Here is a 259,873-nt window from a genome sequence, read left to right as displayed (position 1 = left end):
AAGCACACCAGGAAAACCTCTGTAATATGCCTCCAGCTAGGATTTGTCTAAGGATAAAGGGCAATGCACTCCCAGCCCAGGTGCCAGGGCATCCCGTCCGATTGCTGCCTTGTTCTCTGAAAGTTTTCTAAAGGCTTCAGTGATGCTCTTGTAACTGGGGAGACTGGTTCCTAAAGAAATTATAAGGGGTCTCAGTGAACTCATGGCTATCTGGCTTAAAAGATTTGGAGAGCTACTGATGCATGCCTTTTAATGATTAATTAGTTATTAATGCATTACACTCAGCCCTTTACATCACCCAGAAGAAAGATAGTCTCTGCCCCAAAGGAGCTGGTATCTCAGAGTAGCCAGGATACACTGAAGAGCGAATGGCTGGCATGCTATATAAAGCATCCTTAGTATTATTGAATCACTTCTTGTGGGATGTCTAGACTGCAGTGAGTCTGCAGGAGCCACTGGGATAAAAGGCAAGCGGGGTTTGCTGGGCTGAAATAGGGAGGGCGTAGCAAGCACACGGGGCAGTGTGCAAAAAGGCACACGTGGCTGTGGGAGACACGAGGCAAGGAGGGAGAGTGGGGGAAGGGTAGTGGTTGCAAACTGCTTTGAACCAGGAGAGCACTGTGTAAGTTCTGTGCCCGTTACACCTTTGGTAATATCTTATTTAGTTTTAGGGGGGTGAGTGTCATGGTTACTGCAGGGTTCTGGGAGTCTGCGCTTGTCTTCTGGACCTGCTGCTGACTTGCTGTGTGATCTCAGGCAAGTCACGTCAGTGATCTGTGCCTCGGTTTTCCCATCTGGAAAATGGAGAGATTCACACTCACTGGCTACACAAAGGATACTGTGGAACCTAATCACCATGGGTAAAGCACATTGAAATCCTTGGCTCAGAGGATTCATTTAAATAGCATCTGGTGCCAGAATGGGAACCCCAGACTAAAACAGCGGGGGAGATGGCGCAGGCCAGAACCGAGGAATTACCTACAGTTAGTTCCAGCATGTGACAAAGGAACGCCGCCACAATCCTAAAAGTGAGTTCCTGATACCATCTAGTGGACAGTTTTAGTATTGCGCTGGCTAGGAAAGGAGAATTTGTTTTCTAAGTGTACAGTAACTCCTCGCTGAAAGCTGTCCCTGTTAACGTTGTTTCATTGTTTTGTTGCTGATCAATTAGGGAACATGCTCGTTTAAAGTTGCACTGTGCTCCCTTCTAATGTCATTTGGCAGCCACCTGCTTTGTCCACTGCTTGCAGGAAGAGCAGCCCGTTGCAGCTACTAGTGGGGGCTTGGAACCAGGGCGGACTAGCAGCCCCCCCGTCAGCTCCCTGCTCCTTTAAGTTCCCTGTGCAGCAGCTGCTCAGCAGGCTAGCAATTGCAGCTGTCCTCCCCCCACTGCCAGGCGCTGCTCCTGCCCTTTGCCTCCAAGCTGCTCCCCGAGCCTCCTGCTTGCAGTGCAGGGGATGAGGGGGGAGAGGCAGGCTAATGTCAGGCTGTCCCCCTTCCCCCTGCTCCTACACCCCGCTTACCCCTTCTTCTCCATCTAGAGCAGGGTGGGGACACGGACAGGGGCAATGTGCATTTCTCTCTCTCTCCCACACACAAGGTGTGTGTCTGTCTCTGTCTGCCATGCTGTCTCCCCTCCCCTCCATTCCTGCTGCCTTGTAGAGTGAGAAGCTACATTAACAACAACGTGTTAACCCTTGAGGGCTCAGCTGAGGGCTAGTTCCTCATTTAGCCCAGGGGTTCTCAAACTTGGGGTTGGGACCCCTAAGGGGGTTGCGAGGTTATTACATGGGGGGGGTTGCAAGCTGTCAGCCTCCACCCCAAACCCTGCTTTGCCTCTAGCTTTTATAATGGGGTTAAATATATTAACAAGTAATTTTACTTTTACACTCAGAATCTTGCTATGGGCTTGGCTACACTCGAAACTCCAAAGTGTTCCCGCGGCAGCGCTTTGAAGTGCGAGTGTGGTCATGGCACTAGCGCTGGGAGAGAGCTCTCCCTGTGCTGCACGTACTCCACCTCCCCGTGGGGATTAGCTAACAGCACTGGGAGCTGTGCTCCCAGCGCTGGGGCACCGTTTACACTGGCGCTTTACAGCGCTGTAACTTACTGCACTCAGGGGGGTGTTTTTTCACACCCCTGAGCGAGAAAGCTGCAGCGCTGTAAAGCACCAGTGTAGCCAAAGCCTATGTGAAAGAGGTCATCAGTACAAAAGTCTGAGAACCACTGATTTAGCAGCAAGGCATTCCCTGGAAAATATCCCACCCTCGTTCACCCTCTAACTTCATCACCTCAACCACGCTTCACAATCATCATAGCTGTGAACAGTATTAAATTGTTTGTTTAAAACATATATTCTGTGTGTGTGTATATATAGTTCGTCTGGTGAAAAAAAATTTCCCAGAACCTAACCCCCCTATTTACATTAATTCTTATGGGGAAATTGGATTCACTTAACATCGTTTCACTTAAGGTCACATTTTTCAGGAACATAACTACACGGTTAAGTGAGGAGTTACTGTATATCAGTGTTTGACAAACATTTTATATCGGCTTTGAAATTCTAGTCCTTTGTTTACCTGGCTGTCACCAGGCTGGGTAACAAATTCACACTCAATCCCCACTGTCATGGAGTGTGGGGGAGTCCGGCCTTGCACCCCTCTTCCTGGGGCTCTCAGTGACTCTCAGCCAGCCAGTAAAACAGAAGGTTTACTGGACAACAGGAACGCAGGTTACAGCAGAGCTTATAGGCACAGTCAGGACCCCTCAATCGAGTCCTTCTGGGGTTTCAGGGTGCTTGGATCCCAGCTTAGAATACCCTGAATTCCAACCACCCAGCCCCAAACCGAAACTGAAACTAACCCCCTCCAGCTGGCCCCTTCCTTTGTCCAGCTTCCCGGGCAAAAGTGTTGACCTCCCACCCTGCTTGCCTAGCTCAGGTTACAGGCCCAGGTATAGTCCATCCCCTAAAGTCCTCCCCTGCTCTCCCATCCCCCATGCAGACAGCCCCTACTCCATCACACCCCCACATTAAAAAATCCCACTACACACAGCAGAAGGATTTTCACAATATACTACTGAATGGGGCCTCGTCTTGCATTCTGTCCACACTCCTAACACCCACTGAGGCTATGAGAAGTTTGGAGATCATGCCAGAGAGCAGTAACAGTTGTGGTACAGTCACTGCGGGCCAAATGGCTGAAATGTGGAGCCCCTGTATTTCGTGGCCCCCTCATGCCACCATTGACAGATTAGGAGATTCTCCCCTGTTGTATTATTCCAAGTGGTATGATTAAAAAACCATTACAAAAATAAAACTAGGGGGGGAAAACAACAATGAAGTCCAGCAGGTGCATCCTCCCCTGGGTCACAAGAAGGGTTTGAACTTTGGCCCAGATCCAAGGTATTTAGGCACCTATTTCTCATTAATTTCAACAGGCACCTGACTCCCATTGAGGAGCTTGGCCATTGGTCCGCTAGCTCCACAGAACAGAGCTCTACCATGTGAGCTAACAAGTAATTGTTAGCTCTATATTCGGGCCAGCCACTAGAGGATCCTGTGGCACGTTCTTTGCCAGTGGGTTGCATAACTATTTGCAAGACAGCAGTAGAATATTAGGGATCAGGACGTCTGGACTCTACTGCTGTCTCAGAAGGCAGTGTTACCTAGTGGTTACAGCCAGGCTTGCCAACCATATAGATTTGGCACATTCAGCCTGAATGAAACCTCAGTCAGGCATATTAGAAGCCTGGTTTTTATTCCCAGTGAAGGGAATGACCCTTGCAATGACTCAGTGCAATGTTTCAGTTAACTTCTCTGTAAAATGAAGGGGAAATTATACTTGCCTGCTTCCTAAGGGCCGGGTCAGAGGCCTTGCTCCTGAATAAGGGCCGTGAAGGGCTCAGAACTATAAACAGCAGGAAGCAGAAGAGGCGAGCCTCGAACTCGTGGTCCCCTGGTTCCTAGATTCCACCCTCCCCCCATGGACTGGAGACTATTTCATCAGCTAGGGCAGCTCCCTCATCTGTGCAGTGTTGACTGCACTGGAATAGGGAGCCCACAAGTCAAAAATTGGGGTCTGAACTCCTTGCAATATTAATAAGAGTCCTGGTTTGGAAAGAGCGTGCGGGCGGACAGTTCGGTCCCAAAGAATGAATGCATCTCGTTCAGAGATTGCTGTACTGTGAGGTTTCCCCTTAGGTTCTTGAGCAGCCTTGTGTTTCCTGTAAGAAATGGATGCAGCCACAGTAAGTGGGGGGTTAGTTCAGCAAACCCAGAAAGGCGCCGATGCGCGTGGGCACACACAGGTTGTATGTGCAGCTTTAGAGATTCCCCTGGTTCTATTCTCCGTCACACCAGTTTAACTACTGGTTTCACTGGAGTCATGCCTGAGGTGTGAAGCAGCTCAGAGGAGACCCATTCAGGTCAGATGTAACTCAGGGACTGTCACAACCTTCCAGGGGGCCGAGTAAGCAGGACAAATGGGCCTGCGACAAACAGGTGCGGAGTGAAATTTCCTTCCCTACACAGCTCCAGCTGGATGAGGGTGATGAGAAGCTATCAGAATGAGAACAATAGGTAAATCCGGATCAAAGAGGAAACCCTCTTAACTAACTAGCCAGCAGGACAGCAGCTGGCTGCCTTTAATTGCTTCACAGAGAGATCTGCCGGATTGTTTGCTACCTTGGTGTCAGGTTTTTCCTGTTCCATTGAGACTGCCCTGGCCTGGGCTCAGTGACAACAGGGCACAGTTCAGATTCCAACCCACACAGCTGCCTACACTAATGAACTGCTCATGTTTAGATGGGTCATGCCACCCTGTCCTGGGGAAGGAAGAGTGATAGTGCCACACACTGCTCGGGGTGTGGCTCACAAGGCAATTAAGCAACACTGGATTCCAGCTAAGGCCTCATCTACATATATACACATTGGCCCAGACCCAAATTAGCACACAGCCCTGAGCAGAGATACTTAAACTGGTTTCAAACCAGCTTATATCAATACGTTTACACCTTTAGTTCAACTGTGTGTTTAGCTCAAGCCTCTGGGCCCAATGCCGCATCCTGTGGGCCACTGGGCAGAGCCCCCTCGTTCCCCTCATCTCTTTGCAGGATCAGGCCCTTAGGGATTAGGCCAAACACTGCACTACCCCCCTTCTGACAGCAGCTGGAGCAGGGAGCTGCATTCTCTGGCCACAGGCAGCCCTTTGCCAAGTGAGATGGAGGCTACTCACCTCATGTGCTCATGCAGTCAGCTGGACGGGGGCCCAATCCATCTCCTGTGGTTGACTTCAACTGCTTCCCCCCACCCACCCGCTCTTTCCTCTGGGGTTCGCAGCACCTCATTTCTCCTCTCCATGGCTCTCTTCTAGTCTGTAAATTCTGCAGCGCAGGGACTGCCGTGATCGTTGCAGCTCGCCTGGCATTAGCGCGTAAGAAATAAGCCGCAACAATAATTTTTTGAGTGGCTTGTACTTGGTGTGCAATATATATGCTGAGCCTACACACACACTGTAGCAACTTTACACTCAACCCTTAGCAGGCAATGCATTGACGGTGCCTGTTTGCAGGTCTACAAGGTGGGTAGAATCAGTTTGCACTGCAGGGCTAATCTGGTGAGCAACTGAACTCCCATGAAAGGGATTTTTAAAGCATCCTTCAACAGCTCTCAACTAGCCGAGGCCTCTCTGCGCAGAACTGGAAAGATGGGTAGAGAATGAGGCAGCAGAGTCTAGCAGACCGTGCAACCAGAACCTGTTTTGAGAGAAGATAAAAACTAGGGCTGATTTGGCTGCCGTTTCGAAATCCATTCTCCATTCCAGAGGGGAAAAGGTCTAGCTGCTAAGGAAACCAACAGCTGTGTTGTAGCACTGAACCTGGGGAAATGTGATCTCTGTTTTCATTCCAAATTAGAACGACAGGCCAAAATTAATTAGCATAAAAAAACCAAAATTTCCCACAGAATGAAAATTCCAAAAAATTCCCATTCAAGACCATATTTTAATATGTTTTGCCATTATTGAAACAAAATCAGAAAGTCCAGAGCTGGGACTGGATGACGGGGAATGGATCACTCGATAATTGCCCTGTTCTGTTCATTCCCTCTGAAGCATCTGGCACTGGCCACTGGCAGCGAAGAGGTTACTAGACTTGAGGAACCAGTGGTCTGCCCTAGTATGGCCATTCTGACGTTCTTTCACTATTCGCTTTGCCTTTTTTTCCATCAAAATTTTCAGCCAAAGCGACACGTTCCTGCCAAACATTTAGATTTTTGACAAAATTGCAGCTTTTGACAGAAAACAGGGTCAACCAACTTTCCTGAGAAAACACTGTCCTTCTACAAAGAAAAACCTACACACAAGGTTACAGGCACTTGTCTGCAGGGGACCTTTGATTCCTAGACACTTGCATAATTGCAATACTATCCTGGACCAAATTCACCCTTGGCTCAGTGGCCACCTTTTGACTTCAGTCATGTGTATTATAATGTACATCATCATAGGCTTTAGTGGTTTGTGCATTTCCTTTTTATGTGGGTGAGGAGGAAGGCTTAATTTCCATGTTATTAATTGTTTGATTGCAAATTATGTTCCGGTGTTGGGCCAACAAAAGAATTCTGGTCTTGTGAAAGAAGCAATAATGTCTACATACTGTAAGTGATGCTATCCTAAGAAGGATAACACAGTCACTAGATTTGTCAGGCTGTTATGCAATGTATAACATCACTCAATTGATGCCCCATATAAGGGCACAATTAAATATTGATGGCTCCAGTAGGTTCAAAGGGTGAGCACTGGCTGTGTCCTCTTGAAAGCATGGACAAGGAGATACACACAATCTGCATAGTGCACTGATAGACTCAGGCCCTGAGCCTGCAAACACTGAAACATGTGCTTAGCTTCAAACCACCAACTATTTCCCCTGGCTTCAATGGACCAACTCGTCTTAGACTGTAGACTGTTTGGGGCAAGGGCCAGGTCTTTATGTGTGTTTATACAGCACCTACCATGATCAGATTTGAAGCCTCTGCGCTAGCTGCTGCAGCATAAACATTTTACAATAATAATTCCCAGATTCATCTCCTGCGCTCAGGCCTGTCAGGGACCGGCGATGTATTTGTGAAACTCTGCACAGGTACCTGGGAAGAGCTGGGTTCTAGTCCAAGTTTTGTCATGGACTCCCCGTGCGACCTTGGGCAAGGCAGTGTGTAAAATAGGGATAATAAATCTAGTTTTACTAGACTACTAACTTTTTCGGGTGGGGACTGTCTCTCACATAGAGCTAAGACAATGGGGCACCCATCGCAGCTGGACCTGTAAGTGCAGCTGCTCTTATGCTGGTACCACTGGCTGCCATGCTGCCCAATATTCTATTCCATACAGGCCCGTACACCAGGCTGATTGTAATAGCTGGGCCTAGCACCTGTCGTATGTTCTTTGTCCTTTCATCTTTTCCCCGGGAGGACAAATTTGGGCAGTGGACCAGCTTGTTTTGACAGGCATGTTTTGATACACACGTTGCTTGGTATCTGTGTCAGAAGAGGCAGCCAAAGGAGGGCACCTCAGATAGAGTAATTAGCCTTGTTGTAAAGCTTCTCACGGAGCCCAGGAGTGGAGCTGTCACCCCTCGGCTTTATCCAGAGCCCTAGTTATCTTTGGGCCCAGCACCTTGAAATTAAAGCCCAAGAGTGGAACTCGTTGAATATTGTCTTGCTGTTTCCTTGTCCTGGCCAGTCCATAGCCATCTGTTGTCTCTTGTATTATACTTGGATTGGAAGCTCTTTGGGGCAGGGACTCTGTTCCATGGTTGTACAGTGCCCAGCACAGCAGGGTCCATGGCCTGCACTCCAGTAATGTGACTAATAATAACATCCTGCAACAGCAATTTCTCCCAGAAGCATTAATGTTCTGACCTGTACCACACGGCCATCCCGATCACCTCTAATCCCTTAGGGCAGCGGCTCTCAACCTTTCCAGACGACTGTACCCCGTTCAGGAGGCTGATTTGTCTTGTCCACCCCTAAGTTACACCTCACTTACAAACGACTTGCTTACAAAATCAGACATCAAAATACAAGTGACACAGCGCTCTCTTACTGAAAAACTGCTGCCCGTCTCATTTCTACCATATCATCATCAGATCAATCAACTGGACTATATTCTACTTACCTGTCCGTGGGACACTGGAGCCTGCGTTTCACTTGTGAGCCTTATCTAAATCCCAACCACTGAACGTAGCTTAATGAGCCCCTAGGCAATTGCCCAGTTTGCTACCCCTAATGCCGGCCCTGCACTTGCAATCCCCCTAAACCCATTCTGCAACCCCCAGGGAGCTCGCGATTAGCAGGTTGAGATCCACTGATTTAGAGGATTTGAGTGCACCCTGGAAGACCCCAGCTTACCCTGGTGGAGAACCACTGCCTTAGGGTATGTCCGTACTGCATGGTCAACCTGGGCTTAGGGCTGGCCCCAGGCCTCCCCACCTTGCTAAAGGGCCCTTCCCTCGCTGCACAAAGCTTCCGACTGGGCTCTGGTGCTTGAGCTGCGTCCACACTGCACATTACAATGAGGGGGCTTGGCCCCCAGTCTCCGCAGGTCAGGGTCCCGGGGAATTGCGCCTTTGCTCGTGGCCGGTAGCGGGTTGGCTCCCAGCGGTGTGAGTCCAGGTTTCCGTGACCGTGTAGACACACCCATCCGCGCTCTGCACCCCCCGGGCTGGCTCGGAGGCGGCTGGGAGGGCTGGGCTGGCTCTTTAAGAGCGGCCGGTGGCCAGCAGCCACAGCCCGCAGAGGAGGAGTCAGCCCCGGCCGGGCAGGCAGGAGCTGCGCGGAGGGAACAAAGGAGCCGGGCGCAGCGCAGCAGTAAGAGCGGGGGGCGGGATGGAGCCTTGGCCGGGGCCGGGGCGCGGGCAGGGGCCGGCGAGGCGGGAGGCTGCAGGGGACGGGCCGGTCTCTGGGCCGAGCTAGAGCGGGGCTGGAGGCCACGGGGGTCCCGCGCCGAGAAGCTGCCTGGCGCCGCCCTGCTGGGCTGGGCTCGAGCCCCGGAGTTTCCAGCACTGGGTGCCACCAAGGTTGTTCCCCTGCCCCGCATCCCAGCTGGCTGCCTCCCTGCGCTGACCGTGCCAGGGGCCCAGCAGGAGACACGGCCCCCCGGCTGGCCTGGAGCGCAGCCCCTTCCCCACTCGTGTCTGACTCCAGCACCCACTGGCGAGCTAAGCCACTGGGGGGGGGCGGTGCTGCTAACTTGCCCCATGCCTAGCAGGCTGGGGGGGAACAGCCCAATTCCCCCAGGAGTCCACAGAAAGCAGGGACCCGGGCTGACATGCAGGAGACACGCCTGCTGAAAGACACACTGCAAGGTGCATTGGGTGCGAGGGTGCTGCTCTCAACCCGGCTTTCTCAGTGTCACTTTAAAAAAAAAACCTCATACACCTACAAACCCAAGAATGAGCGAATGGTCTGCTGCTGTGTTAAAGACAGGTATTTACTTTTCATCCCTTAGTCATGCTAGGTGGGCTGGCCTCCTGCTACCTGCAGAATAAAACGTTCACTTTTTAATAAGTTAAACAAACAAACAAAAAAGTCACTTCATGAATGAAATGGATGAGGTTGTGAAGCTTGCAACATTCCCTGTTATTTCCTACATGGATTCTACACAGGATGAGGCTCCTATGTGATTATAAAAATAACCTTCTGGTAACAGGGGAAAAGCCCAATAAATCTTTGAAAGCACTTGTCCGTGTCCAAGTGTTTTGTTGTGGTCCTATGTTTTAAAAAATTACTAATTAGGACTAGAGTTAAACAGCAATGGTCTTTCAGGGAGGAGTGTTGTCTAGTGGTCAGAGCAAAGGCCTGGGACTCAGGACTCTTGGATTCTAGTCCCAATTCTGAAACAGCCTCCCTGTGTTTCCTTGGGGCTAGTCACTAAACCCCCGGGTGTTGAGTTTGGATGCCACATTTGACACACTACAATCTGCTGCTTCGGTCTGCTGAGCACCAGTAGCGCTCATTGCTTTTTAACTGTAGCTGCAGTTGCTCAGGCCCTCGGAGAAGCCAACCTCCAGCTGCTCCCACCTGGGCACCCAAAATTCATGGGCCACTTTGGAAAACTTGGACCTTCATCTTTGTGTGCTGGTTTCCCCAGCTGTAAAATGGTTACTGATAGTTATCAGCCTCCCAGGCTTTGAGTGCCTTGCGCTAGAGGTGCTGTCAGTAGTTTTAAGGAAGAAAAGCTAGCAGTGGTGTTATATTTATAGACCCCATAGGCTGTGGCTGCTGTGGCACTGAAAACAGAGGCTGCATTTCAGAAAAATTGTGCGGGGAGGGGGGATAAGTTTTATGTCTGCATGCCCAACATGATACATGATTTTATTTCACCCTGCAAAGGCTGGGTGTGGGGGGAAGTGGAAGAGAGCATGGAGCCTATAGACCTATTAAAAGTCAGGGGGTAAACCAAGATCTGGGGGACAAATGCTGCCCTGGCCTCAGCACAAGTGCCATGCCTGCTGCTGAGGACAAGGACAGCAGCCTAACAGCATGAAAACCTCTCTCACTGGTGGTCTAGTCACCAGCGACAGCTGGTGTTGGTAACAAAGGTTGTAAGACCATTTACTTCCTGGATCAGAATCAAGTCACTAAACAGAAAGGAAACCACCTGGCAAGGGCTGTTCCAGAGGCTAGTGGCAGGTCCATTGTGGGGATGGTGGGGGCTGTTTGGCGTTCTGTGCCAGCCAGCCAGCCATCGGGGTCACTGGAATCGTGGAAGCTCTGGCAACCCTCCGTCTTCGCATTGCTCTGGCTGCAGTGAAGTGCTTAAGTAGACACTAACCGTTAAAGCATGGACATGTTCCCACTGAAATCAGCGGAACCACCCACTTGCTCAGAATGACGCTTCCTGACTCACGGCTGGTAGTTGCAGTGCAGGGTAGGTGACACAATCCTTGTTTTCCAAGTGGGGACATGGGTACAGAACAGCACGAGTCACACATTCAGTTAGTGGTAGATGTGGGAAAAGAACCTGTGTCGTCTGACTCCCAGTTCTTCCCCTACAGAGGAGGAGCAAGGACAGTAAACAAGCAACGTCTGCGGCAACTGTGAATGTGCTCAGGCAGCTGGGTGGCTAGATAAGCTGCTAGGGCCTAACTTCACCCAGCTTGCAAAACAGCAGCATCTAGGATGCTCTGATTAGCAATGATAGGACTTGAAGCAACTGACTATGGCTGACAGGGAGTAACCAATGCTGGCTGTGTTTGCAGCACCCTGAGTACTCCTGGTCCTTGCTGATCAGGGCAGCAATAGACTGGTGCTAGGAACCCAATTAGCAGTGCTGAGCCAGCTGCACACTGCATTGTTCAGGTGCATTTATGGGGGGTGGGGGAGTGTACTGTAGGCATGGCTGAAGAGCCATTCCTAGATAGATAGCATTAGATTGGGCATGATCCCAGAGAGGAGAAAGGGAAAAGGGCATCAGATTCACCCAGAAAATTGTTGGTTTTGTAAAAGTCAGCTTTGAACAAAAAGCGGGGATCAATAGAACTCTCTTTTAAATTGAAAGTATGTTTTAAACCAGGGGTAGGCAACCTACAGCAGGTGCGCCAAAGGCGGCATGCGAGCTGACTTTCAGTGGCACTCACACTGCCTGGGCCCTGGCCACCAGGCCGGGGGGGCTTTGCATTTTAATTTAATTTTTAAATGAAGCTTCTTAAACATTTTAAAAACCTTATTTACTTTACATACAATAGTTTAGTTATATACATTTATACAAAGAGACCTGTTTTTAAACAGTGGTTCTGCCCCCCCCTTTGCTCCCCCAAAGGGCCCAAGAACCAGAAAGGAAACTGACAGTAAGCAAAGTGAAACTGATCCAATGGGCTCTCCCTGGAAAGACAGCCAGGAGCAAAAATAGGGCCGGGTGACCTGCATAGAAAATCGCTTTCCTTTCTGATAAGTTAAGGCCTCCATGACCTCATCTCTTCCCAGAGGCAGTTTGGCCCTGGGCTCCCCAAGCAGCCAATTCAAGCAGGTTGCCCCGGTGCCCCTGTTAGAGGTTTGCTACCTGCTGTCTGTTTCCAGGCAGTACCCACATGGGCACTCTGAGTAGGGACCTAACTCTAGCTCCTGGGATGGGATTGCCTGGGCTCCCTGGCCTTGGCTCGTAGCTCAGAGAACCCGGCAGATCCTCGCCCCCGATCCCACATGAATCTCTCTCCCCCTCTAGGCCTAGGCGCCATGAAGCTGAACGACCGTAGCCTGGCATTCTATGCCACCTGCGACTCCCCCACCGACAATGCCGGCTTCCTCTTCAAGAAGGGCGAGCGGAACACGGCCTACCACCGCCGCTGGTTCGTGCTGAAGGGCAACATGCTCTTCTACTTCGAGGAGCGGGAGAGCCGGGAGCCGGTGGGCGTGATCATCTTGGAGGGCTGCACAGTGGAGCTCTGCGAGGCCACCGAGGAGTTCACCTTCGCCATCAAGTTTGACTGCGCCAAGTCACGAACCTACGTCCTGGCGGCCGAGAGCCAGGCTGCCATGGAGTCCTGGGTCAAGTCCCTGTCGCGTGCCAGCTTCAACTACTTGCGGCTGGTGGTGAAGGAGCTGGAGAAGCAGCTGGAGGAGAGGCAGTCAGGCCTGGCTGACAGCCGCAGCATCCAAAGGAGGTCACCAATTTACCGGAAAACCAAGTCGGCTCTCTGCTTGGACACCATGTCTCCAGCTCTGGAGCTGCCACCTCCCCGGGAGAGACCCATGGTGCCGCCTTGCGCCCCCCTGAAAGAGAACGGCTGTGCCGTGTGGAATAACGTTCAGTGCATGGATACCCTGCCAGCTGGGGATGTCCTCAGGGGCCTTGCTGACTCAAGGAGCGTGAGGACGTCTGCAGGCGGCAGCCACGAGGGGAGCGTGAAGCCACCTCCTTTGCCGCCTCGCAGACGCGCATCATCCGGCAATACCTGTGGCCCCGGGGCCCTGGTGGCAGACAGCCCGGTGTGCCCAGGCACGCTGTGTTTCTCTAAGCTCCACGACTGGTATGGCAGAGAGATCACTGAGCTGAGGAGAGAGTGGCTGGAGAGCCAGGAGAGCCACAAACTGTGACGGAGGTTCTGGTGGGTGCAGGGGTGAGTGCAACGAGATAAGGCCAGGGGGTGGGGGGGCTCATTTGGAAAGACGAAGCCATCTCTGAAGTTGGCCTGGCTGCGAGTGCCACCTGAGAGACTGTCACATGCTGCCGATCTGTCAGCGGGATGGGGAACTCCTGCATGCCGGGAACTTTGCCTGCCCGGTGTTGCATGCCCAGCTCCAGCAGTGATCCCGTCAGTCGCTGAGTCTTGTCTTCCCATTGCCAGCAGCGGCTTTGATGTGGAAGTGGAGACAGTTGGTTTTAAACTCTGCTTCTGGATTTAGGTACCTGACCTGCTGCATCCAAGCCTGACCTGCCCATTGCTGGCAATGGACTTCATGGCACCTTGGGGACAATGAGCTCTTCTGAGACGAAGTGGCTTTGTGTCCAAACCCCTCAGGCCAGTGTTGATCACTGAGTGTCATTTCCTGCACTAACACGGGGCTCAGGCACTTGCTGGTCCAGCACCACAGCTCAGCAGGGACACGCTTGGGGCTCTCAAAGCGTGTGTCGTTGCTTGCAGACTGCCCCTGTAACAGTAGGGTGACCAGATGGCAACTGTGAAAAAACAGGACAGAGGGTGGGAGGTAATAGGCACCTATATAAGAAAAAGTCCCCAAAAAGGGACTGTCCCTTTAAAAATGGTCACTCTATGTAACGGTCTTCCTGAAATTATTCTAGAGTCTGACATCCCGTGAGTTGCTGGAGTCAGAAAAGAATGTGCTAGAGCACCCGGGCAGCTAGAATCGCTGCTTCCGGGGGGATTTCTCGGCCTCTTGGTTTTGGAGACAGCAGCTGCTGAAATCACATCAGTGTGGAAGTAGGAGAAGCAAGAAAGTGACCGAGATACTGTGATTTTTACAGTCTGATACCTTGTGACCTGTTGCCACTTTCCATGATGCCACCGGAAAGCTGGGACCCCATTTAACATTGGCCTAAATAATTCTTTCCAGCCCTCCTGGTTTTGTGGTACGGGACCTTTAAAAATATGGGCCTGCATTAATTCCTTTGGCCTAGCAATGCTAGTTTTGGCACCGATCCAGGCTGGATTATAGATGGGTAATTCTTAGTTCCTGGTTTGTGCCTAGTTCATTCTTGGCCAGTGGTTTTCAGCCTGTGGTCTGCAGAGCCCGGGGAGCTCACAGACTGTGTCTAAGGAGTCCGGGAAAGGTGTCATTACCATAGAATGGTGGTTTTCAACCTGTGGTCCGTGCTGCTGACCCCTTAAGATTTCCAAAAGCGTCTGCATCCCCAGACAACATTGTTTTTTAGGGGTCTTCAAATGAAAAAAGGTTGAAAACCACTTCTCTAGGCCAAAGAGCGGCACAAGCCTTGATGTGAATATTTGTTCTAGGTCTGTGGTGTTCAGGATTTAACATTTTTGGTCTGGGCAGAAAGAAGGTCAAACAATGCCACAGTTTCTTGGTTTTCCAGGTGAAAATCAGCTGAGCAGGATAAAAGCATTTGTTCCTTAAAGAAGGATGGTTTTCCTTCTTGAAACTAGATCAGGCAACACGGCCAGGAGAGAAGGTGCTTTGCTAGAACAGGAGTTTGTTTTTTCCCTTCACCTAGCTGCTCCAGCTCTGGAAGCTGTTGCTGTGGTCCTGGGGGCTGCCCTGGCCTTGACCGCTGCCCCTGTTGCTGCACCCACTGCTCCTGCAGTGCCAGGGGCTCACCCAGGCCTGAAGCTGCTGCTCCAGCCCTGCCGATGTCCCAGAAATTCCCTTGAAGTCATGGAATCCGTGACCGAATCAGATCCTTAGTGATTGCTGAACATCCTATCCCGAGAGTTACATGGGAAGACTTCCATGAAGTGAGTTATTTTCAGGCGTAAATGGCTGCAGCACCGGGGCTTCGGTTTGGAGCACAACCACAGTGCTTGGGCAGAGCATGGCTTGCTCTGTTTTTTACATGTGACTGTGTAAAGCGGAGTTCCTACTAACAGTGGGGTCCTCGTCCAGGACTAGGATTCCTAGGCACTATGGTAATAGAATGAGTATTAATAAGAAGTGTCTGGTTGTGTCTGAAGGGGTTGTAGCAATGAACACTGCAGGGCTACGGCGAGGGAAGCACAACATGAATTTCAATGGAACATTCACCTTTTCCAAGCTGATTTCAAACCAGCTTCTCTAATTTATAGAGGAAATGCACAGCAGCTCAGTGATTCAGTACCCAGAAAGGCACTTGCTCATGGATATAAATTTAGCTTGCAAAGAACTGAAAAATCCGGTGCATTTCAGCACAGTGAGGAACTGAAGGCTTCTGGTGTTTCCTTTTTTTTTTTATTAACATTTTTTATTGCTGAAATATTTTAATTTTTACTCTCTCCTGTCAGTTCCATTGTGGGACAACGTCTCCATTGAAGAGATGCATATATTATTGCAGCTCCTGGTTCGTTGAGTGATGTCCAGTTCTTGGGAATATTTCACACTCCTAGATTGCCTAAATAGAAAATGGTCTCCCTGAGCATAAGGTCTGAGGTCATTTCCATGCACCTCGTTTTGTATTCCTTGTATGTACCGTATAACATGCCACAGATTCACTGCTCTCTCTGTGTGTGTGTGTGTGTGTGTGTGTGTGTGTGTGTGTGTGTGTGTGTGTGTGTGTGTGTGTGTGTGTGTGTGTGTAATACTGAAAAGTTATTTATAAGATCTTTCTTTAAAAAATATTTTTTTCTTCTCCAGCCTGTCATGTGGGTACATTTTAAATCTGTTCTCCCAGGGAAGGATGCTAGCATTTGTATGCTTGCCTTACCTGTGACACATGCCTTTACCGTACTTAACACTAAGTTATCCTGGGAACAGAATCGACCCCCATGAGGAATCCATTAACAATCCCAGCAAGCAACGCTGGCTGAGATCTGCTTTTGACCACACCATCTTTGACTGCAGTTAGGTAGGCGAGTGCAATGGAAAATACCTTATTCATGGGGAGGGAAGCCAGGCTGACCTTGGAATAGGTCAGAAAAATCAACCCTGGTTGTGTCAGTCTCTGTGCTGACAACTTCGACTACTCCAGCACAAACTGCTTTGTGGAAATCTGCCTCTTCCAAATGTTCTCAGTTTCCAGGGACATTAAAAATAGAGAAGAGAGGAGCCAGACTCTTGCACTAGATAAATGGGGTTTCTTAGGACTTGACAATTGCATCTGGACAGCAAATCACAATTAACTTTACACAGCAGGAGTGAAATTCTTTCACGTTACCTAGAGCAACCTGGTAGAACTGCAGAAGAGCTTAACTTGGATCATTTTGCAGTCTACAGTGGTTGGCATCGTGTGTACAGCCTGTGCTCGTTAGGAGCCCTTAAACTCACGGGGGCAACTGCATCCCTGCAGTAACGCCAGGGAAGTCAGTGGAGTTACCTCTAGGATGAATTTGGCTCTGTGGATGCACATATTGGTAGTGTTAAGAGGTGAGCTCGCCTTTAGATGGGGCAAGGGCTTTAAGGAACACATGATCATCCCAGCATTACAGCCCAGCTTGGTTGCCAAAGGCTTCTGCGTACTGGAAAATACTGCATGGACACGAACTCCTATGACACTTGACTGCCTTGGAGTAGCGCTGGCAGGGAATGAAAATTCTGGGATTTTTTTTTTTTTTCACTGCACGTGGAGTAAATACATGGCTAGGCAGAAACAGCTGAGTGCTACAGGCATCCAAACCTCTGAATGTGTTAAGCTGTCAGCATCCCAGTGTCAGTTGTCTTCACGGGGAAGTGTCCCTGAAACACTGGGGGAGAGGAGGGGAATTCTCTTGCGTATTGAACAAGAACACGTCAGACAGAGAATGATACCATCCAGCGAGGCGTTGAATGATTCACGGGCTGTATTAAAGCTCTGTGTGTGTGTGTGCCCGCTTAACTCTATCTTACACACATCTTATAAACACTAAGACAACCCAGCCATGTCTTAGTGGATTATCTCCTCATTCTTCAGCTGGGTTGTGTTGCATTTTATATATATGTACGCCTGGCCTTTCCATTTTGTGTTTCATGTTATTGTACCTTAATTTTAATTTACTGGTATCCTTATTTATGTTAGTGTCTGACTGTCAAAGACTCTGTTTTTATTCCAAAGGGAGAGCTGTTTTGTAACTTGCAAGAGTGTAACATTTTGCAAAGAAATGTCATTAAAAGTTTGGCTGCCTTTAATTTTCTTTCAGAAGGGACATGTACATGTTCCCTCTCTCAGAATGTATTTACTTCCTTACTCAAAGTTATTTTAGAAATGCAGCTTGGTTGAGCTTTCTACATGTGTTCAAGGTTTGACTTGTCAGTCTAAACACCCTGCATGTTTTAATTCCAGATCCTAGTCCCACCCCAGTCAATGGGAGTTTTGACATTGACTTTAGTTATACTAAGATTTAACCCCTAACAATTTTACACAACAGGTCCTGAGAACACTATCATGTGTAACCCACTCTGGAAGAATGTGGGACTGTGTCCCCCCTCCCAGTACAGGACAAGAGTTTACTACTGCTACCGGGTCATGGAATTACTGTTTAGCTCAAATGGTTGAGGCACATGCTTTTAATAGTGAAAGTGTCAGGACCAAAGCTGCTGATAGTATTTACATAAGCAGAACAGCTCCCAAGCTATCACACAGACTTACTCTGAACTAGGTCAAAGGTCTATTTATCATGCTGGGCCTAGGGGGAAGCAAATTCAAGTAGAATGTTATGGGGGGGAGGGAGGGTTTATACCTAATGGAATAATTAAAGAATCCGCCGAGGTTACAGTTTGAAATCCACTCCTTACAGCTTGGAAAATGCTGGGAGATCCAAATACTACAGAACTGCAAGGTACCAAGGGTTTGTTTTCCATTTGATAACTGCTAGTTTAGTACTGGGAAATCCACAAAGATAAACTGATCACAAACTGCTTCTAGCCCTTGCTCTATAAACAACCTGTCATCTCTCAGTAGAAGCTCTCTGGTGTCTATGATGAAGGAAGAATATTTTATTTTTTTTTAAACTAAAATAATGGAAAAGTGCAAGTCAGACCAAAATTCATACTTTTTTGCAAGCTATGAATAACAACGTAGAGCTGAGATCATAAATCTCCAAAGGGGGGATTTTTTCTTTTTTTTGGAAGTGCGGGAAGTGGAACTATTCATAGAGATTTTGCATGTAGTACTTGCACATATAAAATCATTCCAAGAATTGCCAGCTTGGGCAACAGCAGACTTGTCATCCGAGGGAAGATGGATTGTCTGCAAACACGCTGCTGAGTGTATTTTTCTTCAGTCGTCCAAGACTAAATCAGATATTTCCACGAGGCCCTTTCTTCGTTCAGAATTGTGCAAATCACTAGCCCTCAGGTACCATGCCCTATAAGTTTACAGTCTCAGAAGTCAAGTCATTTAAAAAAAAATGCCCACCACAAGCTGGCTTCCAAGCCCCATCCACTGTGGAAAAAATGGATCATCCCTCGCTCTGTAGCATGGAACCCCTAGCTGTGCACCTGCCAAGCCCATAGGGCTGAGCAACAGCCACCCCTTCGCAGAGCCAGTGCCAGAAACCCGGTGCATTACTGATGCCTGCAAAGTGCAGTAGTCAGACAAGATGTGGCTCCCACTGATAGGCCGGACAAGTCGCTCATTGACTTAAGCAGTACTGACCTAGCACCTGATGCTGAGAGCCATCAGCATTTGTATGTCCCCTTGGAGTCCATGGGAATGGAAGGAGCTCAGTGCCCCTCCAAAGCAGCCGCTCTGGCTCAGGCCTGCTGTGAGAAAACATAACTGACCTTGGTACAGTGCCTAGCGCACACGTGTTACAGTAGCTATCTGTGCCAATACACAATGCAAAGGCCTGGCAGGTGTGAGGCATGTAGCTTAACTATGGTGAGGAGGGGGATACAAACAATGCGTGTGAGGAGGAGAACAGCCATCCAAGTGGAAATCCTGCAGTTCAGAGGCTGTTTAGCTCTAGGGTACCCTCCAGGGCCAGCTCCAACTCCTGTTGGTCAGCCCCCTGGCTCAGTAGCAGCTGCCGCTAGCACAGGATGGGGATGAAGGTTACAAAGGCCACGTACCAGGGAACGCTGAATGAGCTTTGAGTGGCTCAGAGGGCTGCATCATGCGGTCGGTTTAAAGGCAGAGGAAATTGATGCCAATGGGCACCTGAGCTTGTGAATGGCCAGATGGTGCTAGCCCTAAAAGGTGGGTTGGGGTTCAGAAGGGAGGGGAAGGCAAATGGGGATTTGATGACGAGCAGGGAGACTGGATGGCAGCAGGGGGCTGGATCTCCTGTTCCCTGGATCAACAGGAGGCTGGCAGCCCAGGACCAGCGTGACTCTTCTCCATCAAGGGCACTTTTTATTCCTGGACATTTCGATCGACTTGAGCACTGGACATAAACTGGGCCCCTTGCCTGCTGCTGTGGGGGAATGCGACTCCAAACCAGCCCAACACCCCCACCCTGAGAGAACCCTTTACTCAAACATTTAAGATTGAGACTCAAAGCTAGTTGCCAGCATCTCTTTAAAACAGCTGTTTTCCACAATCAGAAGTCGCCACTTGCAGTAACAGGGCTCCTGTGAGTCACACCAGGGTCTTCCTTTTCTTCTCAGAGAATGATTTTGCCAGGGCTATAATTAGGGTCTTACCAAGGTCACAGCTATGAAAAACGGACTGTGAAAACTGGTCTCCCCCCTTTAAATCTGGTCTTCTGTGTGTTTTTACCCTGTACTACACCGATTTCATGGGGAGACCAGTGTTTGTCAAACAGGGAGTCCTGACCAAAAAGGGAGTTGCAGGGGGGATCTCAGTATTGCCCTCCCTTACTTCTGCACTGCCTTTAGAGCTGGGTGGCTGGCGAGCAGCAGCTACTGGCTGGGCGCCCAGATCTGAAGGCAGCGCCGCCACCAGCAGCAGTGCAGAAGTAAGAGCAGCAGGACCACAAACCCCCCTCTCCTACAATAACTTGTTACCCACACAACTCCGTATTGGGTCCGGACCCCTACAATTACAACACTGTGAAATTTCAAATTTAAATAGCTGAAATCATGAAATTTATGATTTTTAAAACCCTATGACTGTGAAATTGACCCTGAATTTGGTAGGGCCCTAGGTATAATATACTGGGTTAACCTTTAGCTATAGGATGCGCCATGACATGGGGTTCCTGACCCAAACATATTAGGCCAAAACGTTCTGTTTGGGGCACAGCTGCGACTGGATTTTCAGGAGCACTGAGGTCCTAAAGCACCCACTGGAGTTACTCCAGTTTTACACCTGGAGTGTGTCAAAATTTTTCAAAAACACTTTTTTCCCCCAAAATATTTCAACATATTTCATGAAAAATGGTTTCAGCTTTCCAAGCTGGGGAACCAGAGCATCTTAGATTGTTGCAATTGTGACTATTTTTTGCAAAGCATTTCCAAAAATGTTCATTGCATTTTTTCTCCCCTGCATTTTTCAGCCAGCTTCATTTCATGCCTGCCTCGCTGAGCTCAGAATCAGACCCCTTATGTAACACCACTTTACTGAGTGCAAAATAGGGAAGCAGTTTCAAATCTATTGCTTATAGACAGGACTAATCTAAGCTCCATTGAAGTCAACAACTTCCAGAGACTTTGCTGGTTTTGGATGAGGATCCAGAACTGCGCTCAAACTCTCTTTTGGGGAAATGCATTGTAGTGTTAAAAAAAAAAAACTTAGTCATCACCTCTTTGCCCTAAACCAGGACATTGGGCTAAATTTCTTGTAACTCCATTTTCCTGGCATCTGCCATTCCCAGCACTGAGCAGTGGCCATGCAATCAGAAGGGGATTATGCATCATGGCCGGTTCATTTCCTCTGATTTTTCTAACCTCTATTTCCACCATGTGTATCACTAGCCCATTGGGGCAGGGCCCGCTTTGAAAGCAAGACAGGCTCCTGGCGCTAATCTGATGAGCACCAGAGTATTTTGCCCCATTTGCAGTTTGTTCTGAGCCCTTTTGACATAGCTGTTAGCACCTAACAAAACAAAAACAGCAAGTCTGCAGCTAGCAGAAGCAAACAGCTGCCCTGTGGCTGCCATGTCACTCCCAGAGAGAGAAGATTTGGATGCAGGATTTTTAAAATCACCTGGGAGAGTGAGGTGCCCAACTCCCATTGAGTTTCATTCCCAGCCTTAAAATATACATCAAGCTTTACGATGTGCTTCCCTGCCTGGTTCTCCTTCATCTTACGCCCTGACGCTGCAGTTGCCTTTGGGTCAGTGGGGCACTCGGGAGAGCCAATAGCAGGAGAGGGAGCTTTGGGGCAGAGATCGCGGAGGGTGGTGGATTCAATCGCCAGCCTGGGGAAAGCAACTGGCCACGCTTTGGTCAGTTCATAGCCTTTACTTCCGGGCCCTGTTTAATCTTCAAAGCAAAAGAAAGGAAACAAGGCAAAGGGGATGGATCACTTGATGATTCCCTGCTCTGTTCATTCCCTCTGGGGTCCCTGGCATTGGCCACTGTCAGAAGACAGGACACTGGGCTAGGTGGACCTTTGAGCTGACCCAGTCTGGATGTTCTTATGTTTACAAGATCAAGTAATATCAAGTGCCCCTCCTAGCCCATGGGGCCCTCAGGCTTCCATCAGCTTTCTGGGCAGGTAATTTCCCAGCCTGAGGTGTCCACAAGGCCTGCCTGCTCTCTCCCAGTCCTCATCACAGTCCCCAGAGAGCATTCTCCAGGCCTCCCCTGGGCCCAAGCCGGGGCCCTTGTTTATATCTCCTAGCTAGCTTAGCTCCAATCATCTGATGCTATCCAGCTGGGACAGGCGATTCCCAGCACCTGCCTGCTAGGCTCCTCTTCAGAATGGGGCTGGCTGCTTCCCAGCCCTTCCGGGGGCAGCCCGCCCCGTTACGGAGCATCTCCCATTGTGTAGTTGTGAAGCATCTAGCAGCCAATCAGTGACTGGGCCTCTGGGGGCGACCTGTAACTGACAGGGCAATCGCCTTGAACGCCCTGGTCACATTAAGGTTATGGATGATTGTAGGAGCCGACAGCCTGAAGCCAGGTGCTCTTGGTGGCCCATGAAGGGGGAAATCCAGCGGCAGTGGCCTTGATGCTGTGCCCGAGATGGTGGCAGCGCAGGTGGGATCTATGCCAGCGTGAACCGCAGCATCCGCGGCAGGAGGCCCAGAGGCGAGCGATACAGGAAAATGAGCTGTGAGCCAGAGCAGAAAGGCAGCTCCATGCTGAGGTGCAGACACAGGTGGGGTTGGCTCCTTGCAGGGAGGCGGGAAAGACGCTGACCTAGGCTGTAGCCATGCTCCATGCAGCAGGACTTGCTTTGTCTCTCACACTGCCGTGCTAGAGATGCTGTTGCTTGTTCTCCCTCCGGGGCTGTGCGGCTCCTGCTACCTCACCGCTGCTGTCTCTTGGGCGGCCAGTGTTCGTTTTCGGGTATGCTGGGGGCAGGGGGAGAATGGGGAACGAATGACCAAAGCCCAACACAAGAGAATGGCTACGCCTGCTAATCCAAAGCCTCTGCGCCTCGCTTCATCGCTCTCTTTGGGCTTCCGGAGCTCATAGCATGAGCATGGCTGGGATTTGGCTTTGCCTAACCCTGCCGGCCGGCTAGCAGCTGGAACATCCCTGGGAAAAACAAAGCATGGACGTTAAAGTATAAAGATCCCCTTTGGATTTTGAATGCTGCTTTGGGTTATACGTGGGGCTTATTGCACACCACCTGCGTGGCCCCAAAGCAGTGCGGGCCTCGCTCAGCCTTGGGTGTCCCTGCTAACTCCAAACTCATTGCATTTGACCTCTCCTACAGGAGAACTCTGGTTCCCCGCAACGCCGTGAACTAGCACTGCTCTCAGCTGCTACTCTGAGCATGTGCTTTTGCATGGAAAGGCAACGTCACCGCCCTGGTTTCCTTTCTCCCGTGCTGATCCTCCAGTGAGCTGCCAGCCCACCACTCCCGGCCCCTATGCAATGGCAGATTCGACTTCCTGCAGCCTGTCTGGGGTCCAGGTTCACAAGTCTCTTCCCTAATATTGAATTGTCCAGCTCACAACATGGGGCCTGGCCCTTGTCTCAAAGTCCTTTCTGCATCAACCAGCCTCTCGTGGCCTCTGGTATCCACTGCAGGAGCATTACTGATAATTAGCTGCCTCATAAAACAGGGAGCAGGCTGGCCGCGCCATGGCTGCATTGAAATAAGAAGGGCAGGGAGACAGCCTCGGAAATACTGATCTGCTGGGCTCAGCGCTGGGCGTGAGCCTGCGACTACTTCCCCGCCACGGCAGGATGGTCCCTTGCCAAGGAGAAGGGGGAATGACTTCAACGGAATCGGAGCTGGACCAAACCAAAATCCTGGATCCAAACCACTGAAACTTTATGGCTGTAAAAGCCCAGAGCAAAACTGTGCCTGAATCCGCACACTTCAGAGGTTTGGACCTGGGCTTGGCTGGTTGGAGGAAGCTTAGCCCAAAGTGCAGGAAAGTTTTCCAGTAACAACCACTGCTTATCCATCAATATAGAAGGAGCCGGGGGGACTTGGCCACACCCTGGTGCCATGCCCAGCCCCAGTATCACTCATAGTGGTAACGTCCCTACTGCTTTACCCACGACCACGCTGGAGTAGATAGGAGACAGGCCCCAGCTCGGAATGGGCACTGAGAAGGGGAGGAAGAATTGTGCCAATCCATCCAGCCTGCCCTGGAAGCAAACCTAGCCCTGATTTCAGACATGGATTTAGTGGTGCTTTTCCCGCAGCCCCCTCCCCCGCACTCCCCGAGTGATGCTGTAATGCTGTTCACCGCTACCCCCAAATCTGCTTCGATTGTGTAGCTACACGTTTGTACAGCAAGAAAGAACCATCCTATATTTTGTGGCGAGTGCTGCTTCAGTCTGAGGAGCTCATTTTGCCAACAAGAATTGTTGCAACAACCCAGTGGGATGAGTTATTACTCCTCAGGAAACTGAGGCACATGGGGGTGATGTGACTTTCCCAAAGTCACTCAGGGCGTGCATAGCAAAGCCAGTAACAGAACCTAGGTCTTTTGGCTACCTTACAGGCCTTCCAATATTTACCTTGCTTTGCTAGATAAATGCTGCTGATTTTTTTTTTTTTAAACGAAGTGCTACAGTAGAACCAGCTCAGATCTACTGTCTAACACCGCAGCTGGAGTACAGGGAACCCTCCCTCCCCACCAGCATCCGAAGGGTTAACTTGGTAACATTCAATTGTCCACAAAGACAGAAAAACGGTTGCCATGGCAGCAGGCTGCGCTTTCTTGAGAAGTTGCAGATTTTCATTAAAAATAAATCCTCCCCACCATGTTAGCAGCCGAACGCACTTAAACAGCTCCACAACATATGGATTTATTAATTCATCAAAGGCAACACCCTGTCTCCTGTCAGAAGCTACAAAACAGTCGAGCGATATGAATCTGTGTAAGGTCAGCCAGCTCCTTAAAGAAACAAAGAGCCCGCAATGAACACAGACGCTCCTTAATCCTCCGCTAAGATGCAAAGCGTTAGTCGAAGCTGAAGGCGGACTGCCTTGGTTAGGAGCAGGTTTAACATCCCTGAGACTTACCTGCAGCGGAAGTGCAGCGTGAACTGCTTGCGGAAAGACAGGGCATTGGTAGAGATGGCCCCTGGGCTCTGGATTTGGGGTGGGTTGGCTGTTGGGGGTTAGTTTGTGCCATGGTTAGCTTGGGGCTGGTTGCAGAATTCAAATCCAGCTCCACAGTTGGATTCTGAACGCTGCTCCGGGTCCAGGGCTGTTTGGAGTGAGGGGTTTGGTTCAGCCCATCCCTAGCGCAGCACTGGGGGAGGACTGTACAGGATGTAGCTGGGCCCTAGACATGACACATCATATATCCATGGTGTGTTGTGTCATCAAGAACTAACTCCTTGCAGGTTCAGAAAGCAGGGAGATGAGGGAGGAAAGGGATTGCTTAGGAACCAACTCAGAACAAAACAGACCGAAACACCAAAGTTATTATACAACTTCTGTATTTAGTGGCTCTTTACAGAACTTGTTCCTTTTAAAATTTTTAACAAAGTTCATCAATCTCATAGAAACTTTTTAAGTACAGTACATGAGCCTAACAAAAAGTGATCAACATGTCCCACTAGCTTTTAGTACAACAGGATTCCTGTGTTCAAAAACTAGACTAAGTGCTTAATCAAATCCCGTTCCACTAAAGCTAACAACTAGCACACTAAGAATAGTAGCCAACGTGTATGCCTCGCCCTTCTATGGCATGTTGGGGTTTGAAACCATACAAATTGTTCCGTTAGACAAGCTCTCACTTGTTCAGACAGGGCTATGGTTGCTAAAATATGGCAGATGGATCCTGGCCGTCATGGAGTCAAATGGATTTGCTTTTAAAATTGGTCATTAACTACCACCCGAGTATAAAAATACCTTCTATTCTGATAAAAATGTATACAGTGGAAAAAAGTATTCCATGCATCGCCTCTGTGCCTGGCAGATGTGCACTCACGACACTTCAGTTGCCATTCGGTGCGGAGATTTTTAACTGGCTGCATCTGTGAAGGGAGAGAATGGGTAGGTCTTTGCATGCTGCCTTCTGGTCCTTGCCAAAGGCTGTTAAAAGCCCTCGCCCAGCACTGAACAAACCAACACAATTCATTTAAACCAGTCTTCTTTGAAAGGCATTGCGTTAGCCGGGGCTTGATCACTGGCACGGATTAAGATAGATCTTGGTCTATTCAACAGTCCTTAGCTGCGAGAATGGGAGAAAAATCCATTGCAGGGGCAATTCAACAGCACAGAGATACATGTGCAACTGATGCTGCTAAAATGTCTGATCCGATGGCTGATAACTCAGCATGTGCCTCTCTGTAATGAAAGCCTGATCCAAAGCCCCTGGAAATCAATGGCAAGACTCCTGCACTCTTCAGCGAGCTCTGGATCAGGCCCGAAGGCCGCAGTTCAGCAAAACACTGACGTGTAACCTCACACGCATGCTTAGGCTTTACTGAAGTCAAAGCATGTGCTTAAAAGGGCTTTGCTGAATCAGGGCCCCGGTCGATTACCAAGGACCTCCTACCTAAGCACGGGAAGACACTGTGGGTACCAGAGGGCAATTTGTTGTAACGGCGCCCACTGCAAAGTGGGGGTGGGGTGGAAGCAAGTGCCCCTAGGTGCTGCAGCACTGCCTTTCTACTGTCCAGGATTTATACCCTTCACTCAGTGCAGGGGGAAGGCGGTTGGCCTTAGACTGTAACTTCAACCAAGCGTTGCTGTAGAGAACAGTTGAGGACCTATTTGACATGCAGAAGCCATAACATGTAAATAAAGCCATTTGCTGACGGATTCAAACCTGGAGGATAATCCTCATTCCTTGGCACTCTTTCTAGAGCCCAAAATCTAGCAACATAAAGGTGCTTCTGCCTCAAAGGCTGGAACTACCTAAGGTAAAAACAAACAGATTCCGACTCCGGAGGCGAGCCAGTGGTTTCTATTTTTTGAGTGCTTTTCCCCAAGCACTGGCATTGAAAGCTCAGAGTTAACGTGTCCTGCTGGCCGACGCCCACTCACCAAAGGAGGTGATGCTCATGCATAAAAAAAATATCTTGCGATGTCATGATCATTGTTAATGTACGTTACTATCAAACCAGACACGTCAAAAGACATTTTGCACCCGTGAACCTTTCCCTTCTCCCTCCCAAAATCAGAGATATGGGTTATTTCATTTTTTGTGTTTGTTTTTCAAACGGACAGAAAGCTTTGCCGCCAACCGCTGAAATTGTTTCGTTCTTTTCGGTTTGTCACGGGTTACGCACGAGAGGAAGTAGAAGGAATTGGTTATGGACCATGCTACAGCTTGTTCAGGAAGGCTATTGCAGACATTTTCTACAACATATACAACTGCACGTGACATTCTGTGTTACACAGGGTTCAAAACATACCACCAGAATTAAATACAGACTCGATGGCATCAAGGGTTTCAATTTAGAGTCTTCACGGACTATACCACAGTCTCTGGAAAGGAGAGTAGCAATGCAGTGTCTTACAGACAAATGTGGAAAAACCGCTAGTCAAAAGTTTATTAAATTTGGTCAGTCTTATAGTGCTTCTCGATGGCTTTGATCAATGTCTTTTTTTTTTTTAATCTCTTCCAGTGGCAAACTACAAGACTTCAGTGTACATTTAATGACACAACTGCTACATCATCTTGATTTTATAGCTATCTTTAATATCAAAACAGCGTAAGCTGTTAATAAATTCCAAAGTATCCTTTTATTAAAATATCTAAAAGAGGTCTATAAATATTTTTTTTTTCTAAAAGTGTATCCAGTTTTTCACATTTAAAACAAAGCTCAGGTTTTATTTATTTTTGTTCCCTTTCATCAGGTGTGAAGATTCAGAAGCTACATGCTATTTTTCCTTCCCTTTCTTATTAACCAAATGGGTTTTTCTTTTGTCCTCAGCATGTGATGAAATTAACAAAATATATATATATATACACACGCCAGTAGGGCTCCCTGTTCCATCAACGTGTTCCAGAAAGTTTAAAATTGTCACCAACGAAAGCAACCAATCAGATCCTTGTTCTTCAGCTGCTGCCCAGCTGTTCAGAATTCCCACTCCAGGGTCTCCTCCCGATTGGCTGCCTTTTCTAGCCTGTGGATGATGTTGTTGAGGTTGGCCATTTTCTCGTGTCTCCGCTGGATGGTTGTGTTCAGCTTGACACTCTGCTGTAAAGAGCCCGTATCTGCGGCAGGACTTGAACTCTGCACCTTGGCGGAGGTGGTGTTTGGCAGTGACGGAGAGATGGGAGCAGAGGAGGACGGGACTGGCGAGACGGATATCATGAGGCCCGGAGAGGAGGCAGCTGAGGGCGAGTTCAGAGAGACCTCTAGGCTGCAGCGGGAGGACTCCGAGGCGGATTTAAAGCTAATGGGGTCAGGGTGCAGCCGCTCTCCACCTTCTGATTCCTGGGGTGGATGAAGGGCAGAGCAGTCGGGAGTGCCAGCGGCGTGCGCTGTGCTGTACAAAGCGCTGCTCCTGGTGAGGCTGGCAGTGCTTTGGGGAGTGTCCTGAGTGGCCTCTGCACAGGCGGCATCCACCCGCTCTTCTTTGAGAAGCCGGGGATGCTGGATGGACGCCACCATGTGCTCCGTCTCCCGCTCCAGGCTGCAAGAGTCCCGGTGATTGTAACGGTCGCCCTTCTCCCCCACCTCCATCTGCTCCTGCTTGACCCTGATCAGGGTCTCGCTCGGCCCTCTGTGCTTCGTGTCTCTGAAGACGGGCTTCCTGTCCTCCCCCTCCGAATCAGGGCTCAGCGGGTTGGGGACTCTGTCCGAATTGCTGCCAGGCACGACACTCCCACAGCTGCTCGGCTCCAGGTCTGTGTCGTTGTCTTGGGCCCCTTCCACTAGCATTTCCCGGCGCATCCGGGACCTGCAGGAGAAGCACAACAGGACGGTAACATCAGCACTGTGCACCACCAGCCGAGCACCTCAGAGTGGGGGGTGTCATCATCTCTGAATCCCTTCTCCTCTCCACGAGCCCAGGCTGCCACATTACTGAGGGCTGGTCCACGCTAGAAAGTCAGGTCGCCTTAGCGACATCACTCGGGTGCGAGAGACGTTGTTAAGCTGTCCTAAGCCCCAGCGTAGACAGACCTTCTGTCAACCTAGCTACCGCCTCTCAGGGAGGTGAGTTTACCTCAGTGATGGAAGAATCCCTCCCCTCGCTGGAGGGAGTGTCTACACCACAGTGCTCGAGAGGCACAGCCGTTCCACTGTAGCATTTCTAGTGTACTCTGAGCGAAGGCTCCCAACTCCCCTGGACGGTTGATATTCGAGTGGGCCACAACACAGGGAAATGATCTGTCAACATTTGTTCAAACTCTCCCACTGTGCCCTGCATGCAGACTCCTCACTTGGGTTTGTAAGGTCCATGGCAGTGGGGTTCTGCTTGTTGCTGTGTGATACATGGAAACGCCACCCACCGATACCCCACTGCCCCTACTCTCGAGCCAGGGCCAGGTATATCTTGGGAGAACCTGGTTTGTGTCTATGAGCAGCAACACACAGACCTTCCTCCGGGGTCCCCTCCCACTCCCCCGGCCAATGTCTCGCCGCTGAAAATGGAGCTATGGGTCTGCGAAGCTCAGAGCCTCCCGAGATCCGCACCCCGTCCCGCGCCCTGCTGAGATGAAGATGGCCCCACCCCACCCAAACCTGCCATACCTGTAGTTATGGAACCAGTTGATGACCGTGTTGGTCTTGAGGTTCAGCTGGAAGGAGAGCAGTTCGATGGTCTGCTGGGATGGGTATGGCTCCAGCTGGTAGGCCTTCTTCAGGGCCTCCTTCTCTTCTGGAGCTAGGACCACCCGGGGCTTTTTGACCTGGAGAAGGCTGAGGTCTTGGGGCTGGAGGCTGGGGCTGGTGCACTCGGAGTGGGTGTTGGGAGACTCGCTATCAGAGCTGGCACTGATCAGCCCATAGCGACGCTTCAGATAAGCTAACGGGAGAGAAGAAGACGCAGCCCATCCATGAGATGCCCTGTGCTGCCAGCACCCCTTCGCCCGTCTCTTCACGCGCTGCTACTCCCGGGCTCTCCCAGCGGGCAGCCAATGGGGAACTAGCAACAAAGAGGCCAGGGCCCTTAAACCAGCCAAACCAAACCTCTGAGGCAGCATGGACAGAAACGGCAGGCAGCACAGTCCATTTCAGAGCAGCTGCAAGCAGCTTCCAGAAAGTCTGCTCCCTGTTCCCTGCCTCGCAAGTGAGTGTTGCAGCGGGTCAAAGCATCAGGCTTTCCCCTCTGGAGACCAGGGCCTGAATCTTGGGTTGCACTGGGGGAGATTCACCCTAGGAGCAGGATTATCGCTGGCAAGGATGCAGACATGACTGACCCTGAGCCTGCACACTTGTCATCAATCCTTCTCTACTGGGCCACTCACCTGCCCCAACCCCTCTCTGACCACAGCATTCTTCTCATTCCTTAGCAATGAGGAACTGTATCTCGGCAGCTTGCAATCCTGTCATTTTAAGACAATTACCTGCCCCGATAACATGCCCCGATAAGGCCAGAGCAAGTGCTGGAGACTGGCGAGCTACAGCCAATAGATCCTTCTGACACCTCTCCTTTGTGGGGCACCTGCCAGCCCTGAAGGCTGTTAGAGAACAGCACCATCAAATACATCCTGCCCTGGTGAAATGCAGCCACCTCGAGTCAACCAGCAACAGCATACTGTACTGTGGGGTGGGGTGGGGCGGGAACGTTCTGGTCACACCCCTATTTGAGTGCCTGGATTGGTGCAGTCAGCCCTTTGCCACCATTCAGTAACATTGCCCGGAACACTATTTATCTCCATGTCAAGGTGACTTGTAAGTCACCAGATTGCAATGAGCAAACTCACAAATCTCAGGTTAGTCTCAGCAGTCCGCTAGCTGCGATGCCTGCTTGGTTGAACTGTTGACACTGAGCAGCAGAGGTTGCGAGCCCGATTCCGAAACGCCTTCCTGCAGGTTTACACTGGGGTAACTCCATTTATATGTTCTGTATGTTCCATTCTATGCATCCGATGAAGTGGGCTGGAGCCCATGAAAGAGTTTGCTCAAATAAATTTGTTAGGCTCTAAGGTGCCACAAGTCCTCCTGTTCTTTTTATTGATTTCAGTAGGGTCACTCCTGATTTAAACCAGTACGAGAGCAGAATTGGATCCCAACTCACAGGGGATTGCCATCAATAAAGACCAGCCCACAACTAGCTAGACAGGCAAGCCTGAATTTGGTGCAGAGCAGTGTCAATCCCTTGTGGCGTTCAGAGAGTGATTCCAGATTTACACCCCGGCCCTAGCTCGGTGCCTCCTGGCGCTGCGGTGAGCTCATGGGCTTTGACACTCACCTTTCTTCTCCAGTTTCTTCATGTCGCGGAGCTTGTCAACGTTGTGAGGGTCGTTGAGCCAGAGCTGCATGCGGACGAAGGGCTCCCTGCCCTTCAGGCTCAGCTTGTGCCACGGCTTGGGTCTGGAGAGGAGGTCGGAAACTGAGCCCTGCGTCAGGCCCAGGATGCTCTCCCCGAACAGCCGCTGGCCTGGCAGAGGAGAAGCACAGGGGGGGTTATACCAGATGCCACCATGGTTCAGGCCTGGAAACGGGGGTTTAGAGCTCAGCACAGTCCCTAATCCCAGCTGGACTATTCTGCCAGCACCGCTGCCTGCAATGACGTTGTCCCTGATTATCTGAGCCAGCTGCAAAGCTCCCACAGACTTCAGGGGAGCAGGAGCAGGCCCGTCTCAGGGGGGAATTTGGCCCGTCTGTTGCTGCTACGAAGCTGATGCTCTCATGAAGGAAGCAATGAACAGAATATTGTGCAGTGGAGACGGCTGAACCAGCCAGTCGCCAGCCACGCTCAGCTTCCTTGCTATTGGCAGCTCGGGTGTCCTCCTTGCCATCACTCGGGGCCTGACGGTGAGAGGATGTCTACGCTGGAGATGGAGGTGTCACTTCCAGCTCGAGCAGACAGACCCCGGGCTAGTGCTCCTCGAGCCAGTGTGCTAGTTACGGACGTTGCTGCAGCTGCGCGAGGTCTGGCTCTTCGAGCTGGGAATCGCCCCTCCAGCTGGAGCACAGACCCACCCTTGACCTACTGAGAGGCCCAAACCAATGCACCGCAATGCAGCCCCTCGAATCTGCTTCCATGCCCAAACAGTGTGCCTGACCTTTCTCCCTGTGCTAGGCTGGACTGAAACCCCGGAGCCCTCCCCAGCCTAGCCCGTCTCTGCAGCTAAGCACACGCGCTGCTGTGGAGGCCACGGCTAGCCAAGCGGCATCTGGAAATCAGCACCTAGATTGTTGTCCGTTAACACCTCTTTGACCTTCTTGGTGATGGAGTAAGTGTCTAGTTCGGGCGACATGGCGACAATTTCCTGGATGCCCACAGGTGCTTGGCTGTTGGGACACGTCTTCCCACTCAGTGACGAGGCCGACCTGCTCTCCGGTTGCTGATTTTCTTTGCTGCTCTCCAGAGTTAGAGTGAGTGGCTCTGGGGGGCTTTTGTCTTGCTCCAAAGGGCTGGGCGGTGGGGAGGGGGAAGACTGGGTCTCCCCAGGGCTGGCTGCCAAATATCAGGGAGACAGAAAGCATTATTGTTGCCATTCACACAATCCTGTTTCCTCCTAGCTGTAGGATTCACCCTTGGGGATTTTAAGTGTATCTTGGTCAGCTCGGTTTTTTGCTAGTTAGCCCTGTGTGGGACAGAGGGTTCTGAATGAGCCTTTAAACCTACCCAGTCATTGATAACATCCCAGAGCATCTTTCAACCTCAAGGATGCCAGGCAAACTATACCCAGGGATCATTTCCCGCGTCACTGAAATGCAGCCACCTCTGGGGCAAAACACAGCAACTATTTAACAGCACCCAGCAACACTATGCACCAGAGAAGAGAATATCATCTCCACTTCAAACTGCATGGGAGCATTTAGGAAGGCAGGACGGAAGGACATCGGGTGAAATCTGGCTGGGATAGCAGAGTTAACGCTCTGACTCTTGCAAAAGATGCCGCAGGAATTTTCTTAGCCATAAGCAGTTAGGACTTGAGAAACCCAGTTCTCCTCAGCAGCACACTAGCCCCAAGCACTGGGCTGGAGTCCAGAGCTCAGCCCTGACTCAGTGGCAAGAGGACAGCCCGGTGACTCACCAGCAGCACTTCCTACTGCTGCCTTATTTCTAGCTGCCAGGCCATGGCTTTGACTTTCAACCATGAGCTAGTCGCTTGCGCTTGGCTGCTGTCTCCTCGTCAGCCACATGTGAGACACAAGGGTCAGACTGAGCCTTAATCACCCGAATGTTCTCGGCAAACATGAGGTTTTGATTGTGGCACATGAGATACCTACAGATTTGTGGACAAAAGCCCAGTCCGTGGGCACGGCAGGCCCATCCCCAGGGCCCTGGATCCCACAGTCCTACAACGGCAGCAGAACTGAAGCTTTCTTTCTAATGCCCTTTATGTCTCTAGCCCTCCTGGCTGAGAGGAAAAGCTGGAGAAGGTGGATCCAATGTGACCAGTGCAGCAATGTCTGTCTGAGTCTGCTGACTGCCTTACACACAGGTTGCAGCAACAGCCACTGCAGCCAGCCAGGAAGGCATCTGGCCCCACACTCAGCACCAGAACAGAAGAGCCTGGGGGAGGATGCTGCCCATCTCATCATGGTTAGGGCCACAGCCAGCAGACCTCTGCTTGACCAGGGGCCCCCCATGTGGGCCTAGGATGCTGGATGGTGTTAATCTGGCGCTGGTGGTACCTTTCACGACTAGTGAAAGTTTGCGTGCGAGCATCAAGCCAAAAAATTCATAGACGTAAGAGCTCAGGTGTGTGACAGTGAACGTAATATTCACTCTGCCCTGGCCGCTGACCCTTCTCCCCTCCCCTCCAGATCTCGACTGTCTCTCCGCCATGATATATCACAGGGGAAGACATTTAAGTGCAACTGAAACATTATTTTGAATGGGTTTACTGGCAACAAAATCCTCTGTATAAATCTGTCAGCTGCCTGTGTGCGGCCGCAGACTAATCTCGCGGCACACAGTCTCGCCAGGTCCTTCCCCCTTTCTTAACAACTGTCAACTCCAGTCAAGTCTGAGATCATCCGGGGGCAAAAAAGAGTTGACAGAGAATCCCTTTCTGCAGTAAATCTCCAGCTTGCGTGTTGCATTCACCTTGGTGGGGGTGGAAGGGGGAGGAAAAAGCAAAATCAATGAGAAATAAAATAATGTGAACATTATTTATTGTGGTGATCTGTCGTTTGCGACATGCGCAGACTGGAGAACAGTGGAGGGGGGAGAAATGCCATGTCTCTTCTTTTCGGAAGTGGGGGAGAAATAAGGCAAAACCTTTTATACAGATCCTGTGGTGGTGGAAATAATTGAAGAGAGAACATGAGCATTACTCTCCCCGCAGTTCCTTCTCTGTTCTAGGCACACAGCCAGTGGATTTTTGTTGCTGTTGGGTTTTTTGTTTTTTTTACTAGACAACTTTCAAAACCAATTTCTGACAAAATAACATTTGAAAGCTCTGTATAACCACCTGATCTTGTCTAACAGACTAATTAAGGGGGTTGGAAATGAGTCGGATGTGTCAGAACAACGGCTCTGGAAAAATGTATGAAGGATCCTTTCCGAAAGATGACAGCGCACGCATGTGTGTGTGTGTGTTGGGGGGATATGAGTGTGCCTTGTTTTAACCTGGAGACGTAGCACTCCAGTTAGAACGCAGCATGAGAGGGGTTGGGGGGAGAGGAGGCTGGTTTTATGGAATAAAGAACACAAATTCTTCCTGTGTTTAAGAATTCAAAGGAGGTCAATGCAGAGAGCGCCTGGAACAGTTGTGATGAGCAGTGTCAGCATCTCTAATGGCTCTGAGATGGAACAAAGGATTGACTGGCAATCTCCCAGACTGGTTTGCTAATGCAGGATGCCATGCGCCCCTGTAGTCTCTGGTGCTCACCGGCTATATTTGCTTTCTCCATTTAAACAAGCTTTGACACCTCATCCAGCATGTGAAAGGCCAGTGAAGTCAATAGGAGTCTTTCCACTGACTTTACCAGAAGATGAATGACGCTCATGGCAGCACACCTTGAGAGAGACCCGTGCCTTGCAACTGCACTGAGGGCTACATTTTGCTCTGAGATACATGCATGCAACTCTACAGGAGTTCAGTATGCGTATATATCTGCAACATGCTTGTATACTATGGGTTGCACCCCCTGTATGGCTGTGCCACAGAGAGGATAATAACCTACTACTGGTGCCCCTAATGGAACTTCTCTTTTAGCTCAAGTGCAGGGCTGGCTCCAGGCACCAGCTAAAGAAGCAGGTGCTTGGGGTGGCCAATACCAAGGGGTGGCACATCCAGGTCTTCGGCGGTGGATCAGTCCTTTTCAGAGCGAAGGACCTGCTGCTGAATTGCCGCCAAAGAGTGGAACTGCGCGATCGTGCTGCTGTGGCTTTTTTTTTTTTTCTTTTTGCCGCTTGGAGAGGCAGAAAACCTGGAGCTGGCCCTGCTTAAGGGGCACAGGTCTCAGGTTCAAACTCTGCTGAAGACCTCTGGATGGGTGCTGTTAAATATCCATAGACATAAGCCCCCAAAATGTTCAGACATTTGTTGGATCCTCTTCCTAATGACTCTGCTCTAACTACCTTAGGCTGGAAGTTTCTTAAGCACAGGCTGTTTTATGAAATGTACAGCACTGTTTGTTGCTAGTCAGGAAGTAATATTTTGAGACTAGTCTCTGCAGGGGTTCACAACTGACTTTTCACTTCATTAGCAATTTTAAAAAGTCAAAAAAATTTCTTTTGTTTCAGATCGAAAACTAAAGAATTCCACAAATGGAAGAGTTGAAAATTTTTTTCAAGTTGAATGAAATGATTTCTTTCAATTTTGACTCTTAAAATGTTCTGAATTTTATACTTACAATTCAAAGATATTTTGAAACCAGAAATAATTTCAAATTTAGCAAAATGTTTTGTTTAGAAAATGTTGAAAGGAAATGCTTTGATGTTTTAAGAATCCTTTTTTTCTCCCGCCAAATGAACAATTTGGCAAAATTGACATCAATTCATGAACCATTTCGGTGTCACTGAATCTGCATTTTTTTCGATGAAAAAGGGTTTCCACTGAAAAATGTCACCCACCTCTCGTATTTTGGCACTTCTGCTATAATTTATCATCGTATTATGGTTAGTGCCAAGAGAGGCCAGAGCCCCTTGCACTCGGCCCTCTGTGAACACCTTGCAAAGAGAGACAGCCCCTGCCCTGCTGATCTACCTGCCAGAATGGGAAGGACAGATCTTATTGAGATATTTTATCCTGCTAGGTGTGCTCCTGCTTCTGGGTTTGGTTAAAGAGGAGAGAGCTGGAAAGTAACTGAAGTCTCCAGGTTAACACAGGAAGTTCCATGGCTTATGGTTGATACAAGTATCAGTGATCAGACTGATTGACAAGTCTAACAGGTGGACTGACTCATCTATTGATTTATCTGCTGGGTGAATCCAATGGACCAGATGAATATTGCTGGTTAGTTCAGACTACAGATGGGCCAAACCCTCTGAACATCCCTAAGCTCTGGCCAAGTTGGAACCTGGATCCCAGATATGGCTTAGGCCCATCCCTACATACAATATTCAAGGCAGTGGGTGCAGTCTTCAGACAAAGAGCAGCGTGAACTTACCCTGTGGCGGGTTTGGTTGTTGGCTGATCCCTTGGCCAAGCTGATCAGTAAGCCACAACTGCATCCTGATAAATGGTTCCCGGCCTTTCTGGGTCAGCTTGCTCCATGGTTTGGGCCTGGACAGCATGTCACTCACACTTCCTTGGGACAAGCCCAGCACCTAGAGCAGATGTCACAGGAGGAGAGGTTGGGTTGCATGGTAAGCATCCTCTTCAGGAAGATGCTTTAGTCAAACACAAGTTACTGGGCTCAGGAGAGGGGTAGCTGGCTGAAATAATGGCCTGGGATACACAGGAGGATCTGGTGGTCCCTTCTGCCCTTAAACTCTATGAATCTTTGCTATTTCTTCCCACAGATTCCTCTCATAACAATCTAGTGTTAAGTGGGCGATTCCGTGAAACTGAGCATCCAAAATACTGAGGCTGGAGACTGACCTGGTGTTCACAGCATCTCCTGGTCACGTCCCGCCCCTTGTTCAGAGCCTGTGCTGGGAACTCACAGCCCTGGGGGAACGTGGCATGATGCTGTCTTTGTGCCCTACTGATTGCTTCACACCAGCATAATAGAGTCAACCTCCTGGGCTGCTTTAAATGATGGCATCCTTGCCAGGCGCTGCCGGTGGTGCCACGCACTGTGGGCCAACGCTTCTCATTGCCAGAATGCCCCCTATGCTAGGGCTCTACAGTGTGCGCGGGGGTTTCATAGGAAAGCCCGTGCTTGGGAAGACTTCTCCCAGGTAGCTGTGGGGCTTCTCTGACCCATGTACAGGGGGTTGGTGGTGGAGAAAGGGAGAGAACAACAGGGGGCAGAGTCCAACCCTGCAGTTTACACATTATCTGCGGGCATCAGGCTGTGTGCTTAGCACTCAGAGGAGGATCTGGGCTGTGAACACCTCTAGATCCCCTTGTTCCCGCACACCAAGTGCACCGTGCCGTGAGATCAGCACGGCGTCTGGAACGGAGGTGACGCCGCTCCATTAGCTGATCTCCAAAAAGAGAATCTCCCCCTGGCTGGGCCCAGAAGCACCTGGCACTCCCCAGAAGCCAGCGCCACAAGTCCCCCGAAAAGGGGGGGCACTCCAACCAGAAACAGCCCCGAAGCCCTTCCGGCCACCCAGTGGGGGTGCCGTGCTTCCGGCCTGGGAGGGGGGGCCAGGCTAGGCCTGGGCACAGCTCAGAGTTGTCTGTGGGGGATTTTACGGGGGCCGGGGGAAGGAGAGGGGCAGAGGGGGCAGACAGAGGCCTGTTGTTAGGAGCTGAGGGGAAGCTGTGGCTGGCGGCAGGGAGAGGACCCTGGCACAGCAGACAGCCATTAACAGTATAGCTTGGCCCGGGCCTGGCAGGGTGGGAGACAGATGGGAAATGCACTCAGGGGGAGGGAGCGGCTCGGGGAGCAGGAAACAAGTGGCTGGGGAAGCAAAGGGCACCTGCAGAGAGGGCCCCAGAGACAGGGGCTGGGCTTTTACTTGAGGACTTGACCCACCTCCCAGAGAAACTGGTTTGTAATTCCCTGTCTCTCCACAGGCCCCCAGCCAGCCAGCCTGTCTCCAGGCCCATCAAGTGGGTTTTCTGTGGCAGGTATCAGCAATAGCTGGGGGAGAGTCCAGCCCCCAGCAGCAGCCCCCCACCCATGAGTCTAGGGGAAAGGGGATGTCTGCTGGACTGAGAGGTGTAAATCCTTCCCCATGGTGCTCGAGGGGTGTGGAGATGCTGGGGTCCCTCTGGCACTGCGAGCAGAGTCGCTCAGGAGCTTGGGGATGGCTGGTGGGGGAAGAAGCCCAAAGTGGCTGGGAGAGCCGAGAAGACCAGAGAGGGAAGCCAAGCTTTAAACTGGGGCTTGCTTGGGCTTGGGGCTCCAGCCAGGCCATGGGCCAGCCCCAGCCGGATTGGTACCTTTTCCCCGAAGATCCTCTGGCAGATTCCATTCTTGGCCAGTTTCTCCTTCACCTGCCTGGTCAGCTCCAGGGTGTCCACCTCCCTGTACATATACATTTCGTACTGCTCTGGGGTCAGCGGTGGGACGGTTGGCTTGAGGGTGCGTGGGACATACGCCGGGTAATAGGAGAGGCGGCTGGCACTCTGCGGCTCTGCACTGGCCCCTTCAGACTTCATCTCCACAGCCTTGTGGGGCTCGTCCTCGCCCGCAGCCAGCTCCTCCTCGCTGGGCTCCCCCCGCGGCCAGGCCCGCCCGTTGGCCAGGCTGGAGTAGCTGGAGGAGGAGGAGAGGGAGGGCGACACTGAGGTGTAGGGCCGGCTGAGTAGGCTCCTCTCCGACGCCCAGTGCTGGTCGAAATAGGAGCCAGCGTCGCCTATCTCCGACTTGACCTTGCGGATGATGCTCTGCACGAAGGCGGCGGGGGACAGCACTGTCAGGGGGGTCTGCGTGGAGCTGGAGCTGGTGCCCGTGCCCAGCGTCCCCTCCTCTTGCTTGATGTAGGCCTGGACAATGTTCTGGCTGACGGCAGCCAAGGTGGAGCGCTCTGTGGGCGGCGTGGCCATGGGCCTGCTGCCGGACTCGATCTCCAGCAGGGCCTGCTGCTGGGCCTGCATCTCCCGCCGGGCCTGCTCCAGGATGTTTTTAATGGCCTCTTCTGAGTTGCTGTTGCCGTTGGTGACCACCTGGGGAGCAGCCGAGCTCTTGGTTTCACCTGGGGATGGGGCAGACAACGCAGGAATGAGGGGAATGGAACTTCACTGGGCAGTGGGCATCTCAACGTGGGGGCAGGCCCCACTGAGTCACCGGACGCAGCACCGCTGGCTGCAGGCCGAGGAAGGCCCAGGGAGGTTTTAGGCAGTGTGTTAGAACTACCCCTTCACTTCGGAGAGTATTTTGGAATGAAAGGAGAGGGGGCCTGCAGCCCATTCTGCACAGGAGATGGGACACACCAGGGACTGAACTGGGGACTCCCAGAGCTAAAAGCATGAGCTGCATAGCTTGAACTAAACCGTGCTGGGGCTGTCACAGACTTGCATCCCCTATGTCACACACCCCCGCCAATGGCAGGGGGACAAGCTCAGCACCTGTAGGGAATGCTGATGGGAAGTCTGCGAAATGGGGATACGTTCTTTTGTAAGGAGCTCTAAGATCTACAGCTGGAAAGCCCTATTAAGGCACAGCAGCCCAGAGCCACAATGCTGGCCTCGACACAAGCTAAGCCAATAGGATGAGCTGGTTGTAAATGCACTGAAAAGAGCGTACACATGATCCCTCCGGCAGAAACGAGCCAAGGGCTGCCCTACCCTTCCTGGGAACGAACACTTGGGATATGTGTCAATGCGCTCTTCGTGGAGAGCCAGCCCTTGAAATCCCTTATGGGCGTTCGTGTGAGGAGGAGCTGAGGATGTGGGCCCTGGTTAAAATACACGGCACTGAGTCCCTTTAACACCACCACCAGCATATCTTGATATTAGAGCTATGTTTGTTAAAAATACTATTATTAATAATAAACCTGGTGCTTATACACAAATACGATTATATAGTATAGGGTATTTCAGGAGGAACTCTGGGATGCTGTTTCTATATCTAGGAGAGCCAGGGTGGGTGAGATAATATCTTTTATCAGACCAACTTGTCGGTGAAAGAGACAAGCTTTCGAGCTTACTCAGAGCTCTTCTTGTCTCTTTCCCCATCATAACTTGGCCCAATAAAAGATAAAAGATATGACCTCGCCCATTCTGTCTCTCTAATATCCTGGGGCCAACTTGGCTACATCATCACTCCAAACAACAATGGAAGTTATTTATAGATCTGTGCACCCTACATAGGAAAAATTGCTAAAAAGCATTGTAACCTGACTCACTAAGGTGTCATTCACTGTGTCACCCTGTGCAGTGTCTTCTGCAGAGATCAAAAGTTGAATGTTCATGAGTGGAGAGGGAACAAAACCAAGCTATTTTTGCAGGTAGCATAAAATCTTTGAAACTGCTGGGTTATGTAACTGTGATAAATGCAATCTAACGACAGCCTGCTAATATGCTGGCGAAGGACAGGGAAAGCTTTTCCATTGTACTCCCCTATTTTCATTTGCTTCAGCTTTATGAACCATGTTCCCTTTGGGGCTGAAACTTTACACAATTACTCCGTAATATGTCATGAACTGGACACCCCAAAATCACTAGCCACTTTGGAAAATCCTGGCCCTAAAGTCCAGAGGGGGATTTAGAATGCCATGCAAATATTTACATAAAGAATTCAATTAATCTCTATTAATGGGATACATGGCTAAAACCAAAAGAGTCAGGAAAGGCAAATGTTTCCAGGAGCAATAGGTTCTTAGCCCCATTATACATTGTGTACACACATAGGGAACAGATTGTTGCTTGTTTAGTGAGAGGTAGCAGATGTCTGGGGCCCTCCAGTGGAGGAGAAATCAGCAATGTGGTATCTAGGGATACTCTGATTGTAACTTGTTTTATTTACACACATACACCAGCCTTGAAACAGAGGGGGTCAAACAGCACACAGAGAAATCCCTTCTTTCTGGGTTCTCAGCCCATCTCAATGCCTGGTTCCCAGGGAGCAAGTCTGCCTCAGGAATTGACTCCACTCAGGCTTTGTCTACACTAGCACTTCTGTTGGTAAAACTTTTGTCAGTCAGGGAGTGAAAAAAAACACCTCCCTGACCGACATAAGTTTCACCAACAAAAGTGCTGGTGTGGACAGCACTATGTCGGCAGGAGAGTTTCTCCTGCTGACACAGCTAACGTCGCTTGTTGGGGGTGATTTAATTACGCTGGCCAGAGAGCACTCCTGCCAGCAAAGAGTGGCTAAACAGGAGACCGTACAGTGGCACAGCTGTAGTGGTAGAGCTGTCCTGCTGTAAGGTCTGTAGCGTAGACATAGCCTCACAGATCAAGGCAGAGAGGAAAATCCCTGGTGCTCCCACACCAGTCTCTCCTCTGAGCCCTGCATAATAAAACTAACATCCTGACACAGAGCATATCTTTCCAAGACTGAACATTTGCTCACATGCCAAGGAAAAGAACTTGGAAGATTATGTGTAACAGCGCCACCTGGGGACATGCACCATAATAATGTTTTTCAGCAAAACCAGCAATATATTACACCGCATGTTAACTACAAAAAGATAGGAACAGAATACAATGCATAGGTGCAGCAGGGCCAAGATATAGGTGCAGCTCCAACTTAAAGTCTAGTCAGTCACTGAAGCTGTTAAACATGGTTTCGGGTGTCACATCTGCCCCTAAAAGGCCCCCTTGCCAATATCTGTGGGTTTATAATCTCATTTTCTCATAAACTAGGTTTCCTTTCCCTTGTTGGCATGTGAAAGACCCACACAAACAACGGAGGAAACTGACCAGTCCCCGCACACATTTATGTATGTTGTCAGCCCCAGAACTGAGGGACATACCAGTTTGCAGGGAAATGGTGAAACTGACTAGACACAAAGTGCACCAAGTAACCAAACTGAAAATAGAAAAATAACTCCCTTCTCTCGGCTCTCTCAGCCATTTTAGGGTTCCTTGAAACAAGAGGAGCTGAACAGTTTCCAGATGGAGGGGTGATAACCTGGCTGACATCCAGTAGCTCAAGCACTAGACTGCGAGTCAGGAGAACTGGGCTCTAATCCCGAGTCTGTCACTATGACCTGTTCTGTTCTCTTGGGCAAGTCACTTTGCCTCACTTTCTTCTCCCACCTTTTCTATTGTCTATCTAGACTGTAAACTCGCTGGGGCAAGGACTCTCTCGCACCACGTGGCTGTACGCAGCCTAGCACAACGGGGCCCTGATTTCAGCTGCAACCTGCAGGCACTACCATAATACAACTAATCATCTAATTCTGAACGTTGCCTTTGACCCCTTAAATTCTACAATTCCCATTTTAGGATTTGATCTCTGCAGCCCAGTTTTTTGCATTTCATTTCCTTGCCTTTTTAAAAAACTACCTCTGCTTCATATCATTAGCACGTAAATCGTCCCAGTCTGGATGTGATGTTCGCATCTTGTTGAAGTTAAGGGGGTAGGAGAGTTTCCACACTGGCTGCTATTGTGTGACTGGAGTCAGTTTCCTGAATTCCTGGATGAATATGGCAGCAACCTAGCTGTCTACATGATGCATCTTGTATCTTCACCACAGAAAATGACTTCAATTGTTTTTAAATTCTCCCATAACTCAAACCCAGGTGAAGAGCTTTTCCTTGAATCTTCTTAATAAAATTCACCTTTGGGCACACATCTATCTTAAAAAATGTCAGCTCTATTGGGACTGATTTTTAAAGTCACAAGCAGACAAAATCAGAGAGTTTGTCTGGACGTAAGTGCCCAGAAAAGCGTATGTTTTGCCACACATATATACAGCCAGCGTTCAATTTCTACCACTGCAAACTAAATCCCATAAAAGATAATGCCAATATGCAAACATGTTTGTTTTCCCTGTCTGTTTTTCCATCATTCTCATCTAATTTAATTCTTGGGGATTCTGCTTTCTCAGCAGACTACCTGTTTTAAAGTATTTTACTTCTTGTAATTGACTCTGAACACAGCTGGTTTAATGATTCCTTGTGCCATATGGATCGTGCATTCTCATTTAATCATCTGTTTCAGGGAAAAAAGGTTAGATTCGAAGTTTTTAAAAGATCACATACCACAGCAACTCCATTTACATTTGCCCTTGTGCAGGCAGGGAGGTGAAGCAGCTCTCAGAACCGGGGAAAACTGTTTCCTCTCTCACAACATTTAAATGGTTTGTTTTCATTGCTCTCCTCTACTGTCACAAACTTAAACTGAAGGTTTAATTTTTTATTACAACTGTGCATGTGGATTCAGCAAAATGACATCGTCTCGGTTCTACTAAGAATCAGATCCAACCCAGTAGCAAGATAATGCTGCTCCATACCAGATTATTCATCAAAGACATGAAACTACAAGGAAAGCTCAATTATGGAATTACTTCCAGAATCACTTCTATGCCTGTGTCCGGCAGAGGGCAGCGTATGCAGCATACCTTTCAACAGACCTATTGGAAATGAAGCTTTGCATTTTATACATACCATGCTCAGGGCTAAGTAGTTCAAAGACTACCAGGGAATTCAGTTTAAAGGGATGCTTCCAGATTAAAAACTCTATGGCCAACACTTTCCAACCTAGATGCTTAAAGGTAGGCTCCTAAATCCATATGTATGGTCGGCACCTCCACTTTAGTACCCAAGTTGGACAATTTTGGCCTAGAAGGTTTTCAAAAAGAACGAGTGATTCTGGGCTTCCAACCTGAGACATCATAAACGGGGCCTGGTCTTCAGAAAGTGTGGAGCAGTCACCTTCTGGCAGTCAGACCCCACTAGGCACTCAAAATGGTGGGGTTGAAAAAACCTTTCGCCCCTACCTGTGCACAAACTAATCCAGGTGATGAAATGGAGAGTGTGTGTTGGGTTTTCAGCCGCTCTGGAGTTACTTTATTGGTGGCATTTTCCCCCTTTCAGGGTTTTCTCCAGCTTACCAATGCTGAGGGGCGGGTTAGTTTCCCTTCCCGGCTCTCTGTGTGCGAACACCAAGCTGCAACGTGAGACGCAAGGAAAGCAGGGGACTGTTCCCCACTTTGCTTGGCTTGGAAGGAGCAATAACCCTCATGGTGGGGGACACACCATGAAACTGTCACAAAGCTGCCTCACCCCGGTGACCACACACTAGAAAGGTACTGGGGATACTATTACTGTTCTCATTATTCATTATTCGTGTGGCTGTCAGATTCACACAGCTGAGCCCTCTGTTCATTTCCTCCTCCGGCACCTGCAATAGTTTTGCTCATTTAACAAGTCCTGGATTCCGTTTTCCAGGTGAGGTATCTCAAGAGGAAAAGAACAATGAGAGAGAAGTGGGATCCCAGGCGCTGCCTCAGCTCACAGACATCGCTTTGTCTGCTTGGTGGTGTAAATCCCAGGTACACACTGAGGAGCACACACATCTGTGTGAGGGAGCTTCGCCTGGCTCCATGATTTCTCCACCTACCTCCCTTCTGAGACTCAATCTCTTTCTTTGCTTGTTCCAGGATACTTTTGATGGCATCGTCAGAGCCGGTTTCTGGAGTTCTAATCCTCGGCGTAATGCTACCTGATCAAAGAGGCATGATAACAGATTTGTCACTTGCGCTGTTTTTACAAGCTCAACTAGTATGTCAGGAAGTATTTACGGATGCTCATGTTCAGTTATTTTTAGGAACGCCGGTTTTAAGGAAATGTCGCTCCCCATTAGTCACTAGCAAGACTGAAGAGAGGCCAGGTAACTGGCTGTCAGTTTTTGCCTTGTTCACTTCCTACACCAAGCAGCATGGCCTCGTCCCCCCCTCCCACCGCCCTCTCGTTTGAAGGGCATTGAAATCCCATTCGCAACAAAGGCAGGACCATACAAATGGAGCAGGGATGCTGGAGTCGGGGAGGGGGATGTCATACATTGTGAATTAACTTCGCTTCTGAGGGAATAAACTCGAGGGGGATTTCACAGGGCTGTGTTCTCAGCTGAGCTTACCCCGCCAGCACCGCTTGGCCAGGTGGTAGGGGCACAAGTGCACGAGGGATTAATCCCGGCTTAGCTCCCTTCCCCTGTGCAGGTGCTGAGGAGAAGGGCTGGGGAGGTACAGGAGGCAAAGTGCCTTTGGAAGCCTCAGGCTTCACGGCCAGGGGGGGTCATAGGGCTGGGCTGGCCCCCACTTGGTGAGTCTTCTGCTTTTGCGTTATAACCGTTCTCCTCACTGGCTGTGACTGCGCCCTCCTGCTGATCTTCCCCGGCCTTCCTCCCCTGTCACTGGCAGACAGGCCAAGGGCACTGAACTACCAGGCCTGCTGTCATCAGGAAGTCAGTGATCAGTGTTTGCATGGAACCCATCAGGTGCTCCGATGCCTAGATACCACAGTGATGGGCCCAGGAGAGGCGCTAAAGACCTGCTGTTTGCTAACACGCCCATTCTGGGCCTCAGCTCAGGCACATGTTGCCTTGTCTACACTAGATTCACAAGCGGTGCTTTAGCATGCGCTGAACTGGCCAAGCTAAAAACCTCGTAAAGAGCCGGAGCTTTACCTCAGCCTGCTTAGCGTGTGTCCAAGGCAGGGCCCTGTCTGCACTAGGCTTGTCACACCCGTCAGGATACACCAGCTAACGCATGTGAAAATCCCTCCTCAGGCCAGGTCTAACCAAGGCCCTGGCAATAAACAGCGGCGTCCAGTCTCCACAGTATGAATCCGGTGCCTGCCACCGGCTCTAGATTGAAAACGTGGTGAAATGCCTCCACAGAACTGACATTCCTACGGTGCCTTTCAAAAGAGCTGCCTGAGGCCTGGCTTCAGTCCCGGATAAGGCCTCTTCGCCTTTCGCCATGCCAGTGAAATACATCCGCGTGCTACAGGCTCTCCCAGGAATGGCCAGCCCCTGGATCTTACACTAACAACACGGCAGCAGGATACTTTCGTTTGTTAGGGTGGCTGCCCGGGTCTGTCTAAACCCTCCAGCCACACTGACAAACAAATGGCTCTCAACTGCATGCAGTTTTCAATTAGCCTGACCATAACTGGGCTTGGATTCCAATCTGCTCAGAAGCCACGTGGGTTTTTATCTTCTGTGATTTCACAGTACGTAGATCAGGGCTCATGTACCTGGGGGAAACTGACCAGCATTGGTAGTGAGGAATAGCTATTGCAGAAGACCTGTGCCGGTATGATTGAGCTGTTCTGGAATAACTCCCCGGCGGGACTGCTCTATTCCAGAATAAAGGTGATTTTATTCTGGGACAATTACTCCGAGAACAGATCAGACAAACATCTGTCAGGGAAGGTCTTGGTATACCAGGTCCTGCCTCCGTTTGGGGTGATGGACTCCTGAGGTCCCTTCCTGCCCTACGTTTCTCTGGTTCCAGAGCAGCTCTGCTGGTCAATTTCCCCAGACAGACCAGCCCTTGGAGACAAAAAACCAACCACTTTCCATCTCTCATGGCTCCTGAAGCAGAATGAGCCAAGTGGGTCTTACCTTGATTGCAGCCATTACCATTTGCAATGCTAACAGACGCAGTGGGGTAGCCCCATCTCCCCTACCCCTCGTAATGTGCCACCTCCGGTACACTAAAGACCGGGGAGCTCATGTGACTTCTGCGATACCAGGCACCATCTGGGTATTTGGTGGAAAGTACCGTACTAGAGGCCATGGGAAGTGTAGAAGCAGCTGGCTGGAGAAGTGTTTCCTGAGAAGTAGAACAGAAATTATTGCTGCACTAGGTGACTGCATGAGCTGCGCACTCTCCAGTCCTCCCCTGGACCCTCTATGGACTCTGAATGCTGCAGGTTTGGGGCGGGTACCCTCAGTTCTCTGCTTTTCAGGCATCTCCATCTGCACTGCCTGGGCCCAGCTTTGGCCCAGCAGGCTGAGATTTCTAATGTGCCTGGTAAATGCTAACGCAGGTCATTTCCAGAGAGATGAAGCCAAAACAACGGTACCGCACTGATCTGACACACCCCTGGATTGTGCCCAACCAGGGTTAGTGCAGGGGGAGCTGTGGGAGGATCAGGGACCAAGGGGTTAAAAACGAGACATCTGGAAAATGCTGCTAGTCCCAAGCCCCCAGAGGACCTGAATCTGCTCCCAGTTGCAGCAGCAGCAGGTCAGTGAGTCACTCCAGTGTCTCACACAGAGAAATCCACAGCCTGCCTGTCAGCGGGAGGAGAGAGGCTGCAGCAGGGCAAAGTCTGCAAGGGACCAGGGCCTCATGGACAAAGGAGCAGCAGCATCTTGAGTCTCACTTTATATTGTCTGGTCAGGGTCCTGCCCCTTGTCACACAGGAGCCAGAAGATCCTCTCACCACTGGGATGTACACAGCAGATGACGCTAGGTGATCTGTACCCTGCAACGTTCTGGTTTATGACTGGCAGAGGGCACTGATTCTATCAACGGCTTTAGCCTATGGCGTAATGTCATCTGGTGCGTTTTTAGGGAGCCGAGTCTGTATTTGTTCAACTCTGAATGGCCTGGAGCTGCAGGCAGCCAGGCACTAGAGAAATACAGGCCAAGTTCAGCTCCTTAATAAAAGTGGCTCCATTTTGTCCAGAGATGCCGAGCACCTGCCTAATTCTCATGTTGCTAATCTGAAAAGGCAGGAACATCCCATCCTGCCTCACAGGAAAGCTGCTTGGTCTTGTGGTTAAAGTACAGGATTGAAGAGCCAAGCTACCTAGGTTCTAGTCCCAGCTCTGACATATACTGTGTGTGACCTGAGACAAGTCATTTCCCCTCTTGGTGCCTCAGTTTCCCCTGCTATAAGCCAGGGGTAAGATTTCCCTGGCTGAGAGTGTTTGCGACACTCCCTTGCATGGATGTGCTAGAGAATTGCTCAGACTGTTTATTAAATAGCTGAGGTCTCACGTCAAGACTTTGTTATTTTGACAAAACATTCTCCTGAACATTGACTGGGACTCCCTGAAACATTACCATGAATAATTAAATGCCACTCATCAGAAGAAATGAATAAAGCGCATTCAGTGATGCAGCCCCTCCAGGTTTGTTTTCAATCATTATTATTCACCAGGCCCCAAGCCTCCCTCCATGCTCACAGAAGTCAACAGTGGCAGGTGCTCAGCACCCTGCAGAATCAGACCCAAGGCTGCTGTTCACGGGCGTTGGGAATTGGGGTTGTGGTTCCTTCCAGCTGCTAGTGCAAAGCAGGGAGTTTTCCCTGGGTCGTAGCCCAGCAAGGCAACGTGAAAATCCTACAACTGCCCTCCCTCAGCTCACACAGCGTGAGAGCCGACCCCCTCCGGGCCACTCACCTCGCTGGCGCACCTGAATGGTCCTCAGCGCCAGCACGTTCTGCTCATCGGAGAGGAACTGCTTCATCTTGATGAATGGCTCCTTCCCCTTCACTGTCAGCTTGCGCCAGGGCTTGGGCCTGGCCAGGATCTCGCTGACGGAGCCCTGCGAGAGCCCCAGGACGTAATGGCCAAAGACGCGCTGCCCGATGTTGTGTTTCAGCAGCTGCTCCTTGACTTGGAAGGCGATCTCGGTCGTGTCCAGCTGCTCCTCGTCGGCCGAGCTGGCGCTGCTGCCTTCCGACTGGTCGCTGGGTGGGCTCGAGTCGCTGGTGGGGGCAGTGTGGCTGGGGTTGGCGGGCAGCAGGGGGCCTTTGGCCGTGTAGAAGGGGGAGGGGAAGGCCAGCATGCTGCCGTTCTCGCTCTTGTACGCTGGTGGAACCATTTGCTTGGGGAGCAAGGCGTCCGTCGGCAGCCGCTCGCCCGCAGCCATGCTGGGGAAAGGGGACAACGAGAAAGTCCTCTGGGCTTCCTGGGCCACGGTGGGGACCAGCAGAGGCTGGAGGGGGCTGAGGGAGGCAGGGTCTTCCCCGGGGGGCTGAGAGAGCTGCTGGGGAGAGGGGTAGGACTGCTCCGGGCCCACGGAATCCTTCACCAACTCGTCCTCAGAATGATCCTCCTCTAGAGACGAGAGAGAGAGACACACACACACACACTATAGCGCAGGGCACTTGGGTTACGGCCGGTGCTCCCAGCCAGGCAGCAGGGACTGCGATACAACCTTTGTCGCCGGCATGGCCGCACCATCCAGATCTTCGCTGTGGCTGGGCATCGTGCCTGATTCTGAGCTCAGGGCCCTCAGCGCCCGGCCAGCTACAGGGGACAGGGTGGCCGAGTGACTCCAAGCTGGGTGGAGCTGAGCCCTATTTCGTTGAATCCAGGCCATATTTGGCCCCGTAGGGGCTGCCTACACTGCGATTAAAAGTCCACGGCTGGCCCATGCCAGCTGACTGTGCTGTAGATGTTTGGGCTCAGCCTGGGCGAGTCCCAGACCTCGGGCTCTGTCCCAGAACATTTACACAGCAATTAAACCGCTGCTTGGCACAGGCCAGCCACGGACGTCTAATGGCAGTGTCGACGTACCAGCGGGACAAGCCCTGGCAGCACATGCAAAGGGAGAGGCCAGCCCTCCCCCAGAGACAGGGGATGCCAGCTGAGGAGCTCCTGCCATCAGCCCTAAGGCAGGCACAGCTGGGGGAGGGGCAGGGCCGAGCCTGGGCCAGCAGGCCCGCAGGTTCTCGCAGACCTTTGCCCGACAGAGAGCTGTGCCCCCGAGGTGAACCTCAGGACAATGGCTGTGCTGGACCGTCTGTCCAAAGAAGCCAACACACCTTACAAAGCCGGGGGAACGGCTAACGAGGAGGAAACAGCAGCCCAGGTGGGGAAGGATGGTCTTGGGGCTAAAGCAGCGGCTTAGGCCTCTGACAATTTGGGTTCTCTCCACAGCTCTGCTACAGACACCTTGTGTGAGCTGGGACGAGTCGTAGCCCTGCTCTGTGCCTCAGTTTCCCCAACTGTATAATACCTCTCCCCTGCCTCAGGGGGTTGAGAGGCTGTTCTGGTGTTTACTCAGCAGTCTCTGATAGAGGGAGCTGTCCTTAAGGCGTAGCAGTTTCAAGGAACCAAAGGGAACTAGGTATCCCATTCCCCAGGACTGTCAGTGACTGCCCACGGATGAGTCGATGGGAGAGTTTGCAGTGGGACCCAGGAGTCCTGCACACACTCAAGGACGGTTCCAACCATTAACAATAAATACATTGGTGGGGAAGGATTATAAATATAAAATCAACAATGAAAATTGCACGGTTACAATAAAAAAATAAACTTGGTGGCCCTACCAGTGTTGGCTAAGAGATTTGGCTTTTCCAAAATGTATTTCTGGGATGAATAGAAAGATTCTTTGTCTAGAAGCAGCGCTTCGTCAGATTTCGATATGCTCTGAAAGAGAGAGAGCAGCGGTTGGGAATGTTTATCGATTGCCTGGAGAGGAAGGATTTCGCTACCGATTCTTAGCAGGTCCCGAGCAGATTCTGGCACTTGCCTGGGGAAGGCTGCAGTTCGCAGACGCCAGCTTCATGGCCTTCAGGATGCTGGGAGAGAAACAAGACAAGGTGAGTCCTGCTGCTAATTCTCCCCCTTGATTGCCAGTCAGATCAAAGCCTGACATACAGGGAGATGGCTCGTGAGGTCTGGACAGGAGGTCCGCTCCGTCCCCTCCAAGCACGGCCTTTGAAACTGGGGGAAGGTTTTTTAATTAACGGCTGACGTTTCCCATCAGAGCTACCGGCACAGCTTTTTCCTGCCGTGCTGCCATCGAGCTACCGAGCTCCATGCTATGTGACATCCTCACTACGTATCTGCGGGTGACCTCCATGGGCCCAGGGTCAGGAGGCATCAGCTGGGGGGTTAGGCTGCTCTCTGCCTTTGGCGACAGGCTGGCAAGTGTGCTACAGAGCTGCGGTGCCTCCCAGCTGGCAGCTCCAGGGAGACATCTGGGGGAGCCTGGCTCCACGCAGCTCAGAGCAGCCTGCGAGGCTCTCAGCGCTCCCGGGTCCACATACACCAGCCAGGCACGTGGGCAGGGAAGGGATCGCGCGCAGCTGCGGCCCTTACCTCAGCTCAGTTTTAATCTCCTCGTAGTCAGACTGGGCCTGCAATTTCTCTTCCAGCTTCTAAACAAGGAATGAGAGTGAAACAAGAGTCAGACTTGCTTGGTCTTTCCCCCAGCTCCCAGCTAGCCCAGGAGCCTTCGCTATTAGAGCGCCTCCACATTGTCTGTCTGCAGTCAGCCAGCCGCCGCCGAGTGACGGACCAGCACTTCCTCCCCGGTGCGGACCTCGGCTGGTGAGTCAAGCCACCGGGATGCCGCGCCAGGGAGACAAACCGATTAACTCGACAGACCCACAGCCTCACAACCGCCGGACCCCGGTTTGGGCCAAGCGTCCGTCCGGGGCCCTGTGACATGCAGTACGTGGTGCCCATGCTGTGTGGTGAGCAAGGATAATTTTCACAGCACCCAGCAGCTCCCGTTAATGTCAGGGGTCAGAATGTCTGAGAATCCAGAGCCACCAAACCCATTAGCCTGAGTCTATGAGCTGGTTTAATAACCCATTTCCCCTCCCCTTGGCCAGCCCCTTACAGCTGTGGTCAGTTCCTACTTGAGGGGGCCACTTAGGGATCTGGGGCAAAATCAGTACTTGGTCCTGCTAGTGAAGACAGGGGGCTGGACTCTATGACCCTTCGGGGTCTCTTCTAGTTCTAGGAAATGGATTTTATATGGTGCACTGAAGATGCACAACATGAAATGGTCCTGATCCCTTTGAACTGACGTGAATGAGAGGCTCTGTCCCCTTCTTGCTGCTGCGTGCATGTGCAAAGAGGAGAACATGCAGCACTAATGCACAGCAGCAGCCTTATCATTGCCAGGGAAGGACACCCGGCCCACATGCAAAATAAACTCATCCAAGGGGGGGCGGGGACATCTAATGACGGTGATTAGTATATTGGGCTGGGGGGGGGGTGTTGTGCCCAGCATTGTGCCGGCAGGATAGCTAATCCCCTCAGGCGAGTGTGAGCTCATGGGCTGCTCAGCTGCCCCACAAAGACAGGGGCTCAGGCCCACAGCTTCATTGGCTTTCCTGGAAGGAGGCTGAGTTATGTCAGCTCACGCTCTGGCCCATGCCCTGGAGCATTACTCGCCTTGACGGAGATTCTCTTTCAGCTCCAGCAGCAAGGGCCTGTTTCTGATCTCACCAAACCCAGTGGGACTCTCTTGACTTCAGAGACGTCTCTCCTGATTTACACCACGTCACTGAGATCAGAATCAGGCCCATACAGCAGTTGTCCTCGCCCCTCGGATTGCCTCTGTTTACAGAGGCGCAGGGATGGATTTCCCCAGGGGAATCCCCTGCGCCCTGCTCAGCACTTCACTGTGTATTCTGGAGGCACTGGAGGGAATGAGGCAGGCAGCCACCCCCTGCTGGAAGGCCGGAGCCTTGGTTCCTACTTGGAGGGACAGAAAGGGGCACGTACTTCGATTGCTTCATTCTTGGCCGTGAGCTGCCGCTCCAGGTCCGCGATCTGGTTGGCCGAGGACTCTTCCAGCTCTTGCAGGGAGTTCTGGAGGTGCTGAATGTCCTTGAGGAGTCGGAGAATCTCCCGGTCCTTTGCCGCCAGCGCAGCCTCGAGCCTAGGCCCTGAGCACAGCGAATAGTTCACTTTATCCTGCAAGGAGATCGGGGCAGCGTTAGCCGTCCACCCGCGCTGCCCTGGGACTCTGATCAGAGCCGAGCCGGGCTGGCAGCCCGAAAGCTCCCGATTCCAGCCCACGGGTTATTGCGAAATAGCCACCGCGTGGTGCTACCTGCTGCTCCCCAGAGGTCGCTGTAGCTCTGCCTGCTGCGTTGTGGCCGGTTACACTCCATCATTCGAGGGAACAGAAGCCGGCGTGACCCAGTGCCCTACGTCAGCTCAGCTGCTCCATTTCAGCAGCTGTCTTGAACGGCAATGGAGCTCCTGGGCTCTGTCTCGCAGAGCACAAGCACCGGCTTTGGCTTCACTTTGGTTAGCTGCCAGCTTCACAGCCCATGGGCTAGGGTATCATCCAGCCAGCTCCGAGAAGCTGGGGTCAAGGAACCAGATTTTCAGATCACTTCTGTTCCCAATGTTCCGCCTGGCCTAGCGATTTTGGACACGCATTTACGGTATTACAGGGGATCGGGGAGCTGCACTATTCCTTGGGCGGTTTTATGTCACCGTAGCACCCTTCCAGGATTGGGCTAGTCCAGGGGTTGGAGAAGCCCCTGGCATACCTGAGACAAGCCTGGAAGTCAGTCTAAGTTCCAGCAGCCTCCCTGGCATGCCCTGCACTGCAGCCCAGCCACTGCGACACCAACCCTCTGTCCCAAGGCTTGCAAGGGGCTCCTCGAGAAACAGCCTTATGCTGCCTTCCATAGTGTCTGCACTGGGGGAATCCTCCCCCCGCCAGATCCTTCACACCTCACCAGCCTTTTGCCATGGCATCAAGGGGCCAAAGCAAGGGTGAGATCGGAGATAAAAAGGCAAAGTCCCGCAGCTGGCAAGCCATGACACTGAGCAGGGAGGGGCATTGCCTGAATTCCGGGGGCTGAAGGGGGCGGGGGAGGGAAACACGAGGCCAGACACAGACACAAGTCTTAACTCGGTGTCTCCACACTAGGGGATGATTTATTGCTGAAGGACTAAGCCAGGGCAGCCTCTGCTGGGCAAGGCCTTCTATTGACAGAGGATATAGACGGAAAAATAAACAGATATTTAAATGAGCTTCCTAGAGACAACAAAGCAGCTGGAACCAGGAAGCCAGAAGCTGGGAAGGAAAGCACCAGGAGCGTGCACACACACAGATTTTTATATGCTGGTTTTCATTAATGATGCGTTAGCCTGTCTTTACAAACCGCAAAGATCCGGGGCTCGGGCTGATTAACACTCCTCGTGCAGTGCGTGGGACCCAGAATTAATGCATATTTCTATCGCTCGAAAGGCCTGATGCTGTGAAGTGCTGAGCCCCGGGAACACCCATTGCTAGAGCAGGGAGTGCTCAGCGCGATGCAGGATTGGGTCCTGGGGCTTTTACCTGCATCTCTGAACTCAGGAGACATGGGGCTTGATGCAAAGCCCAAGTGATCCAGTGGAAAGGCTCCCACTGACTGCAGCGGGCTCTGGATCAGGTTTGCCAGCAGCACATGCATTATCTACTGCAACAGGAACCCCCTTCGTCCCCAGCCATGTGCAACTGAGGCCTAGGCCAGGCTAGGCAGGGTTTGCTGGGATTCCCATGCTAGTACAAGCTATATCGGCAAATGTATTCGCTGGTGCAGCTGCATCTCCATTGGGAGGGTCTGCGGGTACAACTATCCTGGTACAGTACAGCTCTGCCTGTACAGTTATACCGGCAAACCACACACTAGGCCTAGGAGAAATCCAGGGTTCAGCCTAAAGCACTGTGACGCAGGACTTTCACTAGCACTAAATCCATCCCAACAGAGTGAAAGGTTGGGAAGGGAAAGGGGGGACGGACATGGGAGGGAAAAACTGCTAAAAGCACCAAAGACGTTTCGAGCTCCTCTGGGAGCTTCTCTGGAGTTTCCAGCAGGAGGTTCTGCTTGGGCTGGCGTCTAGTCAGCAAGAATCTGACATTTCCCACCCGGATTCTGTGCAAAGGGCCCACCCACAGCGGGGTAACGCCGCTGATTCGGGAGCAACAGAGTCTTCTACACGACCTGCATAACATTAGAACGGAGCCAGAGAGGGAGGGTTTACAAACCCCCCTTGGGACAAAGGCAGCCGTGTGCTTCACAGGGATGATTTTGTTTCATTGGCAGTGGCATTTTCCTGTCTGATGATGGACTTATGATGTCTAATTGGACACACACACACACACACCCCTTACACAGTTCCTGCTAGTCGAGGCCCAGGTCCCCAAAGGTATTTAGGTCCCTGTTAGGTGCCCCTGAGGATTGGGGACTGAACACTTACACACACACTCTATGGCCTGCTTGCTGCACGGGCTTCCAGCAGCAAAGGTGCTTCATTTATCGCCCTCTGGAAAACCAAGTCCTTCCGAAAGCAACGACGGGCCCAGTTTTTGGTTCCTATGTCACTTCTCAGCTATTTGCAGGTGCACACATGAAACCCACTCCATGTGCACAGGCCATATGGGCCCTGGCACAAGGGAGTTTTAAAGAGCACTGGAAAACCGTGGCCCTCAAAGTTTCCTATGCCCCTGACTGCAGACTCTGGGTCAGCTCCCCAGCTGGCGTAGGTTGGCCTGGCTGCAGTGTGGTCTGTGGAGTCAGGGCCGGCTTTAGGACATGTAGGGCCCGATTTGAAAGAGCTGCTGCCGAAATGCCACCGAAGACAGCAGCAGCCATTGGGCTGCCACCGAAGACAGCGGTGGCAATTCGGCATCAATTCAATTGGTTGCCACTGTTTCAGGCCGCACTTCAGCGGAGGGTCCTTCCCTTGGCAGCAGTTGTGTTCCGGGGCCACACATTGTGGGGCCCCCTCTTCCAGACACTGCGGGGCCTTCTGAGGCGTGGGGCCCAACTCACGGGAATCGGCCTAAAGCCGGCCCTGCATGGAGTGAAGCCAGTTTCCCGCAGCCGAGGCTCTGACCTGCTGAGTGCCATTCTTCCTGAACGTCACACTTCTGTCCCTTACCCCGCTGGGTCCTTGTGGAGAGCAACAGGCCAGGCGAATGGAACTATTTACAGATGCGAGCTGCTCCCGCAGGCTCTCCACCTCCCTCTGGGCTGCCTCCGCTCGCTACAAGGGAAGAAAATGACGTGCGTCAGCAGGGCTCTCTATTCCGCTGAGCTGGCCAACCAGGGACACGCCGGAGGCTCTTCCTGTGCTGAGCTTTTCGCCCAGGCCTAAAGCTGCATAGCCAGGGGAGCTGGGGGTGCCCTGGGTGCTTAATTTGTAATGAAAGAGGTGCCAGGGCTTAAGCAATTGTTTTTACTTTCATAACTGGTGCAGCAATCCCAGCGGCGCCGGGACCCTGACCTGCCAGGCTCTGGCACAAATTAAGCACTGGCCACCCTGGGGTCAGAACAACACTACAGCAACGACCCAGGCTCTGGGTACGCGGAGCCCAAACCGCCTTTGTTAAGAGTCTAGCTGCTGCCTGCCGCAGTCAGGAAGCAGATGGTGAAAGCCAGACGAGGTGGTTAGCAGGGTGCCCTAGCAGGCACCCCTAGCAAGTGCCCACTGCTTCCATTGGTGTCGAGGGGATGTTAGCCTCTGTGCGGGTGAGAGAACAGACTGCCTGTATGGGCTCCCTGTCCACATGGATTTCAGCTAGCCAAGGGCAACAGCCAGGAAGTGCACAAGGTTCTCGGTGTTTGGTGTATTCAGACCCAGGGTTCAGTGTTGGGCTGTTACAGAAACAGGGCTGCCCACGAGGTCCTGGTCTGGATACAAACTTCCCCAAGTTTAGATTTGGTTTGGACCCTGATATCACTTCAACGTGCTACTTAATGCCATGCAGCAGCACAGGTGCCACTGTGCCTGAACCCACGTCCTAATCACCTGTACTCGTTCACAATGCCGGCCGGGCACAACACTGGGGGTGTCCATCCCTCTGTCCCAACCAAATCCCAAGGTGGGTAATTACTTCCTGCTCATCTAAAACACTTCCTCGTTCCAGTTAGACATTGTTTTCTTCTCTTCTTGCCGAAACTCTTGTTTAGTGTCGCTGTGCACTGTTAAACAGCTGCTACGTTCCACCCCAGAGGTGGCTGCCTTTCAGTGGTGGGCAAAGTGGTCCCACACATAGTTTGTATGTCATTGAAAAGACAGTATCAGAGGGGTAGCCGTGTTAGTCTGGATCTGTAAAAGCAGCAAAGAGTCCTGTGGCACTTTATAGACTAACAGATGTATTGGAGCATGAGCTTTCGTGGGTGAATACCCACTTCGTCGGATGCACCAATGAAAGACACTGACTTCTTCTGCATGGAAGGCCATATCTACATGTAAATTGCTACTGACAAATATCATGCCTAATTTGTATATACATTTTTGTGACTTAAAAAAACCCAAACCCTCATGGAAATGTATTAAATGAGTGGTAAATACTCCAGAAACGTACACAGCTCTGAATTCACTGTTTTGCTGTAGGCCCCAGGCAATTATGGTGACCAGACAGCAAGTGTGAAAAATCAGGACAAGGGGGCTGGGGTAATAGGAACTGATATAAGAAAAAGATCCAAAAATTGGGACTGTACCTATAAACTCAGGACATCTGGTCACCCTACAGGCAATGTCTCTGCCTTAACCCCCCTGGATACTGGGGCTGATGGTTTATAATACTGATGACATTTGGACTATGGTGGCATGTCCCCAACAGCAATGTGATAACTAAAGCACAAACCAAAGAGATCGGGTCAAACTTTGCTGTCAGGGACACCAGGCCTGTCTCCGATGCCCAAGTGACCAAACCCAGGTAGTTTTAAAGAGCATCGATGGATAAAAGTTGCACTGTTCACAAGGAGTCTCCTTCTGCATGTCTCCTGGCTAACGCAGGAGTGTTCCTGGTAGAGATTAACATGTGACCATGTCACTCTGAGCCGTGGCCACCAGATTTGGGTTTAGTTCCCTTCACCAGCCCTGGGATTCAGCTGCCAGAGCTGTAAGGAGATCGCATGTTCACTGAGTCAGTTCCCCCATCCCGAGAAGCCCCAGGGTGGCAGATCCAGCAGGACAGATACAAAGGCTCCGGTGATGCAACTGACATGGACAGAGCCAGGGAAAATGAGGGAGCGTTTAGCATGGCCACTGCCATCAATGGCTGAGGGACTCTGCGCCCACCTGGCTCTGCCTCCACTGCCCCTGCTGCAGAATGAATCACCTCAGTCCCTGGATAATCACAGGGAGCAAAGGGAAGGAAATCAGTTATTTGGGCCGCGCCAGCTCAATACTCAACGGAAAGAATTTCTCCTCACCTGATTGGCTTTTTCAAGGTTTGTCATGATCATTGCTACTTCATCTGCCCTGAGACAGCAAGGCAAAAAAAAAAATTAGTTGGAAGGCAGCAGAGTGTCCCTACAAACATCCCATTGTGTTAATCATCCAGGTGGCTTTTTAACACTTAATTGAAATATGGTATTTTAGCCATCTGTGTGCAATATACGTAACACAGCCTTGCAAAACTGTCATGGAAACATACCGACCTAGGCACAAAATCTTCTCACCTGCCCCTACAACAATGTGGCTGATGCAGGGATCGATTGATGAAGAAAACACTAAAGATATTTCACTCACCCATCAAAAATAACATTCCCACCCGACAAGTGGAATTTTGTTGGGCTGGCTTAATGCTCATCCAAGGTGCCAGACTGACAGCCCTGGTGACCAGTCTGCTGGTTACCCACAGGTCAGGTACTACCTGGGTAGCAGTCATGCTAACCTCCCTGCCCCACCAAATCAGCTCTGGAGCGACCACCTCGCAGGGTTAACAGGAGTTCAGTCTCCGCGGCCCAGTCAAGCCTTGGCGTCTCTGCTAGACTGTCAGCAAGGAGGCAGTTCGTGCCAGCTATGATGCGAGTGTTATGCAGTGGGCATCTGTCCATTAGGAACTGGCCGCAGGCCATCCCAGCTCGTTTCATGCCGGACAACAAACAGCCATGAGACGGGAACAATTTCAGGTCATTAACAAGCCATGCCTATACGTGAGGGGGGGATCTCGACATGAAAGGCTTCTTCTCCCACTGCCAGTTCTCTGAGCCACCCACGGCCTCCAAATTATTTCCAAAAGGCCGCTTGATCTCGGGCTGTTTGTCAATGAGGAACATTTGCATCTGTTTAATTACCTCCCACCCACTATTTCATCAGTTGCTGAGAGCTGGCACAACTGCTCTGTACATGGTGGCGGATTTGTTTAACGTAGGAGGGTAAATACTCAAAGTTTCCCATTTGTGATCTCCAGTCCCAGCCACACAACACCCACTAGCTGGTGAATTAACAATAGAGAAACAAGCCAAATGAACCCGAAGGGGGAGTCCAAAACGTGACACCGGAAGATGCAAAGATACCAAGGGATGGGACAAGACCTTTTTTCATCCCCATCATTCCGTGCATGGCGGCTGCAATCCTGATCAAAGGCAAAATCAGTTACAGCACCGCGTGTACAAATGGCATATCAAATTATCAAAGAACATCTGCTATGGTATGATATGATTAAGTGTTCTGACTCTGTTGCATAATGGAAATGAGTGAGTGTGTGTGTGCGCGCGCGAGAGAGAGAGAGTGAGAGAGTGTGTGCGAGCGCGCTCTTAGCAAGACCAGAACGTTTGAACAGCTGTAAATGCTTGGCAATCTCCACGGCTAGCGAGAGCCAAAGGGAGGGAAAAGATGTTCCTGACTCATAAAAGTAAATGGCACCCGACCAACAAAAAGAATAAGCAAAGGTACATGTAATGAAGTGGAGGAGCCCGTTAAACACAATCCAGTGACTGTGCTCTCCCCTGCCATTGGAAGACGGCTCAAGGTGTATTTGCATGTCTGGAAGGACTTGGGAAAGTCCAGCGATTTTTAGGAAGAACTGATTTTACCTTATTATAATACCTGAAGTCCAGATCTACAACAAGACTGTGCAGAAGTCAGAGGGTCTTTGGATCTGGGATCTTATTCGAGCTCCCTCTCTAGCAGAAAACCTAGGAACCTCGACGCCCCACCTGGGACTGGCTGACTTCCCAAGTCACTTTCTCAGACAGTTGAAACTGCTCCTGAAATTCTAGTCTTTTCTTTGCTGAGTCTGCCCCTATCCTCAGTGCCCTCTTGCCATGGTGAGCATCTATGCCATGCCACCCAAGTCTGCCCTTGGATACGTGGATGCAGCCAATGGGTAGAGCTGGGATTAGAACTTGGTGCTTCCTCATTCCATCCTTCAAGCTCAAACCATTAGAGCACCGCTCTGAGGCCTGGCTGACGCGGACTGAGAAACCACCTGGCCATGGCATCTTTACAATAGCTCACTTGCTCATGAAAATGACCCAGATCCCTGTAGGGACCCCAAATTCAGAGAGAATGGAGTAGTCTGCTGATAGCTGATCTAGGGTTTGTTGCATCAGTCTCAGAAATATGCCCCATGAAGGTGATTCTTCTGGGACCTGAAGAGATGGCTGGCTAGCTCTGTGATGCTGCTTGGTGACCTTCAGCTGTATTGTTTCCTTTCTTCTGCTCTGGTGGTGAAAGACTGGATTAAATGCAAGGGGACTCTTCCAATTGCACAAAATTAATACAGACATCCCTGTCACCCCCACTCCCACTTCCTGGCAGGCAGTATGTACAGAATACGGCTGGAACTGCCTCTCGGGAGATCACAGGCTGCTGGATGAAATGAAATGCTGACCAGGTACAATTTAGGGTAGCCCTGAGGCTGCACCCAGTTGCAGTGGGGGCCGGTTTGGGGGAGGAGTAAAGGTGGTGTGATGTCACAGTTGCCCGGCCGCCTGGTGTGGTGCACTGAGTGGAGCTTGGTTAGAGGTGAGGATTGAGCCTCCAGAAAGGTGGTGACAGTGACATGCGTGAAGATATACACAACCCATCTCTATACCCAGTGGCAAACAGCTGGCCAGAGATATTTGGCAGTTGGTTTAAGTGATTAGTATTAGCCCCACCATAGAGTGCAATGCCCTGGCATCAGGAATGTGGGGATGACGGGTCTTGTTCCAGCTCGGTCTCTCGACACATCTCCCATGCAACCCAAAGGCCAGACCTTCCTCCAAGGCTGTGACCAGACACAATGTCTCTGCTTGGACTGTGCACAGCTTTGGTCAACAGACAAAACCGAGTGACTTACTTTGAAGCCGCCTCTGCATCATATTTACACCGCAGGTCGAGCAGCTCCGTCTGGGTCGCCTTCAGCGCTGACCAGATGGAAAATCAAACAACACGCAGTAAGTACAAGGAGATTTATTGGTGGCTGGTAAAGCACCGGCTGGTTGGAAGGTGGATCGAGCAGCCTTTGGCAGGCTCCCACTCAGCCCTCTGTTCTGCTGCCGTTCAAATGAATATTGTTTTTAATTTTTATTTCAACTGATGCAAAACCAAGATGCAAACAAAGACAATAAAACCAACAGGCTTTAAAAAATAGTCACCATGTTCCTAGACTTTAGGACCAGTTAATAGATTTTCGACCCAAACCTTTTTGGAGCTCCTGAAACGTTCAATTAGCCTCTGTGTTGTTAGCGAAGGGATGAACATTTTTCATGCACCAGCGACTTTCTGGGTTCCCACCAGCAGCAGAAATAGAGCGTGAGAACCAGAGAAATTAAACCTGGAGAGATCTAATAGGCCCATTCCTCGCCCTACAGTACAGACCAGATCTTCAGCTGCAGTGAACCAAAGTCGCTCTGTTGAAGTTAATGGAGCTGCATTGATTTATCCCAGCTGAGGATCTGGCCCTCTCTCCCCTAGTTCATTATCCACAGTAGTTTCCACTCCCACTGGGAGACCAGAGTCTGATACTGTCACAAAGTTATTCCTGGTAATGGGGCCAAAGCCTGGCCCTACAGAAGCCAATGGGAGTGCTGTCACTGGCTGCAGTGGGGGTCAAGATGGGGCCCAATTTTCCTTCACTTCATTTCACCTCCAAGCCTTGCTGTGCTGCCTTGTACCAGCCTGCACAGCTCGTCCCCTTCCATAGCACCCCGATCTCCTCCTCTCTTCTCCCTTGGGTGATCATAACCCAGCCAGTGGCTGTTTGTTCAAGACCTTTAGCAGCTGCTTTTCCTGCCCAGTTTGCCCTTCCTCCTGTACCATGGCCCTGGGTGTTCCAAACACAGGACGTGAGTGTGGCAGAGCCCTGAGTGTGTCCACACCTTTGGGATAGCCCCACAGAGATGGGGTGGGCAACGTGGCAGGGCAAAGGGGCATGACAGTGTCTGTGCACACGCCTCTAGGCAGCTATTGACAAAAGGCTACATGGCAGCTCTGCGCACCAGGAACACAAGAGAGTGTCCAAGGCCACGAACACGCACCCTCAGCAACTCCCTGCTTGCAGCCCCCTCCAGCCGCAGAACCAGAGTGGGTGCAATTCCCCGCTCTGGCTGGGGGACTCAAGGGGGAGGCACTCAACCCTTGGGGCCACTATGTCCTTAGGCACAACTAAGTCAATGGCGTCACACTGGCCTAGTGGCTAGAGCACTGACCTGGAGCCCAGAAAAGCTGGGTTCTATCTCTGGCTATGCTGCTGCCCTGATGGGTGATCGTGGGCAAGTCATGGCCCTCCCTGCCTCAGTTTCCCCATATGTAAAATGAGGATAATGACACTGACCTCCTTTGTAAAGCCCTTTGAAATCCAGTTCCCACTGAAGTCAGTGAGACTCTCCCTGTTGACTTTACTGAGGGTACCATCAGGCGCTTACTTTGGTAGGGCTGGGCTGGGCAAACAAATCCAACGTGAACGTGGTCCCATGGTGATAAAGGCCAGAGAGGTGTGATGTGCCCCTATAACATATTCTCCTCTTGGCGTGCACACGTGACCCCCGGCTGCTCTGCCAGGAGGGCAGCGATGTCTGCGCACCCAGGGGAGAAGAGCCAATGCACCACTGACCCTCCCCCATATCTGGATCAAGGGCTCAGGGACCCACACTGGGCGGGACTTTTGGACGTCACATCTGTCAATACCTGCATGTAGCACTTTGATCTTTTCTTCTGCTTCCCCCAGCCTAGCCGCCAAAGTGATCTGGGCTTCCTGCAGTCCCCTGTGAAGAGAAGGGTCGGTATAAGTGATCACCTTCTGTGCTCATACACAGCTCACCCTTGGCCAGCATGGGGCCTCCAGCAGCCATGGGGGCTGGCTCTCAGAGACAGCCAGAGTCACTCCCGTTCTGCTCTTCCAAGGGTAGGGAATGCACGAACAGCTCTGTTTCATCCACAAGCTGTTCATTTCGCTTTTTTAACATGTACTTAAACCCCATCATTCAGAAGTTTCCCTAGAAAATTTATACGCCTATTGCAGCCGAGACATTTTCATGCCACTAGAATTGTCCGCATTCCATTAAAAACCTCTATTTCCAGGGGTTTATAGCCCCAGCCGTAAAAATTCACTTCAGGCTGAAAAACTTGGCATGTTGGATCTCAGCCTTGAAATAAATTTCTGGCTAAAAATTGGTGAAAAGAATTAAAGATCTAACTATAGATAAATAAGAGAGAGAGAGAGCAAGAGAAGGGAAGAAAATCCATTTGGCTATTATGGAGTTCCTCTAAGAGTGGAAAGGAACCAGAAGCGAGTACATGCCGTTAATGCACTCCTTCACTCTGCTAAGCCTCCAGGGCTGCTGTGTTCTGTAGCACAACTCACACACGCTCCAGATCCCAAACGCTACCACTGCAGACGCAGGCACTGTCTAAACAGTCCATGAGGAATTTGCACTAGCCAGACTTTGCAGATGCACAGGGTGCCAGCCTCGCTGCTGACCCGGGGGAAGGCAAAGCTCCGTGCCGTGTGTAACCGTCGCTCGAGCCAATGATCAATGCAACGAGTTGACATAATAGACCTTCCTGGCTCTGAAGGATTGGTCACCACCTCCTGGGTCACTTACTTGCAAGCTAACAGCTAGGCAGTGCTTTGAGAATCTAGATTTTCAGGACCCTCTAATCGCACACGTTAACTAATCCAGCTAGTATTGTGCACATCTGAAATACTCTTCCTTAGCTAGAAATCTGTGTGATCCAGAGAGAGACAGCAGCTGTGGAAGGGTTTCTGCACTGGAGCAGGGGTTACATATCAGCACACACTCAGCCTCGACACTGGGGGCGCCCAAGAGTGGCTGGTGAAGGTAACAGGGTTGCGGAGTGTGAGCACCCCTTCCCACCAGCCGAACCCACTGGTGTTGGAAGGGGACAGAGCAGTGCTCTGGGACAGTTTCCCGGTGTGCCATTGTCCCCTGGCAAATCTCCAGGAATGAACGCAGACTTAGTCAGCCTCAGCACCTGGGAGATTTTGCTCTGTACCCTGTAAGCGCCTCCTGACGAGGTCGAGGGAATAGAGCCCGTGCATAGGCATAGGTCGGGAGGCCACGGCAGCTCAGCTCCAGCAGGGCTGGCCTTCCAGACATAGTCTTGATGCCTCGTTTGGGGCACCCACATGATTGGAAGCCATGACTCACGGTCCTCTGCAGTCCTGCAAACCCTGCCTGGAGCAAATGATTCATCGGGGACTGGGCAAGCTTTAGCATGGCGTCGCCCCTCCCTTGGGCTACCCCATGTGATCCAGCCCATTATCGGGGTGGCCTTCCCCACCTCCTGTTTCACTGGAGGTGTTGGCTCGACCAGACAGACCTGCACCATGCAATGAACAGCTGCAGGGCAAAGATCCAATGAGCAGCAGCATCATTAGCAGGGAGTCCGTAATGCTGGATTCAATAGCCACAGCGCCAAAGCACAGGCCATCCAGCCCCCCAGATCCACTGAGTCTGTGGCAGCTCCCCAGCAACCAGGACATTCAGATCTAGGAGTCAAAACTGAGGTCAGCACTTCCCTCTCAAGCACTGGCACTGCCCCTGGGTTCCCCAGGCACATGCCAACACCCCACTAGCCTGGGCAGTTCGGACTCCAGTTGTACTCAGCCCAGCCATGGGCCAGCAGAGACTGCACTGACGGGTCCCTACTGAGCATATCTGCTTCCTCAGCCCCCCTCCAAGCCCTCTTGCTAGCTACTGTCATAGCATACTCCAACAAGACACGTCCTCGAACAGCTTGACTATGGTGTCACGGCGCAGTCTGCACCGTGGCTCTCCCTGGGGACCTGTGATAGAGTTTATTCCACTTAGACTCTCTGTCGGTCCAGTGACCAGAAAGCAAGGCCTCCACATGGAATCTGACTCATCTTGAGAGTTACCTCCCAGAGGCCCCAAACGGCCTTCCCCTGCCTTGCAGGAGTCCCTTAACAGCAGAACAGGCTGAGTTCCACTGTGCAGGTGGAACACACTAGAGAGAGAACCTGCTAAGGAAGGAAAGGCCTTGCCCTGTGTGTGCTGTGCTGGATGGGACCCCATCTCTGGTAGCGTACGTAGCAGTGGCAGGCCCAGAGATGGATGTGAGAGGGGCTCCTGGGTCGGGCCCATATTTTCAGAAGAAGCCAGTAATCCTGTGTGCCCACCTTGAGCCCCTCCAAGGCCTAGATCCTCACAGGGTTTAGGCGTCTAGCTTCTGCAGCCTCAATCCCTTGGAGGATCTGGGCCAAAAGGTCTAATTTTCAGAGGCGCTGAGCACTCTCCACTCCCAGTGAAGTCCCTGTGAACCAGGCCCACACACAGTTAGACAGATGAGGCAATGTGTCTTGCAAATCATCCTCGTCTCCTGGAGAAGCATGGGACGGGGCTGGATTGATTTGAGAAGACAGTAAGGAATCACAAAGTGGATGCATCTTTCAGGTGATAAGGGAGCCACATTTTTAATCATTTTCTGACAGGCAGAGGAGAAAATAAAACCCCCCTGTAATTAATCTGAGGTGGGAAAAAAAGCAATCAGGGAAAAGTCATTTTGCATTATTTATAACCTGTGTCTGGCAGGATCTTCCTCCAAAAGAACTGCAATGGAGGGTTTAAAGCTCCTTCATTTGTTTATCAGCTCAACATGCTAAGGTGTAACAACGAAGTTCTATTAAAGGAGCCTTTGGTAAACTTTAGACTGTCGAAACTGAAAGGCCAGTTAAGAATGAGGTTCATCTATTGGGTTGCATTTATCTGAATCCTCCAAGCAAAACAACACAAGGGAGAAAGACACAAGTCAGTAATTACCATGTTTACCAGATGGGGATAGGAAATAAACTCCCAGTTGTAAGGATGATGGTATAACCACCACGACAGAGTGCATGCAAAATACATGTGCAAACACACTCACACGCACCCACACACAATCTTGTATGCACTAGTGTACAACGTGTCTCTCACTCAAGCAGATGTTTGCCAATGGGCATCTCTTCCAAGGCCAGCATAAGCCCCTATTTCAGACTGGTTTGCACTGGCCAGATGGCGACTCCCTTTTCCCCTAATGAAGTTGCATCCATGGAGGGTTTGAAAACTCCCTTTGGATCCTGGTAACCACTGTGAGCACCGGCCGGAGGGGGGCGCCCTAGAGTGCTGTTGGAGCTCCTGCACCTGGACACAAGACCGATGGACCAAATCCAGCCCTAATGTAACTTCACCGGGGCCAAAAGTCACTTACATCAGGACTGATTTTGGGCCCATTTCTTTCACACCTGCTGGCCTGAGACTCAAACTCCGATCCCCTGCCGGAGCAGGCTGCGTGCTGACAGGCCAGCCTGTGAGGTGAGGAAACTTAGATATCAGAAATAACTGGGGAAAGAACCATTCATTTGAATGACAAACGGTAATCACATCCCTTACGCAGCTTTGAAACTCCTAAGTCATGGGGATGGGCCCAGTAGCAAACCTCTACAGTAGAGACAGCTGAGATGGGTGGGGCAGGCAGAGGATGGTGCCTGGTGTGACAGCTCAGAGTCTGGGCCCATGTTGCCAGGGCAGGACATGTGAACCTCGGCCTAGCTCGCCAGGGGGAGAAGCGCAGAATAAATGCTAGGCAGGCGAGAGGAAAGGTGAGGATGGATAGACAGAGCTGTATGGGGACCTATAGAGAGGACAGACAGACAGAGGAATATGGATGTGGACAGACAGACAGACTCACATTCCCACCCCAGGTAGATCTAGATCGTATTTACTTTTCGGTTTTAAGGTCCATCCTCTGCTACTCACGTACTTCTGTTTTTCGGCTTCATTTCTCTGCAGCAAGGTGTCTGTGAAAAGTGCTTTGCTGCTGATGCTAGTGAGCCTGGCTCCCTCTGACACTGTGAGCCCAGCTGGAGACGTTCCCCCTCTTTGCTCTGCGGGGGAAGGGGAGAGAAAAATTCACATAAGCAGCATGACTGAAGTGAAAAAGCAACCGCTTCTTCCAGGGCCAAGAGATCAATCTCAGGGGGTAAAGAATTGATTTCCAGAACTTCAGCCACGGAGTTAATACGTTCTGCAGGTTCCGTTGGTCAATTGTGTTAGACGATCACAGCGGGGCATGAAATCCTGAGTGCAGCCCAAAGCCTGCCAAAGTGGCAGCTTCCTGGCTAGGTTACATCTGCTAATAGTCTCATTCGAACCACTTCAGCTCCTAGTGGTGGGAAAGTCTGTAAATGACCAGCAAAGCTGTCTACGCTACACTACACTACGTCTCCAACCTGGAGCACAGTATGCCTGCATGAAACCAATCTTCTCCATAAAAAGCTCTCAGAGCTCAAGGCCTGTCATTATTTACACCCTGCGTGGCTGCAATTTTCATGCGATTTGCACAAGAGGGTCTGTGTGTGTGTGTGGGGGGGAAGAGTGTAGCTTTCTGGGCTGGAACACTGGAAGCTGGTAGTCTTCAGGCTACTCTATACAGGTGCTGTGCACTAGAATTGGCTGGGAATTTTTTTTAGACAAAAAGGGCTTTTTGTCAGGAAATGCCAGTTGGTCAATGTGACGAAGTGGGACTGTTCTTAATGTTTCCTCTGAATATTGTGTGGGTGCCTCAGTTTCCCCTATGCATTTCCTAAGTTTCTAGGGAGTGAGAGTGTTGCAGAGCAAAGGGCCAGTGCACATAAATGGCCGACACTCTATCTCCTGGTAACTAATGGCCAGAGCCCTTCCCCCCTGCAAGGAGATAGCTAAAGGTGTTGGAGAACAAAGAGATCAGGTGACCTCCTGGCCTGGGAAAGGGACAAAGCCCAGAGGAGAGGGGCTGGAGGGTGAGTCAGTTGGGAGCTGGCTGGGGAGGAGGAGTGAGGGCAGACGTGGGTGTCTGGCTCACTGCCCCCCAGGATGGACCTGGCTGAGGGGTCCTGTTCTCTGTACCTACAAGCTCTGTTGTAGACCATGTTCCTGTCATCAAATAAACCTCTGTTTTACTGGCTGGCTAAGAGTCACGTCTCACTGTTAAGTGGGGGTGCAGGACCCTGTGGCTTCCCCAGGACCCTGCCAGGGCAGACTCACTGTGGGAAGCGCATGGAGGGGCAGAGGATGCTGAATGCTCCAAGGTCAGACCCAGGAAGGTGGGAGCCGTGGGAGCTTCTTGCCCTGGAGACAGTCTGCTCACAGAGAGGAGACTTCACCAGTGTCCCGATTGGCTTTGTAGGAGCAGTTCCAGAGCATCGCCTGGGAACTCCATGACAGTCAAAACCAAAAAGTTTTTGTGGAAACTTACCAGGTTCAAAGAAACTTTAATGGGGGAGGTTTCTGAGAACCAGGATAGAATTTCTGGTCAAAATCAGAGATACACACATCCCCAGCAGGCTGCTGGTTACAGCATGCACCGTGGGCGACCCAGCCCATAGAATGAGTCTCTCCCTCTCTGGCTCAACGAATATTTCATTATTTATACAAAGTTGAGCAGCTCCAACTCTATTACCTGGTGAATGAGGAAGGGCAGGGGCTCAGACCTGCCTTGCCCACACCCCAGGTAAGCGCCACACCCATTGGGCTGCTGGCACTTGATCTCTCTCTTGCTTTTTAACCATTTCTTTGGAATGCTCTAGATTTTGTTCCAATGCAAAAGGAAAAAACAGATGTTGAAACTGTGACATTTTTCACAAAGTTCTTGTTTTCCGGACAGTCCTGCTGAGCACCCTCCCAGTCCCAGTGCACCTCATAGGATCTAGCTGCATCATCTCGGGCCCTGCAATGACTGTCTTGGCCCAAAGTGGTTCGCACCCAAACGCTGCTGTACTGAGAACCTGACAGGGAAACTGACCACAGCCAGTTGTGAAAGTGACCTCCTGCATTTCCAACAGGCAAAAAACCAGACAAGCTGCATGAAGAGCAAAATAAGCTACTTGGGCCAGTTCAGGCTCCTTTTCAGCTTTAAGGATCTGAGGAGTCATTAGTGACACATGGTAAGAAACAAAGGTTTGTTGAAAGTACAAGGCCAGATCCTTAGCTGGCATAAATCAGTGTCACCAGAGCCGGGCCTAGTGAGGAGAGCACTGGACAGGGACTCAGTAAACCTGGATTCTGTTCCTGGCTCTGCCACTGGCCTGCTGGGTGACCTTGGGCAAGCCACCATCCCTTTCTGTACCTCAGTTTCCCCACCTGTAAAATGGGGCTAGAGACCCTGACCTTCTTTGTAAAGCCATTTGAGAACTACTGCGGAAAAACTCTGTATAAATGACACTAGCTGAAGAACTGGTCTGTGACTTTTATTCTGACACTGCCCTTTTAAAACTAAGCCCCAATGTTAACTGTGCTGTTGCTAATGAATATTCATTAGAATTCATTTCTCTCTTCTTCTTTTTCTCCACCCTGGGTGACATTTCACTGGGGTTTGCAGAGGGGCCCTCAGAGAAGTGCCACCCTCATGGAGAAAGAAATGAGCACATGGTATTATTGCACAGAACCTGGAACAGCAGGGGGCTGCCCTAGATAAAGACTCTGTCCTGTCCCTTGGCTGCCAGAGACCGGGAGAAAATGCAGATCAAGACCGTTAAAGCCCATTGGATTGACAAGCCTGCATGAGGGCAGCAGGGTGTGGCGTTTGCTGCTGATTCTGCTCCCTGGCTGCCCAGTCCCTTTCAGGGTAATCAGCTGGTACAAATCAGCACAGCTCCATCAACTTTGAGAATCAGGCCCCTTGACTTTAATGGGAGTAGACAACTCCCTGGGAGCACACAGGATCGGGCCCCTCCCTGAAAAGCATCAAACAGAGCAGATTCCACATACCACAGAGGGCATCGGGTGGGGGCGGGAGGGATGGTTCAGTGACAGGCACTCTCCAGCACAGCCCTCACCCATCAAACCAGCCCCAGGCGGCCCCTCGTCGGGCAGAGAGGAGCACTGATTACTCTACAGTGGATCCCAGCAGGGACCCCCGGCCGAGGGAGAGTGCGAGGCTGCAGGGAGCTGGCCCATCCGTCTGCAGGGGGATCAGCCTGGCCTTCCATTCTCACCTTGGACTCCGAGTCGGGATTGGAAGAAAAGCTCCATGGAAGAGACTGAGCTGGTTTGGAGCAAAAGCCCCATGAAGCTGCTCCCACCCTGGAAATGCTGGACCAGCCTGGCCCCGACCCACGGCTGTGGAGGTGACCGCAGCCCTGAAGCAGAGTGCAGAGAAGTGTCCATCGCTCCCCCAGTCACCGTGGTGTCCCGTGCCCCAAGCGGAGCACAGAACGGCGGATGATTTGCCTCATACAAGCGCTAAGGGTTATTATTATTACCCAGCTGGAAACTCAACTGGAGGCCTGCAAGGGCCTCTGCCTGCCCCAGCACCGGGTGACAGGACAGGAACATGCCCCTGGCTCCCCCTTGTCCTGGTACCAGAAATGAACCAGGGCAAGGGAGGAGCAGCTGGTACCTTTGGTGCCAAGGAGCTCTGGATGCTTCTTCCGCTGCCTGTTGAGCTCCTTCAGGGGTGGGCTCTCGGGGTTGAGGCACTGGACCTGCTGCAGCCTCTCTTCTGAGCTCTGCGCCACCTCCAGGACAGGAACGGGGTCTAAAGGGGAGCAAGGTGAGGAGGTGAGGGGCAGCAGCTGGCAGTGAGCTGCCCCCGCGCCGTCTGGGAACAATGCAGACACTTGCAACCTGGATCAGAGCCTGCATGCCCGGGCGGGGACGGTGACCAATGCTACGGTGAGTGTAACTGATCCTTTGCACTGGATCAAGGCCATCTGTGTCATGGGGAACAGGGGCCTTCCTTAGCGGGTGGTTGATCCAGACTGTAATGGCCATGGCAGCTAGGCGTGAGCCCCAGGCTGCATTCCCTGCACACCCACATTTCCCGCATGGCAGGGAAGCCAGGATGGGTTTCCTCTTACAAATCCCCGTATCAATTCTACACGGTGTGCATGCCGCAGCCAGCTTCCTCAATTAAAGAGGCCGGACTTTGCTCTCAGTTACACCAGCATCAATCCGGAGCCACTGCAGCTGGGTCAATGGATTAGCTCTGGCTTTAGACTCCCATTTCTGACCGCCCCAGTCACCCATGTGTCCGTACAGCGCAGTGGTCCTGGAAAAGCGGTGTGCATGCAAACCACCAGGTAGGCTGCGCGGCCTCAATGACACGGGCACTCGGGGCGTATGGGAGCTTTTTAAAACCTAGGCCTTAGAGCGGGGCAGGGAGATCAGAATCCAAACGTGGCGTCTTTGAGATTGTCCTTAACACAAGCCAACGAGCCCTGTTGAAGTCTGAGCAGACTCTTAAGCGCTGCGAGGATAAAGGCTTTCATCCCAGGCCTTCAGCACTCCTTCGAGTCATGTGGAACCTCCATTCCCACCCCGAACCCTGCTCGAATGCCAGCCAGCACCACACACTCCTGTTTATTTAGGCAAAGGCAGGCACAGACAATAGCAGTTCGTGCAGAGGTAAGCAGGTGCATTCAGAACAGTATGTCTTCCCTCTGTCAGCATTACACCATCATTAGCTAGTGTCTGCTCAGCAGGGTGTGCCATTATGTCTCCCAGGGCTGATGTAATTATACATTGACATAATTAACCCAGCAAGCACATTAAGCAGGCCAGCTAAAAATTCATCTATAATTATTTGTTGTGTGCATGCTAATGAGTCCATCTGCACTGCCATTGTACAACATGAACAAATTAATTTACAAGTCTGGATTTTTAATAAACTCAAGAAAATGCCTCCTATTGCGCCAGGTTAATTTCTTTTTTTTAAGAGGAAAAGAGGGAAAAAAAATAGAATCAAATTCTCCAGGGTCAAAAAGTTAAATAAACAGGGAGGTGGAAGAGAGCTAAGCTCTCTGCCTTCTACCCACACCTATGGCACAAATCCAACTGCAAAACAACAACTGGCAATAAAATCCAGCTCTGTTGCTAAGAACAACTCCCTCAGCCTACGATGGTATCAAATGCAGAATAGTTACAGGCGGTAGTAACGAACGGTGCCAGCTCGCCACAGCCATGTGGACGGCACGACTGACCTTTCATTCTCCTTGCTGCGTATAATTGTACAGGGGCCGCTTGGAGACATTTGGCGGTGGGAAGTCGACAAGGCGCAATGTCAGTTTGAAATAATAGGCAGGTCAATTAACTAGGATACAGGGCCCATGCTGATTGCCTTACTCCTGTGAGGAGCCCAGTGGGCCAGGTCCTCACCTCATTTACACAGAGGTAGACCTGGAGTAAGTCCTCTGAGTGAACATGCTTCCTCTGGATTTCCACCAGCGTCTTGGCCAATAATGGTCTTACTGATTCCAGTGGCCTTGCTGATATAAAGGGGGAAATTCACCCCGTGTAGAAGGTTGACCAATCAAGGTCAACACCCCTCTCAAGTCCCACTTAAGCCCTATGGCCCAGACTCCCCAAAGGTATTTAGCTGATTTCATTGGGAGTTGGTCCCCTAATACTTTTGACAATCTGGGCCTATGGGCTTTGTGTTTGTCTTTTGTCTGGGGGAGAATTTCAACCACGGGAAGCAGGATTTGAGCCCTTTACGTTTGCCAGGATTCTTGTAGCCATGTATATTTATATACTTAGGCCCCTGTCTTCCGGACACTTACACCTCGACTTAACTTTGCACCCATGATTAGTCAACCTGATTGCAGTTAATGGGACTATGCATGTGTAGAAAGTTGGGCACATGTGAAATTAAATGCCAGCTATCTGAATCCCCTTTCCCTGAAAATCCTAGTTATCCGAGGTCACATGTGTATGCCTGGTTATTTGAAGCTTTCGGAGGTCCCCCAGGCCTTTTGGATAAATGGGCCTGTACTGCATTTCTGGGGCACCCATTGCTGGAGAAACACCCTAGTGGGTGAATTGTTCGAACAATTGCCATATCGTCTGCACCCAGGGCAGATGCTGTAATGGAGGTAAGCAGCCGAGCTGAGGCCTGATCTGGCTTCCATTGAATTCAATGGGCGTTTTGTCAACGACTAACAGGAGCAAGACCTCAGTGGACATGCTCTTCAGATTGGTCTTGGGAGATGCTCTTTGACTACCCAGGACCATTTCCTTGGGCTACTCACCCAGCTAATCCTTTACCTTCTCAGCCTGCCTCTTGGGAATCTAGAGAACAGACTGAGATAGAAGAGCAGGGCATAAGGGAGGGAAAGGAAGCCGCCTACAGTCACACAAAAGCCTGAAGCGCTGGTAGTGGTGCACAGAGCAGTGGTTAGGAACCAGCGGTTAGGAACAAGCAGCAACCCTTGTGTTCTCCAGCTGCAGCTGCTGCAGGACCTGGCTTGCACCATGGTATGCCGTGATTCAGGTACATATTGGGTTTGCCTACGAAAACCAGTTAGGCTGCTGGTGTGCTGAGCCCAATCCTGTCTCATTCTGCCTCGTTCCCCTGTTCTCTCCCGTCAGGCTGTCTGCAGCCCTCTGTGGTCTTGTATTGTAGTTAGAGCGGAAGCAATTTGGGGCAGGGACCAGTTTTTTGTTCTGTGTTTGTACAGCGCCGAGCACGCTGGGGTCCTGGCCCATGACTAGGGCCTCTAGGCGCTACTCTCAGACAAATAAACAACAGGAACAAAATTCCAGCGATAGCCCTACCAGATGCAGTGCCAAGGAAATGAACAAGCTGAAATGGCTGGAAATAATAATTCTCTAAATCATCAACAATGACGCTAACCATTCTGGAGCAGCTGGAAACACTCACCGACATTACAGTCTGAACTCTCTTCTCAGAGACCATCTTGGAATCCTAGTAACAGATGGCAGATTTCAGGGGTTTACTGGAGCAAAATTAATCTAATTTCACGTCAACCTTACCCAAAGCTCAGCGAAGTCAGTGAGAAGACTTAGGTGTGGCCCTTGACCAAGAACCTCAACCACACTAGCCAGTTAAGCATATTTTCCAAGGCTTTACTTGGGTATGGAAGGCCAGTTCCTCAGCTGGCGTAAATCAGCATAGCCTGGCTGACTTCAGTAGAGATAAACTGATTTATACCAGAGATAAAGTGATTTATATCAGTGATGTCTGGTGCTAAATGTTGCTTTCTACTGAGTATAAATGGTTACAAAAGTCTCCTCGTAAGACCAGTTTGAACTCTCCAGTTTCCAATGAAGAAATCCTCTGGAAGAACAGAGAATTGGCACCATACGTTTTCCAGGACAGAAGATCAAAATGAAGCAAATATTAGTCAAAGACTTAAATGCTCCTTTGACACCTTTCAATTTCTACCTTGACATTATGTATAAAAGACCTGATCCAATTCCTACTAAAGTTAATGGGAGTCTTTCCCTAGGCTTCGGATATAGCCCATTGGGTCAAATTTTAAATGCACCTTTATCCAAGTCTACAGTTTTGAAGGTGCAAAACTGCACCAGTGAACACCCGCTATTTAATTCATGTCAACATCAAGGTCTCTGACGATCCCCACCAATCAAAGACTTACCCTGCTAACTGAGCAGAATTAGCGAGCCTGCCAAAATGGAGGCCATTGACTGAAACTCTGGCCTTTTTCGTTCTAGCAAGACGGGCCAAATACATTCCTGATAGAACACCGTTAACTTCACTGAGTTACCGCAACGATGAATCTTGCCCAAGGAATCTACCGCCTGGTTTTCAGAACAGGTCATCATTCCCAAATGAAGGCAGCGGGACTGCAAGCATTCGGCACCTTTGAACAACAGGCCCTGAGCAAATTACTATATCCCTGCACTGGCATCACACTCTGATGGACACACTGGTTCTTTTCCATCTCTTGCTGCAGTTAGTCTATGAAAACCATTCTCCATTAATTTCTTCATGCAACCACCATTTCTGCTGAAATCCAGAGAACAACAATCCACTGTTAATTTTGAAACACAGCTGGGTGGTTTTCTTTATAGAAATAAAAGACCAGACAACAAGAAGACTCTGTCAAAATACACATACTTAAAATGCCTGTAACTGAAGAATTGCTGTATCAAAGGAAATCCCATTTACTTTGTCTTGAAGAATTATTTGAGGCATCAGCTAAATGTCAGGCAGAGTGACTAAGGTACACAAGTTGTGAGGGGGTGGGGAGAGGAGCCTTCTGTTTGCTTTCAAATATGTCGAGCTAGTTTCTCACTACAGTAAAAACAGCTGTATAAAGAACCACTCCAAATCCCCCTCTCTCAGCAAGAACCGAGAGGAGGAAAGGCTCATTCTGATAATTACAGCAGGGAAAAAAGAAAACATGCTCAAGTGAGGAGCAAAGCTCGTGCGCTCACCTTTCACCTCTGCAGCCGCGAGTCACTGCCCAGCACTGATGGAAGATCAGTCTCTAAGCCTGTTAAGGCTCTTTTGTGCTACCCTAGGGCAGCTGGGCAAAGCAAAGAACAGAAGCGACTGCCCAAAGATGATGGTGAGTTGGTGCCGGAGCAAAGAACACGACCCAGGAGCTCTGGACTACCCGCTAATCCCTAAAGGTAGTTCCACTGGGATTCAAGAGGTGGTGGCTGGGGGGGGGTAGAAGCTCACCAGCTGCTGCTCATTCTCTGTTTGGTCTGTGGATAAAGAGATGATGTCCATTTCCCTGGCTCTCCAATTGTCCGATTCCCCGCTCACTTGCAGCAGTATTACCGCAACAGAACACTACGATTCCAGTGGAGTTACTCCTGATTTACCCAGGCGTGAGAGGAGGTCCACCGGAGCCGCGGAACCAGAGGACTCGTCACAGGCATGCCTGTGGGAGGTCCACCGGAGCGAAATGGCGAAATGTCTAGAGCTGCCCCTGGTCAGACCCAATGTACCTAACAGTGACCAAGAATCCCCCACACTGAGGTTTGGTCTGGTCTGAGCTCTGCTCATTGGAAACCCTGGCAAAAATGATTGAGTTAGAAGAACCGATGAAAGCCAGGGCTTACAATGGAAATCCCAGTGTCCCTGAGCTAGGGAAGGAAGGATGGTCTTGGGCTTCTGGCTCAGGAGATCCAGGATATCTGATCCATTGGACAAGTCATTTGGGCCCAAATTTTCAAAAGCAGCTTCTCACCGGAACAATTTACCAAGGGTCCTGGGGGATCCTCCAACACTGGCGATTTTGAAATCAAAACTAGCAGCTTTTCTACAACAGCTGCTCTAGGAATTACTGTGGGGCAGATCTCTGGCCTGTGTTACCCAAGAGCTCAGACAAGCTGATCACAGTGGGCCCTTCTGGCCTTGCAATCTATGAATCGATGAATTTTGGATGCCAAGATTCATCCAAAATCTTGGGGGGAGGGATAGCTCAGTGGTTTGAGCACTGGCCTGCTAAACCCAGGGTTGTGAGTTCAGGGATCTGGGGCAAAAATTGGTCCTGATAGTGAAGGCAGGGGGCTGGACTTGATGATCTTTCAAGGTCCCTTCCAGTTCTAGGAAATTGGCATATCTCCAATAATTATTATTATTTATTAAGATTTAGAAACCTTGGCCCCACTTTTCAGAGCTTCTGAACACTCACAACTCCACCTGAAGTCAGTGGGAGCTGCAGATGCTCAGTGCCATTGAAAAGCCAGGCCCAAGCATCTCACATTGGATGCCCCAAAGCTAAAGCACCCAAAAGTCCTGAAAATAAATGTGTTGCCATCTCTGTGCCTCAGTTTCCCCATGTTAAGTGAGAATAATAATACTAGCCAATAATATGATTACATCATGGTGCTGGGAGGCTAAATTCTTTGATCAATAGCTTGGATTTGCTGACTTTCCAGGCATGCTGCAAGATTGTGGGAATGCCCCTAATGATGATAGGATGGAAAGGAGTTTCTGCAGGTGGCTGCCTGACTGAGTCCCTGTCCTGATGAGGACTGTAATGCTGCTCGGATTTTATTGTATTATTAACAATGTCTTGGATGTCCACAGCCTTGGATAGGTGTCTTAAATTTTTTAAAATCGAAATAAATAAATACAAATAATGTTTACAAAGCACTTTGAGATCCTTGAATTGAAGGGAACTACAGAAGGGCATCAGATTACCGTATATGAGCACTGAATAAACCTGGTTCCTTGGTATAACTGATGGATTATCCCTGGACATAGAAGCTACAATAAAGAAACAAGTTAGTGGAGAGTTGACTAACCCTCGCATCCTACCTGGCACACATTAGCAGAAAGTGACACTCAGTGAAATTACAGGGCCATAAATTTAGAACAGTAAAAGGAAACCATCCCTTCCCAGAGCATAGCAGCCACCTGTAGAATTCCCAGCTGCAGAGGGTCATCAGCTGAAGACCTACAGCGTGGCTGATTTTAAAAAGGATAATTTTACAGCCATTAATAACATTTGTAGCTATGTAAGCTAAGATAACAATATAGGTAATTAAACCTCATGCTCCAGGGCCTCAGATGATAGACTGCCGGGTTGTGAAGGATTCCCCATCTCATTCCCACTGCACACACCGGGTAGATCGGGGTAGGCAACCTATGGCACGGGTGCCGAAGGCAGCACTTGAGCTGATTTTCAGTGGCACTCACACTGCCTGGGTCCTGGCCACCGGTCCGGGGGGCTCTGCATTTTAATTTAATTTTAAATGAAGCTCTTAAACATTAAAAAAAAACCTTATTTACTTTATATATAACTAAACTGTTGTTGTATGTTATAAACTTACAGAAAAAGACCTTCTAAAAATGTTAATGTATTACTGGCACGCGAAACCTTAAATTAAGTGAATAAATGAAGACTCGGCACACCACTTCTGAAAGGTTGCCGATCCCTGGGGTAGATGTATCACCAAGAGGGTCTTTTCTTGCTAGCCCCAGAAGCACCAGGGAACAGACAATGCAGAATAAAAAGCCAGACAGACCAATGATCCAATCTGTTAAGGCAAATTCCTCTGTTTCTTTGTAACAAGGAATAATGTAATAGCAAAAATGTATGCCACTACCCTGTGTAATAAAGCTGCAATGGAGTTTTGCCTGTATCAGCATTTCCATCTAGCTTCTTTCACCAATCAGGCCTTTGCTGAAATAAAAATGACACATTTTCTAAACATTTCCTCTTCAGATGTGAGCTGTTTGCATTTTGATTACATATTTTTGGACCTGAGAGCGCTAAAGAAAACATTTGAGCTTAAAGCAGCACACCACCATTCCCTCCTGGCTAGTCCACGTGAGAGGGGAGATTTTATGTGATCTGTGGGCTGAACAGCCCGTCCACATATAGGTAACAGAGACAATAAAATCAACTTGCCTAAGATTTAAGTTTTAAAAATAGGGTTTGAAATTTAATATAGCCCTTAATTTGGCCAACACATCTTAAAGGTTCAGCCAATCACATGTGATCACCAACCATACCTCTCAGATGTCCTTCATTTCAAGGGACGTAACTTACTGTAGCCCCAGAGAGCTGTTTGGTCCACACATGCGGCACCCGTCACCTCAACTCTGATCTACTGCCCAGCGATGGTAATGGCAAAGTTCCCATTGACTTTGATGAGGCAGGATCAGACCCTTTTATTGTTAGATACAATTCACATCAGAAATGAAAAATTATGAGGCTGGGCTCCCAGGAAGAACCACTGGCACTAAAGGGAGTGGTGCCTATGACATTGGAAGAATCATTCTGAGTATCCCTCCTCTTAGGTTTGTATTACACACGTCACCCCCTGCCTCCTGTCTGCAGCAAGCAGAGAGGTCTGCTACTGACTATGGGCCCAATCCTGCTAACGCCCACACAGGTGTGTAATTCTGCTCACAAGGGAGACAACCCATACTGGTGGAATTAGTCAAAGGCATCAGTGTTTGCAGGACCAGTCCTATGAAAACAGTGTGGATTAAAATGATATTGGCTTTGTGTGGCAATTTCTAATGTATTTGTGCACATGATGCTTAATTAAATGACTAACTTACTTTGATTTCGTTAGAGCCTAACCTCACAAGAGACCAAACTAGCTGATTTTTTTTTTAAATATTTGAATACAAAACATAGTCTTTTTAAAAATTAAAAATTGGCCTTGTATTTTTCTTAAATTACCGATGCCAAATACAACCACTAGCTGGTGCTATTGCACACTATTTTAGCACTCAACTTCACAGGGAAGGGGAATGTCCCTTTCACTGATGCGTCCAAAAGAGTTGGGTTTTTGGCTTCGTTAGGAAATCTTCCAGGAAAACCCAATTCCCTGGTAAAGAAAAGACAAAATATCTTTCCACACTCTGCCGCAGAGAGACCGAGGCTCCCGCTGGCGACGTGAGTGTGTTTGGGGAAGCGGAGTGCCGACGAGGGATGGCGTCCGTCTAGCTGCATGGCTCTGAGCTGAGAGTCTGGGGATGTCTGCAATGGAGAGGGAAGGGCAGCTGACCTCGTACATCTCCTAGGGAAGGGACTGCTGCAGATTTCCCATTCTGATCCTGTCGGGGGTATCTGCATCAGGGGCTTTACGATCTGATCCTGGAAGCGGTCATGCACAGGAGCAGGGTCTTGGTTTGGTTCCATCTCTGAGCTCCAGCTGGGATCATGATGGGCCGAACCCAAAATGTCCTTCCTTTACTGAGTCCTTGTGAAAGCAAAGCCCTTCCTGCAGTCAGGGGGAGCAGTGAGCACTCAGGATACCCCAGGATTTGGCCCCTGGGCAGCAATGGGAATTGTGTCTGAAGACGTGTGGAGTCCAAACTGAGCAAGGACCTCTGGGGTGGGCCGTATAACGTAGATCTTTTGATCTAAACGTTGTCAGTAACTGAAGGTTGTGCCCTCGGGAACTGACCTTCACTGCGCTTCAGCTCTGCAACCCTAGTGACGGGGGAACCCCTGAAGGGTCAGTTTGGGTTCCAGGCTGAACCTCTCTTGCTAGTAACTCAAGCTGAAACTCCTAGCTCACCTCATGTCCCGTCTCGAGATACAAGCGTTGGTCAAACTTTCGAGAACTCTGAACAAGGGTTCGCTTGGGGTTGGTGGGCTGGGTGAACATTCTGGATGGTTCTTATTGCCTCAGAACCAGCCTTCCCCTCGCTTTGATTAATACAGGGCCCAGGAGAGGCCAGTGCTAATGCTCAGCGGATGTTCTGAGGCTGCCCATCCAGCCTAAAGTCAGTGCAGAGGCATGTGGAATAGAACTGAATTTGGCCTGACGTCTTGCTGTCCTGGATTTTTGGGTTGTATTTTCCCACTCAGCTTGTCTGTTCTTACCTGAGTTATTTACTGAATAATTCATTCGCCTTTCTGGGTCCTGAAATGTTTCAGCTCCATGTGATACTCATGGAACATTACTCTAGTTAACGTCTAATTACACATTACATCAAAGCTACTGTGGAACCGCATGGAGTGGCTGCAGAACAATGATGTGTCTCCAGCAAACCACATTGTGCCTGGCACGTTTGAGGGACTCCAGACAGCTGGATTACTCAGGACCAGCAGGAAGGGAGAGCCTCACTCATCGTTACCCATCCACTTCCAGACCCCAGCCGTCCCCCGGCTTTTAACTCTCTCATGGTTTCTGCACACCCCTACATGCTCCCCATACTGAACGCTGCACATGCTCCTGCTCCCATTGGCACATCCTCCGTTCCCTCCTTCCCAGAGCCAGCTCCTCCACCTGGGACTCCTTCCCCTCCGGGCCTAGGCCTGCAGCCCTTGCTTGGGCAAAAATTCCCATTGATACTCAAGTCAAGAGGCCAAATGCTGCTGCTGTTGGAATCAGCAGGAAGCTGGACTCTCATTCCTTCCTTCTCCATGCAACTGACCATGAAACCTCCCCCACCTCTACTGGCTGACTGGCAGGGCATTTCCCACTCTCCCATTTGCAGGGCTCTTTCTGGGCTGGTCCCACAAGCAGCTCACTAGCAGAGCCGGCCAAGCCCACTAGCTCGCTTTCAGCCCCCCCCCCGCACGCACAGGCCTGTCACGTGGCGTTGCTGTTGAAAGTGAACAGCATGTCTTCCCATGTCATCTGGCATTAGTGTGAGTGACACAGCACCGCTCCCTGTGCGAATCGGGTCAGGTGAGGTGAACGGAACCCCTCCGAGACCCTGGACGTGGCCCTGCTGAGTGCACAGCCCCACGCTGGGGGAGAGGGGAGGGTTAGTTACTTTCCTGAGCCCTTTGGGAAAGTGGCAGTATCCTCCCAGGGGGAAATGCTCCTCCTAGTGTCCAGCCCCAGTCACTCAGTGGCCACGTGGCGAGGGAAGGAATTTCTCTGGCTCACAAGGTCACCGTAAAGTGATAGCAGCTGCTACTCCTGCCTTGGGGGCTGCGTAGTACCCGCCCGCCCCCATGTCCAGGCAGGAGCAGGGGCTGAGCCCGCTTCAGATTCAGGGGTGTGGGAGCCTCCAGACACCTGTATCAGAGGAGTAGCCGTGTTAGTCTGGATCTGTAAAAAGCAACAGAGAGTCCTGTGGCACCTTATAGACTAACAGACGTATTGGAGCATGAGCTTTCGTGGGTGAATACCCACTTTGCATGCGTCTGACTAAGTGGGTATTCACCCACAAAAGCTTATGCTCCAATACATCTGTTAGTCTATAAGGTGCCACAGGACTCTCTGTTGCTTTTTCCAAACACCTGGTACTGCCTGGGGGCATTGTGCAGGAGCCAATGGCTGGTGGGGCCACCCGGAGCAGGGGTGGTGGATCTGCCACTATCCTGCACATGCCCCCAGGCAGCCCCTGCAGAGCTAGAAGGTACCTCCCCGTGCACAGCGAAGCCTCTCTGGACAAGAGGAAGGGGCTGGATTTGGGACTAAGATCTGAGCCGCACTAAGGCTGACCCAGTTACAGCGCTCAGGGGTGTGAAAAATTCACAACTCAAGTGCCGTAGTCCCGCTGACCAAAGAATTCTTCCATCAGCCTTGCTCCCATTGTTGGGGAGGTGGATACCTACAGCAACGAAAAAAGCCCTTCCATCGCTGTAGGTTGCGTCTACGCTCGGGGATTACAGCGGAGAAGCTACAGCTAGAGTTAGCTAGACAGACAGAGGATATAGCTTCAGGCCTTGTTAGAGTGACCAGACAGCAAGTGTGAAAAATCGGGATGAGGGTGGGGGGTAATAGGAGCCTATATAAGACAAAGCCCTGGATATCAGGACTGCCCCTATAAAATCGGGACATCTAGTCATCCTAGGCCTTGTCTACACCAGGGATTTGCTCCAATTTCAGCCATCAGCGTAGACAGGCACAGCTGCTGTTTGCACCGACAAAGTATGCCCCTGCTGGACATTGGCATCAGCTTGGTCAGTGCAAACAGTGGCCGTTCCTGTCTACACCATGGGCCGCACCAGTGCAGCTACACCACTGGCTGAAATGGAGGCAAATCCTCAATGGAGACAACCCGCCCTGTTCCCTCTGCATCTCCCTCTTCTTCAGCCCATGTGCTCACCTGCTTCTTCCCAGTCGCTCCGCTAACAAGCCCCTTCCCTCCACCCGGGTCTGCGTCTCCTGAGTTTGCCCAACGCGAGACAGAAATCAGCTGCCTCTGCTACACAAGTCAAAGGAGGCTTAAATCAAATCTCCCTCGGCAACAATGACATTAATTATGCTTTTAACACATTTTACTGCTTCCCCCCCCTCACTTCACGCCACATCTGTGTGAACAATATTGAAAAGATTTACGATCTTCTTTCGTAATTGCAGCCACACAGCCCCGCTCACTTCTCAAAATACTCGCTGAGCAATCAGCCTCCACCGGGGAGCCGTGTTGACAGCAGCCATTCAAAACAAAAACGTTGAATCAGGACTTGTGTGTCACTTCGAAAGTAGTCTACAAAGAATCTGCCTGTCAAGGAAAGCACGAAATGGCTAAAATTACAGGAGTGAGCGCCCGCGCTGAGGTGGGGTCTGCGCGGGGAGGACGAACGAATAGATCCGGGCTCTGACATTTGGTTCTCGTGTCGCAGGATAAAATTTAATGAGGACAGGAATGTGTCTCTCGAATTCCCCAAAGAAATCATTAACGCATTTTGTTATTCCTAAATGTCTGCCCGATGAGTTAGTGCCCCTGCCGGAGCCCTCCTGCACCTCACGACTCTTCATCTTCCGACTGGTTCTTCGCTACCAGGAGACGTCGTCCTGCCAGGTGCTGCACGGGCGAGGTTAGCGCAAAGCAAGAGCCCCTGGTATGACACGTGGGGCTCTGTTAGCAGTTACTGCTCAATCCCTCTATGCAGGGCCAGGCACCAAATCCATCGCTGGGGAGTCTGAGCCTGGCGAAGGTGTGGAAAGGCCTCACTCCGCAGGGCTTCTAGTCCTTCCCTGAGGGAGCTCCGAGAGCAGCAGCATGGGTCCACTACCGGGGAAGATGCTTACCCATGCCAAGGACTAGAGGTGGGAGCTGGTTTTGGCCTCAGGGTCCTGGGCAGGAGCCAGCACCGTTTCTAGAGACACAGAGACTTGACAAGCTCACGCAGCCAACGAGGCAGAAGCAGGGTTAGAACTCAGAAACCCTGAATGCTAGTCCAGCACCCAAACCACTGCACCACACTACTTTGCTTCACACACAAATCTGACAGGAGGCAGAGTTGACTGCTGGTTGGCCAAGAACCAGGGTGCCAGGCCCAGCTCTGCTGCTGGACATCACCAAGTCGCTTAACTTTTCCATGCCTCAGTTTCCCCATCTATGAGATGGAGACAACACAGTCTTGCTAAACCACTTGTGAACATTTACCAGCTCAGGCAGCAAATCTGCTCACCCGCCCTTACCATTGTGATGAGAATAAAAAAACCAACATTATTTTACTTGCCCATCAAAACCTCACTAGTTATCCAAGGTGAGCCAACAAGCAGGATTTTGCAAGGCTGCAGGAAGAGCATTTGCACAGGGCTGTGAGACCCTGTGCTAGAAAGCATTATTATTACTGGGTACGGAGGGGCTGACAGTTCATTCTAGGCTCAGGATGTCTAGTTACTGTACGTGGGGGTCATCCTTGACTGGCTCTCCTTTCAAAAGGGCTCAGACAAACACACGGCTGGGCCTGAACAGCGCTAGGTGTAGGGTTCTGTGGATGTCCCTGTGCGTGTTTAAACCCCCTACATGTCCCTGTCGGGAGCTGGGCTGTAAAAGGAGCTCAGTCATTGTACTTAACTTACTGTCGAAAACACAGCTGGGGATAGGAGCAGTGTTATTACAAGGCTTGAGCAAACGTATTCCTTTGCTAACGTCAAGATGCATTTGGCTCACACGCCGAAATACAAGGATGGCAAAAGATGTTTCCATTTGTCTGTTCCGCTCGCTCGGATCTCAGAAATAACACGGAAAAATTAGTGGCCACCATCCCGGCTGCGACGCAGGGAGAGCAACACTGAGGATGCAGTGCTGCGCCCCGAAGGACACTGGAACGAGACCCGATTCTGGGCAACTGGAGGGATGGATAATGGGAGAGATGGAGCTGCAGAAAGCCTCGGGCACCAAGACAGGGCATGCAGCGTACATAGCAATCCTGGCTTGTAATGGCCACTTGGCGGTCTGTTCTCAACATTAATTATTCAGCTAAGTAGCCAAAGCATTCCTTACCTGGTGCTCCAATTAATTGCTTGTAAACACTGAGGAAAGCCGTCTCAGCCTCCTTGCTTCTTTTACTAAGCGCAATCACCTGAGGGAAAATAAAAGTACGAGGTGAGGAAATGCGAAACCAGGACTTCAAAGAAGAGAAGAAACCCGTGAAGGCCAGGCTCTGGGCTTAGCTAGGCCGGCATGAATCTGGAGTCACTCCTATCTAAGCCACAGGCAGATCTCCCTGCCACATGCCTGGATTGCAGCAGGGATGCTCCAGATTGGCACGAGCGTAACCGAGATCAGAATCCATGCCCCACTACAAAGAATTAATAATTACCACCTACATTCGCCTCACCCCGCGGGGGCTGTGCAACTTCATTCACTGCAAAGTTGCTGGGTCTGTTCTCAAACCAGTAAACAAAACCATAACACTTAACTGCCTTTGACCCTTTGTTTTATTGCTTGGTGCCGCTTCTGATCATAAGTTATGATTGCTGGGGTTTCTCTGCCTCACGCTAGGAATTATTTTTAGCAGAGGTCACCGCTGACTTTAAGATCATAACAGAGCAACGCAGAGTCGGAGTGCCTCTAGGGCACGCTGCAGGACCCTCTTTGATCAAGTTGTTTCCACCATAACTACGGGGATCTAACAGGAAACTGGGGTGGGGGAAGGAACGGAACTCCAAACCGAGGTCCTTATGACAGAGAAGTGCCAAGAGAAAAAGATTCCACGAAGCTTACAACAGCTCTTGCGTTGCTGACCTGTGCAGTGTTTAGATTCCACAGAGACAGGGAGAACCTGGTATGTATTTCCCCGGTCCTGTAGGTCAATTTACAGGACACAAACCTGTTCCACCAGCTTGTTTGCTTTTCACCTTTATACGTTTGGCCAACTCCCACAATCTTCTAACTTTCTTATCTAATGGAAACCCTGAAGATGCAGCCATGTCCACACGAGCTGCCCCTCTGCTGAGCGTTTCACAAGGTCTAGTTCTACTACGTGGTTTGTCCAGTTGACCAGAGTTGGAAATGGGACTGGCATATTCATACAGGAACACTGGAAGTGATATTTCCAGGGACGGACCTTATGGGCACTTTATAAAAAGCCTGGGGATACGGGCTCATCAGAATGAGTAATAATGCTACTTGATGTGCGTCTAGCCCCTTTCATTAAATGTGGGAGAACATTTAACTGAACTGTTATTGTCCCTGTAGGACAGACAGGGAAGTGGGGAACAGGATCTGCCACAGACTTCCCCTGAGACCACAAGCAAGTCACTTAGCCTCTCTGGCCCAGATCCTGGGAGGAATTAAGGCTCCATTGAAATCAAAGGAAGTCAGGAGCCTAACTACCTCTGAATATCTGTGCCTTGGCTCCTCAACTGCATAATGGGGAGAACAGCCCTGTCTGGCCCCCTGGGGTGCTGTGAGGTTAAAGGCATTGATATTTGGGAGGTGTTGGAGCTGTCTAGGTAGATACACAGAGAGGGCACACACTTTGCATGAGGTCACACTGGGAGCTGGCACATTTGGGAACAGACCCAATGTCTCCCCTGCTTTCAGATCCCTCTTCCATCCATCAGAGCAACTGCCTGCCTCGGAAGATGGCCTCGCCATGTGTCAGTGCACTGCACATCCCTCCAATTGGAGTTGGTCTTTGCTCTCTGATAGCTGGAGGTAACGGGACTTTCAAGTAATCAGAGGCTAGGGACACTCAAAGCACAGGATTGCATCCCTGACCATCTTGGCTAATAGCCACTGATGTACCTATCCTCCATGAACTTATCTCATTCTTTTGAAAACCAAATTATAGTTTTGGTCTTCACAACATCCCTTGGCAAGGAGTTCCACAGGTTAACAGGGCGCTGTGTGATGAAGTACTTCCTTTTGTTTGTTTTATACCTGCTGCCTATTCATTTCATTGGCTGACCCCGGGTTCTTGTGTTATGAAAGACGCAGACTCTCGCTGGTACCTACCAGGCTCCCCACGCAGGCACCCTCACTGCAGAGGTAACGGCACAAAGAATCCCACTTAGAAGAACCTAGTGGGACATCAGCACCAGGCACCTCCAAGCAAACCAGCCTGTCATTTCTCCCTGTAATGCCTCATCCTAGGGAAAGCTGTCAGTGAAATTTCACTGGGGACAGGTAGCACATTTCAGCTCACCTTCCCAGCTGCCTCTCTGGTAGGAATCACAGCAGTGATCTGGTGCGAGCAACCCTAAGCGCTGTGTTTATGCGCCATGTCAGCCGTAACACTAAGCACTGTGTCAGTGAAGACCATTCCAGCCCTAGGAGAAAGGCAGACTCATAGTCAGCTGCTATACAGCACTGTTCAGCTGCAAGTCTCACAGTGCTCGACAAGAGAAGATCAGTAGCATTACTCCCTTCTTACAGATAGGGGAATCTGAGGCAGAGAGCGCTCAGGAGAGTTGCCCAAGGACACACAATGAGTCAGTGGCAGAACCAAGAAGAGAAGCCAGGTTTCCTGACTCCTGGTCCAGTGCCGTATCCACTGGACCAGCAAATTATGCAGCTCAGCTGGTTTTATTTGCTTCTACCTGAAGGTGGCTTAGTGCTAACCCTGACTTTGGAGCATATTCCTTACCCCCACAACGTTAGACACGTGGGGCCCCCATAGCATGGTCTACAGAAACGACTCCACCAGCCCCCAGGCTAGCCAACCCTGCCGACGTGGGCTGGCAGAGAGGCCAGCCAGCGCGCTCACCTCGCTTCACTACATGCTTTGCAGTCAGCGTTAAGAAGCAGCACACTGCCTGTGTGCATGAATCCGTCCCTCTCCTTCGGGAGGAGAAACACCCGGCTGTTAAGGAAGAGAAAGATACGGCTGGCCAGTCACAAGGTGTTTACCTCACCCTTCTCCGTGGCCCTGAAATCCTGCTAGATGCAAGCAGCTGTGCTTCCATTCCCAAGAGTTGTCTGTTACGTTATGTCCCATCGTGAGACCTGGACTTTCCACGCACTGGGCAGTTATTTTAATTTGGAACCCAGGAACCCAAGAGACGGCTCAGGGGGAGCCCCACAGAGAGCAGACATGAGCAAGACAGGAAACGCAGCTTTGCAGTTAAGGCATAACACCGCACAGGGATTCGAGAGACCTCGAGTCAACTCATGGCTCTGCTACAGACTCAGTGCGTGACCTTGGTCAAGTCACTTCTTCTTTCTGTGCCTGTTTACCCAACTGCAAGACAGGAACGATGACAATACAGCCATTGCTTGTCCATCTATTTAGACTGTAGACAGGGGCAGGACCATCTGACTATTAGTCTGTCCAGTGCCAAGGGCAATAAAGCCTCATCACAGATGGCGACTGAGCGCTACTGTAATATAAATATAACAACGACCACAACAGCGTTAGCAGGCAGAGAAATGTCAGGAGATCAGAACAAGTTTATCTGGCTGTGGTTCTGTAGCCTCTGTCCCATTGACTCCCCACACATGTCTGCTGCTCCTGGAGGGCAGGAGTTCCCAGGTGCCCACATGGCAGTGAGGAGGGAGGAGGTTGTCAAAAGGATCCATGGAATTAAACAAAGTAACTAGTTTACGCTGGGTGCAGGATCCACACCCCGCGTCCTTTGCCTTTGGCTAAATTCCTAACACTACAGTAATGTCACGCCAAGATAAATCATTGATGCGCTTTGAGTAAATGAAAATTATAATTTAATGCTGGAGCTTAAATAAGAAATAAGAATTTCACCTTTTATTTTAATGGCAGGCTGCTGAGCTGGGTCCAACAACACACACCCCGAAAAGCCTCGGCCACACTGACATCGTCAGGTCAGGGTGGGACGGCTGAGACCCCTCCCCCTTTTCTTTTTGTCCTCGCAAACCCGGGGGCCTTCCCATCAGGGTGTGCAACCTCCCAGAGGGGCTGCAGCCAGACTACCACTGCGCAATTCAGAAGTAACTAAGCTCCACTGCGTTGCATGGCTAATACCAGACCAATACATTATTCCTGCCACAATATCCCCATTCAACATTGATGAGCATGAATCTTTTACTCCAGTTAATTTTTCAGCATTTGCCTACACAATCCTGGGGTTTTTTCCCACCCGCTCCCACCTGACTGCAGAGCTCTTTGTTCACTAAGATCCTGACTGTCTAAAGGTTTTTAGGTGCCCAACTTTCATCAACATCAGTGGGAGTTATGTGCCTAAATAACCTGGAGAATCTGGATCAAAGTGACTTTGTTTAGAACTTTCACGTTTATCCTCGATGGATTTGCTGATGCCGGAGAGCATGATCCGTCGCCTTCCAGCGCTTGGATAGACGGGGGAAAAAAAAAGAGGTTAAAATTAGGGAACCCGGGACCCACAAATATCCCCTTCCAAAGAGCATCTCTGTGCTACAGCATGGATTTCGCTCCAAGCACGAGATTGAATTGAGGAGTCTCAGCACAGAGTCTAAAGACTGAGCCGGTCTCTGAAGGCTGTGGGGAGGAAGTTTGCATCAGCCCTGCTTGGAATTGGATAATCAACAATCACCTGACACTTTCACTAGCGCTAAGTCTCTGCTCCTGCCAGGAGCAGCATCCAGCTGAGCCTCCAGGCAAACCCCCCCACCCTCCCCGACCTCGCTGGGGCACTGAGTAGCCATGGCAATCAGCCTACGTGCTGTCACTTGTGGGAGCAGGCCCTGAATTCGTAACAAAAGTTAGAGGAAAAGGCTGAAACCACTGCGGCGAGTGAGACCAGGATGGCATTTGTCTAGCCACATACTCCAGCGGAGGGTGTTGAAGTGCCAAGTCATTGCAGGCTGCGTGGTGTAGCTAGCTGAGAAACAGGCTGGGAGCCTGGAATCACAGGGTTCTAATTCTTTTTCCTCCACTGACTGGCTGGCAAGGTCCGGGGCCAGTTTCTGGGCCGCGAATGTTAGATTTAAGAGGCAAGTAGGCAAGTAAAAGGAAGTGGCCCAGGGTACTTAGCCCTTCTGATAACACCAGAAAGCATGGATTGAGCTATAGCATACAGGGCTTTCTCGGGTGCTCACTGCAGGATACCCGAGAGCCTCACTGACATTAAAGCATTTATCTTCGAGTAGGAAAGTATTATTACTCCTGTTTCACTTACGGGGAAGGCACAGAGAGGTTAGACGCTTAGGGCCAGATTCACGACGGGATTTACAATCCTAGCTTCCTGGAAGATAGGAGCCTAGACTCCTTTCTGGGGTCTGGGCCTTAAGCCCATTCTGAAGGGCTTTGCTGAACTGAGGCCGTGGTGATTTGCCAAGGCCCCCAGGAAGTCTGCGCCAAAGCTTGGAACAGGCTCATGATCTCCCATTTCCCAGCTCAGCACCTAACCGTGGATTTCGTTGTCTGACTTTAGACATCCACATTCAAAAACTTCGGCTTCGACCTCCTAGTGCCTCCTTTTCCCCATCCTCATGGGGGCACTGGGCAGATTCACTATTGGATGTTCATTCCGTGCTCTGAAAGTGCAGAGCACTGATTGCGTAAGTGCTCAGGGTTGTGACAAAGCCCCTGGAGCAACCGCACTATTGTAACGGAATTCGGTTTATTCCAGAAAAGGTCAAGGATCAAAAAACATTGCTCTGTGTTAATTTATCCTCGGAAAGAGGTACCCTGAAATGTCACCAGGAAGCCAGGCTGATCTCAGGGTAAAACCCATCAGATACATTGGACTCTAACATTTGCAATAACTTCAGAGCTAATAATAAGGCAATGAGCAGCTTGTCTGTATTAATAATCACTTTCCACTCAAGGAAGAGCAGGGGTCTTGTGCGCCTCTAGAAAGAGAACCAGGTCCTGTTTGAAACTACAACTGAACTGGTCCCAACTGGCAGAAGTGGTATGAGCAATGGCGTAATCATTAGTTACACTGATTACGGATTTGATAATTATCGAACGAAGTCCTAACTTCCAGCCACAGCACAGTGACAGCTCCGCAATCTCACCAATCTAACAGGGTGAGAGGTTTTTTGTTTGTTTTTTGTTTTGTTTTTTTGGGGGGGAGGGGGGAAGTCTTCCCATTGCTAGAAAAGCTTCCAAGCCCCACACAAGAGTGATTTTAAATTGCTTGTCATTCAAAACAAAAGCAAACCACTCATTTGTAATTCATCAGCCACGCTCACAGTCACTAGAGCACAAAGATCATTTTTCTATGTTAAAATTGCATAAGCCATGGCTTTTTTTAGCATCTAATACACAGACTCACTTTCTCATTCTAGTGCTTCCAGCATCTTCGAAATTTGGGGGCTTTCTTTAGCATTCCACAAACAAATTCCGCTTCAGGGGGTTTGAAAGAACACCACAAACACAGCGGCAATAGGCCAGTAACGCAAGCGGAAAACTATCTGAGCTCTGTGTGCATTTTAACTGGACAAAGTTCCGTTCTCTGCATTACCCAACTGCACATCATCTCTAGGTGGTTTTAGAAGCCGATTTAAGGCTCCTCCTTTTTACAGCAGGAGAGGCTACTGCAATGCTTCTGCACTGGAATACAATATCCCTACGGAGCCCTATTCCATCTCTAGCCTGTACGTTACAATGAACGCAGACTTTGCCTTCACAGAGGCTCACCATTCTAGTGCAGTTGTTTTATCAGCCAAGAACCAGAGAACTAGGTTACTAATATTCATTAGCAATCGCTAGCACAACAAAAGGGCACGATGGCTCAAGGTCAATTTTCAAACTTGGATGCATACAATTAGCCACCTAAATATACACTAAGGGCCTGAAGGCATCTACTGAAGTCAGTGGAAAGATTCCATTAATTTCAGTGGGCACAGGTTGGGTCCCAGCCACTCACTAGAAGTGGCCTGCTTAGCAAAGGGGCTGAGCACATGCAGCTGAAGTGGAAAACTGGCCACTTATCCTGATGCCTCAATGAACATAGGTGCCTAAGCTTGGAGCACCCACATTTCAACCTTATGACCCATGTCAGTGACACGTAACTTTCCATTTCAAATAGGTAGAGGGATCTCACTGGAGAGGAAACAATCATCAGCGTTGACTTTTATTGGAAGCGTTATAGCAGCCCAATTTTTACTGTATAAAAGCATCATAAACTCATCCCATATAGCAATGAATTAGGAAAGAGCAGATATTGTACAGAATCCTGTATTCTCCTTGGGTTTTAGGTTTGCCAAGCGGGCCCAGTGTGGCTGGACTGGGATTCAGGAGATCTGTGTTCTGGTCCCAGCTCTACCATTGACTCACTGAGCAAATCATTTCATTCCTCTGTGCCTTAGTTTCTCCCTCTGCAACGTGTGGCTAACACTGCCTTCGTGCTTATGAAAATCACTTTGAGATCTATATCCGTCAAGAGCTCAAGGGGCTTTAACTTTTTTTTCCATTTTTAAATGGTTTGGGGGTTTCGTAAAATCTGTAATATTCAAATGGAAAAGAGACAAATGTTCATTCTAGTCACAACCCAAAAGTATGTAATTCTGTGTAAAAGACATGTTAAAATTCACATACAATAGAGGGTCATACATCCAGTACAGAACTTTTCTTTTTTCTATGAAAGAACAAAATCATTAAGTACATACACGTGCACCTCTGCGTGCACACAGACAAACACATCCAGTTAAAGAGTAAAAGGGTAATAGAAGTTTTGGGGGGTTTTTAAGAGGAACTTTATATAGCCCTCTTCACTATGATATTTGAGCAACCTCAGAGTCACTAGGGGATTTTATCCCCACAGCCTCCCTGTGAAGGAGGGCAGAATCCCTCCCCATTACAGAAACTGGAACCAAGGCCCAGAGTAGATTATACAGCCTGGCAAAGGTCACACAGGAAGTTGGTAGCTCAGCTAAGTATTAAAGCCACAGATCCCGAGTCCCAGGTCAAGCCTTATGCACTACACAATCTGCCTGCCTGGGACAGGAAGGTAAAAGCAAGGGGTAGGGTGACAAGCAGAATTAAGAGAGTAAATGGACATGCTCAGGCAAAGATCTCAAATGCTAAATATTACCACAGCGGGCGTTCTGAAGCACTGTACTGCCTTTCTTAAAACACAGTAATAAATAATATTAACATTAGTGTTTCTACAACGCTTTTCATCTTCAAAGCACTTTAAACTTTCAGATCAATTTATCAATGTATTATCTGAGATTAATCACCTTAGAAATATACAAAAGACTTAAACCTTAACCCTTATGAAAAAGGCCAACAGTAAGAAAGGAGAGCCTTTCTATAGGGCTAGAAAGCTTCCCACCGAAATTAACCGAGAATTCTTTCCTTGTTACAGAATTCCACACGGCTGGTTCCAACCATCCACAGAAAGGACATCATTGGCTTAAATTTGATGGGTGAAATGCTGCATGGGAGTTTTGCTGTTGACTTCAGTGGGTCGGGATTTCATCTCATAGGCTTAGCGATCGTTTCTATGGAAGCTTGTTACATTTTATAGAACCCTCTTGATTCCAACCCTATTGCAATCTTTTCCTGGAGAGCACTGGGAGGTCAAGTTTGCCACAAAGCAACGGAAACCCAAGAGTAACTCTTTTCAAAGGTGAACAGTTTAATCAGCAGCAGGATGATCATCACACCAGTTTGACTTTTATGCCTGAGCCTCTCCCCACCACTGAAGCAGGGTTGTGGCCAGCCAAGCCCAGCTCCCACCACAGGGAAGCCCCGAGCTGAACGGGACTCACAAGACACAGCCCGCTGTGGAGATAATGTGATCAGTGAGGTGCCCATTCCACCGATGTTAATGAAGCTGCTGAGGGACAGCAGTCTGCATATAGCTCCTTTGCAGTCCTCAGACTAAAACATGGGATACAGGAAATAATGCATCACAGCAGACATCACATGCATGGCTAAAGAGCCATGTGGAGAAGACACCAATTCAGTCCCATTTTACAAGAAAGGTGCTTTTATAGAGGATTAAAGCAGGAGCTGAGAGCGCCGTGGTGAAAGACACCGGAATGATGCGACAGGTGTGCTCAGACACACTACTCCCATTTTAGTATTTTCAGCCAGTAGTTGGCTCTGCTCTTTCAGGAAATGTCAGCTAAAAAAAATTTAAATGACCTTTTCCGGATAGAGATAATCCACCTAAATATCAGCCAATCGCTTGAGTTTTTAGGGAGAGAATAAAATCATTCTGGGGACACTCCAAGTGTATTTTTCCCTCCTGCAGATGGGCCACCTTAAACTACTCTAGAAAATACATTGCTAGGAACTGTTAGTTTTGAGGATCAGCAAATGAAATACACTGAAAAAGCCTTCAACGAAAGGTGCTGAGTTTTTTGGCCTAGTGCTTTTTTTGGTTTTGATTTTTTTTTTAACAAAACCGCTTTTACAAACCCAGAACTGAATTGTTTTTATGATTGAAAAAAAATTCTCAGTGAAAAAGTTTTAGAGTTGAATATTTCCCTGTGGTACCATAAACCCCAGCAGAAGATGACATGGCTTATACATCACAACCAGAAAGCGAAACCTACCTCCACAGCACCCATCAAACTTCACTGCACATTGGATCAGGCCCATGGCTGAGTGTGGACAATTCTTCTAGTTTCTCAATGCCACAAAACATGAAACACTAACTTCCTGGTTACTTACGAACATTTAGCTCCACTGCTCTGGGATGGGGTGGAAGTTTGGTCAACTGGGGTTTGTTCCTGCTCCCAGTTAAGTCAACAGAAGTTTTGCCATTAATTTAAATGGGAGCAAGATCAGGCCCTCTGTTAGGATTTGATTTTCAAACACTCATCATTGGCCTTACTCTGCTCTCAATGGAGTCAGTGGTAAATTCCCACTGGGTGCAAAGCTAGGCCAATACGGAACACTTATGAAAACCCCACTCGCGGCGATGCACCCAACAGGGAAGAAATTCTCTCTCTGATTTTATCTGCACAGCCCTGATTCCATTTGAGAACCCTACCGCCCACCTTGGCAAGAGCGTAAGGTGCACGTGTGGGCAAGACACACGTCATCGAGTGAGGACCCACAGAGGCTGTTTAATTGCCTGACACAGCTCTGCCAGGCCAGTCCCAGGGATTAAATATTACATTTGCTGGGAAATGTTGTGACAGGCTGGAGGTTGGTATTTTACCTGAGTTCTAAAAAAAAAAGTTAAATGTCATACTGTAATCGAAACAGAGCAGTTTGTGACTAATCAACCAACCCTGATTAATCAGATCACTCTTCCTTTTTCAAGGCTGCCCCTCGGGCTGAGTTTTACATAAAGGGTACTATCCTGTCCAAGACTCCCTTCCCACATGGGTCAATAGCATGGGCTGAACCACACCGAAGTCTCAGTTTCCACAAGGAACTCTTCCACCCACACGAGTGGTACTGACCTATAGAATACAGCTGGCTTTTAAATAAGATTCCCCTTTGAAACCAGCGGGGAGTTCTGCATAAAACCCAACGGCACAATGTGGCCGGCTGTCCTTCACCAGGTGAAAAAACAGCAAGAATGCTTGTGTGGATGGGGAGAGAAGTACAGTCTAATTCAGCCCTGATATATGCCTGTGCCACTCCATTTAGTTAATCAGTTATGCCCTTCTTACAGCAGGGTGGAAAGTGGCCCATCGGATCTAATTTCAAATCACTTTATTATGTGAAAAATATATCACAGTATAGAGATATTTTATATTATGTGAGTAGCTGGGTTCGATTTCCTTCCCCAGCCCATTTAAAATATTTTGGGTTTTGATACCTAGTCAAGTGATAATTTAGATCCAAGATGTAGGGTTTGTCCTAAAGCAAGCACGAAAGGCTTTTAAAAATTGTGAAAGCAATACAAATATTCACATGCATTTAAAAACAAGAAAGGTGAGTAAAAATAGAAAGGTTTGGGCTTGGATTTATACCAACATTTGCAGTACACGGTATCCACCACCCAGACACTGCTTCAGGGTACTTGGAGCAGGAGAAGGAGGAGAAACTGACTAGAAACAAAAAGTGAAACTGACCAGTGGATTTTCATAGCTCCAGCGGAATGAAGGGCAAAGAGTGAACTGCACAAAAAGGGGAAAGCTACTTAGATTAACTTTGCGTTAATCACTCAAGGCAGGAAATGTGCTTTTCAAAAGGAGATCATTTTTAATTCAACACCACCACTTTAAGAAAAGGAAAAAAGGAGGAAGCAACAAGGAAGCACACACAAGCACATCCCAGATCAGATGTGGAATTATTTACAAAGGTCTCTCTGTTTGCTGGATGGAATTTTCCCCTGGGCAGAGGGCCCAGCACCAGGCTTTGGTACCACTTATGCCTTATTTTGAAGTAGCACCTAGACCTGGTGCTGGGCCCTCTGCCCAGAGGTGAAATCCACCCAAACAGCAAATGCACCAAAACAAAGGTCCAAATCCACCCAGAAACTTGCAACGCTGTTTTCTTCAGAGATATCTTTCCCCCACCCGAGTCTCAGTGCCTGCAAGAGGCACTGCTCACATGGGTATAATCCTATCAGAACATCGCTGCCAGTTGGATATGTTTCACTCAGATGCAAACTCCCAGCTCCTTTGTGTGGTGTTTCACCAGTAACCTGTCAGAGTGGCTGGTCTTCGCACCCTCCTGATTGCAACCAGTAATGGGAGAGGAGCTGAAATGCCTGCTGCCAGCCACAAGATCACAGAGATGGCCATTTGACATCCTAAACCTTCATTTAACTGCTGTTTTCCCTCGCCCTGCAAAATCCTCCAATGATCTGAGGTATGGCAAGCACGCAGCTATTATATATCGGTGTAACATTAATTTATTTTTTGTTTTCTTCCACAGTGTACCCTGACTCCAGGTGAGAAAACGCAACTGTGCAGGAACAACTCGGATTGATGAATTACATTTATGTGCCGGGTCTTTTTCATGGCTGGTGACTTTCCAGCAAAGCAATTATCACTGTAGAATGCATAATAGCCTAATTAATTACTACTGTCAGACTGGCCTCTGTGCCATGATTATACCTTATGAAGCCAACTTTTTAAACATTTGGAAGCAGAAATATTATTATAATTGACTGGCTAAATGGTTAAACTCTCCTATCTCTGTTGATCCTTCCCAGTATCAAAACTTTGTTAACCACCAATTGTGTGATCACCTCAGCGTCTCATCTCGAAAGGAGCAGAATCTGAATTGCATTGGGGTGGTTTTATTATTTTGAACATGTGAACAAATCTAGGCTGAGTTCAGTTATTTCAATCTAAATCCTCAGAGTAAAACAAAGGAGTGTATGTTTTTTAAGACTAGGAACATGGCAATGGAGGTCTCCAAATGTTCAGTGCAAATAGTGAAGAAGAGAAAATCAGAGTTTTGCACTCTTCTTTTGCTGCCTCTTCTTTTTTTGGGATGTATTAAGAAGGCTTGCAGAAGAAGAAAGAAAGAAAGACTAGAGGTGGGCAGGGAAGAGAAGAGGACTTGTTGTCTTCTTTTCCCCCCTATATTTATGAGGAAGGTCAAATCAGGTGTCCCTTGTTAGGAGAGTTCTACGCAAAAACAGCTTGTTGTGTGTGTAGACAGTCAATCTGAACAGCACCATCTACTGACGCACAAGACTATGTAACATTCATAAGACTGTTGGTTCAATAAAGTTTTGTTACGTACTGCAAAAGCACCCCAAATTGCAGCTCCTAATGTTCCCTGGTTCTGGTTGGCGACTCCGTGCGATTGCTTCAAACCTTTTTGCTTTTTTAGTCAGCACATGGATCTTTTCTTCCATCTTTTTATTGCTCCGTTTAAAACGCTTGTTTTGGTTAAACTCCCATCTAATTCAAATACACGATCACTTCAATTAATCAGATTTCCATTTTAAATATGGGATGTCCTAACCTTACAAAGCTTTCTGAGTGTCTTGTGTCCTTCCTTGCAGACCCTGGGAACAAAGGCCTGAATTTCTAACCTAGAAAACAAGCAAATACATGAATAAAATTATCTCCTTAGAAAAAAGAAAGCCAAAACTTCTCGGGAGTTCTTTATGCATCATAAAAATGGCTCCCCAAAAGTGCTGCTACATTTCTTGAAGGAAATGGAGATGGGAGAGGTGCCCCTCCAATTTCAAATGCTGCTTCCTTTCAGGGACAGGTAGCCCTTACAAAGTACAAGCAGCAAAAACCAGAGTGGAGTGACCACTGTGGAGGAGTTACTGGCAGCAGGGCAGCGTGATCAGAGGCTAGAGGAAGGATTGTAATGAGGCTGACTGTTGGATGGTAATTGGTTTTCAGCCACAATTAAACTGGTAATGAAATCAGCAGGAAAAAAACCCTGCAAAGGTCCATGGCTGGCTGAAATAAAACAACCTCCAGTGGAAATCTATCTGAATGACAGAGCAACAGCCCCAGATGCTAAAATGGGTGGCGTTTGCCATCCAGGTGAGCAAATAATAATTTGGCCTTGTCTAGGACCTTTCATCCAAGGATCTCAGAGTGCTCTACAAAGCTGGAGCAGTGTCATCATCCTCCATTACACAGACAGGGAAACTGAGGCACAGAGCACTTAAGTGATGTGTCCAAAGTCACGCAATGAGGTGAGGAGCAGGGATAGAACCCAGGTCTTCTGATGACACGGCACCCGCACTGAAACTAAGGTGCCTCGGAGCTGTTCATCATTAAAGCAACTAGGCTGCTTCCCAGGAAACACTCCCCAGCCAGGTGCCTTGAAGAGAGAAAAGCCTGCCCGCTGCTGGGCAATACTGTGCTATACTGGCCTCAAGTGGTTAAGGTGGCATTAAATACGAATACAGGCCGCAAAGGGGTGTAAATACATACACACAAGAGTTCACAGGAGCACACCGCACAACGTAGCCACCTATCTTGCTGCACCGATCCAATACAGCACCTGGGCAAAACCCCTCCGAGCTGTAAAACTGGGGTAGAGCCCAGGTCTGGGACACAGGTGGCTTGGGGCCAATTGCTGGCTCACCCGCAGACCACCTCTGTGACATCGAACCAGCCACTTGATCCCTCCCGTGCCTCAGGTCCCCGAGTGTACAGTGGGGATCGCGTTTCCATCCCTCGTGGGGGCTGTGGAGTTACAATCCAGGAGTGACTTAGAGATGCTCAGATCCAATGGAGACAAGAGTCACACAGGTAACTTGACACATCTGGCTGAGACGGACACATTGCTAAGTGGGGCAGGTTTCAGCTCAGCTTTGCTTAACTTCCTCAGCAGGGGCTTGTCCTGCCACCCCCCAGATCCAGGTTGATTCAGCGCTGGGGCCCATTTGATCCCACGTTCCATGGTAATGTCAATAGCTGAGGGATTCTAAGGAAGAGTAGCCAGTGTAGCAATAGGTGCCGTGCAAAGGAAGGCAGCACTCTTGGCTGGGGCCGTCAAAGCCATCGGGGACAAGAGTGACCGAGGGCGACAGGATGGGGGTTTTATAATGGCTGGGCTGGGGGGACCTGGGCGTAATCATCCTAGTCTCTAATGGAGAGGAAGAAAATAAAGAAATACAGGGGAGCAAGGGGAGAGATGACAAAGGGAGACAGGATCAGCTGGGACTCGGAACAGGAGATCTACTCAGTACTGACCCCCAAAGTCACCAGCTACTCTGGAAGGAGGAGGGCAGGTGCACCCTGCGAGCGGGGAAGGCCCCTGCCCAGCCAGGGAAGCTGCAGCATTGCACGACCCCGGGGCGGAGAGCTGCAGACAGGAACTGCTGAAAGCAAGAATAGGTTTCCTAACCAAGGAAATATTGCTGGAAAACAGAGTGGGGAAGGGGACTGGGTGAGTGTGCAGCACACAGCAGAGCAGAAGGGATCCCCCAGGGATCTCCCAGGAGGGAGAGGAACGTGTTGCCGCCTAGGGCTGTGGACAATCCCAGCTAGGAGACACTAGAGAGGAGCAGTCAGGCTGGTGGAGGACAGACAGGATCGTGTCTAAAGAGGGGCAGGAGAAAGAAGCAGGAGAGTTACGCACTGGCTGTGGAAAGGGAGAGGAAGGAGGGAGAGTGTCTGGTCAGAACTGGGAGTTCACATCAAGCCCAGGGTGCTTTGGAGCAGCAGCGCCGGGCTGAAGAGCTGCGGCAAGTTTCCAGGAGGGAGTAGGGGGAGATGCTTTCCCATGGCCAACCCGCAGTGCTGGGCGAAGGCCAGAGGGCCTTAGTAGGCAGCGTACCAAGCCGCACGTGCCCCACCTCTGACCACAGCGCAAGAACATTGTATCTGACCCAAAGCCCTCCAAAGTCAGTGGCAGTCTTCCCATCGCCTTCAATGGCCTTTGGATCAGGCCCACAGGCAGGTCTTGGACAGGGATCAGAGACAATTTTGGCCAAGAGCTGACAACTGGCCATATCTTCCCTGTTAGTGACTAATGGCCACACATTTCCCCAGTCATCACACAGGCATCAGACGATCCCATGGGAACTCAGGCACAGCACAGCTCCTTACCCAACAGCTAGCCCCAGTGGAGCGAAATGAAACGAAATGTTGGGATGAAAGCTAAATCAGTAACACGCCTGTTGTCTGAGAGTCCCTGTCTTTTCCCCTAGCGTGCTGTAGCCCTGCGAGCCAGCAGCTGGGAAGAGGGGTTAAATATTTCTAAATATTTTCCACATATCACTCAGGCTTTGTAACCCAGTCCATTAAAATGCTTGTAAATGCTGAGACTCCGAAGACACTCTAAGGAGCTGCCGCATTTAACTGTCATTAAATATGTTGGATATTACCCTGGGACATGGGAGTTCTCATTCTTTCCAGCGCTGCTCACGCTGGAGTCCATTTCTCTGAAGTTAGAAAGCTTACAACATTTTCACGAGGCCAAAAAGCAATTCATGTCAAAAAGATCAATAATATAAAAATACAGCAGGAGAATTCTAGTTAAAGGGAATGTCATATGTTGTTCACGTTCGTGAATCTAAGATGAAAAAAAATTAATCAATATAGTTCTTTAGATGATGTTATTTCTAATGAGAAATATACCAAGACGCTGCAAATAACTGCTTTAACGGAGGAGAATAAAGCATTAATAATTTACTTTATAAAGCATATGATACTGAATGAAAGAAAACTGCTGCTGGTTCTTAATTTTGTTGTAATACTTCCTGACAAGCTCAATGATGCTTTGGCCAAGTTCCTGATATTAAAGTCTAAGGATGTTAATCTCATTAGAATTTTTTCCAAGGATTCCACCTCCCATCACACTAATGTCTTGCTGGCTTTGGTTACTTGATAGGAATCCTGGTTATTTTCAGACACCATAAATCTCATCAGGTGAATCTTATTTATTAGAGTGCCGAAACCAAGAAGCTGGCACACGAGTAATCTAAGGAGAGACACTGTATGAGAGAGCAGAAAAACCGAACGTTCTCTCTGAAATATTTGGGGCAGTCAATGGTCAGGCCCAACAGCTCAAGGGATACCCCCAAACTACAGGTAAATCCCAGTTATGCAAAGGTCTCAGGGGAGATCCCAAGCTATCACATAATCAGGGTCTTGGATAGCTGACTAAGTATTTAAGGTATATATGGCCCCCATTTACTGAATTATCTATGGAACTCTTTGCCAGAGGATGATGTGAAGGCCAAGACTATAACAGGGTTCAAAAAAGAACTAGATAAGTTCATGGAGGGTAGGTCCATCAATGGCTATTAGCCAGGATGAGCAGGGATGGTGTCCCTAGCCTGTTTGCTAGAAGCTGGGAACAGGTGACAGGGGATGGATCACTTGTTCTGTTCATTGCCTCTGGGGCACCTGGCATTGGCCACTGTTGGAAGACAGGATAGGGGGCTAGATGGACCTTTGGTCTGACCCAGTGTGGCTGTTCTACTGACCCTCATAATCTGATGTATGTATCTTTGCAGCACCCCTGTGAGGAAGGCCAGTGCCTGTGATCCCCATTGTAGTTGAGGCACAGAGATACCCAAGGACACATGGGGAGTCTCTGGTAGAGCCACGAATTTAACCTGGGTCTCCCAAGTTCTAGACTAGCACCCTAACCACTGGTCCACCCTTGATCTCTACCTTGCAATCTTCAGCCAGGCAGGGCTTGTGAGCTCAAGATCAATCCCAAATATCAGACAACGAATAGGCAACCCCCTTGGTCTCGAATCCTACGAGTCCTTTGTGTGTGCGGCTCACTCCCACTGGATTCTGTGGGAGACCACACAGAGGAGCAGGCCTCAGAATTTCAGCCGAGCGCGTGACTCTAAACACCTAGGCAGATTATGTCTTTTCTTTAAAACACCCATTTGTATCAGATGGAAAAATATCGCCATGGGTGGTGTGATCTGATAGATGGAGCGCCCTGTGATGGGTACCCCATGCCATGCTAATGGGACCTTTCCAAGGGTCACACACACCTGCTGCTGACTTTTAAGCAAGACCCGAGTCCTGCACAAGCGCAGCAGGCCCCGGGAATGCTCTTTGAAACTGTTCTAGCCCTGGCTCAAAAGGATGGTGATGAGATTTCGCAGCACCCAGTGACCACTGGTTGGGATTCCACCTGTTCCCGGCCGCAAAGAAAACTAGAGTGCAACTGTTCCCCCGCTGCCATCAGCGGGTGTCTCGGCAGGCACTACCAGAAGGTCAGGAAGGAAGAGCGCAAAGACGTTGATACCCAGGCCCCATTGGCCACGTCTGACTTGCAGTTCACTGCTGAAAAGAATTTTTCTGGTGACTTGCACTCCCCTGTTTTGCTATTTGCTGGGAAAGTTGCTACTGCCTCATGCCACAGGAGAGGAAATGGGGAGGGATCATGGCTGGTGCCACTGGGAGCCATTCAGAAATCAGTTCACTAGGGTGCTGGGAGAGATGATTTTTCATCCAATGCCTTGGGAAAACTTATCGGGCCAGATTCTCAGCTGGCGTAACTCCACATAGCTCCATGGACCTCGCTGGACGAGCCTCATGCTCAAAGATAAACAGGTGCTTAAGGGCTTTGGCAGGTTGGAACTCGAAAGCTCAGCACCTTGCAGGACTGCATCCCTACGTGGTACGGTGGCCAGAGTTAAGGGGGAATTATAGAGAAGCTCACCAGAGTCAGCTGTGAGACTCTGGGCTTATTGCAACAGCCAAATCTGGGGTGTCCATTTTGGGCCTAAATCTATAAAATATTGGGAGTGGGGGGGAGGTAACATTACTCCTGTGAGTAATCCCGTTGACTTTAATGAGGTTACTCCTGTGAGTAAAGTTACTCATGTGGGCTTACATTTCTGCAGAATCAGACCCACAGAGTGTAAACTCTCCAGGGCAAGGAACTTCTTGTTCAGTGTCTACAAAATGACCAGCAAAGCCAGGCACTATATAAATACTGTAAGAAAAAATTAATACGAAAAATTATAACCTGCAAGCATTATTCCACAGCTCTAATGCTGGAGCACTGCCACAGCCAGGAATGCCAACTGGCAAGTAATCCATTTACTGAGAATATTCACGCTTTGTCCTGACACTCAGAAATGATGACACCTTTTCAAAGGTCAGGAAATGCAGCCTGCAGCACACACGAGCCCTGATCCTGCCGTGGATCCATACAGGCACATCCCTACAGAGCCGGGGCTTAACTGATTTCAGAGCTGGGGCCATAAAGTCTAGAGTAGAGAATGATTATTTGGAGGCAATTTTGGATTATAACTTATCTACCTAAGGCTCTTATCTGGCCCCCAGCAATGAGATATCTGAGCACCTCACAATCTTTCCTGTATTTATCCTCACAGCATCACGTGATGTATTCTGCCGCAGAGGGGCTAAGTGACTTGGACAAGGTCATGCAGGAAGGCTGTGGCAGAACTGGGAATTAAACCTGGCTTTCCCAAATCCCAGAGTGGTACCCACCCTAGCCACGATAGCACTGTTCTCATAGTACATTAAAGGCTCTTTTTATAGCAGGGTAACAGGAGGAAATATTTCAAGATTATTTAGCACTTTTCACCAATGTAAACGTTTTTGTTTTGTTTTTAACTGATTTAATTTAATTTTTTTAAAGTGCATTTACTGACAGTTGGCAACTGTAAACCATCTTGTACTGATACCTAATCTGCAATGAAAGGCTTCAGAATGAAATGAACGAGGCTGTGAGAGGCAGATTGATTTTAGATGGTCAGTGAAACAGGGTCACTGCAGAAGCTTTATTCCTTTCCAACTTTCTAAAAGCCTGTAAGGGCCGGGGTGAGGATGGGGGAAGCAGGTTCTGACTGGTGGAACAGAAGAAATGGGTGGAAGGCGGGGAAAGAGAAGGGTGTATGGACGATGCTGCAGGTAAAGATGCTTTTGAGAGCTGATGGGAGGGAACTGTTCCCTCAGCGCAGGGGAAGAAATGGCTGGAGACGGGCCCATGCCGCAGAATTTGGACCTGGATTTCGAACGCTGAAAAGCCTGGGGAGGATCCATGTGGGGGATGTCTAGGCCCTGAGCCAGGTGAGGCCATGACAGTAGGAATTGGTGGCTACCCTACAGGGCCCATCTTAGTCTAAGCCTAACACTTTCAGCAGCACCAGGCTCCAATGGACAGGATGGTGAGCCCTGCCCCGGGGGGTCCAAGTCAAGCTGTGTAAGCAGAACTCCCAGCAAAGAGGGATGTTGACTGTGTGGGAGGTAGAAGGCTGGGTACATAACCTGGGGGTTAGCCCTCTCCTCCTAGACACGCTGCCTCCAGGTCGCCTGCGTCACTCCCAAAGGAGAGCGTGACCGGCCAGTCACTGCTTCACGGGCCCACCAATGATGCCCTTTCCTGCTCTCGGGGCACCAGCACCCAGGGGAAAATCTCAGGCCCCCCATCTCAAACCCACACTCAATCACCTCCCCATGGAGAAAACACATGGAGCTCCCAAACCACCACTGCTTGGTGGCTAGGAATGGGGCATTGTCCCTGCCATGGATGGATAAGCAGCAGGAAATTACAGCCCCCAAATGCAGATGGCCCCCAAGGAATGAACTCCTGCTAACTCTCTTGTGCTGGAGCCTTTCCCTGTTAGATTCATGAACTAGAATAATTCCAGACCAGGGCAGGTGAGCACAGGCAGAAGCCAGAACCAGCTCCTCCAAGAAGAATTGTCCCTCATGGACCATTATTGGAAGAAGCGGCCGACAGAGAACCTTTGTCTCTAATCCCCAGAGGTTGGCTTGTACCCTCATGTGGGAGAGTTTAAATCCCTTCCACATTGCACAGGATAAAAAAAAAATGCTAGAGATTCTCATTACCCAGGGAAACGTCTAGCATTTTTTTTGGATCCCACTAAGCTCTTGGCCTCAGTGCTGTCTTGTGGCAGAGAGTTCCACAGGTCAATTCTGTAGTATGTAAAACAGTATTTTCTTTTGTCAGTTTTAAAAGTGGTTCCTAGAATGGCCCCTTATCCTAATATATAGGAGTGCCAGCCATACCTTCTCATGATCATGTGTGAGTCTGTATCTCTCTAGCATAGCCCTTTGCTCTAACTCCTCTCCGAACTAGACAATCTCAATCTTCCGTTTGTCTCTCCATATACAGAAGCCTTTCCAGGCCTTTAATCATTTAATGAGCCATCCCCCGTGTCGCCTTCCACCTCTGCCACATCTCTTCTGAGATAAGGTGAGAGAGAAGGAGCTTCTGGATTTTCTAACTTCAAAAAGCCAGCACATCACCAGAAAAGCTTTGGACTGTAAAAGGTCCTTTATATACAAGCAAATTACTTTTCAGTAAGTGACTTGAATCTCACTAGCACCACTATAGAAAAACTGCTGTGCTTTAAAGACAACATTACGGGTCAGGAGAGAAAAAGATAAAGCCAAGGAAATTCTGAGCGAAGGTCTTACACCTAAAATTGTAACTGGCCTGTTATTATATCCATTGGTAAGACTGACAACTGGGACTGGGACACAAAGCCGTTTGGAGAGCCATCACACTAACTCTAAAGTGGAAAGCCAGCATGCAGGGGTAATGCACAACTGGGCTCGTTCGGGTACGGGGGAAGCATTATTTGGGGTTGGGGATAAGCTTTTAAGAACAGAATGGGGGCTCCCAAAAAAATGGGAGATGTCTCGGGATTGATCCCAATTGGTGCTGAGCATCTTCAGCTCCCATTCAAGCCACTGGAAGTGGTGGGTGCTCAGCAACTCTCAGGATCAGGCCCCTGGCTTGTGTGTTCATCTCAGATGGCACCAGAAAGCAAATGGAGCCACTGGGCGAGGTCAGGAGAGCGCACAGAATGCTGCAGGCCAAGTCCCCCCTGAAGCCACAGGAAGTGGTAACAGTCAGGATTGGGTCCAGTGGGATATTATTAAACTAGTTTCTCAAACACCACCACACATTTAATTTCCTCCTCTAGTGGACCTGTGCAGAGCAACTGTAACTCGCCCCTTAGCATTCAATTCACACCCCCCTCACCCGGACTCATCCTGCTGTCCTTACTCAGGCAAGCCTACCACTGACTAGTACACGTGCAGCCACAGCATTAGATCCACAGAGCACAAATACAGGCTCTGTCTCTCCCTTTTGTGTGGCTTGTCATTCTATACAGGATTTATGTCTCTGACATCGGTTAATTACTTGCCATGTTTCCATCAATTTCATTCAAAGTCTGCGCCCTTCCCACCCTTAACGAAATTAAACAGCATGTGCATACGTTCCCCAGTTACTGTTGTGCCCGGGACTCAGAAACAGCACCCAAATATGCACATAAAACATGTTGGCATTAAACAGGCCCATCTGATACCTCAGGGCACATTCCACACTTTACACTTGGTTCTTTGCAGGAACATTTCTTGGAAAATGAATGAAGTTGTTTTTCCAGCTGTTCTCATTTCCGCATTAGTCGGCTCTGTCGGGCACAGATTCATGGCTGGGAGTTTGCCACAAACAGCTCACCAAGATTCAAAAGTGGCTCTGTTGCAAACGTCCTTCCTTAGCTGCCTTTTGCACTTTTCTCTAGCAGTCAGACTTTGCACATGAGAAAAGTGCAGGTGTTACCTTACTGCTGAACATTTAGACCCTACTCTGCTGTCCTTCCTCAGCACAGTCAAGGGGAGTTTTATCCGAGAAAGATTCGCCGGATACACTGCTTCTTTCCACCTCCCCATCAGGAAACAAGTGGTCAGTCAGTCCTAGCATCATTTCACTGGCTCGGTGGCATCCATGTGCTAGGTACTTCCTTTCCCCAAGGGTATGAGAGCTGAATTCAGCTCCCAGTTACTCCACTGACTTCAGTGGGGTTGTCTGGGATTCACAAAGGAGAAGCCGGTCTTGTGTATTTGACATTCCGGCCATAGCTGCTCCATTTCCACAGCCGTAGAAGTGTCCATTTCACATCAACCAAAGCAAAACCTATTTATATTGGCCCTAATATGCAACAGCCACTTTTCAGATACAGAGCTAGACCGGAGGACTGGCTCTGGTGAGCTATCTCAGCAAACAACATACAAACAAGTGACTTGCGAAAAAGGATGCGACATGTTTTCTTTAACCTTCACCCTTTTGATCCTTAGCCCTTAACTTTGCTTTCCATGTTTAACCTGATGTATTATACAGTTTTAATTATTCCTAAATTGCCTTTTTATTTGAAATAAAATATCCGCTCAATCAGATGCCTAGCAGATGAATCAGCCCTTTCCACAGCACAGGGACGCTCCAGTGTACGACGGATTGGAAAGGTTCACCTCTGCTTTAGCATAACAAAACTTTTAATTTAGATGTTTTCATCTATCTATTGGAGAAAAAAAATAAGTTTAAAATAATGACTGTAATAAATGAAGGTAATTAATTGTAGTTTGTTCCTTTACTGTCTAGTCAGCTTAATTTTACCTTTTCATCTAATAATGAGAAAATAATTTTTGTGCTCTGAGGGTTAATGATATGTAACTGCAAGAGCTGCTAATTGCATGTTGCAAACTATTCATCAAAATCCCCATCTGCGCTACTTGATTATGTTTGCTAAATTATTGCTTTGAATTATCTTTCATAAAGCAACTTTTGTAATTAGCAGGGCTTTCGGTTTGCTCTTTTCTCTCCAAGCAAGGAGATTCAAACTTTGTCCATTTCAAGCTGTTGCCATTAAGCTACTGTCATGGGCAGCTTTTTGTAATTCCGTGCCAGGGAAATAAACCGGCCTTTATCTAATCAGGATGGAAAACAAAAGCTGTTTTTATTCTCAGTGGGTACGATTTAGTCCCTTCTCCACCCCACAACTCCCCCTTCCAAGAAACTGCATATAAAGGATTACTGGTGCCTAAATGTACACGAAATGCTTATGGTGACTGCAGAAACACAGGTTGTTACTTCAAAATGATCTTTTTCTTTCCATTTAAAAGAAAAAATAGGAGGCCGAGCCCCGACATTCATCGGGGGGCTTTTTGGCTACTCCCAAGGACACATGATGTAGCACTGTGTCCTCCCTTGTAAATATTCATGTTCAGTGAAATCTAAACCATAGTAAAAACACCCCAGCACCAGCCATCCTGGCTATGAGTGGTATCACTGGAATGGCCTAGAGGCGGGACTCTGACACCTCCTGCCTACTGGAGGGAGGTTCTGAATATGCAGAAGAAGGAGTCATGATCTGTGGGGATGGAACCAGGGCCACTGATCCATGATTACATAGATCCAGTGGTCAGAACCTGGAGCCTGGGAGGGGAGGATTTCTTGCAAAAAGAACAGCTGCGTAAAGCCCGAGTTCTCTGGATTTCAAGATTTCACCCCAGCTAATAAGCAAGCCGAGGCAGATCGCCAGCTGTTATAAATCAGCACAGCTGTGTGGAAGTCCGTGGGGCTACTCTGATTTACAGTGAAGAAGGATGCTGATCTCCACTTAAAACCCCTTTTGCCTTATATGGGCTGAGGATGGGCCAAATTCTGTAGCCTTTACTCAGTCAAAGCTCCCAGTGACCTCAGCAAGGATTTTGATGCACGAAGGATTTGCTCCTACGATTGCAAAGATCAGAGTCAACCAAACTGAAATGGGATGGAAAATTAGTAAATGTCACCTGTGCAGTCACTTTGACTCTGATCCTGATTTGCACGGGGTGAGTGAGGGCAGAATACAGCCCCGCAAAGAGATGGAAATCGGCTCCTCCCTCAATTACTTGCCAAAAGCAGAGTTAAAGGTCTAGAGTTTCTCCAACAGCAGCTGATAAAAGGCCCAGTCTTGCATCCATTGTATTCAGTGACAAAACCTGAATTGATTTCAGTGGGACAAGGACTGGTCCCAACATCCCTAATGCCAGACAGGCATCTTCCTATTCATCATTCAGAGGCAACTCCTCAAAATCCCCTGCAAAAACCTTCCTGGAAGAAACCGAATCAGTAAGGGGGTTTCTAAAGAAAATGTGGAGTCAGGCGGCCAGATTCTGATCTGAGTTACACTGCCGTAAATCCAGAGCCACTCCTCTTTAAGGGCAGGCTGGGTCTCCCAAAGCCCATAGCTCATCTTCTCCGAGCGGATCTAATGAAAGCTATTGGGAAAAACGCAGTATTTAAAAGACTGAAAATGTATTCCTATTGTTATCGCTCTCTTTTGTGTATTTATGCATAGTGCATTGGAATGAATCAATACCGGATTGCCCTATAAATAAATGAGCATATCAGTAAACTGAGTAATAAAATGAAGTGATGAGAAATATGGAAATCAGCTGCATTTGTGTAAATCCAGTTATTGTTTACTTTCATATTTTCTTATGCAGTTCCGGTGTTCCAAAGAGACAGATTTCAAGTAATGTAATGCTCAGCAGATGACAGATTCTAATGTGTTGCTAGTGGTGAGCGCTGAGTGCCTTCATCTCTCTAGGGGTTTCAATCTACGCACATTAGAAGAACATAGAAAACAGCCCCCAGAAGAGCAATCATTTAAAAAACCTGTTCTGAAGTGCGATATTTCTCCCACACTGCCCTCCCCTTTGGAAGGATTTAAATCTCTCCACATCAGACTGGTACCTGAGCTGGGAAAGTTCATTTGCACATGTAAAATCTTGAGAGAGATGATTAGGTGGGGGGACACAGTACAAACTAGGAGCAATCAGTACCAGCAGGGGGGCAACAAAGGGATGAATTTGGCCTTAGTGAGCTCAGAGGAAGCGTGAGAGAGCTGGAAGTGAGGGACATGCTGTGCAGTGATTGTGCAATTTGGTTTTGGTATCTATCTGCTTTTTTTTTTTTAATCCCCAAGGTCCATCTCAGCCTAATCTGGCTAGTTGCAAACACCATCACGACAGAGTACCTCTTGCGAGTGACGGCTTCTTACCTCTGCTTGGAAGCTCTGTAAGACAGGAGCCACCATCTCTCTGATTTCCTGAAAGAGAGATCAGAGAGTTCACCAGAAGCAGATATCGTACGAGTTCTGCAGTGGTATTTGTATATATCTACAGAGCCACACACACTGAACTACGGGCATGAGCAACTACCTGTCTCTTCTCTGAAGCTTTAGAGCTGGTGCCCTGGCTGGACTTAATCTTCTCTACGGCTACTCTTAACCTATCGGAATCTAAAATCTGACAAAGGGCGAAGTGGTTTTTAACCTGTAGCATGTCTGCATTGACTGAATCTTTGCAAGAGGCCAGTCAAACAGCACCGATCTTTCTCCCGTCCCCCACTCTCTCTTTACAGGGGGTAGTCAAACCCCTCCCTCCCATCCTCTGCCTACCAAGACATATTAGTCCTTTGCAGCATCCGTTTCCAATAAGTCTTTCAAAGTGTGGTGCGCCCCAGAGCTGCTGCGAATGGGTCCCCTGCTCCGCAAGAACAACATTCTTAGGGCCAAGTTCAGCAGGGGCCACACATGATCCCAGAGTAGAAGGCAATAGGAGATGCCCAGGAGTATCTGAGAGGAGTGTGTGTAATTCAGGAAGACATTGAACTATGTTAGTCCTCTTCAGGTGTTGATACTGGTCTACAACAGCTGTTCTTCTGCATACGATTGCTCACAGGGACACATCACTGTCTCAGGTCTCTGGATCCCTGTCTCTGCTGAGGCAGGGCCAAGCAATGGAAGAGGAGGGCTGGAAGGGCTACTTTGGCCCTGAGGCTGCGGTAATGGCCAGATAGCCATGCCACAGAGGGTCCTTCCCGCACACAGCTACCCAGGAGGGTATGTGGTTTGACCCTTTCTACATCGTGAGGAATACAATTCATGGGAGCCCAGCAGATTGTAAGCACACAACTCAGCTTAAACCAAAACACTGCTGCCAGACTAATGACAGCGTTTGGCGAGTAACCATTAACAACAAGGTGAGCACGATCACCCTGTGCAGCGACCCACCCAACAGGAGCCGGTGGGTCTCAGGCCAGTTCCGACGGATCTGAATTTCAGAGGGGCTGAGCACTAAAGTCAGTGGGAGCAGTGCCTCTGAGAAGCCGGTCACAGATCATCACAGCAGGTACCTTACCGAGGGTGTCAGATGGGGAGCCAAGGTCTGAATAGGATGTCTACAACCCGAGGTAACTTTACTCTAGCTAACTCAGTACCGGAGCAGCGAAGACACGTCATTACAGGCTTCACGACGGGCTGGACAAGTCACCTGGAACCCTGGGTAATTACTGATGTCTGTGCTGCCGCGGCTTCACAGCTTCAGTACCAAGCTAGCTGGAGAACACTAGCTCATGTATGTCGACATGAGCAGCTATTACTCCTTGTGATCGCAGGGCAGATATAGCCTAGGCTGCCCCCTTTTGCCCCTCATGTTGATTCCTTCACCTAAGGTGGAAGGCATGATGGGAAATGCTGCTACCTGAGGTTTTGCAGGCGAGGGGACACCCTTATCCAGCCCCTTCCATCAGATCTATGCTAACTTTATCCATTTCCTTTGAACAGCAGAAGCATCGGTGGCTATTTCTCAAGTGCAGCCGATGTGGGGAGATGGTCCGGGGGCTCGGCAGAAATGGGCATACATCTGTCACCTCTGGGGGCCTGGGTTCAAATCCTGGCAAGCACCCCAAATGGAAATGAATTTGGTGACCTCCACTGAGGCTCACTGCGAAGCACTGCAGGAAGGGCAGACCTTGCCGAGGGAAGGCCCAAACTGGATAATAGCGGCATGGAGCCAAGACCAAGGAAGGGAAGAGCTGGGAAGTTTGGGGTTTATACAGCTGATTCAAAGAGCATGTGGGCATCTTACAGCCAGGATTCAATCCATGAAGGTAGACTCCCCTCTGAGGTGCCCATTTCTATCCAAGCTCAGAGAGGGCCTTGAAAGCTCACTCCAGCGGTCTCTTCCGAAGGACAATCCACAGCTGCAGAGCCCAGCCGCGTCCCCGGATATTGGCCCACACCCTGCTTTCACACCCATGTAAATCCAGAGTCACTGCATTGACTTTAATGGAGTTACTCCCATTCACATGGACAGGAAAGCAGAACCTGCATTATTCCCCAGAGCGAGGGTATACACCTGTGGTGGGCTTTCAGTGCAGGGAGATGCGGTTAACTCTCCCTGGGCCAGCTATCAACTAGAGCGAGTGCACACAGAATGGAGACGCATCGGCATTTCTAAGCAGTGGAAGTTTGCACAGTGCGTTCTCGTATCAGGCATGGCTCGTGGGCAGAGTCGTGAGAGCTAGATCTAGCTTTCATTGAATTCGACAGAAAGTTTTCAATTGACTTTGCTGGGATTTAGATCAGGCCCAAGGTTTCTCTCTTTCACTGGCACCCAATTCACCCACTGTTTTTAAACAAATTAACCCCCAAAGTATGCGACTCGTGTTATGGCCCACCAGAGCCCTTGCTGAAACAGAAACCTGACAGGACTGAACAGAGTAGAGAGCACCAATCTCCCACTGGAATTAACAGGAAGGAAACGTTAAAGCTGCTTCTCCCATCTACGCTGGCCACCCTTCACTTTTGCCCTGCTGTCCCTTTAAATTGGAATCGGTACTGAACCAATGGCGGCTGGAGCTGCTGACTTGCACACCGGATAGAACATGGAGGTTCTACCCCTTTGTGCTGGTTCACAATCCCCTTGCACTTTTTCACCAGATTAGAAATGTTAAGCATGGTGATGGGCCAAGGTACATACAATCATTACATCCTGATCACCTTCACTTCCTTTTTCGTTTTCAGTTAAGCTACTCTTCAATTCCAGTCCTAACTTGCTCTGTACTGTTAGTGAGGGCTGTCAAACAGCCACCACCCCAGGAGGGGTGCATTTCAGAGGCTGGTGAAGCGTGTTCCCTGTGTCAAATTTCTATACATGGTTTAAGATCTTTAAATGCTATGCTGTAGCGAGAGAAAATGCTGGTTAGCATTTAAGTGCATGCGAAATCTATTTAATAGAAATCACAAACATACGAACAGTGGGAAGATCAAGGAGGGAGCAGGGTTTCTAGAGAAGAAGATGCGATTCATAGGAGGAGATTTTAGGTTCGATATCAGGAAAATTTACTATGCATCATCCCCATTAGCAGGAGGAAAGCCCCTTCCTGGGGCAGTTAGACTGAGATTGTCAAACGTGTCTGAGGGAGTGAGTTAGGCATCCAAAGGCCATGGAAATTCACTGGGGCTGGAGTGCCTAACACCCTTTGGCCCAGCCTTAAATCTTATTGGACAGAACACCAGAAAACTGACAGGAGAAAACTGAGAATGGATCAGACAAGACCATAAGGGCCCTTGCCCCCCTCTCTAATTTCTTTGAGCCCCTTTCCGTCAGCCTTACCCCCACAAAGGAAAACATCACATCTCATGCCATGGTCCCACTGGAAGCCATAGGGCTACTCCTGGAGAAGGTGTTATGCTAGCCTCAGGCCCCCTGAATCTCATGAACAAAGGAGTAGATTTTCAGAGGGGCATGGCCCCCCTTGCAGTGACTCTCAGTGGGTGCTGGGTACCTACCTGCCTGGGGGGGCTTTGAATATCTCCCCTTATGATTTTGTTTTTACAGGCAGAAAAGAAAATAGCATCTGAAACTGGAGGGGGAAAAAAAATCTTAAACAGTCAAACGGACTAAAATAAAATGTATTTTAGAAAAAAATAAAAATGTGCATACCCCATCTGGGCTGAGAGCTGGATGCCAGGATCTCAGCTCCAAACGCTTAACATTTGCTTTTTATAAACCATAAGTTCTGTTAACGGAAATGCTTTTGGGACCGATTCTGAGTGGTGCTGCAAAGCACTGAGCTCCCCTCAACACTGATGGAGGGGGAGCAGAACCTGTTCAGCATCTCCCAGGATCAGCCCCTTTAAATACAATGGAGCCATCAGAGGGAGCAAGTATAAGCAATAAAGAAAACCCAAAGGTTAGAGACTATAGTTTGTCTTTGTGGCTAATTAGCTTCCTTTCTTGTTAGTCACTTATGTCTACGGTTTTCAAAATCTAGTTTGAACAGAGGAAAATATGCCGTCCTACTGAGTTAATTCTATAACAGCAAATATACTGTACCTCAGGTACATTTTTCTTAAATTCCCGGCTGAGTTCAATTAAATGTTTATGAGAATGTTCACTCTCTTCCTGCCGAGCAGCCAGTTCTGAAGCAACAGAATTAAGCTCCTTCTGGAACAAAACAAAACAAAAACAAAAAAGAAAGAAAGAAAGAAAGAAAAAAAGATGTTTTTGATGCATTTTTTTAAACTGTACACATCATTCTCCCAAGCATTTCATTTTCCTCCCTTACAAAGCCAAGACCTGCAATATTGACAAGGAGGCTGCATGAATAATTGAAGAAACTATGTATTCAACGCAAAATAAAATAAAATAAAAGCGAGATAATCAAGAAACAGCTCATCAATATTCTCCCCCCTTCCACCCTTTCACTCCCAAAAGGAACAGTGACATAAGCTCCACAGTAACTGCAAAAAACATATCACCGTGGTAGTGTCAAAATAGTAAAGTGCAGCATATTGTATTGCCAGATTTTATTCTAAGCTTGCTTTGTTGCCAGATTCCATATATCAGCAGAGAGGGAAGAAGTCCAACTATGACTTACTTACACTTAAGTGTTCATAAATATGCCTTTTAAGATATATATGGCTTTTTAATTTCAGCAGAATTTGGGAAAATGGAGGTGACGATATTAAATAAACTGACCTTTTGGGTATCCCGCAGTAAATCATGCACAGTTCACTTCAAGTGCAGGGAAATGTTTCATTAAAGAATTATGGATTCAGATCAAGCTGGTTTTGAAGAGCACTAACCTGCGTGTGTGAAACCGCAATCAGATGCAGGATTTAAAATGGCATTTAAAATAAAAATCACCCTCCAAGCCAACAGATATAGGCTAGGGGAGAAGGGGATAATACACTATGCGTAGCCGCATTTGTTAGGCCTGTATTTTTCATCGTACCCTCCTTCTCTTCTTGACTTTAGTGTTTGCAAATTTCACAAGGGGAGCGCGTGGCCCCATTAGCAGTCATGGAATTCATTTGCATAATTCAGGCCCTAGTCTGCCGGTGTGCTCTGCTGTCTGTTTGCATCACAGGGGGGTGGTCCCCTGGCTGGCAAGTCAGGCTGTGGTATAGCATACCCTGGGACTCCAGGAGCACCGATCAAATTCTACTTTGTCAAGACCCAGCACCGTAACTGTCATACGCGTTCACACTTTTTACAAACATGCAAGTACATGCTGGAAATACTTCTGGAGGAAAGTGCTATGTATTGGCACTAAAGGAATTAGTGGGAGTAGCCGTTACATTGATAGTCACTTATACCCGTATAGTCGGCATGCACAGCTCAATGCTTCCAACTGGAAAAGCCAGCCTCCAGATAATGAAACATGGTGACGATTAGGTAGAAATAACACGGTGCACTTACCACCCAAATCCCAAAGCGCTTTACAGAACTGGGGAACTAGCATTATCCCAGTTCGACAGTTAAGTGTCTTGTCCCAGAGCAATTCAGTGGCAGATCCAGGCAGAGAACCCAGATTTTCCATCATTCTGTCCCAAGCTCTAACTACTACATCTCACTTCTTCTCTTCCAGTATTTCTCCCTTCACCCCCAAATCATGAAATACACAGTAATTATCTGACTTCTATCAGGTGAGACCAGTAAAAATTTATACCAGTGCCATAAAACTCGGCAAAACGTAGAGGCCTTTGCCTGATACAGGACTACAGTAAGAGTATATATTCTGGCCATCAAAGCCTCATTAGAATTTATCTGTTAACACAGATTCTAATTACCACCCTTCAGTCTAAGGGAAGAGACACAAACCGTAAAATGTAAGAGGGGAAAGATTCTATTAATTGCTTTTTGATAAATCGGAGGCTGAAACACTGATGTCACAGGGTCAGAACGTATCCGCGTTAGTCTCAGATTGTTCCTCCATCTCCCAGTGTCCTAATGGGATGAACTGTACATGCAGCCTGCTCTGCCCAGCACGTGGGACTGAAGCTACAGTTCACTGCTTGGAAAAGAAAATGCTACAGCAGGACCTCATTAACCTGCAGGTGTTAAAAGCACACCGAGAGTGGCCAGGAGCCCTAGGTGCAGTCAGGAGCCCAAGCCCATGCACACTGGCAGCACAGAGGAACCATGGTTGCTGCTCCAGATCACAGGTGGAACAAAGGCCTCGGAGGGGCTGCCAGGCCACATGGTGCAGTACACAGGGAACCTGCCTGGGAATCAGGAGACCAGGTTTCTTCTCCCAGCTTTGCTGCTGACTCACTGTGAGGCCTTGAACACTTCCTGTAACGCATCCTAGCTCAGCTTCCCCATCTATAAAGCGTGGATCATGCCGAGATCCTCAGCTGCAACGTGGTGTCTAGGTTTTACTATTCTAGCCTCTCGATCAGGTTCTGCAGAGCTCCCCACCCACGGCCCTGCTGGAGAAATACACCTACACTCACAACCTCCAGTACCTGGCAATGGGCCTCCCTGGTGCTCAGACCCCACGGGGATAGGTGCGGCCGAGGAGCCTGAGCAGCAGTCACCCATGAGCATTTCCGGGGCTCCACTGTCCGGAGCAGAAATAACCTCAGTGAGCACAGCTGAATTTACTCTGGGGGCTGCTCAGCTGTTCCCCAGTACTCTGCCCTGCCCTCTGACAGGGGATGACATCAATTGAGGCCTTCTTCGAGCCCCACCAGGGCCCTCCTGGGCAGCCGCATCCCCCTGCGGCCCTCACGTGGGCGATGGGCTCAGGAGACAAAACTGTTTAAAGTAAACTCGTTCTGCAGAAAGCGATAACCTACCCACGCGAAAGCCACTGGCTGCGAGGCGGCTGCGGGGCAAGGGGCTGGCTAGTTTCCTATCTCATGGTCAACCGGTTACTGAACGTCTCGGTGTGTAACTAGGAGGCAGGAGTTGAGGTAAGAGCCATTAACAGCCATTATCAGCATTCGGCCCCATACATGTATCGAATTCTGGCCAAGGCTGGGCTTCCCTGGATAAGGCCAGAATTCAGACAAGAGACCACTCAGTAAGCAGAGGAGAACCCCTCTGCCAGCCTGAATATGCAGCACTGTCACCTCCCCCACAGCCCCATTTGATCTTCTGGGGGACGCGCTTGCACAAACCGTGTCATTTGTGCCAACCTTTCCATTTCGATAGGCTCCTCTGATTAATGGCACATCAGACACAGACATGCGGGAGCCTCCGAGCAGCCCGTTCTGAATAATAAATATCCCACTTTCCACTAACACAGCAGCGTCCACAGGGTCAGACGGGCTACATCCTCAAGCCACACGCCAACAAGCAGACAGCTTGGGAAGGGATTTGAGTCACCGAGAACGGACACCCACAATGACCGTGACACCTGCTAGGGCGCCCAGCAAGCAGAGCTGAAACTACAAGCTCTGTCCTGCTCTTCTTCACCTCAACAGGAGCTTTTGCTGCTGACTTCTGACAGGGGCAGGGGCCGCAGAGACTTCAGTTCCAAAAAGCACTGATCCAACAGAGAAACTTGACTCCAAGCCCCACCTGAACTCAACCCTTTGAGGGGTTAGAAAAAATTCCCATGAACTTTTTATTCATTCCCTAGTTTATTTATACATCCCTTGCGCGCACACACACATAACATACAGCGCAGCCCCACACCGCCTGTCCAGGTTGGTGACAGAAGCAACGAGATAACAATCGGCTGGTATATCCTCCCACAATGGGACCAGGGGAAATCCCATGAGGAAACCTGCTGCCACAGCATTTCCCTCCTGACATAGGGATGAAAACACCCCAGGTAAGTACTGATATGGAGCACCAGAGGCCGGACTGCTGCACTCCTAGAATCCCGAGACGGGAGGCCATTTTAACCTAACATTTTAAGGAGGGTGTCTGGTCTGGCAGCTAGAGCTATGGACAAGGAGTCAGGCCTCCTGTTTGTATCCCCACCTCTGCCAGTGAGACGCTGGGGTCTTTTGGGCAGGAGACTAACCTCTGGGCCTCAGCTACTCAGTCTGTGAAATGGGGTGAATAACAGAACCATACAAATGTAGGGCTGGAAGGGATACTGAGTGGTCAACGAGTCCAGCTCCTTGCGCTGAGGCAGGACCAAGGAAATAGAGACCAACCCTGACAAGCGTTTGCCGAATCTGTTCTTTAAAACGTCCAGTGACGGAGATTCCATGCCTGTTCCAGAGCTTAACTCTCCTTATAGTTAGAACGTTTCCCCTAAGAGCTAACCTAAATCTCCCTTGCTGTAGATTAAGCTCATCACTTCTTGTTCGGCCTTCAGTGGACATGGAGAGCAACTGATCACCATGGTCCTCTTCACAGCAGCCCTGCACAGATGTGAGAACTTCTCAATAGTTACCTGCCCTGTAGGGGACGTGACAGGCAGTTGCCTCACTAGGCATTCACCCATTCAAAGAGAAGCAGGGCAGGGCAGTGTTCTCGCAATGACTGCACCGATATGCTTCTCTGACTCTTAACTGGCTCTTCGGGCTTAGGCGGTGCAGGACGTTCCTGAGCACAGCAGGTCTCCAACGTTAAACAGTAATGAGTCAGGCCACCAAAAATCACGTGTCTGATGTTGCCCTGGGAACATCACCAACACAATTCTGCGCCAGGCACAGCATACAGCCGTCACGTCAACTGCCCCTGGAGACAAATCTGCCAGAGCAACTGGGAAGGGGCCACCGCGCCAGGAGGAATTGTGCTGTGTGATATCTCATGCTCTGGGCCCAAGCTGAGAACAGAACCTAGGACGCAAACTCTGCTCACTTACCCCAGTGGAAATGCAAAGTCGCTCCCCCAATGTCAGTGGAGTCGTTCCCAATACCAATGTCACTGAGAGCAGCGTGTGGCCCTGAATCACCCTCAATGTCCTATGCCTCTTTACAAGCCTCTCCTTGTTCCTGCATGTGGCACAGGGAAGGGATCCGTCCACGTGAGAGAGAGGGAAATGGCTGACTCTGCTTGCGTGGCTGCAGCGGGAAGGTGACGCAGAGGAAGAGGGCCTGCCAGGTTTGTGAAGCAGGGCAGAACAAGACAGATTGCCGTGCACAAGACAGATTGCGGTGCACACGGGCGCACGGTAGACGGGATGTTAGACAGGCCGGGTTACAGAAGCTATCAATCATTTCCTACATATTATGTAAATTTCTGATGCTAAAGATGTATGGAGTCAATTATCAGGGGTCACTGCTGGGTGTGAAATTCATACAATGAAGCTCTCTTGGTCTCAAATGAATTTGAGCGAGATTGCAAACTTACTGCCTTTTATTGGACAATATAAAATATTTCACTGTTACATAAAAAATATTGGAGAGAAAGCAGATAAAACTAAATCCTGTGTGTATACAGAGAAACAGGGAGTGAAAAATGGCAGTCAGCATCTTTTTAATGTCCTTTTGGTGCGGTACAGGAATACTGGTTGTGAAGCAGGTTTTATTGTAGGTTTCATGATGGCACAGTGGCAGCCTGTGTTTCTAACACACGGAAAGATTTGGGTTTGGAAAGCAACCTGAGAGATCCAAGCTCTCCGGAAACACAAGCCTGTTCTCAGCTACACCAGAGTAAATCGAGAGCAACGGGCATCGGCGTAAAAGCTGTGCCAATGCATGGAAGCAAAGCCAGAGAGCGACAAGCTCCTGTGTTTAATTTTGAGCCGCTTTGTTGTGTGTCTTGTTCTAACTGTCACTTTCTGGCCATGACAGAGATCAAAGAGTGAAATGATGAAATGTACATGGAAACCCATTTCTCGTAGACTTGTCCAGGGCTTTCCGTGACACACAGTACTTAGTCAAAGGCTTCGGTGTAATCATTAGCCAATAAATCACAGCCATGGTTGTTTCTTGTACTCTCTTGTTTAATAACTTAATAAAAGCGAAAGAACAGTAAATACAGTACTAGCCTCCTAACACAAGCACTGCCTCGTGAGTTTGGTTTTGTGCACAGTAACATTTCCAAACAGTTTAGGAAGATTATAAATAAGAACAGAACAGAACAGCCAAACAGGCCCTGAGATAAAAAACCTGGGACAGTACAGAGCCAAACCTAAACGCTCCAGCCAGAATCCTTCTGTTTGCTGGCTGTCAAAGTGACCTCTCAGATCGGGGTACCAGCATACGTGGCGCTGGCACCATATGCCGAGCTCCCACTGTGTCAGTGGGGGCTGCGTGTGCAGTGCGGATGATAGGTCCTGGGGATGAGTCTGTAGCGGGGATGAATGGGCAGCAGAACTGCTGTTCCTCAAGCTGAGACTCATTGTAACACCAATGATCTCACACGTGTGGCATGCAGCGCCTGGCATCCCCAGGTGTTTTACAAGCTTTCCTATCAGACTGTACAAACCGTGAGAGGGGAATCGCTTCCTCCAGCGCTGAAACGCAGCCACCTCCATGGTACAACTTGTCAGGAATCCAGAGGCCCTTTGCCACAGTTAAATACATCCCTTTATTTCTGCTAAGGACCAATCCTCTGCCTGATTAGCCCCACCTCCAAACTGGAGCCTTCCCTACATTTTGCTGTAGGACTGGCCTGTGCTTTCTGGCCATGCCAACAGAAAAGGGAGGTCTCTGGATGGGGAAAGGAAGCCAATCACACTTCTATTGAACTGAGCTGAGCACATATAAATTGACATCAGAATCACGGAGCTTTCACTTGCCCTCGACTGCCCATTCCGAGTCAGCCCTTCAGAGAAGTGGGAGCGAGGTTCTATGAATCCCAGGAGACAGGCTCCAATGTCACACGATGAACCTCTTCCTCCTCGGCTTCACACCTCGGGGAGTCATCTGACCCCAGGCACCTCTGCCCTGGGAGCACGCTACACCCTCTGTATTCAGACAAGAGGCTCGTACTCAGCACGCCCAGAACTTTAAGGACGTGCTTCCATTCCATTGACTTCAATGCAAGTTAAGTACACACTTAAATTGAAGTGTGTTCTTAAGAGCTTTGCTGAAAGGGGACCTTTCTGACCACGAGGTGGAAGGTAGTGGCCCTTGGTACCTGCTAGCTATTTGATTTGCATATATGTTAGTCTCAAGGCAACACTATGCTGGGAAAGGGGAGCCACGCAGCAGGTCTGAATTAACACAAGGTCAGGCTGGGGGTTATCTGCGGGTCCCACGATTACTGGGGGTCCCCCATCCCCTAAGGGAAATGATGCTATTAAGCAGTATAGGATAGTGCTGTCAGCGCTCCGCAACCCAGCAATGAAGGGAGTACACTGGCACCATACACTGGTTAGAGAGGGCTGCAAAATATACCTCTGAGTTTCCAATGCCTCCAGCACGTCTGATCCATCTCTTGGCCACCTTCTCTTGCTGACAGATGAGCCGCCAAGCACACCTGGCTGCAGAGCCACTCTCTGGCCCGGGAACACAAACTCATTCCAGGTGTAACTCCTACATTTGGCCCAATGTGACATGTCCACAGTATAGGTCCCATTGTTTAGAGTCCCACCTGCAAACAAAACCCCGTTAGCATAACCAGGGTTTGACAGGCTCCAGAGAGAACAGCTACAAGCCACCACTTTTTCAACCTGTCCAGATGGCAGCATTCCACCCAGAAGCACAAACTTGTGTCTGGCACGTTGAGCTGTCCACACCCACTGCATACTTGCAGCGGTGCATTCTGGGAAAACCTGGGCCCCTGTCTCACATTGTACTGGCTGCTGAGGCCACAGAGAATTGTGGGGGTTTAGGAGGGGGCAGAGCACTTTGGGATGGCCATCTCCACAGATGTCTGGGAAACAGGTTTGGCTCGTGCTGTGCATTGAGCATGGGAGGGGCTCTATAAGGGCCCAATCCCACACAGGGCTGCACAGCCAGTTACTAGCAGCCCAAAACTTTGGGCAGCCCAAGTGCTCAGTGTGAAGCCCAAGGACATGGCAATGGAAGGTCCCGTATGCAATGGAAGCAGGCTGGAGTTGTAGCGTATCTAGGAATCAAACCTTGCCCTTATAACTAGACTGGATTGAACATTACTTTGTGGGCTACTCAGCTCATTTCACAGGAGGTAGGTAGCATGGACAACTGAGGTTCTTCCATTCAAAAATTCCACTTTAAAAACAGATGAGAAATACTACTAGTTTTTGTCCTCCAAGCCCAGCTCACAACATCCCTTAGCTATGATCCAAATTTAGCTCTGTCCCACAGAAACCTGCTGTTCCCAAGTTTGTGACAGTCAGGTACTAGAGTCCAGAAAGGTGGAGTCACTAACTGAATCAAAAAATACCCTTTAAACTGAAGAAATTAATATGCCATGATCTGAAACCTTCTGTGCTACATTCCTTGTCTGGGATCTTACCAGTTCTTAGCCTGGGTCCACTGCCCTTTTGCATATGAGCATCACCCGACTCTAGCAAGCTGCAAATGATCAATTCCAGATACATTTTCCTGATAGTTTTCCTGACTTATTCCTCTGTTAGCATATCTGTCCTCATTTGCAGTCTCATGTACTAGCATAGGACATTCTTATTTCATGTTCACCAATACATCAACCCTTCTCTGCTACGATAAAAAGAAAAAAAACCTTTAAGAATCAATACCCCTCTCTCTACCTATATTTTATTAAAAACTTTACCATCAATACTAATGTTTAAATCCCCACCAAGCTGAGTTGAATTACCTATAAACTGTATCCACCACCACGAGGACTTCCTTTCTACCGGCAGGAAATAAAAGTGATAAGCAGAGGTACTTAAATAACAATGCTAACCAACTGAACCAACTGAATTCAAGAACAGACAACTGAATGCCACAACCAGATGGGGGGTTCATTTCAGTTTGGTGGCACAGGTTTACTTTATGTTATTTTTACAGACAAAACTTTTTTCTTTCTCCAATGTTTTAAGAGTGAAAGCACCAACTAGAAACGAATCCCCGTGCAATCAAAAGTACTTAGATCGTCAGGGTTCTGTTCTCCCCTATATCTTTGCTCAGCATGGGTGGGCAGGAACATTAGTTAGAACAGCCATGGGACTGCTCTAAATTTAAAGTAGCAGAGAATCAACATAACAGCTCCACTCCACCATGCCCCCTTGCTCCTCCAGCACTCCACCTACAGTGGCTGGCACATGAGCCTTCTCTGCCAGTTCTGTGCCAGCTGAGAGATCCTCTTTGCAAGGGGAATTTGCCACTGGCCATTTCTGGATGCAATGGAACCCTCCCACTTTTCAATATCTGAGCAGCACAATTTGCACTGGAAAACCTGGACTAGAGAAGAACAACTGGGTGCAGTCAAACAGATGCCATAATTTGCACCCCTAATTCTGCAGTCCTGATCAGTTAAACCTGCACAGTTAGATATACTTGGTAGATACTATTTAAAAATGTGATCCATAAGGTTCTCTAGGTCCTCTCTTTTCCTCCCAGGGGAACAATGTGTTTTCCAGTGTTCTGTCCAGTCTATGCTCAAATGTCTTGGCAGATGCAGCCACCATTATTTTCCTTGGGAGGCTATTCCATGATCTAATCTAAAATAGACGGTCCCTTTCCAAAGAGCTTACAGTCAACATATATAACAAGAGACAACAGCTGGATACAGACAGATGGAGGAGTGCAAGAAAACAATGAGACTACATTGGGCAGCATCACAGGGGGTAGTCTCAGCACTCCAGCTGCCTAACCCTCACCATGTTCATGAGCTTCCGGTATTAAAACAAGCAGAAAAAAGCAGCCTCCCCTTCCCCCCACCAACGTGACAATCAATAGCCCCCCATCCAGCATGAGCACAAGTTGGGACTTTTCAAAACGCTTAGCTCGGTTTCATTGACTCCAATGGGAACAGAGCTAGGATAATGCTAAGCACTTTGGAAAATCCCACCCTGCACTGTTACTAGACAGAGCTGGATGGGAAATGAAAAAAAAATTCACTTTTTCATCAAAGAACCCCAAACCCAAACATTGTAGGTCACCAACCTCCCTGCCCCCAAATGAAATTTTTTGTTGGTGAAAGTTTCGATCTAACTGAAAAGCTATTTTCCAGTGTCAATTTGTTTGGATGGGAAATTTTCGAACGGTTCTATAAGCCAAGCAGCAGTGAAGTTGAAAATTCAAAGCGGATCCCAGCCAGCCAGCAAATGAAGGGGGAGAAAGGAAACACTGGAGCTGAGAAGTCTCCCAGGAACTGGAATCTCCAAGGCCACTTGAAATTCCTTCTACTCTAGGCTCATTCCCTTCCCCCATCTCTCAGGCGGTTGGTTTGTGGATTATATATTAGAGCTGGACCAACAAATACAGACAAAACCATTTTTTTCCATCAGAATACGCCAATTTGTCAAAACTGGAACATTCCATGGAGATGATTCGATCTCAGCTAATTTCTGATGTAATCCAGGCTGCGGTGTGATGGAACCTTGCCTGCCAGAAACCTACCTGGCTCCCGGGCAGGCCCAGGTCTTCCATGGTGTTTGGCTGCAGGACAGCCTGCTGGGCAAACTGAACCAGAGACCCCAGGGCCTCCAAAGTCTAGGGCAGCCCGGCAGGCTTGAAGTGGGGCACCCAGCCCTTTTAAGGTCTGACTCTCAAAATATTGGGTTTTCACTAGAAAAAGGAACGCAACCAAATCCTGAACTATCAAAATCCTCCACAAAATGCAATGATCTACCTCTGCACAGCTCCAGCTAAACTCTGTTTATTGCACCTTAGCAGCAGAAAGAAATCAAAGCCATCAAGCATGAGGGACAGCTTCTGGGGCACGAACAGCTGTGACTTCTTCCGGCCTTTGCGTAGGTAGAACTCCAACTCATTTCATAGGTGGCGAGATCGGTGCTCCAGTTACCTCAGGAGGGCCAGGTGCAGCCTCATTCAGGTCAATGCAAAGGCTTCAGTGGGAGCTGGATCAGAAGGCTCTAATCTGGGATCAAACCACCAAACTGTGTCTTAAGGTTTCAGATAAAACTAAACCCAGTGGTTTTCAGTGCCCACCCTGCTACTGCAGAAGCCTATGGGATCCTGTCACTGACAGAATTGGTGCCCTTTGCTAGTCCATACAAGCCATTTCCTCTCCTTCAAAAACAAAAAAGTCATATTACAGGCATTACGAAAAGGCTTCTGGCTCACCCCCCGCATACTCCTATTTTGATACACCTCCATAATTAACTTTGCTTGTGTTCTGGGGTAGATGCCCATCATCGAGGTAAAAATGGAGACCTCAAGCCCCTTCTCCACCAGTCCACAAACACTCAAGACCAACATCATACCCAATCCCCTGGGGAAGAGGGAAATCAAGCGTACGCCATACCCCATTAAGGTACCACTTCCTGGTTGAGGAGGAAGCAGTACTGGCCAGTGGCCCAATCCAGTCAAAGGAAAGACATTGGGTACATCAGAAGGTGGTAGCAGGGAGCAGGTACATGAGCGCAAGAGAAGAGAGGAGGGAAATTACGATGGTGAGAAAACCAGGATTCGTACGTATAAGCGGCTCTGGGACTCTCGCTTTCAAATGTTCTCGGTTTTCAGACATGGCATGAATCCTAATATTCTGGGGAACACAGAGAATTATTGGAATGTGAATCTATTAGTATTTCAGGACCCGAATAAATATCAGGCAGCAGAAGTCACTCTATAGCTGATGAATTCACTTATGGTTGGAACAAAGGACCAGGAACCAAGCACATTGGGAAAAAAGAGTAACAGCAGCAGTTGAAACAGACTTCATTTTATCTGACAGACATGAACCATTCCCTACTCTCCCTGTGAAATGAAGAGTTTGTTGGGCCCAATTTTGCTATCAGTCGTACTCATGAAATCCAGTTGGCTCCAGTGGGCATAACTGAGAATAGATTTCATTTCCCCTTATTCACCTGATGTTGCTTTCCAGGTTGTGCTTTATAAAGTGCATTAAGAGTCTGTGGTCCAAACTCTGATCGCTTTCCCATCCAATGATTTCAGTGGAGTTAGTCCAGATTTACACCCGTTAACCAGGAATTAAAACCTGGCCTTTCTTGCTGAAAATTTGCCAAGTTCATTTTGTATCTCACCTCCCACATTTAAGCAAAACAGAAATGCAAGAAGAATCAGAGTCCTCGAAAAAAGTATAGCAGCTGCTTAATTCCTGCGGTGCATCTGCTATCGATAATTTTCGCCAGGCCCTGCCACCGATCAGCTCAGGCCAATCTCCAAATTTGTCTCATCTGGTGAGAAGCATCAGCAGGCCACGATGCGCCTGTTCATTCAGAACCTTGTGAAACAAATAATCTTAACTCAAACTGTGCTGAAACATAAGTGATATGATCTTACAATCTAAAATGGAATCTAGGTTTGCAGTGCTTTATCAAAACAGCTGTAATGGGATCTCTAAGAGGGCTGAGATTTGAGACGCGTGTTAGATTTCCGTTCCAGAGGAGATACGAAAAGGCAGTGTTTCAAAAATATCAAGCAATGCTATCTAACGTATTATACAGATAGCCGCCCCCCGGGGACTCCGGTGTTATGGCGCCCCACAGAAATGGACGAACGTACAGTTGGCAGCCAGGGCTCGCACACTATAGACCAGTCACTCAGTATTTTACAGGCCCTCGTGTTTTGCTGCCCTGCAAAATACTGAGTGACTGGTCTCTTTATACGGCAGGCACATTGGGAGGTCAAAACACCAGGCAGAATACACATGGCTTCAGCAGCTGGCTACTTTGCGTAGCAATTACACCTGTGTAGAGTCAGGCCGAGGCACTCCCATTCCAATCGGGCAGCGTTCTACATCCACACTGCACCAATGTCAGGGACGACACAGGACGCAACCCAGCGTGGAATCAGGCTCCTTGGATTATGCCGTCCAAGAGGAGAGCACCTCAAGCCGAAAGGCTAAAATGAGGCCCAACCCAGGGCCCACTGGAGTCAGAGGGAGTCTTTCCATTAGAACAGAGGTACCTCCAGTCCTTAGCGGAGATGGGCATCTTAGGTTAGGTTTGGGCAATGGGATAACATGTCGGTTTCATTTCCACCCAGGAACCCTATACAAAATCATCAATTCCACTGACAGCATCACATCTGAAGGACCCAGTGGCCTCAGCCCAACATCCCTGCAAACAGATCAGACCCAACAATCTCATTTCCACGGACGCAGCTGGCTACTCCCATGAATTATGGCCATGTTTCCCATTCCTTCAGATGACATGTTATTCTGCTTCCTAAGCTATCGGCTGCTCTTTCTGCCTGGAATGCCGCACCTTGGGTCCACCCATCACAGATTCCTCACATCATTTAGCCCTCTTTATTATTAGATCTATTACAGCAGCTCCCGACAACAGAACTGTAATGATGATGGGAGTGTTCAAGGGCTGCATTTACAGAATAATATTCATTACCATATTCATTCAGTGTTTATCTCGCAGATGTACGGATCCGTTACAATGGAGAAAAAAGAGAATTTGGAATTTGTGCTCAAAAGATATTCAAATTAGTTAATCAAGAGTCCTATTATTACGTGTCTCATGTACCAGCAGCAACTATCCATGGAGATAATTTATCAGCTGCTAATAACTGATTACGCTGCAGCAAGTGTTTTCTTATCCCTTTTCCTGCCATGTTTAAAGATATTTTATAAATTTCTAATTATTGTAAATTGTTTCTCCTTTTGAAAACATCTTACCATAGTCGCAGTCCATCAGTTTTCCAAAAAAATCTCTCTCTCTCTCTCCCCAAAATGAGTTAATGGAAAGGTGTTCGGAAAGGGTATGGTGCTTTCACTTTACTGGACAGAGCAGCAGAGAGGGACGCGAGTGGGAATCAGGAGAGCTGGGTTCTATCCCCAGCACTGTTACTGATGTGCTGTGCAAGCTTAGACACCACCGTGCAGTGCCTCAGTTTCCCCATTTGTAAAATGGGGATAATGCAACTTTCCCACATTTGTAAGTGCTTGGAGATAAGGCTGGAGGGCCTGATTGTCATTTACACAAAGACTCCTTCCTACTGCTCTGGCAGCATGAAGGAGATTGTATGCCCACTTTAAGGCATCTTTGCCTTGTCAGAGAGTTATCAAGTAGCCTCAGAGTAAAGGAGAATCAGGCTTCAACACTGCTATACCTTTTAAATACAATTGCTGCATATCTGATACAGCCCAAATCTGGCTGGATTTTCATGGGAGACAGCAAAAGGCACCCCCCTGACTCCAGGACCCTCCAAGCCCCTGTCAAATTTCAAGTTCAGGCTTCAAGCCATAGCGCTCTCCAAAAAATGAATGTCTAGAACGGAAAGTGTTAGGTGACTCTAGGGGACCACTGCTGCTCCCCCAATAATACAGGGCACTTCTGTATATTGAACAATAGCCACTCGCACTCCTAAAACAACGCAGGCGGCAGCCCCAGCTCAGGTTCCCAAGCCCTTCCATTGGTGCTTTGTTCCAGCTGCCCCCAGATTTCAATTTCTCCTTCCTCCCAGAGAAATCATCATCCCAGGTAAAACTGGAAAGAAAAAAAAGTGGTAGTGGAGGAGAACAGAGAGTTGCCTGGAGAGACCGAGGGCAACTTTTATAGAGCGTTGCCTGGGGCTTTAGCAATGCAGCTCCCATTGTTTTTCAAGGGAGCTCATACTTCCGACCCCATGCAGAGCTCTGACCATTTATCCTGATGGGACCTGTGGGGACAGAACTCTTTAGGAGGTGGCAGCGCGTGTTAAAGAGCTGTCACTCCTTGGCTTGAGCTGGAGGAAGCCGCTCCCAGAGTTCATCTCCTGGCAGCATTTTGTGCTACTCTCCTTGGTTACTAGCATGCTGGTATTTGCAACATTTCCCCGCTACCCGCCGCTGCAGCCACGGGCATTCCAAGGGACACAGGGCAGCACGTCTCAGCTCTGTTTGCCTCCTGGGGCACGTGCCAGCTCCCTCAAGGACATCAGGAATGGTGAGCTACCACGATAACAGCGGCCATATGCATTCCTTGGAGAGAGAGAGAATGTCCACCAGGTTTCCACTCATTCTATTAGGCATGGGGTTTGCTCCATCCCCCCGCTACAGGAAGCAGCCAGAGGGTTCACCTCCCCCACCCCCACTAAACCTGAGGCCCTGGAGACAGCAAAGGAGGCCCACCTTCCCCGATAACTCCCTCCCACGCAGCCCTCTTCAGAAGGGGAATCTGCCCTCCTGGAGGAGGCTGACACACCAAGAAATATTTTGTCTGGCAATGGGTCAACTTTGTTTCACACCAGGGTTACCTGGTGTGCGAGGGGTAAAATGCCATGCAGGGTCCTCTCCCAAAGCACAGTATACCTGTGGAGAAACTCTGGTGGGATTGGGTAGCTGGGAAGGGCATGACACAGAGTCATCATGCTCCTGATTCGGCACCTCCCTTGACCCCAGATGTTCTGCCAGGTTTCCCCAGCCCGCCTTGCTCCTGTTAGCAAACGATACAATCGAGCCTGGAGTTTTCCCAGGGCTCATACCCAAAGAGGCAGGTACACAAATGTTCTGGGGGACACTTCCATTCTCATCAAGTAACAATGAAAGGCCCCAATTCTACAAGCACTTGCTACCAGGCAAAGTTCTTCCTCTTGTGAATAGATCACTCTCCATGGCAGAGCATGCAATGCCTGGATCGGCCACAAAGGTAAGGTAAAATCTGGGGCCTACATTACCTTTGATTACCTTTGATCCTGTCGTAAAGAAATGAAGGAATCTATCTTTATGCATCATTTCACCACGGCCTGGGGAGAGAAAATCTGGCAAACGTTTGTCAAAATGCACGGAGTAAACCCCATTTTTACAGGTGCCTGAGAAAACTGCAGCAGCTAAGGCTCAGAATGGATCCCAAACGATATTTTTAAAAGTGATGTGGCGTTCAAAAGGGAAGTAGTAAGATTGCTCAAGCTTAGATCGCTCTGTCTTACCCAGCCATGCCTCTTGACAAGGCGCAGCCTGGTGGTGGGGGTCATTTTCTTAGAACGGCGTCTCTGGCCACTGAACCAGGAAGAAAAAAAATAAAACAGCAGTATATAATAGGGCTCTTGACAACTGTAAGACATTCATTCCTAAAGACACTGGCATCTAAGGTCAGATCTATGCTTAAGACAGTGCTAAATAAGATTCAGCTTTGCTTCTGCATATTTTACAGATGAACGCTGTTGCAGTTTGACAGAAGTAGTTATGAGGCTCAAAGCCAACCAGGCCTTTAAATTCAGCTACCAGCAGCCAAGCAGCCATTCAGAACTATTTCTGGGATGCAATTCATTATTGCAATCTATCAGCTAGTCCCCTTTGCCCCCACAATCTTAGAGCTATGGTCATGGATCGTTTTAATGGGAAATTTACCTGCGATGTGGCTAATGGGTTCAGTCCGTGATACCAGACCCATCACCGCACTCCAGATGACACTTTGCTGCATGCATGTGGCTCTTGGGTCCATTCATACACACATCACGCTCCCTCTCCGGCAGTCTAGGCAGAATGATGGCAGGGACTTTGCTGGTGTGTGCGCCCCAGACAGAGGAGGGAGGGATGAGTCTATGGACTCAGTAGTGGCAGATTCATTTTACAGCTCCCTCTTGCCCAAGTCACATGTGTCCATGCACACACAAGCAGAGCCCATCAGCCAAGAAGGGGAAATGCTCCAGCCCCCCTCAGTAGCCAGGAGGGGATAAAGAGGGGAATCGGGCCGATACGCAAGCATTATGTTGCATCAACATCTTGTGCCATGGTGATGTGATGCCAGCACTTACTGCCCCAATGTTGTGTTGACAGGTAGGCCGGGGGTGTTCTGCTGCTCTGAGAGACTCCACCTTCCACTTGGTAATGATGGCGTCCTGCTGGGTTGTAGAGTGAGATGGGGAGGAAATCCTATTCCTGGCCTTCCACTGACTCACTCACCTAAATGGCATCTGATTCATTTAGCAGCTGGGAGTTCTGCCTTCCCCACTGAGGGACTCCTGTCTTATCAGCCGCATTAAACCCAGCAAGGAAGACACATTAATCACAAGCCTCTCGTTAATATGCATGGGATTTGCCCAGAAGGGTTAGTTAGCGTGCAGCTGCTCGTGCCACCCCGCCCCAGCACAAGATACCTAATTCACCAAGCACAACCCACACCATCTCGCAAGTCTCCTTTGTACTCCTCCAGGAGTTGGAGTCTTGCCAGTGCAAAAAGGGGAGAGAGAGAGAGAGAGAGAGAAGTGTGTCCCCAAAATGGCCCATCCAGGAGAAAGGATGAAAGCACGTGTCTGGACCAAACGTTAAGGTGACGGACTCCAGCAGAAAGTGACAGACAGACAACTAAGCAATTTACTTCCCTCTAAAATGCTGCTGTCAGGCAGTCACCCACATTCGCGGAACCCTTTGGGAAGTGGGATGTTCCTCTAGTTCTGGTGGTGGTGATGAAGGGATCTGAGCAAGAGCAGGACAAGGAGAAGGAAAAGGAAAAAGATCCCTCTCAAAACAACGTATGGCGGAAGCAACCTCTTCTCAACCTCCCTATGGAATGGCTCTTCCAACAAGTGTTTGTTTAATGAGCAGAACCTTCAATAGCTCTGCTAGGAACGACAAGGGGAAACAGAATCTCAGACCAGGTGGAGCCATGTGTGGGCTGCAGCAGTCAACGTAGCTGATGTAGGCTTCCTGGCTTCAGGGGGTTTTCAGACTGATGGGGGAGACGCCATAGGCACCAGCCATGCCATTATACAGTCTATTGATGCTGTTCTGAGGAAAGCTAATCAATAGATTAGATTTCCCAAAGAAAGAAAAACACCAGCTGCCAGCTATGCATAATTCCTATGCTATGGCGCATTCGCCATCAGCTGCACAGCATGCAGACATGTACAGGAAGAAGATGGCCTTCTGTTCCCTGAATCTGCAAGTTGTGTCCAGTGGCAAGTGTCAGACCTTGGACAACTTAGTCAAGGTCTCAGGAACGTGGCACAAGGCGTCTATTTTGGGCAATCTGCTCTCTGACCCGGCGCTCATGGATGGAACTTGGTTAATGGGAAAGTAACCATTCCCAGGACTACCCAGGACCTCCGAGCTAAAGCATGAATTGCTACAATTTGAGCTAAAGCTGTAACGGTCTTAGAACACGGAGGGCAACGTGTAACATACACAGGACCAGTGGAATTAGGGTGACCAGATGTCCCGATTTTATAGAGACAGTCCTGATATTCGGGGCTTTGTCTTATATAGGTGCCTGTTACCTCCTGCCCCAGCCTAAATTTTCATGCTTGCTATCTGGTCACCCTACTTGGAGCACCGGCTATATGGGGGAGGGGCCTTCTTTTCATTATGCACGTATAATATCTAGCACAACGGAGCCCTGGTTCTGATTAGTGGCCAGGGGTGTCATCTAGTATGGGGCAAGGACAGCAGCTGATTTCCTGCCCCCCCCGACACTTTTCATAGGTCTATATGCTCCATGATGTTTTCCATTCTTTTCTTCTCCAACACTTTGCAGGATGTAATAGAATCACACAATGTTCTACATGTTGATGCAACTTTGCCCCCACCCCTCAATAAATATAACCATCACGATAGCACCATCTGAGAACACATCACCCGGTTTTTGTGTGTGTACACGGAGGTGGCTGCTTTCTGACATCTTTGCTCCTGGCATCTATTTTTAATTGCTATGCTTCTGTAGAGTTCTATGCGATGAAGTGCCTCACAGCATTAGACCAAATCTGTGTAGGGTGTAGCAGGATCTAACGGGACTCCCTAAAGGGACCTAAAGGAGTCCAGACGGCCTTCAACTCCTGCACAGCTTGGCCTACATGAAGTAGTGGCTGCTGTTCAGAGACAGAGAGAAAGGGTTGGGAAGTCCAGCAGGTGAAGTATAAGTGGAACATCTCAAAAGACAACTGTGGATGTAGTTTGGGGGGCAGGGGGCATTGCCCCTCTCCCCCAAATTGCAAGCCTAGGGCAGGCACAGAATTTACCCCCGTCTCATGCAATCCTGTTGGCCTGACTGGAGCTGCCCCCTGCCCCTGGATATAGAAGTCAAACTACGCCTACGAAGACAACTATGAAATCCAGCGAGAAAAGGGGAGGCAGCAGAAAGAGAAGAGAATGCGGCAGGAATGACAAGGAGGAGAAGAAAGCTGATCTTCAGAATAAATAAGTCCAGCCCATCCCTGTGTCAATATATTCCAAGGGACATTTGTCCAGTGGGTTTGTTCTGATGTTAGTTACAGCCAACAGTAGCTAAGTAACCTGGAAATCTCAGCAAGCAATGGAAACAAGGCACTACACTGCTGGAGCCTAGTCGTAGAGGAGGACACTGGTTCTTGGGAAGGAATGGGAGCATGGTTCTGCGCTAACCTCAGGAGGCCTATGCCCATTGTTGAAGGCAAGTTATGAGGTGCTGGGGCTGAATATGAGGTACCCAAGCAGCCCCTAGAGGCTTCATGGTCTGAGCTGCTCTGAGTTCTTACATCCTCTTCCACCTTCTCCAGTCTCTTGGGCTGCAGGGCCTTTCCATGGACTCTCTTGGAATCTCTTTGTGCCCAGTCTGTTTTGTTCCAAGGCAGGCAAGTCTGGACTCTGAACTCCAAAGGGAAGTTTCTCCTTGAGAAGGAACAAAGGAATATACAATTCTCTCAGTCCAGTGGTCATTTTTCTACCACGTCTGATAGTTAACGAGCACCAGCTTGTATGTTCCACTTGGACATGCAGCTTATGTGTGTGCTGGACAGACAGTCAGTTACATTGGCTTGGCCTTCCCTGGTGCATCTGAGTAGTTTCGAGAATGGTTTCCAAAACCCCATTTTAATTGCCATTGTGCCTGTCCATGAAGGGAGCAAAGCTATGCCATGAAAGGCATTTTAAAAATGGTTATTTTAACGCCACATTTCCTTCACATAGTCATTCTGATAGTGTAGACAAGTCCTACATGTTCTCGTTCAGCTATGAATTGTCAATCACAGACACTCCCTAGACAGTCGCAAGTTTACAGCTGTTGTGCAATACAGGATACTCGGCTAATGGCTCTGAAACTAGAGATAAACTGGAAATCATCAAGATGATGAATGAACTTTGACAATGAAAGAATCCCAGTACACAGCACCACGGAACACTAAACTGCAGAGCTCTGGATAATTTGTTCATATCCACAGTTACCTGGAGCCTGCTTCTCAGGTGTGATTTACTGCTGAATGCTTCCAAAATGTGGGCTCCATTCGAAAAAACTAATTCTTTAAACTATTCAGTGTTATGCTATTGCAACTCCAAACAAAAAGAACAGATCCTCATTGGACCTAACATTCACTGCTGAAGGGAACGTGGAATGATGGGAGTAAACCAGTATTTTAAATAGAATTAAACCATTTGGAGGTTTGGAGATCTGTTTTGAAAACCAAAAGCATTCCAGACCAAAACTGGGACCATTTTAAACAAGCCAGAGTAAATGTCCCACATTTCCCCAGGATCATTTGAACCGTATCAGATATAATCCAATGATCTGTAAAGTGATTACACCCAACTGAATATAGGAGATCTCTACTGGTAACACAATATTTCATCCAGCTGTAGACATTATGAGAAGGCAAACAAAGGAGGGGATTTAATAAATGGAAATAAAACTATGGACAGAGATAGTTTTAATTTTTTTTTTGTATTGCAGCTAATTGCAATCAACAACAGACATCTGACACAGTGACAGCATCAGCAAAATTGCTGCTGAGACCACAGAATCTTTGTCTAAAAATAATCAGACATTCTGCGCGCCACTGTTTGTTATAATGGTAATCGATGCTGGAGGCTTTGAATTCCATCAATGTATAGATCTGTTCTGTTCTGCCTGGTGATTGTGTTCTGCACACAGACTCTCTCTCGGCTAAGGCAGACTGAGGCACTGTGTGATTAAGATAAGTTCAGATTCCTTTCATACATTCCTTATCAGTTCTAATTCTCCACCAGGCAGAGATGTTCACAGCAGTTAAAGATTAGTTCAGCTTCTCAGACGCCAAATTTGAGGGTATTGATCAATAAATCAAATCAGAGCAATCAATTGCCCAATCAGAAGAGTCTAGCCAATGCATTATTACTGGCGCCTTCGAACCAGAGCTTTCATGGGTTTCATCAAAACAGTGCTTTCCTGGCTTCCTGCCAGCTGCTGGTCTGGCTAATAGACTCCACAGCAGAGGAGCTCCAGCCCAGCAGAAGAGCAATAAATTTCTCATCAAACAGCCGATAGAGAAACAAGATGAACATCTGTTTTGCGGCAATGAAACTCCTGTGTTCTTCAGAATCGGCAAACCAGGTCTGACAGACCACCCCACAGGCAGCTTTCCCTTCAACAAAGCAGCAAAGCAGAATATTTTGCCAGTTATTTCAATCAGGTAATTTAAGAAGACTTTGCATTCTCCTTTCTGCAGCTACTGGAGCTTTACAGAGAGGATTCCAACTCAGTCAATAATAAAAGCCATCCTGGGACCCTGTACTATGAAGGCAATTTTATGACACCCATTATGTGGCAATGTAACTTCATTAAAAGCTGTTTATTCCCTCTAAGCTTTTTAAGCACTTTCCCTCACCCATAAAGAAGAGCCTTTCTGTGCACTGGAAAAGTTATTTTTATAAAGAGCTGCTTTGTGATATTTCTTCCTCAGTAACATGAAAGGAACGTTGTTACCCTTCTTTATCTAAAGACTATGCGGGGGAGGGCAATTTATAACTGCTTCATGATGAATAAACCTCCCTTTTCTTCTACCTCGTCATTGTGCTCTCAGAGGCACCCAGGCACCATTTTGTGTGCCGCAGCCAGCTCGCCACGTGGCAGAGGTAAGCTCTTCAGAGCAGGAGCTATTTCTTTGTTTTATGGTTGTACAGCACCTAACACAATGCAGCCCTGGCCTCTAGATGCTACCATTATTACCTATAACAACAACAGGGTGAGAGGCCAGCACTGATGCCCTCTCTACTTCATTCGCAAGGGATTGGCTGAATAGGCACGCACCCTGTAGCGTTAGAGGGGGCACACAGCCCTCCAGGCTGCGAGTGATGCAGAGAAGGGAAAAGGAACTGAAAAATACCGCAGCCATTGCTCTAGCAGGATTACAAAGCTATCCAGAAAATAGGAAGGCAAAGGTGACCGAACTGGACAGCATGAACGCTCCAGAAACGCCCACCACACTCATGCCATCCACTGAGGCTCAGGACACAGAGGCCATCTTAAAAACAAAACAAACTCATGTTACTTTTTAAACTCTCCGCCTCCCCTTTTAAAGGCCTACTGTGCCTTTAAACCCCTTCCCCTGGGGAGGGATGGGGGGACAACTGAGCCCCACTGTTTTTACATTGTTTCTTGCAAAGAAAGTAAAAGGAATAAAAAGGAGGTTGAGAAATTAGTGTACATTTGAGCCAGCAAAAGCTATGGATGAATGACAAGCACAGGCAGAGCTCTGATGCAGTAAAAGCCGGCAGCGTATTCTACCCCCCAGCACTGGAGAGGGCAATGTTATGGCTACCTCTGCACTTCCAGGGAGCGAGAAGCAACGGTATGTTATTTTTATTATACACTCAAGATGTGGTATGTTTAGCAGAGTTCTAGTCAGATGACATTTATTATGCCAGCTTGTTTTATAAACTAAAGAGAAATGAGAGCACTGCTGTAACAGAGAAAGTGCCCCTAAAATCTCAGCATCCTCACTCCAGGGGAACTGTGCTGCCTTAGAGAAGGGGCAGTGCAGGGAGAAGCTCACAGGGAGTTTTTAAAAGAGCCACTTGTATTGCAATATCCTTGGCTAAGGGCTAGACAGAGATTTTCAAAGGATGCAGACACTTGCTTGCTACTCAATTTTAGGCAGCTTTGAAAATTACAGCTTTAGGGACTTGATTTTTGAAGATGGGCCCTCTAATAGCAGGTAGCAAAGCTAGGTCCCTGGATGCCCATTGTTTGCACCTGGGTGCCGACAGGAGCAAGCTGGCGGAGGATCTGGGCATCTCTTACATTGTCCATTAGAAAAGTGGACCTCCATGATCAGCATAAGACTCTGTTTGTTCTGTTAGTTACACCAGAGATTCTGAGAACTGAGATCACGGCTATAATGTAAGGTATGTGGGGCCTGAGACAATGCCCAGACAGGTCAATGACACACCTCCCACAGACTGCAGTGGGGGAAGGGCAGGATGTTTGCCACCAATCCCATGATTCGTTTCATGTTTTAATTTCAATAAGTTTGGCCAATGGAACCACACGAGTCAGTTTCACTTTCTAGTCCTCATGAGCTAGCACCAGGCCATTTGGGATCACAACGCTGCAGGGGAAAAGCTCAATGCAGGGGAATGGCTTCATCCAAAACTACTACGTGCTTCCAGATCAACAGATTGGGACCTAAAACCAGTTGGCATTAAATGGCTAGTCATAAAATGCTGACGTTCAATAGTCTGTAAATTTCTCCACAAGACAAAATGTCCTGACTTTGACCACTCACAGCAGAGCTCGAAGTAACCAGAGGGTAAATTTCCAATCTAACAATCCTTCTTTAGTTATTTACTACAGGTGGAACAATTATTCAGAATACATGACAACCTGACAAAAGTCTGCATTTTCCACTTACGCTAGGTTAATTAAATAAAGAGAAGAGGGGAGCTGGAAAGGGAATTGAATGAAAGATACATAAGCAAAGGACCTGGTTTCCTAGTCTTTACTGAGGCAGGTCACCCATTCAAACCACTGGAACTTTTTTCTGTATGCAAAAAGACCTGCTGTTTGCTCCAGAGCAGTGGGTCTAAACACTACATCTTACAATCAGGTCAATGCTTTGGGTAATTATTGTAGTATTCTTTTGAATTACTGTTGCTTGAGTAATGACGGCAGGATCAGACTCAAAGGTGGTGATCTTCATTATTTGCCATGAACAATGGCAATCTTTTGCTCATCACCAGGATAACCATTTGTATTTATCCTTATGTTTTCAGGATAAGAGGAATCACTCACCATTACAAAGAGAAAAAAATCCCATGTCCCTCATTCTAACAGTAAACCAGATACAGAGGTACCTGGCTTAATGGCAGAAAATGGGGACAAATCGGGGTCCATGCACTCAACTGTTCACTGCGGGAAGGGTACATGGAGTTCAATCTTTTCCCACCTTAACAAAATTGTTAAAGATATACAGAGCTGTTAAACGAAAACCCACAACAACGCAGGAAAAACAGAGTGACTAGAATACATTTTAATTGATTAACAGCAGCATTTAGTAACGGTGATAAAAGAAAAACTTGTTTTATTGGACCTCATGCTAATTAGTTCAATTTATTGTTGGGAGACTACTGTGCCTTTTGCAATATTATACAACCCAGATCTTCATGCAACAAACTGAAGCTTTTATAAAAACCTCAGAATAATCACGAGAGAGACTAAGGCTACCAACTGTTTACCAAAGACAAAGATAACAGAAGTAAAACAAGGTCACTCCAAGGATTAATGTTACCACCTACATTCAAGCAGTACCGTAGCAATCTCCAAACAAATGGGAAAACCTGTCTCGCCAGGAAATTTAAACATCTCTCTTTTCTGTGCATAAATAGGCCTTTATTGCAACTTTGATATATCTTTCCCCTAACGACTTTTAAGGGCAGCAGATAAAGTTGGAAGAAGTACGGAATAAACCAACAAATGTTTAATATTCAATAAATGTGTCAATTTTACATACTGAGGCAAATGGGTCTTTATTGAAGAATTGGTAAATTTCCTCTGAGAAAAGTAAGTGCATTTTAGCCTTCAAGGGGTCCCTGATGAATAGAAATGGAATGTGATTTGTGATAAAACTCAGCTGCTCTATAAAAGACGTTAAATAAATGTTGCTGTTTCACTGGGGATATACAGAATTGATTGCATTATAGACTGATTCTAAGATGCACAATCCCCGCAAGGTATCCATGAGGTTCCATGCATGTGGAAAGCTGGAGAGCAGAGACATTTAGATTACATCGTAACTTTCATCCTAAGGTTTGCTTCAAATTTTTTGGAAATGCTTTGCAAAAATGTTCCAACTTTATTATGTATAGTTCAGTGGCATTTTGTTGGGAGGACTTGTGCTGTTTGGCAGGGGAGTCATGTCGTGGTCTAACCCACTTGGGGGGAAGCAGGAATCCCTCTCTTCAAGCAAGGACGTCCTCAGTGCAATGAACTGGAAAAGAAAAGGATCAACTGCATACGAGGCTGGGAGTGACTGGAAGCTGCTAGCCTTTAATGGCAGTTTAGTGGCCCACATAAAACTAATTTGGTGGTCACAGTCCAGTAAGTCAGTGGTCAGAACCTACCTGCCAGAACTAGCCCTAATTACTGTTGATAGTCTTGGTAAGGCAATAATTGATTGAATGGACCATGAAACCTGAACTGGCCCTAGGCCTAGATTTGGGTCCTCCAAGGAGAGGTCAAGGCATGCTGGCAAAGCTCACTCTGCTGCCACCTGGGCCTGCCTGTTCTATGGATAAACGAGGCCTTTGCACTCCAGGGCTGTCAGCGGGCTTCTGCCACCAGCACTGAACGCACACCCGACATTTCAACTGAACAATACACTGGGCAGAAAGGCACTCCTGGGCTGGTGCGTGCGTGTACCTCTGCTGCTCCTAAGGATGCGTGGAAACAACCTCCCTCCTGCCTGTCTCCAGCATATGCCACACAAGCCCTCCTAGTGCACTAACAAACTCTGCTTCGTCCAGACCTTGGCTGCCTCCCCAGCAGAGTTTCTCCCTCTCTGGACCCCACAGAGGAGTGTCTCTGCCAGTCTCACAATCCCAGTGGGGAGCGGGAGGGGAAATATGTGTTGTCCTCATTCCAATTCTGCAGAACCACAAGTGGAAACCCAAAGGCCATGTCACTAATCCATGACCCCTATCCGTTGTCCACCTAAGAATGTCAGCAAGCAGCTTTTCAGGGCATCACAGACCCCAGGCTAAGCGGCTAATGAGAGCCTCTTAATGCTGAAGTTTACTTACTTCTTTGTGAATGTGACGCTTCAAGACAAGAAATTTATTTCCCTATAACCCAACGTAATTATATTCTTTTAAGCCAGGCTGTAGGATTGCTGCTCCATTTGTATATTTCAACGCAATATCAGGTCCAGGCAGATCAATTACTATGGAAAAGTACAGTAACATTCGCCCATTATTTGCATTGATTTGGCTCATAAAAGCACTGACTTCTCTTGAATTATCAGTATGCACAGAAAGTACTGGGTAAAAAACACAAATTAAAATAATATTACAGTCAAGGCAGACGGCAACTAGCACTGGAGATCAGAGACCAAAAAGAAAATCAAGTTTGTGCAACGCAGTGCGTTTAATTCCTAAGACAACCACAACCAGTAATAACGCAGGGAAAATAGCAAATGAAATCCAGCGCAGCAAGGTAAACAAAGCAATCTTCATCCAGACAAATGAGAGGCCAGCGCTGCTACCACAGTGAGCACAAACTGCAACATAATTGCACTGTTGATGCATCATCTTTAAATCAATAATATCCAGGGTTGGCACCACTTATATAGCCCAAATCCCAGACTCAGCCAAGAAGCAGCATGTTGTTAAGAAGTCCAGCAGCTCTTTCTAGCTAACAGGTGGCTTGTTCCCTCAACCCTGCTGATTTTTAAAATAAACCTAAATTCCAATAATTGTTTAATGTTTATTTTTATTTAGTTCTGGTTCGCCTACTCTGTCTCTTGATGACAGAAATTGATATTTTGCTCAGATCCCTTGAAGAAAATTAGGAAACTACTTATTATGTCAGAACATGCTCATCGCAACGCAGAGGAATCTTCGTCAAACGCACCACATCCACTAGCGCCAAAGACAAAGCATGAAATCCTGGCTCCTTAAGAAGCTGATTTCTCTGTCATCTCTTTCAGAGTGGGCTAGAACTGAACATTGCCCATAAATTCATGTCCATTCTGCTTACCAAGGGATCTATTCTCCTCTTGGCGAGTTCACACTGATGGAGGAAGTGACCCCTAAACATGCTAAATGTGAGAGCAAGGACTCTCCATCAGTTTTACGTTGCCTCTTCGCTAAGATACATACTGAAAAGTGGACCTAGCAATGAACTGCCTACTTGCTCGTTATTTGGTGCGTGTGTTAAACCTGTGACACAGGGTTTCTACAACTTCTGCAAGATGTCTGAGAGATGAATAGAGTCAGATAAGAGACAAGAGCAGACCACACTGAGACTGGTTTACACGCTGAAGTTTTACTGTATAAATGTCAGTTACGGGGTGATTTTTTTTTTTTAAATCAACATAGTTCTACCAGTAAAACCCTAGAATGGATGCAATTACACCGGTATAAGAGTCCTTTTACTGGCATAGCTTATTTTGGTTCCTGAATCAGAACAAGTTATACAGGTTGAACCTCTAGTCCTGCACTCTCTGGTGCAGCAACATCTGTGGTCCAGCATGATTTTAGTTAGCCAGATGGCCGATTACTGTGGGTGGGGCCAAGTTTCCTGTGGTCTGGCAAAGTCCCACCAGTCCTGGCTCTCGGTGTTCTGTGCTATTTAGCTCTAATTTACCTCATAATAGGTCTAAGAGACCAGCAAGCCGTAGAGGTGTCGGTAATGCTGCTAAGCAGAAGCACGTGTCAATATTGATACAGCAAAAGGTGGCGTAGTTGCAGAAATTGGAAAAGGCACATCGGGACGTTGTTCTGTTTATCTGCCTCAGTGAAATAAAAATAAAAAGAGACCCGCTCACTACAGTACTGTATTGACCTGTTCGGCAAATTCTCTGGGTCAGCACCGGTCAGATCCAGAGGGTGCCAGAGTAGAGAGGTTCACCCTGTACCAGCACAAGAACTTTTATACTCATATAACTGCAACCACATTACGGATTTTTTTTGCCACTGTAACTATACCAGCAGAATAAAAGCAGCAACATTTTTAACGGTAGCCAAGCTCTGAAGTTCAGCTCCACAGTGTAAAAATATTGGCCCACATTAGATCTGGGTGAACTATGGTTGTAAACTGCTTTGGGACATTAGCATGAGCAATAAACTCAAAGCAGGTGATCAGAAAGAATGAGATCATGAGACAGAAGAGTTGTGTTCATCTCGCAGGGACCCTTCCAAACGCCACTGGTATCTTATTTAAGGTTTGGGCTGAAGCAACAGAAAGAAATCATGGTTACCTGGGTACCTGGTGCAGTAAATAATTGGCTGTACAAGTTTAAGATATTATAAAAAAACTGCTTCATCTCACCTTAGCTAAGGTCTGCTCATTGGCAATGACATCATTTGTTTGTTAAAAGGTGTAAAAAAGTAAACCCTTAAAGGGGGTCATTGCTAATACTTGCCTGACCATGCTGGAGCTGACCAACATGTGTCTAAGCACCCCTGGGTTTGGCCCATTTGTGACTATTTCAATCAAATGCTTTAAATACCTGTTACTGTTTGGATGTAGTAAATTGCTTAGAATTTAGGCTTATTAGACATGTTCAGAGCAACAGTAGAAATAGTATTAGATTTAATAAAGGAATTTGTGGTCAAACTGGAGTCACGGTAGTCTCTTATATTAATAATAACTCCAACACTGAGCATAGCAGGGGCATTGATGGGGATGCTGCTAGCCACGTTAAATGGAATTTTGCCACAGAAGGAAATGCATGACCAGTAAATGCTAAGGTTAATGGGCCAAACTGGGCTCTCTGTTACACTGGAATTCCACAGGGGTAACAGAACCCAATTAAGCCCATGGGATGCTGTACCATATATCAATGCAAGATGCTCACTTGTCCCCACATGGCTGGCATCCAACCATATTTTGAATGTGAAGTGATGGAGTTTGCCTTGTTATCTAAAAGGCACTCAGCCTGTTTCTCCTCTCATGTGCACTGGGGTAAGTCAGGAGTCACTCCATTGAAAGAAATAGTTGCTGGTGCAAGTGAGAGGAGAATCACACCCACTGGTTCAGGTTCTGATCTGTTACTCCTGAATTACAGCAAATTAAGTGCGATGAGTATCAGATTGCGTCTCTGTAACATTATAGTGCAGACCACTAGAAAAAGTGTTTTTTAAAAGAGGGGGAAAAATAAAGCGTGGCATTTTCCACACAAAAAAGGAATTAATGGGCTTTTCTAGGAGATGATTCAACCAGACTTAGTGGACAGTGCCATGTTCGCAGTAATACAACCAAAGTTATAGCAATGCTATTTGCTCTACTCTAGTTAACAGTAGGTCAGCAATTCTTTTATTAAATTCTATCATCAGAGAATTGTAATTGACCATAAATGAGTCACTCCCGTTTGGAACCAGGCACATGATGCAGGCTCTCTCCAATTTTTTTCTTATTTAAACAAGTTTAATGTCCATTTCCAGGACCTCATTCTGCTGTCCTTGAAGTTAATAGGAAAACTTCCATTGGGTTGAATTCTGAATTCACTCACACCAGTGTAAATCAGAGTCAAGCCCACAGATTTCAAATGTTGTTTGATTTGTTTTGATAGATTAGATAAGAACATAAGAATGGCCATACTGTCTCAGACCAATGACCTATCGATCCCACTATCCTGTCTCCCGACAGTGGCCAGTGCCAGAAACTTCAGAGGGAATGAACAGAACAGGGCAATTACTGAATGATTCATGTCCTATCATCCAGTCCCAGCTTCTGGCAGTCAGAGGTTTAGGGACACCCGCAGCATGGGGTGGCATCCAAGACTACTTTGGCTAACAGCCACCAATGGACCTTTCCGCCATGAAATTATCTAGTTCTTTTTTAAACCCAGTTATACTTTTGGCCTTCACAACATCCCTGGCAGGGAGACAGATAAGATAGATTCCTCAGCTGATGTAAATCAAAGTAGCTCCATTGACAGAGCTATGTCAATTTACACCAACTAAGGATCTAACCCATTGTAGTTTGTGACAACGGACCAGTTTCTGATGATTTTACTCACACTAAGTAGCATCTTACTCCACAAGTAATCCTGTTTAAGTCAGTGCTACTACTTATGGAGTAAGATGCTACTCCACATGAGTAAGGATATCAGAGACTTACCTGTAGTTTAAGTCCTTTAAACAAATATTACAATGAATGATTTATTAACAGAGTTGAGTTACTGGCTCTATGCAGCCGTGGAGTAAAGCCGGCGCAGCTCCCTCTCGGAAGGGCAAACTTCAAATGGGACCACTAAGACGAGGACCTGCTCACCAACGGGTCCGTAATCTGGCCTAGATGATCACAGTATCAGCCACTGTTCATGCCAAGCAACACCTCAGCATCATTTCAGAAGGGGATTTTATTCCAATATTTGCATGCTAGACCTACGACCTGTGATAGTATTACTTAAAAAACCCAAACGTTTACATAACCAGACCTAGCACCTGCAACCGCTGAGCTCTCTACCCAGGGTGTAATATGCATCTCTGAAATGGTCTAAGTACAGACCGTGCAGTGTTTCTTCAGCAACTATTATGGATTAAGGAGTAAATAAAATCCTACTCGAAGTCCAAAAGAGCCATTATGTACCAGAGAGGAAGTAAGTGGAGTTTTAAGAATCCTCTAATCACATATTACCAGGAGGCCAGGCTATTGCAGCTTCAGTGCGTCAATCCTCACACTCGCATAATGGATGTTTTCTCTTTAAAAACCACCAAGCCTTTTGCAGGGAACAACGTGGGCCAAACGGTGGCTCTAAACCACTGACCACACCGCAGAGAGCAGCCAAAGGTTAGTGCACTGGACTAATAACTGCGCTGTTTAACTGTACAAAAGGAGGAAGCTGTTTCCACTGCTGCAAATCCAATTCACTCCAGCCCTCCCCATGAAACCAACGGGACTGCTCCCTTCAGCAAGGTAAATAGCATCAGGGTAAGGCAAGCAGGTTCTGGCCCACTGTCTCTAAGCAGGCATTGAGGGGCCTAGAATTGCTGTTAATGATTATTATCCTCTACCAGCCCCCTCCCCACCACTGACTGTTGGTGGGCATTCAGGCTAGAATGTCATCTTGGCTATTTAGATCCAACTCTGCCTAAGGTTTGCATGAGGCCCCAGTGGAGACGTTCTTCACCATTTCCCCTCTGAGCACGGCTGAAGGTGGTTCTGGAAAAGTACAGGAAAGCTACAACCCATTTCTCCAGGAGATCCATCATGTTGGATTAGCAACTTAGTTTCTTATTAGCAATTTTCCATCCTATCGTATTAATATTTGTTTTCACTAATACAATGCAGAAGTCTTATCATATTAGCAACTTTCGCATCACATTAGTGAAAACAAATACAAATACAATCCAATACTAATATGACATGATCTGATGGGAAATTGCTAATACAGTAAGACTCTGCTACCATCTTAGCACCGAAACGCTGAGACTCCCAGTTGCAGCTCACTTTGAACTAGGCAAGCGATCTTACATTTTTAAATAGATCTATGTGCTCTGTGTACATAGGTGTGCGGACTGGGCTGTTTAAAGTACTGGGAGGATCCCTGTCCATGGGCCGAATGCTGATCTCAGTTACAGGAACACAACTCGTGCTAAATGACTGGAATTTGCCCCATCAGTGTGAGCCGGTGCAGCTCCATTGAGTTCGGTGCGTGCAGTTTCCTTTGAGACACAGGATGGTTCAATGCTCTAGGCCTACTTTCAGCTCTGGGAAACAGGAGACGAACGCAGACAGGAAGACGTGACTGCAGCTCCCACAGCAATCTCAGGACCAAATTCGCCTGCCATGTTCATGGTGCTGCATGTTACGCACGAGGGATAAGTGGGCCTAATTCTGCTCTCCATTAACAGTGTAAATCTGGAGTTAAGTGCTACTGGAGTGCGACTTGCACCAAGCTGGCACGCGCTGGGTGTGCAAAACAAGTGTACAGTCGGCACAGGGCAGCCATGGCAGTTAGCAGGCCAGTGTAAGGTACAGTAGAGGGGTTGTTCACTTTCCTAGCTACAGTCCAATGGCTGTTCAGTGATGGGGTACATGTACGGAGCTCATTGTCTGAGTCCAGGTCCTAGAGGCCAGATGGGAGTGCAAATGGCACAAACAAGCGTCCTTACTGGCGGTCCCAGGATTGAATGGGAAACTCTGGTCTCTGCCTTTCATTCCTCATCTGGTGAGAGCTGGGACTTGTCAACCGAATGTAGACCGAATTCAGAGTTAAGGGATGCTTGCACCGCTGACTGGCACCGCTGCACCTGATCTGTGGATGGAAGCTGGCTCCCTCCGGCACATTTCACAAGTAGCACGGGCAGTAAGGCTGGGGACTGAGGTGGGAGGAAAGGTTATTTCCTCCCCTCAGAATCAGTATACTCGGAATTGGTTTGCCCACATACTCAGAACCCTGGAGCTGACATGATTTTTCCCCACACAAGGGGTGGCTGGGGTGATATGTACCCCAAAATAGCACGGAATTCACCATGTTGAGCCTTGGTTTGCTGACTAGCTCTGGGAGAGAAAGTCTACGGGCTCCGCTCCCCTACCAAGGCTGATGCCAGTGGCAGTAACCCTGGCTAGCATTTCAGATGGCCCAGATGAGGCTCTGTGGCATTGTAACAACAAAAAAACCCACTGAGCAGTCACCAGGGTGGAGCTGCCAGGTGCCATGTTAACAAACTGACTTTGGTTCAGAAGAACTGGCTTTATACTGGAGTGCCATAGAGATCAGATTGTTATTCGGGGACTGGCCACTCACTCTTTCCTGTTGGCCAGGAGATGGCAAACATCCCGCCACAGACAGTACCATTAGCAGAAACCACATTGCTCCGTGTATCAGGCTGAGAAGGGGCCAGCAGGTATGTCAAGACCTTCCACCTACAAACGAGGCTTCTGAATGCACCAGCCTAGAACACCTGGGAGAGGCGTGCTCCTCCCAGGTGTGTCAGGCAGGAGCCCACCAATCAATCAATGTTCCCCTCAATTTCAAAGTGCTACAGAAGTTTCGCCAGGGAAAGAAATCTGGAAGGGATTATTAGTCCTGGGCATCAATACTATTAATGCAATTTGATCACGGGTTCTGACTGACCTACAGCAGCACAGTGGAGATTGTAGAGCACAAAGGGCTCCTAATCTTCAAAACAGCATCTCGACACAAAAGCCAACACCTCCAGTCCTCTGTTCTCTGCTTCTGTATTGATACTGGCCAGCAAATCTCTCCCCCTTGCTCTTTCTGTCACTCCGGGATGAGCAGGACACACACTTCTCTGGTGTTACCAACTCTTGTGATTTTCATAAAGCCCCAGCTCCTGGAGTCAGGTGATTATGTCAAAATCTCAGGGTTGTTGTTGGGTTTTTTTTAAGTAAGTTTCTGCCCCTAAGGTTGTGGAGAAAAACCTCCCCAAAGGCTCAGAAATGAGAAGGCAAAGAAAAGGAACTCGACACTGATTATTGGCTTTTAAAAGCTCATAAATTTTAAGCCGATCTCATGATTTGCTAGAGCCTGGCTCATGATATGTGAATGATTCTGATTTCACAGGCACCAGTTTTACACTCGTGTAACTTCACTGATCTCACTGAAAAGAATCAGACTATACTGGGGGGGGGGGTGCGCCGGCCTAGATTAGCCAACGGGCACTCGGTGCACTTGCACAGGGCCATCATCTCAGGGGTCCCCCGACCATTGCAGGAAAATCCTCGAGTGGTGCTGCACCCGTGTGTCATATCGCAGTGCCACTCACTCAAAGATGGCTCAGTTGCCCTCTGTTTTAACAGCGGGGCAACCGAGCCAAACCTTAGCGAGTGGCACTGTGGCCTGGCACTTGACTCCCTCACTTCTACCATAACCCCCATCAGAAGGCTCGATGAACCATGCCCCAGGGAAAGGCCGATGCACCACCCCGGTTGAGAACCAGTTCCTGGAGGTCGGAGGGGGTGGGACACTGCAGTTCAGCCTAGGATGGTGATTATCTTGCATCTCACATGTTCTGTCCCTCTAATTTCCATAGTGCAGAGGGCCCCAAACTTCTTTAAATCCAGGTCTGTGTGTGCAAGAGACACACATCTACATCTCTCTCTCATACACACAATGTATAATGACCAACAGATTACAGCCCTTTCTAGCACTCCCATAAACGGTCCCGTCTAGGCCCCACAGTGCTGTTTGCACAGAATCAGAATAAAATCAAACTATTCCAGCCGCATAAAAACACACGTCGAAAAGGAAAACGAGCCTTTTCAGTCAGGTCCCTAAATCCAAAGGCTAATTTTTCGACTATTTGTGAAAGACAAATATTTCTCCTTCCCCAGGCAAGTAGTTGAATTGCATACACACAGCCTCGCCGGGCACAGGCTGTTCACTTGCTGCCCAGACAGTGCTGTGAGTGACAGAACCATCCAGATGTTTGACAAAGCTACATTGCCGAGCCTGTGTGAACCAAACCCAAGACAAGTGCCATAGGCACATAGCACCACCCCGGGTGCAGTACAGAGCTCAACCTGCACGCCACCTTGGGGGCTAATAAAGTCACACACTGCAAAAAAAAAAACAAAAACCAACCTGTGTTATTCAGGGCTCAGCTGTGATCCCTCCAGAGCACCTGCAAAGGGGAGGTGTGAAGAGACCCCTTAAATCCCATTACAGTCTGTGTGGGGAGAGAGCAGCTACTTCCCACTCCATGCTGGTGGGCGAGGAGTGAAAGGGAACCTGGGCTCCACACCCCCATGTGCTCACGTGGAGTAATCTGAGACCCTATGAGGGCTGGTGCAAACTACTTTCAGGAACCAGACTGCAACTCCCAGAGTCACTATCTGCCCTGCTCCCGGGGATGGTGCTGGGGTTAGACTGCAAGGGTTCACACATCACACCTGTGTTTACTATGGCTCACATTCCCTCTCTCTCACACTACTTTCCCCTTTAAATCCTGGAGCCTTAGGATTCCTCCCCTCCTGGAGAGTCTGTTACAGGATCGCCGTGTTCTTCAATGGATTCCCCCTGCAAGGCAGGCTCCAAGGGGCTCATTTCACTTTTCCGAATCCCAGCTATCTTCAGGACTGTTCAAAGTGACCAGAGACCAGATGATTCAGTCAGACAATGTAAACAGACCTTTCATTCCACCCTTTCCTAATAACAGATGTAACTTTCATCCAAAAGATTTACAATGTGATGTAAATGGTAATGGAAAAGGAGGACTTTCTGGATCAGGGGATCAGTAACAGGCAATAGCTTTTTTCGCCCTGGCTAAGGCTGCAGGTTCAAATCCAGTGCGGGTTGGTAGTGACTGACCGTGACTGACGTTCAATAAGTGGACACCTGTGCAAAGTGAGCTAGGTGGGTCTGAGTCCATTTCATCATGGGAGAGGGTCCACATCACCACACATCAGCTCCTTTGGTGACAGTCTCAGCAGAGAATTCAAGGAGCCATAGAAATTTATTTCCCTTACTTGCCGAGAAGCATGGCCCATTCAGGACGGCAGGAAAACAGGCGCAAGAACCCTCAAAGATTGTTAGCAGATTTCCAATTTGGACTCTTCAGCACCACAGCGCAGACCTCGTCCACTTGAGCTAAAGGAGCAACTCTGTTACTTGCAGCAGCAGAAGGCTGTTATCCTCTATATGGACAAGCCAGCAGAGGGAGATGCGGCACACATTCTATAGGCACATCAGCCTTGCACTGCCACTGAGTGTGCTGTACCTTCTCCCTGGACAGCCTCTAGGGCTCTCAATCTGGCCCTAAAATTCACATGAGCAATAATTAAAGCTAATATAAAAAAGAGGAATAAATCAAGTATTCTGTTCTGTAAATTTTGCATTAGCAGCAATCTTTATCAAACTTGTAGACTTTATGAAAGTCTACAACACTTATTAAATCCTGGTAGATTTGTCCTGCAAACCTGCAGCAGCACAGCTTACGTGGTCATAGAAAGGAACAGATAATTCCATGGAATGCATGACTTTGTAATCTATGATGGGGTATTGCTACCATACATGCAGAAAGTATTCCGGCAACACTGAAAAATGGGTCCGATCAGCCAGCGGTTTGGGGGCTTCTCTGATTGGAATCACTAAGGAGTTCCAGGGTGGCATGTTGCTAGGGGAGACGAAGGCACCAAATAATCCTGACTTCCTAGTGGTCACGTATGCCTGTCAATCCTACAGCAAGAAAGCAGCCCATCAGTTTGTGAGATTGCTAGAGCCTGAGGGTACGTAAAGACTCAGTCAATGGCACCTTCCAATTTCACCCAAACTTCGCAAGAAAAGCACTGTGTGTCTACAATAGGAACAAGCAATGGGATGCCTTTCTCCATGAGCTGTGAATGTACTCTAGAGTGAGAGTCCACCCACGCACATTCCTGGATCAGACCCGGTGAGGCTTGCTTTATGGAGCACTCGTCCTAAACACACTGAGTAACAGCCTTCAGCTGCCAGGCCCAGATCCTGGTCCTACGGAGGTCAATGGAGAAACTCCCATGGCCTTCACGAGCTAAATCAAGAACTGGTCTAGGATGCAAATCTGTACGGTCGAATCTGTCCTCATGACTTCTGTATTTGCTTTAGACTGGTGAGAGTTTAGGATGTGTTTCTACTTGGTTGAAGCTCTCAATCCTCCACCCAAAATGAATGAATTATATTAACTAATATGCAGTGGTCTGATGATTAATGATGGACAAGCTAGATAAAGCCTTTGAAAATATATTTTAACTGATAAAACACCTTTCACTCGAAAGCTAATGCCACAGCTTAGCAGAGGCTTAGATGCTGGTCATAACCTTTGTTCTTCACACACCTGCAGCATGAGGAACAACTGCCCTGCTCTGCTGATGAGTTTTCTTTCTGATACATTTAAAAATTCCCAATTTTCCAGAGAGAGTTAGGACCCGATCTTGTTGAAACCAAGGGGAATTGCCCTGATGCCTTCAAGGTACATACATTACCATAGCAATCCTGTACTTAACACAGTAACAGACTGAACTCACTGGGTTAGTCTGGGGGACTGGACTGGAAATCAGGACATGGGGGTTCTCATCCTACTGCAAGCCTTTGGGAGTAAGGCCTGTGTGTTTGCACTATGTGGCTGGACAGCACCTCAAACAATTTAGACACTACTGCAACTAAATAATATTTAAATGCACAGTTTTAAGCATTGCTGCAATTCCGAGGCTACACCTGTATCAAAAGAAGAATCCATTTAGAGTCCGATTCCACAGCCCCCACTTCGGTTGAGGAACGTTCACTGGTGCATGTGGGCCCACGAACTCCAGTCTCACTACAGTATGAGTGAGCAGCACGCCCCACGGTAAGAGGTGCACAATCTGACCCTGAGGACAATATTCTAAGTCACCGTCATGGTTACCCTATCATCATCATCATGGGTTAAATTCATCTCTGGCTTCATTGCACTGGCTTCCACAAAGTTTCACCAAGGGACATTTGACTCCATATATCTTAAGTTAACTATGCCACAAAGCAACTGAAAGCAGAAAATAACTCGAGGTGGCAGGGGGGAACACATTGTATTTACTTGGAGCTGGAATGTGAGGTTCAGCACATTAAGTCGTTTTCTATTCTCTCAGCAATTTTCTGTTCTACCGAATTAGTATTTTGTATTGAATTAGCATTCACTTCCTCTAATATGATATAAAAGCATAATCATGTTAGTGACCTTGATATCACATTAGACTATACAATTGGACTGCATTCCTGCCTGGAACCGTGGTTCTCCAGAGCCACGCACTGAAAGAGATTCCTCTGGCAGGAATATTCCAAACACCAGGCCAAACTGTGCTGCTCCCCCGACACACCTGTGACCCCACTGATTTCGGGGCGGGGTTAGGTGGGTATCTGAGAGCCAATGCGGGCCCAGTCCCTTCAGCAACTTCCCTGTGGTAGTTCCCAGCAAGGTCATACCCCTGCCTGGTGGTGCATCCTACAAGTCCAACATCTTATTTGGGGACTGACAGGCCTATGCTGGAAAATCTGGATCTGGCTTTCAGATCCCTCAGAGACTGAGTGTGTGAATCTGCCATATTAGCTGAGCTCCAGAATAAAGATCAGTCACATATGCAGAAATTTGCCTCCAGATCCTCCCCCTGAATCTGAGTCCAATGAGCTTCAGCTTAGCCATGTATTCAGTCCAGTCAGCGATGGACTAACACCACTGTGCCATGCAGCTTCTTTATTAACTGCACCTGTTATATGCACAGGCAATATCTGCATGTATATTCTCCTATGCACTCCTGTGGATGTGTTCTACTCATGGGAGGCATCCAGGTGCCACGGCGATAGGCAGCATCCATAAAACACTGAAATAAATGAAAAATCAACAGGGAGCTCTACCACTGCGAGAAGAGGGGGGAAGATGTTTTAAGGAACGGTTCGAGCCATAAACCCAGAGAGGCAAATTCTGAGCTCTGTGCTCAGCCCAATGGGGCAGGCTGGGCAGGGCAGGTGAGGATGAATTCCTGAGACCTCGGGACAGTTCCAGGGGCACTCAGGTTAGGTCAGGGGCATTCCAAGCCTTGCTCCCTGGAGGCTACTCCAAGCAATGGCTGAAACAGCCTTCAAGCCTATAACCTGGGCGGACTGAGGGATCATCCAGATCTAGTCCTGGCACCATCCTTCCCCTTTACACTGCCACACAGACTTCCCTGCAGGGTCCTCCCAAGTCCCGTGCCCCCCTGTGTAGCAGGCCATGGAGCAGCAGCTGAGGTCCACACGACTGTGGTTGCCTCTCTGACCCCCTCTGCTTGCAGAACAGGGGGGGCTGCCCAAGCGGACTCAGCCTGGAAGCTTTGGGGGTTGGGGTGAAGAGCAGCAGCTCTCTCACTGGAAGAAAACCAGAGACTCTGCCGCAACCTCAAAGCCAGGAACGTTCCAACGCGATGGGACCCCAGCGTGAGAACCTACAGCCGTACTCCCGCTCCAGAGGTCACATGCCAGGTCACTCAGAGAAGGGTATTAACAGCAATGAAACAACACCAGTGGAGAGTATTTCCCTGAAAGAGCTGGAAGGGAAGCTGGCAAATAAAGTGATCAATACAAGCCCTGCACACAAACAGCAACGTGTCAGATTCCAGGGCCTTCGCAGGGCTCAAAGAAGTTACTAGCCAAAGAGGCAACTGGAAAGGACACGTCTGTCACTGCTAATGGCATCAGAGACAATTCACCCCGTGCAGAGGCCAGGGCACTGCTGCAGTCCCTATTGCTGGCTCTCCACCATGGGGAGAACTGACCCCCAATGAAACATACGCCTTGGGAATCAAGACTCCAGAGTTCTCTTGCCAGCACTACTGCTGTGCGCCTCTGGGGTGAGTTACTTCTCCTCTCCAGGTCACAGGTTTCAGGGGCCCAACCAGAGGGGCTGCCAGGAGCGAGTGGGTTGGGGGCCCTTCAGATGTGGTGGCCCCAGGCCCTAGGGATGAGTGATCGGCAAGGATGCATGGAGAAGGAGGGATCTCAGCGCTGGAGGATGCGCGGGAGTGGCCCAGAGATGGGATACGTTGGCCACCCACAAAAAATAGAGCACAAAGTGAAAGCATCAGCCATTTTGAACGGCGGGGGACTGGTGAGGGTTGGGGAGATTGAGGGGCTAGATAGGAACTGTTGAGGGTAGGGGACGAGGGTCGGAATCAGAGCTGGGGGGATGAAGGAAGGGGGTGGCTGGAGTGGAGCTGGAGGGGTCCAAGGTGGGGAGCTGGAGGAGGGCTTGTGGAAGCCTGTAATGGAGTTGAGGGTGGATCCGGGAAGTGGGGGGCAGGAGGGGAGCTAAGGGGATGTGGCGGGGTGATTGGTTCAGGGCTGGGGGAGCTGAGAACTGGACTGAACCAAGCTGCAGGGAGGTGGAGGAAGAGTGGCGGGGACTGGACCTGAACTGGAAGGGAGCGAGGGAGGGAGCTGGTAGAAGCTGGAGGATGGGAAGGCTGGACTGGAGCTATGGGGGAGGTAGGCAGGAGCTGGGGGTTTGCAGGAGCTGGATTGGGGCTGTCAGGGAGCCCAGCACAAACGAGGGGATGGGGTCTGGTTTGGGGCTGTGGGGAAACTCGAGGGAGGCAGATTTCAGAATTGGGATTGTTGCTGAGAGGGTTCCTGCCATCTCTGTGGGGCACAGGGGTCTCAGGGCTGGGCAGAAGGGGTCCTGCAGAGAAGAAAGCTTAGGATGACACACATTTTGTTATTTGAGTTACAAATTAAGCCAAGCTCAGCAAGCGGGTACGTCAACCGCTGTCTATCATGCTGACCCATATCTCATTGGTCCTTTGCACTCCGCCGTCTGTCCGTCTGCCTGTCTGTCTCCGGCTGTTGTACAATCTAAGGGGAAGACTAGAGACATTCTTTGGGACCGGGACTGTCTTTCTGTTCTGTGTTTGTGCAGCACCCAGTCCATGGGCCTCCCAGGCACTACCATAACCCAAACAACAAATATATCGAGCACACGTATACCGCAGAGTGCATATGAATGGAAACTTAGCACTGTAGCAAAGATTCCTAAGTCCCATATGCTTATTACCATTGTGACCAAGTTATTCACTTCTCCATAAATGGGCAAGAAAATAAAGATGGGCTTATACAAAAAAAAGATGAGCAGCAGCTGATATTCCAGTAAACATTTCAGTGTTTTGTCTTCCTCCTACATCAAACCGACTTCCACTTCCAAGACCAACTGCTTAACAATTAATTATTTACAAGGTTGCTCTGCTTAGCTGAGGATACAGTGAAAAAACATCTGAGCCTGTGTGAAAATGTGGGATTGCAAGGGTGGGTTGGGGGGTGGGGGAGAGGTGTCTCTTGAAGCAATGCTTAGCTAGCCTAAGCTCTGAGGGAAAAGTAGTTTAACTTGACTAGGTGAAAAGTGCTCTTTGACTTCAGGAGAGATGGTTAACTATTTAGGCAGCTTGTGATTGGTGTGTGTTTATGGATCAGCTGTACCATTGCTGTATTGCCAACTCTTGATATTTTAATGAAAGCTTCACAACACAGTATTGGGGATTTTTACTAAAAGCCCCAGCTCCTGGAGTCAAGACATCAAATGAGAATCTCAGCTTTCATTTAAAAAAAAAAAAGTTTCTAGCCCTCCTGGTTGTTATTATTTGTACTGCAACACCACCTGCAAGCTCTAGTTATGGACCAACACCCCAGTCTGCTAGGTGCTGTACAGATACAGAAGGAACAAACAGTCCCTGACCCAAAGAACTTACAGTCTCAGTTGCAGAGCAAAGCTTGAAACTATGACCCAAGGGCGTGCTACAGGCTCAGGAATCAGAAAGCAAAGCAGCCCAACGTTTAATAATTTTGCAAAATCTCATGATTTTTCCGAGGCTTGACTGGTCCGAACTATCTGTGCATACCCAATGGCCACGGACATTTTGAGAGCACTAGTGGCAAGACATGGGAAAGCACTTCACAGGGACTTAACTCCCTCTGAAGCCAATGGAACGTGAGGCATGTGATTCAAGTTAAACACACGCGTTAGTGCTTTCCTGAATCCAGGCCATGGCTAGCAGGCTTAAGCCCGCAGGGCCCAATCCTGAATGGTGCGGAGAGTCTCCGTAGGAGGCAGTCCTCAGGCTGGGTCTCTAGACCCACTCAGGATCACACTGTTAGCTGGACAAGGTGCCGACTGCTGAATGCAGGAGACTTATCTGTAGATGGTAAATTCACCAGCTTTCCTCCCCACTTCTGTCTGACTCATGATTTGCCCTTGCTGAGGCTCCCCCTAGTGTTCTCAAGTACACACTGCATCCCCTCAGTTGGGCTCTATTTGATCAGCCACAGATAAGGCATCTTAGCAGAGTCGTCTTACGGGGAGCAAGACACACCGCTTAATGCGATGCAATCTAAACCAGGGCACGTTACTGCACCTGGGAGAGGGGAAAGGCAAAGGGGGAGGGGGGGGGAAATGGTTTGCTGTGGAAATGCTGAAGGTAACTTAAGAGACTAACGGGTGGGACTTGTACATTTCAATTCAGAAGTGCAATCCTATTTAATTTTTCAAAATCCCCCAAGGCCTGTGCCCGGGGGAGCCTGTTTTACATACCATGCAGCCTGTTATCATTTCCATGGCAGGGAATTGATGGAGACTGTGGAGAAAGGAAGGAGATTTTTTTCTTGAGTTGGGAAGATGTGAAATAAAAAGGAAGGGCTCTGCATCCTGAATGACTAACTTACTACTTCATTCAAAATGAAAGACTCCTAAAGCCAAAAATTGCAGCCTCACAGCAGAAATCTAATGATTTCCACCAACCTGCGGAATCTCTCGCAGTAAATACATGTGCAGCTCCCACCCTGGCCCCGAATCTCTATTAGCACAAAGCTCTATAATGCCTGCATTGCTGCCTAATGCCCTTCAAATCTCATTAGCTAAAAAAGCCACCGCAATTTACGTTTTCAGGAATTAAAACATATCATTACAGGATCAACATGTGCTAACAGGGAGGGGGAATGGCCTGGTGGCTCAGGCACTGAAGCAGGACTCAGGAGATCTGAAGTCATTTCTTGGCAGGTGGGTCTGGGCAAATCACTTTGGCTGGGAGCCCAACTCTCACTGACTCCCCTACGTCTCTTTGTAAAGTAACAGCCTTAACCTTTCCATGCCTGAGTGTCCCACCCATAAGAGCAGGGTAATGGTGCTTTCCATCACAGAGGGTTGGGAGAATAAATTCAAAAATACTTGGGAGACTCTCAGCAGAGCTGGTCGGAAAACAGAATTTCCACTTCCAAGCAAATTTCTGACGTGTTGACATCTGGGTTTGGTCTGAACCAGCCCAAAGGACCGACATTTCAAACTTCCCAGCGGAATGAATGGAAATTTTGGGAAATGCCAGTTAAGCCCATCAAGAGGGATGGAGGTGGCCAGGAGATGCTTGGGTTTCAATAATGTCAAAAATGTTAGAATATAATGTGAAATATATAACATACAAAATATATTAAAAATACTTCAGTTATATGAAAGATGAAACGAGAACATGGAACCATGGAACTGATCCATTTAGACTTTTTCCCATTGAAAATGTCATTGAAATTGACACATTCCCATGAAAAGTTTCCATTTTGATGAAACTGCATTTTCCAGTGAAAATCTGTTCTATTGCATTTTTTCAACCATCTCCAGTTCTCAGAGACAAAAGCATGATCAGGGAGGGAGGGAGGGATGGCTAGATCAGGGCTGTTGTGAGCAGCTGTTGTATTTTGGGAATGCCTTCTCCCCTCCCCTTTAGAACACACCCTTAGGCCCTGATCTCATTCTGAAAACGGCATGGGCAGAATCCTGCACCAGTGCAGCGCCCACTGAAATCAATGGGGTTCTGGCCAGGTAGACATCTGCTCTCAGGGCAGGATCAGGGCCTTAGAGTCCAGCTGTCTAGGAGGCTCCTTCCAGAGCTCGTCAAGGATGCACATAGTGGAAGAACAAGGCCAAGTGTCCCTTGTCTTCTGGGGGAGGATGTTCTGCCTCCACAGAAGGGAAATATTTCTCCTGTAACAACTTGTGTTAATTACTATTCTTCACAGGGAGTAGGGGCCTCTCCTCTTTCCTCTGCCTTTTTGAGCGCACATCCCACATCTCCTTTATGACAGCAAGAAAATCCTTTTGCCTTAGATTACGGGAACCCGCTTTCAGAGATAGTATGGTGCCATTTTCCTCCATGGGGCCCAGGATAAATGATTCCTTTGTACCAAGGAGGGCCGATGATCAAAACGGTGAGGCTGTCAGCCTTCCTTGGAAGGGTGGAGGATGACCTGTGATTACTCACATCGGAGCTGGGCTGGAGAGGCTTTACCTTAAAGCCCTGAGTGTTGCATATACACTTTGTTAGCCCACGGTTGGACCTTGAGCTATTTGGTATAACCCTCTGATTTTGGGCCCTTTGGTGTGTGGGGGGGAAGTGGGAAGGGTGTTACACTACGGAAGAGTCTAGCTTGTATGTAATTTAAACAGAGAAGTGGGCAGAAAGTCTCTTGTTGAACTTGTGTGAACCCTGCATAGTCACCCACTCTGAATCTCTCATTATCCAATTCAGCTGCAATGAGCGAATTATAAAGAGACAGCAAGAGGGAGGAAAGGGAGGATCCAGCCCCAAATGGGAACTACTCACACCAATTCATGAATGGAAAGCAGGGAATCTGGTGGGAGGAGAGGAAAGCATGCCCACGTTGCTCCTGGGCAGAGATCTACATGGCAGATAACACAGCCTTAGTCCATTTGGCCGCTTTACAGGAATAGTCTTTATATAAGGATGATCGGTTCTTGAGCTGTATCTCCACTGTATTAAATGCTAACTCCCTTCAGCATCTTTCTGTCCAATCCCCTCTCTCTGGAAGCAGCATATTTATTCTGACCAGGCAGCTGAACTCCACAGTCTATCTGTATTTCAGCTCTCTCGCCACTTGTTCCATCCGAGAATCCAGAAGATAGATACCGTATAAGCAAGGAATGTTATCTTGCAGAATTGCTTTGAAGAAGCCACTGTTTTAGAGCTACTGGGGAAACGTGATCTTCTGCATCAGTAATTAGTTCTTTTATGGACTCATATAAATTGTCTTCATGTTAACATGAAACCATGTTCCTTTTCATCTGCTGCCCACGATCAGGCCAATAGCAACAGAATTGTGTCTCCTCACCTCACTCACATGGCGTGGAGAAGCAGCAATGAGGCTGTATACCACAATATTATGCTGAAGCCTGTTGGGCATAAGAATTAGCAGCACCAGAGATACCGGGATAGAGGTAGATCTGCCACCTGCAGGGATGAGACTAACCAGTGTCTGAGTACTGCAGATGATATTCAGCCTGTGCAGAGAGCTATGCCCTGTTTTGAGAGCTTTTGTGAAATTTATGCTAGCCTTCTGCAGAGACATGAATTTCATACCATATGGCTATGGCTCCTAAAGGTCAGATTCTGAGCTTGGTTGCACTGATGTAAATCTAAAGTAACTTCTCTGATGCTCCAGATTTACACCAGTATAAGCCAGAAAATTTGAGTCTAAAGCCTCAGGTGCGGAGCATTATGTTGATTATTTAGCATCTGGGAAAATGTGAGTAGCCCCTTCTATGAGCAAGGGGGAAAAAAAAGAAATGAAAAAAAATGAAATCCCTGCGCCCATATTTAAAATCCACGGTCAATTACACAATCAGCTAAACGCCGCTCACTCGCAGGTGTTCACACATACATCTCTGGAGATTTGTTAGCTAGCCCGGCACATAGTACTCACATTCCACCGGGTATACAGACAGTTACACACACGAGATCGGAACTGAACCCTGAGCATGTTCAGAATGTGCGTAAACAAACACATTCACACATCTATATTTTAAAATCCTATGAAAATTCTGAATTCTCCCTGTCAGTGCTGTATATCACTTTGAGATATATACCATATTAGCAAAAAGAACTGAATTATATTGCATTCATGATGCAATTAAACACTTCACTAGGAATCAATGTAAAACTGATGAGGCCTGAAAGTAGTGCATATGGCTTAGAACATTATAAAACATTACCTTCACTCAAATCCTTTTCAGTAGCAATTTAAATCTTCTTACAGTTACTGCTGCCAATGGTAAACCATCTACTGATTCATAACAGTGCATGGGAACGAATGAATTTTTTTAAAAATTTATTCAACTACTAAATTACCCATGAAACCGGAATAGCTGACAGGAGTAATCTGAATTATTATTAGCTCTGCAAGTATTCTGCATTAGCCAATTTAAAACCACGGCTCACAGGCAGAAACCAGTTAGTACAGGCAGGGTGTTAAATGACTGCCATAGTTCTTCATTTTACTGCTGCTTACGTTTAAAGGTCAAGAGATAAAAATTACATATGACTGCAAACACAGAAAGGGTGTTTATCTTTTTCTATGAATCAGGTCAACCATAAACTTTAAAAACATTTGGAGATACAATCACATAAATGAAGATGCCTTTGGAATATTCAAGACTTCACATAGGCTTTTATACAGGCGCACTGCATTGAAAGGGGCAACTTTCTCTTCTTTTTTCCCCCCTTTCTTTTCTCTTCTTTTTTGCAGTAGTAGTTTCCCTTTCCTTTGCTTCTCAGAGAACTTTAATACCCACAAGACAAGATCCGAGAGGGAGCCAAGGCCCATATTGTTGTCAGCAAAGATGAAAAATTTGGAGAGAGGGCTAGACAAACAACAGGCAAAGCTGGGGCCCAGTCATGCAATCAGAACTGCTGGCCTGGATTTCTTCTTCCGCCTGGCCACAGGGATCAGAACACAACACAAGCTCAACCTAACCTTCTTCCCAGTGCTGAGTTATTCCAAGGGTTTCTCCACAGCACCGCCTCTGTCCCAGCCCCTTGTTCCCCCTTCCCAAAGAGAGACTTCCACTCCTTTGTACCCTAGTGCAACTGAATTGGACCCACTTACTAGCATCACTTCGCAGCAACTACAGTAAGCCTAGTTCGCACCAATTCAACAGACGAGCCCTGCCTTTCTATACAGGATCTTCAGCCCTGATTCAGCAAAATACTTACACACGTGCTTCAAGTATTTGTGTAAGTACTTCAAGTGAAGTACTTACACAAAATAAGTGCTTCAAGTGAAGCACGTGCAGAAGTGTTTTGCTGAATCAGAGCCTTAGAGACTGCCACCGGTACAGTGCCAGATTAGCACGTTCCCTGTGGTGAGTGGAATGCAGGAGAGGAGATGGTGCCACGGGTCTGATGCCTCTAGCTCCCAGGGTGCTAACAGAGCTAGCCAGCAGAAAGTTACCTGCCCATGCTACAGCACCCTCTACCATATTCTATGGTACCTCACTTGAAAGTCAGGAGATAAAATGCACACACAGGATCAGGCTCTGTAAACATCAAGTGAAACTGACGCGTCTGTCTGTCATTGTCCAACCTCAGTGAAAAGCAGAAAAGCAGAATAAACTTGCAGAAATGGTGAAAAATTAAACTACATTCCAAAAAGCTCTCTCTGTGCTAATTACCTCTGAGCTTATTAGCCAGATAGTCAACTACATTGGGGTCGGCATTTTCTTTTTAACATGACTGTGCCTCTTTAAAGAGTGGAAGTAGCCTGGATAATGGAAAAAGAGGAACAATTGTATTACCATAAATAATGGTATAGAGAAGCAGCAGGGAGTCTCATCACACTAATTTAATGAAGAATGAACAATACATAGTCAGCCAATCAAGTCCGCATAAATCCACTGGTTTTATGAAGCTGTCCAGGGTACCTGGCATTTTTCCCATGTTAAAGAGACACTGGCGCTCAATTTATGTAGGCCTAAAATGTGGCCTGACCCAGAATCACCCACTTCTATAGTTGGTTTCTTTTGGTCAGTACTAGTCAGTCACTGAGAAATTCAAACGAAACCCTTGCTATTCACTCGGTGAGACCACACCAGATTGCACTGTCATAGATTTGCTGCCTGTTTCAGCTCCCTATATTGGTTCTGCTTTTAACTACCACCACCGGCAGCTACAGTAACTAACAAACACTGCTTTTGTGCCAAGTAGAAACAACAGGGGCTGCCCACAGATGCACATCTGCAGCTCCTATTGACTTCCCTGGAAGCCATGTGCACAGATCAGAGGATGGAATTTGGCTGGGGCTAGACTGAGCTCCAGGATCCCCTGAGCTGTGGATAGCCTTGATGCCAGGGTGTCAGAAAACATACAAGCCAAACAGACGGCGGCCAGCTTTTGCATCCTTCAATGAATAACCCAGCAACGGGCCTCCTCCTCTTCTCCTACTGGATTTAGGTTAGAACATCTCCATTGACCTCAAGGAAGCTGCTCCAGATTTACATTGGGGGAGAGAGGGGAATCCATCCATTCCAGAATGTCTCTGAAAAGGGAGTGCACAGACTGAAAAGGCAAGAAATTTCATATACGACATTCTGAAGCTCGCTCATATTCTAAACAAGAAGGTAGAGACCTTTCTGATTAAAAAACCGGGATTGGGCCAAAATTCTGTTCCAAACATGCTAAAGTTCAGGGGCAGCAGGACCTGAGGTCTGCATTCAAATCCACTGATACAGTGACGCTGCTAGCCGGGCTTCACTAGCAGTCAGCTTTACTCAAGCATTTCTCTGAGCAACCTAGAGGAATATGGACATGAGTGTGACTGAGACCTGCTTTGACCTGCTTCCCAATATACCCACAGAGTCTCTTATTTTTCAATTATTACTCAATTTATACCAATAATATTTTATAATTTATATGCCAAATTTTATCCTGAAGGTTCCCAAAGCACTTTCCAAATGACCCTATATACATTAAATCACCACCAAAATGCAGCTACATCTGGAGTGAAATGCAGCAGCTGTTTAACAACACACAGTACCAGACTTAGGGGATGGGACTGTTTCAAAAGGGTCATAGTACCCTTAACAGATGCACAGATCTAGCAGGACCTTGGTGTTTGAAGATTTTGTCATTAAGAGCCATCCACATCCAAACTGCACGGTACTCAATTCACCTATCAAACAAGGGTTGGGGCTGAGTCGTCCTCTCCTGAATTTGAATCTTTGGTTTCCATAAGTCTAGTTATTACCTAGAAGAGTCTAAATTCAGCCCTGATGACATCGATGGAATTACACCAGGAATGAATTTGACCTCTAGTGTTTAGGTCACCGAAATATCCCTCACCATAAAGGGCTAGATTCAGGAACCTAGAGAGCACGTACAAGAAAGACTATTAAATTACTGGCTGGTCTGAGAGGACAAAGCAACAATTCCCTGCCTCATAATAATCTCCCGTGCATGCTAAAATCAACCAACCAACAAAAATGGAACATGCCAAAATCCCTCTTGAGCGTGGCAAATACTGGACAACACAAACCAAACAGTTGCCTCCAACAACTGCTTCTAGTGCATGTGAAATTAAAGCCCGCACAACTCAGTGAATTACAATTTCAACCCCCCCTAGCACTGTGGCTCTCGACTCTTTTTTTTTTTTCTTTTTTTTTTTTACTGGTGACCCCTTTCACATAGCAAGCCTCTGAGTGTGACCCTCCTCCTTATAAATTAAAAACACTTTTTATATTTTTAACATCATTATAAATGCTGGAGCTAAAGGAGGGCTTGGGGTGGAGGTTGACAGCTCACAACCCCCTATGTAGCAACCTCACGACCCCCTGAGGAGTCCCGACCCCCAGTGAGAACCCCTGCCGTAGCAGAATGATGGGCAAGAACCCAGAATGGAACAAGGCCCAGGCATGAGCGGGAATCCTGCTGGACAGATCTTCCATTGAATGTAGTGACCAGGAAGCCAATGCTAACGTGCTTTGAATTCTCTCTCGGTTGCCTGAACCCACCCACACCACCCCCTGAAATATCTGAACCCTGATTTTCAGGCAGCAGGCACTAATAAAGAGAAGCTTTGCAATAACTATACTACAATGAACCTGAATGGTTTCTTAGCACGTTTTCGCTCATCAATAAAGAGTGCAGAATGAGCTGGGTTTTCAGAAAGAAGAACTATGCTCAGGTCCAGAAAAGCAGCATTGTCTCTTTATCTGAACGTAACACTGTATCATCCTTTCTCTTCCTATTTTCAGTTTTATTAGCAAAGCAGCACAATGTTTATACTAGTGGGTATTACATTTGCCAGAACAATTACAGTATGACAAATGGCACATCAATGTAATCCATCAACTCAGCCAAGACAGGAATCCTTTATGCAGGACTGCCATTAATTCCCAGCTCCAATCTCTGGGGTCCCATGCTTTAGTATCCATGACAACATAGAAGACGCCGAGCAGGAATGGCATCTCTCTGCGTAAGATGGTGCACTGGAATTTAACCTCTGACACCTGCATAATAGTCTACTAGGAGCAAAAAATTATAGGGTTTGTACTGTAAATAAGCAAGGTGCTTTGCACTACAAGTTTGCCCCATTCCATGAAGCCTGAACACCTTTTAAAATACACTGGGATAAGCAATTCAGATCTTGGCAAGGGTCTTTATCAGGTACCAGCTCTGAAACCTGCAAATCATTCCCCCCTTCCTTCCCAGTAGGAGCACTGCAAGTGATAATTATAGCAGCTGCAGAATCTATGAAGAATTCACAATGCGCTTTGTAGGAATTAAAGTAGGTAAAAAAAAAAAAAATCTTGGCTCCACAGTCTACACACACACACACACACACGTAGTTGAAGTCCTGCACCGTTAGGGATTCATTGCAAAAAGAATGACATGTCTATTATTACTGGGTCAAACCTTGAGACCCTTATGCAGGGAAATCTCCTGCCGACAGCAGTGGGCATTTGCCGGAGTAAAAGCCACAGAATTTAGTCTGTGGTAACGATTTATCAAGTCCAATAGGTCTGGATGGCACTTTACTGATAACCAAGGCCCCAGGTCAGCAGTCCATCCCTAGTCAGCAAAGTATTTAAATCCCACTGGTGCTTACATGCTTTGCTGAATTGGAGCTTACGACATGCGTCCTGATTTTCAAAGGTGCTGAGCACCTGCCTCTCCCATTGATTTCAATGGAATTTGTGGGTGCCCAGCACTTCTGAAAAACACAGAACAACCAAAAGGTCCTGGTTCAGAGAAGCTTCAGTCAATGCTGATTCTAGAATGGAGGCCACAGCTCAGCAAATTACTTAAGCACGTGGCTTCAATGGGATTATACTCATAGGCTTAAAGTTAAGCAAATGTGTAAATGACATGCTGGATCAGGGCCCAAATGAACAGCTACTAGCAAACCATTTATCCAAGGAATTTCAACTCTATTTTCTGTCGACAGAGTATCCATGAGCAGATCACAACCTTCACTACGAGCTTCCACACCCACAAACATCCATGTGGGAGGAGCTCATTCACTGCAATGTTCGCATAGGGCAAAATCTGACTATGCAGAGAGTCAACATGAGGCCTGGGGACCAGTGAAGTCTCATTTCAGCCCTCAGAAAGAAGTGGGGGCTTGAGCTTGCACTGGGGTGAATTTCACTCCGAAAGCAGATCCCAAGGGGGTATAAGCACAACAGAGAGAATTTGTTACAAAAATCCAAGCAAGCGATGGTTGCCATCTCGGCTGAAACACCAGGGATTGAACGTCCTGAACTATAACCATGAGCTGCTGTAGGTTGAGACACAGTCAGGACCCTAGCTGGGGGCTGTTACAGCTTGCATTCTCTCTGCATCGACACAGAGGGGGATCAGTAACACATGCTTGCTGGTTGGTTCCAGAAACATTTTGCTGCATTCACCCAACTTGAAGGCAATTTCATGCTGCAAATAGCCGCCTTTTTGTGACCAAATTTCCAGTGCTTTTAAATACCAACAATTGCACCTGTTATTAAGAGGAGGGAGATTAATTGTTTGGACATTCACCCGGCAGTCTTAGGATGCAGTTTCCTTCAAACCAGTAAGTGGATGTGTCAGTCATTTCTTTTTATACATATATAAAACCACACAATGCATGTTTTTTCACAGGGTCCTGCATATTCCACCATTAACAAAAGGAGCCAACGACTACCGCTCAGAAGTAAAAACAAGACTAAAATCAAAGCTGTCTAATGGATACACTCTCCAAAGTGTAACAACACAAGCACAGAGGGGGTTTTTTCCTTGACAAATCAATCTGGCCCCAATCCAAGGATCTAAGCAGACAGACTGAGCTACCTCACCTGTTTTATTAAGCCATTACCAGAATCATTTTATTCTCATTTATAATGTTCAATACATGGTCTAAAGGCTTTTCTAATATAGTAATTAGATGGAACAGTAGATAGATTAAATTGGGGCGGTATTTTATGCAACTGAACTTTACGATATTGTGCCTTGATTTTAGACACACAAGTGTTCGGCTTTGTGTGCAGTGTGTATAGGGGCTCCCCTCACCGTACTCCTTCCCTTTTGGAAATCAGATAGGTTGGTTTGTATGTTAACTAACCCAAGAGAAAATTCCAACATTCCATTATGACATTTTTTAGGGCACGCTTTGATTTACGGAAACAAACCCATCACCGAGAAGAGGAGAAAATCAGCAGCTAAGCCTTGAATCTACAGAGCTGATTCTGCGCCCCTTACTGGAGCTTTAACGCTGACTTCAATGGGGGCAGCACGAGGACCTGCACCTTCAGGGATAGAAGAGGGTTGTCCAGTCACATTTAAAGGTAGACAAGAGTCAAGCAAAAGAGGTAGCTAACTTCAACTTGGTTCCAGTTAGCTTTCTAAGCAACAAACCACACTGTAAAATTACCATCAGTACCATAGGTTAGAGCATTGCAGGAAGAGACCCGAACTAAGCAATCGCGTAAGTCCCAGAGCAGCAAGGCACTTAAGTACATGCTTAAAGTTATGTCCCTGCTTAAGTATCTTGCTGAGCCTAGGCCTTACTCTGCTCTACAGCTGCTGTCCTTTGGGACTTTTCTTGCTAAGTCTCTGCCCAGCGCAGTCAGCATTGTGAAGTTTGTATCTGGGGGATTTACCCCACCCTGGCCTACGTGGAAGTGGAAACACATTTATTTAAATTAAAAAAAAACAAAAAAAAAAAAAAAAACACAAGCTCCCTAAACTGCAGACAGTCTAGCCAAGCGGAACGACCCTCAAAACAGCCACATTCCTCCCCAGGGATCTAGAGCGACTGAAGTAAACAGAGGAGCAGCCGTATTGGCACAGTCAGGTGGGGATTTCAGTTTGGCAGGTTGCAGAGCATTTTAGAGAATCAACCTCTCTCTATAGTAGCCATTCCTGACAGGCTTCTTGCCTTGCAGCCTGACTTCCTTCACGGCCGACCCTACCTGTTGCATGGACAAAGGGTACATCTACACAGCAGCTGGGCAGCATGATTCCCAGCGCAGGCAGACTTACACTAGCTGGCTAGCAGCGTGGCCACCCCTGCACCGGCGTGCCACCCGAATACATACCTCGGGTCTCAGATGGGGATGTACTCAAGTGGCTAGCCCATAGCACCTGTGCCAGCACACTCACACTACTGTTTTTAGCACAGTTGCTCAAGCAGAGCTAGCGTGCGTCCATCTACCCGAGCTGGGAATCACGTTTCCTAGCTGTAGAGCAGATGTACCCCAAAAAGGGGAGAATTGTCACCTGGCCAAACATCCCCTATCCAAGCATCCATCCCTCCTAGAAGTCCTGTGTTCCACATTTAGTCTGGAAATTGGGTCTCCACGTTAAGTTTCAGCTTTTATATAGAAGTGGAGATGCGGTTTTACTTCATTATGCACATTGCCCCTCCAGTGCCCTCCCAAGTGTACGACCTCTCTCGGCTATCCAAATGCAGCCAACACAATCGCCCCCTGCTCAGTAAGTGGGTGCCATCCAGGGATCAGAACAAAGTGACTGCCATTTGAGCTGTGCAATCTATGGCGGTCTCTGCCCCAGAGACAAAGAATTCCTTAACTTTGGCAGTAGCAAAGAAACACTCCAGGACTGTGCTCTGAACAATCCTCTAACCATTCCACCAGCACCAGAAGGGAAGGGAGATCAGGGGTTTCCTGTCTTCCTCTAGGTGAGAGTAAGAGGCATCTGCACTGGGGATGGGGGGAAGAGATCATGATGCCAGAACTACATCCCTTTTCCCCCCTCATTATGGGACCAAGAAGACAGCTTTATCCACTTGCCAGACCAGTATGAATTCTGCAAATCATTTCCAAGCAGTCCTAACAATTTATAGGTAGGACATTAAACATTATAGCCACTGACTGCATCAAATTATACTTGAAAAATTGACTTCTGTCTGAAAAATACATTTAAAAACTAAATTAAAATGTAACCAAATTAAAATTAGGTTTCTAAACTAGAATGACTTTTTAATATTTTCATGAGGAAAGAAAAAAGCCCTCTCTCTCCACTAATAAAATTTCCCCAGTATCTTTATAGCTGACAAGTGCTGTCTGACAAATAACTGCATAGTCAAAATTGTTATCATGCAGCAATAGAAAGAAAGGTGGAGGAGAAGGGGAGCTAAATGTAGAGGGAGGGGGGAAGACAGGAATGCCCCCAAGCAATTAAAAATAAATTAATTGGATCTTCTCAAAACAGCGAGCGGCCCGACAGGGCAGATTCAGCAGCCAATGATTGTTAGAAGTGATCGTCTCACTAAGCTGTAATGATGCAAACACTTACAATCAAGATTTGCTAGTAGGTCATTTGGGGACGGTCAAAGCTTGCAGAGCCAATATTTCATCCCTGTCCTGCCCCCTCCCTGCTAAAAGTTTACCACACCACACCTGGGGGTGGGGGAAAATTCAGCACAATGGAGGGCAGCCAGGATTTGCATCATCACATCCCTCCTGGGCTTTCACTGAAGAAAGGCAGCTTTAGTTTGCAGCAAGAGTGCCGCAGCTCACCTGGACAGGTGGCTGTGGAGATTAACTGAATCAGCACATCTCCCAGGTATCTCTTCTGGCCAAGAGAGCTCATTGGGTGCTATCAACACACAGGTCTCCTGATGCAGCCCTCTGGCATTTCGAACCTCCAAAATATCCCTCTGGGTCTTGAGTTACATCAGCAGAAACCATCATAACTGAGGTTGAGTCAAGCCCCACATGTCCCCCTGCCACAGCAAAGAACCCAGCAGCCCTCCAGCATAAGTGGTGTCACCATTGTGCAATAAATTGCCCAGGGAGGTTGTGGAATCTCCATCACTGGACATTTTTAAGAGCAGGTTAGACAAACACCTGTCAAGGATGATCTTTCTAGAAATGATTGGTCCTGCCACAAGTGCAGGGGACTGGACTAGATGACCTCACAAGGTTCCTTCCAGTTGAATAATTCTATGAATCCCAGTGCATTTGGGCCTCTTCTCCTAGAGGGGTCCAGAGCAGGGCACAGGGACCCAATAGCTGTCTCTGGAAAGCCGTGAATCTGATTCACACTTTTTTGGCTGGATAATGAAGTTATCCAGAGATCCTGACAACGCTACGCTCTACAGCGGGAAACCCTCACCTGAAGATGGGCCATACTGCCCAGAAGGGATAGCCTGGGGACACCAGATTCAGCTGTGACATTTATCTCCAGCAGCCTGAACTCGCTCTGCAGGCTCCCTCCCTGTGCAGCACGGGCCCAGCAATCCTTGTTAAATAGGCTCTTGATGAATGCAACTCTCCCTTTATCTGAGCTGCACTATTGATCAGCTTAGCAACCCCAGATCACTTCCACCCGTCACAAGCAGACAGAGATGTGTGGATGTGCATGAAGCAGAATTGGCACTAAATGGTCCCACAACAAGACCCTGCTGTCTAGTCAACATAGACTGGTGTAAGATTAGCTGGGTGGAAGCAGCCTTGCTGTGCACCAAGATGGTCCTAGTTGGTTACCTGTCCTCATTTGTAAATTGTGGTGTAGATCTACAGGACTTGGATGAGGGGACAGCAAACAGGGACAAGCGTGTGGCAAGTGGCCCTAAATGCCCTGATTAGGTAACTCTGACCGCCCTGAATGGTTCACAAATACTCTGCCCTTTTTTAAAACTCACAAATGGAAAGTCCTGCTTGGGATCCCAAACCAGTGCTTCCCTGCCAAGCTGCTGCTGCTTTTTCAAAAGCGTTTGAGCAAACCCTTTAAATTCACCACACTGTCTTTTCACCAGCGCCTCTTTGTTTAACCACATCTGTACATTAGGCACAGCAGCATGATGAATGTGTTGCTGCGGGGCAAGGCAACATGCCCTCTACCTGGGCATCAATCAGCTTAAACGCCTTCAGTCCAAGCTAACTTTAAATTATCACCCAGGCATGTTTTTACATGTCCAAGCAGCCCTCCCACTTCATCCACTTCCCTTCGCCAACATGTTCCAGTAACACTTTACGTGCCTAATATACTGTGTAAACTGAAGGCATTCCACGTACTCTGACCTTCAGGCAGCCATCGTGAACAGAGGGGTCTAAAGTGTTTCCAGCAGTGAAAACAAACCAACTTGATAGAGTTTTGGGAAGGAATCCCAATGAGTGAATCCTTGTGAAAACCAAGAGACCTGAACATCCAGGAACTGACCATAATGGTTACATTAAAGATGTGAAGAAGATCAATGGAGCGTTCTCAAGAGAAGGTCCAATGCCAGGCTAATGTTGCTCACTCCAAAGCTATGCGACATCAGGTGAAATCACTTCCAATAAGGCTGAGGGAGCAGGGATTACTAGATCTGGAGCCATTACTAATGACAAAAAGGGGGATATGAGCAACGTGCTAGTTCACGTGCATGTGGATAACACTCTTAGATGCTGCAACAATGCACATGTCCCAACCATTGTGCTTTCAGGTTCACATGTGCACAGAGGGGGTGGGTAGCCAGGACCTGGGTCACACGTTGACATTCGTCTCATGCCTCCTCGAGGACTTGATGGCACTGAACCTCTGACAGGCTGAGGAATCTGAAGTAGACTCTTCCTCACCAAATCGCTCCTTGGAGGTGGATTCCGACCTAGCCATAGATCTTAAGTATCCACTCCCGTGTAGTTAACTCAGATAAATGGAGGAAGAGCTGGGATCCTGAGTCTGATCTTTAAGGGGCTGAACACAGACTCCTGGAGACGGGAGGAAAAGTCAACATGTCAGCTTATGAAGACCACAGCTGACAGCCCAAGTCCTAGAGAGAGCCAAGTACCAAGCATTAAGAAAACTTGTTGACCACTTGACCAACATATGCAGAGAGCATGCAGAGCACGGCCGACAGACCTTCAGTTATTGGTATAAACTGGCTGGAGCTCATACCTGAGAGGTGTCCAGGGACAGGAAGACATGGAGGGAAACCTCCGGGAATAAGGGCTTCTGCCCCAAGTGCTGACCACCACCCTACTGGCCCAACTCCCCTGCATGTGGGAAGTGAGAGCAAAGGCCCTTTGACATCACTCCTGAGGTGGCTGGCCTGGGCTAGGAGAGCAGAGGATCAAGCTGGGAAGATGGAGAAAACTGTCAGAAGCTAAAAATAATAAAAGGGAAAACTTGTTTGCTGAGAAAAGGATCCTCTGCAAAAGGTTCTGCTGGAGGGGAGAGAAGAGGGGAGCCTTTCCTTCAAGGAGACAGAGACTGGGAGCACAGCAAGCTCAGCCACTGTGCCAGCAAGGGAAGCCTTCAGCTCCAATACACCAAACCAGACCGGATCTCTGCCTCCCAGCTGGTGGGCTGTACAGAACCAGCCAAGTATCCTGGCTGCCAGCCAGCACCGTGGAGCCATCACGGAGACAGCAATTTGCCCAAGGCAACCGGGAAGCCAACAGCAGAGTCAGGAACCAAACCCTGATCTCCAGAGTCTCAGTTCCGTGCCTCAACTACCCTCTCTCCCTGCTGTTTTCGTCTAGCCATCTGCACTTAAACTATAGACGCCCAGATGAGTCCCAGCATCTCAGACCATCCCAGGATGAGAGGAAAGTTGGTACCTAGAGACACAAATACTCAGATTTATACCTGTGCCTGAAGACAGAGAGCCCCTGGGCCCCAGAGAGCTCCCTAAAACCCTTCAGCCTTTTCTTCTATACTCCCCTCTGCCTGGCTGATCGGCTCCTTAGGAAGGATGCCCACACAAGCACTGCCTCCAGCCCAGACATAGGCTTTTAAAGCCTCTGACCAACTTGGTAGTAAGATGAGGGAGCCCAGGGTGGTAGAAACCCCCAAATAGCCCCAAAGAGAGGACGAAGCAAAAGGCAGCGGGAAGCAACATGAGACCGGCCTCTGAATCCTCTGCAGATGTGTTACTATCAACAGCACTACTGCCATACACAGCACTCTAGAGACAAGACAGACGAGAAGGGCCTTGCCCCAGGGAGTGTGACATGTAAATGGGGCACACCAGGAGAACATTGTACAGCGGTGCTATTTCAGATCTCGCTGATGCTTGCAGGACAACTTTCATTCAGCCAGGCAGGCTTGATGGCAGGAAAGCTCTGCACTCAAACATGGGTTTTTCTGGTGCTCCTATTCCAGTCAAGAGCTCCAGCAAACAAAACCACGCAAAAGTCCACCGCTTCCTATGAGTAGCATACGAAGCAATGAACTTCTTAGCCGCGCGAAGCATTTCCTGCTCATTAAATTAAAGACTGAACTGTGTTAGAGGGGAGAGAAAGTAATGAAAACTGTAAATATCAGGGCGGCTGCTTAACATTTGTCTGCTCTGTTGCAACCTCTTTTTAAAAAGATTTGCATGCAAATGTCCCCCGCTCCAAACACACACACACTTTTTTTTTTTTTTGCTGCATATCAAATAGCAGCAGCAGCCACAGCACCACATAACTTTTTAAATGCTCTTTTTATCTCTAGATATTATTTATTGCTCAGTTAAATTGGCAGTTCCTCAGTGGATAACTTTTTCCTGACTTGCTTCTTTTTCAGAGGATCCCAGACTAGGGGGCTAGCCAGCTCGACGCCAACAGAATAGTCTTCTTTCAACAACATTAATTATCTTTAGCTTTCCATAACAAAAAATCTTGACCCCACTGTCTGCCAACAGTTAAGACGCTCGCAGAGGAAAAGTCTCTTATCTTTGTATCTCATAGAAGAGCTTGTGTTTGGTCAGGTTTTTTTTTTCCTTTTTACATTTTGAACTTTATAGACTAATTAATTCCTCCTATCTTGGTAAACTGCTGTGTATACTCTTGAATGTTGACTTGATTTTCTTTCTATTAAAAAAAAAAAACCCTCTTCATACGAAATTAAAAGAGCTTAAGCACATCTCTGCTCCATAAGCAAGTTGTAAAGATCCCTATTCCTGTCGAATGAGGCAGGGGATAAAAGGAATACAAGTTGAAAAGATTTCTTTATTTTAAATTAAAGTTAAGGATTAAAGGCATCAGGCTGTCAAGAGTTATTGTGAAAGGCTTTTTAAAAGTCCCAAGTGGATAGCCCATAATCTTCTTTTAAATGGATAAATTTGGAACACTGAACACATTAGACCTCTGAACTATAGACCTCCAAGTAGCCACGCGTGACAGGAACCAGGGTATTTTTATGTTCACTGTTTCAAGCACAAGATTTAAACTTTTATCAAAGGTCTTTGATGTACAAAGCTTGACCCTCTCGTGTTTCAAATATCAACAGGAAAACAAATCATTTGCTGCTACAGCTCCCTATCAGGGCTTAACAATTTGAGAGTCAAGAGGAAAATATTGTACCCACTCTATTCAAAAGTTTGTTTCTAACTCTCTGCAGAAGCGCGCGCGCGCACACACACACACACACACACACACACACACCCCAGCACTCATATTCACAAGTCAGATCAAAGCATCCATTTATTATAATGTATGTAGTACTTTTTTTCATTTTGCCAGATTTGAACCCTTACATCTCTTTCAACAGATCAATTAGTTCATTGGATTCAATTCGGTGCTGTTCATAGGAAAATGGTTTACATTTTATTCTCAACCTTACAGTGTAAGTTCCATAATCATGTCTAATAAATTTAAAAAAGTTGACTGAATTCATAGCTACTTCAGATGATAAATGCTTGCAGATTTATAGTAGTTATTCATGCAAGTACTACATTACATGTAAATCAATATCATAAACAATTTGCTAAAAAAACAAAATATCATGTTTGTGTTTTAAAAATATTAACAAGATTTTGTTCTTAGTTCTGTTACTAAAATAACTGCATCTGTTCAAGTGACTACAATAAGATCAAAGTAACATTTGCTGCTAATTGAACTCGAAATAGGAATGCTGAAAGAGACATTTTACGGTGATAGCAGTTTCCCTTCCAAAACAGTAGGACCACAGCTATATGGGGCCTGAGGAAATTTTCTGTTGATGTAAATGAGTGTTCAAGTATAAACATTACAAATAACCATCCCCAAAAACTGAAAGTGACCACCAACTTACTTGCAAAGAAAATAACGCTTTAGTAGGGACCTAAACATACATCTTATGCACTTATCCCAAATTGCAAATCAAAGCTGAAACTAGCACAGTTACACAGAGCTACTCTTTAAATAGGTTTAAAATCAAACCAGACTTTCATGGTCACTCTCTTCATTCGGCTGATTACTGGCAATCTGTGGCCAAGGTATTAAGAGAGAGAATATTCTACTTAAGAGTTAATGAAAGCTTTGGCTGTAAAACATAAAATTAATAAATAAATAAAAAGAAGAGTCATTGGATTATAGCAGTTCTTTATCTATATTACACTGGGGAGAACTATGTTGGTCAGGAAAATTAAATACCCCAGAAAGATAGTGGGCATCCTCTCTCATACAGCTCAACCAATGCACCACCGTGGTACTTTGCAATAGCACACTTCCATTAGCAATTGTCAGTTCATTCAGACCAGCGAATGATCATCATTACGTTGTATTTGAGATGCTAACTAATAGGCACTAAGTTCTATGGCCCCATTTAAGTGCCCGTTGAAGACAATGGGTGTCTTTCCATTGATTTTAGTGGGTGCTGTATAAGGCTGTCAGTCATCTGTGACACACGTCAATTTCAGGGTCATCAGAAGATGACATACCATTTCCTCCCCCACCTCATGACAGGTCTGTCTCCCTTCTAGGGAGTTCAGATCTTGCAGTACTAAGAATAGTCTACAAGTCTAGATAGAGTCGTTTAGACTGAAGCTTCAAATGAGACATTGTTCACCTAGGATATAATGGCACACGGTCCTGGGAACGCACAGCTAGACCCAACAGTTGCATTATGTTATTCCTGTATACTGGCTCCACTTACACACACTCCAGGATAGAATTAGAGCAAATTCATTTCATTTGTAAATCGAACACACTGAGGTCCAGCTCACTCAGAAATAAAAAGCTAGCATCTCAGGTCCTGATTAAGAACGTGCTTAAAGTCTAATTGACTTTAACGCAACTTAAGCACAGGCTTAAAGTTAAACAAGTGCTTATGTGCTTTGCTAGATCTGTCCTATTATCTGCCGGATGTGCAGCGTCAGAGCAGTTCTTTTTAAACTATGTTTTCCATGGACTTTCCTGGAATGTACTAAACATGGAACCAAGTCTTGACGTCCTTACTCCAGCGTTACTCAATGCTTCCTCCAGCACAAATTTCCATTGAATCCATGGAAGTTCTGCTGGAGAGAGAACTCAAGGATCTGAGCCACTGGAGTGCCCATGGAACATGAGAACAAACCTCTGCACTACATATAATCTTAACAATGGTAATTAAAAAAAATATATCTATATCTAACGACACCAAATACCTCAGCTCACTACTGTAAAACACCTCTTACATTTCATTGCTTTGGGAACACCTCGTTCTCCTCACTTAAAATAAAATCTCAGTATTTTTCAGTTCATGGAATTTCCTAATTATTAGCTAAGATTAATTCAATCAAGACTATCCTCCAGGTTTTCAACTGCTCTACCCAGAGCTGTGAAAGTGACACTTCCTCAGTACATTAAACTTTCACATTATAATCATTACCTGTAAATTCTCTGCAGACGTGCAATTTCAATCTGTCATAATTACATGTAGCAATCCTGCCAATGAAGGTACAGAGCTCACATGAGCTAGTAAAAGCTTCCCACTACCTGAAAATCCTATTGGAAAAGTATCTTTTGTCTTTCTAGAAGATATTGATTAAATTTATATCATATTTACAGCTGATGACAATGCAAAACACACACACACGGTATTATTAATACAAACTCTTGGACACAAAGATCAAAAATCTGGAAAGCTTAGTTTTTTGTTTTTTTTTAAAACAGTGAACTATGATTAACCCAGATCATAGAGTATAAACTCATACTAAATACTGATTTAACTGGGGACTGTGGAAGACCGAGGTCCAAATTTTTTCTACAGAGGCCCACTTTGGCCAGGTCCACACTACAGCGTTAAATCGATTTAAACAGCGTTAAATCGATTTAACGCTGTACCCATCCACACTACAAGGCACTTAAAATCGATTTTAAGGGGTCTTAAAATCGATTTCTGTACTCCAGCTAAACGAAAGGAGTAACCCTAAAATCGATATTACTAAATCGATTTAGGGTTAGTGTGGACGGATATCGAAGTTATTGGTCCTATTCTTTTACTGAGCTACCCAGAGTGCACCGCTCCGGAAATCGATGGTACCCTGGGACCATGGACGCACACCACCGAAGTAAAGTGTCCTAGTGTGGACGCGTAAAATCGATTTTATAAAACCTGTTTTATAAAATCGATTTTACTAATATCGATTTAAAGCGGTAGTGTGGACGTAGGCTTTGGGGCACCCAACTCTGAATGCAAGCACTCGATTACAAATAAACTTCTTGCATCTCAGGGCCAATTTGAGTACATAAATGTGGAATACGAAGATGAATTTAGACTAGTTAGTTTGAAAACTGGGCCTGATAACGCCATACAAAGAGTAATAATGAGAATAAAGGAAAAGATCTATGTCCATTGGGCACCAATGTAAAACAAAGAGAAATGGATTTAAGTTAAAAAGGATACTTCTAGGTTGGCTACTAGGAGGCAAATTTTGATGGTGGAGACAAGCTCCAATGGTAGTTCTGGCATACTCAGGGGAGACATTCAAGCCAAAACGAGTGCCATTAAAAACACCACACTTACCACTCCACACTGATGCTCTGATTCAGCAAAGCACTTAAGCACACTCTTAGTTCCTGTTGATTTCAATAAGCCTTCAGAACATGCTTCAGTTCTTCACTGGATAAAGAAGGACTTAAGCACATGATTAGAGTTAAACCCGGAGAGCGTTTTGCTGAATCAAGGCTGACTGCAGGGCTGTGATCTCGCCCAGGCTAAGTACCACCAGTATCCTGGGTGGCGAATGCTGAGTTCTTAACAGCACCCACTATATAGAAAGTACAGTGACGTCTTTCCAGCTGGATGCTACAGATTGTACTTGATGTCTCAGCAGGTCCTGGCCATCTAGGGTAGTGAATGCCATAGCATAGTTCTCTAGCCTCTACTTTAGTCAAGACGAGAGGCAAGTGTTTCAAGGAAGCAATAGCCACACTGCTGTATTAATATTCATGACTGGCAAATGCAGACACTGTCGAGGTTCAGGGCAGATAAGCATCCAGAAGTTTGGATACTTGTCTGAACATTAACCTACCTTTCAAACAACTTCCCCGTGACCCTGCTTCCTGACTCCAGATCTAATCCCTTTCCCCCAAAACTTCTCCAACCTGGAATTTCTTGTTCCTTTTAGGTGTATTTGGAGAGTCCTGTCCTGATGTTTTTACTGAGTCCTGTTCCTGAAAAACCTCCCACAGAGATCTACAAGAGTTCTCCTCCAGGACTTCCAGCTTAAGCCTCTCGCATTCATGAAAGGTGCCAGATCCAACTGATAGCCTTGCAAACAGAAATCAGCTCTCGGCAGAACACGTACATAGTATCAATGTGAGCTTGGCACACACCTGCAGGGCTAGCTGAACCTCTCTGCCATTCCTGGCCTGTCTGAGCGCACCCCCTCAGTCGGGTGCCAGGCCTTGTGTCTTTACCTATCCTGGGGCGGAACGCCGCAATCCTCCTACACATAGACGAGGCCCTAGGCTACCGCACTCTGTGTACCAACCATGCTTACCCCGCAGTTCTGGTGCCTCCGGTTCTTCCCTTAGGGCTCTGGTATTCAGTGACCAAACAGCTTTCTTAAAACCAAAGTATGGTTTATTGTAGAAGTAGTGACAAAGCATGCAGAGAACAGGATTTTAAAGCCACAACCTCCATGCATATTTCTCTTACCTATAGGCTCATCATCCCCTGACAGGAACAGGCAAGCCTAGCTTCTTCAGGCACACCAGTGGGTGCCTGCACCTAAGTCCAGTTTCCCTGAACAACTCCCCTGCTCTCTTGAGAAAGACCCTTTTAAAACTGCTATAGTCCTTTTGTTCATCTGCATTCGCAGGCTTCGGTTCTCCTGGACAGCACTAATATTGCAGGCTGACAGGGGAGGTCGTCAAATATTCAAAGCCAACAATTTGGGCATTGTCCCTTATCACCCCTCAAGTGTTTTTTTCTGAGGGGTGGCTTCTCTCAAGCCATTCTTCCTGCTTGTTTTTCCTGATAGGCCCCTATTCAGCTAACTCAATATATTCGCACTGTAAACATCCCCAGAGGCAGGGCAACAGACAGGATCCACACATTTCAGAACAACTTCAGCTCCATCACAGCCACCATTCTGGGAGCAGAAAGCAGCTCTGTCTCTGCACTAACGGACATTGAACTGAGCCCATCAGCTCACTTCAGACAGACTACCACTTAGGAGTCATTGCCAGTCCCTAAAACCAGGACCACATTCAGAACCAGTTACTCGAAAACGAATTGTATCCCTTACCCACTGCCAAGCCTCCCTGTCCCAGAGCCACTCAGGTAGGGCATATCAAATAGGCCCCAAACAGTGGTGCTTGTGAGAGAGGTGCCACACGCTATGCCAACAAAGTCCTAGGAGCACGCTTGGCGCCAGGAGAAAGGCCCTTTTCCCAGGAGATGGAGGACTACTGTTTGAGAGAGACATCTCCCGTTGTAACTACATAACTCAAAATAAAAGGATAAAGCTCAAACATAGTGCAATTAATGCAGGAAACATTGATTTCTGCACTGTACCAAACTGGCTCATTAATTCCAGATGCTCCCACAAGCCAATTCCAGCACAGACTTCTTTGCAATATGAGACAAACATGAGAATATTGAATTTTGAGATCCCGACATGCAACCTTTTATTACCACACAGCCTCAAAAACATACACTTCAAACTGCTTCATTCCTCCCACATAAATAGCAGCACCTGTCCACCCACTGGTTATTTGTGTCTTTGCCGACATATGCATTTCAATGATCACCATTACAAATCATTATCTCCACACCACATCCGTGGTCCCCAGGCTCCTGAGAAACCTCAGTAACATCAAGCAGTGTGGCCTAGTAGATAAACCCCACATTGGTACTCAGGAGACCTCGGTTCTGGTCCTGACACTGCCCCCGCTGGGTGATGTTGGGCAAGTCACTTTCATCACTCCGTGCCTCAGTTTCCCCATCTGTAAAATGAGGAGAAAGACTGGCCACCTCTGTGATCTGCTATGAAAAACATGGTATTCTCATTACTATACACTTACAAGGTGCCTTTCATCCAAAGCATCACACAAGCAAGAATTAAGCCTCACAGCTCCCTTGCAAGACAGGAACACTATTGTCAGGAAGAAAATGAGTCCCTGGGAGGGGGAAAGACTCCCTTGTGGTCACACAACAAGCCCAAGAGTGGAAGTCAGCTCCACCAGCCTTTGCGTTAGCCATGAGACCCAGGCTTCCCCTCCACAGTTCGTTTGATAAGACAGTGACGCCGTGCAGCTCTCGGACCGCAGGAAACTCCTGACTGGCTGCTGAGTGGTGCAATGGTCCCATATGGCCGAAGTGTTCTTTCCTTAAAGTGATAGGTTTGTGCAGGTAACTCAAATGACGATAGGGACCTTGTCTTATTAAATGGGTACCAGGGTTACTTGTGATTCAGTTCTTCTTTGGAGGCTTCCTCAACTAAACTATTCATAAGGCCTCATGCCTCAAGATGTAACTATGCCAAAGGGCCTGATCCAAACCTCAATGTGAGTCTTTCCATTGGTTTCAATTGGCTTCAGCCCAGGTCCTGGATTGAGGGTACAGACACATTTCAACTATTATCAGTTATGAACATCTACCTACATCTGCAAAACATAATCCCAACTAACAGCTGCGGGTTAGTGGCTGGGGTTCGGGGAACCTGGATCCCATGTCCTGCATTCAACCTTAAGGAATTCTCTTAACTTCTCTGTGCCTCAGTTACTCCATCTATAAAATGACCCTATTCACAAGGCAATATGACACCTACACTGAAAAGCTGAATGTAGTATAGGCCCATGCCGGAAATAGGCCAAATTCTGCAGTCCTTCCTCAGGCAAAACTACCAAGATGTTAATGGAAATTTTGCCTGAGAAAGGGATACGGGGTGATACTAAGCCAAGAAATTGGGATCCAAACCTTCCTAAAGTTTTGGGGGTACAGAACTGGGGCATTTGGGCTGCACTATGAGTCTGATCAAGCTGAAGACCTCAGTGTCTGAATTCACCCCTTTTTCTGTACCACCTGATACCAAAAGGCCATTCTGCTGCTTCAAATAAAGGACTTCCTTTGTCTGGATACTGTATACGGCTGGAGTCCCCTCATTTACTGGGCAGCTTTGTTATACAGTGGTTAGATACATTCAATGGCAAATAAACTTAAGTCTTTTGAACTAGCAGTTTGGGTTACTCGATCCCTGCTCAGTTTTCACAGCTATCACAGTGAATAGAACAAAGATTTCATGCACCAAACACCATGTAGTTTCAATTGTCATTACAGAATTCTCACAGTTTTAATGAATGCCAAATCTGTTTTTTCACTTGATAGAGCCTGACAAGAGCAACAATCACAGATAAGTAGGAAAACTTCTTGCTTTTCAACAAAGGTTAATAAATAGTGACAGCATTAAGTCTATTCTGATTAACTATGCTGAAAGATATTATTGCAGTTTGTAACATGAAATCATTATTGGATTAAGCACAGCATATAAAAATGAAACGTGAGGTTTAATCTCAAACACAGGCTCTCAGTGCTCTGATGAAGACCGTGCAACTCTCAAAAGCTTGCTTGCATTAATTTTTTTAACAGAGTCTGTTAAGAGATAGCATCAGAAATGTGCCTGCCTTTCTTTTTTTGACTTGCCTAACAAAGCTACCATGATTTGGCTTGAGCAGCATCTATAAATGTGCCATATTTAGTGGCTAAAATTAAGCACAAAAGCCCCGTCATTTTGGAATATAAAATGATGTCGCTCAAACACTAGCACGGTATAAATACTAACCACTGATCAAGCCACCAACGCTGTGCAGCTGGATGCTAACAGTTTAGGGTAAGCTTTACCCTCTGAAATTTAAGGGCCTCCAGAGCATACTGTATTCTCCGTGGTCAGTGGTTCTCCCTTGGTATCACGGGTGTTGCCTTACCAATCAGACAAGTAGCCCATCTCATCCAGTGTCCTGTCTCTGAGAGCAGCCAGTGCCCAATACTTCCAAGCAAGTGGTTCCACAGGACTGTGGACTATGCTATGTGGAAAAGTGCTCCACAGGGCAGATTGGAGAGGAGCTGGTGGCCTTTAAAGCTGCAGGATGGCAGAACTGAATGCAATGCCCAGCAGGTGTGTTGCAGTAGCACTCTGCTATGCTGGAAGGTGGGCTACAGAGTTTGCCCAGGTTGGAGAACGGCTAGACTGGGGACTCTCACTACACAAGCTGTTGGGGGAAAGAACTACAGAGAGATTGACTCTGCAGAGGAGGTAGCTAAACATGCGCCCGTCTGGTAGCACACAGCTGTCCAATCAGTTTCACAAGGCCATCCATCAGGATGTTTGGAACTCACACTGGGGGGAGGGGCTGGGACAAGGAGCAGAAGATCCCTGACTGCTGGTGTGAAGGAGCAGGGCACTAAATAAAGAACTTTTGCTTGACCGTAATACCCTGAACTTATTAGTTCCTTATTTCTGCGGTGCCTAGTGATGCGACAGCTCAGTGATTAAGAACAGTAGAGGACAACCAGCACATCCCCTGGAGGTCGTCAACAACAACTGTACTTCAGGAAAAACCACCAGCAATATTTAGATACTACATCAATGGGCTCGTTATAAATACTATCTGCAGATTCAGCTCCTAGACTGGATTCAGTTCATGGCGTATTTGATACGTATATCTGATAGGTTCAAAGAGACAACAGGAGGCAGTATCCACTGGATAAAGATTTGGGTGAGGGTTGAGGACATAAGATGTGCAACCCACTGGTTAGGGTATGCTGTGGATCAGGCATGTAACATATGTCCTAGATGGAAGAGGAAGCTTGTCCTGAGCCTCTGAGGCCCATGACAGTTCTCGCTATGTGGCAGCTACCATTTTGGTCAACATTACAGATTGAACTGGAGACCTTTAAAGCTAAAAGCTTGGGCTAAAGAGGCAGGTTCTGTAGAGAAGAGTTGTAACAGAAACTCACACTCTGTGGATCATGCACAGAAGGAGCACATGTAACTTATCACCATTGGGTTATGTATGTAGGTGCACCCATGCGCAATTTAGGACCATGGGTATCTGCTGAGACCATCAAAGAGAAAGAAATTCAACAGCTGGTGAAGTTACAAACAGCTCCACTTCAGTTCGTATTGAGCCCAAAGCCAAATCAGCACTGATTCCATAACTGAGCACAGGAAGTGAAGTAACTGCAGCACTGCATGTGAATCTCACTTCCCTCCCAAACACTAGCACGAGAGCCCATCCCCAGCAGCCTGATCCCAAATGGATCTTGTCCTGGAAGCATGCAAGTCCTGGAAGCTTGGAGCTGAGTTTTCATCATGCCGGTGGGTCGCGTTTCATTTTCACGTGATGATGCTGACGGTTCTTAAAATACTTAGCCCTTCCAAAATTCACCGTTTCCAAACAAAGCTTTCAGCTTTATCAGCTCAAGCCCAATGCTTTCTGATAAGGAGGAGTGGAATGTGACTATGAGATCAATCCACAAACAGGCTTTAGAACTAATCCATCAGAATTAAAATGAATAATATCTCCTCTAGGATCAGATATCAAATTTGCTGTTTCATGGGACAGGAATAGTACCTGCCAGGCATGCAGCCTTAGAGGGATGAAATGGTCATTTCCCTACCTCTCTGTTTGAGCTGGGACTTTCCGAAAGAGCCTAAGGGAATTCGGCACCCAACCCCTATTGAACTAGGCTCCTTTGAAAATCCCAGCCCTGGTTTCCCTAGCACAGATGCATTAACCCAGGTCAGTAAACTGCGGGTTTTAGCTCACAAAAGCTCATGCCCAAATAAATTTGTTAGTCTCTAAGGTGCCACACGAACTTCTGGTTGTTTTTGCTGATATAGACTAATACAGTTACCACTCTGAAACCTGTAACCAGGCAGCGAGTTCTAAAAGGTGAAGATTTCTCAGCCAAGGCTTCCAAAGACAAGAAAATTATTCTGCAGCTGCAGATCTTCCCCCTTCTCCTCCCATAGCATCTACCTTTTCATGGTATGAAACACGGCAACAGGGATCAGATGGAAGAGCAGTCCCAGCATTTAGCAGCTGGTGAAAGCAACACACACATAGGGAAGGATCATCCAGTGTCTCACTCTGAACCCCAAGCCAGATTCTCTGCTGCTGTAGCTCAGTGTAGTTTCACTGACTACAGTGGGGCTATGCCCATTTACACCAAGGAGAGATCTGGTCCCCTCTTTGGGACTGCCAGCTTCTGCAAAAGGAGGCCAGCAGGAGAGATGCAAATGTAACTGACAGAGAGCAGTGCACGGAGGAAGAGGGGGCTATTCTGAACCACATGCTCGCCAGCATCTGTGTCCATTTACATGATGTGCAGAATGCTGGAACAGGTGTGGTCACCCCACACTTATGATCATCGCTGTGCTGCACACAACAGCCACTCACAACCTCAGCACTGATACCCTCCTGCTCCAACAGCACAGGGCTCTGCTATTCAAGATGAAGGAGAATTGTTACTACCTGTCAGCAGCCCGGGGTCTCTGACACACAGTTGGGCAGTTCCAATTCCATCCATTAGAGGGCAGTGCAGCGCAAACACACACAAGCCAGGCCATTAAACAGAGACGCCTCTTTTGAGCACCCCTCCGTTTTCTTATTGAATGAATCCTGCAGCGACATTGCCCCAAGAAAAGGGATTGGTGAACCAGCAGGCGGAAAGAGCAGATTTGAGCAGCCAATAGAGTTTGGGAAGGAGAAGCAATGGTTATGCCTTAGCACCTGCCTATTAAGAGAATACAACTGCGATCAGGTTCTCTCCACTTTGGGGCACACGAACAATGATTCATTCCATTTTCTTCTACATTCCCTGAAACTATCATGTGTCAATAAAATCCAGGCTTATGTCGGCATTTCCATTTCGTTGAGCTTCGTTTACCTGAAGCCTATTCCCCAGCACGTTCAAAAAATACCAGCGAGACAAACTTCTGTCTCTCAGGAACTCCTGAATGGGAAACATTCTTCATAAATATTGTAGGGCCTAACTGAACTGAGCCCGTTTCTGACGTCAAGGGTTTGTATCTGGCTCACATTCTAGCTGCCTGAGTCATGGTGTTGATAACGTATTGAACAGAAGTGTAATGAAACAGAAATTGATACCTGGTCGGGGTGAAGGGGTTCCTCCCACAACAGGAGATACTGGCAGTTTCTTTAGCTAATGAGCCTTCCAGCACTTTTGGTATCCACGACTTGGTAGCTCTATTATACAGAAGGGTCATGGCTTCATCTCCACATTATACCCACGCACTCACAGTGCAATATCTCATGTAGCATTTCTGGCTACGACTAAGCAGTAGCTTGTGGTGACTAAGGGCACCTCCCACGGGAAAATCTCTTTGAAGCTGTAAGATGTGGGAGCAGTTAGACATCGGGACCGGAGTTGTTACAGGTGTCGGGGCTGCTGCCAACACGACTTGCACCACGATCACCATCAGGCACTAGGGCAGCACATCGCTAACCAAGGGCCTGCTTGTGCAGCTCTCACGCGGAGCACTGTCAAGTGGGGCAGGGCCATGCTAACAGGAGAGTGCACGGCCAGGCCTGCAGGCTGATGCTCATTTGCACTGAGACCCCTTTATGCCATTCTGACATGAAAAGGCACCTTGCACCAGGGGGTGCTGCAATTTTACACCCATTTCTAGGCCCCTCTGCACTGCCAGAGTAGCTTAAAGAGCCCTTACTGTGAATGAGAATCAGGCCCCAAGAGTTCAATATGTGCCCAGATCTGACACCATTAAAGGCAATGGAAGTTTTGCCATTAACTTTAATGGGGCCAGAATCGGATCCTCTAGGAACATGGAGAAGTTAGTCGTTGTTTGTCTAATATCACCACTATACAACACTCCGGTGAGTTAGAACACCAGGAACACAATGCACCATTTCCTTTTGGGAGAGGATATAGACAGTGAGATGTGCCACCTATTGTACTCTCTGACCCTGGAGTAACTTTCATGCTTCCTAAAACAGATGTACAGATATGTTAGCTTGATACTTGAAATTCTGATTTAAAAATAAATTCCTGTTAAGTCATTAACCACGTACAATCTATGCCTTACCGGCAAGCAGAGCACAGGAAAAGATTTAAAAAATGGAACAAAGTAAACTTACCAAAACAATACCAACTCTGAACTGAAAAAAGTCTCTGCTAGAGACACAGGCCCAACATAGAAAGAGAGGGGTGAAAAAAAGCCCTCACGTAAACCTAATTACTAGCTGTAACCTAATGATTTCAATATGTCATGTAAATTCTCTGCAGCTGCTCATATGGAATTTGTACATGAACCCAACACTCAAAATAGAAAAAAAAGGTGCTGTTGTTTTTAATTAGACACACTTGGGCCAAATTCAGGTCTGCTTTAACTTAGCTGAAGTCAGCACAGTTGCACCAGGAATGAATTTTACCTGCTTCTGTTTCAGATTAGTTATTGCAAAATAAATCACTTTATTAAACAGAACATTGTCAGTTTAAAGTGTTACACTTTTAAAGACTTTTTTTAAAAAACCATGTCAGTTTTTAACCATCTTGTCTCCTGCAATAGTGTATACAGAATTCCAGCCTGAGACGATTAATATGAACATAAGAACAGCCACACTGGGTAAGACGATGATCCATCCTCCCCACTACCTTGTCTCCAACAGTGGCCCTCACCAGAGCTTCAGGGAAAATATACAGAATAGTGCAATTATGCAGTAATCCACCCTGTCTTCCTTCCCAGCACCTGATAGTCAGAGGTTTAGGGTCGCCCTAAGCATGGGGTTGCGAACCTATGTTGGCTAATATCATTGATGGAGCTATCCTCCATGAACCTATCCAGTTCTTTTTGGAATTAATTTATTCTTTTGGCCATCACAACATCCCATGGCAATGAGTTCCGCAGGTTCGTTGTGCATTGTATAAAAAAGTACTTCCTCGTTTGTATTAAGTTCGTCAGGTAACTCCTGGTTATGGTATTGGAGGTATTATAAATAACAATTCTTTCGTCACTTTATTCATGGTTTTATAGACCTCTATCATATCCCCCCGGCTCCCCTTGGTCATCTCTTTTCTAAGATGAACAGCCCTAATCTTTTTAGTCTCTCCTCATACTGAAGCCATTCCATATCCCTGATCATCTTGTTGCGCTTCTCTGTACCCTTTCCAGTTTCACTATGTTCTTTTTGAGAGGGAGTGACCAGAACTTGCCACAGTATTCAAGGTGTGGACGTACCATGGATTTATATAGTGGCATTATGACATTTTCTTTCTTATTTTCTAACCCTTTCCTCATAGTTCCTAATATACTGTTAGTCTTTTTGACCACTGCTGTGCATTGAGCAGAAGTTTTCAGACAACCATCTACGGTAACTATAAGCTCTCTTTCTTGTGTGGTAACAGCTAATTAAATAATATTTAGTATTTGCATAGCTCTTTTCACGTTCAAAGGGCTTTAAAAAACAATAATTATGGTTCTTCCCACTCTCATGAAACCTGGAGATTTTCTTCAAGTCTCAGCTCCTGGAATCACATGATTCCGTGAGACTCACCATATGAGCTCTTATGGTTTTGGACAAAGCTTAAAAATGTGACCCCTTAAGGTTCAAAGAATAGAAGGAAAACAAACAGAATCCAATTTTAAAAAAAAAAAATTCTCATTTTCAAGCCAATCATTATTTTCGAGGCCCTGACTCAGTTTTGAATGCCTAGTGTTGGCAATACCATAATTGATCCTCAACACTCTGGTCAGCAGTTAGGCCAGAATTATTATCCTCACTTTACAGAAATACAAAATGGTTTGTCCAAAGCCAAAGAGGAAATCAGTTTCAGAGGCAGGCTCAGAACTCGGCAATGCCTCTGTCTCTGAGGCTGAGGGCCCAAGAGTAGCTCGGTGTAGCTAACCAGGCTCATACATTCAAGTTCAGCAAGAGAAAGGGCACTCAAGCACTGTTCAAGATCCCCACCCTTTGCAGATAACACAAAGTTATTTAGGTTACTCAGGACTACAGCAGCTTGTGAGGAACTTTGGAGTCCTAAACAAGCTAGGTGAATGGGCAACACAAAGGCAAATGAAATTCAGCACTGATAAAATGCAAAGTAAAGCACATTGCAGGGCAAAATTTATACTGCTCAGACACTTCAGAAGCTTCTAAATTAAGCATATCCACTCAAGAAAGGGACCTGGGCATCACTGCTGAGCTCAACGAAAACCTCTGTGCAATGGGCAGCTGCGGTCAGAAAAGCAAGCAAAATGTTAGGATGCATAAAGAGTAGGATGGAGAATATTATAATGCTATTATAAAAATCAGTGGTGGATACTGTGACCCATACTGCAAACCCCATCTCAAAAAGGAGACTGCAGAACTAGAGAGGGTTCAGAGAGGGGTGACAAAGATCAAGAGCCTAGAAAAAATGCTCACATGAAGAGACGTTGAACAGAATTATAGAATCATAGACTTTAAGGTCAGAAGGGACCATTATGATCATCTAGTCTGACCTCCTGCACAATGCAGGCCACAGAATCTCACCCTGTATCAAACCCCTAACCTATGTCTGAGCTACTGAAGTCCTCAACTCGTGGTTTAAAGACTTCAAAGTGTAGAGAATCCTCCAGCAAGTGACCTGTGCCCCATGCTGCAGAGGAAGGCAAAAACCCCCAGGGCCTCTGCCAATCTGCCCTGGAGGAAAATTCCTTCCCAACCACAAATATGGCCATCAGCTAAACCCTGAGCAAGTGGGCAAGACTCACCAGCCAGACACCCAGGAAAGAGTTCTCTGTAGTAACTAAGATCCCACCCCATCTAACATCCCATCACAGGTCATTGGGCATATTTACTGCTAATAGTCAAAGACCAATTAATTGCCAAAATTAGGCTATCCCATCATACCATCCCCTCCATAAACTGGGACTGTTTGCCCAAGAAAGAATCATAGAAGATTAGGGTTGGAAGAGGAGACCTCAGGAGGTCATCTAGTCCAACCCCCTGCTCAAAGCAGGACCAGCACCAACTAAATCATCCCAGCCAGGGCTTTGTCAAGCCGGGCCTTAAAAAACTCTAAAAATGGAGATTCCACCACCTCCCTAGGTAACCCATTCCAGTGCTTCACCACCCTCCTAGTGAAATAGTGTTTCCTAATATCCAACCGAGACCTCCCCCACTGCAACTTGAGACCATTACTCCTTGTTCTGTCATCTGCAACCACTGAGAACATCTGAGCGCCATCCTCTTTAGAATTCCCCTTCAGGTCATTGAAGGCTATTATCAAATCCCCCGTCACTCTTCTCTTCTGCAGACTAAATAAGCCCAGTTCCCTCAGCCTCTCCTCATAAGCCATGTGTCTCAGCCCCCAAATCATTTTCGTTGCCCTCCGCTGGGACTCTCTCCAATTTGTCCAAATACTTTCTGTAATAGGGGGACCAAAACTGGATGCAATACTCCAGATGAGGCCTCACCAATGCCTAATAGAGGGGAATAATCACTTCCCTCGATCTGCTGGCAATGCTCCTACTAATGCAGCTCAATATGCCACTAGCCATCTTGGCAACAAGGGCACACTGTTGACTCTTCTCGTCCACTGTAATCCCCAGGTCCTTTTGTGCAGAACTGCCACTTAGCCAGATGGTCCCCAGCCTGTAGCAGTGCATGGGATTCTTCCGTCCTAAGTGCAGGACTCCGCATTTGACCTTGTTGAACGTCATCAGATTTCTTTTGGTCCAATCCTCCAATTTGTCTAGGTGCCTCTGGGCCTTATCCCTACCCTCCAGTATATCTACCTCTCCCCACAGCTTAGTGTCATCCGTGAACTTGCTGAGGGTGCAGATCCAGATCCAGATCATTAATGAAGATGTTGAACAAAACCGGCCCCAGGACCGACCCTTGGGGCACTCCACTTGATACCGGCTGCCGACTAGACATTGAGCCATTGATCACTACCTGTTGAGCCCGACAATCTAGCCAGCTTTCTACTCACCTTATAGTCCAGTCATCCAATCCATACTTTAACTTGCTGGCATTATAATTATGAATTATGAATAAAACGGTAAATAAAAGGCAATGAAATATTGAAGGGTCTAGAGAAGGGAGATCAGGCGATGCTATTCTCCCTGTCCCATAAAACAAGAAGTCAATGAAATTAAAAGGTGGCAAATTCAAAACCAAAATGGAAATATTTTTTCACCCAGCACATAATGAAACGGTGGAACTCACTGCTCCAGAATGTCCCTGGGGCCAAGAATTTAGTAAGATTCAGGAAAGGCACTGGACATTGAGATGGAAATCAAGGGTATCCAGAGTTGCTACAGTTAATGCTCACGAATTATGGAAGGAATATTAAACCTCAGACTTCAGGAATTAAACTCTATTGGGGAGTAAGAGGAGAGTAGATTATCCTACAATCTGCCTACTGTGAGGTTCCTTGCACCTTGCTCCAAAACATCTGGTGCTGGGCAGAGGCAGGATACTAGACAAGCCAGACCCTGGGTCAGATCCTGCCTGGCAGTTCCAATGTTCCCACAACACCACAGAATTGCTAAGGATTGTGCTGTGGTCTGGATTCGACAGACGGGCCTGAATTCCAACCTCTGCAGAGTGTGGAACAGTTTGAGTGTAGTTCTGGTTCTGAATTTCGCAGCTCAGGCCCATCTCTGCTAGACATTCAACTTTTCAGAGCTATTTATTCCTTCAGCAGAGCCAGGGGTGCAGGAAAGATGATCAGGTAAGTGGGACTGTTTGGGCTGAGGGCCTCTCAACCCTTATTGCCCTTCCTCCCACGTCTGCTTCTCCACCAGCCTATCTCATAGAACTGGAAGGGACCTCGAAAGGTCATTGAGTCCAGACCCCTGCCTTCACTAGCAGGACCAAGTACTGATTTTGCCCCAGATCCCTAAGTGGTCCCCTCAAGGACTGAACTCACAACCCTGGGTTTAGCAGGCCAATGCTCAAACCACTGAGCTGTCCCTCCCCCCAAAGACATGGAGACAATCAGCCACTGGTATATGTTTAAAAAAATAAAAAATAAAAATCTGTTGGGAAAGCAATCCCGATGCTAACGTCACTGCTTAGGCCCTTTGTATGTCCTGGCATCCTCTCCCTCACGCTTCACTGGGATGCTGAGATCTCACAAGGTCCTTGTGCTCTTATGGACCAGTCACTAATCTCAGTCACACCAGTGCAAAACCAGAGTAACCCGCCTGACCTCAGCAGAATTACTGCAGACTGATGCTGATAAACTAAAAGCAGGGTCAGGCTCCATCTCTTTAAAGCCCCCTTCAGACCCTGCTGAGACTACACAGAATAATCCACAGCAGGTCAGATTCCCAGCAGTGTAAATCAGCGTGTTCTGCTGACAGCTCCAAACAGCAGCAGCCCATAGTGTGACCAGCTGACGTGCTGCTCCAAGTTCTTGGCCTGCTGCCTTTACTTTCTAGCCCTGACGCCTCCCTGAATTTGGAAGTATTTCTTCTGTGCTGAGTCACTGGCTTTCAGGACAAGCTGCCTCACGGCAGAAACCGGAGAAATCAATAGGCATCGCCTATCACCTCCACTTATCAAAAGCGCTGAAAGCAGCCCATACAGGAGCCAGGGGAAATCACTGTCACTCTCATCCACAATGGAATTCACTTTCCTAGATCCCTCAAGCCCGTTAAGGGCAGCGCCCTTCTCCACAAGCATCATACACAACAGCAGGTTGACGTCATGCGTTTCCTTTTACTGGCTAACATCCTAACATTCTGATTGATACGACTGCAGTATCTAGGAGCCCCAGTCGTCAACCAGGACTCCGTGTGCTTGGCGCTGGCAAACACAGAACAAAAAGACATCATGATCCAACTCTGAGGCCTAGTCTACCCCCAACAGTTGTACCACTTTAATTCGGCACTACAGCCTAGTGTGGAGGCAGCTAAACGTGGTTCGGCTAATACAGTTGATTCCCTTCCAGGAAGGAAGATAAGCTATACTGGTAGGGGGTATCTTTATACCATATAAAGGCGTCTGTGCTAGGGGCTGTACGGGTCTAACTATGCGGTAACAAAAATAGTAACCCTAACTGAAACAGTGTGTAGAGCAGGCCTGCATCTGAGCTTGCGAGGTGCTAAGCACCTTCCACTGAGCTGAATTAATGACTCACTAGATGCATTCATCATTTTACAGCACTGGGGCCGACTGTCAGATTACCTAAAGTGCCCACCACCTAACAGCTCCCATCACCCTCAATGGTGCAGGGACATTCACCGTTTTTCTCTCTGGGCGCAGTTGGCTGCTGAGCACTTCAGAAAAATCTGATCCCTTCAGTTCAGGGTGCTCTGAAGGCAGGGCAAGGCACTGTATGGGGGCGGGGGTTGATTTCTAATGCGCACAAACGTGTTGCACACTAACTGGTCCGTCTAGACCCTGATGGTGCTCATTAAAAGTTCCCTAGTGCATGTTCACATAGTGCCGTTTGAAACAGTACTATGTTAAAGCACACTAGGGAAATTTTAGTGAGCACCAGCAAGGCCTACATGGACCAGTTTGTGTGCAATACATTGTGTGCTTTAGAAATCACACCCCCAGAGTGCACGTTACTCCATGGCATAGACATACTCTTGGATGCTTAAATGAGGGCTCAATTGAAAATCTGACCCTGAATCTCTCTCATGAGGTGTTGATCTTAATATTTTATCAAATCCAACTGACACAATTAAATTCAACTGCAAAGCGCTGGTTTGGAACAACTTGGGGAAAAAAACAGGGCTGTGTATAAGGTAGAAGGTGACTTTGCATTGTGCATTGAGGCTATTCAGCTGAGAGTGCAACATGCAAAATGTCGTCTCCAGCCTCTAGTGAGTTGTTCTCTCAGGAGGAAAAGAAATAAAACAACACATTTCCCCTTCTCCGCTGAAGACGTGCAGCGGGAGGAAGGCGAGCAGGGTCAAAGGAGTCAAGATGGAACAGAGAACTCTTGAGAAAAAAGGAATTCTTTTAGGATCAACTCCCAGCAGAAAGTCTGGAAAATCTAATCCAAAAAATCTGACATTATGCCAAAGAACACATGGAAGAATCAATACCAGCAAACCCACGCGATATCTCTGGGCTGCAAATGCTGATTTCTGGAAATTTGAGCTTGCTAGTTACTGTAGAGATTTTGAAAGCAGTAAGATGTTCAGCCAAGGGGTGGGGGAAGGGTACATTCAAGTGCCTTGGATGGAAAAGAGAGGCCTGCACTGCGGGCCAAGGGCCACGGCCTTGGGTCATACCAGTGTACCTCCAGCCATTTCAATGGAGTTCATACTGATTTTCACCAATGCAGGAGAGAGAGGAACCAAGACCATGTGTGTAGTGGCTGGAGCAGAACACCGGGAGGGAGGATTTCTGGGTCCTCTTCTCAGCTGTGTTGAGGACTCCTTCTGTAATCTCATGCAGGTGACAACTTCCCTGCCCCTTATTATGAGCAAGCCAGATCCTCGGCTGCTGTTGCTTGGAGCAGCTCCAGGGACTATACCGATTTATACCCACAGCAGATCTAGCTCTCCATTTGTAAAACAGGGACAATGCCACCTACTTAACTGTCTGCCATAGGAGTGGAGCGGCTCAATCATGCTAAAACATTGGTGCACATGCATGCAGTGTCACAATATTTGGTGTTTTTCTTAAAACTTCAGCTCATGGAATCATGTGATTATCTCAACTTTTCTTTTTAGAAAGTCAGTTTTTAGCACTGCTGGCTGCAGAGAAAAACTGAAAAATGTGGTCCCTAAAGGCTCAAAAAACAGAAGGCAAATTTTAAAAAACAAATTATTTTAAATCTCATTGGTTTTATACCAATCTCGTGACTTTGGGAGGGAGGACCCTCGACTCCTGATTTTTGAACATTTGACATTGGCAATACTGTAATACATTCGGAGATTCTTGGGTAAGGGGCACTATACAAGTGTTATCATTATTCACTTTTCAGCTTGCATAACATTAAAAAAAAATTAGTGTGAGTTTTTTGTTTTGTTTCTTCTGTATCATACAACCTGTCCCATCCTGAAACTCCCATTGGTTTGACTGGGAATTCAGTCTAGCTGCCGAATGAAACCCTTAAATGAACCAGGAAAGAAGTAAAAACATAGTTCAGAAATTCAAACAGCAGATCAAATTATAGCTGCCACAAGCATCTACACTCATCCAGGTCTTAAAAGACCTTAACACAATACCATGTTTTTCTATTACAAACGTAAGTCAGCCGTGAATACTATCACCCCCTTTTAATTATAACGAAAGATCTGAAAAACAGGCAGCTGCCTGTCTTCTTCTGACAAGTACACAAGACAGCTGTAGGTATGGACTTATTCACAACTAAGCTCAAAACTGACACTGCCTCCGGGGAAGACTGCCGAGATGCTACTTTAAAGGGGTTATTCCACTCCCTTTCCGTCTGCTTCTCAAAACACCTTCACTGCACACAAGACCTCTGGGTGGGTAATTAGCACTGACCCCCTTTGTCCTGGGACGGAGGTTTTTCCCCAGTGCATGCTGGGTACCAACGCTCATATTGCATACCCCTTCAGAAAGGCATGGGAATAATTCATTCATTTCAATAGCACTTCTCCTTTCAACCATCCCCGCCCTCAAAGGGGATCCAGGCATTTTACAGATATTTATTATGGGCTCGAACATGGAAGTACCACAAGTCCTGAGTAAAGGGTAGAGCCTAATTGTTTTAGTGCAGAAATCTGCTGCATCAGCCCTATACCTGGAGTGGGCTGTATCTCCCTTCACTGGCTCCGCTGTGCTGGCATGGACCCAAGGCTCTGTCGACCCACCTGAGCAGAAGAGAAAGTAGCAGCGGCTCCTCCGCCACACACACACGCCAATCAGTGGTGCCGGTAACCCCTGCAGGAACCATACACCCCTTTACTCCCAACTGCGGGTGAAGCACGACTGAGCCCTAAACGTGAAGCATTCGTCACACAAGAGTCCCAGTGAAGGAAGTGAAGCAGAATTTCCTCCCAAGATGTTAGAATTAAACACAAAGATAGGTGACAGGGCATCGCTGCAAACCTGCTCCCACTTCAGGGACAGATCAGCACTTGCCAGGATGCAGAAAGTTTATTTCAGTGCTTAAAAGGGATCTAGGGAGAAAAAATCACTATGTGCACTGACACAAAGCCATCTATGGTATTACACTAGGATCAATTTGGCCCTACCAGTTCCTCTTGGGCTCCGGTGCCCACTGGGGAACCCAAACCACCAGGCACGTGAATCATCTGAGATCCTGCTGGCATGCCATCGACTCAGGGAGACGGATGGGAGCTCAGAACAAACAGAAAATAGGATTTTTCTTTGCAGGCGCACAACAAATTTGTTTGCTCAAGTGGGGAAAAAATAGTTGGACCCATAAGTAATTCACGGAACAGATTAAAGTAAAGCCGGCTTGTGCCTTACTCTGTTGGAGAAATTGTACAAGAACACTTCATCCTTATGTAAATACTGCCATCGTAATGCTGGCAGAGCCACCGGGTCCAAGGCCAGCTACAAGTTATCACTGAGTACATGCTGCTTGTTTAACTTCCTAATGCCTTTAGGCAGCTTCACATTTACCTCCGACTTCCCAAATCATTCCCTTTGGGCAACGTATTCATTGCACCCCGGCTGGTAACCGTACCCGGTGGGATCTTCGGAAGGATCAAAAGTGACTTAAGCCCACAGGACTCGTGCTCCTAAATCACACAGACACCTGAAAATCACCCATCACCCTGTGCTGGGATCCTGCCAGGCCTCATGAGCCCAGTCAGGGCAGCTGTCCGGACGGGAGATCTCCAAGGAATGCCAAAGGGCTGCAGGAAGGGGAGCGAAGGACTCAAGGGTGGGGCTCTTTCCGCTGAGTAAACATGGAGATAATGCCATAGTCAAAAGAGGGCACCACCCTGCTTGCCAAGGTTTAAAACCAAGGCCCTGATCGTCTGAGATCACTAGTGCCCCCATGGCCCTTTGTGTGGCAGTGAGCATTGCAGAGCAGTTCTAACAGGGGTGTATCACCCTGTGCCCATTGAAATTCCTCCAGCAACGTGAACCGGAGACGTTATTCCCACCCTGGCCTAGGCGGCTGTGTAACCTCAGCGTGCACTGCTGAACGCACGCTGCCTCTCACCCCAAAGGTGGCTGCACTCCGGCAATGGAAAAAAGAAATGCTAGTGAAGCTGGTGGAAAAAACTCTATTTGAACCACTTGAACCCAGAGTGGTATATTGTAAGGGAGGGTCCTCACCTTGAGAGCGCACCCGCGTGTCCGGGCGTAATGTGGCCTCCTCTCTGGCACCCCACAGCGGCCACTTACTTGGCCCTGCAATGCCCCTGCCCAGCCTGCCTTAGCCCAACTCTACCGGGGTGTTCCGTGGCCTGGCCCTCCAACCAACTCACATAAAAGCTCAGGCCCCTCTCAGGGGAGGGAAAGGTCCAACTGAAAGGCCAAAAAGATACCCAAGAATACTTCTGCCTGCCTTGGGCTACACTGGAGTTCTGCTGCCAGGCCCCAACTGTGCTCTGAACAGCTTCACTTACGCTGCTTCCTCCCAGCAGCTTCTCCCCAGCCTCCCCGTCCCAGGGACTCTGCGGCTTCCCACAGGGGTCCCCCTGCTCCTTGTAGATCAGCGGTCCCCAAATTGTGGAGCAGAGGAACATTCAGGGGGGCACATGGCAGGGCCCAGGTCAGCCCCTACAGGGGGGTGGGGAGGGAGCACCACTCAGCCCCACTCTGCCCCCAGCCCCAGCTCTACACCCTACACCCACCCCCAGCTCCAACTTCACTCTATCCCCTGCTCCACCCCTCACCCAGCTCCAGGCCAGCTCTGCCTGGGACATACGCATATATAATACACAATCATTTGCTAAGACTTGCAATCTAGGGGGACGTTTGTTCTGCCCACCAGGCATTCCTTTGACTTCCGCTCGGCTTCCCTGTCTTCCAAGTGTCTCCGGGGCTTGCACTGCATTCTGGCTGGAGAGTGCCATTCTCTCTAAAAACTCTACCCCATTAGCACCCAAATTATCTGCAGCAAGAGGGAGTTACATTCGAGGTACAGAACAGAATGACAGTCATCCTTACTGCACCGAGCAAGAGACCTTTTATCATCCTAGGGGGTCTCCTAGTAACCACAGAGCTATTGCGGCTCCTGGAAATCTCACTATTCAACTCCAGGAGGGCTGCCAATGGTGCCCACACCTTTCCCAATGGCTCACTCATTAAAAGCCAAGGCCAAGGACAGAAACCCCGTCTAGTTCAGTGGAACAGTAAGATCCTTTGTCCCATGCGACAATAACTCGCCTTCCCCCATGGCCAGGTCGGCTCATTAGTGGGCAAGGTTCAGATCCAACTCAAACCCTGGGGTCCTTCACCATGGCTGGCCAGGTGCCCTTTCAGTGACTCCGTATACAGTTCCCACTGCCACAGGCAGGTTTCTGTTACTGTCTGCTCATGAGATTGTCCCTCTGCACATAAAGAACTTACCCTGCCATGATCCAGAGACCTGGGGGAACGTTCTCAGCCCTTGGAAAGTGAGACAGATCATTCATCTTCAGCTAGAACCTCCTCATTGGGAGAGGAAAATCTGGTGTGGGAGCAGGATATGGGCTCCAAAACTGGGGAGGACATCTGGACAAACACCTGTCAAGAATAGTCTAGATAATACTTTGTCCAGCCGTGAGGGCAGGGGACTGAACTAGGTGACCTCTCGAGGTCCCTTCCAGCTCTGTGATTCTATGGAAGGAGGCCTCAAGAGGCGGGATGGGGAATCAGAAAAGGTGGCTCATTCCACCAAAGTCAGTCCATCCCAACTTCTTACAGGGTCTTCTACCTCCTCTGCCCCACAGGAAAGTCCACCTATCCCGTGTGCAAGACAGTCCCAGGAACACACACATTCCTCTGCTGAGAGCAGAGCAGCTATTCCAGAACACTGGGGCAATATAGACCCTCACAAAGGACCTCCTGCTATAGAAATCAGACCCACCATTCCCTCTTGGAATAAGCAGAAAAGGCTCTATAGACATAGCCCAGAGATCCTGCTGAACTCTTCCTCCAAGCAAACAAGCTGTTGATTATATCAGAGAGGAAAGCCTGACAAATGAAAGGTGGTTATCCCAGGATTATAATGAACCTCTCAACGGAGCCTTTGGAGAGGATGACCAGAAAACAGTGTGGCCTGATTCTAGCCTACATGAGCGCTCCTCCCTGGTCCATTTCAAGCTCTGATATTCACAACCTCATAATCATCCCCTACATCAAGATAAACCTACACAACAATCTGTTCATTTGAAGCATGAACAATGTGTGGGGGGGCGTTTACAGGAGAGGAGAGGTAAGTCCATCCACCAGAGTGTATGGCTGGCTCTTCGCGTGACAGTTAAGTTCTGTTTAAAGTCCTCCAAGGAGCTCAAAGCCTTTGATAAATGTCTCTTACGCCTCAGAGAATCCCCATACATTAGGTAAGTATCAGCTTCATTTTACAGCCAAAGACCAGACTTCTCCATGCGCACAACTGCGATCTGAAATCTGGTTGAGGTGATTTGCCTGAAGTCGCACAATGGATCGGTGTCAGCGCTGAACCTGGAACCCAGGAATCCTGTTTCCTAAACCCAGCTCTAAACACGAGGACAAAGCCTGAAGCTTGGATTTCACATAATCTTTACTCAGGCATTGAAGCCACTGGGGGATCTGCCTCAGAAAGAAGTGACTGTGAACTAAACAAGGACTTCAAGGTTTGGACCACGGATCGGTTCAGGGGACCAGACTCTGTCCTGAGTTACAGTGGCATAACTGGAATGACTCCTTTGGTGTTACACCATCACTCCACATTTACACCATTTTACAGTAACAGAGCAGCGTCTGGCCCAAGCCTGTTAGAATTTTATTTTAAGAGGAGGAGGGGGAGGGCGCGGAGAATGTGGGTCTTCACAATTGACAAAAGACCTATTAATAATGGTTAATATGACACACAAGAAAGCCTGTGGGGATATTCCTTAAACACACTCAAGTCAATGGGAGGGGAGGGGGAGACAGAGAGAGAAAGCTTCTCTGTAAAGTGGCTAGTGTACTAGCCTGGAACTTGGGAGACCAAAGGTTCAATTCCCTGCTATACTCCCTAGTCTCTCTGCCCACAGACAATATCACCACTCTACTTATTTGGCTGTTGTGAGGATGAATACATTGAAGATTGTGGGGCACTCGGATAAACTCAGTCCTACAGCTCATTTTGATGCTGCCATCAAAACCGGTGACTAACGAGTTAACAAATTAAACTAAAAAGGTAGGGAGAGCAGCTCGTCTCCTGTGGGACTCCCGCTCCGACTGATACTCCGTGCAAGGCAATAAACACTTCCATCCTCCTTTTCAAACAGATTAACGCACTGCTTTTGGGAAGTGAAATGAACAAATCCACTGGGATGCCTTAACGTTAAAATAAACTCCACAGTTCTCCTATTCCCAACCTGAAGCAGGCCCAGCAAACAGCTCTTAATAGCTAACTACCTCGCTTGCTCAGTTTTCGTGGCTGTCTCTGCTGATTTCATGAACTCTGCGGCACGGTGTGCTGCCGTTATCTGTTCTGACACCAAACACCAACACAAAATTGCCAGGCAATGGGGAAAACCAACAAAAGTTCAGTTCTAGCAAAATTTATCTTTGCCATTATCTGGAGCTTCAATGCAGCTAGTTACGGTTACTTCTCCGGCCTCTGCATGCATTGAAAACGTACAAAAGAATGAAAGGCAAGGCAGAGGAGCTACTGACACAGCACATGGGGAAAGGGGAAGGCTTCATCTGTCTTTGACAGCCCCTAACTAATGGTCTAAATGTCAGGCCAGCCCCACAAGGAACCAAGCACAGAACTGGAAATGCTGAATCCTAGCCCCCAGCTCGGACGTGAACTTGCTGAGTGGCCTCGGAAAAGTCACTTTAACCTCTCTTTGCCTCCGTTTGCCCGGCGGTCAGAGGAGGCTACCAAAGCTTGTGCCCCGGGGATGTTCTGTGCTTGCAGAGTGGTTTAGAGATGCAGAGTGTTCCAGCCCCTATTGTGCTATGCAGACTGTGGCTTGAACGCAGGGTGGGGCTACGGAGCCGCTCCACTGATACTGCTGCAAAATTGGTTTTTGCAAAGCCACTTATCTCAACCATCTATCGATCCCCTGACTTCTGGGCAGAGCTCCTGGTATACAAGGAGACAATACAGCACGAGCAAACGAGGACCTCAGAGAGGGTCGTGGAAATCATCATGCCCATGATTTTCCACAATGGAAACAGGAGGCAAGACCCCATAGCCCGGAGCTGGGCACCTGGCTCAGAGTGCTGAGCAGCCAGCAGTTCCTATCAGTGGAAATCGTGGCCTTTTTTTGTTTTGCTCTGGCCTGGCCAGGCACAGCCATTAATCAGAGAACCTCCATCTGAGGCCAAGGCACACGCCTGGCATGCACCCCCGTCGTGATCATTGCACCCAAATAGTGAGGGGCCTGGGCTCTCCCACGGCCTGGCGGAGACCTGACTCGTAGGTGGTGTGTGGGGTATCAGGCTCCTGGAAGAGTGATGCCCTGTACTGAACAGGCCACATGGCCCACTGCTACCACTGCCTCTATGATCTGTAAATAGGATACTTCGCCCTGGAGTCCGCTAATTGTCGAGAAACCTCAGCCCACACTGAAGTCAATGGTGGGTGATCAGGCCCTTAGCTCGGAAGGAAATTTATTAATGATCATTTGCAGGCACCAGCTGGGGGAAGCCACAGGTGACCTAGACTTGTCTCCCTGCTTCACCTGGTTCTGCTGTACTGCGGCCAGACCTCTCCTCTGATGTGCAGGCAGGCAGCTCCCGCTTAGGTCAATAAATCTATGGAAGCCCCAGGCAGGCAATCCAAAGATCACATTCAGCCCCTCAGTCTGATCCAGCTCCCATTAACGTCAATGGAAAGCCTCCCATTCACTCCAGCAGCCGTTGGGTTGGGCCCCTAGCGATCAAAGGCCAGGATAGCCAGTGTGCTCTTTGAATACTATTTGTGATTAACCGCAGTCCATTCTGGAGCTAGTTCCCACTTCTCTTTGAAACAGCCGCCTCAGTCAGAGCCAGGATTCCATTTGGAGATTGGATTTTAGTTCGACTACAGACTTATTTAAAAAAAAACAACCCAGCACCGAAGGAGATCGCTTAACAAATATTTGTCATGGAAATAAAAACACAAGAGGAGGAGAAAAGTGAGATGATCTGATGTCAAATGCAAGAGCAAAAACAACTGCACCAGACTTGCTAGAGTAATTTAGACATTACGCTAAGTCCCAAGATAACATTTATCTGCACTTTGAGATTATATCTCGCTGTCATGCAGCGCATCCGTCCGCACATTACTGTGTGCACCTTGGAATATGCAGCGCACAACACCAGCCCAGGATCACTGCAGGTGATGCAAGTGCTTTCTAAAGACGCAGGATTTACAGTCGTGGCACTAAAATAAATTGGATGGGAAAATAGAGGACAGAACTGCTCTGGGTAATAAGGATCCTCTATGGAACGCAAGAGCCTGATTCTGAAAGGTGCTGAGCACCTATAGTCTCAGCTACGAGTCCTCTGGGCAAAAATTCTTAACTACATTCACTATTGTTAACGTCGGTGTTAAACATTCATGAATCTGGCCCCTCAAAGATCGGGAGCTTAGCTTAAAAATCAAGACGTTTCTAAAAAGAGTTAATTTGCAATTCTTCTAGTTTGCTTTCTGGGTATTTCTGGCCCTTTAGGGTCACAATTTCAAACTTTTTTCTACTGCCATGAGGCCTAGAAACCTACATTAACAAATACGAAAAGTTAAGAAATCACTTGACTCCAGGAGCTGGGGCATGAAAATAAAAACAACCCACCAAATACCTCAAGACTCACAATAAAGCCAGGCGAGTTGGCAATGCTGCACATTCTGAGGGAAGTTGCCTTTACGTGACCCCTTCACTGGGAAATCATATGAGAAAGGGTTTGTGGGGGTTGGAAAACTCCCCCACTTTGGGGGGACTTTACTCCTCTCTTAGCGCAGCCCTGCACCTGCTGAAATGTAGTGGATTTAGGGGGCGATTATCTCTACACCACCGTCACACAGTACCATTAGGATACAAAGTCCGACTCTGATTACCCAAATGGAAGGGGGTCCCTCCTTCACATCCAGCAGAGGTCAGGCCATTCTCAGGGTCAGTAACCCACCTCAGGGATGAAGAGGAAGAACATGATTTCATGTTGGACCAGTGAGGTTTTTGGGTGATGTGGGTCAGGTGAACCCCGGTTCGCCTGACCACACGGAGAGTCAGGAGGGTCCGAAAATCCCCACACGCCACAAGAGGGCTGGGCTGGAGGGAGTAGAGAGATGCAAGCAGCCCGGGACGTTGCCGGCTTGTCCAACAATAGATTTCATGATTGTCTCACAGACCTTCTGTGACTAAGGCTGAAGGTCGCCTGGGGACACTGGTGCCTCTTCAGAGCGGCAGCTGGAACAATGGAAGTACGGTACACGTGCAGTCTGTCTAATGTGCCTTTTCCCAGGTACCTGTGCTCTATGGTTTGCTGACGGCTTTGCCCGCCTGCCATGAAGATTAGATGGAGAGAAGAATGAAATAAAGGTGGTGCTGAGACCCAGATGCACCCAATTACAGCTTTCAAACAACCCCTCATCCACACATGTGACTGCAAGAGGAGCACTGGTGGTCATAAGGGGGGTCTGGGTTTCCATCACCATCAGCTTCACGGAAAGCACAGGGCTACGCACACACTGGGAAGAAAGTAAGTATCCCATTGTTTCCTGCTCTTGGCCCCCATGCAAGCTAGACACTGATCTGCCCAACCTCAGGAAAGCAGTGGAGCCACTAATGTCAAAATCCACACTGCAGAAAGGTAGTTCGGTGCCTTGCGCGTTTCCCAGTATTATCGATCTCACGGCAGTAACAGCCGGTATAATTCTGCTTAGCTTCAAATACCTGGCGATCATGGATTCTTTGGCCATAAGGTTATAAAACATTCTCCAAAACATGAGAAAAAGATTAGCCTGCTTATAGATAATAAAGTACTGTATACTGTCTATCAAGCTGGCTGTGCGCTATTGAGAGCCTACTATTTGACACTTATTTAAAAGCCTCTTCAAGGCTTCCAAAGAAAGTGCAGTTATGCATTTTTTTTCCTGGCAAGAATGACTATAGATAAACATCAATTCACTCCTGCAGATCACAGTCGCAGTAAATAATTTTTTCAGGAAGCTAAGTTCCATACAAAGGCTTCTCAAAGCCCCCATTTCACACAACATCAATGTTTGGTCTCTGAGAAATAAAAGCTCTAAGGTTGCTTTATCCACAGCTAAATTATCAATTTCAATGAGAAATCGGCAAAGATGAAGGGAAGCAAACAACCCAACTCTGAGGTGGCATTGCCCACTAAAGGCACAACTTGGAGGACCGGTGATTTCACTAGCAAATTGTCTGGGCACTTTGTAAAAGATTCAGCAGCCAAAACTTTTCCACGCTGTGCATCAGGCAACATTAACAAGGGCAACTGAGACCAGCCAGCTCCAGGCAAACTCAGCAACCAATGCTCCTGCTTTTTTATCACTTTTAGAAGCAGCAGCCTGGGATTATCCACAATCTAGTCTTTGTCACTAAAAAGCCCCTCTTCAGTTATATCAGTAAAAAATCTCAGCCCGATTGCCTATTAGTTCTCTGCACTGCCTTGATCCAAGGAGAGAGCTGCTGAGCACCCGTGTGCCCCAGTGAAGTAAATGAGAGTGGAGGGGGAAGTGCTCAGAATCCCTCAGGATCAGGCCCCAAGGAGTTACAGCCAGCCTTGGCCGGAAGATGCTTTTCAAAGTGGCAAACAGGGAATTATCCACATGACTGCAGCTGACATGAGCAGAAGAGGGGTGTGACATCTTACATTTCCTGGGATTGCCCTGAAAGTCTGAAATCCAGATCTGATACTACTAACAAGATATTACCCAGAGAGGATATTACATAGCCATGTATGAAGCCCCAACACCCTGATTCTTGCACTGTTCCACTGCCTGGAGTAATACACACTGTGGGGGAGTGCAGGATTTGCACAGTTGCTTGGAAATTTCAGGTACAAACCTGCCTAACACAGATAAAAAGCTACAACTAACTGCCCAGAGAGCCAGGAGTCCCCCATCAGGGTGTGATTTTTAGTCAGATTTTTGTTTAAAAGGGACACGAGCAACTGGAATTGTTTTTTAAATTGACAAACTTTAAAAAAATTACAGAGACCCCTTTAAATAATATGGCTGGCTCTTAAAATAACGAACTTTCTACAAATGGAAGGGTTTTTCTACTTGCCTGTTGAGGTTCACAAGAGCCTTTTCAACAAGCAAGTGGCTGATTGTAAATGGGAAACCATGAAATTGACTATACACAACATGCTTTGCTTTTGTCTCTCTCACGAAGTTGAGGGCCTTTCTGAAACATCTTTTCGAGTGCAGCTATTCCACGCAAATACTGTAGGACACTGCAAATCAAAATGGGCTTCTACTCTGAAAAACAACCCCCCTCCATGCTTATTGTGTCTCAATAACTCTAGATTGAATTTAACTAACTTTACACGTAAAACGACCTGTTTGTTAGCTGCCAATTTTGAGATCTCAACATGAGCTCTCCAGGTCAAGCTGTAAGAATTTACAGGCCAGAAATAACCCTACGCTACAACCGAGACACCCCCTGCGCTTTAACAGGTTGCAAATGTACAACTGACAGTGAAATCCAGCCCCACCACTGGAATTTAGTTAATAACTCTGTGATGATGCATGATCCAGAACAGAACCTGACTCACTGTGTTGGATCTGCAGGATCAACAGAAGTAGTAAAAACTTGCTTTTGTCATTAGTCAGCACCGCTAACTCAGGCAGGAAGCAGAGCAGGGAATGAGGAAGTGCTATTTTTCACAAAAGCAATTTTGAGAGCTGTTAAGTTTCATAATGCCACAGCTGGTATGGAGAAATGAAATGAATGAAACAAATCAAATAAATTAATTAGAAAATAAAACTGTGAATATACCTAAACAGGAATCCTTTAATAGCAATCAGAATTAACTGGAGGGTACAAAGCTTCAAGTTCTCATACGCAGCTATTCTGTGAGTTAAATGTCTATTGCCTCAAGTCAACTAACTCCAAACCTGATAAGCGTATTGTTCTCAAACCTTCAAGGAGCTTTGGAGAAAGTTAAGAGCAACTGAAAGCTGAGGTTTCTAATGGAAGTTAGCTGCCCATAGATTTGCTTGCTTTCACTAGAGCTTCTGGTCCTGCAAAACGCAGCTTAGAAAAGATACATGACTATGAACACTGACCAGCTACAGCTTCAAACTCCTGGGTAATCAAAGCCAATTTTTACTCCCAGACCTTCTACAAACGCACTCACAGTGACGACCAATACTAGAGCAGATCCCTATGCAACGGAGCCCTGGGGCAAGGCTGTAGCACTCAGCTAGTCAGAAGAAGAGACAAGCACAAAAGGTCCACGTAAAGGTTGCATTGCTGTATCCACGTCACAGTAGTTTGTGCTTTAAGGTGAGTGGAACTAGACCCTGGAGAGGCGTGCAGGGGTTCCGAGTATTCCAGGGGAAATCAGTGGGCTGACACGTGAAGAAGAAGATTGCCCCTTCTCAAATGACTGCTTTTCGGTAACAAGCAGCGCTTCAAAAAGGCTCTGCCTAAGTGAGAGCCTTTCATATCGCATCTGATGACATGTTGTGTCAAACCCCCAGTCAGATCATTAACGTTTCCTTTTCCTGGGCACGGAGCGGGAGAAAGCATTAGACAAGGTTTGTTGGTACAACATGCCTAAAAGCAGAACTAGTCTGGAAACACAGCAACTTTGGCCTGTTTACACCAGCAGACCAAACTGTCTGGTTGCTTTTTTAAGCCTGCCTGCCTAGAAAGGGCTTGGGGACCTGCAGTGGAGTTACACCCGGAATGAATTTGGCTATTAAAAGCCCAATCAAGCACCAGGCGCTCAGATACCATGGGGACGGCCGCAGTATAAGAACCTGAGAACAAGAGAATCCAGCAAGGTGTGGGGATGCCCAAGAATCCCTTTGGCTGCGACTGGAATTGCAAGTGTTTAACACCCTACAATAAAACCAGGCACTAGTGGGACAAGCTGGGCATGCAAAAGCTAAGGCACCAAAAATCAGTGGCTGCTTCTGAGAAGTTAGGCCTAAGCAGCAGTGAGTGATCGAGACGGCTGCCCTGGATGCCAACACGCAGGGGTGCCAATCTCCAGTTTGGGGGAGGGGAGTGGTTTGCATGTGCCTTTGGGGGGGGGGGGGGATTTCTTCAGCCTAGGCAACAAAACACCGGCCAACCCCAGGTCTACGCGTACACGTAGGGCCAAATTCAATTCTAGCATAAGCAGAAGTGAGTCTGCTGCAGTCCAGGGCACCATGCCTGCTTTGGCAGAGCTAGGCGGGAGCCCCCCACCACTGAGACCCAGCGTTGCTAGAGTCACCATCAAATCATGAGAACTGGCAATATTCAGTGTTACATCTTCAAGCCCCAATCCCTGGAGTCAGGTGATTGTGAACATTTCAGATTTCGGTACAAATAAAATAAGTGTTTAGCCCTCATTGCTGCGCAGAAAAGCTTCAAAATGGAACCCGTGTGTGACATCAAGGCTCAGAAATCAGAGCCTTGATGTCACATTTGAGTATTTTTTTAAATCTCATGATTTTTAATCTAGCCTTGTGATTTTGGGGGGCCTGACTCATGAATTTTGAATGCTTGGAGTTCACAAAACAGGATAACACACTGCTGGGAACATGCCTGAACTTTGAGAAGGAAGGATAAGATGAATAAGGGCTTATCTATACTTGAAATACTACAAACAGCTGCTGCTGTAGTGCTTCAGTGTAGATATTGCATATGCTGGTGTGGGGATGGAAGGGTTCTCCCGTCAGCATAGCTAATCCACGGCCCTGAGAGGTGGTAGCTATGTCGACAGAAGAATTCCTCCATCAACCTAGCGCTAGCTACACTGGGGGTTAGGTCAGCTTAAACATCTCTCTTGGGATGTGGATTTTTTTACACTTCAAGTGACGTAGCTGGGTCAACCTAACTTTTTAGTATAGATCAGGCCTAAGCAGCTGACAGCATTTGCCCGGAATTCATTGTTAACAGATGTTATCTTGCTAAAAGAGGTCTAAAAAATTGCTGCTAACTCTGAGGCAGGTAACTCATTACCCACCTGGCAATAAAAGAAGTGAGAGATTTCCTGGGGGAAAGAGGATCAAGGGTGTGAGCTGAGCAGTCCTGAGGGAGGAATCATATGATCAGAGAAAGTCTGAGCTGATCTTCACTTTGTCTCATTGTTTCCTTAGTGAATAAAGCAGGACCCCAAGGCTGCCTGAGCTTGGACTCTCCACCACATGGGATTATGTCTGTATGGCAGGCCGAGGAAGGCACCTGATTGGTACTTCCCCATTGAAACACCTACAATTGGATTCTTCATTTTGAAAGCTCTCCCATTCACCAGGACCTGCAAAGTTCCTTACAGCCACAGAGCCACCAATTGCCTTTATGAAGCATAAACTGGACAGTTCCTCATTAAATTACAAAAGACACAAAATGCTGATTATCTCAATCCATACTTCCTAAGCACTCATTACCAAAAATCAGGGCAGCCAGCCAGCCCTCTCCTCTGTACAAAAATGTTTTTCCTTTTAACTAATCTCAGAAAACAACTTGGAGACGTCGAGGAGGAAAGCAGATTTTCCATCACTGAAATAAACTTAATTTTAAAGTCATGAACTTATGCCATCCATTGCTCTCACGAAAATAAAACCGCCAGGGATGATATAATATGCATATTTAACCTTTTGATGCTGCTAATGTTTTTAACAGAACCTGATATATTGTCCATTCCTGCTGACAGGAGCAAGAGTCTATAAGCTATTACTGTGGCTATTAGCAAACTGCCTATTTCCTGCAGTGTTACTTCCAGGTTATATAAGAGAGCCCTTGGGCTTATGTTACTGTAATAACACTGGGCACTATATTGCTCTATACAGAAGCTTTCCACTTAGCCTACTGCAAATCTTTCCCAAACCACTGCTTTGGTCTAACACTCCACTAGACACATCAGAACGTATCGGTCAGCATTATCTGCCTTCAGCGTGCAGGGGCAACAGCTTCACCCTGGGGACTAACATACAATGGCTAACCATTTATAAACAAAGCACTGTAAGAATTCGCTCTTACGCTGAATCTCTTATCCAAGGATCTCAAAGCACTTTAAAAAGATTAATTAGCCCTCATGACACTCAGGTCAGGTAAGCAACTCTTGTATTGTCCCTACTTGACAGCCAGGGAAACCGAGCAGTGATGTGATCAGCAGGCCCTTATTAGGTGACCCATGGCAAATCATTTACCTGCCTCATGTCTCAGTTTCCCCAAGTACAATGGGGGATAATAATACTCCCTTCTTCATAGGGTTGTGGCAGTAATGCTTAATTCACCTGTTCATTAAGTGCTTCGGACCTGCAGACAGAAGGTGCTCTGCAAGCATAAAGCACTATTGCCATGTCGATTTCTTTTTAAATGCAAAGATAAGCCTTGAGCAGCCCGTTCCACCAAGAAGAATGGCTACTATTTACCCCAATCCCATCTGGAATTGTATCTTCTTTATAGAACCCTAGCACACTGGGGGAGGCACTCATGTTCCTCAAGACAGCTCCAGGAAGACGTTCTCCTTCTCCTGTTCTGGTAACAATTTATTTATTTTTGGAGTGAGTCTGCTGAAGACACAGCCATCGTAACGCAGATACAATCAGCAGCGGTTATACCCCTGCATGACACAGAGACCAAGGAACTTGCTGGCTGAAGTCAGCGGGGAAAAGCTCAGCAGTTCTGCCTGGAACAGCAGGTACCGTTCTGGAGAACGTACGTCTTAGAAATCACTGGAGCATGGATCACTGGAGCCAAAAAACATAAAAACAGACTCTATAGTGTGCAGAAAGGCCAAGACCAATTACGATTTCTCTTTAAAAATAAGTGTAGGGGGATGGGGGTGGTGTTTTCCTTCTGTGCTGCTGAGATTATTTACCTGGCCCTGCAGTCTTCACTAAAAATATTTGTTAAAGTTCTCCCTGATGCCCAGGAAGGATCCCGAGCTGTACACCTGTGCCCCCGCAGGAGGACGCTATGCCCCAGCTGCAATGCAGCCTTAACCTTGGCTTTCTGGCTATAAAGCACAAGTGGGAAAGCTCAGCAGAGGTGGAGGAAATACGCTGGGGCATGATGAGCTCCTGTGTGTATTCATGCCCAGGGAATGCCGTGCTGTGGAAGGTGCCAGGGGGGCAGTGCTGGGTGGTGAGGCCCCCTGTCTATCTGCAGCTTAGGCAGCAGCAGTGCCAGGTCAGGCCCCTATGCAGCTTGCTCCACGTCATTGGGAAGCAGCCGAGATCAAGAGGTAGCATTGGAGTGCTGGGACCCTGCAATGGTACAGTGATGAGTGCCACAGAAATGCCAAGTAAATAAATTAAACAACAATGAGGCTTAGCTCTTCGCTGATGGCTCTCAACGCAGGTTCCAGAGGAAGGTTAGTATTGTTGTCCCCTTTTCACAGATGGGGAAACTGAGTCACAGAGCTATGAGGTGACCAGTGTCACACAGCGAGTCAGTGGCACAGCTAGGAATAGAAGTCAAGTCTTCTGAATCCCAGCCCAGTGCCATCACCAAGGTAGCACAGTGACTTCTGTTCTCAAGTCTGTTACAGACATGTAGCTAGATCATGCAAAGGCCCTGCTAGTGAGTTCTTGAGTCCTTGCAGATCACACCCATATTGTGTGACCCACTGCAAGTCATTTACCACCTCTGTTTCCATGTCACAAGGCTTTCCTACCTTCATTACATAAGGTGACTGAAGCATAGGAGATTTCACAGGAATGTTCATCTTCATGCTGGTGGCAGAATTTTTCAGGACACTGAAAACAACCCATTGCACGGGGAGGTTTAAAAACATTCACAGGTGTTTAAAACGCCATGTAATCAAGTTACCAAAAATATAAATCGTAAGCATTAAAACACATTAAAGCAGTAATTAAATTAGGCCATTCATTCCCTGAGAGCGCTTGTTGCTTCCTATTCCCATAATAGCCAGACGCCCGTTCCGTTTGGCTGTTGTCGTTTTAAAGCACTCGCTAAGAAAAGTGTCAGGCTGAAATCCTGTCTGGAAGAAGTGGTCGAACAGGTGGCATGATGGCTGTGCTGCTGTATATTCCACACATCTGGAGCCAGTTCTGAGACCCACTTCTGCATATTCTCCCATATTCTGAGGAAGTGAATACTTGCGACCATTCTTAAATAAGATGCAAATGTTAAAAACATCACAGCGGAAGATATGGCCAACAGCAAGCCCCTCGGGAACTGTGATCTTAATTGATCCACGTGAGAGGGAAAATATTTATTTAGGGTAAGGAGACTGTCAGAAGGCAATGAGTTTTAAAAGTAAAATTACAATGCACGGAGGGCAAAACTATGCAAATTACCATTCAGACTGGCTTCTTATCATTATCAATATCTGCCAGCAAAAGGCCTTCCCAACCAGTCCGTTAGCACTCAATGAGCAACCACAAAGTAATCTTTAATACAGCAGCACCATATTTATGAGACTCTTACCTTTCCCATTATTTAAAAAAAAGAAAGAAAGAAAGAAAAAAGAAAGCGGGGGGGGGTAATTTTCAAGGAGTTCTATTAACTCAGCCATTCGAGCTAGCTTCAGGCCAAACTTTGACCCCCAAAACTCCATGTAGGAGGAGATGTACTTTATACATGTCTTTACAAAAGGAGTATCTATGGTTGTTAGGATGCAAGGCTGAAATGATGGTTTCAGTTGCCTTTTTGCTCTTAAACAGTAAAACAGCACAATCCCTCTCCCACCCTCCAAACAGATATTTTTAATGTATTAAAAAAACTTGGCTCCTTTAATATTAAAAATAACAACGGAACTGGGCAAGCTATTTCCTTCTGAAATTCTGCCTTTGCTCATGCACAGAACTGGTCTAAAGACCCATCCCTGTTACGTTATGGACTTGTGGTCAATGGAAAAGTTCCCCTTGACCACAGAGCCACCATTACCATTATGGCTGGAAGAATTAGTTGACAGTCTTCAATTGAATTTAAAAATGAAGGCCAGATCCTCAGCTGATGTTAATCAACACGGTGCTTCTGTCATTTATACATCGGGTGAGGATCTGACTGTAAACTGCTTTCGGTAGGGTTGGTGCCCCTTGTGTGATCACTTTCCACAAATAGGGCACATGTGTTTAGTGGGAACATTTGTGGAATCAGCTGATAGTCAGCGAGTGCGAATTCTGAACTGTATAAAAGCGAACACATGATCTAGGCGTTGTGCTCATCCCACGGGGAACAGAAACAATCGCCATGTAACCTGTGCAGCCAATCAAAACTAACCAGTACTGCATATGTTTTTAATATCAACACCTCTCACAAATGATCTATAGCCCAACAATTACCCATGGAAAATAGTCAGCAAATTATTGCCAACAACAAATAAATATGGGAAAATCAAACTGCTCATAAAAAAAAAAAAAGCTTCCTCATGAAGAGAGGAGCAAAGACACTCAAGAGTGACCCTGTCCACCTGTGCAAGGGAGGTCAGCAATATCTTGTGCTCAGCAATACTGAAGACAGCCAACAGAACTGAGAGAATCCTGGGTGTCTGGGGCTAGACGCTCAGAGGGTGTGAATGGGCAGAGAGCTCCTGGCCCCAACAGTTTACCAGCAGATCCAACAGTCATGAAGTCATTAGTGGGGTGGCTTCCTTCTCCAGACAATACAACACAAAGAAGGGGCTTGGAGAGTCTTGTCCCATTCGGGTTCTTATACAGAGTCTTGCATCGAAGCCTGTGACCAGCGTCGACAACGTGACTAGCATCTGCCATGTGCAGTGCTTTCTGTTCTCTCCCAGGGGGTAAGGAGAACGTGGAATCCCCAGCACCACCACCCCCCAAGGAATCCACTGATCCCATCTGTGCAGCTCCCTCCACGTGAAATTGCACGCAAGCCTCAGATTCGCCCGAGAGAAATCCCATGATCTTCTATCACCAGAAATTCCCACCCCTTTTCCATTTGATTTATATTTCCCAGAGATGCTGTCCCACACCATATGAAGACAGGAGTGGGGCAGGGCAGGGGGGGTGGGGGGTTTACATTCATGAACATTGGGGGGGGGTCACCTAGTGGCAGAAAAACCCATCAGATGTTATTGGAAGAGACCCTGAAGCTGGTGAAGTCGTGTGTCGTCCTCATGTCAAATACAATCAGTGAGCAATAAACACAAGACAGACGTGTAGATCCACGGGATGCTTTTCTGGCACTGCCGTTTGGTAGGGTGCTGACACAGCAGCGATAGTCCTTTCTAAGTAGATGGGACCACGCCATCACACGGACGGCCCTGGGGACCGAGGTGTAGATGGGCTTGAACAACATTTAAAATCGTAGCCGCTCCGTGCGATGAAACAAGCGTCCCCGAGGCCGTAGCGTGATTTGGGGACACAAGCCCATCTGCCGTGGAAGACTCAGCAGTGATTTTACCATGTACATACAGTGTCATCGTTCTGCAACACCTCCATGCGGCTGGTTTAGTTGCGTGAATGGGAGCAAAGGCACAGCAGTTTCTGTGCCAGGGTTAGCACACCAGCTGGATAAAGACCAGGCCTAGATCCTGGCTTCTCAACACATGGCAGACTTTGAAATGCAGATACCGTCTGATGCTCTGCCCACCTGATGGTTGTAACCCGACTAACAGCATCCCTGTTGTTGCACCAAGGTTTCTAGTGGAGTTTTCCAATCTGAGTGGAGGGGGCTTTTTCAGAACCCCATTACCAGCCTGCCAATGCCCCCCTAAACACCATTCTACTGGCATTTTTTCATTATTCCATTAAGCAAAATTTCCTCGTTAGTAAGTAAATGTTTTTTCCATCAATAACAATGGATAACTAAATCAAACCGTTAGCACGTACTCTTATCTCTTAAACAGACCCATGGATTTACTAACTAATCAGTCGATGAATCAAATACATGATTCGAGGCTGACGATAAATCCAGCCAGTCTATTTTGGGGAGGAGGAAGGGCCAAGGCTATGCCGAGTATTTGCGTATTACTAAAAACAAACAATCCTGTAAATAAAGAGAACCTCCATCCTGTCTCCACAATGCTACTCTTATTGAGTGAGTCAGATGTTCTGCTGATTAAAAATTGATCCATTTCAAAATCTAATCAACAGAATAGGATTCTTTCATATGTTATCAAGGCAGCTGCTGACAACAAAAACCAAACCTGTTATTAACCCATGAACCCCAATGACCTGAACCTGGCTGGGCCCTGAAACTGTAAATTATTCAGTAGTCCAAGAGCAATATTGGAAGCCTGATGAATTTATGCTCTGACTGGAGTCTTTGTGGGTTAAAGCCAATATCCCAGACCCATTGGTCCCCGGAGAATATAGTTCATGACATGCTGCCACTCTGTGTCATGACTGCGAATACATTACCAGTGTCTGCACAGCTTCAGATTTCAGATGTCTAGGCCTTATCTTAAAATGACTTTCTGGATTCAGTGCTGCACAGTGGGAGCAGCAGACAGCTAAAAGGTGCTGTTATTTAAAGGAGAGAAAGTGAGAAATGGGGTTTGTCTCCCCCCTACAACTAACATGATCAAAGACATTGAATTAAATCAGTAAGGCTTAGGGCTTTAATGGCAAATATTTCATTTCCCTGTTTCAAAAATCGCTAGACTGACATGGCTCAGTGTAAAGTATATTTTTAAAAAGACATATGCTACCCACCTACGTTTTGCATTGCTTCGAGTCTGGCTTCTCAGGAAACTCTGAGCACCTTGACCTTGAATTAGGCTGAATTTGCCAATTATTTCTTGTTAAAACAAAAACAAAGCAAATAACGAAGGAGCCAATTCTGCTCGCACAGTTACACACCCGAAATGGCACTCAGCAAGCCCGATTCTGCTCCTGCACTGCTCCAACCGCAGCAAACCCAGCGTGGAGTGCCAGTAGTGTGAAATCTGGGGGAGAATCAGCATGGTTGCACCAGTGTAACTAGAGTCAGAATTTGGCCCTCACTAATGAACTGAGGCTACTACAGCACCGGACAGAAGCAGTTCTTAAAATATATATTAAAATATATATATAAATAATGAAAGTCACAGACACATTCCCATTTCAGTGCTTATATCGCATTTCTGACAACACTGGGGCTGCATTTGAAGTTACTCTTTTACTGAAATCAGCACTTTCCTCCCTTACACAGCAAACAGAATTTCCTTCTACTCTTCCACACATCACGGCGGGGGCCTCCTGGGTGGTTCTGAGTCCCATTAACTTCAGTGGAAACGGAAAGCTCTCAGCACCTTCTAGGATTCACATTTTCTAAAGCGAAAATACTGTTTGTACTATTCTGGGCCACAAATCTACAGAAACATGGACTTCACTTCAAATCTCATGTCAGCAATGCATGCGGCCCAGACCCCGCTGCTGGGGTAAATCAACACAGTTGGGGGCGAGGGATAGCTCAGTGGTTTGAGCATTGGCCTGCTAAACCCAGCATTGTGAGTTCAATCCTTGTGGGGGCCACGTAGGGAACTGGGGCAAAAACCTGTCTGGGGATTGGTCCTGCTTTGAGCAGGGGGTTGGACAAGATGACCTCCTGAGGTCCCTTCCAACCCCGATAGTCTATGATAGTCTAGTTCCCCAGACTCCAAAGAAGGTAGGCTCTTTTACACCGGCTGGGGATCTGGCCATAAACTGTAAGGCTGAAAAGTTAGTGTATCCGCTAGCCTACAAACTTAAACAAAAGAACTGACTACCTGCTATCCAGTCAAATACAGCTATATTAGCCCAAATCAGCATGGAATTGCTTTGCAAATCAACATGTATCTTTGTGTTTTTTCCTAAAAGGAAAAAGATAAAAATCATATTAAAAACAAAGGCCTTCTGATAAAACCCTCTCAAGATGCTACAACAGGGGCTTTTTAAAAACTTGCTTTGCACACACACCGAGGTTCGTTTATATTCCACCTCGAATGCAAACATTTTCTGTTGATTCATAGAATTTAAGGCTAGGAGGGACCATTACACCATCTAATCTGACCTCTGGGACAACATAAGCCACGCAATTACACCCCGTTACCCCAGTGGTGAAACGAATAACCTGTACTTGACTAAAGCATATCTTGCAGAAAGGCATCCAGTCTTGATGTGAAGACAACAAAAGCATCCATCACTCCCCTTGGCTAGTTATTCCAATGAGTAATCACGCTCACTGGTAAAAGTTTGTGCCTTATTTCTCATTTGAATTTGTCTGGCTTTAACTTTCAGTCATCGGATCTTGTTGTGTCTTTCTTCACTAGATTGAAAGGTTAATGGTAACCAGATACTCACAGTATTAACAACAAGGGAGAAGGAGCACAAGCCAAAATAGGGAAAGAATAAGAAAGAATATTTAGATAAGTTAAATGTATTCAAGTCAGCAGCGTCTTATGAAATTCGTCCTAGAGTACTTAAGGAACTAGCTGAAGCAATCTCGGAACCATTAGCAATTATCTTTGACTGAGAACTCATGGAGGACATGTGAGGTCCCAGAGGACTGCAGAAGGGAAAACAGAATATCAATATTTTAAAAGTGGGAACAAAGAGGACCCGGAGAATAACAGACCAGTTAACCTAACTTCAATACCTGGACAGTTACTGGAACAAATTATTAAACAACCAATTTGTAACCACCTAGAGGATAATAGGATTATAAGGAATAGCCAGCATGGATTTGTCAAGAATAAATCACATCAAACCAGCCTCATTTCCTTCTTGGACAGGGTAACTGTCCTAGTGGATAGGGAGGAAGCAGCATCTTGATTTTAGCAAGGCTTCTGACACTGTCCTACATAATTTAGGGAAATACAATCTGGATGAAATTGCTGTAAGTGGATACACAACTGGCTGAAAGTCTGTACTGAGAGTAGTTATCAGTGATTCACTGTCAAACAAGGAGGGTGTACGTAGTGGGGTCCCACGGGGGTCAGTTCTGGGCCCATGACTAGTCAATATTTTCATTAACAACTTGGAGAATGGAGTGGAGAGTACGCTTATAAAATTTGTAGATGACCAAGCTGGGAGAGGTTGCAAACACTCTGGAGGATAGGACTGGAGTTCAAGCCAACCTTGACAAATTGGAGAATTGGTCTGAATTCAACAAGATGAAATTCAATAGAGACAAGTGTAAAGTACTTCACTCAGGAAGGAAAAAAATCAACTGCACAACTACAAAATGGGGAAGAACTGGCTAAGCTAAAAGGACATGGAGGTTTAGTGGATCACAAATTGAATATGAGTCAATGTGATGCAGCTGTGAAAAAGGCTAATGTGATTCTGGTATGTATTAACGCGAGTGTCATATGTCAGACATGGGAGGTCATTCTCTGGCTCTACTCAGCACTGGTGAGGCCTCAGCTGGCGCTCTGTGTGCTGTTCTGGGCACTACACTTTAGGAAAGATGCGGATAAACTGGAGGAAGTCCAGAGGGGAGCAACAAAGATTATAAGAGGTTTAGACACCCTGCCCTATGAGGAAAGGTTAAAAAAAAGACAATGTTTGCAAAAAGGAGACAGAAGGGGGGACCTGATCGTCTTCAAATATGTGAAGAGCTGTTATAATGAGGACAGGTCAACTGTTCTCCATGTCCACTGAAGGTAGGACAAGTAGCAATGGGCTTAATCTGCAGCAAGGAAGATTTGGGTTAGCTATTAAGAAAAATGTTCAACTGTAAGTTAAGCTCTGAAATAGGCTTCCAAGGGAGGTGGTGGAATGGCCATCACTGGAGGTTTGGAAGAACAAACTCCACAAACCCCTGTCAGGAATAGTCTCGGTTTACTTGCTTCTGCCTCCGCGCAGGGGGCTGGACATGACGACTTGTCAAGGTCCATTCCAGCCCCACATTTCTACGATTCTAGATTAAGGAAACCTTTAGTCCCTGTCTAGCAGTTTCATTTTCTGAATCTCACAAGCTAACACACAAGTGTTGTGTTTGGGTGTCCAATAAATTATAAGATGAGTCACACATTTGTGTGTAAATTTTATAGGAAAAAATGTCTATACACCTTAGTTTTTGTAAACCCCAGACACGTTAAAAAAATACTTTTTTTTTTTAAAAACTAAAACTACTTGATTGTGGCCCTATAGTAAACTTTCTATTTAACAAAAACTAACTGGATGCAGACAGCATTGTACAGTCGTTCAATTTAATTCACCTAGAGCGATAACCATAAAATATGACAGAGCAAAACAGTGGCGCCATATAAACTAAACTCAAAGACTCCAATGAATCTTCGCTTAAATAATAATATATTTATAAGTTTAATGCCTCTCCAACCTCTCCTTAAAATCAGAATAATCCTCCAAGGGCACCCTTAGACCTGCAAATATCGATCCTGTCTGGTCTGTGATTTCTCTGTGAGCATCATCTCCAAGGAGCACGTGATGCTGCATGCGCTTGGTGCATTTGGTGGGAGCTGAACATACTTCCTGGCATCTTCATAAAACATGGCTCACCCCAGGTTGTAGAAATGATGCAAAAGCCCTACAGAGCCCAGATGTGGCGCTGATTCCCCAGTGCGACTACTGAAGTCAACGGGAATGTAAAGTGCACACAGATCACCTGCTGCTATATACCTGATACCGCAGAATTGGCATTGCCTAGAGGCTTTTTGCCTGGTCCAATCGGTATTACTTTCCTGCACTCACTGAGAGCTGTAACGCCTCCCATGTTTCGTTAATGTGCTATTTGCTCCCTCTTCTAATCATTTGTGGAGATCAAGCCTAGTGAGACCTATGGTGGAACCAAGCCTCAATCAGGTCCTTGCAGCCTCGCGGCCCCCTGCTCTGTTCTGTCCCAGTCCCACACATCTCTTCCACGTTCCAGATGCTGGATCTCCACAGAGGGCAGATGACCAAAAATGGCAAAAGGGGGGGTGTTTGAGGACCAGAGCTCAAGTTACTCATGGGTTGACAATTAAAGGCTATTGAATTTAAGTCTATTTCAAGAGCATATAATAAAGCTGTCTTTGGGTGGAGTAAATGATTCTCTACAAGCTCCCCTGGGATGGTATCCAACACATATCTGGCGTGTCTTTATATGCGCATTTGCTAATACAAAATCCCTACAACAAAGATCTGTAATCTGGGAGCCAGATTCTCAGTTATGCCAGTGTCAATCCAGAGCAGCTCTGATGACTTTAGATTAAATTTGCTGAAGTTATGCTGCTACAAGTGAGATCCTGCCCCCGGGACATTTAGTGAGCGGTCTTTGTACAAGAGTCTCTTCCAACATCAAGGGAACTTCTGCATGCAGAACATGGTCCAGAGTAACAGCCTATTCTGCAATCATATTAGCATAAAAAAAGCCAAAGTGTGCTTTTAGTGTAACTCGAGTCACTGAGGGAGTGGGAGAAAGATCGGTCTGGACTAGCTATTACTAGTAAGCTCGTGGGGAAACCGGTTTCAGTACAGAATGAAGTGACAGTTAATCGCAGCCCTTCTGAAAATGGCAGCTCTTTGATGTGCAAGAGAAGAGAACTTTAAATGGATGATCAGAAAAGATCTGCCGATAGTGCTGCAGAAATAACTTACTGTCTCCAAATGGGTTTAAACTGGCATTACGTGCTGTTTGCACCTTCCCCACTCTTGATGTGGCTTCTGTGAAGACATAAACAAAGCCAGTGGCTCTCGCAAAAGATTTTGAAATCCCAAGGAATATCCTGTATGGTCTGTTTCTCGGATCTCCCATATGGGGAAGTAAAATATATATCAAATTAAATCCAGGCATAATTCAGGGCTAGGCACAGAACTTCCCCAAGAACACTGACCTGGGAAGGGGGAAGTGAGCCCACCCCATGGAGGTCGCTTATCTGCATGGAGGGAAACAGTGAGGAGAGTAGGATTCTAGACCCCAGGTAGTGACGCATGGGAGAGGTCCCTGTGCGCATGGTGGGGTCATGTGGGTTGTAGTGATATGAGCTGCCTGTTTCATGTTTGTTTCATCCAGACAAGGGAGACTCTGGACAGAACTCCATTGACTTCAATATGAGCTCTGCACATCAATCCAGGAGCTAGACAGCCAGCAAGATATACAGGGTGAGTCTATATCTCCAACTCCTAGGCAGAGACGCGGCAGGCAGCTCTGCGCACTCCTCCACCCACAGGTGCTGCCCCAGCAGCTCCCATTGGCTGTGGTTCCTGGCCAATGCGAGCTGCGGAGCCAGCACTCTGGGCAGGGGCAGCGTGCAGCCCTGCCTGCCACGCCTTCACCTAGAAGCAGCCAAGACAGGTCGCCACTTGTGGGGAGCCGCCCAAGTTGAGTGTCCCCCAGGTCCAGCACCCCAAGGCCCCTCCCATGCCCCAACTCTTTGCCCCAAGCCTGCATATCACACACCCCCGTTCCCAACTCCCTCCCAGAGCCCGCGTCCTGCACCCCCTACATCACAACCCCCAGCCCCCTCCTGCACCCAAACTCCCTCCCTCTTAGTCAACAGCATTTTTCACTTACCGGCACCCCTCTATTCCCCCAACATGCTGGATAAACCAGCTTTTACTGTAACACTGTTGTCTATGGACAGCACCCAAATCTCAGATGGATAACTGAGGGCCACGCCATACCATCCCAGGGCGAAGCCGGCAGGAAGGGGACAATGTACTGAGAAAAGGCCTTGAGGTAGCCCTCATGGAGCTCCATCCTGATGTGGCCAAAGCCACAAGTCTCCAAAGCTACAGAACCACAGATCCACAGAGATGTCTATCCCCAACCCGGTGTGATCTCAGGAGCTACATGCAGAAGGCCTGTCCCTCCCACTACATCATGGGTCCTACTCCCATGACCCCATTTGCCAGGATTGGTCTCTCAGGACCCACTCTGCCAGTGAATCCCCAGTAGGTGTCAGAAGTAAGGCCCTCAGCTGCGCCTGCTCATTACTGCTGAGGCCCTAATGAGCCAGTGAGGCTGCCTGACAGACTGCCCAGCCTGACTGGCTGAGGAAGCCAGCAGCTCGTTCTTAGACCTAGCAGCAGCAGCTCGCTGGCTGCTCAATGCACATGTCCTCGGCCTCCCTGTGCTCATCTCTACAGGCCCTGCTCCTGCTCTGCTCCTCCACCACGTCAACCCAGATCCTGCCCTGCACTCCACCTTGTTCCCATCCCGTCCCAGCCTTGCTCCTGCCTCAGAGCCAGCCTTGCTCCTGCCTTCCCTGACCCCTGGTAATCCTGTTCCGATCCTTGGCTCTGATTCCGGACTCTGACTCTGCCTTGACCCTTGATTTTGGCATTCACATGCCGACCACTAAGCCAGACTGACTCTGCCTTGACACTAGGTCAGACTCCCACTTCGACCACTAGGCCTGACTGCCTACGACCTGATTCACTGAGAGTAGGTCGCTTTTAGCGGTGTTAGCTTCCATTCAGAGATCCCGGGGGAACTGGTAGCAGAGCGTGGCTCCTCCTCCTCCCCTTGGCATAGCCCTGAAATCCCTAAGCCCCAACTCTGCTGAACTGAGGAACACGGGAATGCGCCCTGTTGGGTCACTCTCAGAGAAGGGCAGTCCAGGAACATGTTGAGAAGGGCTAGTCTGCAGGATGGACAACCTGCCAACAAAGAGCAGAGCCACTGTACCTGAGTCCCCTGCCACCACCTTGCTGTCCCAATAAATCACAACCCATTTTTATTTTAATGCACCTTCCACAAAGTGATCCTTTTGTACGAAGCATCTCCCGCCCCCAGGTTCTACACCCAGCTCTGTCTCCACTGATAGCAAAGTCCTAGAAACTGCGGCTAGTGAAGAGTTGACAATGGACTCAAGTCATCCAAAAATAATAATTTTTCCTTTAGGCTGCAGCTATATGTTCTCAAGGTTTTAGCCACTGGTGAAATATGGGATTATACAGACAAGAGAAAAGCCCTGGAAAAAACAGATTCATAATAGGGATGAGAAAAGACTTAACAGAGGTAGCACTGGTCAGTTCGAGAGAGAGAGAGAGAGAGAATGTGTACACACATACGCGCAAGCATGCCCACACACATGAAATTCGAAGGCCCAGTACTGCATTACTTTCAACCCCCAAAGTCCCGCTGCCTTCAGTGGATACACAGGAATGGAGGATCGATGCTGGAGAGGAGTGAAAAGCAAGAATTGTTTCACGCAAGTGTTTCTAGTCCATTCTGTTTTGCTGAACATCAACACCAGGGGCTGTGAGTTTTCCCAGTTAATTATACTGCAGGATTTGCTGAGCTCCTGTTACAATTCCAATTATAAAGCAATGGAAATCCTAGAACCTCGACCGCCTGATCAGAGTTCTGAGCCATGTGGGTGTGAGGAGCTAATATCACCTTGGGATTGGAACTTCTGAAGCCCTCACAATGCAATTGAATATCCAGCTGTCCATTCTTTTCATGCCCTGCTCTCTCAGAGGGACTATGAAAGTCCCAATCCACCAAGGTGGCAACTTCAAAGAGGGTGCATCACCATTTCGCAGGAGGCACTGGGCACCTCACAGGATCAGGCCCCCAGAGCTTCATGTCGCAAGAGTCACCCCATTTTTGGAGCTCGCAGGAGCCATGCCCAGGATGTCTGAGGGAGAGAGGCTGCAGCAGATGCTGTGTCTTAAAAAGCCATAAAACTCTTTTACAACCAAAGATAAAATTTGATATTTTTCAAAGATTTTTTTTTCCATCGGAAGTTGCCAATCTTGTCAATTAAGCAGTTTGCAGGAGGTTGTTGGGGGAGGGATAGGAGGGGGATCAACTTTTATCACAGGGTAGCTAAGCTCTGAAAGCTTCAGAGGCATCGGAGCTGACCAAGTCGAGCTCTCACCCGCCTTTCTTCACTTGACACAGAAATGGCACAATCAGTCCCAAGTGGCACAGACATGAAATGTTATTTCTGTTACATAAACTCTTGGATCCCGGCACTTCAACCTCTTGCACAATTAAAGAGCTGAGAAGAAGAATCTCTTAAATACTGAATTCAGGTATTTTGAAAGCTGCATCGATGCATTACCAACAGAAGACAACTACTAAATATTGACTTTTTTTCTCAAATACAATGGCATTTTGAAAATCCAACCAACCAAGCATCCATTTTACAAGGGAAACATATCACACGGTTGCTTAACCATCACTCCAGCCCCCTAAATATTTCCACAGAGCCAAATTCTGTCCCCCGTTATGACCGTGTAAACTGAAATCGAAGAGGATAATCCAGATTTAGGGCTTGATTCAAAGCCCATTGAAGTGAATGGAAAGACTCTTTTCAATTTCAAACAACTTCAGGTCAGTTTTTTATACGAGTAAGATCAGAGCCTGCCCCATTCATTCAATGGGTTTTAAAGAAGTTGAGAGTCAAGACAGGATTTAGTCCTCCTGAATGTGCCTATTGAGTGGGCTAATCCCAAAAAATGTTAGGAGTTGGAGCTGGAGGACACATACTAAGTAATCTACTTAATATCATCAACCTCATAAATTCAGAAATCATGAGATTTATTATTTTCAAGCCAGACTTCTTTTAAAATAGTAAGTTTAGGTTATTTTTATTTGCCTACTAGTTTTTGAGCCCAAAGAGTTTGACACTTCAAGCTTTAGAGCAAACGTACATCTTTTAAAATTAAAGCTGGGATTCTCATGTGGATTTCCACAGCTGAGGCTCTACGGAAAAAATGCAAAAATTGTGAGACTTGTAATAAAACTGTCAGAGTTGGCAAAATTCACCAGGATTGCTCTCTACAATATATTGGGTCCAACCTAGTTTGTCTCAAGTAACCAGACTTCCGCCACCTCCCAACAGAAGGTCATCCCAGCATGGCCACACCCTGTTGTGTTCATCTCCTTGCTTAGCTGTTTTGTGCAGCTATAAAGCACATACTGCTGACGACTTTCCAGTGTGCCATTATGCCAGTTTAATATTGTTACCAGTAAATGTCAATGCCCCATTTCCTCTGTCACTGTCTAATGAAATCATCATACAGATTTGGATACAGAGCAGTAGAGAATGCTGTAGATTTGCCCCTTGATAAATCAGACATATTGTATAATCTCATTATGTTACACTGCAGATATTGGTAAACAGGCCTTGAAAGAGAAATTCAGCTCAAAAAGCATTTGGAAGGACTGGATACCAGGAAAAAAATCACCCATCAAGATTTCTTTTTATACTAGTCACTCAGTAGTAACCTCTTTTCCTCTGCCTCAGCATGCTCTGGTGGGGCTAGATTCTGCCAGGAGAAAAACTGGTGCAATTCAGCTGCAGTTAATGATGCATTATTGAAGCTAATGGAGTTATTCAGGATTCACGAAGGAGTAAGTGAGAGCGGGGAACTGGTCTCACAACAGGAATGGCTCTTTTGCAGCGTAATGTATAACCTATTTGCTTTAACCACCAGCACTCCAGCAATGGGCATTATCTGTGATGATGTATGTAAACAGCTACTGATTTGTCTCCTCATCCGACCCGTTATGTAGGAAGCAATCGCTCCCTTTGCACTGCCAGGGGAAAAGAAAAATCTCCCATGATCACCAATTTAAAGAGAAGTAAGATCTTCCCCTTCACTTCCTCCTCAGTACCTAATAATCACACTTGTGTGAAGCTGTTGCCGTACATAACGAAAAGGGAAAGCATCCTTGAAGAGCCCAACAATCAGACAATTTTTAAGATCATGGAGCATTAAACCATTCCCAACAGGGTTTACTAATCAAACAGCCAAATCCTTCATAACCAGCCAATCCCTACAGAGCAATTAAATCCTTCCCCTTTAAAATACTTGGCATACTGTCTGGGGACAAAAAGAAAAATTTGCAAAATTCATTTGATAAATTAACCAGGGAAAAGGAAGAAGTGAATCAAGCTTTGTTCTTTTCATTTTTTTTAAATTATGGAATTCACAATGCCTGAATAATGTTTAATAAGAACTATGAAAATTCCTAACAGTATTACAACACAACACAAAAGAATTAACCTGGTTACCGTGAAAAATTGCATATTTAATTAAGAACAGAGAGTTCAAAACTATCCAGAGATTTCAAAAGTACTGTTGCCTAAGGGCCTAAATTACATGCTTGCAGTGCTGCTAACAGTGCTAGTACGCACAATCTTTACCCAAGTGCCCCCATTAAGTGACAATGGGCAGATGACATCAAATTCATTTCAAAAGCAACAGGAATTGAAGCATTCACTTGGGTAGTTTGGGGGAAAGCAACTAACCTGCTGGTACAAATCAGACCCCTTGTTGACAAAAGCAATAATTAAAGAATAATGTTAATTAGCTGCTTTTATTTGGAAGAAAGTACAGTAGCAGGAGACTCTTAAGTACTGGAGTCAGGGCTGCAAAGCTCTGTGCAGCCTTCTCCTTGTGGAAAATTAAAAAGAGCAGCAGCCTTCCTCTGGATTTCCACAGGACGATTTGCTAATCAGGTATTTGCCTGAGCAATATTCGTAGGCTAGATTACAATATCCGCACTCAGGAAAAAACGGTGGGAGAGAGAGCAGCAGCAATTTTTGCAACATACTAAGCTTTATACCAGAAAAAAACAAATCCCCTCCTAGTCTAAGCTACGCGAGGGTCACGAAACTCGCAACGTGGGCCAACTGATGGGGTACAATCTAACGTCTGCCCATCCTTCGGCTTCTGCAGCATGAAAGCTGGGCTCTTGCAGAAACTAAGAGTCAACGAGGATTACTGCAGCGTAGCCCATCACCAGCCTGCTGCATGGCACATCTGGTAGCATTTCCATTCGGCTCAAGGGCAGGGAACCAGGGTACTGAGAACTCACGAACGTGGGGCTCAGCCTAACCATGGCGGTCTACTTACACTTGTCGTTTTTAATAGTTTATGCTGTACCAATACAGGCACTGAAGCGCTCACATCAGGCTGATGCCATCAGCCCAGGACGCATTCCACAGAACAATACAGCAAACAGCACTCCCCATCTCTAAAACCCATCCCAAAACACTAACCGAGTGCCAGGTCAGCCCTGGGAGGGCGGTGGTGGTATTAGTGGTCTCCCCTTTTTACAGGCAGGGAAGCCAAAAGCCTTCAGTGGGAATTACACCAGCAACAGGCAGACAAGCCCAAGGCTACACAGCAGGGATCGGTAAAACAGCGCAGGCCTTCCCCTCTGGCAGCAATCAGGAAACTTTGCAGGGGGGAAATCAGCGAGAAAGCCCCTTCGAGCAGATCTAGGGGTGGAGCGTCAAGTGTGACAGGCACCTACCAGAGACATGGACTCCAAGCAGGGACTGGGGACAGCACTTAGTAGGGTGTCCCGAATCTTCCCCTACCCAGCAGCTAGGGGCTGGCCCACCCAAGTGTTGCCTCTGGAGCCTGCTGGGGCTTGACACGGAGCTTTCACATCTACGCCCCAGTTAGTCGGCCAGCCAGTGAGTGCCTGGCAAACGTAGTCCAAGGCTGGAAACATCAGACTCAGGCTGGGAGAGATTAATGTCATTTCAAGCTCGGCAGCTCATTGCCTAGTGTGCAGCTTGCACGGACACAAACGACGTTCTGCCACTGGCCTGAACCCTGCGTGACAACACGAGGCATGGCACAGGGTGGGGAAGGGAGTTTGGACACTGAATATGGAGAGCGGAGAGCAGGCTTTTCCTAGCCATCTCCCAGGTGGGAGGGAGCTGCATATCCAGCTCCACCCATTTGTGGGCTCAGGTGGGGGGGGGGGGGGGAAGAGGGACGCGGCCCACAGCACATTGCAGTACGTTGTGTCATCCCCCACAAGTACCAGCCAAGATGCTCCCTGCACCAGCAAGGACCTGGAAAGGGCAACACAAAGCCTGGATTTAGTCCAGAGGATCACACCACCACAAAGGACCCGCCACGCAACCCACCCTCACACGTCATTTCCATTCATGTCCGAGATCATTGGACAATAACGTTCCTCTGTTTATGCCTTTTATAGCTCGCCGGGATTGTAAAGCCATGTTCACAATCCTTCCCCTGAGTGGACATATTAATCCTCTCAACAGCACTCCCTTTGGCTTACCTGGCCCATCACGCTGCCCCATCCGTCCTCTGATCTGTTATCAGCATACCCAGAACAACAGCTGATCCGCAGGGCCACCAAGACCTCATGCCATTCCCCCTTTTCCTCCAAATGTCTCAGTTTTGCAAAAGCATCCAGACTTCTCCTTATCCTCCACCAAGTTAATAGCACCATGGAGGCAGCAAGATTTTTCCATGTATCCTTCTGAACAATACACTTACTCAGTCAGCCAAATAATGTGCTAGGTTTGATATTTCCTCCAGTCACTCAGAGCACTTAGGTTCGAGAGTGCAGCATGTGTTCAGAGCAGAGGAGGGAATTTTCCAGCCACTTCTGTCTTCCCAATCTTCTGTTAAAGCATCAGACAACGCAAAGGACACTGCCTGCGAGAGTGGCTCTCTCTCTGTAGTCTCCAATTCTTTCCTCAGCAGTTCTTTGGGAGCCAAGGCTCAGGGAGTGACCTCAGCTCCCTCCTTGCCAATCCACAAGCGGACCCTTCCGATAGACCAGCTTGTGGTATTCTCTGTCTTAAGTGTGTTTGAAACAAACCTTCGCTGGAAACAAAAACCAGGTCGGACCTCTGGGCCTAGACATCTCTCAAACGAAGGGAGTGGGGGAGGAACACTATCATGTTTTTATTTGTTAAAAGGTCTCAGCACTTTATTCTACTCTTTGCTCCACAGCAATCCAAACCTAAAGGTGAGGTCCTCAGAATGAATACAGAGGATCGAGGGAAGGCATTGTTCTGACCATAAAGACACAGGATCGGCCAGACAAGGAACTGAGGCTGCTTCAAAAGCATCTCAGAAAGGAGGAAGACCCCATCTGCTCTACATATGGAGCACAGGACTCTACTAGACTCAGTGGTGCCATCATGCCAACCTCTCAGTTCCAGACTAGATGGTCTATCTAAGGAGGAATCAAAAAAAATTCTCTGCCCTCCACATTCTGTAGCTGCCACCACGCAAAAGGGCAAGCACCAGACAATGGAATCCCAGTACTTAACAGGGACGTGGGATACTCAGGACAGCACAGTCGGTGTGGCAGAGGTTTAGAGAGGGTCTATCTAAACAAAGATGACCCCAGAAACTAGGGAAGTGGTATTAGTGGCTGGGAATTCAACACTTTAGTGTCATACTCTGAAGAGGATTGTTCCCTGGAGGGGAGAAGAGCCACCATCATGGTAGGTGCAGTCTAAAGACTCATGAGATCAGTAGAACCACAGTAGCTACCATGACTGTGTAGCCAGCACCCCTGGAGCTTGACCAGCTCTTCATGAACTACCTGCTCATCCCAGCTCTCTGATGAGGGCACCTCCTCTAAGCTAAAAGGACACGAAGTAGACAAAGCCACCATGGTCTCTATAAGGAGACGCCCAAGGAGTTCCCGAATCTGCAGAGAGTTTAAAGCAGAAGTTCCAGTGGATATGGCGCTCCCTGCTTTGCCAAGGGAATGGGGATAAACTTAGAAATCAAAAAGGGATTGGATATTAATGTGGTTAACCAAATTAGCCATCGTTATCATAATTAACAACAAACATTTTGGGAGGGATATTAAACCTCAGGCCTTAGACAGTTTCCAACTATTAGGTGATCAGGATGAAACCTAATATAGGAGGTAGATTACCCCACATTTGACACCTTCTTCAGAGACAAGACACTGGACTAGAGGGGCTGCCATCTGATCTGGGCCAGTAACTCCTGTGTCGGTAACTTTCAGCTAACACTAGTAACCCCACAGCACCAGCAGCCTAGAGTGCACTGACACTATTCCACATCTGTACAAGGGTCCGGGGTCTCAGAAAGGGGCAGGAGGGTTTAGATATCAGGTAGAATGTTCACTAGAGCCTTGGTGAGTTAGGAGCCGTAGAGCCATTGCCTTTTGCAGATAGTTTTCTCCAACTCCACCTGGCAAGGGAGAACCTGAACTCAGAAATCCAAGCTGACTGATGCAGAAGCTACAGTAGCAGAAGTGCACAGGTAGGAATGCTAAAAATTATGTGCAGCACAACTGGATCCATTAGCGCTATTCAAATGAGAACCAAACAAATGACATCTTTCTACCACCCAACCTATTCCCACCAGCCGTCATAAACGAAAACTGTACAACCCCAATAAACTTTCCAGGAATCAAAGCACGGCTCATTATCAAATCACTCTGCCGATGTGCTAGACCAGGGGTATAGGCAGATCCTGGGCCAAATCCAGACCACCAGATGCTTTTGAACGGACCCCAAAATCTTTTTATTTACTTATCACTTTTTTTATTATTTTTTTTCCCCCCTTCTGGACCTTGACAAAAAAAATTGACTACTCCATACTAGACTGATTCTAAAACAACTAACACACACCAATCAAACACAGCAAATGAGGAAACCTAACCTTCTGCAACACAAATGGGACTTCTCCCAGAGGCACTGAGCGCACGTATCTCTGACAAACTTTATTCAGAGCTGCTGGTGCTCAGCACCACTCCTGAGCAGACCCTTGGTTGTCTCACTGGTTAGAGAGGAGAAGACTAGAAGTCGGGGGTCCTGGGCTCTATGCTAGCAAGACCCTGGACTCAAAGCCCAGCCCACTGGGTTCTTGGGTAGAGCCTGGTGTGGATACAAAATTTGTATCTAATTCCTGTCCACAATCCTCAAAAATGGTCCATGGATCTCCATAGCTATAAAGCGGACTTGCAAGGCTCTACCCTTGGGGAGCAGCCTTGGCTGTTGCACCACACAGACTCATCCAATTACCTGGGAATTCACAAGCTTAGGAGAGCCAGCTTCAAGGGCTCCTTGACCTGCTTCCTGATTGCGCACCTGGTCTTGACTCTGGCTGATGACCATACATAAACTTCCTGTTTCCTTTCTGACCATGGCTGAGCAACAAGCCATTGTCCACTAGCTGCTACTGGGACCCTGCCTTGCCTGACCCTATCTTGCTGCCTCACAGTACCTTCCCCTTGGATTGGATCTCCTGGGTACTGAAACTCTTGCAACAACTCTGACCACTGATCTGGGCTGTCCTTCAATCTGCCTGTCCCCTGGGCAGCAAGTATACCCAGTTCCGCTACCATCCTGCTGTGTGGCAACGGGCAAGACACGTAACATAACTCACTAAAATCCTTTATGCTTCCGTCACGCCGCCTGTAAAATGAGGGCGGTAATAATTACCGAAAGACCCAAAGAAGAGCTCTGTGTGGCTTGAAAATTCTCCCTTTCACCAGCAGAAGTTGGTCCAATAAAAGATATTACCTCCTCCACCTTCTCTCTCTACCTCTCTGGAATTAAGTCACGTGTGTGAAGTGCTTAGAGATCCTCAGCTGAAAGCAGCCATGTCAGCATGCTGTATGATTATCAATAAAGAATAAACACACTGTGCAGCCAGGCTAGGCAGCAAGATGTTACTTAGCCAGCACTGCTGCTCTCTCCAAATCTCCCAAATGAATGGCTCTGCCTATGCTACATGTTATAAGACTCAGTGCCAGGAATCAGGTAATACTTTATTATGTTATCCTGATGGACGAAAACAAAGAAAGCCTGAGGTCCTAACTTCAGCAAGAGCATTACCCACAGGCAAGCAGGCCCCACTCAGAGCAGCTGACGCACGACACAGCTCCCACTAGAGTAATATTTACACCAGGTTCAAATTGGCTATTTACTTTTTTAGAAATCTGTGTTGCAGAACCAGCTCGCACGCACACACAGACCAATTAATATTCAAACAGCCCCACGTTAGCTGAGAGTCACTTAAACTGCAGCGAAATAAATACTCAAGGGCCCTGGTTCAGCTTCCAAGAAAACGTTACACCAAATCAGTCAAAAAAATAATGACATGGTGAGGCGACATTCAAAAGCACTGAGACCATTTTGGAATAAAATTATATATATATATATATATATATATATATATATATATACACACGTGTGTGTGTGTGTGTGTGCGCGCACATACAATCTAGCATCTAAACTTAGAACAAATGACCTCTTCTTGTTGTGCAACATACACAGCCAGCAGAAAAGCGCCAGCCGATGGAATTCTGCAAAAAGGCTCTTTGTTGCCTCTGCCAAAATAAATAATATTAATGCTCAGCTAAAGCAACAGCAATCCATTACACACAGTCCTTTCAACTGGCTTCTTTTCTCTTATATTATCATATGATGCTGCTATGAAATGTACCTGGATGAGTACAAAACTGATTTAATCATTAGCCCCTCTCTCTAACCAAACAGCCAGAGCAATTCCTGAACTGCCATAGGAATCTGCCATTTAGTCTTCCTGGGATAACAGAGGTGAAATTCACACAGGATAGAAAATCCCAAGAGGGGTGTGAAGGTGTGTATGCGCACAAATAGAGTCTACATGCATGTCCCACTGTCCTCTCCTGGATGGAATCAGAAATACTCATCCATGTGTCATAGATCCTATACTGCTAACAGTTTACAGAGAGACTCATTTAGTTTAAGAAGCAGGGGCCTGCTCTTTTGTACCAGGAGACTCCAAGTTCTGGTCCTGTGGATGCACAAAGTCCCATTAGACATGGATTGTAGCCTAAGGACAACTGTGTATTCCCCCCAGTGGGCATTGGTTTGTTACAATACTTGGCGCTTCCATCCTTGAAGTGCTGTACAAACACTGGGCCCAATCTTGCATCCTTACTCACTCAGAATAGCCACTGGATGCAGAGTGTTTTGGGTGGGCGAGGGACATGGGACTGAGCCCAGTAACTCTGAATGCAATGGGCCCCAAATACAGTACAGCTTTATAACAGAAGGCAACTTGCAAAGCTGGGCAGTGGGACACGGTATCATGAATACCAGAAAATACCAGGAAGTGGAACAAGTAGTAGCAAGTTCTAAGCAGATGTCAGACTGTTCGCTCTCTTTCGCCACAGAAATACCCACAGGAATTATGGGTTGTTACTGCAGATTATTCCCTGAACACAGGCCAGGGGCTGCAGACACAAGGATCACTTCCAGCACTTGTATACAACCAGTCAGGATAAAAGGGCTGCACTCTCTGTAAGTCCCCGTTAATTAACGGGCACTGCAGTACATAACGAACACTTCGGCTTTCTAGTCTAGCTAAACCTTTGGTTAGATTCCTCTGATAACCCCCAGCCCTCTGATGGCTGACATCTTTCTGGTTTCAGGGGCCAAATTTTCACAGTACAGTATACTAGCGCTCTGTGCAAAGGTGCCTGCACAACCCATTTACACACGCGATTACTGAAAATGCACGTGTAAGTCAGGCATCTGTGTGCACCAGTAGCCGTTTACTATGGAACCTCAGAAGGCAGGTACATGCAAACACCTGACCTGAGCACACAATCACTGCAATTGCATGTGCAAATTATGTGCTAAATTGCACATGTATTTTGGTGTTCTGAATCCGCCCTTAGGGGGCCATTTTCTACGTGGGACATGGAAATCAGAACAGGCTGCACTGAACACACTCCCTGCTGTGGGAGACAACGTCCCTCATTTTTCCTGCACTCTGAGTGTACTTGTTTAGTGTGCAATGGCACCCTCTCTATGTGCACAATCTCCATCAAAACTAGAAGGCCACTGCACTGGCCATTCCTGAGAACACAAGAGTGAAGAATCATCAAAGCCAGCGTCCAAGTGAGACGGTGAACAAGCTTTACCCCCACTCTGAATCCTGCAAACACGATTTCTACTCTGACTGCCGTTCCTCCAAATCATCCCGACAACTGACTCACGGGTAACAGCTCTGCCACCAACTCCTCTGGGCAGAAGGCTTTGTGCTGAGCGGTGTCAATCAGGTAAATACACACAACGCTGACAGAGGTGTTCACTAGGGGCGAATCCCTTGCACAAACACCCACCCCATGCCCAGTCCAGAGGAGCCTGTGCAAGGACCTGGCCCCCACTAATACCCCACTTAAACCCTGCTCTGGGGATTTACATGTGGCTCAGCTGGTGCCCGTCTGTCTGCCCAGGGGAGAAATGTCACCCCATGTGACTCAAGATGAACTCAGTGAGCCAGATTCTGCCCTCGGTTACCCCCATTCAACCCCAATGACTGTCACGAAGAGCAGGATGTGTCCCAATGGCAGCTTACCTCTCTGGGGAAACTTGTATAACGAGCATCAGCTCCTTTGAAGCCTGGCCTTTCTACTGCTGCCCAGAAACAGATGAACCTCCCCAGGCTTGGGATTTTAAAGGGTCTGATTCTCCTCCTGCTGAAATCAGTGGGAGTTTTATCACTGCAAGGCATCTTGCTCTCTCAAACCTCAGCAAAACGTTGAGCTTGGAAACAGAAAGAAATAAGGGCCAAACATGTGAGCACAGGACTGGGTGCCAGGAGTCCTGGGTTCTAATGCCGGAACAAACATCAACCATCTCTGTGGCCTTTGGAAAGTCATCTCAGCTTCCACATCTGCAAAACAGATATAATGCTATAGGGCTGATGGGAAGTTTCATTAATTAGCTAAGGCTTGTAATATGCTTTGAAGATGAAAAGAGCTACATATTGTTTGTCTTAGGAATCTTCCCCCACCTAAAAAATAGCATATCAGAACAGAACAACACTCCCACATGAAACCTACTAATAAAACAAGATTTTTCCTGCTTTTCCCTCACTCTGTAACAAACAAAAATGCATCTAAAGCAGCATAAAAAAGTGTAATCACCAAAAAATGTGGTAATAAAAATCAGAAAGAGATGCTCATGTAATATACATAGGAAAGTGTTACAAAAAGGGGAAAACTTTTTAATAAGGTCTACAAGTATGTATTCTTCCTCCATCAGCCTCAAGATTTATTGACCCAAGAAGCCATATTGACTGAATAAATCTTGATAATGACCTCAGCAGAAGTCAATACCTGCTTATTATCTCCCAAGTTGGGGAATGACATCTTTCTATAATAGGTGCCAGAAGGTACCAAATGTTCTGAGAATATTCATAGAGCCTTTTTGGATGGAATGAATGTCCTCGAGGTTCATTTTCCAATTTGAGAGGGACTCTTCCTATGCTCTATATAAAGAAACCATGCTGCAGATCCATTTTCTATCTCAAGATACAAGAAAAAAAATCTGTATTTGCACATACTGTAGCTTTCAAACCCTAAATTAATTTAAACCAGATCTCTGCTCTAGGAGCAGGATTCTTCAGGTCCTGAACCCCTCAGTCCCTGCAAAGGTGCCTGCATTTTCATTCTTAACATTGTATCAGTTATTCTTGTGAACATTCACTGAGATCCAGGCAGGGGACTAGCACAACGTGAGACACATGGAAAGCTAGTCACTTTTATTTCTGAGGGACAGAAATAGGAGGGGGCTGCTACTGATCTAATAATTCGATCTCACCACTCATTCTCTCTTCCTGTCTGCTGAACAACACGCTCAGTATATCTACACTGAAATTAAAGACTCACGGCTAGCCCGTGTCCGATGACTGAGGCTTGAGTTGTGGGGCTGCAAAACTGTGGTGTAGATGTTCAGGCTCCAGTCAGCTGACATGGGCCAGCCATGGGGGTTTAATGGCAGTGTAGACATACCCGAAATGCAGAGTAACTGACTTGCTGAACCAAAGCCAGCCCCAGAAAAGGACACAGAGCACTACACTTCTGTGAAAATCCCTCCAGCCCTCCATAGATAGCACCAAGTGAAGCCTCTGGTGGAAGAAACTGATGAAGTGGGTTTTAGCCCATGAAAGCTTATGCTCAGATAAATGTGTTAGTCTCTAAGGTGCCACAAGGACGCCTCGTTGTTTTGGCTGGTACAGATGTGTGTCACTACCTGTTTGTTAAAGACAGTCAACACCATATCAAATCTAGTTTTATCTCTGCAGTCTTGTCTATGGAAGAGACACTGAGCAAAGCAATCTGAATCTTAGGTTTTGTTTAAAACCCCAATATTTACAATAACCAAACCTAATGAAAATGTTGTCAAGGATGTTTTTTTATTTAATTCCAGTGAAAACTTTCTTTCAATTTCTTGTCATTGTTTGTAGTGCAACTAGCATAGTATGATGCGAGGCATAAGCACCTGAAAGACTAAAAACTTATGTGCCAAACTGACTAGTGTATTTTCACTAGCCATGCGGAGAAAAATGCAAAAAACCTATTTGATTTTTAAAATCCACAGAGACAAGCTAGGAATTTTGATTTCTTACATTACGATTTTGAGCCTGACAGTTAACTACGTTCAGTGGAGAAAACATTAGATCAGGGATCAGAATACAAAACAATTCTTCCTGCATTTTTAGTTGAAGCCTCTGCAGACTATAAGAAAAAAAACAAATGAAGAGAGTAGCTACTGTGCCAACATATGGAGGGAGACTAATAGCTAGCTGTGAAAGCTCCATAGAGGTTATCTGGTTAAGCACGTACCTCCTGAAGGGAACTCAGTTTGGAGTGTACTGTCTGTTAAATCTGTTCATAACTACTCATTTAGATCACCAAACAATTAACATTCCACTCCATATGCGACTGAAGAACTCCAGAGCCCTCTTCCAAATTCACCTTCTCCAGGTGCAAACGGATGATTGACTTTCTGCCTCGTTCAACACAACTTTCCTACCATTCTGGCAGTTACAAGGAGTTTGACGCAAACACAGCAACACTATTGTCAGCATGGCTCTATTGCGGGCTTCTTTTCTTGCTTAGAGATCCCAACTCCACCGGCAGGTGCAGTGCTATGTGCACGAGCCCCTTCCATCGCTCACCGTTTGCTGGCTGACATTAAGATCAGGGAAATCCAGCCTCCATGTGTGATTGGCTGTCTCACGCCACGGAAATCCTGACGTGCTGCACCTATGCTGGGCCTGGTGGTGGCGAGATGACCTGCTTGGTCTCATGCGAAGGGCCCCTTCAGTGATTTACCCAACAGCAAGAACGCGAGAGAGGCCAGATGCTGGTCTCAGTTACAGTGGCGTTACCCCAGATTGACAGGGCTGGCGCACAGCAATCTCTCCATGGTTACACCAGTGCTGCTGAGATCAGGGAACAGCCCAGGGACATCTAACAAAAACAGCCGACTCCAGGCAAATTCTCCTCTTGCTCCTCTGAGCCACGTGCCGCGAGTGGAGCAGCAGTAGCTGAGAGGAGTGTTCCCGAGTCATTCTGCCTATGCCAGGCCAGGTTAATCCTGGGGGCCTGGTGCTCCACAGCTCTCCTGATTGCTGCTCCACAAACGAGCAGCACGCACCGTCCTCCACCTCCAAACAGCAGCTGGGCAGGGCAGAGCGTCAGCTGACCATGCTCCTCAGGACTGGACTGCGGGGTTCCACCAGACATGAGAGCTGGGCCTGAGTGCTCAGCAGAATGCTAGGGCTTCCCTCCCTCCCCATCTAGCAGAATGCTAAAGCACATGCTTAGTGTTAAGCACGTGAGTAGCCCCACTCAAGTCAATGGGAGCAGGATGCGTGTTTTAAAGTTACGCTGGTATTTCACCATTATGGTAGATCAGAGCAGATGTGGTGAGTGCTCTCGAAGGGGAGGGTCTCCTGGCACTATCACCCCCACACTAATGCCTTATATTAGCCTCTCCGCACATCCCCCACTCTTTTCATTGCAGCTGCCACTGAGGGGTGCCATTTATGGACAATCTGAAATGCGCCTCTGCAAACACCGACTCACTAGATAATAGGCCAGGAAATACCTAAGAGTCACAGCGTCAATAACATCCATCGTCGGCCCATGGGAATCTGATTATATTTTCGTTTATGTCCCCTATTTGCCTCTTGGTCACATTTTTCGCAAGGCCGTAGAGAGAATCCACTAAACTGGATCGGGAGGCCATCCAATTCATCTCTAATGGGCTGCAGCATGCACACAATTAATTAATGGATTTATTAATTAGGTAAGAAGTCACTCTTCAGGCTGGAATTGGGGTCACCAGTTTCTAAAGTGAGAGCTGCTGAGCTAAAGATAAACTCTAATTTTCTGCAGCTCTGCCAGCCTTGTCTGCCAGAGTCTCAATTATTCAACCACAAAAGACATTACACTTTGGTAACTTTCAGGGCCTGACTGTCTCCAGCAATGCAAAGAAATTCAGAATTAAGAGGAAGAAATTGGGACCATCAGCTCATCCAATTCCTACCACCACCACCACCACCACTGTTTTTTCTTAATTGAAAATAAGGATCCCTAGACCTGCTGCCACAATGGCAAAACTCCCATGGACTTCAATGGCAGGAGGATCAAGCCAATAATTACAGGTACCAGAATTGTTATTCTTAACCATTTGCATTTAGGGCCATAGGTATGCATGGTTCTGCACACAGCGATAATGAGCAGACCTTGCCCTGAGGAACTTACAAATCCTGGACCAGACCCTTCACTCAGATCTCCCCAGATGGGCCCCGACACACCCAGAGACATAGCTGCTGAATCAGAGCCTAAATAAGAAACAACAAGGCAATGCCGGGGGAAAGGATGCTGGGCATGAGCTGAGTGAGGTAAGTTATAAAGAAGAAGGTATCAGGTTGTGTCTCCCATTTGTTAAAACTCAGTTTCAATCAGACTTCCTCAGCCTGGCGGGACAGGGCCAGCCCTTTCTGACAGGGTGACTTTTTCTTTTCTCTTCTTTAAGTAAACCATCAGCTTCAAATCGCATGTTCTGTCTGCTCAGATGCAAGAGGAGATGCAGGAGCCACCAGCAAGCATGCCGCACGTTACCTACAGAATTAGCTCTGGCTCCTGCAAACACTGATGCGGGTGAGCAGCTTTACCCAGAAGAGTAACCCATGGATCTCAACTTGGCTGCTCCTGGATGGGAAGTTCCTTGCAGGTGTAAGTGTTTGCACAATCAAGGCCCAGAAGACGAACTATAGTACGGTCAAGGAAGAACAAAGTGCCTCCCTGTTACCCCATACTGCCCTGACCTGAGTGTTGTATCTAGCTCCTGTCTCATCTTACCCTTAGCCTGTGAGCTCTCTGGAGCAGGGTGTGTGTGTGTGTGTGTGTGTGTGTGTGTGTGTGTGTGTGTGTGTGTGTGTGTGTGTGTGTGTGTGTGTGTGTGTGTGTGTGTGTGTGTGTGTGTGTGTGTGTGTGTGTGTGTGTGAGAGAGAGAGAGAGAGAGAGACTGGGGTACGACAGCCATCACCCTGCCATGCATTTCACTAAACAATACACTGTACTTTAATAGGAGTTTAATGACTTCAAGTCAGCAAGAGAAGGCTACTAAAACTCATAACAACTCTTCATAGCGCTCCATAATCTACCCTCTTCTACATGACAGCAGCCAAGGAAGTCACACAGCGGGGGAAATGAACTTTTCCAATGTTATAAAAGATTCATTTTTTTGGAAACTAAAATATTTTCACCCATTTTATTTCCCCTTCCCCTTTTAAACACACACACACATACACACACACACAGATTCTTTAAACTGTTATTTACAAACCTGGCACTCACTGCTGGCCTCTCAGTGCTGCACAGCAATGAAAATCATACGGGACAGATGCACATTGCCCTCAATATGCAATCAGAGTAGAAGAGCCCACTATGAAACCACCCGATGCCCTGGACTCCCCTGGCTACAGCAGCAATAATGTGTAAACACTCAACTAGAAAGATGGCCTGACACCATGTCCTGGAGGTCACCAAACCCAGGCTCCAAGAAAGGGAGAGTGTTCCCCAGTTATATCCAATACCAGACCAAGCAGGGCCTGCTTGACATACCCATTACCACTGCACCTTGGTATCACAACAGGGTCCCAGATCAGAATACAGCATTATAGAGAGTATGTGAGTGTGTGTGTCCTGGCTACAGCTAGACACAAGGAGGCAAAGTAAGGATGGATGCCCAGCCCCAGCCTTAGCTGAACATCCCAGCTTCTGTGGTTTGAAGCCAGCTTGAACATTCAAGTAATGGTTTATTTAGAGAAAACAGTGGTTCAAATTCATCCCTGGTGTTATTCCATCAAAGCCATGGAACCACACCCAGGATGAATCTAGCCCGTTAACGTTAACTGCTCCCTTAATTGGTGCTGTTGCAGTTAATTGTGTAAATGGCAGCCAGATCGGCCCAGCTCCAGAGGTGCAAGTAAGGAAAGTTGGGTCATAATGCACAGAGATTCACACTGCACAGAGCCAGGCCTCATGGAGGCTATGCTGAAACCCTGATGGAAACAGCTGATGGAAGCAGTTACTGGGCACATGCAGAAACAGAAATGCACTTGGCAAATGACTCTCCTGTGGGGGAAGAGGGGGAGAAATGTAGCAACTTTACAAGCTAACAAGATTGTTTTCAATTTTCCATTAGGAGACCCTGCCTCCCCTTCACCCACCAAAAAGATGAATGAATGATGCTGGCTTAACAATCCTGAAGACTCACGATCCCTTTCTGTCGGACTTCAATGGGTCAGGATAGAACCCTTCATTCCCCAGGACACTGGCAGCATGCATAGCAGTAGTGCCAGCTTCCCTTATACTGTCTATCCTGACCCAGAAGAATCAGAATCACCTCCAGGGATATGATGATAATTCAGACTCCGGAACCCATTGAATCCTTGGCCTCACTGAGGTGGCCAATCAGTAGGCTTGGAAGGATTATTTTTATCAGTGAAAGTCAATAAATGTTGATTTCACCATACACACACAAACTGGTGAAAAAAATATTTCCACAGATGTTAATCAAAATGCACAGACAGGCAAAGTAAGAAAAATCCTGCTTGAGAACTTGCCGGAGTTTGATCTAAGACTCAGATTTTGACATGTGATGCTGACAGCTTGTGTTTTAATGGTTATAAAGCTTTAACTTTTGAATCTCAACATCCACTGTCACTAAATAATTATGGCCTGACTCCCTTACAATTTCCCATAACTGTGAACATTTAAATCGATAATAGAAAAAAATGCTTACAAAGAAATTTCAATATTACCTGTTGAAATTGTTAAAAAAACATTAAAATCTAATTCTGCCAAGCCTCCCGATAAGGGTGCTGGCTGTGGTCACATTAGAAACTAACCACTTGCAATCCCCTTGTTTACAAAAACATGAAGCTTTTTTTGGGTTACGGAAGCTTCAACACATCTCAAACAATATACATTAGATTCACAACCCCATCTCAAAAGGAGTCAAAGAGTTCCAAGGCTGCACTCATGAACACTGTGGGCCAGATCCTCAGCTGGTGTTAAATCAGCATAGCTCTAACGTCAGTGGAACTCTATGAATTTACACCCGCTGAGGATCCAACCTCGCGTGTCACCTATAACCAGCCCTTCGTTAGTCCAGAGCTCAGAAACTCTGGAAACTAAGTGAAATGAATAATGGAAACAGGGAGACAAAAGTAGTGGTGTTAACAGTCCTCTGACAATACTCTGCTTCTGTTTCCTAATGCATTTGTCCACCACAAAGCTGAGTGCCTCAGAGACTGTTTTGAGTGGATAGGAAGTTTAACCTGAACTGTACTTTCAATATAAAAGAACCGGTTGGCAGATCTCAGTCTGGTTCCTAGTGAATGAGTGACCACATTTACCAAAACCACCATTCCACAGGCAGCATTGCAAGTGCAAATCACAGACTGACTGAAGACCAAACACCTTTCTGGCCCCAACAGCTGGTCCATTGATAACAGGGTTAAGACACATGGGCAGGGCAGCATGCCTTATGTTGTATCTCTTCCACAGAGAACTCAAGAACCTGAATTTCCAGGGCTGTTGAACTGGTGCCTTCTACCTTGTCCAAGGTCATGAAAAAACCTGGACACATTTTTTTTTCCCTTCCAAGTGACAGTTTGATCAAGATCCTAAATACAAGACGACAACAGTGCTACAAACCCACACATCAAAGGAGACGTTTTTATGCTGCTCCAATGGAATTTTATTTTGAATCTTTTAAAGGAAGCAAGTCCTGCACAGCTCTATTCTGTGCATCATACCTCAGAGGTAGTAATATAATAATGGCCTGACTATATAAACAACCAGCACTGTTTGGGCCAACAGCTTCCCCAAACAAATCCTTAAGGAATCAGATATGGTCCCAAAAACACCTGCAAACACAAACAGCTAGTGTTAAGCTCCATCATTCAGACAGCATCTACAGATGTCAATGGAGTAAGGGATAAATCCATCCCTGATTTAACTCCATTGAAGTCAATATAGACATAGCTGGGATGAATTTGGCCCTGTCTGTCTATTGCATTTAATATGCATGTACCTGTGAGTCTGATACACAGCAGGAATTGATTCATAATATGGCTTAGGGCTCTTGGCAAAGCAATTAGTTATGCTGCACTTTCTAAGAAGCTGATCATGAAATAGTAAGTTGGATGATCCAATAACTTCTCGGTCTTACTGTAAATTTGGAAAGTCCTAATGATATGCAGAGCCCAGAGCATTTGGCGAGATTAAATCCTCCCAAGAAGAGCTCCGGAGGTGGCTCCTGCAAGGCCCTGGGCGTACCCACCGAGGTAATAACTAGGTTATTCCACCTATGACTGCTCCACAGCACTGCAAGGAAGTTTATTAGGCCAAGTTTCAGAAGTTAAGCTTCAGCCCACGGGACTGATAGCTTATTTACCACTGTCATCTATATAAAGAAGAATTTTGACACATTGTTAAATGATAGCACATTTAGATAAGTCAAGCTGTCATATCATTTAATGGATGTCTAAACTCCCTCTGTAGCTGATATGTAAAATTTATGCACTTCAGAATATCATAAGGTTATAATATTTTAATCACATCCACATTTTTTCTAAACTTTGAACAGTGAAAACATTCCATCAAGCACAACGCATTCAGAAGATTCTTGGCACTCGGTGAATGGCAAAACAGCCTGAACTAACTAGATGCCGCACATTATCTTACCACTTAAGTTTCTGCGGAACGCTCCACGATGCCAACAGCCTCAAGCCCTGGTTCGCACAGACATGCAAAAATGCCTGCCCTACTGAAACTAAATGCACAATATCTGGTTTGATTAACTGACTCACACTGTGTAACCAGGGCAGTAGTAGGTATATATCCCCCAGTTTGGAGCCATCTTTAATATACAAAATCAGTAGCTCACAATGCTTCCCACGTCTGCCTTTTTAAATGTAGAATGGGCTGCGTATAGGATGCAGACAGCATATAATCCATACACTGGTATACCGAACATAATAAAACAGAGCAAATTAAAACCAGACAAATCATAAAGGTATGAATCCTGTTATGACTATTATACACAAGAAAGCTGTAAAAAAATACAGCATTAGTAATGTACACTATAAAACAATCTCATAACCAAATGAAATATGCCTGGCATTATCTTTGATAGAATTTTATCTTTTCTCATTTCCGAGCCTACTTGCTGTCAAAAGGCTCAGTGCCATTTTGATCAACGTGCTATAGAGTATCCCATTTTCTGCATGTTTTACATACGTCCACTGTTTGTCAAGGTTGTCCAAACTTTGCTATTGCATGGGCGTTCCAGGCAAACAGGCCTGTGTATACAAATTTTTAAAAATGCATTTAAGGGAAATAATAAATGGATTGTTTCAATTTTATTTAATACAGGGTATTAGCCCAAGCTGGCACAAGGTCACCTTTCCCACCACCATCTGAGGGGAGGTCCCAGAAGTGCTGCTTGGACAGAAGACAGCAAGAACTCTCTCTACAGTCCAGCACCCAGACCCAGCTACCCATTCATTCAGAACATCTGAGAATTAAAGCTATACACCTCTTTCCAAGGAAGCACGATCAAACTGAAGAGTCAAACTAGATCTTCCAAAATCCGCCCCCTCTCAAGCTCAAAAAAGTTTATTTTTTTCTTTCACACCAAAAAACTAGTTGTAAATATTTCTTTAAAATACAGGTTTGTGCAAAAGTTATCAGCAAAATGTATTAAGGAATCCTTTGTATCTCATGTGCTTAGCATGCTAATCCCCTTCAAACCAAAATGCCATAAATGAACAGTCATGGAAAGCTGACTGGTTGTAGTACCTGTATTACTTTGAGGGTTGGGTATCACAGATGTACTAAGTAATCTGCTTAAAAGCCAAAATGTATTAAATGTTGGAACTGTTGATACATTATTGAAGTGCCATAAATCGTATTTAAATTTGTTTACTCCCCTACAAAACATGCCGCATTTTAAAGTCTGTAATATCCTACAGGGATAAACCTATTTAATATCCATGTAAATGAGCATCTCTCCTTTTGTAGGAGTTCCAGTTTAGACTTCATCTCATTATGTGCCACATACAGAAAGCTATATAATGACAAAATGTAAACATTATTTTTTTCAGGTCAACTGTCCTCTTGTAAATGTTAAAGGGCTTATCGTTAATTTCACAGACCAGTGGCACTACAGCTGTATACAGTATTCTGTGACCTAAACAGAACCACAAAGGATCTCTTTCCTAATGCAAGATAGGTGTATCCATCAAAAGTCTAAAACACTGACAATCAGATCTATATGCCCCTTGAGTAAGGTTAGAAGATTGAATATTAGTTGGCTAATGAAAATTTTGTTAACTGACATTCAGGGATGAATGAACCCAAATACCACTGCTGTAAATCTGCACACTAAATTCTCAAGACCTGAATAACAATAGGACCACAGAAGGGCTTCAGCCAGCCCTGAGCAGATTTGATTCTGCTTCTGCTTTCTCCCATATCTGTTTGCCATGCTCTTGTCATTCCTTATGTTACAGAACATCAATCATAAATAAAGAGTCTATGCCCTTAGAGTGTCCAGGTCTGATTCACAAACATTAGCAGGGAATACAATTACAATTGCCTTAACACCAAATACAATACAACCAACCTAGACCAGGGGGAGGGGAAGCAGCTTTTGATTTGTAAGACATTTCCTTTTTTTTTGTTGCTGCAGCGTTTTGAAAGGAGAAAATACAGGTGACAGTTTGGTTTGTTTCTTTGCTACATGCTCATGGCCAGAAAACCTCTGAAAAAATGCAAGTCACTTGCAGCTTATGATTTAAAAGCACCTTGCCTTGCTTTTGAATTTATTTGATGTGAACGGCCGTTGTTGGGGCTCAGGGATGGTAACACTTGCCTGAATGTAAGAAACTTACCAAGATTTGCATATAGGGGAAAAGCAGCCCTTTTATCTTCAGCCTGATTATCTTTTATCTTAAGCTAATGTCATGGCAAACAAGTCAAGATACTATAATAGGTCTGTTATCTGCATCATTTCCCCTCAACTTCTGCCGGCTGTGATTGCTACTTCAAAGATTTAAACCTTTATCGAGTATTCAGTGCAGCAGCAAAGACAAAACAGCTGCTTCCTAAGCAATGTATGAAGTTAATACCTAAAATGTACCCCCCAAAACAGTACAGATAATACATACGACACCCTGCACAGACCTGATCAAGGGCCACCCCCGGGCAGCCAAGCCGAGCTCCCCCTTCCCCCCAGCGCCGAGGGAGAGGAGAAAATGGAAATCACCCCCCTGAAAAGTTGAACATCCGCATTTGCTGAATTCACCTGCCTGGCAATGAGCTCGGATCCGAGGCAATTCAAGTCCTAAGGCGGCAGGGGAAAACTTCCAGCCCGGCACGGGGAGGCGAAGCCGGCTCCGGCGGGGCTGGGGGGAGAAAGTCTGGGCAGGCAGGTGCCCCCTTTGCACACCCCCCGGCCCGGCAGCCGGGCCCGGCCCGGTCTCCTCCCCTCGGCCCGGCCCGGGCCATGCGCCGGGCAGCCCGGAGAAGTTGCGAGGCGGGCGGCAAGTGGCCGGGCCGGCGCAGCGCGCCCCGAACAAAGGGCAGCGGCGGGGGCTCAATTCCCGATACCGATCGATGCGGGCAGCCCCCGCGGCGGCGCCCCGAAACGCCCGGGCCCCCCGGGGCAGGAGGGAGGGCCGGGGGGGCTCCCCCGGGCGCGTCCCGCGGCTCCCCCGCGCCGCCCCGCCCGGCGCTCCGGCCACTCACCTGCAGCCGGCGCAGCTCCGATTGCTTCCAATATTGAAACATCGATCCCACCTCGGCGGCCATCTTGGGGGATATCGGAGAGCGGCGGGGAGAGTTTGGGGGGTGGCTGCTCCCGCCGCGGCTGGACCCAATATCCGGGCTGGACTCTCCCCCCTCCCCGGCCGCACTGCTGCCTCCGCGGCCGGCGCTGCCCTGCAGACACCCCGCTCCCTCCGCCGCCGCCTCTGCCCGCGAACAAGCGACGGGAGCGCGGCGGGGACGGGGACTGGGACGGGGGGAGCCGGCGTGCGAGGGGCCGGCGGGCGAGGCGGCTTCCCACGGAGCGAGCGCTGCCCGCCTTCGCCCCCCGCCCCCTTCCCCCCAAGTCCGGGCGCCAGGCGCAGCGGGGCTGCACTTGACTTTGGCTTCGCCCCCGCCCCCCAAACTTATCGATACTGACGTCACGTGCGGATCGATGCAGGAGGAAGGAAGCGCTTTGGGGAAGGCGCGGGGGCGGTTGTGTAATTTATTCGGGGGGGCACCCCCCGATCCCCCCTCCCCGCATAACAAAGTTAGCAGTGGTCGGAGTTTGCTTTTTGTTGGGATCAGCCGGGGCATCAGGGACCCCGGTGCGGTCCTTGCTCCCGCAGCGCGTGTCTCTGGACGAGCCCCGTGCCTAGGAGAGACACGCTGCCTTCCCCCGGGCTGCTGCTTGCTGGCTGCAGGGAGCGTGCAGGGCACTCGGCTGGAGGTACTGCTGCCTCTCACCCCTGTACTGCCCTGCTGGGGGCGGGAGGCGGCTAACGCACCCAAGCGGCAGCATCTCTCCGTGCAGCGGGGGTGCTTGCACAGAGCGGATCAGGCTGGAGCTCCAGGCTAGAGGTGGCGCCTGGTCTCGAACTGGTTTGCCTTTTGCATGGGAAGACGGGCAGTCTCGATGCCAAGGCTCGTGGTGCACTGTGCCTGTTGCCAATAATCCATATGTATCCCTCAGGCGAAGGTTGGCATATCAGGCAGGCGCAGCACAGGGGAGAGAGCATTAGAGCTGCATCAGTTTTGTTGTGTTCTGGGAAGATCCATCATTAAAAGAAAAAAGTAGATTATTTGATGGGGAATTATATTTTAGGATCAGCCAACGGCAGTTACATCATTCGTGCATGGGGACACCGGCAATGCTTACTAAAAGGATAAAGTTCATAAGAGTTATAAAGCTAACAAATTACTGATGTTTTCTATGCCCTCCTCCCTAAGCTTTATGCCAGGTGGAAGGAGGTCTAAGTTATCACCTGCTTTTAAGCTATTTACAAAGTTTGTTAATGTCATGCAAATAAATGGTTGATCATCCCTTTGATGCTGGATTGTCTGAAGGTTTAATTCTGAATCATTCAGTCTGTATATTGATTTAATAGACAATACAAATTTTCCCCTACTAACTTTACATGCCTTTTCCATGGGCAGGGCTAAAATGTCATTTATCAAGACACAGCCAGCCCCTCTTTTCAGTCGGGTTCCCTAGAATTTGCAGACAGTAATGATTTTAAACTTAGTAAGAAAATTCAAATTGCACTGGTTTTTCTAATAAAGACTATGATGAGTTGGTGCTTTTAAAAAAATTCTTAGCTCCAGCCAAGTTCACAGTTACATTTCCATCTCCCCTGGACAAAATTAATTTATGTAGGTTTCATAGATGTGTGGCATTACAATGTGTCTACTTACAAGCCTTCCTATAAGCACTTGAAATAACTGTGGCTTTTTTATAGCCCTATAAGAGACAGTTGTAAAATCTGATATGTGTATATGATCTTGCAGGGTAATTTAATTTATTTTTAAACAAATCAATGTAAAAAGGTGACTTGCTTTCGGTTAGCTGCGAAAGAGTAGACTGCTTCCAGACAAAGCTTTTTCAGACAGCCAGTAAACTTTTTCAGATTTTCAAACTGACATGTCCTGCACCTTTGACCCTAATGGGAATTGCCACAGCAAACATGCTTACAGCACAGCAGCAAGAAAAATCCAATAATTCAGATTCTTTTAAGGCTGATATTTTTAAAACACTTTAATGCAGCTATTCTCTGAAGAATTCACAGAACTTTAATGCCAGAAAGTGGCAGTGCAGCTAAAGCTGATACATTAAAAAAAAAAAATCAGTGTGATAGTCTGTTTTTGCTGAAACATATTAGCTTTGTTCATTGCCTTTTTTTGTTGGTGCTGCTCCAGATATTTTAGTACAAACACAATTGTAGAGCAGCTTGTTGTACTGAACGATATTGCATGTGAAGAGTCTTTGAACATTACATTTCTGTTTCACTATGTGTAAATAATAAATTAAAGTTCTAGGAAAACACCCATCTTTATACTGAAAAGATATTATTGATGTTGGTTGTGTCAGGAAGATTGTTTGCATGTGTAAAGAAAAGTGCTAAATTGTTATTTTATCAGAATATTTTTTCCCTTGACATTAACAAAAGTGAACAAGTTTTTAGTATCCAAGGGCACTAGTTTGCGCATGAGAAATAGGATCTGTATCTATTTTTAAGAGAACTAACAGTGTCCACACCCACAGGTAACAATGTATGTGTAAAAGAAAAAAATCATTAAATTTAATTTAAGTTACAAAGAAAATTCGGGGCAAAAATGAAGCGTATACAGGCCAGGGAGGAGTGCTAAGGATAGAGTTAACACACATGTAGGCTTAAGTAAACATGCCTTTAGAAAATTCACAGGCTTGCACAAAGATGTTCTGAGATAATGGCAGGTCTTAACCACAAACAGATAATGATATGCGAATTCCCCTGCATCAAAGGCGAAACAAAAGAAAAATGTCACCCAGGAACACTATGCAGCCCCAGACAGGCCACCAGAAGCCTGGCTACATGATACACAACTCCAAAGCCTCCAACTGAATTCATTGTGAAGTCACAAGACCAGAATGGAAGTGTATTTTCCATACGATAGCACACAGGTATGCCTCAGACAGCTGCTATCTAAAGAGGAGGTGGTGACAATTATGTATCTGATTTGGAGCAAGAAGTAGAAGCTGAAAATAAACATCACAAAGAAAGAATAGCTGCAGCCTTGTTTTGTTCTGGGATCCTTAGCCCACCCCTCCCATTGGACGGTATGCCATCCCAAATTGCACGTATCTCCCACTAGGATCTGCCCTCCTCACCCCAGCGAGCTTGTAAAGTGATTATTTTTTCTAAACAGGGAAGATGCATATAGGAAGCTTCGCATGCGTTGCTACTTCAGCATGTGGCCTCTAAGCAGTAGAACACACTTTGCACCTTGAACTACGCAAAAAAAGTCTCAAAGGGCCAATTTTTGTGGCCCTTAAGCAGAATGCCCGTGAAAGTCAGTGAGAATTTAACTTGCACAATGATGGAAGTTTGGCCCATATGCTTGGTTCCCACCAGGGTGATGCGATCACTAGACCAGGCTACTTAGCGGTACACAATGGCTGTAACAGTTACCTATGTCCTGGTAAATTTCAGTTTAAATTATTCTGCAAAGAGAGCAGTGTTCAGAAATGGAAGCCTCCAGTGGAGGATCTCACTCCAGCCTCTGGAGTTAAGCAGCATTTGGTTTGAAGATATCTCCTTAAGGGTTTCTCACAGGCTTAAAGTTCCTCCTGTGCATGCATGTTGGCAGAATCAGGGCCCCAAGATATTTCCTGGTCATCCCTCACTGCAGTATATAGATGCTAAATACCTGAGAGTAGAGAATTCACCTTCCCACTTTAGAACCGGCCGAGCAGCTCGATCTAGAACAGAACTCCCAGCTTTTGGAGTTTCGTGTTCCATTGGGCTCGGCAAGAAATGTGAGTTCTAGGCTGCTGTAGGATTTACAAGGATAGTTTGATTGCACTTGGTCGCTCCAGCAGCAGTGCAGGAATTACTGTCAGGCCAGAGTTTTTATTTGCATTTCAAGGGGTTCTGCTTGGTGTGAAAAGCAGGATTTTTAATTACATTTCCACTGAAAAGCAGTGGTTTAAATTAAAGGGACAACTTGAAACGGAGTCCATTTTTTAAAATGGAGTTAAATGTAGTTTTAAACCTTCCACTTGCCTTCCCTCCCCCAGACCCCTGGCCAATTATTGTGGTTTTACCATCAAGTGTTTCCTCTTTCCTGTTACACCACTTACACAGGGAGACCAAAAATCACAAGACTCACGATCAAGTCATGCAAGTTGGCAACAGCACATGGGAGATTTGCCATTGACCTAATGGGGGGTAGAAACAAGCCCCAAGCCCTGATCACCCAGTGAGGTGCTTAAGTAAGGTAACTGGGACCTAAATCAGAGCATGTCACACGCAAGTAATAGGTGCATCTTCATCTGAACTAATTCTAGATCCTGTCTGCGCCCTGCTTAGCCCTGAAAACTTGCAGTAAAAGTGATGGAAATTGCACACCCAAGCTTTAGGGTAGCCTGGAAATAAACAGGAGGAGGTGGGGATGAGTGTCTGTACCATCACCCTGACGTAGAGTTTGGGGTTTTATAGGGTTTTTGTCCTTTTAAGTGTAAAAGATTTTGGTTCCATCCTCCCCCTGCAGTCATGTTCATGAGGTCAAGCTAGACACTATGGTGCCTCCATGGCAGTGAATTGGTGCACTAGGAATATCTGACAGATGCAAGCCCATCAGTACAGCTTAGCTCTCTCCACTTCAGGGCCACTTACTCTCCTCTACACCTCCCACTGATCTCAGTCCACCAGTATAACCAAAGACCTTGGGGGCCAGATCCTCCATGGCTGTAAATCAACCCACCTCTGCTGCAGCCCAAGCACCTACTCTGATTTACGCCAGCTGAGGATCTAGCACTACGTGTTTATATGGCACTCGACACCCTGGCTTTCAAATCGCACGCAGCGTCAGCAACAGCTTTGCTTCCCTCCCATCCTAGCGAACGGAGGGTAACTGGAGGCAATAGAAGTTTTGCAGGAGTAAGGCCGATGGATTCAGGCCCTACATACAAGCTAGTGCAATTAGGTTGGTTTGTTTTAACTTTTAGTCTTTTGCAAAAGTCCGTCTCCCCACAGGGACAACTTGGTGACTGGGCAGAAAAAAAAAACTTCTGTCCCTCGCCCCACAGGGCTGGTGCTGGCTCCTTCCCTCTTTGACATCCTAGCTTATGGCCAGAGCAACCAGGCACCACAAACATTAGAAATATGGCAGCTAGAGAAGAACCCAACATAGATTTCAATTACCCCATGGTCTGTTTTCACAATGGAGAGAGGTCAAGAGTTGGGGTCCCCAAGGATCTGTACTGGGACCTGTGCAATTCAACATATTCATAAGTGAGCTGGAAAAAGGGGTGAACAGTCAGACGGCCAAATTTGCTGACAATACAAAATGATTCAAAGATAGTGAAGGCCAAAGCTGATTGCGAGGAGTTCCAAAGGGACCGCACAAAACTGGGTGACAAAATGGCAGATTGTAGAACTGATAAATGAAATTGTTTTTAATTGTTCACTTTATTAATGTAACTTCTGTTCACCATTCACTACACTTGCCTACACTGTAACTTCTGTTCCATATTGTAATTCAAACCCCATTTTAAAACACTCACTCCATTTTGTAAAAGCTTCCTCCAACCTTCATTTTTGCAAACCCTGCTGTAATCTTATTAGTTTAGTTCAGATGTGTGAATGAGGTATGTATGAATGATGGAATCAACCTCCAGCCCCAGCCTGTCCTGATGAGATAAAGTTCAAATACCAACGGCTGAAGACCTAGACAACAGCCCTAAACAAAGTAAGAAGCATCCACCCTAAAAAGAAAAGGACAACAGAACAACAGAAGGAAGATCAAAGCCAGGTCCAAGGCTGAAAGTCACGCCTGCAATTGATGGGTGATCAATCTAAACCCAGAGGCAGCGTGACACAGCAAGACCTATAGACTTTGAATCCAAACTAAAAGCCTATAAAAAAGAAGGGTGAGATGAGAAACTCTGGGTAACATTCTGCTGCCAACATGGAAGAACATCGGTGCCTGCCCAACAGAGATCCAGCTTGTCCTTGTGCCCGGCTTTCCTGGCCAGTTAGCTGCCACAAGCTACGAAGCCAAGCTGCAAAATCAAGCCATGAACTTAAGCTATCTTCAGGACTGGTAACTATGCAGCAGCTGCAGAACACCTGATGAATGTGGATGTGTGTGTGTGAGTGTATGTGTGTGTATAGGTATTAGGTATAATGTGAATGTGTGTGTGTGTATAGGTAATAGGTATAATGTGTGTGTATAAGAATTAAGATATTAGTTATTAGTCATAAATTGTTATCATAATAAATGTGGCATCTTTGCCTTGTCCCCTTTAATAAGATCCTGCTGGTTTTTACTAGTCTAATATAATTGGTACAACAAGATGAAATTCAATGTTGATAAGTGGAAAGTGATGGACATTGGAAAACATAATCCCAGTTCCACATACAAAATGACGGGGTCTAATTTAGCTATTGCCACTCAAGAAAGATCTCTGAATCATTAGGGATAGTTCTCTGAAAACATCCAGTCACTGTGCAGTGGCAGTCAGAAAAGCGACCAGTGTTGGGAACCATTAGGAAAGGGATAGATAATAAGAAAAAAAACATAATACACTATATAAATCCAGGGTACACCCCCATCTTGAATGCTGTGTGCAGTTCTCACTCAACTAAAAAAAAAAAAAAGATACATTAGAATTGGAAAAGCTGCAGAGACTGGCAATGAACATAATTAGAGATATGGAACATCTTCTATACAAGGAAAATTTGAAGACTGGGAATGTTCATCTTAGAAAAGAGACAATTAAGCGGGGGGAACATGATAGAGGTCTATCAACTCATGAATGATGTGGAGAAAAAGTGTTATTTACCCCGGCACATAACACAAGAACCAGAGGGTCACCCAATGAAATAAATAAGCTGCAGGTTTAAAAAAAAAAAAGAGGAAGTATTTTTTCACTCAACACATAGTCAACCTGTGGAACTCCTTGCCAGGGGATGTTGTGAAGGCCAAAAATATAACTGGGTTCAAAAAAATAATTAGATAAGTTCTTGAAGAATAGAGCCACCAATGACTATTAGCCGAGATGGCCAGGGACACAACCCCATGCTCCAGGTGTCCCTAGATCTCCAACTGTGAGACGCTGGGACTGGACAACGGGGGATGGGTCACTTGAAATTACCATGTTTATTCCCTCTGAAGCATCTGCCACTGGCCACTGCCAGAGACAGGACACTGGGCGAGATGGACCATTGGTCTGACCCAGCATGGCCATTCTTATGTTAATAGTTTTGGTTAGGCCAAGGCTATCCCAGCCACGGCAGACCCCGGCCACGTGACCCTGGGCACGTCTGACCCCCTCACCCTATGCCTCCTTTGATACCATATAACCCCATCACTTACTATTAGGGGTTAGAATGACTCCATCTGCCTATCGCAGCGTTCTGACACCTTCCTCTGACACATCTGGAGCTGGCCACTAAGAGACACAACACTGGCCTAGATGGGCTTTGGGTCTGGTCCAGTCTAGCAATGCCTATGCTCCTAAATAGTGCCTTCCACCATTCTACGGTCCCACATTTCCACCCAGACAGAGATTCCCTCTCCAGTGAAGCAAGGGAGATGTGTTGCTCAGGCACATGCTTCTTGATTCTGCTGTCAGATCTAGCACGCGCTCTGTAAGGGACCAGGACGCAGGCAGTCTTGCCTAGCAGTCACAGCTGGCCAGGATGGCCATGAGGCAGTAGTCAATGAGCAGAGATCAGAGTAATCGCTAGAGCCAGGATCAATAAGCAAGTGCCACGTTGGGGTCAGAGACCAGGCTGCAGTCAGGAGGCCAGAGTCAGGGTCGGACTCAGGCTGGGGCAGAGATTGGAGATCAGAACAAGGTCTGGAGTCATCACAAGCCAGAATTCTGTACGATGGTCCAGGAAGCTTCCTGGGCCACTCTCCAAGCTTAAATAGTGAGCATGGGCCAATCACAAGGCCACAGCGTGCTGTCACTCTGGACCCTTGGGGTGGTACTTCCTGCAGTTCCTAATCTCCACAGGGCTCCTTGAAAGTAGCTGTCCATGCCCGCCCCCTTCCAGTAGCAATGTGGGAACATCAGCTAGCCCCAACCCCACAGACCTGGGTCACAGTTCCACACATCCTTCAGCTCCCTGGGTGACTTTGGACAAGTCACTGTCCTGCTCTGGGCCTTGGGTCCCCCCACCCCAATCAGCAAAATGAAGAGAATAATTTCCCCCCCATGTCTTTAGAATGTCAGCTCTCCCCCACAGGAACTCTTACTACACCGGTGGCCAGTGCTAGCCCCGCTGGGTCTTGGCTAGGGGCACTAGGTGATACCAGACTCACTCAAATTTTTCTTGGTGCCCCCATTGAGAGGCCAGGGGGAACATATTTCCTCCCCAACCCCCATTGCTTGTATAAACCTTAAAGCCCCAGAAATGGACTATTTGCTGGAATTAGTATTCCGTTAACTCAACCTAAAATAGTTCCTAGTAAAATGGTAGCACTAGACAAGGCATAAACTCTGCCCAAGGGTTGGTGGAAGATTAGCAAGATACTGATGTTCAAACAGGCATTGCGAAGTGTCTCCCTATCCACAGCCCCTATTTTACCTGCATTAACAAGGATTTCAGAACACAGGCCCTAATCCTGTAATCAGCCTGTATGGACAGAACCCTGGCCACACTGGGTCTGGTTGCAGGTTCAGGGCTTTGCCTATGCAGATCCAAGTGCAGGATTGGGGCTGAAGTGAGTTTCTCAGTATAGATCAGACCTTGAGTGCAGTTATGGTTAGAGAAGTGACATGTCCTAACTTGGGGTGTTCTCCATGTGCCTTCGAATCCTACATTTACCTGACTGATTAACACCAAACTGTGCTTCCTGTAGCCCCACAGAGCTGGTTCAGGCACAGAAGAGCAGGAGGGATTCTATTTGTTAGCAAGATAGTCAACAGAGTTAAAAAACAAACAGGAAAACCCGGTGGCAACTGAAGATGCAGCCAGTGCCCAGCCTGACTCTCAGATCCCAGCTGGTATTTGCAGTGCCGGCTGTCAGAAACAAACAATGTCATCTGACAGGTAGGCAGAGCACATTTGATCCTGGCTTGTGGGCGGGGGAGAAAGCACAGAAGCCTTACAAAGGAATTGTTTTTACAGTCCCTCTTCCGAGCTGCAGCCTATGCCGATTTTTCCCTTCGATCCCGAGGGGTCTCTCACCCCACGTGGTGCAGGCCCTTAGCTACATGGAACCCTTGGAGTCGCACACAGCAAAATTCTTTGTTCCTCCAAGTTTTCACTTTGACAAAGATCAGCAGTTCTCTCCACAAGGTGAAGGAAAACCCAGTCCTTACAGCCAGATGTTTTAGCAGAGTCACATGTGCACTGATTGCCTAGGCAGGGCAAGGCCAGCGTGCGGAGGAGCTTCTCCCCATCCTGAGTGGTCATCTCACCTGTGAAATTCAGGGAAGAGATCTGAGTGTCACTAGATCAAGCAGAACAATGCGTGCGCCCTGTACTCTGTGGGCTGCTGGTAGATTTAGAGCCTTGGTGAGGTTTTGGATCAACTTGTGCCAGAGAAAATGAAAGACGTACATGTGGGTAGCGGAAGAAAGCACTGATGAGCAGAAAAGAGCTTGTCAAAAGCAGCAATGGACAGTCCAGCACGGGGACTGGGTCTTGGCTTTCCTGGAACTTAGGCCTTGTGGACACACAAACCAACACTATTTCATGGGGCAGTTTGGAGTCAGTTCAGTCAAACTGATGCAGATTTGGCTGTAGACAAGGCTTCGGAGCCGAATCCTACGGCCAGGCAAGACGTCTCTTGAAGTTGGCCTTTGGGATCATGCCCTGCGCTCCCACTGACTGCTGGGGGAGCTGCATTTACCCCAGTGAGCCCTGCAGGATGTGGTATTTAGTCTGTGGCAGGGAGTGAGGAGGGAAGAAAGTTCCCCCAGGAGATCCATCAGCAGCATTGCAATTGGATATGAGCCAGTGGGAAATCCTCCCATGTTCCAGTTAAGAACCAAATCAGTCCTGTATAAGTAAACCATCTCCCCAGTATCCCAAACACTCCAGGCTCATTCAGGAATGAGAAACACTGTCGCCGCATGCCAATCACAACCGCCTAACTACCTGGCCTTCTCGGTGTACGCAGAGGAACGTTTGTTTGGCCAAGTCACAGTAAATCAGCAGTTGCTATAAGGCGTAGGGCTGATGGTACTTTAGAGGACCAGCACAGGCCATGGGAGAGGGCTGTAGAACCGGGAAGCAAGAGGCTTGAGTTCTGTTCCCCACTCCACCAGCAAAAGTGCACAGAAACACTCATTTCAGACCAGGCAGGTTCTAACCCTGCTCAAAAGAATGCTGCAACATGCAAGTTAATAAATCAGTTTGTCTCCAGACTGATGCTCTTTGTGTGACTGACAATGGCCCATTGTAACTGGCAACCCTTTGCCTTCTCTTTTGAAAGGCTTTTTATTAAAATATGGGACTTTTCTGCCTGATTTAAACAAATGTTCCCTGCTCCCATGTACGGCATTAATTTATTCTCCCTTCCCTGGTACTGGAGATCCACCTGATAACTCCTCCTTTGGAGAATGATCAAGTGCCTTCCTGTGACATGGAGGGGAGCAGTTTGTAGGAAGTGCCTAAAAAGCCAGGGACAGACCTCCCCCTGCAGCTTACAAACGCCTACGTGCCCCTCAGGTAGAACTCTGTGGGGGGCAGCTGTGGGGGGCATCTGGAACAGTGTCGCGTGGTGCTGCACAAAGGTGTGAGCATGAGCAGGGTGGGCAATGTCAGCCAGCCAGAGCCGTGGGATGTATGCCATGTGCACCCCGCCCAAACCGTCTGGGATCTACGTAAGGGGAAGGTGTGAAATGGACCCATCCTGGCAAAGATTGAATGACAGCCCAGCAAGGGATCAAGCCGCAGTGTTGGCACCAGGACAGAGTACAGAGGACAACACCACTGCTATCCACACCGAAGCACCCATTCACACCAAGAGCTGACTGTGGAACCCATTAGGTCTGCGCTCCCCAGGGTCTCCCTACGGCTTTTATACAATGGTGCAGCCTTCACATGAACACTGCTCCTTCCTCTTACTGGTACGTTCAGCCCATGGACTGATATGATGCCAAATCTCTCCTTCCCCTTCTGCTGGTACGTACATGGACAGTCATGCCTGAGTGTATTTCTCAGGCTAGAGTTCATAACACAGGGCTGGGACTCAGATCAGCTGCCTCCTGGGCCCAGCTTTGTCCTTGATTGGCAAGGTGCCCTTGGGCAAGTCATGTCCCTGCTGTGTGCCTCAGTTTCCCCATCAGAACAAAGGTGTCTGAGGGTGCTGTGAGGCCAAATTGCTTGGTGTCTGAAGAGCACTTTGAGAGGGGCTGGGGAAGAGCAGAGAATGTTACTGTGCTTTTGTCCTTCACACCTGCCGACTTCATTAAATAATTAAATAAGCTCCTGGCTAGGACATCACAGGCGCTTGCCTGGCGGTGAATTAGGATTTCCCAATGGGTTGTGCCCTAACCCAATGAACCACGCAGGGGGGAAGGTTTCCTGCAACTTGGGCACTTTCTGCATGGCAACAAGCACCTGCGATCAGCAACGGTGGGAACTCAGGGTATGGCTACACTTACAGTTGTACAGCGCTGGGAGTTACAGCTGTCTTCGTACAGCTGTGTAGGGAAAGCGCTGCAGTGTGGCCGCACTGACAGCTACCAGCACTGCAGTGTGGCCACATTTGCAGCACTGTTGGGAGTGGTGCATTGTGGGCAGCTACCCCAGCATTCAAGTGGCTGCAACGTGCTTTTCAAAACAGGGGGGTGGGATGGAATGTGACAGGGAGCGTGGGAGAGACAGAGAGAGTGGATTTTTGGAGCTGACACTGTTCTCAGCTCCCTGCCTTGCAAGTTCTAAGGACTGGAAGATACACAGCACCTACCTTCAATCATTTAAAAAGTTTTGACCCCTTCCCCCACCCATCTCTTATTCACTAAATGCAAATTATGCACTCCTAAATAGCCGTCAGACCAGATAAGCAGCTGCTCAACACTAACTCCCCTCTCTCCTCAAGCAAACAGCTGTGAACATTCCAAAGCAATTCCCCTGCCTCTGCTCGTCGCTCGCTGGAGCAAACAGGAGCTGTTTGTTTTTTAGATAAGCAGCTCAGGGGAGCTCGGAGTTCAGCCATTCTTCCGGTTTGTTGTGGACAGGAATTCTGGGATACCTTCTAATACCCTGGAGGCCAATAACAGCGCTTTTGGTGGCCACACTTGACGAGCAGCGCTGCATCACCAGCGCTGCAATCGTTACACCCCAAGCAGACCAGGTGTACAGCCAGTGCTGCAGACAGGGAGTTGCAGCGCTGGATGTGCCTTGCAGGTGTGGACAGTTACTAAGTTGCAGTGCTGTAAACCCACCACCAGCACTGCAACTCTCCAGTGTAGCCAAGCCCACAGGCGAGGAGAGCAGGCCAAGAGGAGGAGATGGGCAGAGCATGCTCAGTTGAGGGGATCCAGCTCTAAAACAACCTGGAGAAGATCAGGTGGATCCAGTCTGACTGGCGTTAGGGACCATCGCAAAACCTTCCTCTGAGGACGCCTTTCCAACGTAAGCAACGCACCGTCCAGTCCCAAACCTCTGCCAACCCCCCATAACAAACACCCAAACCCCACCCCAAACAGAGTTTTGGGCCCCAGGAAGGGAGATGTGCCAGAGCTTCCTTGCGCTGCACGTTACACAGAAAGCGCTTTGCCCCTGCAGTGATGGGCAGCAGTATAAAACTGAGCCAGCAGCATGATCACCCAGAAGTATATAGTGCAAGAGGGCCTGTGTCATGTTGCCGGCAGGGCCGGCACTTTCATTTAGGCAACCTTGGCGGTTGCCTAGGGCATCAGGATTTGGGAGAGTGGCAGATTGCTCCGGTGGACCTCCCGCAGGTGTGCCTGTGGACAGTCCGCTGGTCCCGCGGCTCCAGTGGACCTCCCGCAGGCGTTCCTGCAGACCGTCCGCTGGTCCCCAGCCGCCGCAGGACCAGTGGACCGTCCACAGGCACGCCTGCGGGAGGTCCACCTTAGCCGCAGGACCGGTGAGCCGGCCCTGCACCTAGGGCGCCAAAAACCCTGGCGCTGCTCCTGGTTGCCGGTGCTCCCACAAGGGCTGCTGGCTCTATCTCCACCAGCCTGCAGTAAACCCTGGAGATTCCTGGGGTAGGCGCTGTAGAGGAGAGGGTAAGAAGGGCCATGGGCATCTGGTCATTTGCTTTCCCAGGTAAACAGCACCTGCTTTCTCAGAGCCCAGGAAAGAAGCAGCACCACTTGCTAAACAAACAGCTGGGAGGGGCTGTGTACGGGAATTGTGTGCTTTGGGCCTGGAACTTGTCTGGAGCCCATGCAATAGCACAGAAGGAACCTTTTGTCAATTGCGGAGGGGAGGAGGAGAGATCCTACTGGGGGATTCTATGAAAATACTGGTCATTGGGTGCAATCTGCTTGTGCCCAAGACAAAAATATTTAGAGCCAAATTCTCAGCTGGTGTAAAGTCAGTTTGTTCCCGCTGAGAATCTGAGACCAGCTTGTCATTGTCCTAAATGACAATGGAATAGACCCAGCTTTGCTGGCCAGAAGGAGTTTTTGACATCTTCTCGGGCAGGGCTGATTTAGCTGAATCTAGAGAATCAGGAATGTGAGATCACCCCAAACTCCTATTCACTTGGGGGCAGAATTTTACTCAGGAGCACCTAAGCTAGCTGCCTCCAGCACATCACTGCCCCCGCTAGAGGAGACTGCAAAGTATTTAAAGGACAGTGGGCCTGACTTTTCTCTCCCAGCCTGCTCCCTGTGCTGACTTCACTGGAAGGACTCTGATTGACTCAGCTAGAGGGCAGAAAGAACATGGATCTAAAGGGGGCAGGCTGCCACTTTGGAGACCTGCTCTGCTATAGAGCATGTGACTAACATTTCCCAAGCTGGGTTTCTCACCTAAAGTGCCTTGATGTTCAGAGTCAAGGGCAGTGTCCAGTGCACCATGCCACTGGGTGTAAAAAAAACCACCACCACGCACCCACACATATACACACCCTTCATCTAGCAGGCTAAATTACAGAGTTAAGGGACTGTTTGCAAACATTGGCATAAGTCAATTTCAACGGCAGCCCATTTAATTTCCCCATCCTAATCTCATCTCTAGCAACTTGCTTGCAATCCTGTCAACTTTTCATGCTTCTATTTCACTAAGGGGACAAGCATTCAAGGGGACTTTCTCTCTTTTTTTGAAGGAGCAGGGCAAAGTTGGGCTCCATCTGAGAGACTGCCTGGGATTCAATGACATCAGATATCCCAGGAAAACACAAACCATTGCCCTGTGAGGGTTATTAAATTATTTAAATCTGTTTTTCACGTTCTCATTAATGATTTAAATTGTTGCTTGTTAACGTCTAAACCTATTACAGCAGGTGATTTAGTTTACATCTTCGGGCTCCACTCATCTCTGCAAGTTGAGTTCCCCCCCACATAAATTCATAACTTCAAGAACTACACAAATAATTTAATACAGGCGCCTGCCTTCTTCCTCGGTATTATTACAACTAATGTAGCACATTGGACAAAGGCACCATCTGGTGGAAATCATTGGGAATGACAGTGAGTGCACAGCACACAACTGTTACACTCATTACAGCAAAAGGGCGAAATTCTGCAGCACTCCATTGTCAGTTTTCTGGGATCCTGGAGTCCTATGAACTTTTAGTGGGTGGGTGCTTTGCTCCGAAGGCATGCAGGGCTCATGTAAAAGGTACTCCTCAAATCAGGCATTTTCTATTACAGCAGAGTCCTGCTAATTCCATAGTTTTCCAACACAGAAGATAGTTCTTAAACGGTGCCGCTCTTTGTTTTTCCATTGTATTATAAATGTACAAAGAATTTAATAGACTCTAAAGCCTGAGGGACGAGATAGGATGCCTGATCTCAGATTCAAAGATTGGAGAATCTTCTTTTCTTCCTGAGTCAGTGGATTGGGTATCAGATGCTAGATGTTTACATGGTATGCATCCCTCCAGGCAGGGAGAATTGAGTCACTGCTTTCCTGTCCAGTATGGATGAGGCAATTCCAACACAATAAAACATCTGTGGGATATACAATCAGCTGCCCATTTACTAGAAAAAAAATGGAGACAGAGAAGCAAACCCAGCTGTTTCCATAGGCCCTTCCTACTGGATCCTGGGTAGCTAGGAGAAGTGTCTTCTATACAGTCCCTAGGCAGTTGGAGTCTAACTAAGACACACAAGAAGCTGCCCCTAGACTGAAGGCCAGGGGGCTTGGTTCAAGGTATAGTTAGTGGCAGGCACCGGTTTGGATTCACTCCCTTCCTGCAGTCTGACAAAGGCAGAGTTTGTTAACTGCGAGGTACGCTGCAAGTTGTCACTGCAGTTCAGGGGCAACTGATACTGCTCCTTTTTATGAATTATTGTGTTCCAGAGCCAACAGTCAGTGCCTGCATCAACCAGATACAATAATACAGCGCTTGCTTCTTGTAGGGCCAAGAGCAGAACAGTGTCGCCAGCGCAGTGTCCTCACTCATACTACTGCCATCCTACAACAACAATCCATGAACAGAACTAGCTCATGTTCCTTGTCCTCCACCAACTGGGCCTCTAACCAGAAGGGTCCAGTTCCAAGAGGAGACAGGTGATGCCCCCACCACCACTTGGCAGGCAAGAAAACACCCACCCAAAGAGGAGAGAGCCTTGCCTTGGGTGCTGAAGGTCGCCAGGGCCTTTCCCCGCAATCTGCCCAAGAAAGCTGAAAGGTCCCTGACTGAGTGTCACCTGCTCTCAGGTTACTGGGCAAACATTCTGTCCAGCTCCACTCGCTAACCACGGGCATGTCTCACCTAATCACTGCAGGGGCCTGGAGCGTGGGTAGCCCATTGGTCCTGCCTGGAGCACATGATGGTTGAGTCTCCTGAGGAATGAAATGCTGAAGTCTCTGGGCTCAATGTAAGGGCATCTGGATGACATTTAAGGTAGGTTGTCACTGCAATTAAGACACTCGTGGCTGGCCCGTGCCAGCTGACTCAGGCTCAAGCCACGGGGCTGGTTAACTGCCGTGTAGACATTCTAAGCTGCAGCCAGAGCTCTGGGACTCTCCTACCTCACAGGGTCCTAGAGTCTGGACTCCAGGCCGAACCCGGATGCCTACACTGCAATTAAAGAGCCCTGCAGCCCAAGCCAGCTGTCACAGGCCAGCCACGGGTGTCTAATTGCAGGAGACATGCCCTTATGGGCCTCTTCTATTCAGGAGGTCAGACTGGATGATCCAGTAGTCCCTTCTGGTCTTATTAAAAATAAAAATAAAAATCTATGGAAGCATTTGCTTCCAGATCCAGTGTGGAATGGACGTGATCTTCCACTGGCGTCCGCATAACCCTCAGCCCCTCCACTTGCTGTCCTGCCCCACCTTCCTGCCCTTTACCAGCATTGGGCAGATGCAATTTCTCTTTATGTCACGGGGCTTCCCTGCTACCATTAGCACATGCTCTTTAATTCGTTTTATTCTTTTACTGTGTTGGGGATTATCTGAGCTATGGAGCTCTTCAACACGTGCACGGCCCCCTCACTTATGGCTTCCTCACACGGACACACGCACCCCTCCTCCTGCCACTTGAGGAGCCCAGATCTAAAAATTTTATTGAAGTAAATGTTTGAAATGAAATATACACAGGCTGAGAGGGAAGGGACTGTACATCTGGGGTCAGGCTTGGGTTATGAGGGGTTACAGATATCGTTTGCAAGGATGAAAAGATACATACATATCGCATAACCGTACTACAGCAGGCCCCGATCCTGTGTGGCATTGTCAATAGGAGCGGAGAGCATTCAGCCCTCTCTTCGAGGGGCCCGATGCTGCATTCCTGCCACAGCCCAAACTCCTAGCACCAGACTCAGCCCTGTGGGAAGTGGACTCAACTCCCTCAATAGCAGAGGAAGTACATCCACCTGCAGGATGTCTGAACTTGGGTCCAGCCATGCAGGAATGGGCCCTTCCTGACTCACTGTGGAGAGTAGAGTTAGGATTTGTGCAGAAGATGCCTAGGGAGATGCAAATATTCCTTTTCACTACGAAGTGATCTTCATTTGCATGACAATGGAACTCAGCCAGGTGTAGCTCAGGCACTAGACTCAGCCCTCAGGTGTTAACACTGCCACCTCATGGAAATGGACTGAAAAACACATTTTACATTGCATGGGACAGTGGCTGGGCCTAAACTGGAACTTTATTCCCCAAGAGGCAGGTGGGGTCCAAACTAACATGTCAGGGATCCAGAAAAACCCAGCACTTCTGAGCAAAAGCCACCTGCCCCTTAGCCAGCAGCAACTTGCCCATGCCAGGCCTGAGAGCCTACAGCAATCAAGGCATTCATTTTCAGGGGAAAATATGTTTAGCAGCCCTGCTCCTCTTCATCACAGAATCTCAAGGTTGGAAGGGATCTCAGGAGACCATCTTGTAACCCCCTGCTCAAAGCAGGACAAATCCCCAGACAGATTTTTTTCTACCCCAGTTCCCAAAATGATCCCCGCAAGGATTGAACTCACAACTCTAGTTTTAGCAGGCCAATTCTCAAAGCACTGAGCTATCCTTCCCCCCATCAGCTCCAAACTCAGGAGAATGAGTTTAGAATTCAGTCTGCAGCACACAGCTCTGTACTAAACGACGCAGAGATTCACAAGTATTTCCATGCAAGCACTCAACGCTCATTTTGCACTGGCTCCAAAGCCAGTCTCATGGACTTCAGAGGGCTTTGAGATCAGGCCTTGTATGTGTAAACTGCTTCAGACTCACAGAGCTCTCTGGGTAAGTGTGTTAAGCCAGGCTCGTGTGCTGGGGTGGATGGTCGTAGGCAGCTGGCACACATCCAGCCTGGGGTTTGCACGACTAAACTGGGCCTGCTCAATAGTGTATGTGCATTTGGTGCAAACAAGCGTTGTGAATTGGGATGAGGGGTTAAAGTCTAGGTTGCAGGTACTGCAGAGCAGCATTTGGGCTGCCCTAATGCTATTAAAGCTGGTATATAAGCTGAGAGAGGAAGAGTTAAAGAAAAGATCCATTTGGAAGCAAAAGCTGTGAAGAGCACAGTCAAGGGGAGCGCTACCTCCTGTCAGTGCATGTGCCATCAGACTCTAGAAAAAACAACACTGACTGCTAGTAAAACAGAGCGAGGACCCATGCCTGGGGGCCTTCCAGAGGCAGAACTT

General features: G+C 47.7%; 2 protein-coding genes and 1 long non-coding RNA gene across 9 annotated transcripts; 1 reads left to right on the top strand and 2 right to left on the bottom strand.

Moving 5' to 3' along the window:
• Nucleotides 1-5,980: 5,980 nt before the first annotated feature.
• On the bottom strand, nt 5,981-12,209 carry LOC127035076 (uncharacterized). Its single transcript, XR_007769556.1, has 2 exons — nt 10,827-12,209; nt 5,981-6,252 (listed from the first exon to the last, which is right to left on the bottom strand). It is a non-coding gene; the product is annotated as an uncharacterized LOC127035076 (long non-coding RNA).
• Nucleotides 8,734-14,823, top strand: PHETA1 (PH domain containing endocytic trafficking adaptor 1). Of its 3 annotated transcripts, XR_007769555.1 has the most exons (3): nt 8,946-9,478; nt 12,216-14,081; nt 14,685-14,823. XR_007769555.1 is itself a non-coding variant. In XM_050924585.1 (2 exons), the coding sequence occupies exon 2, from the start codon at nt 12,227-12,229 to the stop codon at nt 13,085-13,087; it is 861 nt and encodes a 286-aa protein (XP_050780542.1). In that variant the 5' UTR covers nt 8,734-8,860; nt 12,216-12,226; the 3' UTR covers nt 13,088-14,823. The 3 variants fall into 3 exon arrangements, 2 of the variants coding, with proteins under 2 accessions (XP_050780542.1, XP_050780541.1); XM_050924585.1 differs by lacking the exon at nt 8,946-9,478 and adding an exon at nt 8,734-8,860 and having other exon boundaries at nt 12,216-14,823; XM_050924584.1 differs by having other exon boundaries at nt 12,216-14,823.
• A 6,980-nt stretch (nt 14,824-21,803) lies between these two features.
• On the bottom strand, nt 21,804-241,781 carry CUX2 (cut like homeobox 2). 5 transcript variants are annotated; one of them, XR_007769554.1, is made up of 23 exons: nt 241,651-241,781; nt 113,099-113,209; nt 108,976-109,023; nt 83,927-84,005; nt 69,941-70,078; nt 66,326-66,449; nt 62,231-62,307; nt 60,402-60,468; nt 57,544-57,592; nt 55,262-55,366; nt 52,097-52,288; nt 50,678-50,736; nt 50,106-50,154; nt 49,903-50,002; nt 48,026-48,685; nt 44,228-44,329; nt 38,155-38,909; nt 36,263-36,422; nt 31,881-32,150; nt 30,939-31,127; nt 29,276-29,549; nt 24,639-28,481; nt 21,804-22,687 (listed from the first exon to the last, which is right to left on the bottom strand). XR_007769554.1 is itself a non-coding variant. In XM_050924577.1 (22 exons), the coding sequence occupies exons 1-22, from the start codon at nt 241,711-241,713 to the stop codon at nt 27,653-27,655; spliced, it is 4,500 nt and encodes a 1,499-aa protein (XP_050780534.1). In that variant the 5' UTR covers nt 241,714-241,781; the 3' UTR covers nt 24,507-27,652. The 5 variants fall into 5 exon arrangements, 4 of the variants coding, with proteins under 4 accessions (XP_050780534.1, XP_050780537.1, XP_050780535.1 ...); XM_050924577.1 differs by lacking the exon at nt 21,804-22,687 and having other exon boundaries at nt 24,507-28,481; XM_050924580.1 differs by lacking the exons at nt 21,804-22,687; nt 241,651-241,781 and adding an exon at nt 216,408-216,467 and having other exon boundaries at nt 24,507-28,481.
• Between the last annotated feature and the right edge of the window lie 18,092 nt (nt 241,782-259,873).

Source organism: Gopherus flavomarginatus, chromosome 15 (assembly GCF_025201925.1).
Source record: "Gopherus flavomarginatus isolate rGopFla2 chromosome 15, rGopFla2.mat.asm, whole genome shotgun sequence".
NCBI lineage: Eukaryota > Metazoa > Chordata > Testudines > Testudinidae > Gopherus > Gopherus flavomarginatus.
The sequence above is the reverse complement of the archived record's forward strand: the minus strand, read 5'-3'. Positions and strand labels throughout refer to the sequence as shown.

Excerpts from the sequence above, each read along its gene's own strand:
- PHETA1 (XM_050924584.1), top strand. The coding sequence starts at position 9,445 with ATGAGCGAATGGTCTGCTGCTGTGTTAAAGACAG. Across the intron at positions 9,479-12,215 it reads TGCTGCTGTGTTAAAGACAG|GCCTAGGCGCCATGAAGCTG; the intron begins GTATTTACTTTT and ends CTCCCCCTCTAG.
- CUX2 (XM_050924577.1), bottom strand. The coding sequence starts at position 241,713 with ATGGCCGCCGAGGTGGGATCGATGTTTCAATATTGGAAGCAATCGGAG. Across the intron at positions 66,450-69,940 it reads AGAGCTCCTTGGCACCAAAG|AGCAAAGAGGGGGAACGTCT; the intron begins GTACCAGCTGCT and ends CTTCCCCCGCAG. Across the intron at positions 50,737-52,096 it reads CCAAGAATGAAGCAATCGAA|AAGCTGGAAGAGAAATTGCA; the intron begins GTACGTGCCCCT and ends TTCCTTGTTTAG.